This window comes from Chroicocephalus ridibundus, chromosome 11, assembly GCF_963924245.1.
Source record: "Chroicocephalus ridibundus chromosome 11, bChrRid1.1, whole genome shotgun sequence".
NCBI lineage: Eukaryota > Metazoa > Chordata > Aves > Charadriiformes > Laridae > Chroicocephalus > Chroicocephalus ridibundus.
Window position 1 is genome coordinate 18,113,899 of NC_086294.1, and position 273,932 is coordinate 18,387,830.

At 56.2% G+C, this 273,932-nt stretch overlaps 11 protein-coding genes across 20 annotated transcripts; 5 read left to right on the top strand and 6 right to left on the bottom strand.

Annotated features, from left to right (window-relative positions):
• The first annotated feature begins 1,772 nt into the window (after positions 1–1,772).
• HMGXB3 (HMG-box containing 3) lies at positions 1,773–22,169 on the top strand. Its single transcript, XM_063348791.1, has 20 exons — positions 1,773–2,028; positions 2,696–2,843; positions 3,263–3,437; positions 3,891–4,454; positions 5,105–5,203; positions 6,754–6,885; positions 8,949–9,361; positions 9,719–9,894; positions 10,187–10,284; positions 10,803–10,901; positions 11,384–11,533; positions 13,223–13,524; positions 14,991–15,118; positions 15,748–15,879; positions 16,152–16,336; positions 16,933–17,152; positions 18,234–18,367; positions 18,772–18,888; positions 19,314–19,523; positions 20,099–22,169. Exons 1-20 carry the CDS (start codon positions 1,917–1,919, stop codon positions 20,567–20,569), a joined length of 4,065 nt encoding a protein of 1,354 aa, XP_063204861.1. The 5' UTR covers positions 1,773–1,916; the 3' UTR covers positions 20,570–22,169.
• Positions 22,170–22,491: 322 nt separating this feature from the next.
• On the bottom strand, positions 22,492–44,254 carry CSF1R (colony stimulating factor 1 receptor). Its single transcript, XM_063348792.1, has 21 exons — positions 44,065–44,254; positions 38,624–38,869; positions 37,566–37,850; positions 36,897–37,033; positions 35,975–36,134; positions 34,914–35,103; positions 33,747–33,862; positions 33,366–33,486; positions 32,489–32,679; positions 31,722–31,834; positions 29,512–29,638; positions 28,917–29,021; positions 28,495–28,605; positions 27,814–27,976; positions 27,130–27,230; positions 26,866–26,984; positions 25,988–26,110; positions 25,769–25,880; positions 25,348–25,447; positions 24,615–24,720; positions 22,492–24,163 (listed from the first exon to the last, which is right to left on the bottom strand). Exons 1-21 carry the CDS (start codon positions 44,111–44,113, stop codon positions 24,032–24,034), a joined length of 2,907 nt encoding a protein of 968 aa, XP_063204862.1. The 5' UTR covers positions 44,114–44,254; the 3' UTR covers positions 22,492–24,031.
• Positions 44,255–48,407: 4,153 nt separating this feature from the next.
• PDGFRB (platelet derived growth factor receptor beta) lies at positions 48,408–82,573 on the bottom strand. Its single transcript, XM_063348897.1, has 24 exons — positions 82,206–82,573; positions 81,896–82,048; positions 68,202–68,279; positions 66,405–66,701; positions 65,739–66,008; positions 65,322–65,449; positions 64,787–64,961; positions 63,998–64,190; positions 63,669–63,784; positions 63,000–63,126; positions 62,626–62,837; positions 61,774–61,868; positions 61,373–61,505; positions 60,868–60,972; positions 60,648–60,758; positions 60,115–60,268; positions 58,740–58,906; positions 58,382–58,500; positions 57,063–57,185; positions 55,544–55,655; positions 55,155–55,254; positions 54,930–55,035; positions 54,190–54,428; positions 48,408–53,678 (listed from the first exon to the last, which is right to left on the bottom strand). The coding sequence occupies exons 3-24, from the start codon at positions 68,248–68,250 to the stop codon at positions 53,528–53,530; spliced, it is 3,282 nt and encodes a 1,093-aa protein (XP_063204967.1). The 5' UTR covers positions 68,251–68,279; positions 81,896–82,048; positions 82,206–82,573; the 3' UTR covers positions 48,408–53,527.
• An 8,383-nt stretch (positions 82,574–90,956) lies between these two features.
• Positions 90,957–104,383, top strand: CDX1 (caudal type homeobox 1). The gene is made up of 3 exons (XM_063349288.1): positions 90,957–91,383; positions 103,814–103,959; positions 104,177–104,383. Exons 1-3 carry the CDS (start codon positions 90,957–90,959, stop codon positions 104,381–104,383), a joined length of 780 nt encoding a protein of 259 aa, XP_063205358.1.
• Positions 104,384–111,293: 6,910 nt separating this feature from the next.
• SLC6A7 (solute carrier family 6 member 7) lies at positions 111,294–125,281 on the top strand. The gene is made up of 14 exons (XM_063349331.1): positions 111,294–111,671; positions 117,204–117,384; positions 117,469–117,600; positions 118,188–118,422; positions 118,932–119,070; positions 119,366–119,500; positions 120,204–120,307; positions 120,882–121,006; positions 121,518–121,630; positions 121,713–121,844; positions 122,201–122,300; positions 122,672–122,772; positions 122,974–123,141; positions 124,049–125,281. Exons 1-14 carry the CDS (start codon positions 111,639–111,641, stop codon positions 124,259–124,261), a joined length of 1,911 nt encoding a protein of 636 aa, XP_063205401.1. The 5' UTR covers positions 111,294–111,638; the 3' UTR covers positions 124,262–125,281.
• A 2,446-nt stretch (positions 125,282–127,727) lies between these two features.
• CAMK2A (calcium/calmodulin dependent protein kinase II alpha) lies at positions 127,728–164,968 on the bottom strand. 3 transcript variants are annotated; one of them, XM_063349491.1, is made up of 19 exons: positions 164,708–164,968; positions 158,912–159,006; positions 154,511–154,570; positions 150,442–150,496; positions 150,024–150,089; positions 148,363–148,435; positions 147,878–147,980; positions 147,237–147,320; positions 146,548–146,642; positions 146,003–146,125; positions 145,146–145,229; positions 142,970–143,012; positions 141,158–141,198; positions 136,911–136,943; positions 135,765–135,813; positions 134,385–134,460; positions 133,469–133,563; positions 132,863–133,091; positions 127,728–132,640 (listed from the first exon to the last, which is right to left on the bottom strand). In XM_063349491.1, the coding sequence occupies exons 1-19, from the start codon at positions 164,767–164,769 to the stop codon at positions 132,637–132,639; spliced, it is 1,470 nt and encodes a 489-aa protein (XP_063205561.1). In that variant the 5' UTR covers positions 164,770–164,968; the 3' UTR covers positions 127,728–132,636. The 3 variants fall into 3 exon arrangements, with proteins under 3 accessions (XP_063205561.1, XP_063205560.1, XP_063205562.1); XM_063349490.1 differs by having other exon boundaries at positions 132,854–133,091; positions 164,708–164,967; XM_063349492.1 differs by lacking the exon at positions 136,911–136,943 and having other exon boundaries at positions 132,854–133,091; positions 164,708–164,966.
• Positions 164,969–172,118: 7,150 nt separating this feature from the next.
• ARSI (arylsulfatase family member I) lies at positions 172,119–175,071 on the bottom strand. Its single transcript, XM_063349239.1, has 2 exons — positions 174,752–175,071; positions 172,119–173,612 (listed from the first exon to the last, which is right to left on the bottom strand). Exons 1-2 carry the CDS (start codon positions 175,069–175,071, stop codon positions 172,211–172,213), a joined length of 1,722 nt encoding a protein of 573 aa, XP_063205309.1. The 3' UTR covers positions 172,119–172,210.
• A 21,089-nt stretch (positions 175,072–196,160) lies between these two features.
• TCOF1 (treacle ribosome biogenesis factor 1) lies at positions 196,161–217,686 on the top strand. 6 transcript variants are annotated; one of them, XR_010072929.1, is made up of 18 exons: positions 196,161–196,322; positions 196,889–196,944; positions 199,715–199,857; positions 200,569–200,675; positions 200,953–201,298; positions 202,125–202,219; positions 202,664–202,888; positions 203,544–203,813; positions 207,963–208,137; positions 208,302–208,432; positions 210,366–210,539; positions 211,020–211,272; positions 211,523–211,617; positions 212,361–212,589; positions 213,711–214,277; positions 214,465–214,698; positions 215,970–216,070; positions 216,619–216,637. XR_010072929.1 is itself a non-coding variant. In XM_063349193.1 (18 exons), exons 1-17 carry the CDS (start codon positions 196,212–196,214, stop codon positions 216,649–216,651), a joined length of 3,111 nt encoding a protein of 1,036 aa, XP_063205263.1. In that variant the 5' UTR covers positions 196,161–196,211; the 3' UTR covers positions 216,652–216,655; positions 217,117–217,686. The 6 variants fall into 6 exon arrangements, 4 of the variants coding, with proteins under 4 accessions (XP_063205263.1, XP_063205265.1, XP_063205262.1 ...); XR_010072930.1 differs by having other exon boundaries at positions 211,526–211,617; XM_063349193.1 differs by lacking the exon at positions 214,465–214,698 and adding an exon at positions 217,117–217,686 and having other exon boundaries at positions 216,619–216,655.
• An 884-nt stretch (positions 217,687–218,570) lies between these two features.
• On the bottom strand, positions 218,571–223,191 carry CD74 (CD74 molecule). 3 transcript variants are annotated; one of them, XM_063349340.1, is made up of 9 exons: positions 223,033–223,191; positions 221,447–221,622; positions 221,245–221,336; positions 221,087–221,140; positions 220,745–220,840; positions 220,463–220,553; positions 219,843–220,031; positions 219,442–219,516; positions 218,571–219,256 (listed from the first exon to the last, which is right to left on the bottom strand). In XM_063349340.1, exons 1-9 carry the CDS (start codon positions 223,101–223,103, stop codon positions 219,249–219,251), a joined length of 852 nt encoding a protein of 283 aa, XP_063205410.1. In that variant the 5' UTR covers positions 223,104–223,191; the 3' UTR covers positions 218,571–219,248. The 3 variants fall into 3 exon arrangements, with proteins under 3 accessions (XP_063205410.1, XP_063205412.1, XP_063205411.1); XM_063349342.1 differs by lacking the exon at positions 219,843–220,031; XM_063349341.1 differs by lacking the exon at positions 219,442–219,516.
• A 6,768-nt stretch (positions 223,192–229,959) lies between these two features.
• On the bottom strand, positions 229,960–233,118 carry RPS14 (ribosomal protein S14). The gene is made up of 5 exons (XM_063348970.1): positions 232,961–233,118; positions 231,666–231,816; positions 231,191–231,352; positions 230,645–230,721; positions 229,960–230,071 (listed from the first exon to the last, which is right to left on the bottom strand). The coding sequence occupies exons 2-5, from the start codon at positions 231,812–231,814 to the stop codon at positions 230,004–230,006; spliced, it is 456 nt and encodes a 151-aa protein (XP_063205040.1). The 5' UTR covers positions 231,815–231,816; positions 232,961–233,118; the 3' UTR covers positions 229,960–230,003.
• A 6,486-nt stretch (positions 233,119–239,604) lies between these two features.
• Positions 239,605–261,211, top strand: NDST1 (N-deacetylase and N-sulfotransferase 1). The gene is made up of 15 exons (XM_063349240.1): positions 239,605–239,732; positions 251,001–251,896; positions 252,504–252,986; positions 253,196–253,283; positions 253,512–253,666; positions 254,730–254,915; positions 255,252–255,380; positions 255,556–255,738; positions 255,973–256,069; positions 256,224–256,347; positions 256,818–256,992; positions 257,226–257,396; positions 258,317–258,426; positions 259,316–259,418; positions 259,536–261,211. Exons 2-15 carry the CDS (start codon positions 251,387–251,389, stop codon positions 259,653–259,655), a joined length of 2,634 nt encoding a protein of 877 aa, XP_063205310.1. The 5' UTR covers positions 239,605–239,732; positions 251,001–251,386; the 3' UTR covers positions 259,656–261,211.
• The last annotated feature ends 12,721 nt before the right edge of the window (positions 261,212–273,932 follow it).

The window sequence follows — 273,932 nt, forward strand, 5'->3', positions numbered from 1 at the left end:
TCTGAAGTCAATTCTTCAAAAATAAACGCTGGTACCTGCGGTAGTTCAGTGCGCCTGGCTGTCTTTTGAACTCCTTCAAAGGGGCCCTTGTACTTTATCAGGGAAATGAAGAGGGAGATCCCTGTGTAATCTCCATCGCTGCCTTTCATTTCTTGAGGTAATGATGCATAAAGTGTCCTGGGGGAAGAGTCCCTTCACCTCCTGACACAGCAGGTCCTCCTTTGTAGCGATAGATACGGCTACATAGCAGCTTCCTCTCTTCCTCAAATTACTATTACAGCATAGTTAAAATAATTTACATGCTGTGAATATCATTTTTCCGAGATAAAGCCGTATGTCCATGGAAGAGCCAAAATGCCCAATTCAGGAAAGAGCGTGAGTTTTTAACGCTATTGACAGCATGCATGATGTGAGAAACTCCTCCGTGAATGATGAGGGAAATGGCTGCTTTCCTTCAAGTTTTGTTCTCTTATTTTTTTCAGTTGTTCATTAATCCTGTAAAGCCAATCAGCCTTTTTTTTTTTTTTTCTCAAATACTTGGCTAGGCGATAATTCCAACAAAATTCTAGCAGTTGTATATTGACCTGGTTAAAAGTACAGAGCTTTGGAAAAGTACACGGGTCGGATGAAACTGCGCAGTGTTTGACGCAGAACAGTTTGCCACCAATTATTGCACATAAACTCTAGCAGAGCACATAAATGGCTTCAGAAGAATAAATAACTGGTTGCAGATTTAATACTGGCTGCCATATCACTGCTTTATGGTTTTTATTAACAACTCACTAGACAAGAGGAGCCTTTATTCTGCTCCTACGAGATCTGAGAAGACACGAGATAGATGTGGTTTACATTTTTCTAAAGTTAGAAGTCATGGTGTAAAACACAGAAATAGGCATGAATAGGAAAAAAAAAAAGCCAAAATGCCTAATTTGAAAAATGTGTTAAAGCGATAGCTGCACAATATCCCACTTTCCAAAAGGTTCAAAGGAAGATGGTTATGGGTAGAGCCCTATAAGGTGAGAAAACAATTAGTTTGTCATGTATGGAAACTTTCATTCTTCAAAGCTGAGTGAGAAACGTTGGTAAACAAGTGCTGGGACCCAAAGATCCCGCGAGTACTTGGACAGGCTGTTACAGCCGGGTCAAGGCCGCGTTGCCTGAGGATCTCTGGTGGCTGTTGTGCCGAGGTGTCAGCACAGTGCTGGCCTTGCAACCAACCGGCTGTGAAACAACCACCAATTTAGTCCAGCAGCACCGAGATCGCTTGGATTTCCAGCTGGAGCTGAACTTCAGGTTGCCATTTCATCTGCCCCATCCTTGGGACTAGCGGCATCGGTGGGCTGGTGGTACCGGAGCCAAAGAGCAGAGCTTCGCCTGCCTCACAAGGGAAAAGGGCCAGGCCTGTACCTGCTGCTCCCAGGAGGGAGGAAAAGTGGAAAAAAAGCGGGAAAGCTGTGGAAAGCCGGGCCAAAAGCCTGCCCGGCGCCACTGAAGGACACCAAGAACACGGTGCCACTCCGGCAGAGCGCACTCCCCGCTTCCAGCGGCCTCATCCCTTTGCTAATTGCGCTCTAATTGCGCTCCACCCCGCCGCGCTCCCTCAGGAGAACTGTCGGGAACGGGGGCCGCGCGCGCCGCCTTCCCCCCCCCGCCCCCCGCGACAGGCGCAGGCGGGAAAACTGACCCCTCCCGGCCACCGTCCCTCCCTACCCGGCGTGGCCCCGCCGCCTCCTGCCGTCACGCCGTGACCCGGATGCTGTTGCCACCGGCACTTCCGGTGGCGGCGGGCGGGCGGTGAGGCGCAGGGACCGGCGCTCTCCCGCCTCGCCCCGACCCGCGGCCCGGGCCCGGCCTGGCAGCCGGCCCGGCATGCCGGGGCGGCCCGCCCCGCCTCGCCCCTCCGCCCGCTCCGCTCTATGCGGCTGGCCTTTCGCTCCACCGCTGCCTCCGCCCCGCTGCTGCGCCCCGGCTGGGACGTGACCACAGCTCGCTTTGCCTCCTCCAAGCGCTCCTCCCCGCCGCCGCCCGGTGAGTGGCCGAGGCGCCAGGGCTTTTCTTCGGGGGGGGCACCTGGGAGGGTTCAGGGGGGCCGAAGGGGACCCCGCCGCTCCGCTTCGCCTCGGACGCTGTGGAGGAGTCGGGGCCGCGGTTTAACGGCCTTTGGCTTGCCCGTTTTTGCTGCACCTGGGCCCAACGAGAGTTGCCCCTTATCTCCTGAGGCTTCTCCTGCCCTGTCTGCCTCCCAGCGCTGCGGAGGCTGGAGTTGTCGTCGGTGTTAAGCGAGGAGCCCTGGACGTCTTCTGGTGCATAAGAGGATTACGAGGCTTCCGTGGTTATTCATCCTCTGGCCTTGGTTTTGTGGCCGTGATGTCTTGTAGCCGGACACCTGCTTGCTGGGTGTAAGGCTTGTAGGCTCATTCTAGATCACCAGACTTACCTGAGAGGTTCCTGGAGAATTGCAGCTTTTAAGTGCAGATGCAGTGTCTGCCCTGAACTGATGGTATTGAGGTCATAGTAGTAAAGGTGTTTTCTTCTAAAAATAGATAAATAGCTAACAAGTAGTAATCTTGGTTAATTAAAGTCAATCTTAACACGCCAGTGATGCTGTCAGTTTACAAAGGTGATTAAGAGCAGCCTTTGTTGGGAGAAATGTTGTATAACTTGGCGAGTGCATAACATAAAATATGTTTTTTAGCAATGGAGGCCCCATATGATGGCACTGAAGTGACTGTGGTAATGGAGGAAATAGAGGGCACTTACACTTATGCATCACCGGTGCCGTCTAAGAAGAAAAAGAAATATAAAAGTACTGGTGATCATGGAGAAAAAGCCAAAAAGCCTAGGTAAGTTCTTTCTGTCTTCATTTAGTGCCTGTGTAGGGTATGGGAGCAGTTTCCCTTGTTTCTGATAAGAGTGAACTTTGCAGTGCTCTTAGAATTCTTCATAGTGTAAAACTTAATGTATAAAAAATTAGCTTGACACTTTGGGCCCACTCTGACATCCTTGCCTTTATGGGTGCTACTGTTGCTTGATCTAAAGTTTGTGCACCACAGAATAATTTGCCTTAGGGTCTTTCTCCTTGCTTCAGAGGTTCTCCTCAGAATTGTAGTTTTCATGTGGTTAAAAAATATATGTAGAAGTAGAATTGCTTGTCACTTGCTTGTCCCTTGACCTTGAGACAAACGTAGGCCTTGTGGATTTCTTTTTCCAAAGGAATTTATGTTGAATGACACTAACATTTCAGTCTCTGGTGTCGTTTCAGATCTGCTTATCTCCTCTACTATTATGACATTTACTTGAAAGTACAGCAAGAGCTCCCACACCTCCCTCAATCTGAAATCAACAAAAAGATCAGTGAGAGCTGGAGGTTGCTCAGTGTGGCTGAGAAAAGTTATTACTTGGAGAAAGCCAAGCTAGAGAAAGAGGGATTGGACCCGGTAAGTCGTCTTTGTGGCAGTTCTTTGCCATGTGAAGAGAGAGGCACCTAGCTGCCTACGCGGCACTTTGCGCGGCAGAATCATTTAACTGTAGATTCCAGTTGTATTTCTGCTTAGGACAGCCTGTGAAGAAGCAATGCGTGAGGCCACTGCCTCTTCCTTTTGCTTTGTGTTCAGTGAAGAGATAATGTTTTGAAATTCAAGATGGATATGTCTAGTACCTGCTGATGGGGATGGTAGTTATTTTTGTGTCATGTCATCAGGGTGATTGATGGTAAAGTGGATGATAAAACCAGGGCTGAGAGGGATTCTGCCGGCTCTGTCACAGGGAGAAATTCCCAGCAGACTATCTCGGGAAACCATTTGAACTTTAGGCACTAAATATCAGGATTGAGAACTGAATCTTTTCCTCTTCTCATATTCGTTTGTTCTGTACTCTGTTCTTGCCAACAGAACTCCAAGGTGTCCACTCGAACTGCAGTAGTTCCAGACATTCCAGGTTTCCGTAAGATTCTCCCTCGCTCAGATTATATAATTATTCCCAAAACCACTCTTCAAGAGGACAGGAGCAGGCAATCGCTGGAACTGTGTGTGACACAGGGTCAGGCAGCATCTGAAGGGTTGACAGCTTCCACCAATATCACAAATGTCTCCCGTGACGCTGTGCAAAACATCCTTTCTGTGGATTCGAGCCATGTTGGCATTTCTGAGCAGTGCATTGCCATTGAAGGACTAGCAGAAGAGGCTGCTTCCTTTGGTCAGCCAGACGCCGTGGAAGAAGTGGTTGCATCAGAGGTTCTCTCTCACTATGTTGGGCCCGTGACAGAGAAAGTGGCTGGAGATATCCTCTTGGATGAGGCTTCCTTGGAAATAGAAGGGCAACCGTATCAGACAGCCCGGGTAGTTATTGAAGAGACTCTAGTTAGCAGCTCCACAGACATCTCCAACGGGAGCATCGCTGTGGCGCGTCCTCAGGTTTCAGACGGTGTGTCTGTGGTGACCGTGGTGACTGGGAGGGTAAGTTATTTTTGTGACACTCAGCCTCCTGTCAGCGTCTCACCTGCAATGTCTGAGTGGTGTTTAACACATTTTACATTAGATCCTTGGTGGCTGCAGGAGATCCTGTGTTGCCCAGCATGCTTATGCTCAGTGGTGAGGGAAACAGCAACTTCTGTAACTCAGTGATTACAGCGTCTCTGCTTGCAGATTGACTCTGCCATACGCTGATATCACTTATGTCTTAAGATGACTGCTGGAGGTTTTTTGAATTGTTTCTTATTAACAGTACTTGGGGTGGGTGCCCCAGTTGGACTACAAGATTCCCGGGAGATAAAATGTTCCCTCTGTGCTCCTGGTAGCTGTTTGCTTGGTTGCAGAGAGGTAGACGGGAGTCCTTTTAAGTTGAGATGTTAGGGATTCGTTATAAAAAAACTTATTCTGGGAAGAACTGGATCTGCTGTTTTCAGTTTCAAGCTGTGAAGAGTTTGGTAATTTCCAGAGTAGACCTGGTAAGGCCATTGATTATTAAATAATCGCTGCTCTTTCCTGCCTTCTGGTCTCATTAGTCCTTAAGACATATGTTCAATGGTAATGTTCATGAGAGGGTGGGACACAGGTCACCATGTCTCTTATTTTCTGCATGTATTTTCCCTTTGGCTTCATTTTAGGATACTGAAGAGAGTAGCTCCTCCACGCCCGCTACACAGTTTATTATGTTACCTTTGCCAGCTCATTCTGTTGTGGAGAACCCAGCATCAATTAAATTGGTAAGAAATTCAGAGTCTTGTATGGTCTTTTAAGGTATGGATGTATTGCCATAGGTTTGTCTTCAAGATGTTAGAGTAGGAAGGGTTTGATCATGGTCCGATTCTTAAAGATAATCCAATTTGGAGTCGTCATGTCAGTTGATATATTTCTTGTCCCTGGTTTTATGCCTCATGTATGCTGATGGGGTCTGTGGCTTCCTAGAGTGTCTTAGACAGGCCTGTTCCTGCTGCCTTCTTCCTCAAGGGGTTCTTGGAAACAGATGGAGTAGATAATGCTATCACAACACCTCTGGCCAACAGCAGTTTCTGTGTTGCTCTTTTCAGGGTCCGTGTAGCCATCTCTGTCCTCTAATTGGATGCATATTCGTCTTTATAAAATGCCAGTGTCCATCCCTTTAAGGGCAAGAATCTGCTCTTGTGACAGGAACACTTGAGCTCCCCAGTCTCATGGGTGGCTGTTGCTTTGTCCATGTGGCAGGAAAGGAGCAGTGACCTAAGGTTTGGAGAACCCACATAAAGGGTTGTGTGGCCTGTTGCATGAGGAACAATAGTATTATTTCTCTAATCTAACCATTCCAGCCACCTGTATTTCTGTAGCCATTGTAGGATTTCATTGTGCAGTCAGCATCGCAGCTCCTAGTGTTGTATAAGGCAGCATCAAATCCTGTTTTCCAGGTCCTTTATGCTTCCAACTGGTGGAACACTGCAGATGCTTGTAGTGGTGCATAGTACAATATTCTCGCAGGTGTCTTAGAAAGAATGGAAATATCTCAGGTTTTTGCTCCTGAGAAGCGCCTAGTTTAAATTGTCCCATTTCTTTGACTTGCATTTCTAGAAAAAAACGTACCTAGTTAGAAACTTACGGCACAACGGCTCCCTCAGGAGTGTTGAGTACAGAATGTTGAGAAGTGCTGTGCTGACAAAAACTCAATGTGTTGATGCAGTTGTCCTGGCAAAGGTGACGGGTTCTGCTTTAGTTGTCTATGAATAGCACCTGGTGGTGTTGCTGCAGTGGTTTATAGCAAGTTACACTAAAGCACCTGGGAGTACTTGACCATTGCATACAACAACAAATTACCAATGAAAACTGCCTCTGCATCATGAGAGCCTGTCTTCCAAGTCTTGCTGCCCTGTTGACATGAGTCTGTTGATCCCATCTTGCATCACTGTGGACTGCTGTTTGAATCGTTTTTATGCCATCTTATTATGGCTCTTTCACATTCATAAGAGAACTGTTACATCGCTCTAAATGCAAGGTTAGCTTCTCCAGTAGGTTATATGCATTGTTCGCCTCTGCTTTGCAGTTTGACCTAAATTCTGGTAATAGTGAAGGCTCTTGCATAGACTGAGCGTTTAGACTCAGAGTAGGTATGTTGCTGACTCATGCTGATCCAACTCTGTGGTGGCTGATTGGTAAAAGGAATAATAGTGGAGGGCTGGTGATTTGCTGAATAATGTTTGTAAAGTGTTTATGAGGAAAAAGGGAGTGGTGAGCACAGCTTTGTGATTTTCAGCTTTGTAGAGAAAATTCTTGACAACTCTCGTTTCAGACAACCACCTACACTCGCAGGGGACATGGAAACTGCACCAACCCTGGCTGTTCCTTCACTTACGTCACCAGGCATAAGCCACCAAAATGCCCGACATGTGGGAACTTCCTGGGAGGGAAATGGATCCCAAAGGTAAATATGCCTGTCCTTCCCTGATTTTCATACAAAAAGTGCTGGGTTTGTGAATGCCTGTGATATTTCTGGACCTGTAGATCTAGCACAGGAGGTCAGATGTGCCAGAATTGATCCCTGCGCTTGTGTTCCAACGCTTGTGCTGGAGCAAGTCACCATTGCAGAGGGCCCTCGGCCAAGGTGACACAGACCCGAAATCACCACCCTTTGGGTAAAGATGCCACTTGTAATGGTGTCAGTTAGAATAGGTGGGGCTGCATTTGGTAGCTCTCCCTCATTGAGAGGACACACATTCTTCTGGCCCTCTGCCTGCATTATAGTTCCTGTGACTGGAAGGTGTTGCCTGGTCTTCCTGCTACAGCCCTAGCTAAGCTCAGGCATTTGGTCGAACCATTTGTTTTGTGGTAATTTTTCTGCGTTTAAAGTTCTTCTGCAAATTGAGGTTTACTGTGGTCTTTCAATTTGTTTTTTCAACAGAAAGGACGAACAATTCTCAACTACAGTAGATATATTATCCTTTGGGAGATAGCTAATAAAGTTGATCTATTGAAAGTTGATGTTCTCTTGGGTGTTGTTGACTCATGGCCATGTGTCTGGTCATTTGTGATGTTCTGACCTTTGGCTGGAAGGAAATTTTCAGGTGTCGGTAGAGTTGTGAAGTTCATTTGAGTGGAAAAGTCTTTCTCCATGTGATACCTACTCTGCTTAAGTTATTGGCATCTCTACTAGCTGTATACAGCAAAAAAACACTTGCTCCTTAAACCTTGGCAATGTCATGGTAATTAGTCAGCTCTGAACAGATGTGTGTTTGTTAAATTTCTGTCTGAAACAAGGCTCCTCAGGCACAAGTTAAAGAATGTTCTCAGTGTGAAAATTTGTATTGACATTCAGTGGCTTTAGGTGGATTTGTTCTGAACCTCCTTTGTTTTGTGTCTAGATCCATTAAGCATTTAGGGGGAAGAACTTTTCTAGGCAGCGTACAAACTCTGTAGTGTCTGAGATGGTGGCTGGGCTTCCTACGTGGTAGGCTATAAATAATGATGATGGCTTCTTAGCTTTTGTTCTGTAAACCTGCTGAAGTGGTTAGATGGCTAACTGCAAAAACATCTTTCCGCCTGAATATGGCGTGCCTTCTCCTGTTAAATCCTTTATTGATTAGAACTGAAAGGTTTTAGAGGAAGTTTTCTTTCTGGCTTTCAGTTTTATTGTGCTTTTCTGGGAACATGTTTTCATAAACAGTTCCACTTGTTTTTATGGTGTCATGCCTTGGGAAAAACATGCACCAGCAGTTTTTTTTTTAACTGCTAATGGCATCAGTAGAACTGAAACTAAATATATACATACCTTCCTGTTCCTTAGAAAGAAAAGGGGCTAGGTTAGAAGATGCCTGTTTTTAAAAACCTAGATTATCCTTCTGAGTATGAACTCTGTAGAGAGCTTAGAATTGTGTTTATCATGACAGAAACTCTTGATTCCGTTTCTGATATCTCTTTGCATATTCAGTGTTCATCGTACCTTTGTTGACCCCAATGCATGGCTTCTGTAGTCTTAGTCTTGAAGACAACATTTTTCTTAAAGTCAAAAAGCCTTCCTGAATAATTCTGTTTCCTGACTTGCTCAAGTGCATGCTTTTCTGAATGCAAGGATCCAAAAGGTGCAAGTTCTCTATCCCTTTGGTTCCTCCACAGTGTGGCAGAGAGCTGAAGCTATGAAAGGGGAGCGTAGGAGGTGGGTCCGTGTTACAGAGGGTGGTGGGTGAGTTTGTGATGTTGATGCTAATGGTGATATTCGAGGGAGTTCAAGAAAGACTGATTCTTTAAAGTAAACAGTGTCTAAAAATAATACATGAAGGGCCAGGAGGCTACATAAAATGTTAACAGGGACTTTGCTGTCGTAGGAAATTATGTCCTTCTGCTCTCGTACAACTCACTGCTTAAACACTTAGGATTTTGCTGTTTTGATGCAGCATTAAATAGGCCATGGCAAACCTGGCATATGTGAAGGGGACTTACTTATCTGTGAAAGCCTAAAGCTCTGAAATGTGACTATCTCTTTGTTTCCAGGAAAAGCAACCAAAAAGCAAATCTGAGCCAAATTCAGGCACCTCTCTTAAAACTCCGGCAGCTAAAAGAGGTCAGCAGTCAGCATTCACAGAACCGGCAGCTGTTAGCGAAAGTACCTCCAAGTCTGCCTTGGAAAGCTCGGAAGCTGTCAGCCAGCTGCTGAATGCTGTGCCTGTTGGAGGGCGAATGCAGGAGAGGGAGTGGGAGGAAGTGATCATCTCTGAGGCTCACATTCTTGCAAACAATGTGCTTGCTGAAGACAGAGGGAGTGCTGTTGGAGTGATGCTGGGTCAAGAGAGCCAACGGCAAGGAGACTCTTCTTTGGAGCAGGCAGAAAAAGATAGCTTAGGGCTGGGGATGCCACCCTCTTCTGAGGTGCCGAGTCCAAATGCCTCTGCAAAAAAGCCAATGGGGTGAGTCAGTTTTCCATATGTTATGGGAGCGTATGATGTCTGTTGTGTGCTGATGGGACTAATCCAAGAAATTGAAGGCTGTTGGCAGTGCTTCCTGTAAGGCCTGTTTTGTTTACTGTCTGTTTTCTGCCAGTCCAATATTGTTCCTTTGAGATTTTGTCCGTTAGAGCTATTTTTTTTTTAAAGTGACGATTAAATTGTAGTCACAGGGCAGATGTATCCTTAGCACTATTTCTTCTTTCTACTGCAATAGCTGTAATTAGTGTGCAAATAAAACACAGTTCAGGGAAGAGCAGAAAATTGAGGCTGAGGTGGAAACCATAGGATTTTTTTCCAATTGTAGCTCTTCTTTTTCAGAATTGATGCTCCAGCTGCTACACACAAAGGACAAGAAGTAAAGAGTAAACCAAGACCTAAGCCCTCCTTGCTGGCTGCAGCAAGACCCATGCGAGCCATTCTGCCTGCACCAGCCAGTGTGGGGAGAGAAGCCAGCACGGAGCAGCCTAGCAACAGACAGGCCTTTGCAAATACCGGTAAAAGCAGTATTCTCTGGTGTGCTTTGGGAGTGGTTGTCTTTCCTCACCACATTGAAGTGGTCTCTGTCAGATAAGAAGATATGTCTGAAGGGAGATATTGACCTGCCCTAGAAAAAAGCCTCTCTCTCTCTGAGAGTGCAGGTAAATGGGCCATGAAACACCTGCTTGGGTCGTTTTGCGTTCAGACGCAAAATCTCACGTGACTATGGTGGCACTTAGCAAAGATGTCAGAAGGAAATGGGACCCGTTTTCTCATCTCTAACCTGCTGCATCCTTTTCCTCCTTCAAGACAAGCATTCCCCTGTGAGAACATCAGGCTTGAAGCCCAGTACGCTGAAACAATTAGGCCAGTCGATTCTGCAGCCACCAAGCGCTGAGGAGCGAAAGGTTTGTTCTTCAAATGCATATTATTTTCCGGTGGGTTTTCTTTCCCCAGATGAAGGATATGGCCCGAATGGTGAGAAATAGAACATAAAATGTATCAGCCTTATGATGATGAGATCTGTGACTGATAGTTTTTATGAGATGGCTCGGAAGCAGCACGAATGTTAGATGTCCGAGTGTAGGAAGTGAACTGAGAGATGCTGTTGGCTACTTTGAGAACCTCCCGTCTACTTCCAGAAAATGTTTTGAGGATCTGCTAGTGCTGCTTTGATAATCTGACGTGCAATACTGAGTACTGAGACTTACACCTGTGAAATATGTCTGAGTATGCCAAGATGCTGGAATACTTCTGTTTGAATTGCGTTGCCTTAGTATGCAAAACAGCGTGTTGTAGTCCTCTGATATTGAATTAACACGAATTGATTTCTTGGGGATAAAAAATGCTAATAAGTATTGCTTATGGGATGTATGTATCCATTAGTATGTGTCTCATGGGTGTTTTTTCTGCTTTCAATCTTTAGCTCCACAGTGCTTTGACCAGTAGGGCGTCTCAGGTTAAAGTCGTGGAGGTCAAACCAGACATATTCCCTTCCTACAAGTACAGCTGCACCGTAACTTTGGTGAGAATTTTTCACATGGTCTGACTTACGCCATGGGGAGTGTCGTCTCTGGGATGAGACCATTCCGTGACTTTTGTTTTACTGACTTGCAGAAATGTATCTCGTAGTTAATGGGAGACAATCTGTACTTTGTATGTCATCTGTTGACCTAATCCAGGGTGACTGTACACTGTTGCAGTCATGTTTGGGACCTTGTTAAGAACTGGATTTTTCTTCACGTCCCAGCATAATTCCCATCCCTTCCTTGAGTTCAGCAGGGAGGATCAGTGGTTTCTGAATGAGTTTAATGTATGAGTGTTTGTGGTCTCTGGAACTGGTGCCAAAATGCTTGAGTGCCAGTTAAAATATTCTGTGCAAAATTTGACCTTTTAATGAGGTGTTATAAAGTGATGAAAAAGCATATGATATTCAAACAGACTTTTCTAGAATCTTGTTGGGATATAAAAGTCAAGGTCAGCAAACATCTTTTTTGTGTCGTTCAGGATTTGGGATTGGCAACATCACGTGGCAGAGGGAAGTGCAAGAACCCCTCTTGTAGTTACGTGTATACAAACAGGCACAAGCCACGAATCTGTCCGAGCTGCGGATACAACCTTGCCAAAGACAGAGCTGAGAAAACAGCGAAATCCCTGGTAAGTTTCAAAATAGTTTGTCCTATCAAATAGCTACTGTGGAGTGGGCGGGGAATTATGTTAGTTTGTGAGTGCTGGTGGAAGCATGTTAATTACTTCTCATTATGGTAAGCTTTTCTAACAGAATAACGTCCTATTGAAAACACTTGCGATGATGTTTGTATTGTCCAGTTCCTGCAACGGTGGTGCTTCAGGCTGAGGATGAGACTGAGTGCACTCAGTTCTACCACTGGATGTCTCTGTAGCTTAAAAATGCTTATGATGTGTTGGTACATGCTGGGGAAATCACCCCTAAAGTCACGTTTGTTGTGTCAGCTTTGTTGATCTTCAGACTCCCAAGTGTGCTCTGTGCTCTGACCAGTTTGTGGCTAATGTCAATTGAGTTAGTACATCTTGTATTAGAGCTTGCTATTTTTAGGGGTTTGTAGCGCAACTTTACTTGCAGAATTCAGAATACTTCCTGAATTTATTCCTGGATGTAGTACTTTTTTTTTCCCTGTTGTAAAATTATATTTTTCAGTTGTCTCCTGTTCTACGTGGATGTAAATAATGAATTCTGGTTTTTATTTGTTTGGGGTTTCTTTTTTGCATTTGAAGTTTCAAAGGTTAGCTTTTCTCATGCAGAATTGTTTTGTTGTTTGTTTTGTTGGTTTTTTTTTTAAAAAAAAAGGAGCTGTCCTGTTCTTAGCTGAAATGCCGACTCAGCATATAGACAGGCTACATTTTAGTCTATGTGGTAATATAACTCTTCCACTTGCCTTTTTTATTTTGAAGAACATAACTTTGTGTAGTGTTTTGGTTTTTTTTAAAAAAAAACCAAACAAACTGAAATTGCCTGTGTGAAACTCACACATAAGCAGCTGTGTAAGGAACAGCAGTGCGCTTAGCTCAGCTTGCGTTTTGAGGCATGTGCCTTGTCTCTTCCTCATTTATTTTTTTTTCTTATTTTCTGGTTCTAGATCTGCTTAACACTCCTATCACACAGTTCATTGTTGTCTCTGCTCTTTTGGACTGATCATTTATCTCATTGCTGGACTAGACAGGAAAACAGGTTGAAATGTTGGCAGAGGAGTTTGTGATTAAACAGATTAGCCTGTTTGTATTCTTGCTATTCTTCTGAGCCACCTAGAGTTTCATTCTCCTGTGCTTGTGCATTTTGTCTTGATAGCATATGTGCGTTGAGGGTGTGTGTCTAAGGACTATAGCTGATTGATTGTAATTGATTAGTGTATTCTGTACATCGCAGCCCCTGCTTCTCACTTGGCATTTGCCTCCCCTAGCTTCTGCCATGGCTCTCTGAGCGTGTTATACAGGAGAACGTGCTTGATAACCCATGGAGAAAAGCAGTGATGATTGCTTATTGAAGTGTTTATATACCTCTTGATGGTTGTCCTAACCCTCTTGAGCCTCCATCTCTGCTCTGACACTCCAGTTTAGTGGTAAATCTGTGATGGTCTAGCGGTATTATAGGAGTTCCTGAAAGGCTGAGCTGTAATAAAGTCTTTTTGGTGATGTAACTTTGGCTTGAAGCTATTGTCTGGGGTCAATGATTGAGCGGAGTGGAAGTCAAGTCTACTGGGTACAAAGATTACGGTGGTTCTCCTACCTTTTATGACTTCTTTGGGCTTCTTAATATTTCATCCACATTCTTGCCTAGTTGAATATGTGAGTGTTTGACTTGCTTTCTAGGAGGTCAGTCCAGGTCAGTCTGATGTGCTGAACACCAGCGAGCCCCTAACCCCCTCCCAGAAAGAGATCCAACGTCAGTCCACCCTGCAGCTGCTGCGCAAGGTAATGCAGATCCCAGAGAATGAATCGGAACTGGCCGAGGTCTTCACGCTCATCCATGAACTCAACAGTTCTCGGCTCATCCTGTCCAACGTGAGTGAGGAGACAGTCACCATAGAGCAGACCTCCTGGTCAAACTACTATGAGTCTCCATCTGCGCAGTGCCTCCTCTGTAACAGCCCGTTGTTCAAAGGGGGACAGAAGTAAGATTCTGTTTTAGACTCGTGACTCTTTCAACCTCGCGCTGATATTCTATGCTACAAGTGTGCCTGAAATAAATATTTGCTCTAGCCCCTGGTAGTGATGCTGGTGTAAGTGACACTAAATAAGCTACATGTGTGTGGAAGGGGTTTGGCTGGTTAGCAATAAGCTATTTCTGTTTCTCCTGTGCAGTCTAGTTTGTCATAGTTATCATTTCCCTACAGCGGGAGAGCTTGATCAAAGAGTTACTGCTAAATCTAGATTATTTTATTTTTTTTTAAATGGAATCTTTTCATTACTCATCCCTTCTTTGTTTTCCAGTCTGATGTTTTGGGGCTGACAGAGGCAAAATTGTGGGATTGTAGATGTGCATTATGTGATTTCCCTTTTCTCTCTCTGCCTGATCAGAATATTTCCTGTGTGGATCTTCTTGCTTATGATGTTTTCGTTCTTTTCATGGCTTAGCGTGGGCTTGAGTGAATCCTTTTTTGGAACAAATACCTAAATTGAAACCTGAAGGACTTTCAGAAATTACCATGTATCAGCTAGATTACCTTAACTAGATTTGTATAAAAGCCCGTAGGACATCTCGTCACTAAGTCTGCCAAACATCCTGCTGTTGCCAAAAGCCTGAGCTGAAATGTTTCCCGCGGCAAAATGTTGGGTAGTTTACTGTTGTGTGTGTTTCTTCAACCAAAAAGATTTTCTTGATACCAATTAAGGATGTTTGCTTTGGTCAGGCTAGCACTAATTGAGATTTTTCCAGCAGAGATACTCTTTATACTCAGTAATTTTTAGCAGAACAGAGCTATCTCGCACCCCTTCCCTCACCTTGTGACTTACCAACCTGTGCATTGTAAATCCTTGTTTCCGTGCTGGGCTGCTTTGCGGCGCTCTGCGTGTGGGACTCTCACATGTGCCTGTGTAGGCTCTAATTAAACCCCTGCCAGTAGGAGGGAGCTTGCTTTGACTTTGATTCCTATTTTCTCAAGTGGACAGCTGTATTTCTGCCACCAGGGCACAACTGGCATTTTCCTGTGTGAACTTCCTCCTCGGCAGCTGTACTGTAGAGGAGCAGGCCTTTCTGAATCTCGGTGTGTGTGCAGGGACGTGCTGTCAGGTGGAATGTGTTACTGGTCACCATTTGTTGTCCCATGGCAACAGGGCTGACTCTTCTCCCAGGGCAGCTGGGGCCGTAGATTTTCTCCACCTCTCAAATACTAAGTGCCCCATGTACGGAGCTGGAGAGATGCTATGGTTCTGTTAAAAGAATGTGAGCAGTGACCTGACTCTGCCAGGGGACTCCATTTAAAAGAGTAATGTTTTTTTTCTGGTATTCTGTGATGTGAGCTGGCTTAGACTGCCATACTAATGAACTGATCTCAACTAGAACATTTTAAGTTACTACAGGACTGGACTGAAAAACCTGTTGGCTTGACTCTGCATCATCTTTTGTTGTCTGTTACAGTTCCCTTGCTGGTCCTCAGGAGTGCTGGCTGCTGACAGCTAATAGATTACAGGTGGTTACAGCTCAGGTCAAAGTGTGCTTGAACCCGCAGTGCCTGGCCCTCCATAGCTTCACTGATATTTACACAGGTAGGAAAAATGCAAGCATACTAACCTGCATCATGACTGCAGCCTAAACCCTTCCAAAGCCTTGGACTGTAGCAGGGCATTGTCTTTGCACAGAAAAGCCTATTCCCTGCCCCGCTGTATTAAACTTGAACTATTTTTGACTTGCACTGTTCTTCTCCTGCTTCTGCAAATAAATTTATATTTGTGAGGAAAAACACCTATGAAAGCTTTGTTGAGGAAGACCGTGCCTTGCTTTACTGGTGTATGTCTCCTCTGTGTAAGTGGTAAATGTTGAGTTCTGCAAGGCAGCCCCTGAGATCGTAGTCAAAGACGTCTCTGCAGAGTGCTGTTTCTCGGTGTTGACTGGTGAGACTCGAGTGGCAGTCACTGTGAGCCTCCTGCAGGGCAGCACGGAGCTGAGATAGATTGGCTGCTCTTCCTTGCAGCTTTTTAAATTTAAAGACAAGTCTGTTAAAAGAAGCTAATTTTGCTGATGTGCAGAGGGAACAGTCCCAGAAACACTATCCACATGTTCCATTATCCTCTGAACTGTACTTGTGTGAGTATGCTGTGTATCAGTAAGGAATATATTTCTTTGTGACGATGATCTGGAACCCTACAGACAATTGACTGTCTTGTTTTAACTGCAGGCCTTTTCAATGTGGGTAACAAGTTGCTGGTGAGCTTGGATCTCCTGTTTACGATCCGAAACCACATTAAACTTGGAGAGGATCCCAGAGTGGCTGTTGGCAATATTCTCGACTCTGTTCAGGAGCAAACTGGTGGGTTTTCCTTCTTGTTTTTTACCATAACACTTACACCGAACTGTGACCTGCTGCTGATGGTTAGGTTATAAAAAGGCAAAACTCACCTATTCTAGTGTGGTATGTTTCTGTTAAATTACGTCATAAACCTAACAGTGCCTCTGTGACCAGTTCTTTGTAACAATTCTCTGGAGGACAGGTTTGTTTTTATTCTGCATTAGGAGAGTTCTGCTACCTCTCCACTGACTTTAGGAAGTGAAAGCTGTAACACTGGCATGTTCTCTTTTCAGAAAAAAGCCTGAGCCCTGATGAGCAGGTTCAGCTCCAGGAACTGCTGTGCAATGGCTACTGGGCCTTTGAATGCCTAACAGTTCGGGATTACAATGATATGATCTGTGGAATCTGTGGCATAACCCCCAAGGTGGAAATAGCCCAAAGGAATGTGGAAAATGTCCTGGCACTTAAAAATATAGAGGTAGGCTTTTCACAAACTTCACATCCTGTTCGTGTTCAAAGCAGATCATAGTGGCTTTTGCTGACTCTGGTCTTCATAATACACAATAATTACATGAGACCTTTGTGAGCAGTTTTCTGCTGATGCCTGGCAAGAGGATGTGGCTGGAGTGGTGATGCCTGCACTTCCTCTTAGAGGTGTTGATGTATGGTTTGGGGAAAACGCGATCCTCTGTCCCTGGACCACAGCTTTTGTCCGGCAGCCTCTGACAGCAGGGATCTTGGGTGAAAGTTGCTGAACTTGGCCTTCTTCCTTTGACACAAAGGCATTCTTTTTTTTCCCCAACAGCAGTTTCCTTGAGGTGCTGTCTTTTCTAATGGGGAAAAAAGCACCACTACTAGTATGCAGCATGTCTGGCTTTTATGTCAAATAAATGGTTTTGACTCTCCCCCAAAGAAAAGTGATTGTGGGGAACTCTGGGAGCCTGAAGTCACCTTGTTATATCTGGGCTGAGCACTCTCCTGTACAGTCCTCATGCCTTGAGCGAGGCTGACCCAAAACTGTCAAATGAACTATGGTTATTTGTATTTGACCGGTGTGTTTCTTGCGCCTTCTAGTTTACTTGGCCAGAGTTCTTGCCATCAAGTGAAGTGAATGTAGAAGACTTCTGGTCCACAATGGAAACAGAGGTGATTGAGCAGATGGCTTTTCCTTCCAGCATCCCCATCACAAAATTTGATGCCTCTATTGTTGCTCCTTTCTTCCCTCCACTGATGAGAGGAGCAATGGTGATCAATACTGAGAAAGACAAGAACCTGAATGCACAGACAGTGCCAGGTAACTGTTGAGGTTGGGCTTATTAAGGGAGTGCGTTACGTGGCAGTGACTTCAGTCTTTTGGTGATGCTTGGAGTTGAGAATTGATGATTGCATGACTCTAAAAAAAGTTATGTCTGCTGGGAGAAGACAAGAATGCTGGGGTGAGTTCAGTGGTTCTCAGGATACTTAGCAGCTTAAGCCTTGGCCTGCCCAGTGAAGCTTGAATGCACTGGTGTTCTCTGATGCACTTGAGACATGGAGGACATGAAAATACTACACCCCAAATGAGATATGGTCTGATTGCAGAGGGATGCATGCATAACTTGAATGCCAGTCAGTGTTTGTTTTGTGTTAGACTGATACTTGGACTGTGAAAGCTGCAGCAGTGCTTGGTACCTCAATATCATGATCTCGGTAAAGGGCGATTAAGTTTTTACAGAACTTGAAGAAAGACTAGGAGATGGATGTGTTAGTCTCGATCAGTACTGTCAACATGCAGTATATCCAGGGCGTTGGCTGCGTGTAACAAGAAACCATAAGCTCAGATGTATGAGAGCTAAATTTAGTTTGCAGTCATTTCCCTTTAGAATTTAGGTATTAGGTATAAGAAGGAAAACTGGCTTTGCAAGCTTAACGAGTATATGAGTTGGCTTAGCAGACAGGACTACGAGTGTTTTAGAGAGTTGAGCTGCAGAAAGGCTACATGGGCTTTTGTGGAAGTTGAACTCCAGAGGAAGAACCAGGGAGGAGATGCGAAGGGTGAGCCTGGAGCGTCTCAGTCCGAAGGCTGCAGTCATATTTCTCTGTGCTTTTCTGTCACTTGTTTACCCTCACATCAACCCAACCAGTCATTTAAAGGTTACAAATGATAGGAAAGATGCATGGAGTCTGCAGCTCTGCTGGACTCAGTCTGGTGAGCTCACTAGCAAGGGTTTGAGAGAAGTGTGGGCTGTGATGTGCTTTGGAAGTAGGACTGTTCACGGCTTTCTCTTGCTGGCAGTTGATTGTGCAATCTCTGCTTCTGTAGTCTTCAGAAGAAATTATTTTGGTGACTTCCCTTCCCAAGAATGAGCGCTGAGACTTGTTTCCTGCCTTTGCAGGTAATGGGAGTGCCTTGGTGAGGCTCCTTCAGGAGGAAAACTTCAGGCTTGAGCTGATAAACTCTTACAGCGAGAAAGAGCTGCAGAGCTTTCTGACACAGTGCAGCATCCCCTGGGAGGCTTCAGCTACAAAGGTAATGGCTTGCTTGCCCACATACAAGCCTGCAGGAGTGGAGCTGTTCTTCACTGTCTTTCCCTCATTCACGCTTGCCATCCTAGATAATTAACTTCTCATCTGACTGCGCTAAAGGCAGGGGTGGGTTAGAAGTGAGTGCCTGCAGATTATAGGATAACTTACACATGGTGAAATGAAGTGAACCTTTGTGGGCTAGCAGAAAGGAAGCCTGTAATTACCTTGTCACAGGCTCACCATGGTGTAATTGCTTGTCATCCTTATGGTGCTGAGTGGGGGATTAGGAAGTTACTGGATGAAGTGCAAATTAGGATTTGGGAAATTTCCCTGCAGCCTTATCCCTTTCCGGAGGAGTCCATTTATTTTAGCCTCTTACTGACTTTGCCTGGGGCGTATCTTTCCTAGGACCAGCTCTGCTACTCCCTCCTTGCTCTCTATGAGTTTGTACAGAATGGGACAAGTGTCACGCAAGTCTCTGCTCATCACACAGGAGGGAAAATCTACAAAGTGTGTCCACATCAGGTAAGGAAGACTGGAGTCAGCTATGCTTTTTCTTACCTAGCTTTTCACTATTATCTGACTTACCAGTGTGGAATTCCCTTATTAAATAGAAGGAATGGAGTCGGTCTCTCTGAGCATTGGGAATGAAACACACTGCCTCAGGGAGTTGGAGTATGAGCAGTCTTGCAGGAGATTTCAGGATCAACTAGTGATCTGAAGCCTGATTTTGATCTCGCTGCTGAGGTGGAGCTGAAAATCACCTCTTCCTGAACAAGATAAAGTGAATGTCTATGAGGAGGAGACAGAATATCTTTAGAGAAAGTAACTCTCTGGTTACCGTATTGCTGGAATACCTGAAAGGAAGCTTAATTTTTTAAGACTATATTTTTTTTTCCATAAGTTTTCAGTTTTATTGTGCTGTTTGGTGATAATCCTTTTCTTGTCAGGTTGTGTGTGGCTCAAAGTACATAGTAAGAGGAGAAAATGCGCGGGATCACGTGGACTTGCTGGTTTCCTCACGTCACTGGCCTCCAGTGTATGTTGTTGATACAGCCTCGTCAGTGGCGCTGTGTGCAGACATCTGCTGTCCTGGCCTGACTTCCCAGATGTGGGGGAAAAACCAGGGCTGCTTCTCTGACCCCATGGATCCTCCAACGGTTAGTTGTGTTCACCTTTGCACTCTGCTATGCCAGTCCAATATGGAAAAGTTTCAAGTGAGATTTAAAATTTAAAAAGTGTATGTAACCTGCATTGTGCCTCAAGATGATTTGAGGAGGTAAGTGTCTCCTGGCTCACGGCTTTGCCAGTGCGTAGCTTCTGAGCGTAGCGGAAAGCGTTACCTGTTGCTTGGGGCATTGTATTAGATTCGTGCTCCTTAATAGGAAGAGCTGTGCTGGAAGTGCATTGTAACGGTTCAAATCATGGAGCGTGTCGCTTATTTTGACACAGCAACTCACTTCTCTCAAACTACTGCTATTGCTTGAGAAATGGGAGAAGAGGAGGGTTGCTAGTGCCTTGGGATTATCTCTGAGGGCATACGGGTGAGGAGGGAGTGTACAGAACCACCATAGTGGCATTTAGGGGAAGCCTGAATCACTTAGCCTTCCCTCTGTCCTGGGTCATGGTGCTGGTTGGAGTTCAGCAGAATGGTAGTTTTGTCTTGTTCTCCTCAGCTGTGGGGAAGTTGCTTCTTGTTCTACCTGGTCCGTGTCTCTCTCTCCCTCTCTCTCAGTACGTGTCCTGCCCTGAACTGCTAGACCAGCACTACAGCGTAGACGTGACTGTGGCTGAGCACTCTGTTCAGCACCCAATCACCAAGTCGTCGACACGCCGAATTGTTCACACGGGTTCAGAGCAGAACAGCCACCGAGACCCAACGGCTCAGCATCACTGCATCTCCCTGTGCCGAGAGCTGGAGCCTTACAGTGCCATCATCGCTGCTATCAACGACAGCAAAACTAGCAACATCCGCCAAAGGCCCATCACCTTTGAGAACGCCACGCACTATTACCTCTACAACCGCCTCATGGACTTCCTCACCAGCAGGGAAATTGTGAATCGGCAGATCCAGGAGATCGTACAGAGCTGCCAGCCTGGGGAGGTGGTAATTCGCGATGCTCTCTACCGGCTGGGAGTGGCCCAGATTAAAACAGAAACGGAAGAGGATGAAGAGGGGAAGCAAGAGGATGATAGAGGTTGCTGAGTAACAAAGCAGCTTGTTGGTTTCTCTCTCTGGTCGTGTGGGTGGCTGGGCTGGGCCAGCTTCTGCAAGGTTTGGGCAGCTGTCTGGCTTGAGAGTTTATTTTTACAGGTTGGAGTTGTGATGCCGGTGGCTTTGACTGCTATTAATGACCAAAGAGCTGTGTGCTTCCAGAGTGTCACGATAGCTGTTGCGAGCATGGGTCTGTCACCCCCCCTTGCTGAAGGCTGCAGCTGCCTCCTGAGGTGTGCGATGGACCCACTGCTCGGTGGTGTGAAATGTTTCCCTCCCTGCAGCTGGCAAGTAGAGAAGGGAGAGGCATTTCTGGTAGTGGGGAGTACGCACGGTCAAATGCACAGGTTTTTTTTAATGCCGAATCTTGCTTACTGACTTCTTTGTGCATATTGGTGGCAGGGCTGGGGGTGTGGGAGCAAGCACGAAAGGCGGACAGCTAACAAGATTCCCCCAAAACATTCTGAATAGATTAGGACACTGACTCCTGCTTGGAAATCTTGCAGAGCTCTCGTGCGTTAGCTGTAAGGAGTCTAGTCGAACAGGAGCCATGCGGCTTTAACACACTGTATCTGGGGAGCTTCCCTGGAGGCTGCACTCCTGGGTCCAGGATTGTGGGTGCTCTGGCTCCAGAAAGTTTTCTAGAATTGTTGTCCCTTCACATGAGCACTAATAATTTAGAAGCTGAAACATACAGTGAGTGAAAAGTGTTCTGTATGTTAAGGTAAGAATTGACCGGGTGAGCCCCAGGGGAACCAGGCTCGTTGGAGGGCTGTATGAGCACTGTGTAAGGTGGTGGCTGTGGAAAGGGGAAGGACACTCAAAACGTCTCTGCTGTCCTCCCAGACACTTTTTTTTTTGTTTTTTTCCCCTTTTTTTAAGCAGTTTGATTCTATTCAAGGACTTGAGTCGTCCTCTCCTTAGAACAGAATCACAAAAACTGTCTGTGGGATCAAGAAGAAATGATGAAAGCAGCGTCACCAGGGTGAGCAGGGCTCGGTATTCCTCCCCCAGAGGGGACGCTGGGAGAGCTGCAGCCGTGTGTGCAGTCTCAGCACTCTGACAGGTGTCATATTTGCCCTGCTCGTGTCCGCACAGCGCTGTGTGGGCTAGAGAAGTCTCATGCTGCCCAAGTTGCTTTATCAGCTCCTTGAGAGGAGTCGGCCCGAGACCTCTGCCCCTACAGCGTGTCTGAAGAACACCTGGGGCTGCGGTTGTAAAGCTGTGCGTGTTGTCTGCTGCCAGCTCCCTGCTGCTGGTGATGACGGTGGATGGATGTTTGCTGTGACCCGCAGAGGAGAGGAGGGGGATGCCGGACTGCTAAGTTGCCATCCAGGGAGTTTATTTTGTCGGAGTGAGCAGTGGGGAAGATTCAGAGGCTTGAGGTGTGGTTGAAAACTCCCTTCTGTGAAGGGGAACCTATTGAGTACCGTACTGTTAAAGTAAATGTATTAAGTCTGAGCAAATGCAGTAATTATGGCTTGGGGTTTTTCTGTTAAGAACATTAACTTATTATAAGAGACATTAGTGACTTTTTTCAGTCAGTGATAAAGTTTAATAAATTATCTCCAATTTTGGGGGTGAAACTGTGGCCAACTGACTTTGTTTCTTGTGTACAAGACCTGGAGGACTGCAGTGGGAAAGGGCACAAGCACCAGGTGGATGTACATCACGATTCCAGTCTGCGCTGCCATGGTGGCGGGGAGAAGCCTGGTGTTCTCAGAGGCAAGCTGTTGCGAGAGCAGCAGCTCAAGACATTGCTTGGGCCACCTCGCCAGAGCGTCAGGTACTGTCCTGCTGCCACATGCCTGTCTCAAACGCAGTGACCGTTGTCAGATGTCCCATCATAACGATTAAAATTACACCCCTGTTACATGTATGCATAGCGACTACTTCATTTTTCCCAATTACAGACAGGCCAGCCTGAGCAAAGTGCTTTAAAACCCTGATTTTAATAATTATTTTTTTTTGTATTACACAAGATTGAATGGTTTTGAGAACTAGTAATGAGAAGTTTGAAGAACTGGAGCAGAGTTGCAGGGTGTGAGAGGATGGGCCACTGCGTCACCCGTGCTCTGATCCGATCCCCTCCGAGAGCAGTCCTTAAACTCCCGGAAGAGACTTGTTTTGTTAAACGTCTTACTTTATAATGCTGACAGATAGAAATACGTTAGCTTTTTATTTAGTAAGAAGGAATGAATCACTTGGTGTTAGCATAAAACCAGGTTTAACATAATCAGAAGTGGCCCACAACGTACGGCTCACAGTATGGCAAAGGCCACCTGCCCTAGGTGACAGTAGTTCTGTCTCGCTGCGGTTTGCTTCAGCCCTGTCAGTGTTTGTACCTGGAATACTGATCCTTCACCCACCGAGGCAGGTGAAGCTACGAAGGTTCATTAGCTGCTTCTGCTAGCTAGGCAGGACCGGGTGGCTGTGGCAGTAGGAAGCCTGAACAAGAGCTAGATGAGAAACGAGTTGAAGGGCGTTCGGCCCTAGCTTATGAGAAAAAATTACCTTAGCGGTACTGTTAAAATACACTCAGGAAAATATGTACAAGAGTGTATCTGTCATCAGGACAAAGGCAGTGATTGCTACACGTTTAATAGTTCAGAAGTTTTGTAGGATATGTGTTATGTTGATCTTTTTGAGATCTGTTTAAGCTGCCATTCTTTCCTGGATTGGGGTTGTGTGTTCGGTGCTCACGTGGAAGAGCACCCGTTTCCTCTGTATTTTACCTGAGAAATAACTGCCCCTCTGTCCTGCTACCGTGGCACAAGTTCACATAACCCTGCGGTTGTCTCCTTGGCTCGCTTCACGCAAACAACCCCTGCAGAAGCATCAGCTGCAGAGAGGTAGATTGCATAAGGAAATGTAGGGGTTAATGCGTATTTAATGCTAAGTAGAGGCTTTACCTTTATCTACACGCTCACTCTGCATCATCCAGGGTCAGACTGACAAAGGGAAGAGAGCAGGGCCACCAAGAAAGAGTTGCTGCTGCTGGTGCACGGAGCAGTTCCAGCTTCAGGACTTTAATTTCAAGGTGTGCTCATAAAACACGGGGGCTCAGTCATGTGAGTGACTTCTGGAAATGTCTCACTTGGCTGCAACTTGTATTTTAAAAAAACCTACAAAAAAGCAAACACCCCACAGCCTCCTCCTGGGGGCGGGGAGGGCAGGTGACAGGGACCTCTCTGTACCTTGCAGAAATGGAGCGTGTTATCATCCTAACAACTCTATGCTACACTTGAGATAGGACTTTAGGGACCCCATGGTGAGTCTTGGTTTTGAGTCACTCCAGCACCATCCTTTCAGCGGGGGAGTTGGTAACACTCATACTTCAGAAAGCACAGGGAGCAGAGCCAAAGCAGAAGGCGTCTGTGTCCTAGGGCAGAGCAGGCCCGTGCGCTCTGCAGAGCCAGGAGGACAGGGATCACCCCGGGGCGACGGTACCAGCTAACAGAACTGGTAGTTGTTGCTCTTGAGAAGGGGCTGGCCGCTCTCCTCCTGCTCGCAGGACTCCTCGCAGCAGCCGGAGGTGTCGCAGCCGCTGTCTTCCTCAGCGGTGGAGGGGAGGTTGGTGTAGTCCTTCAAAGCAAAAACAACCCCAAGGGTGTTTCAGTCCCTTCAGTGGGGTACGACATGGGTTTCTGCATGGATGGCCGGCTGGGGCTGCCAACTCAACACTACCCTTTGCTGTGCCCACAGGGCATGGCTGGCTGGCAGGACAGGCACCATTTGTCCAGCTGCACACCAAATCCAGGGGGATGGATTGGGATTAATGCAGTGGTCATCATGTCGCTACCCCTATTGCTGCCCATAGAGGTTGCTGCAAAGCAGCTGTATTTTTGTGTCCTTTGGTCGTGGTGGGGAGTGACTTAACCCTTCAGGAAGGGGAAATACAGATGTGTCTCTGCACTTCCCGCCAACCCTAAACTGCTCCCATCAGTTACAGGGACATCACCAGGAATGTTGTCCAGGAGCTATGTTCACGCAGGTGAAAGCATGTCTCCCTTCCCCCTTCTCCGATGGTCCTCACCTGCTCCTTATGCACCTCCAGTTCTTGCTGAATGAAGCAGCCGATCTGGTCGAAGGTAGGTCTCTGGGTGGGCTCCAGGCTCCAGCATGCCTGCATGATGTTGTACCTGCAGGGCCAAACGGGGACAGGGCTGTCACGCTGTGCTGCTGCGAAGCTGCCGGGGGGTCTGCCGGCTCTTCCCTGCAGCCCCTTGCGTCGCAGGCACACAGTACTGAGCAGTTCCTTCTCTTCCTGTCCATGAAACCTGTGGTCAGTGCACGAGCAGTGCTCCAGGGACGGGTGAGCACAGAAAGGGATAGAACAAACTTCTCTAATCTGTCACCAAGGGCCTTTATGCCTCCAGTACGTTTTTCTTTAAGCTTAAACTCGTTCCCTTCCCGTAACCTACTCGGGCTTGTCTTCTCACAGTCCTAGGGTCAAAAGTAGGTGACTGAAAAAAAGAAAAATGCCCCGAGTTTGGAATGTAGACGTATAACACAAGCTCTCCCATCTTCCTGTCCCTAAACAGAGGAAGTAATGGATGGAGCATCGTAACTGATGGCCCCAGATCTTGCTTTCCTAAAGGAGCAAGGAGCAGCCTGGTAGGATCCAACGTGGATCTCAGGGGCAGGCACACCTGGAAGCAGCAGGCAGACCTGTGACCAAGGTCCCCGTGCCATTTCCCTGCCTGACCCCACAAAGCGGCTCCAGCCACCCTGTCACCTGGTGTGTGCAACTCGGTGCATCCACTCACATTTTCAAGGGAGCGAAGTCGGGCCTGGCCATCTGGTATCCCTGCTTCACCATGCTGTAGAACTTGCTGTTCACCACCATGCCGGGATATGGGCTTTTACCTGTGACAGTAAGAGGAGCAGAGGTGGGTCTCAAATCAGAGGCTTTGAGGCTCCAGCCTTGTGGGGTGAGAAGAGGCAGCCTGGAGCATCGCCTGAGCCAGTGCTACTCGTTCTCAGGGAGTTCTGGGCTCCAGCAAGTCATCCAGGGTCCATTGTTTTTAATGGTCCCTCTGGAAGCATAACACAGTGTTTTACAGCCCTGATAAACTCTAGATTTTTTTGTCAGCCTTCCTCCTTTCTTGGAAACTTTCCTGCAGAGATGTTAGGGCAGTGGTAAGCCATGGAAAACAAGGGAGGTTTACAAGCTTGCTTCTTTCTTACCAAGGGAGAAGATCTCCCAGAGAAGGATGCCGTAAGACCACACGTCGCTCTGCACTGTGTAAATGCAGTCAAAGATGCTCTCTGGGGCCATCCATTTCACGGGCAGGCGGGCCTGGAAGAGCAAGGAGTCCTGCAGACTGGGGCAAGCTGGCAGCTTACGCTGCACCCTGTCCTACGTGCTCCCTTGTACCTCCTCTTGTCGCTATTTTAGTTACTTACATTGCCTTTTACAACGTAGTTTGAGTCATTCATGATATCACGGGCCAGGCCAAAGTCGCAGATCTTGGCTACCCGTCCATCTGATACGAGCACATTCCTGGCTGCTAAGTCACGGTGGATGCACTGGGGAGAAGACAGAGCAACTGAGACCCAGCCAACGTCCCCCAGCAGTCCCAGCTAATTCCCTACGCCCCGGGGCTGTCACCAAAACACCACTTGTAGGGGCAAGGGGAACACGTGCTGCTTGAAACACCCCTGTGAGGTGCTCTGTGTCGTGTACAAGGAGCATGGCCTCTTTCAACCACTTCATTTGCAGCACTAAGACGTTGTGACATTTCATGCCATGTCATTTAATCACTCGTGGGGCCATTGTGTTCCCTATGGAAGGAGGCTCGGAGCCAGGGGCTGTTGACACAATGCCCTCATCTCTGAAACAGTCATATGGCTAGTTACTCTCTGATACTCTGAGCCAGCTCTGGCAGACAGCTCAACGGCCACTTTCAGTTCCTTGTCCCCAGGGCAGTGGGGAAGTTGCCAACACAAGAAAGCTTCGCATGAAAGTTCCTGACCTCATGTAAAAGCCAGGGAGAAAATGTTGAGACCATCATGATGCACAGCCCTGGGTTCCCCCCGTAACACTGCCCTGGCCAGAGCCCATGGGAGACAAAGGCTCTGAAGGGAACACCAGACACCGTGGCCCAGCGCGTCTGAACACAACAAATGGAGCAGAGGCCCATTTCCAGCAGCAGCTCGCTTGAGCTTGGCCACCCCATCCAAAAACACCCAGAGCCTCATGCAGACAGGACCTCTTGTGCCTGCTGGCTGGACTGGCGTTTCCCAGTTGGGGTGCTGGGGGCAGCTGGACTCTTGGCACTCACATTCTTTGATGAGAGGAACGCCATGCCCTGGGCCACCTGGCTGGAGAACAGTAGCAGGTCAGAGAGATTGAGGGGACGGAGGTCCTCCCTGATTTCATCTTCTTCCTCTAAGCTTTTCCCTGAAATTCAAAGCAAAGTTTTAGAGTTGCTGCAAACCTGGTGAGTAATGCAAGCTATGCGGTATCCTGGTTCCCTGGGGCTAAACCAGATGGGATGGCCAGAATAAGGAAATCGTGAAAACTCAGAAATGAGCCTTTAACTCACCCCTGGCTTGCGCAGAATCTGACGCTGAAGATGATGATGATGACGACACAGGCCTCATTTCAACATATGTTTCCAAACCTTGGCTCGAAAAGCCGCTGTCACTGAGTCAGAAGAAACAGAGATGGAGGCAGGCTGTTAGCAACCCTCCAGCAGTACCTTCTGCCCTCCTCCACATCCACTGAGGGAAGAAACCACATCCCCGCCCGCAGGACGTGCGGCTTAGCTGGAGGCTTCAGGGCACAGGGAAACAACGTTTGAGGCCGATTCAGAAAGGGGACCCGGGTGCCCGGTGGTATGGGGCTCCAAGTACTGCTCCCCTTTTGTCAAGGGACGGCCCTTGGCTGATGGGGAGCGCTCAGCTTCTTGTCCTACAAACCCCACATGCCCAAAAGTGCAGGAATCCCAAAAGTTCTAATTCCGGGTTGTGGGAGGGCAGATTGGATTGAAACCTGGATTTATTGTTGTTGTGGGATATTCCACAACTGCTGTCAAAGACGCTGAAAAACTTGGAATTGTAACCAAGTCTAAACACAGGCATCCCCCGTGGCTTTTACATCCTGGTATTCTGCAAGTCCCCAGAACTTTGGCCTTAACCTCTCCCCGGCACAGCCCTCACGCTTCTCCCACCAAGTACCCAGGCCCTGCATTGCTCAGCCCTGCGGCCATCAGAACCCTGCTTTTTACCTGCGGATGTATTTCTTCTCTAGGTCAACGTTTTTGTAATCAGCAGTGCTGTCTAAAGAGGTGTCCAGAGCAGAATCCTGAATAATTATGGATTCAGCCTTCTTCCGCAGGAAGTTCAGCAGATCTCCGTAGCGACAGTACTCGGTGATGACAAGGATTGGGCCTGGGAGAGCGGCAGGAAGGGTTCGTTAAGAAGTGATGCTACTGTGACCCGTCCTGAGGACTGCTTTCCCTGGGAGGGGCAGCAGAACCCATACTGTAGCGACAGGACGAGGGGCAATGGTTTTAAACTATAGCAGGGTAGGTTCAGATTAGACATTATGAAGTTGTTCTTTACAATGAGGGTGGTGAGATGCTGGCCCAGGTTGCCCAGGGAGGTGGTGGAGGCCCCATCCCTGGAGACATTCAAGGCCAGGCTTGATGAGACTCTGAGCGACCTGATCTAGTTAAAGATGTCCCTGCTACTGCAGGGGGGTGGACTAGATGGCCTTTAAAGGTCCCTTCCAACCCAAGACATTCTATCATTCTATAAGCATGTCTGGAAACGGCCAGTCCACAGGCCCTTGCAAAGTTTTAGGTTCAAAAACGACCACCGAGCTCATCAGCTGTCTCTGCTGTGAGAGTGAGGAGAGGTAACAACCTCAGAGGAGCCATGGGGGAAGCAGGGCTGTGGGATCCTACCCCCATAGGTACATGCTCCCAGCAGGTTAACAATGTTCTCATGGTGTCCCAAGTGACTCATGATCTTCAGCTCAGACATGAGAGCCTCCTGCTCATCTGTGTCTGCCGATGCTGTAAGACAAGAGGACAAGAGCTGTGTGAAGGACGGAGGGAGGGACAAGGAAGAGATGGTGGGGGAAGACAGAAAGAGGTGTAGACAGAGAGATGGAAGGAAAAGAAGAGACACACTCAGAGAGGAAACAGGCCTCTCTCTGTGCCTCTGGCCACATGTGTTCACAAAAATAACAGCAGCATGACTCCAGCACCCAGTGCTTGATCACAGAAACACCTAGGAAGTAGATGTTGCAGTACGGGAGCACTGGCACCTGCGGTGAACAACGAGCTTGGGGGATTTCAGCTTTTGCAAGTTGCTCTGGGCTTACACTTTAGCATCTTCACAGCCACTTTGAGGACCGAATCTTCTTTGCCCAGCCCAAAAGCGGTGGCTTCTACCACTTTTCCAAAGGCTCCCGCTCCAAGGGTTTTTCCTGCAGAGGGGAAAAAATAGTGTTTATAAGATGCTTTATGGAGAGAGACTGAGCAGTTGTCCTGCACACAACCTTGAGGAGGATGTCTGGTGGGTGGAGACTCCTGCTGAGCTCAGACAAGATGACACATCCCTTAGTCAGGAGCTGGTTAACATCTGAGGGGAACTCTACTGTGAGCGAAGATGGCATGAAAGAGGCCATGTCCAAACACAGGCTCACCAGCTCTATGCATTAGGAATAACCCCAGATGCAAGAAGAGGGACATGGTCCTCTCAACCTTCCTTAGAGCAATGGAGGGCTGGAGGAGGGTTACACCCTAACATTTGCCACCCTGTGTGGAAGAGGACCGCAAGGCCTGGTTAAGGATGCTGCTGTAATGGCTGGATGCAGTTTTGTGTGTTGCCCAGTTGCTTTGGCTCTGTTCCTTGGAGCATTTCAGCTCTGTGGTGAGCTGCATGCCACCAGGCAAGCAGCAAGGAAGGTTTCTTACCAAACTGGAGGTTATTTCTGGGAAACTCCCATTTTTCATTGTACGGCAGCTGAGTGGGATCGATAAAGATGTAGTTATTCCCTTCGCAGGCCTCAATGATCTTCCACCGCACCTGGTACTTGGGTTTCTGTAAGGGAGAGACTCCAATTATTCAATGTTCCTCGAGTCCTGAGGGTTCCCTAGTCCCAGCATGCCCTCTACCTCTCACCCTGCAGGCACAGGGGGAATACCTAGGTTTCAGACGACCAAACATTTCTTGAGAGAGGCTTTGTCTGGGCAGTCTGATCCCTTTGCTGTTTTGAAGTCCCCCCAAGTTGTCACCCATGACTGAGGGAGACTCTCTTGCCTCTTTCTTGCCTCCTGGCCATTGCCCTCACTTGGGGTGGCAGAGCTGGGACACCCAGCATGTCCCACAATACCAGTGGCTGCCAGTGCCCAGCTGGTGCTGGAGGGAGGTGTCCCCGCTCTGTCTCCTTCCTTGGTACCCTGGGCTGCTGAGCACAGTAGAACGGTGGAGCTGGCCCAGTCCCGCTTCCCTTACAGTGGAAGGTAACAAGTGGAGATAGAGAAGTAAGAATTTCTTCTCTTTTCCAGGAATCTCATGGCAGAAGTAACCAGGCAAGGACAGAGAGAAGCAGTGCTGGAGCCTGTGGGCAGAGGCAGTTGCCAGCTTGTGGTGGGTGTTGTCATTATGGTGAGAGGGCCAGGGAGCCAGGCTGGAGGCACAAACACAGAGAAAGGCAGTGAAACAGCTTGGCAGGAGAATGCTGTGCGTGGCCTTTGCTCCTGTACAAGGAGACAGGCAAGGACCCGCACCCCAGAGTGGCAAAGGTGATCCGAGGTCCATCAAGACAGACACAGGGAAGCCTGGGTGGAATGACCATGGCTGTGATGAATCACGTTATGCCCCAGCTTCTGGGAGGTGTGTGCTGAAATGTTCTCCGCACCACTTCCCCTCGGCAGCTGCAGAGGAGAGTGCAGCGTATGGGTAGATGCTCAAAACTGGGTTCACACAGGCATGAGGGACCATAACTGAGGCAAACAGATCTGCAGTTTTGATGCAAAGCATCTGTTTGTTTTCTCCCCAACACTGCTTCTTTTTCCTTCACTTGAGATTTGAACAGCCATGCCCACGCAGGCTGTTGAAAAAGGCCCCGGCAGGATGCTCCAAGCAGCACAGTTCCTGGTGGAGGTCCCTCATAAAGAATGCCACCTCCACTCAGTTTATTTGCTGTCGCCTGCTCCCGGAGGGTGAGCACTGCTGCTTTCTGCTCCACGATTCACCTGACACCGCAGGAATCAGCCAGGGCTCAAGAAGCCCGTGGCTGAGACAGATAAGATTTATCAACATGTTCTGCTTCTCTTAGGCTTGCAAGGCCTTCCTAAAAAAAAAGCTATTTCTTCAGAGCTGTGCCTACACATCCTTCCACCCCTCTCTCTGTCTCTGGATTACTGGCCAAAGACGGCTCTGCCCATAAAGCTGTAGGTGCTTGTTTGGGAGAGGGCTCTGCTGGATCTTCCGACAACCAGCACCAGAACTTTGCTGAAAAATTTTCAGCCTCGATGGTCTGTCGAAGGAAGAGTGCCAGAAGGGAGAGCTGAAAACCAGGAGATTTTCACCCACTGATGAAGCAGAGGTGGCTATTGATTGGTACAGCTTATGGGAACAACTGAGAAGGAATCCAACTGCTGAAAATGAGTCTTGCAGAGAAAATGGGGCAAGTTCTTGTATAAAAATAGTGACCAAATCTTCCTGGAGACAAACACCTTCTAACATCATCCTGTTTCCTCATAAAGACAGCTTTTTATATAGCAGGGAGGAGAATAAAAAGTAGATGCAAGTTGCAAACCGCTTTTTTTTTTTTTCCCTCCTTAATTCAGACTGTGGATTCACGGTGACCAGAGCAAAACCAGCTGCAACTGACAGCACAGTGCGACCACTTTTGTCCGGCACCAAGGAATATCCACGTTGACCTCTGGCTACAAGACTGAGTGGGGTGGGAGAGGTGTTACCACCCTGGGTTTGGTGCGTGAGCCTTGCCCTGTAGCAGGAGGCTCCTGGGGAAGTCAGGAGGCAGCGGAGATGAGGGAGGCAGCTTGGCTGGTACCTCCGAGCTGAACGCTCCCTGCCTGGGGCTGCCAGCAGAGGGAGGGTGGCCCCCGAGGCTGGGCAAGCCCTGCAGCCCTTGCTGTGCAACAGGGAATCTGACCTGGTTGTACTTGTAGAGGAGGAAGAGGAGCAGGAGGAGCAGCAGGACCGACGTGCCTATGCAGGTGGAGAGAATGGGGCTGAAGAGCTTGTTTGGCGGTGCCATGACATTTCCTGGGGGAGCAAAAAAAAAAAACAAAAACCAACCAGGGATGAGTAAAACACCCCTGTTTCAACCCCATCTCCCATCCCTCTTCAACCCCAGTCCCATGCAAAATGAACTGCATTTTCCCAGCTGTTCACTTGGGCTTCCCTTGTATGCAACACGACCCAGCTATGCAACATAACCCAGCACTGGCCTCAGAGACACCCAAGAGAGCTGCTGGGAACTGAGGGAAGTTCTTGATCCCAAATTCAAGATTGCAATGGTTCCCCCCACCCCGTGCACCCTCATTTCCACACAATCAGCACCAGGCACATTGTCAGACTGGCTGGGGACCAAGATCTGCGCAGCAAGAACAGGCCCATCAAAAGATGCAACCCCTGGACTCCAGTGGGCTGAGCAACCACTGGCTGCGCCCTGGAGCTGGGTCCTGCGGTTCATGGCACGGCTCAGCCTTTGGCGCCAGGCTATGCTCAGCCAGCAATTCCCACATGGCTCCTAGGACTGGCAAACGCCAAAGCCTCCCACCTCCTGTGAAGACAGAGGGCTTGTGGAATCTATTCCACCTCTCTTGCAAGACAGTAGGGACATATGCATAGGAAGATTGGCTTCCAGAAGTCCCCAGATTCTCCCCCACTCTGCCAAGATACCGGTTTGTATCTTACTGGTGATGGTGAGGGAGTGAAACATGTCAGAGGAGTTCCCCTCTCTGTTAATGGCCACACAGCAGAAGGTGAAATTGGCACCCAGCTCCTGGAACGGGACAACGCTCTCCACCTCCACCTCTCGGAAGGGCAACATTTTCACCACCTGAGGACTGGAGTCATTCAGCAGCAACCTATAGTCCTCGTTGTATCTGCAGAGACACCAAACGGGAGAGAATGAGCGTTCCTCCGCAGCACAGTTGCTCATGAGTTGGTGCCTGTAACAGACTAGAGAGGAGACACTGGGAATTAGGGCTGCAGCTCTATAAGACATATTACTCGTGTTAAAAGACCTCTCCCTGAACATCAAAGCCCTGTAGAGACACAGCCCTAACTGCCTTTATGCGGCTACAGCTGTGGCAGCAGTTGCCTCCTTGAATGGGGCTGGTGCTGATACACAACCACCCGTTGTCTAGGCAGCTGCAGTTGCCTCCCATGACACCACAGCTCAGTAATCCTGTGCTCTGCGGAGCCTCAGCCCTGTGGAGGTCCCAGAAAGATGACTAGGAGGACCATCCAGGATGCAGCTCTCCAGCAACCAACACCAGAGCACTTCTCCAGGGGACCCACATGTTCCTCAGAAAAGCACTGGGGGAACGTGAATCACAGGCGGCTGAACTCTTCATGTTCAAGACTTTAGGAATGGTACCTGCCCCCTCTCCTCAGACAGTCCCCAAGATCCTCTTTTTCTGGCAGGGCAACATGCCCATTGCTGTTACTGAACAGGCTCTGCTACGTTGCCTGTAAGCAGGCCTGCGGTGTTGCTGCTCGGCAAATGCCAGCATAGCAAGGGCAAGCGCTCACCCTGGAGGTGCTCAGTCTCCTGGGCGTTTCTTACCTGTCAGAGTGAACGGGGCACTGGTACCACTCAATGCGTGGGGCAGGGTAGCCGATGGCCATGCATTGAAGGATGCTGGAGTCATTGGCTGGCACCTTGATTTTGCAGACCCTCGGAGGAGCTGTTGGGGAAGGCAGATAAACAGTGAATGCTATGACCAGAGGAAGGGCATGTTCCCTGTGCTCTGACTTGCTTTGCATGTGTGCAGCGATGAATGTGTGCAACACCAGGAACCTCTGTGCTATAGCAAGGTTTGGGCTGGCTGTGTGTCCAGTAGGCACAGGTCTGGAAGCACCCTGCTACCCCAACCCCGCTTGCTGCCAGCTGGGCAGCAGGCCCAGGGCAAGCAGGCTGAAAGAACGGGCAATGCCAAGCACTTACATTTCACAGAGATACTGAAGGTAACTGATGCATTGGTCTCATTGTTGAGGGCATAAAATGTATAGAGACCTCCCTCTTCTTCCTGCAGGCGGTTCAGGAAGAGTGTGTTGTTATACCTGCTCGCACAGAGAGAGTAAACACCATGAAGAAAGCTGTGCTGGGGGAACTCAAGCACTCACAGTCTTTGCTCAGTGAGATGCAGTCGCTTCCTGTGCCCCGGAGTGGATGAACACTTCCCAGCACTAATCCCAGCCCACGAGAGGAATCTGCTACTTGCTTCTTCAGGGAAGCAGGGAGGGTCTGGTCTTCCTTAGAAGGAAGACCTTTTGCCACCAAGTGCACAGCACTTCTGAAAGGCTACAGGTGGGTGAACATTCAGAAAGGAAGGAGAGTTTAACGTCTAAATCATTGCCTTTGAAGAGCCAGAGGATGCTGGTCCTCCCGCCTTTGACAGAATTCCTCCCATTTTGTAGCCCATCAAGTCACAGTCCCTAGTGCCCAGTCCCCTCTGCCCCCAGCCCATTTCTCAGACCCCAATGCAAGACAGTTTGCCCTAAAACCATTCTTGCTGAGTGGCACGGTTCCTCTTGTGGATTATTTTGGGTTTCTAAGAAAACGAAAGGGGAATTGCCAAAACTCCCCACCAAATCGAATGATTCTCTTTCTTTCGGTCTCCTTTTGGCCTTGGTTGACTGTAGGCTTTGGAAGAGCGGGGCTGTGCTCTCCATTAGGTCTTATCCTATACAATGTTTCTGGCTTCTTTTGACATGGGGCATACAATGCCACTCTCCAGACAGGAGAGAATGGGACAGGTCTGAGGAGCAGCGAGAGAATTTGGTTTTTTGCACCGTTCATCCACCCCTGCAATTTCTTCCTGCAAGGAGAGTGCAACCTTGAACAAGCAGACCACAAATATGATAGCGACTTCCACAAGGTTTTCTAAAGAGAAGGCTGCCAAGATAGACAGAGGTGGTGTCCTCCTTGACCTGATCAGACCTGCTCACTGTGGTTTGCTGATAATACTGGAAAGAGAAGGCAGGCAGAACAGTTCCCCTCTTTAAAACCAGAGAGTTTTCTGTGAGCCAGTAGAATGGGGTCTGCCTGTCTCACCAGGAAAGCATTGTTAGAAACAAGCCATGGGCAGCGTAGAAGAGAGAGAGCACATACCAGTTGTTTCTAGAGATCATTTCGCCCTTGAATGTGGTACTCCCAGAGTTCTTCAAGGGGTTTGTGTGCTCCCAGCCCCAGCGGAGAAGTTTTGGGTAAGCCTCAATGTGGACCTGCAGCTTCAGACTCTCTCCCAAAGCAACCTCCTGGTTGGTGGCTTGCACTGGGGTCAGGAACACATAACCTCTCTCTGCAGGACGGAGGAGAGCATGACCGTCAACAGGCATGTTCAGGGACCTGCAACAAGCTTACACCAGCTTCATAAATGGACCATTATTGGAAAGGGCAGCTGGGAGACTGCAGGAGGGAATGGGGCATCACACACATTATATTGCCAAAGGAGTACTTTTAAGCTGCTGCTTTGTCATGGCAGCTTGGATTACACTCTGCCTGAGGAGAGCTGAAATATCTTAGTGAACTCTCATGGGAAAAGAGGTTTTACATGCTGTATCCTCACAAGTGATGAGGCTAAAACTGTATCTCCCGACCGTCCATAGAAGACAGGCCCTTTAGCTAAACTGCTGGCTTGTCACTTGGAAATAACTCAGGCCAAGCCCTCTTTCTGAGCCATAGTATGCAGCGGCCTTGGGTCATCAGCAAACCCCAGCCTACAAATGTGGAGATGAATTTTCCATCTTGAGATACATCTAGCGGCACCGCCCAAGTCGCAGAAGGCAAAGACAGGGACCGGGAGAATGAGGAACTGCTCAGTGAGGGAGAAGATCTGGTTCGAGACCATCTGAGGAACCCGAAGGTGCACACATCCATGGGACCTAACAGGATACTTTGTTTTAAAGCTGTTTATAAACACACAGAAAGTGAGAAGAGCTTTCTGATTTTTCATCCACAATCCAAATAACGTCCTCAAGTCCCTCAAGATGTGAAAGGAACGCCAGTTCCTTTCCTGTCAGCTCCACGGTTCTCATGTGAGCCTTCAGGCACAAGCGAGAATGATGTTTCCAACAACAAAACTAGGAACAAAATGGAGGCAGACGCAGCAAATACTCGAGGCTAGAGGTGGTTCAACCCACACCATCCTGGTCTTTTGGGGAAGCACTCACCTACTACCTGAAGCATTGTCGAGGCATTCCTGAATCCTGCTGAATTGTTAGCTATACAAGTGTATTTCCCGCTATCTTCCATGGTCACTGCTGGAATGGACAGGACATCACTGATGAAGTAGTTCTCATTTTCAAAGCTTCTCTTTTTATCTGTCCTGACCTGTCAGGCAGGGAAGGAACATCAGACACTTTCTTGGAAGGGCAGAGGATGGAACTGAATATTTACGACAAGCAAATACCCGCCCCCTCCTGTTCTGGGACACTGAACTGTTATAGAGCCCCTGTCACTGAAAGCCATCTGTGTGGAGACCAAGAGACATATTAAACCTAAGTATTCAGGGCAGATATTCCACAGCAGTTAATGGTTATAGCTATTGTCAGCCTTCTCCTGCAAGTTGGCTTTACATTGTGTGATCTAAACATATCTTGCACATTATATCGACTCCTTAATAAAGGCATCAGATATAGTAAGGACTGCTAGCAAACCTTATCTAACCATCTAGCAGTTAAAAGTCAGGACAACAGAGATTTTAAAATGCATTCCCTTTCTTCGCCCTTATCTTTTCTCCGGGGAACTGCCTGTCCTGAACATGTTTTGCTGCTTCAGAAGCCCTGGCAGGGCTGGGTGGAAAAATGTTGCCTTAGTAGGTGCGGTGGCTCCCACTCAAGGAACTCAGCTGAAACAACCTATTTGCATTCTCTCTTGCAGCAAGATCCTGACAATGGGCAGGTGTTTCTTAACCCTATGTCATCTGAAGGAAAAGATGGCCATATTCAGATTTCTACAGCTTGTTCGAATAGCTGCTTTGGTTGGGCGGTTCAAGGCTTTGCTGCAGGTGACTGGGGTGTGGGCAGTTCTTACCACCCTGCGTCTCCCGGTTTCCAGGAAAGCCCTGTACCCCCTTGAAGCTGCACAACTTACGCTCTTTGCCGCTGTCACCCATCTGATGTCATACTTGTGGGAAGGAGCAATTACGCTGCAAGTGACTTCGAAGGGTTCGCCCACGATTCGCACGTGGTCTACAGGGTCCATCGTCACTGCTACAGGCTTCTCCAGTGCTACACAAAGGCAAGCAGAGAAAGATTCAACATCAGTTGGTCCAGTGACCGTGTGCGCTTTGGACACTCCCCAGGGCCTTCTCCTTTCCATCCTCTTCAGTCTCTTTACTCCAGGCCTTCTCCTTCCCTAGGGATCATCACTCCTTTTTGTGCATGCGTCTATGTCTAACGTTGGGGAGAGCACCGCAGTCAGCACCGTGGGTTGAAAGAGAAGGGGAACCTTCCGCCACGGTTATCTCCTGAGCATCAGGGCCTGAGGACTTGCAGTGCATCAGGGAGATAGGTGGGCTTTTTTCTCTGCTCTGTGATAGTGCATGCAAAGATTTGAACACTGCTGAAAGCCTGGTGACCCACCTGAAGGAGCCAATTTGCCAGAAGCTGATGGAATTTTGCCTCCATTAAATACTCTTTAAAGATTGCACGTTCAGAAGGTCTTTCCCACCACTGATGAGGAGTTTTTCCTTAACTATTTGCTGTGGCCGGCTTAGCTATTGCTGTGTCCCTGAGGACAGCAGTAACCCCAATCCCTTACCTTCTTCCACAATCAGTCTTATTCTTGATGACTTCTCTATTTTTCCATTTATCACTGCTTGGCATCGGTAAAAGCCCTTCTGCTTGCTTTGCACATTGTACAGTGTTATTCCTTTCTCAGTACTGAAAGAATAGTTGGTCCCAGGTGAGAGATGAGAGGCATCGTCTGTTATCAGAGTCACGCTAGATCCATACTCAGGGGCTGTGATGAGACAGGGGAACTCAGCATTGCCACCTTTGGTCACGAAGATCCGGAAAGTTGGGATGTACCACACATTATTGGGATCTGTGGAGGAAACAGGGTAGGTCAGAGAACGGGATCAGAAAATGCATTGAAGCTGAGAAACACATTCCAGCAAAGGCAAGTCTCCAGCATTGCTGCCCAGTGGGAGTTCGATGCTGGGGCAGCCCTGCTCAACGCCTGCCTGACTCAGCCTCCAAAAACTCACACGACAAGCCCAATTCCAGCTAAGGGATCTGAGGAGAGCACAGCAATCAACTCACAAATGTACATAGGGAAGAGAGCCTGAAAAATATGCTTACCTCTCATCAAACTTTTCACCATGGTGTTAGTTTTATTTATCAGACTTCCAGCTTTCCTGTCTAGGACAGAATCTCTGGTGCATGGGAAAAGGGGAACTCAAGTGGTGGGGCTACCACAGCGTACCTTCTGGGGTAAAACAATATTTGGGGTTCAGGTCACATTGCGAGGATGTGACAATACAGTTCTCCGATTTCCAGGTCTCACTGCTCATTACAACACCGAACAGAATTTCATCCTTGTGTTTTTCAGGAAGGGAAGCCAAGGTAAACGGAGGGAGAGGTCCAGGCCATTCACAGATACGCATGAAATGTAGATGCTCTGTACTCTACACCAGTGCTTCAGCCATGAGCCCATTGCATTTGGGCTTACATGGTTGTGGGTGAACCCCTGCCATGCAGGGGCCTGCACTGCTCCCCCCCCGCAACACAGCCATAGAGAGGACCTGAGTAATGGCCATGGTCCCTTGAAAGAAGGCTGTTCTGCCAGCGTACGTGGGAAGAGGGAATCACGGTTACCTCGCACAAACAGATGCACAGTTGCAATGCCCTTGTCGCTGCTGTTGACATAAGCACACTTATAGGTGCCGGTATCCCTGTAAGTGGTCTTGGGAATACTGAGCGTGCTGCTGGTGTGGTTGCTGAATGTATCCTTTCGGCTCTTCCATTCAACCTCGGACTCTCCTGAGCAGTGCAAGGTGACTGGATCGCCCGTGTTGACAACCAGAGCAGGGAGGTCAGGGCTGATCACTGGGGATGCTGAGCCTACGAAGGAAAAAGAGAAAGAGTGAGGACGCAAAAATGATCCCTAATGATGCTCTGTTGGAGTTCACACTGCTGAGCATGGAGTAGCTCAGCAGCAGGATGGGCTTGGGATTCAAGCTGGCTTTTTGTCTTGCGTCACTCCAGCCATTCTCCATCCTGCCAGACCGATACAGCCTGATACTCCAAGGAATGAATTTCAGGGGAGAGAGAAGACCCCACATGTGAATATTTAGAGCACTGAGACAGAAATAACCCAATCATCTGGAGCTGATTAGGCCAGATGCTAGCTTGGAAGTTATTCCTGTTGGGTTTTGCCTCTTCTTGCAACAGTTTTCCTTTTGTGGCAGAGCCGGAGCTACTGTGTGAACTTGGTTAGCACAAAACACCATTTGGTGAAGTTCAAGCCAAGCTTGTTAAGGCTCTCTTTGTTGTACTGGTGCTGTGATGAGCTAGAACAGACCTGGAAAGTTTCTGCAGAGCAAGAGTTCAGTCCGTGCCTTTTGGGAAGAGTGTTTTTTTGGTTGCCGGGTGATGAATTTTGAAGGACACCTATTTACACCTTATCATAGAGTCAAAGAGTGTGTTTTCCTCACAGATACCATCAAAGCATTATGAAGCGAGTCAGCATCATTATTTGTATTCGGGGGTGGGAAACCGAGGCACAGAAAAGCTAAATGGCTTATGAAAGCCGATAGCTGCAGTTGTCCATACAGCACACCAGGCCGTGCTGACACCGGCATTGCAACCCAGCTAGATTTCTGCCATCCCTACTTTGAAGATGGCTTCTCTGCTGGCTGAATAAAGGGGAACCAGCGTCCCACTCCAGCCCTCAGTGTCAGAGGGAAATATTTTTTTTCCCTGTTTTGCCTCATCAGCGAGTTCTTTGAGTCACCGCCTATATTTAGGGTGGGGGTGTGTGGGGGGGGAAGTGAGAAATGAATCAGTGGCGTGGGGCTGGGGAAGCAGCGGTACTGCCACCCCCACGCCAGGCCTTCGGGGAGGACAGGAAACACATTGCAAATGGCTATCTGCGCTCGGGGGGCTCCGCACCACCCTCCAGCCCCTATCCAGGGCTATTCTCCCACTTCTGCTTTCCTTCCCGGTTGCTAACCCATCCTCACATCTTAAAGGGATACGCACCCAGGCCCAAATAATAGCAAGCGGAAAGGTAGCTGCCCAATTTATCAAGTCATTGCTCTTCGTGGAAGAGGTCACTGCAGGCAGTGCCGCTCTGGAGTGGTGGCAGCAGGAAAAAAAAGGGCCGATTTTGTTCTTGTGATGCCTGAAACTCTACAGCAGACTGCTCTGGGCTCGCAGGAGCTCTTTAGTTGAAAGATTTGTTCTCAAAACGAACATAAAAACCCCAATCATCGGGAAATGTGAGAAGGCAAGACGCTGTATGATGGCACTATTAGTCCATGCGGCAGGGGAAGGGGAGCAGTGGCCAGGTGTTACAGCCCTTCGCTGCCCGGGCCTGTTGCAGGGAGGAGAGAAGGGAAGGCTGCTCATGGTTATGCAAAGACAGTTTAAAGCACGTCTGTTCCCAGGTGCTGCCTTGGGCACTGGACGTCGTTTCTGTAACACAGCCAACAGAAGCAGCACGGACCCATCCTCGTCCACCCCTGCTCCCAGCTCTCGACTGCCCGAGGTACAAATATGCATCCTCTGCTACCAGCTGTGCTCAGGGCTGGAACACCAGAGCCCATCCATCAGAGCTCCGAAAGCATCATTTAAGCAGTCTTGGGCTGATGCCTCCCTCCATGCAGCAAAGGGTTGGGAATATGAGACTCGAGGCCCTGGAGAGCATTGCTGGTGCGTGACAGGGATGCAGTTGTCCAGGGGAAACCTAAACAAGGCCTGGATCAAACTCACTGGCCCTGGGGGAAGAAGCAGAGGACAGGGAGCTTCGGAGCATGGAATATTTGACATTTTATCTCCCTGATGGGTTTTTTTTTGTGTGTGTGATGCTTTTATCTTTCTGTGGAAACAGGAAAAGCCTCATTTATTCCCAGAGCAGAGAAAAACATATCCCAGAATCCTTTACAAAGCCACATTTTCCACATATCTGAAGTACAACGTTCCTCCCTTTTTGCTAAGCTGTGTTTTCTAGCAGGACTTGACATAGTTCTGTTGCTTTTACTCCCTGTCACTGGATGTTTTTCCCTCACCTACCCTCTGCTTTAGCTGTCCCTCCACGTCCAGGGCTTCAGCACTATTTGATGAGGGAGCCAAACGCTGCCTTAGAGCTGCATTCAAACTGGCTCGGGGAAAGACCATGTTGTAACTGGTCTTTGGTTTGGCCACAAGCAGGAGGACAAGAAAAACAAGAGTCATGTTACTCTCGGTGCTTGTCGTCATCAACCTCCAGTTACCACTGAGATGCTACGGGCAGAAAAGTCTCAGGATAGCTGCTCCCCATACCAGTGAAGAAGCCAGCAGCCTTCAGGCTACCACTGCAGACTCCTGTCAATGTCACAGCCACCACACTAAATGCAGGACAATGCCAGGTAAAGGCCATCCAAGCGTTCACTCCTTCGTGTGTGCTGGGGGATGACTCAGACCAGCAGGTCCCTTTCCAGAATGGGGAAGCAGGCCTGCTGGGGGAGGCTTTCTCCCTGCTGACCAGTGTGCAATCTTGCACGAAGCCCAGGGATGTCTCGCTGCTGCTCTCCAGCAGCTTCCGCAGCATTGCCAGTAACTGCTGGCCAAAGGTTTTACCACACTTGGGTTGTGTAACTATGACCTCTAGTTACAGCTGCAGACTCCGTCCCTGCCTCTCCCATGCCAGCCAAAACATTACTTTCCTCTGCTGAGGGTTTGGAAATGTTGAAGAAGGAGAAGTGAGGGCTGCTAAGACAGGGAGGCTCAAGAACATTACCGCAGAAGCCAGTTATCAGGACTTTGACTTTGTCCTGGGGGATAACTAGGCTAAGATCTGGCCCTGGGAGACACCCATAACAGGCCTGAGACCCCCCTTGCTCCCCACTCCGTGATGGCAAGGAAGAGCTTGGTTTCTGGCAGCACCTTCCCCAGAGCCACCTACAGTATCTGGGGGGCAGGGGGAGAGGAAAGAGGTTACTCATCACATCTCTGCTTGGGGCTTCTACCCCAGAGATTTAGATCGATCCACAACCAGAAAACAAAAGAAACCCCAGGAAAAACCTCTCAAGGCATCCAAGAACACAGATGCGAGCTGCTCAGGATTCAGAGCTTTCCTCTGCTTGATCTGCGGCTGGGATTTGAGCCCCTGATACTCCTCCAGCAAGAGCCCAGTTCACAATGGTCATAAGACATCAGCCTTGGGTACTCTCAGAAGATGCACTTGCAATCAAGAGGTGGGAGAAAGAAGTCAAGATCTGGCTCCAGTTTGAGACCATTGCTTTGGACAACCTTGGCATGCTGCAGCTGCATGCTGCAGATGGCCAACAGTGGTGGTACTCAGACAAGTGTGTGTCTAACACCCTGACATGGCAGACAGTGCTTGACGAGGATGTCACAGCTAGTGACCTGCATTGCCCAGAGCCTCAAGGAACCTTCAGAGAGATCCTGACAGATATCACAACGACCTCTCACAAATCTACATCAGACCTGCCTAGTCCCCATTATCTTAAAAAAACATAAGAAATCAAAAACCTGCAGCCTTCACAACCCAGTTCCCAGCACAGCAGACCTGGAAAAAGCCTGCTCAGCACATCAAAGATGTGACTTGAAGTGAAACACTGTGCAGCGCAACAGCGAGAAGGATGCAAGTTTTCTGTGCTGAAAATACAAACACTGCAGCGGCTCAAGAGGGATACATTGCCTCCCTGTTACATGCTGAATGCTTTCCCCACTAGATTGCCCCTTTAAACTGTCTTCCCAACCATAGTCTCATTGTGTGGGGAGCAAGCTCAAAAGGATAATGAAGGAAAGTGTCACACAAGATCCAAAAGGCTGCCAGCATTTAAGACACAAGATTAGTAATACTGGTTTCTCTCTGGTTGGTTGGTAACCTCAAAACAGGCTTAGTGACTCTTTCTTGAGGTTGATGGCTTATTGCCTCTTGGCCATCTCTGCAGACCTCAGAAACCAAACGTATTCACCTTTCCCTCCTTGGCTTCCTGAGTTCTGTTTCTATCACAATGTCCAATACCTGGTTCTATAGCTCTGTTTTGTATGCCAGCACCACCAGAAAACAGCAATCCTCAGATGTCTCCAGCCGGGTACAAGGTGCATCAGATGGTGCCGATGCAGCCAGCTTTCCCAACTCTTTCACCTGAAGGCCAAGCATCTCCAGCTCTTGACCCATTTGGGCAAAGGGTTGTTTCAGAGGCAGCTTCCCTCAGGACATACTTTTTGCTGAATCTCTCCTTACTCCTCACCCCACCCAGACCCAAACAGCAAGATGTTTCCCTTTGCTATCTGCCCACTGCTGAGGCTCTTCCTACGCTACGTGCACCTTTCCATACCCCTTGGCCTTATCCTGGCTGTGCTGCAGGCAGCCAAGAGTGAGCCCTCAGCACAGCTGGCTCCAGAGCCAGCACAGACCAGCACAGACCCCTCTTTCCACCACTATTCTCCCTCTATAATGACAGCCAGTTCTGGATGGTCTTCAGGAAGCTGCTACAGCCAAGTCTGTGCTGAAAGCCAAGCTGGTGTCTCTTCCCTGCTGTGCCATAGAATAGAATTGAATTGTTTTAGTTGGAAGAGACCTTTAAGATCATCAAGTCCAACTGTTAACCTAGCACTGCCAAGTTACCACTAAACCATGTCCCTCGGCACTACATCTATGTGTCTTTTAAATACCTCCAGGGATGGCAACTCAACCACTTCCCTGGGCAGGCTGTTCCAGTGGAGCCATGGAACAGATGTGTTCTCTTGCCTGCTCCCTGCCAATGCTGCGGCTCCTTGAATCTGCCCACAGCAGCTATGGCTGCCTCATGAAGCAGCCTCCAGAAGCAGGGACCGTCCGAGCCCACAGTAGGCTTTCGGTAGACACAATTGGGAGCCCATCTTCATCCTCTGCCACCACAAATGCCCATTAGTCCAACTTCAGCATTACCTGGTCCCCAGCCCCACCAAGGCTGTCACCCTTCCTCAGCCAAGGAGGGATGGAGTACTTCACACCAGCTACCCAAGAAACTCTTGCCACAACCCAAACCAGCCCCAGAGTAACAAGGAGACACCAGCGGGCTTTGGGGGCCCAGTGGACCTACCGTGCCAGATGCTGGCTGCAGTGAGCAGCAGGAGGAGAGCAGGACCCATGTCCCCAGGGATCGTGGTGCCCCCAGTGTGGAGCAGGGACACGGCTGAAGGATCCTCTTGAGCAGCGGGCGCCTCTCCTCGTGGGCACCGTCCCCAGCACTCCCTCAGCAGGAGCTTCTCCTTTCTGACCACAAGTTAAGAAATTCCCTTTTTTCTTGTTTATTTTTGAAACGAGAAGGGGGGGGAAAAAGATAGAAAGCGATGCTTTGAGACGTCATTGGTGACAAACCCCCTTGGCAGAGGTGGGGCCATGCACATACCCCAGTGCAGGGCCACCCTCCTGCCTCAGGGAGGGGTTCAGCCCCAGACTGCTCGCCAGGGCTGGCAGGGGACACCACACCATACCAGAGTTGAGGACATCCCCAATCTGCTGCGGCTACTGCTGCCCAAACCCCCAGGGACTGCTGCACACCCGCCTGGGGACACAGAGAGACAGGCTGGGACCTGCCTCGGTGGCAAGGGACTCCATTTTACCTCAGCAGGACAAGTTTTCCCTCCAGCCCAGTGGCTCTTGCTGGCTTCAGGCCCTGAGGACCCACAGAGGAACATGTCTGACTCCCTTACAACAGCCCAGCAAAGGTGATTCAACCTGAGGCAGCTCCCAGGTGGGAAAAGGCCTGTGCAGATGACAAACTATTTTGTTTTAACGAAGAACATGGTCCCAGGTGCAGAGATGGATTCTGTGGCCACACAGGATCATGCTCAAGCCCCACTCCAGCACCATTCAGAGGCAGGGTCAAGCCCAACCAGCTGTTGGCTCATCTTCACAGCCTTCCCCATGTTGGGGTTCAGCCTGCAGACCCTTTGTTGTCCCCAGATGGGCTGGGGGACACACAGGGACCCCTGCTCTTCTCCTCTCCCAGCACCTCCAAGCCTGGTGCTCACAGCAGCCCTGTCGCCATCAGGAAGCCACATGGCTCAAGCAGGGACCTTTCCTGCCCAGGAACCCATCCCACCCAGTCCTCCTGCCTTGCTGGTGGGAAGGCTTTTTGAAGCTGTTTTGTAACTGACAACCCAGTAGGCACCTGGGAGCACTAATTAGGCACTTCATTAACCCTCCCCTGGACTGTACCTCTTCCAAAAGAGGGGGTGAGGGTAGGCTTGAAGCAACACAGCTCTCCCAGGGACACTCAAGTCATCAAGATGTTAGCAGGTCAAGTCAGACACAGGGTGCCCCTTGCTCTCTGCTCTGTCTCTGGGTAACCTCACGCTGCAGCAGAAGTTCATGACAGTTCATGGCAGCTCTGGGGTGGGAAGTTATGGCCACCACCTGACAGGGCTAGGAAGCACAGGGGAGGAAGGTCCTGCCTGGGGCCAGCTCTGCCTTAGCTGCACCCAGCTGCAGCCCCACCAGCGGGGAGGTGACAGGGACACCGGCGGCGAAACGTGGCCAGAAAGAGATGGGCTTTTCCAAAATGTGTGTGCAGAGGTGGCAGTTGAAGCTGCACCTGCAATGCAGAGGTGCCAGGCAGAGGAGTGCCCCTCAGGCCCCCACAAATGGGATGGGAATGTGCTTCTCCAAAGGGGGCAATTAGAGAGGGACCAGCAGGACAAGGTCTTGAGGGCCAAGAGATGAGAGCATGGCTGACTGCGCTGGAGATGACTAAGAGTCATGAGAACGTGGAGAGAACTCTTGGTTTTGGCCAGAAGGATGGCTGGAGAGCATGAGGGAGTCCAGAGAGAAGGAAAGGCAGCTTTTGGCCAGAGAAGATTTCCTCTCAGCAGTTTTTCCTGGCAGGGGAAGAAGAACATGAAGTAGAGCAGTGTGGTGCGCTGGGGGCCTCCTGCCCAGAGCTTGGGGGGCTGTTGAGTGACTGGGCCGCAGGAGATGTCTGCCTGATTATTCTTTCCTCCTTTTGAGCCAAAGGGGCTTTTTAAAGGATGTTTGTTTCTCTCCTTCTTCTTTTTAAGTTTGGTTGTGTTGTTTTGTGTTTTTTTTTTTCCAGGAACAAATGCCAGCTCAGAGAGAACTGACTCACCAGTGTGAACAAGTATTAAACCAGACAGTTTTAATACAGAGAAGGCAAACAATCTCCCAGCCTCCCTTCTTCTCTTTGAGGAGGCCCCTTGCAGAGTGTCTCTGGTGGCAGTGGTCCACAGGTGACAAGTCGCAGCCTGTACACGTGGGTCCCCAAGCCGGGTTGGGCACACCTGGGGATGCTCAGTGGGACAAGCTGTCTGCTGGGGTTCCTCCTTTTTGGTGGCCATCTCTTCCTGCATGATGGCTTCACCCCAGATCCTGTGGTTGCTCAGCCACAGGGGTGCTGGTGGGGCCCATGTGCCCAAGCAGGTCTGAGCAAGGGGCAGGGATGCTCCCAGAGGAGCTGCAGCCTTACTTTGAGCCACTCGAAGCCCAGACATGTCTGTGGAGGCCCTGATGGCTGGAAGATGGCATGAGACTTGTTCAGTGCCTGGCTGGCCGCAGGCTGGCTGTGGAGGGGGGAGTGGAGGCTGCTGTGAGCCCTGGCTGGGAGCACTGGGAGCTCAGGCTTGTTTCCCAGGCTGGGAGAGCGGGGCTGGACCATTCCAGCCCTACAGAACCCCTGCGCTGAGTACGGCTGGCCATGGTGTCATGCCTGCCTGAACTGCCCTGCAGCAGCCTGGGGACACGTGTGGAACACACATGTCCCGAGTCAGCTGTCGGTACCCAAAGAGGTAAAAACCCTGGTTGCAGCAGGCCAGGGTTTGTCTCTGCGGTGTGATTTTCTCTGCTTCCCTGAGCTCTTCCGCGAGGTGCCCGTCTCATCGCTGGAGAGGAGACTTGTTTCAGGATGGGGAAAATGCCCTGCTGGGGGTCCCCATGTCTGCCTACTCCTTCCCAGCCCCATGACCCCTCCTCGGTGCACCCTGATGTGCAAAAGACCTGCCAGGCAGGGATTGGGCTGGGTTCGGAGCTGAGGTCTACCAATTCCTCCTCCCTGCTTCCCCCCAAGCCTCTGCTGCAGCCTCGCTGGAGATGAGGTGATTTTTTTTCCCCTGCTGATTCAGCCCCTGGAGAAAAATGCCCTGTCTGCCTGTCGTGGCTGAGCTGTGCCAGGTGACTCAGAGCGTATCTGGGGACAATCAGCCTGAGCTGGTCAGGGAGCCTGCAAACCTCCTCTCCGGCAAACTGAACAAAGACAGGAGCCCAGGACAGGCCGTGCTGCAGAGAGGAGCCTTGCTGGGACTTGGACCTGTCTCCTGCTGCAGCCAGTGCCCTGGGACTTTGGGTACACAAGGGGTTTCCAGGAGCTGAGGGAGGCACGACTGCTGCCAGCGAGGACTTGCGTTGGAGCTGCACCTGGCAGCCTGAAAACAGGGTCATCGTTGATATCTTTGAACCTCATTTCAAAATCCCCTCTTCGCAGCGGCCCTGGGCTTTCCAAGCCTAAGGCTCAGAGCTGGCTGCAAACAGCTCCGCTCAGCAGCTGGGGGTCATTTTCAGGAGGAGCAGTTTCGTTGGAGCCAGAGAGAGGAGAAAACTTTGGGCTGGACACAGGAGGAGCCTGTCTCTCATGGGGCTGGAGGACCCCCGCACTTCTGGAGAGGGGGCTGGGGGAAGGAGAGGGGAGCAGGAGGAAAGCAGGGGGACACATGGACCCGAGAGAGCGGTAGAGTGGGGAGCCAGTATTTTGGGGTTGCATCTTTAAAGGATATCAGCGAATCCCTCACCCCAGAGGGAAGGGAGGAGGACCAAGCTTGGAGGAGAGCCGGACATGGGGAGCCCGGTGCACTGCAGCGTGGCTCCTGCTGGTGCCCTGCCCCATTGCTACCTCCAGTCTCTCCCGCTGCCCTGAGATATTTAACCATGTGGAAAAATCGACAGTGCTGTGGTGTCTCCCATCTCCTTCAGCCCAGCCCTGTTCAGTCTGGCAGCTCCTACATCCCTACACTGATCTGAGCACAGACCTGCAATGCTCCAAGGAGCACGTCAAGCCCTTCTTGGGGGCTGCTGGCCCAAACCTCAGGCACTGGGGACACACGTGGGAACCTTTCCCAGTGTCCTTCCCTCTACCCACCTCCTCCCAGTGCAACACGACCCACAAGCTGACCAGTTACCAGCAAGATGGGGACGACCCTGCCCCGTTTGCAGCCCCTTTTTCCTTACCACGTCTCTGGGCTCAGCTGTTGCTTTGCTGTACTTCTCTCCGTCTGGCTCCCAGCTTGGCTTTCGCTAAGCGTTGGGGGTCACGCACAGCGTATTAACATGCTTAGCCTTCACCCACGGCATGGTTAAGCTGTATTCCCAGCCCCATCTGAGTGGGAGCAACCCAAAGCAGGCAAACAAAGGAAGAGATGGAACTTTGCAAAAAGAAAAAAACACCTTTATTTTTAAACTCTTTCTTTAAAAATGTATTTGTAAAAGTTTACAGCATAAAAATAATATCTCATGGCTATAGATGTGACATAGTACAAATCCTACAAATACATCTGTAAACCTAGGAAAATGTTAACTCTTTGGTACCTTAGTCTGAACTCTGTTTTTTCCTTTGCCCTCGGGATAGTTTCTGAGAGGCAGCACGGAGGCAGGTGCTGCTTCTGTTCAGGGATGCTGCAGAGTAACAGCGTGATGCCAGCAAGCCAGCACAGCGGGAGGGGGAGAGGCAGAGGGCACTCTTTGGGCAAACTTTGCAGTTCTGGTGCAATCCACGAAGGAGGAAAGGACAGGAATGATGGGACACTGCAGGGTTCGCAGCGCGAGTTGGCTTCCCAGCATCCTCCCACCCTTGCAAGAGTCATCTCTCCATAGTACCGCTGGAGCTACACTGGAGCAGTTCCCCTGCCTTTGCCCAAGCCAACTAGATCCATCTTGCTCCGGGCAAGTCCTGCAGACAGCGTGGTGTCTCCACCGTTACATTCAGCCCTGGCCGCTCAGGGCAAGGCTGGGGTCCACTGCGAGAAGGACCTGTGCATGGCCCAGCAGCTGCCCTGAGCCCAGTGTGGACCTGCAGCTGCCCTGGCTGCTCTCTGCCTGTGCAACCGCCAGGGCAAAGGCTGCCAACAGGCTGCCGAGGGTCACCAAAGGGCAACCTTCATGTTCTCCACGTGGGAGCACAGCCAGGCTGCGTCCGAGCTCCCTGGGGCTGGCTTGGCAGCCAGCTCTCTCCTGTCGGTGGGGGACATCCTGTGGTTCAGATCCTGGGATCTGAGCTAAGCACTGAGCCCGACCAGAGCCCTTCCATGGGGTTTGCCTTCTTAGCCCATTAGTTGACATCCCGTTTTAGAAAAATACACACACACACACCCACACACCCCAGCAAAAGAAGACGCCTGTGAAATCCCCTTCTCCAGATCTGCCCAGCTTTACACAGCCCCAGCTTCCCCAGAGCCCAAACCCACTGCCCAGTACCCTGTATTTGTGGTGCTGTCTCTCCCCCAGCCCAGAGCCCAGACTGGGAAGAAGGGGAAGAGCCATTTCTCGCTTCTGGCTGACTTCCCCCTGGCTGCACATCTGCACCGCACTGCACTTCTGCCTCCCGTCCCCGTGGGACTCCGCCGCCGTGCCCTCGGCAGGTGAACAGAGACGATGCAGTTACAAGTAAAGTCCGCTGTGCTCTAGATTTCTTAACACGACACAAACAAACACTAAACGTGACACTCTCGCTTAAAAAAAAAATAAACAACACGCGCAAACCGAGAAGGACAAAAGGATTAAAACCTGTGCACACGTCAGTCTGAGAAGCATCTTAAATGTGGAAAGAGACACCAGAGTGTCACATTAGTTTCTGGGATACACTTAGGTATGTATGAAATAGTGACTGGCAGTAGGATTATGCATATACTGGTGCTGATAAAGATGTAACAGCTGCAGAGTAAAATATAATCTACAAATAAAAGATATTGCACTAGAGATGCACCCAAGCTGTGGCACGTGTCCCTTTTGGGGGGCTCAGTTTGGGTCCACCTCTAAACACAAAAAAACACCCAAACAAAAATACTCATGGTTGAAACTAAAAACCCGGAGGGACCGGTTCCCTTCAGAGTCTCACCGGAGAAATTATGGCTACGAAACCGACGGGCCCAGAGCAAACGACCGTTTCTCCTGGCCCTCACCCACCGGGCCACGCAGGGACTGGAATGTCAGCAGCAGAGAGAGAGGGAGCGGGGGGGCTGGAGCTGGATTCCTGAGCGGAGAGAGCTTGTCTGGGGGGGCTGCTGTAAGCCCCAGCCCTGCCGAGCCCTCTCCTCGAGGAGAGTTGCAGGGATGCTTAGCAAAACGTGGTGGCTTTGCCCAGCTGCCAGCCTGTCCTGGGCTGAGAAGATCCGCTCGCTGCAGCGGGTGTCCTGAACGGTGATGGGAATAGTTGAGTAAGAACAGAAAAGTACCACAAAGTGCAAGACTTGGCCCTTGCGATCACGGGGCCAAAGGCAAATATTTGGTCGTATCTCTCTGGAGTGGAGAATGGTACCGTTTTACAAAGAATCTGGCGTACCTACTTTCAGAAGGAAGAGGGAGGTGGGGTTAGCACCCCATCAGCAGCCAGAACAGGTTTTGGTGCAAAGAATAATTGCAATAAATCTACAAATGGGACAAAATGCAATAGGCATCCAAGGGTAGCTAATGCCCAGCTAATAGGACAGCATACCTGAGTTCCCCCAGCAGGGAGAAGAAATAGATCTCCTCTTTCAGGACTGTGGAAAGTATTTGGTAGTGGGAAATTAGTCATTTAATTAGTAATTAATCTGTACAAGATGGACGTTAGTACAGGACTTGTGAACTAAATAAGTTAATGGCCAAACGGAGGATGAGAAGGGGTTAATTAATGGAGAAATCTTTGGGCTGGATGGAGGTAGTAAAAGTAGCTCTCTAGGGTTGCTCTTGATGCTAGAAGTATTTCATTTTTTTTATTAGTCAATCAAGACCAAAAATAACAGTTTGTTAACAAAATGTGCTGATGACCCAATGTCTGGAACAGCAGGGAGTATCTTGGTTAGAGACGCTGGAAGAGTAGAAAGACGTAGGTGCTTAGATCGGTCAGAGGATGATTCCAAACTACCAGTATGTTGTGGCTGGGAAAAGGCCAACATTATCCAAAGCTACACCAGACAAGTCAAATCCAGTACAGACCAGAACTATTAATGCCCTGCGTGAGGTCTATCTTTGACCTCCCCTGGAGTACTGGGTACTTCTGGTCACCTCTGATAGAGAAGGACAAATTAAAAATGGAGCTGGTGCAGGCAGGGGCTATCAGGATGGTCTGATGGGCCATCCTATGGGCTCAAGTTGCAGTGACACGGATCCTACCAAGCACCTTACATGTTAGAAAAATAAAGTGGTCTGACCCCAAGGATCTCATAAGTTACTGCGTCTCCGTGGTTCAGATAATTTTATGAACTGTGGCCACAGAAGACGGCTCCTCCATTGCAAGCAGGAAGAACGGAGCATGGAAAAATAGCTGTCATTCACAGTGTGTTTCCTACGGATGGTGGGGAATCTGACCACATGGGCTGAAAATATACTCCAGCGGCTGCCAATAAAAGTGCTATTTCTTATGTTCACATTTTACCAAGGACATCAGCCCACAAAACATCTACTCCTCTTTTAGCTGCATAAACGGCAGCGTTGCAACGACAGACAACTTAAAACAGAAGCTGTTTTGCTAGGGGTTTCTGGCAGAAGTTTTGTGTTTAAAGAAAAAAGTAATTCTCAGTGGCTCGGAGGTGGCAGAAGCCCAGCAAGATGCTGACTGAATTTCTGAATTTGTAAAAACCTGCCTGTGCGTTTTTTGTAGGATGTACAGAGATGTGCACGAGTAGGGCAATGACGGGGTTAATGGGAGTGGGGGACATGCAGTGAACGGAGCTGTGTGCGAGGCGAAACTTCTCCTTTCAGGAAAAAAAACCCTGCCAGTTTCTATGGCATCAGAGTTGTAGCTTTTGGGGGTTTAGCTTTCATCTCTGCAGAGGGGGGGTTCACCACTGATTTCAAAAGCCTGGTGTTCCTCCTGCTTTGAGTCTCCTCATTCAAGTGGCGGCTGAGAGCACAAGAAGTCCCGGGCCTGCCTGTGAGAAGCAAGGAAGGAGGCGAGAAGCAGGAGGAAGGTCTCTGCCCTTTTATTCTTCAAAACTCTTTTCCAAGAGAGAAGAATTCTCCTCCGTTCCTGTTGCTCTGCTTGGTTCCCCATGACACTTCATCCACAGCGCTGGCAGGCTGCAAGTGGCTGCGCCTGGCCCCTAGAAAGCGGCAGGGTGTGAGATACAGTTCAGCCGTGACCAAACAGCTTCCCAGGCTCTCTCCCTCTCTCTCTTTTGAGACATCCCCGGGTTGGTGTTCTGGCATCCTTATTGCTCCCCATAGTCTTGCTATGACTCAGGAGGGACTGGTGAGACCTCCCATCCTGAGAAAGGGTGTTTGGGTGAACAGTCTATCAAAAGGGAGCCCTTGCTTCCCCAAGATAAGGCACAAAGACTTTGCAGCTGGCGGGATTATATGATTTCCCAGCAGATGAGCTGGGTTTAGTGGCAGTAGATTAATGAATAGCCATATTGCTTCCTTATACTGGCCCTGGCTAGTGGATTAATATATTTGTTCCCTTTAAATCTTCAATGGAGAATAATTAGCTTAGTGTCCACACAGACAACACAAACGACGCTGGACTGCCCTCTTTGCTACTACAACAGAGTCATTGTGAGAGCATTTTGAGTTCCTGGCATGCCCTTGGAGGTCCTGGTACCATGGTGGGCACAAAAGGGTTTGGGGTGTGACAGCCCCTCTAGCGTATGCAGAGCTGTGCGTCAGAGCCATGGGTACCTGTAGTGCTTGTGATGCTCTATCCACCGTAGAAGAGCTGTCAAGAAAGGAAAATGGTGATTCAGTATCTCTGAGACACTGGCTGGTCTCTCCAGGACTTGTCTGTGCTTGGAGGAGAATCTACCCGATGCATTCTTGATCTCCAACAGCTGAAGGTTGGTGTTGCAGGTTCTCTACACCCACAGCAATGGGCTCCAAGCAAATTGTTTGTCCTGGTGGCATTTCACAGAACCACAGCGTGGCTGGTGCTGAAACCATCAGAGAAGTGCTGGTGCAGAGGAGATGAAACTCATCGCCATGGAGGGGGAAGAGGCTGGAGTATCATCTTGGCAAGGCAGAAAGTGGTGTCTCTTGTGGAGATCCAACCCACGTCTTCCACTTGAAAAGAAGATGTTGGTCTGTGAGATGTCTCCCTCCTGCAGTGGTTTGATCACTGAGGAGGACGTGGCAGTGATCTGGAAGGTTGCTGGCACTCAGTCACCTCTTTGTAAGGGGGAGGAAGATGGCAATGGGGAAAAGTCTTTAATTCCCCACCCAGTGCTGGGAGATGGGAGGGAAGGAGGAATGCTGGGACAGGGGGGGATGTCCCAGCGTACAAGTGTAGAGCATGGCTCTCTGCAATGTCTGGGTCAGCCCCTCAGCTGGTCTTGCTGTGGGGAGATGCAGAGTCAGCGCAGCTCTGACTACAGGAAACTCTCCTCCACCTCTTGGTGCCCTGTGCTTGGCTCCTGGCAGCCTGGCTGCGGGTCAGATTCCTGCTCCTCGTCCTGCCGGAGGCCCAGAGGGCTGTCACAGGATATTGTAGACGATGTGTTGGCCTCGTTCAGCGTTGAGCTGAAGGGAGACAAGGAGGAGAGAGAAATGAGTGTCTTGTCCCAAAGCCTCCTGGTGAGAGAGGATTCCCAGTGGCTGAGATGCGCGTCAATCTCCTGGCAGCCCCAGTCTATCTGAGTCGCTCTCCACAGGGGACAGGCAATATCACTGGCGTCTGTTCAGCCCTCAAACACAACATACAGCCAGCTGGGCTCTGCGGACCGTGCACCCCGGCGTGCCCTACTCCTTGTAAGTGGGGTCTCTTGTTCCCGTCTGTGGCAGCTGATGTACGGGAACATGACACGACACCCTGTCTTAGCTCACATCCCCTCAAATCCTCTGGCTTATCTTCATCCCTGCAGGCTCATGTAAGGTAAGCACCTCAGATGGGAACCACACTGCCCTCCTTTTCTCCTGGCAAACCCACCGCTGGTCTGTCCCATAGCAAAGCATCCCTGTTTCCTCCTGAGGCCCCCATTTTCAGATTTGGCCAGTCAAGGGAAGGGACAACATTCAGAAGTGATGTTCTTACCTGGCCCGGCTGATGGAGGCCTCCTGAGGGAGATCGCAGATTGCCTCGGGTTTGGGGTCAGGAAGAGGGATGATATAATCGTTCTCGCCCCCATTCTGGTGCACGGCTGTGTAGAGGATGCTGCCGGTGGGGGAGCTGGGGGGGAGCCTGGCGTTGTTCAGCCCGGGGATTGTGGGTCTTGTGCGGACAACAGCAGGGTGGTCACTCCTCATGAACTCTTCATCCACCTGGTGGTACCTCTGCTCTCGCAGGGCAGGTTACCAAAGAATCGGGAAGGTCTTGTGAGTGGAGAAAATGCACTTGTCTTGTATTTGCTTTCCCTGTCTGCTAGGCTTTTTCTAGGGGGGCTGGCATCTTCTAGCTGGCTTCAACTATCCTGACTCCACCAAAGACAGGTCATGAACATTTCCTAAGGGAGAGATCAGGGGCACAACTCCACAGCTCCAAAATACCAAACAGTTGGAGGCAGATTTTTGATCTCCTGCCAGTTCTTATTTCCGCAGTTGCTGAGATACCAGCTGCCTGTCTGGCCATGCCAGCTGTCTCAGCAACGACCCCAGGAGGTCCAAACCACCTTCGTTGGCTGTTCAAACTACTGCAGCCTTAGTCAGAGCAAAATCCTCTGTCACAGCAGCACTAAACACTGATCTCCAAACCCTGATTAAGGGCCCTAACAAGGCGACATCCTCCACAGAGCACCGATGCTCTTCTCCCTGCAGCACAGGGTCCTTTGAACATACCTTTCTATAACAATCCACCAAAAGGTTCCCCATAAGCACCACCAGCTGTGAGAAGGATGGTCTGATCTCAAACTTCTCCTCCCAGCACTTCTGCATGATATCGTAGCTAACAAGAGGGAAAAGAGAGCACTCTGGTGAGGGAGCGGGTGGGGAAAGCAGAGGCAGAAATGCTTCTGTAGTTCGTGTAGGGCAGGACCAGGGCAAACGTGTATGGGCAGCACTTACATTTCATCAGAGGCGTGGGTGGGTTTGGACATCCGATAGCCACGTTTGATGGCGTTGTAGAACTGTTCGTTCATAGGCAGCTCCGGGTATGGAGTCCCCCCTGGGTGTAAAGGGAGAGCAGGGAATCAGGCTGGTGGACTGCCTGCCACCCCCATGCCAACATGCGTTTCACACCAAGGTCTCCTTTTTTTCTTTACCTTTCCTGTTTCATTTCACTTCCAAATGGCAACGCCAGCATGGGAAAGAAGGAGACAGGGAATGAAGCGCTACTCTGACTGGTAAGGTTGGGACTTGGGGGATTAGAAATGGATTTCTATTGTCTCCGGGAAGGAATCCTTCTAACATGCTACCAAACCTCCAGACACCTCCATGATCTCCAGGGCACTTACCTAGAGTGAATATCTCCCAGAGGAGGATCCCGAAGGACCACACATCACTCAGGGTGGTGTAGAGGTTGTTGAAGATGCTCTCTGGAGCCATCCACTTCAGGGGCAAGAAGGTCTAAGAAGGAAAAAATGGAACAAGAAGAGAGTCAGCTGCATCTGCAGCACTTGTTTCAAGAGGTGAGAGCCGGACACCCAATTTACAAGCAGAGAAGACCGTTCAGAGCTGCCCATCAGCCCAACACATCTGCTGACATCTGCTGTCAGCCACTTCTCGGGGGGACTGGTTTCCTCTTTCCTTGTGCAGGATGAACCCAGCAGGCAGGAGGAAAGAGCAGGGGTGCTACATCCATTTCCATCACTGTCTGCCATGATGAGCTGCCATGGCGTGCATTCTCTGTTCCCTAGTTCCTGGGGAGTCCTCTGACTTGGACAACATGACCACAGCACTCCTGAAGGGATTCCAGGCCTATCTGGATTCTGGAAACCTGAGATCAGGCTGGAGACAGCTATTGGATGACCAGAAAAGAGCTGAAGGACATATCCAGCTTTTTCCTGCTCTTACTCAATCAGAGTGATACACAAAAAGGAGCCTCACTTGACCAGCTTGTACGCAGCACCGGCTGTGCTGTTCCTGGGATTCGCTTGCACAATGAATACCAAAATAATCTCCAGGAAGGATTGCAAAGGGGCCCAGTTTCATTTCCTGTTTTGGAAGGAAAAGCAGCTATGCCAAGGCTGGACTGGAAAACCCCAGTCCCTCTGCAGGAGGGTCTCCCTGCCCAGGCACCGAGTGCCCGTCTGCCACCCCATGCGAGTGGGAGAAAGCACGGGAGATATTAAGCAGTTCATAGAGCAGATAAAGATTGGGATCTGAGGGGTCTGGCTCCACTCTCAGCTTCCCCAGCCTCAGTTTCTCTGGGAATTACATGGCCTGCTTTGCTTGGGGTTGCATATTCCCAAATGCCCTGGGGCTGGAGTGGACATGCTGTTGTTGAAGTCACAGGGGAGGTTCTGGGGAAGCTCAGTTACAGCCTCATCCTCTCCTGCCTCGAAAGATTGGAGACATCTTTCTGGAAAGTAGCTGCTCGCAGGAAAACACTTCCTCTTACCCCGTGGTCTAGTGGTTAGAGCAGAAGCCTGTAAACCTCTTCCCAGGGTCGGCAGTGACTCACTGCAGCACTGTCAAGCTGCCTAACCTTGCATCCCTCCTGCCTGCACCTCAGGACCGGACTCAGTGCCACGCAGGGAAGGGACACAGCACCACTGCCGGTGATGGACTATATGGGGGACAGTCCTTAGTTTTGCTGCTGCTGCTGCCCAGGTTCTTCTGAATAGCCTGGACATATGGGCATGCAATTCTGCAACTTCATCAGGTGCAGAATGGTTGGACTTTGACACCACCTCCTGCCCTGTCACCACCCCTGGGCACAACCATGGGCAGGCGACTCACAGCGGGAGCGTGTAGGGGGTGCCAGGCCCAGAGCTGCGGGAAGAAGAGGCTTACATGGCTCCTGGTACTCACGCTGCCTTTGGAGATATAGTTGGAATCCCTCATGATGTCCCTCGCCAGGCCAAAGTCACAGATCTTCACCAGCTTCCCCTCGCAGATGAGGACGTTCCTGGCAGCCAGGTCCCGATGCACACACTGTAGGGGGGAGGCAGGGCACTGTCACTGCGAGGGGACGCCCGGGGAAGCAGCCCAGCTCCAGCACTAGCCCATTTCTGTGGCTGCAGGGACAGGAGTCACCTCACATCATTTGAAGCATCTCCTACTTCTCTAGGGACAATCGTGGCTCAAAGACACTAGCAGAGCTACCACATTTTCGCTGCTCGCCTGGACCGCTACCCCCGTGACAGCAAGAGGCACACAAATCTTGCAAAGGCAATTGGAACAACCCAGCAGAGAGGGGATGGCCAGGGCCTGACCAAGCAAGGGGGCTGATGGGCTGGCAAGGAGGCGATGTCTCCCATCTACGTTTGGACAATCCAACCCAGCAGTCTGAAGACATCAGAGTTACACCAGCCTAGCTTGTGCCTCCTTGTTTGCTGGCAAGTTGGATGCTTTCCATATGAATAGCCCCAAGGTTTGCTCAAGACCCTGCCAGACACTGCTAGCAAGCATGGTGATGTTGCACCACTGTAAAGCGTGACTGTGGGAAGCTGTGGGAAGCAGGGAGCTCCTCTTCTGTGCTCCATGGGGGAGCACTGACCATGCGCTTTTGATGATCAGACTGTCTGGTTGGAGGCAAGGATCCAGGAATTTCTCCCCACATGTCATTGATGCCATCCCTACCCTGCTTCTTACCCCTGCCCTGTGATGTTTCACACAGACCAACTATATTACTGCCTGCCCTGCGCTAAGACAGACCTTAGGGAATCCCAGAGCCTGGTGCTCTGTGGTGGCTTAATTTCCACTGAACAAGTACTATTGATGAGGTGTGGGGGGCTCAGAGCGTGTGGTGCAATCGGGGTGTCCGTGAAGAGTAGCAGCTCTGCTGTGGAGTGCCTTGTGCTATAGCACAGGGAGGCTATCGCTGTTTGGTCATCCCAGTAAACGGGGATGATACAGCACCACAGCTGTGCTGCACATGGCTTGGGAGGAGCTCAGAGTCAGGGAATATGAGGTCTGAAGCTCAGTATAAGCCAGGGTTAGCTGTCACGTGCAAATATAGTCATGCTGATCCCCAGGACTCTTTCCAAAGAGAAGTGGTCAGCAGCTTTTCAATTGCACGGCCACTCCTCTCATGAGGAGGTTGCCATGGACAGAGGGACAGTGTGCAGAAGCTGACCACAGGACACGGCAGACCATTGCTGGCACTGCGGACCAGCGAGCATACGTACATTTTTGGAAGCCAGGAACTCCATCCCATTGGCCACCTGGAAGCTGAAGCCCACCAAGTCCATGTAGCTGAGAAGTGGAGACTCGTTTATCAGTGTCACCCGGTCTGTTCTTTCAGGAGCTGGAGGTCAAGCAGAGATGGATGTTGGTGTTATTCAGCACGCTTGTGGGCTGCCCGCCAGTGGAGGGACAAAGGGACACAGCTGAGAGCTCCCATCACGAGGGCATCTGCCACCGCTGCTGGACTTGTCCCAGAGATTACTTTTGCAATATGGACCATGGAGCTCTGCAAGCGAAGGCATCCAGAGCGCAAAGTGCAAGCACTTCCCACTCTCCCTCCCACTGTGGCTGAGTTGTTACCTGACGGGGAATAGCTGTCCAGCTCGTACGGGGTGCCATAGTTAGAGGACTCGATGTCAGCGTACTTGACTTCACCCTTCATGTCGGACATGGGCACGTAATCCAGGGAGTCATCCTTGCTCATGTCCATGTAGCCCCCGTCGCTCTCCACAGACAAGGAGAGGTGACTGTGGGGGGAAGTAAAGAGGTTGTTCAGATCCAGAGGAGAGGAGGAGATGCAGGGGATGGGAGCAATGATCTGTGGGACTGCAATTCCTAAATCCTCAGCCCCAGCACTGAAATGTCCCACACAGCAGGGAAAGAAGCCCTGCATCATGCACGCAGAGAAGTGCCAATGGCACTGGAGACCTCCTTCCACCACCTAACAGCTGGTGCCCTCAGCGCTAGATTTAAACAACCCTACCATATTCCCCTGCAGGTCTCCGGGTGTCCTTGTCCACAGGCTGCAGTTTCTCATGCTCACCTTGCCTGGCAGAGCACGGGCTTGGCTCAGCACATGAGCTCCACACTGGGAGGGCAGGAAGGGGATCCAGGGGCCATGCGGCTCCACAGGCACCCCCAGGGCAGGAGGGCAGGAGACCCAAGACGGAGTGGGCGGGTGAAACCTTCCACCTTGGCTGTGCACATTCCCAAGATGGCCAGGAGTGGCCTGGAGAAGGCTGAACTGAGCGGGCAGGACACAACACTCTGTCCACAGCTACACCTTCCCAGTTTGGATCAGCAGAAAGTATGGGGGCCAGCTGTGCTGATGTCCTAACACTGCTCTATTTTACTATTGTTTTGGCGTGCTGGAAGGAAATGCTGCTTTCTAACTTCCCGTGGGAGCATTTCTGTGCACTGATCTGCCTGCATCCCGTACAGATGGCAACTGGATGAAGGACCATTTCCCTTTCCTTGTAGCACCTCTTGTGCAACTACGCTCCTTCTAGCACTTCTCCCTTAGGCTCAGTAGCAATGTGACCTGCCCTGAAAATGCAGGGCTGAGGTCTCCAAGGGTTAAGACATGCTGGGAGACACTTCGTCTCTGTACTCGAAGTGTAGCTGTGATTATGCCAGTAAGTTAATGATGCCAGGGAATATTCCCAACTGGCATGGAGCAGCCAGCCTGTGTGCTAGCAAATTCAGCCACCAGGACATACAGATTGCCTCTACTAACTCCTCATCTGCCAGGAGCTCTTTGGAGGTGGCTGTTTGGCACATAGGCCAGTCTCACAAGATAAGAGAGTGGCCAACTGTGCCCCAGTGCTGGGCAAGTGTTCCTTTTACCGGTCTGGAGGAAATGTAGGCAACCTTCCAGGCAGTACCAGCTCCCTCACTGATGGAGGCTAGGATGGTGTAGGCACCAGGGAGGAGGAGAGTGCTGTTTTCCAGGTACCTCTGCACGTGGTCCTCCTTGGCGGTGTTCCCGTACATCTCTGCCTCTCGCCGTGCCTTCTCTCCGTAGGACTGCAGGAAGGTGTGCTTGTTGCGGTGCAGGTAGTCCACCAGGTCTCCATAGCGGCAGTACTCGGTGATGATATAGATGGGCCCTGGTGGGAGAAGGCACTCATGTCGGCCCTGCCTCCGCCCTGCTTGCTCCCTGGGGCAGTGAATTTCATCCCACCGGGACATTACGAGATTGCAGGATGTCTAGGTAGGGCCAGGGGGAAAAGCCATCTTTCTGGTACTGAGCATTTTTGGAATTTGAAATTTGTGTTTGGGGAGGGAGGTGGGGGTTAACAGAAACATGCCTTCTCAGTTTCAATTGGGTTGGAAAGAAAGGCTTTCAGAGCCCCACAAGGCTTTCCTAGGGGAAGGGTGAATCATTCTGAACCAGAAAATGGAAGTATTCTCTCTGAGGGCCGTTGTCCTCCTCAGCACAGCCCAGGGCAGCAGGCAGAGGAGACAAGGTGCCTGGGGCTCAGCTACCTCCTTTGGTGCAGGCCCCCAGCAAGTTGACGATGTTGAGGTGAGGTCCCAAGTGGCTCATGATCTTCAGCTCGGACATGAGGGCTTGCTTCTCGCTGCTCCGGGCAGTGGCTGTTGGGGAGAGCTGGTGTGAGTGGTAGGGTGAGGAGGGGAGAACACGGGCACCATTTGGCCTCACAGTTTTGGGATGGGGAAAAGGTATGATGTGGAGACAACTCACACTTGAGCATTTTGACCGCCACTTTCATGCTGGACTGCGAATGGCTCAGGCCGTGGGCTGTTGCCTCCACCACACGTCCAAAGGCACCGGAGCCGAGAGTGCGTCCTGCAAAGAAACAGCAAGGAGACAAGGTTGGTGATAGTCCTAGAGGAGAGCTGAGATGAGGAGCTTGGAAAAGACAAGTCCTCTGTCTGAAACCACAGCAGCCCTGCTGCAGTCATCCTGGTGGGCACGGAGTGGGTGGTGAGCTCTGATGGTTTCTCTATGGCTGGGAAGGGAAGGAGCTTCCAGCTGCAGGAAAGGATAGCCAGGAGTAACCCAGTGCCTCATGCCTCATGCTGTCTTCCCACCGTGGTCCCAGATGGTCCCTCTGTCCCAGGACCAATTGTATCTTGAAGGATCTCTGTGCCCTTTCTGGGTTGGTCTCCTTTGGAGATCCCAAACCCATTACCTCCAAACAGCCAGGACCCCAGGGGTGCATCAGTGGGACCCGCGCGGCCTTTACCTAACACCAGCTTGTCCCTGGGCACCTCCCAGCTGGAGTCGTAAGGGAGCTGCATGGGATCCACATAGATGTACTCGTGCCCATCGGAGCTGACTGACTCAATCACCTTCCAGCGGATTTCATAACGAGGTTTCTGGAAAGGAGAGCAGAAGCGAGAGATCTGAGAGGCTGAGGGTCACAGAGGGCATGGGTGATGGGGATGGGCTTTGTCAGGCAATCTTTTGTCCCTCCAGACGTTGCCTCATGCCCCATTTAGCCTACAGATGCCAGAGGGGCCATGGTCCCTGGAATGGGTGGGACATTTGTCAGGCCCATGCCAGCAGGACCTCATAGCTTTGCTCTTCCCAGCCACCCTGACATGGGGGTACCACCGTTGCACTGGGAATACTCTCCTCTTTTACCTTCTGCCACAGGACAATCAGGATGATCAGGGAGATGACAGTGAGGACCAGCAAGGCCAGGATGACAGAGATGATGACCACCTTGAATGGCAAGGCTACAATGATAACAGGGACAAGAGTTAGACTCCTCCAACCCTGCACGGTTTGGGTACCCTGGGGAAAGGAGGGGACAGCAGCACAGAGGGATCCCTGCGTCCTTCCCCTTTCCTCCTCTAGCCACTGTCCCCCTCCTGCTACACACCTCCCCCCAGACATTGACCCTCAGCTGTCCTCTGGGTGGGGGCAGTTCCTCTCCTCTCTTCCAGAGCAGACCTGCCTAGCACTTGCAGGTCCAACATTCCAGGGACAGTGGGGTGATGGGTTGTTACAGCCTGTGAAGGGCTTGCTGCCTTGGGAGAGGTTTGACCATGGAAGGGAGTAAGGAGCTAGAGGGGCTGGTTTGCTTGGGGGAGAGCTGGCAGCTCCGGACCTGGGCTTAGACCATCCTTCCTCATATTTGGGTTGTTCAGCATATGGATGTTCGAATCCGTGGCACCATCTAGTGACCCACGGGCTAACAACAAGACACTGGGGACCTGCTCAGGCATCTTGCCTCCCTGGAGGGATGACCCTCCTAGTGATGGGAAGAGGATGTCCATGGCCAGTGAACATAAGGGCTCCAGAGTCCTCCTGGAGCAACCTTTCCTGCTCAACCCAAAGGAGGCTTCATTTGGGGCACCATACCCAGGCTTCCTGCTTTTGAGGACTGCAGCCATCAGAGGACAGCCCTGGTTCTAGCACCTCCAGGCTGGAGATACAGAGAGACAAGTCTAGCTCCCCACCGCTGGCTCAAACTCTTCCCTCAGTGCTCACCGTGTGGGACCAGAGTGATGTCCTGGGAGTTGGTGCCTAGGAAGTTTTGCACGGTGCATCTCAGGAGCAGGGGCTCGTCTACCCTGTGCAGCTGCAGGGTGCTGTTGACGCGGTACACCTGCAGCTCTGCGTGGTATGTGGCATTGGTCTGCAGACCGATCTCCGAGGACTCGTTCCCCAGCAGCCGGGTGGGCTGGCCCTTGGCACTGCACCTGGCCCAGGGGAGGATAAAGGCACCTCTGAGGTAGTTGGGACCACACACCACCATGGGATGCCTGGGCTTGTGGGCCAGCAGGATGCAACAGAACATTAGTCTATTATTCTAATAAATGCAAGAGCCCAGCCATTCACAGTGGCTCCATCACTCCACTTACCATTTGATGTCGCTGCAAGTAGACCAGCTGATCTCTGGCTGGGGCATGCCTTCAGCAGAGCATGTTACGGTCTGCTCCCCACTGCTGGCACTGCTGTTCTCCTTGAGATCCACCACTTTGGCTGGCACTGAAACCAAGAGACACTGGTGGGAATTCATCCTTCACTTCGACTGCAGGACGGAAGGGGAACGTGATTCCCCTGTACTCCTAACATGGCCTGGGGGTGAGGGGACAGTGAAGTAGGACTCATCACAGCAATCATGCTTCATTTTTGATACCTAACAGCAAAAAGAGAAAGGTTTGATGGGGTCATGAAGGAGACCTCTCCGAATTTAGGTTGCTTAGAGAACAGAGGCAAGCACAGGGGAGAGTGCTGGACATCAGAGCTGCCCACTTGTCTCTGCATCTACCACCTTGCGCTAGGGCATGAAGGCCAAGTTTCTGGTGTCTGCACTCCCTCCCTGTCCCCCTTGATTTGAGACCATGTGTGAGATATTGCAAGTGAGCACATGTTTCTTGCTTTAATGCTCTTCCTTTGACCAAAACCACTCTGGAGCCGTAGTCAGAGGAGGAAGGGCTTCAACCTGAGGGTCCTGTGGCAAAGTATGGAGCCATCCTCTGAAACTGCTCCCACACACCTCAGTCCCATATCTGCATGTTCATCCTCACCATTTATCTGCAGATGGAAGGACAGCTCCTGTTCATCGTCCTCATTGGAAGCCCGGATGGTGTAAAATCCTCCTTCTTCCTGCTTCACCCGCACGAGCACCAGAGCTGTCTGGTACCTGGAGGGGACACAGTCCCAGAGTGAGAGGTGTGGGAAGGTAACTGGGGACTGACAATGCTCAGAGGCAACTGGCTCCCACCCATCTGAGGCACGCTCAAAATCCACTCGCGGAAAGACATTCAACCACCAACCCCTGTCCAACCAGTGATTTGCAGCTTGCTTTGTGAGTTACTCCCTCCCTGCACCCTGGTGAGGAGTGGTGGTCCCTCACCTGGTTTCTGACAGGTTCCTGCTGGTGATGGTGAACTCGCTGCTGCTCTCCATAGTCAACGTCTTGTTGTTCTTCAGCCACACGATGCTGGGTTGTGGGTAGGCCTCCACCTCCACCTGGATGGTGCGGCTCTTGTGGACCTCAGCATAGACGGTGCTGGGCAGGTGGGTGTGGAAGCGCACAAAGCCACGTTCTGAGAGGGGACAGGAGGAATAGGGGGGTAAGAGATAAAAAGAGACCTCTCTCCAGCCCTTTGGACAATCACAGATCTGGAACAAAACACCCTGAACACAAAGAAGCGGTGGGGCAGCTCCACATCCATCCCTCAAGGCTTCGGGCTTGTGTCCAAGGGGAGTGGGGGTGCAGAGCCACAGTTTGGAGCAGGGGAGCTCATGAGGCAGGCAGCATGCAGGGAAAAGCTGTTATCTTGTAGAGAGGGGGCAGATTCCTTCAAATTACATGGATGAAGGACAGATGCGGATGCGAGGTGACAATCTGACATCACAGCGCATTGGCACTGCACAGTGCAGAAGAGCTCTCACCCACACCCTCAAGTGTCATAAAGGGTCCCAAAAGTTGTGGCGGGGAGTTTGGGATGTTTTGAGGCCAAGAAGTGGGCAGGGGTGGCTTGGGGTGAGAGCTGGGTATTTTTGGCCGTGGTTACTAAGGGCAGAGTCAAAGAGGGGAGAGAGCTGGAAGCTGTGCAGAGAGAAGAGAGTGTCACCCTGGGGCATCCTGCCTGGATGCCCATGTGGTTTGGTGGCTTTGGGTGCGTGGGCAGCAACGCACCGATCACATGGACCGTGATGTCTTTCCGGTCCGTTTTCTCATGGTAGCCCTCAGAGACGTTGCAGACGTAGGTCCCGCTGTCCTCCAGCTCTGCATTCTGGATGATGAGGATGGAGCGGATCTCGTGGGTGGATCCGGGCAGGAAGTCGGTCACTGGCTCCACAGCCTTCCCTGCCTGCACAACGGGGACAGGAGATACGGTCTGAGAAGTCAAGAGCATGTTCTGCCGTTGGAGCTACAAAGCCAGGCTCACAGGGAGGGAGGAGAGGGGGTAGAGGACCCCACTCTGGCTGCCACAGGGACAGGGAACATGCACTGAGCAGAGGCCACTAAGACAGACAGCCTCAACCCAAGGATCTCCCCATCAAGCCTCCCGGTGTGGCAGCAGCAGCATCCCACAGCTTCTGCCATGAGGTGAAGCTTCCTATGAACCTTCCTATGAAGCTTCACCTAGGATATTGATGGGTGATTGCCATGGTACATCTGGGTGAAGGCTGGAGCTGCTGCCCAAAGCCTGTGGGGCTGGAGCACTCACTTGCTTGCGGGGATAATCCCAGTTGAAGTTGACCAGCTCATTGCCGCTCACGGTGCACATCAGGGTAACGTTTTCTCCCTGACGCACTATGGTCTGCACTGCGCTGATGGAGACGTTCACAGATGAGACTGTGGGAAAGGTAAAAGAAAGGAATGAATACTGAAGGAAGGGATGAGTGGGCACCCGGTCCACTTATCCTGGGTGGACTGCTCCACTGGAAAGTCTCTTCCCTGAGGGATGGAGCTGACATTTTGGTAGAACCCATTCTCTAATGGAGACAGGACTAAATCCAGCCTCCAAATTGATCAGGAGACTGATCATTAAGGAGACAGGGGGAGAGCTTTGCTGTCCCCTCCCATTGGGCTGAAGGACCAGCCACTGCAGGTGCACAGCTATGCTGAGATAATGGCAACTCACCCTGGATCCTGTAGACGTAGAAGGTGTCTGAATCCACCTCCTGGTCATCCACAATTGTCCGGCAGAAATAGGTCTTATCCTCAAAGAAGCCTTTGAATCCCTGTTGTGGGTCATAAGCAGCTGGGATGGGGTTCTCCACCTTTTTCTCATAGAGGGTCACCTGCATCTGTGGGTTGGTCACGCGGCATGGGATGACAGCCTCTGTGTAGCCCGTGATGAAGATGAAGAGCTCTTCGGAGGTGATTGTGGGGAGGAAGACTAGAGAAGGATCTGTGGGAGTGAGGGAACACTGGTTACAGAAAGCTGCTTGAAGATGAACCAGGGCTGCTCTGTGCTCCTCCAGGACCGCTCCAACACAGGCCTCTGTCTCCAGACTGGTGGGATGTTTCTTCCCTTAGTCCCCATGGCAAAGTAGAGCTGCCATGTCGTAGGCTTGCCAAACCTCCCCCACTGCTTGCCCCGACACACCACACATGGGCCTCTCCCGTGACCTGGCATACCAGAGACATGCCACGGTCAGACGACCTGCCATGAGGGCTCTCCTGCAATGGAAGAAAGGATTTTGGGAGGCCAGGTGTTTGGAGACAGAACGATAATTCAAAGGCCTCTTTCTGCTGGTTGCTAAACTCTTTGGAAATGCGGAGACAAGGACGTGCTGTCCCCTACCTGGAACGTAGATGTACAGGGCTTTCCTCTCTGCTGGCTCTGGAGCCTGGTCGGGGCTGTAGGCACACGTGTACTCCCCGGTGTGGCGCCCCGTCACGTTCCTGAGGGTGAGATTGCTGACGAAGAAACCATCCCTGTGCTCCAGCGAGGCGTCGAGGGGCTGACCCTCCCGTTCCCAAACCAGCGCGCCGTCCCCATAGCACAAGAGGGAGAAGGTGCTGTGGAGGCCAAGGACAAGCTCAGTGTCTCTGGGTTCGATGTGCAACCTGCTGTCCCCAGATGTTACCTCCAGCAGACCTGGGAGAGGAGGGAGATGAGACCAAGTTGGGTTCCTCTGAAATCCAAGAAGCAGCACGCTGGAGCACAACCTCATGCCAAGGCATTTGGTTTGTAGTGTCAGCCTTTACACTGCAAAATAACCTTCCTGGATTTGTCCTTGGTGTAACCACCACTGACACACAGGAATATCCTGTCAACCCATGCCTTGGTGGGTCACCCTTCATTCCATGTACCTCCTGAAACCCTTACTGGAGAGGAAATAAGACATCATGGAGTTTAGCGATACTCAAAGTTGCCCCAGTTGCCCGTTGTCTGTGGCAATGCTGGGTGGAGAACCCCCCATTTTATGCTTCAACTATGTCTGTCCCCTCCAACCTTTCTGCAAGGTAACTACAGCCTAAGTGCCACCTGGTGCTGCCCAGTGTCATCAGTCAGGAGCAGATGGCTGGCTCCGGAGAGATTTGGGGCAGCCATTGAGACTGTGGGTGTGAATAGAGCTGTGCTGGGAGGCAGCCATGCTGTGATGCTGTTGCACCAGCCCGAGGGACATCCTGGTGAGGATGGGACTGGAAATGGGGGTGATCTGGGCCTCCCCCAGATGTTTTCTCACATTTTTGACTTTTATGCATCCTGTGAGCATGGTTTAGATGGTCCTGGGGAGCTGAGAGTACAGATAGTACTGCTGACCCCAAAACGAGCCTCTCTGGAAAGGCAGAGGTAGGGCTCAGATCCACCTTCAAAGGCTTGGAATGTCCATGCATTTAGCGGGCAAGGGGGAGAGGAGGAGGTGAGGCAATTCCTTGTGCTGCTGGCTGCCCCTCCACAGGGACAGTGTCAGACGGGACACAGACTAGGCTGAAACAATGTCAGTTTACAAGAAAGTGAAAAAGGAATGAAAGCAAAACCTTGCAGGAAATCCTTTGGAAGCAATAAAACAGGCAAGGTCTTCCTGAATGGCTCCCTGTGTCTCTCCCAGCTTCCTTGCTTCACCCTTTGCCCAGATGTCCCAGTGGGGCCGGGACATGTGCTCCTCCCCGGTGTCCCCGCGGGTCAGCAGGGCAGCTGGGGACAGCCCCCAGAGACCTGCGGCAACGCTGTGAAAAGTCCAGATAGAGCCAGGTGCCCTGTTGCCTTGCTGTGGGGGGGTTGTTGTATACACGAGGTCTGACCAAATCCTTCTTGTGGTGGGGGTGTCCATAACTTCCAGCTAATGTGGGTTCTCGGGTGGCTGCTAAGGGCTGAGCGCAGCTGGCAGTGCCCCCTCCTCCTCCCACCCAGCTCTGCGTCGGCATGGAGCAGGTGGGGACTTTCCATCCACCCCGCCACCAGGTTGGGTTGGCAGGAGCCCATGGACCCGAGCCATTAGGAGGGATAGATGTGCCTGGAGCGCCCTTTGCACCCCTGTGCCTCCCCACGGCACTGCCCCTTTCCTCCCCCTTGCCCTGGGGTGAGCATCCCAGGGCAGCATCCCGGCGCGGGGCCCAATCCTGCACACACCTCCCCAGCCACAGCACTCACCGCCAAGGACGAGGAGCCAGAGAGATGTCTTCAGAGAGGGGCGCAGCATGGTGGGCTCAGCGGCTCGGTGGCCAAATCCTGCCAAGAGCAAAGCAGGATGAGCACAGAACCGCTTGCAGAGGAGGGGTCCCACGGCCACCCCAAGCCCCCACCCGAGCCCTGGGCTCCCTTCTCCACCTCAGAAACCTCCCATCTCTTCCCAGTGTTCAGCCTTTCCCTCCCAGCGAGGTGGTTGGTTCCCCCTCACGCTGGATCTGCAGGAGGAGCTGTTTCTAAGGCATCTCCCGCTGGTAAACAGGGATTTTGCTGGAGGCTCCAGGAGTTGTGTCAACTCTTGCTCATCTCTGCTCGAAATGCCGCTCCCCCCGCCCGCTGCAGAGCCCTGCCCCCCTCCCTCTGTCCACTGCCCGCTCGGCTTTTTTTTTCCCCTTAGTTTTTGCTTCCCCTCAGTCCCAGTGAGATAAAACTTGCTAGAAAACAGATCCCCCTCCAAACCCTCCCCCATTTTCTGCTCCTTCCAATGAAACAGAACAAGCCCAAAGACAAAAAAAAAAAAAAAAGAGTTTTTTGTAGTTAACTTTTAAACATATCTATTTTAAGGCAATATTTAAGAGGGCTTTTTAGGTAAAAATCCGTTTTAGGAACATTTCTCAAGAAATCTTTTCCGCAGAGTATTTTCAGCCCGCCCTGGTGCAAACCATGAGCCCAGAAAGGATGAGGCCAGAGGTCCCTAAGAGCAGTCACCCGTGTAATGGGGGGGGGGGGGAACACAACTCCCCATCGTGCCTGCGGGGATGGGGGTGAATATTTCTAAAAAGCAAAATGAAGATGCTAACAAGGAGAAGAGTAAGGGGGAAAAGGGTTCCTCTGTGCCTGGACAAAGCTGGGGGGGAAATGAGTTCAGTAATCCTGAATTTGGGGATGCTCCTTGCACGGAGCTGAACTTCATGGCTGAGCTCCTGCCCTGCCGCTGGGCCACCTCCGCTCTCCCAGCACAGGAGGCATTTTGAACCTGCTCCCAAGGCAGACCCCGAGGAGAAGCCCCCATGATGCTGGCACAGTGCTTGGGGGAGCTGCTCGCCAGGCACGAGGATGGCTAGTGGCAACCTGGACTTGCTGACCCAGCCCCAGGCACCGTCTCTTACTGAGCAGCTCCGCTGCCTCTTGGCCCTGGAGCGGCCTCCTGGTCTGCTTGATGTTAAGGAGGAAATGGTTTTTAAATGACGTGCGCTTGTCAGATGTTTTTATTATTGTCTTGCTTTGGCTCAACAAAAGTCTGATCTACCAGCAAATCCTTCCAGGTCTCCAGCTTATTCAGCAGCTTCCCTCTCCCCGCTCCAGGAAACCCCTCCGTGACTCCTTCTCTCTTCTGTGTTTGCCAGAGGGGATGAGAGCGCTTAGAGGGAAGAGCTGGGGGTGGGTAGGATGAAAGGACGGAGGTGAAATTCAGGCTGTAAATGAATGTGACCTCACTGCACCCACCCTCAGAAAGCACCAACCTGCAGGAGAGAGGAGGATGGAGAACCTAATCTCGCTGCCCCCCAAGGCACCCCCGTGAGAACAATTAGCTTTGTTTCCCAATTCTCCTTTACAGAGGTGTGTGATTCATCCATTATTCAATGGTCAAGGTTGTAAGAGCAACTGGGATCCTCTCCTTTCACCCCTCCCTGCCTGCATGCACAAGCCAGGCTGTATTTATGCCCCCCCCACCCCCCCACCCCCCATCCCTCCAAACACCTGCCTGCCAGCCGCTAAGGACTACCCGAGCTCATGCCCAGCTTTTAGCTGCCCGTTCAACTTCATGGCTGTCACTGTTAGTCTTGTTGCAGGTGAGACCTTGGCTTTCTCTACCCACACAGACAGGTCCATCACCCCACCGGTCATCTCTGCAGGATCACTGATGGGGCAAACCGTCCCCTGCTGGAGCTGGGGAGCCGGACGTGGGTGCACGCTGGTGCTGGGCTAGCACGGGTGCTGCTTCAGCGAGCAGTGGGAGCCCCGCAGCCCACGCCGGCCGCCGCCGGCCGCCTCCCTCTGTGTTCATAACTGGTTTTAATAAAGCTGCTGGTTTTGCAGCAAGGCATTTCTCTTGGAGATGCTTCCCAAGCAGAGTGGGAGGGTGGCAACGTCTCGCAAAGAGTGGTGACCTCTCCCTTGTTTGTCTGCGCTGGCCAGGGCGAGAGGCATGCTCGGAGGTGCCGAGCTCTGCCCGTCCTGCAGGATGCACGCAGAGCCTGGCTGGCGGCAGGGCAAACCTTTCTTTCCCTGTCACGGGGACACGTGTGCTTGCACATGTGGGTGCGCACAGGCATTTCACAAGGGATGCAAATTTGTCCGGCTCACTGCCAGCCTGGAGAGCACTTGTTGTTTCCCTCCTCAATCTCAGCTTTTGTTCCCAGCGAGAGCTGTAAGATGCACCCTATGAGTGCCAGACAAGGAGCTAAGGTGGGTGCAGCCCCACTCAGTGATCCGAAAGCAGGCGCCCAGTCGTCATCCCACCCAGGGACCCAAACACAGGCACCTACAGAATGTGGGGTTGCCTTGGATTGTGTCCTCCCAGCCCTATGGGTTAGCAGGGTGCCACAGACCCCTGTGCCCGGTGCCACTCCCTACATCCTTCCCACGGGCCAGGACCTCAGCATTTTCAAGCCATGGGACCATTCGCCTCCACGCACCCTGGCACATGCCTGGAGGCCAGGGAGGTCCGGCAGCAATGCCACGTCCAGCGCCCTTCACTCAGCCCTGCCGCTCCCCGGCACCTTATAGCCGCCAAGGTGAAGTCCCAGCTCTGCATCCCCACTTTAAAGCCCTCATCATCATCTCCTCCCCACCAGTACAGGTACGGACATTCCCTCTGCCCCTCTCCATCACCGTGATGCGAGGGAAAGCCGTCGCTGGCTCGGCAGGGCAGGGAGCTTTTCTCTTCAGCTGTGCTGTTTATTATTCTAGAAGAGGAATTTGGCTGGAAGAGGAGACGGGAGGTCAGCTGGCTCGCAGGGAGGCCGGGCTGGCGGGACGATGCAGCCCGGCACCCACGCTCAGCCCCACATGCCCATGGGGTGGCTGCGCTCTCTGGGGGGCTCGGGTCCCTGGGGACATGGTCCCCACCAGCTCCTGCTCGCCTTTGTGCTGCACCCAGCGAGGCCAGGGGGTGGGCACCACGGGACTGGGAATGTCTGGGAGGGTTTTGAGTCCAAACGAGACACAGATACAGGCGACTGTCCCTGCCCGGTGACACAGCCACATTGTCTGTCCTTATCTCTCCCCTGTAATCACGCCAGCCCGGCCGGCACGGCACGCTGCACGCGTGGCCGCAGGAATGCAGCGCTCCTCCTCCGGAGGCCGAGAGCATCGAGCAGTGTTTTTTGCAGGCGAGATGAGGGAGAGCTGAGCTGTCGGGTTTCCCAGCCCACTGCCGTGCTGGTGAGAGGAAGGCATCCCGCGGCTGGCCGGGGCCAGGCACCACTGAAAACCTTTTTGCACATCTCTGGCCTCATGTTTTTGGAGCGTGCTGCATGGGGCGACGGGATCAACAAGGGCCCCCCAACATCCCTGAGCAGCAGCAGTGCTGTGGAGGGGGCACCCCGGGCTCTCACAGACAGGACACAGGCGAGAGGGCCGGAGCAGAAAGGTCAAATGCCACGACCAAGGCCACACAGCAGGACCACGGCTGCGCCAGGACCGGGATTCAAGTCTCATGATTCCCCGTCTCATGACTTCGCAGCTTCTCCAGAGCAGCCCGCTCCCATTTCTCCCGCGTCCCAAATCTGACGACAGCTGAGCTTTCTCCTCCACCTTCTCGCCCACTCCCCCGCTCGCCGCTGTGAGCGGCAGCCGGGGGCTGATGCCTCTGATGAACTTGGATGGGAATTTCTGCGGCAGGAGCAGGGCTACGCCCAGGGTTTTGGATACAAGGAAGAGCCGTATCCAGCCTCTGCTGGTGATGGTCCCACCTTTATTTAGGGAGGACCATTCCTTCAGCCACCTCTGCCACTCCCCCCACTGCACAGTGCCTCGCTAAGGAGCTCAAACATCACCAAACCTTATTCATATATTAGCGTTCGCCATTCCAGACCTATCTCTTGTTTAAGGATGCTAGTAAGCCAAAGATGCCTTTGCTCATACCCAAAATATGTTGTGTGGGCTCAGCCTTGACTGTTCTTGGGTAACAAGGCAAGAATTTCCTTTTACTTTGCTCAACGTGCCCTCTGAGCCCCCTTCCCTCTGTGCTTGCTCCCAGCATGTGTACGGTGCAGAGCTGCTGGCAGAGCATCTCAACACGCACGGCAGCCACTGCTGGCACGAGCATCACATGGCACTGCCCATCCCCAAGCACGGATCATGTGCGACAGGGCCATTTCCAGCCCTGAACGTGCCTTAAACCATGGGAGATCTAGACAGATAGGCATCTGGGCCAGAGACACCCTCCTAGTCCACTGCCTTCCTCCCGACCATGCCTAGACCACGTTTCTCACCTCTCCTCCACAACCACCAATGTCATGTGGAGAACCAGTATGGGGGTCTTGCAAGCACCCCTCAGAGCTGTGGGATCTGGGAACCAGCCTGCAAAGCTGGTGTCCAGGGAAGGGGATGGCTCGGTGTGCCAGGGAGGGGGCGACCAGCCACAGCTGCCCTGGCAGCCACCTTGGAAAGCTGGTCCCTACAGACCATCGATCACCAGCAAGGGGATGTGCTATCTGCTGGAAATCAGGGTGCACAGTCCCCTCGTGGCAAATCCAGGAGCAATTCCTGCATCCATTGCCCCACATTGCCCTTCTCCCCTGGCCGTGCTCCCCTTGCCCGAGCCTCCCGGCTCCGGCGATGCCGGGCAGAGGTGCTGGCTGCCGTCCCAGCCCTACGAGGGCATCTCGGCTGGCGGCAGCACGACGGTGGCAAAGGAAGGAGCGGAGAAGCGAAGCCAGGCCTCTCACACAGCCGACGGTCCTTTCTCTTCCTCTGGCTTTCTATTTCTATCCCCTTGCCTTGCTGGGGCTACGCTTCCAGGCGCTCTCACAATGTTCGCCGGCCCCGCGTCCTGCCAAGCAGGCCAGGGACATCTGGTGCAAATTAGCGGGAAGTAAAATATACTTTATTTTTTCTTTGTCTAAGCGCATCTGAGTCATTAAGTGAGATCATGGGTGCCCGTATGCAATACAGCAAGCCCTGTACGGATCCCGTGATCAATGCTTCTCCCAGCCAGGGAGCGGGGGCTTCTCCTGGCTGGGGAGTTACCGTCCCCCGCTTTTGAAGGCAAAAAGCTCCCCGAGCAAAGGCTAGCGACCCCTGAAACCCAAGCCTTGCTTGTCCAGCAGTGAAACTCCTTGGCTTGTCCTGTTTTCCTCTACCACCCTCCCCCCGGCCTCTGCGACTGCTTCTTTCCCACCCTTTAATCTAAATAAAACTGAGCGGGGCTTTTTTTTTTTTTTTTTTTTTCCCTTGGCTGGAACCGTCCGGAGTTGCAACATCGCTCCTCTGGGGTCCCTCGGCTCCCATGACACCGCGTTTACTCACAGGCCAGATTATCATCACAGAGCCCTTTTTCTTTTTCCCAGCACATGGTTAGAATTAGGCAGGGCACACACATGGGGAGCCTGTCGTCCCGGGGCCCATAAACAGCTGCTGATAAAACGCAGAGGTAGGAAATCTGAAACCAGGCTGAGGAGCAGAGGGGCTGGGGAGTCCCCGGGGTCCCACACGCCGTCCCTGCCCAAGGGATGAATGCCTGGGGGCAAAGCCCCCCTCGCCCGGCCCCCAGCCAAGGGGGTCCTCAGGCTTTACCCAGGGGCTGGTGAGACCAAGGGGTGCTGAGAGCCCCGGGCGCCTGCTGGCAACGTGCCTGGGTTTGGGGATTTCTTTTAGTCAGGCAGAGGTGAGGTTTTATAAGCACTTGCAGCAGCATCACAAATGCCTGAAGCCTCCGAGGGGTTTTGCCAGAGCTCCTTGGTCTATGAATACGTGATTAAAGCCGCAACCACTGATCCCTGGTGTAAACCAAGCTCTCTAGGAGATGGACAAAGCATGGGCAGATGTCACCTCCGGGGCAGTGCGAGCTCAGGGCAACCATGCCCACACGCGGGGACGGCTCTCCTGCCTGCCTCTGCTGCAGAGAGCGGTGCTGGCATCACGGCCCAGGACCCCAGACCCTGGTCCCCACCTTCAGTGGCACCTGGAGAAGGTGGTTGTGTGGTCATGAGGATGCTGGTCCTACAGCAGATGACACGACACGAACTAGCACAGACAGCCTCCTCCTGGCCAGCCACACGGGCTTTGACAGCATCTGCCAGAAAGCCGAAAATGAGGACCGTGACTCCAAAGCAGGGGGGCAGGCTGCCAGGGAGGATGATGAGTCCACGTTGAGCCCCAGCGGCGTGATTCAGCGGCCCTGGGGTCAGACATGTGAGGAATGGGGTGGGGTGGTGAGCCCCATGCAGCCGCTTTTTCTGCTGCTGCCATCCTCCCTCTCTGAGCGCGGGGGGAACCGTGACGTCCCTGCACGCCATCCAGCAAACCTCCAGCCGTGGACTCTCCGCAATGCACGGCTGCGAGGAGCCGGGACGGGGGGGACGTGGGACCATGGCAAGCCCTGCTCTCTCAGCCCCAATCCCCTCCACTTTCCCCCTGCATTTTAAGCCCATGGGAGACAGAGGAAACGAGTGACCTATTTAGTGCAAGTTCAAAATAAAACGAAACATCTGTTTGGAGAGGTGCCAGCGTTATAAATAATCCCCCCAGCCCCGAGTGTTGGTATTCGTGGCCCTTTCGGCTGCGCATGCTCCCCCGCTTCCGCTTGCGGAGGAAAGGCCGGGTCCCGGGGGGGTGGTGGGGCTGCTCCCCGGAGCCTGCGACCTTGGCCCAGGCTGTGGGAAAACCCTGGGCGAGGGCCGGGGCTCACCTGGGGCTGAGGAAGGAGGGATGGGGGTGTTGGGAGGAACGGCTGCCACGTGCTGGGCAAGGCGGATGGGGTGCCTGGCTGACCCTCTTGCATAACCCGCTGGTTGCCCCGTTGCCCCGGCTGAATCCTGCCCTCCTTGGTCTCCCTAGGGCAGCCAGAGGGTGCCAGGGCCATGGTGATGCTGGGGCTGGCTTGTGGTGGGACTGGGACTGGTCTGCGGTGGTGCTGGGGGCTGGATGGCGTTTTGGAGCACAGCCCTGAAGTCTGGCGTTGTGCAAGACCAGTGATGCTCGGGCTGGGCTCAGCCCTGGGGCTCACCCCTCGCAGTGCAACAACCCCCAGCGGGGCACAAATGTGCCCCTTGGGAGCGTGTCAGTCTTTCCCAGTGCCCTTCTCCAGCAGGATGCTCTAAAGGATGTGACAGAGCCCAGCTAGGGCTGCCCATGACCGTCCCCCAACTTCTCCATCGCCCCTGACAGCAAAGACTTTTTTGGGAGAATACACCACGCTGCTTCACAAGCACATCAGCAATTCGAGGTATGAACGTGGCTGCAGGGCACCCAAACCACGGGCCGGGACCCAAGCAGCTCCCTGCATCGCTCCGCCACCAGCCCCAGCAAAAGGCAGCTCCAACTACAAAGCCTTGGGGCTGGCTGGTAGCAGCGGCTCAAAGAGCTCTCTGGCCCCTCCATCCCCAAACTGGAATATTTGGGGGTCCCCGCTCCCTACATGGGGCTGGCCTCTCTGAGCAGAGCCCATCCGCTCGCTTGACGCTTCTCCCCACCTCGACAGAGCGGAGAGGGGAAGCAGGGGACATGGGACCAAGGGTCGGGCACCATCCTGGCTGCTCATCCCATGCCCGGCCACCCCCTGGGCTTTCCTCACTCTTGTGCCACAGCTTCCAGAAAGCCGTGCCTGCTTCCCACAGCGATTCAAGGGAAGCACTTTGCTAAGTTATACACGAGGAGGAAAACTGTGCCCAGCGCATCAGCATCTCCATCACCTGTTCACAGTTGCTGTTCAAGGGTGGCTGCTATGGTGGAGCCAGGTCCCAGCTGGCTCTAATTAACCACTAATCATCAGCTGCGAGGGGAGGGCGATGGAGGCAAGAGGAGAAAAAGAGCCATTCTGGGCTCTAGTAGGATGTAGGGGCTTTGTGAATCCCCAGGAGCAACCAGGGTGTTTTGGTCTTACCAGCCCCACATCCCAGTGAAAGCAACCTGATCCTCCTCTGGAAATTTCCCCGAGACACGGATGCGCCGGGGAGGAGGAGATAATCTGTGTGGATGCATCGGCTCTTCTCTTCTCAGCTGCCTGCGAGGGACCCGAGCTAAATTGCTTTGTTCTGGGGTTTTAGGCTCTCGTGGCTGGGATTAGGCTCTCACCAGCTCTGTGGTCAGGGCACCCTTCGCTCGTCCGTGGGACCTGGAGAGGAGCCTGGCACCGTGGCCAGGGGAGGAGAGGACGGGCCCAGGCAGCGCTGGGGTGTGAGGGGCAGAGGCTGCTTTCGGAGGGGGGTTGTGTTTTATTTGGCCCTGCTACTTCTGGGTCCCTGAGAGGGAGCAAAATGCAGACGCTGGTGTAGCTCTTGGTGCCGGGGGCTGATCCTGCCCCCTCCTCCATAAGCCCACCAGTGGGGTAAGAAGACGAGGGTGGTGGCACCTAGCGCCAGGACGGCAGAGACAACCAAAAGCACAGTGCTGGGGGCAGCCACCATTGCCCCGTGCCTCCCCCCTGCCCGCTGGGGTCAGAGCCCTGGCAGGCAATGGCACGCCATGAGGGTCTGGCCCCCACCTCCTTGTAACAAAAGGACGTGGGGCCAGTGATGGAGCTTGGGAGGGGGGCACAGAAAGCCAAGCACGTTCCCTGTGCAACTGCAGGTTGTGCAAGGGATGCTTCCCTCTTGGATAACCTCTTCCTACGTGCTCTGGGCAGGCAGCAGGAGCCATGCTTGCCGTCCTGCACGCAGGGTCCTTTATAACCTCCAGTGGTTCTTCTGCCCCCAGTCATGGAGAAAAATCAGCCCCCCTCTGCATGCTGAAACCCCATGGATCCTCTGGAGGAGAAGCCGGGGCTAGCAGCTGCCCGCCCCCCCGTCCCTCCCCTGAGCACAGCTTTAAAATGGGCACCGAGTCCTGCTCCCCGCACCAGAAATTCTCCTCCCTGGATTAGACCATATTCTCCCTAACAGCTCCCAGGCTGGAGAGGGGAAACTTGGCAGCCACCTGCGGGGGGAGAGGAGGGGACCCCTCTTGAGATGCCAGCGGCGCTTGGACCCGAGGAAAGCGGGGTTTCTGTTCTGCAACCGTTTGCTCGGCCAAGGCTGAAACCGAGGTGACTTCCAGCTCGGGAGCGGAGAAAGCGCTTGCAGAGAGCGGGGCTCGAAACGGTGTATTTTTCTGCTGGCCCCGGTTCAGACAAACCCACAAGCAAACATATTTTTTTGTATAAATAAGACAGTGTGTCTCGCCAGTTAAAGCAATTCAAACATGAATGTAGCAATTTAATTGGTGCCAATTACTGTGTCTCGGTAGCATTAAGATTTCAGTCACAGACTCTTGCTTGTGGTAGACGGGCCAGAAGGGGGAAGGCAGAGGGACCGGCGGGATGGGGCCTCGCACCGAGGGGCAGGTTTGCCGGTCTCCTGCCTGCTTTGGGAGCCTCGTCCCTCCGAGCAGCCCCGTGCTGCCCATGGGGATGTTTTGAGGAGTCCCTTTCTATAGCAGGGAGGAGGTACCTCCTCCTCCATCTGTCTCCTGGTTTGCAGCCGGGGGGCTGACAGCCATCGCAGCGCCCTGGTTACATCCCTCCACTCTCCAACCCTTCCCTGCTCCTGCCCCTGGACCTCGCAGCCTCCTGCGAGCCCCATCACACGCCGGCTCTTGCTGAGCCTGGGGAAGAGCATAGGGTGGGTGCTAGTGGAGACCTGGGCAGGGCAGGAGAGGACGTGCCCTGGAGAGGCCGCGTGCATCCACGGGTGCAGGGCATACACCACTCGCACGACACCACCCTGGCTTTCTTGGCAGCAGCCTTTCTGTAGGAGCTTGCGCAAGCTCCCTTTTCCCTGCATGGCCTCTCTGCACCACGGTCCTCTGGCTCTGCAGGATGGTGGTTGCAGGAGAAGGGTACAAACACAGACCAGGGCATGCCACAGCCTGTGTCCCAGTTGTGCACCCAGGGATGAAGAAAAACCAGGGTGTGAGGGGCAGCGCACCACTGTATGTCTCCTGCTATCAGGCTGGGGGGGCGATGGACCTATGGGACCCCCTGGCTCAGCGCATGACCCATCCCAGCACACCTCTGTGCATCCCTGGCATGTGTCCCTGTCCCAGCCGGGTCTGCTCCGTTTTCCCAGTGGTGCCAGGAAAGTGCTGCGCTTCCAGGAGGAGGCGTCCCGATGGGAGCAGAGCGGGGCAGAGGTGCGCTTGGCTTGGGGAACCTAATTAGGCAACCAAGGAGAGGAGGAGGGGAAACAGCCACCCCTAAAACAAGCCTCGTTATGTCCAATTTGCCTGGTGGAGCGGAAGGAGCCTCCTGGAGTTGCTCCAGCCTCTCAGGAAACAATACCCGGTCTATACCCTCCCCTCGCAGCTCCTCTCCAGGGGATTTCTTTCCCTTGGTTAAAGTACAAACAAACAAACTCCACGAAGTGTTCGGCCCGGATTCTCCCTCGCAGCGATAGGATGCGTCCAGCCAGCCCCGAGCCTGCGCGGTCCCCAGCTCCCTCCAGCTCTGGGCCAAAGGCAGCCCTCGCTGCCAGCACCAGCGGCTGCGCTCCCATGGGATGCGGCCACCGTGCGGCTCCTCCGCTCCCTGCCCTTTGCTGCTGCATCCCAGTAAGATGCTTTGCCAGAGCCTGACCCTATGAACACCATTGCAATCTCACCCCGCTTCAGCATGGCATCATTCAGCATGGCCAGAGGGACCGTGGGGACCACCAGGGTGGAACTGGGAGCAGGAGTCCCTGCCTGGACCCTCTGGCAGTGGCTGGACACACCAGTCCACCATTTGGGTGATGCCACGGCCAGCCAACATGGTCTCTTCTTGCATGGCATCGCCCTCTCAGCTAGAGAGCATTTCTTAACCTCAGCTTTCCTTTGGTACTCAGTAAGACAATTTCGTCTTGCCCTAGTCCTGGAGAAGGGCTCAGTGCTCTCCTCTTCCTAACAGCGTTGTCCTGAATGTGTCGGAAATCCTGTCACAGACCCATCAAAAATAAGGCTGAAAGAGACGATGGGGTCATTCATTGCCCTGCTGTGGTGCCCACATCTCCTCAGACAGAGGTTTGCCTGACGTGTCCTCTGAAACCTGCAGGGCTGAAGGCACCCAGCCTCATGTCTTTGAACCTGCAGACATTTCTCCTAAAAGCTAACTTTTTTCTTTGCGGTGACCTTTCCTGTGCATGAAGACTGTGTCCTGCCTCCCCCAACATCCAGTGACCAACCAGCCCCACTAACCCCTCTTCCAGTCCTCTGCAGCCTGTTCTGGGCATCTCATCACCCCCTGTGCTCACGCTGAGTCTTTCCACTCCGTTTGCATCTCTACTGAAGCGCTCGGCATCGCTCGCTGCGGAGGACGCGCTCCCTCCACCTTGTGTGGTCAGTCCGCCGCCGGCAGATCCCATGGGAAGAGCTGCGGGTTCCTCTGCACCATCCTGCAATTTCGTTTGCGTCCACTATAGCCCCCAGATCCTTTCCCACCCCACAAACTGCCTGGGCTGTTTGCTTCCAAGATGACGCCCAGCTGTTTAATGTTTCCTTCCTCATGGCAGCACGCTGCCACAGCTCGCTGTTGCCTGGTTGACCCTGGACTCCTCCCGGAGCCCTTGGGATCCTCCCACGCTCCAATCTGCCCGCACACCATAGCATCATAGAATGGTTCTACACCAGCTGCCCTCCCAGCTTGGTGCCAGCCCAGAGTTTAGTACGTGAGTTCATCCATCAGTTCCAGAGGACCAAGCCCAGGTCAGAGTCCTGCAGGACTCCACTAGAAATGGCCAGGACTTTGGACAAGCAGCCATGGCTAACTTCTCCCTGACTGTAGCGTCACAGCTGGCCGTGCCGCTGTTCAGACCGTCCTCCCTGTTCGGACCATCCTGAACCCCCAGCCCTGTGCGGGGATGCGGGAGATGCGCTGAGGGCAGGCATCTGGGCGGCTGGAATCCCTCCCCCTGCTCCTCAGCGAGGACCCTTCATGCTGTTAAGCTGGAGGAAGGGAGAGATGGTTTTAGGGAGGGAGAAACGCCCTTTGCGTGCTGCAGGTGGGTCGCTGCGACTTGGTGCTTTTCCCAAACACTGGTCCTTCCTGATACACCGACTGAATTGGAGGTGTTTCCTGGACCCACGGACACTGCTCAAGGAGGGTGACTGCCACCGGGACCACAGCACACCCCGAGCCAAGGAGTGACTTCAAGCCTCATGTCAGACCATGCCCAGGGCTGGCTGCCAACCAAGGTGGCTACCTGGCAGGTCTCCTTCCAAGCCAGCCCGGCACGTGCCCTCTGACAGGCAAAGCCGCGGCTTTGCCACTGGTTCCGGCTGCCTGAACAAATCGTGCCCCTTTCCCGAGAGCACGGGGTGCACAGACACCTTGTCCTGCAGGGTGTTGAGGGGGAAATGACCCCTCAACTCACCCCTGGGGAGCTCTGGGGCTCAGCATTGCTGGTCCTTGTCATCAATGGGGGACCCTCTGAAAAGGTTTGGGGCTGCCAAGCCTCTGCAAACAGGGTTTGCAAGCCAAACTGACTACTTTTAGCTATTTGCCCACTGCTTTAGCAGAAGCCCCAAGTGCTCTGAGGCAAGGATGGAGCAGCACAACATCCCTTTCCACCGCAAGTCCTGCTTTGAAAGTCTCCCTCTTGGCAGGTGAGCCCAGGAGCTGGATGCTCCGAGCCCACAATGGTCCCAGTGTGAGCACCAAAGTCCTGCAGGTCATGCAACCCCCTGTCCGGGGCTGTCAGGACTGCCAGAGTCAGCACAGCTTCACTCCAGACAAGCTCCAGCCTCTTGGAGGCCCTCAGCTCCTGCGCTCTTGGAACAGCAGAGTGGTTGCCCACATCCATGCCCAGAAGGGTTTTCCAGGCTCTCCCTGCTCCAGTACCCAGCACGTCAGAGCGCAGGCGCTGAGCCGGGCTTGCAGATGTCCCTCTCCAGCTTGGCCTGGCCCATGGGGACAGGAGTCCCACCAAGGGCACAGACCAAAGTGGCGTGGTCCTAGGAGCACCCTGCGTTTAGGGATGACCGTGGATGTGTTTGGGTGGTCTAACGCTGCAGTGATGCTGCTCTGCAGTGGGGTACACTCAAGCCTCAAAGATGTCCCACTGGGATGGCGAGCAGCCCCTTCCCAACAGCCCCCAGCCCTCCCACAGCCGCCGGCCTGGGAGAGCCAGGGTAACACCCGATCTGATCCATGGAGGGACCGAGAGCTCCCCAGGGAGAAGCAGAGATCCCTCGCGTCCCGCTGCAGCAGGGTCCCCCCTCCTGCCCTGCAGCCGTAGTGTCCCCTTGGGTCCCCACAGCCGTCCCAGCCCAGGACCTGGGGAGAGCTGATGGGACAGCTTTTCCCGTGGGATGCCACAGAGCTCGACCGCTCTCCACCAAACACCACCTCCCCAGGGCTTGGAGGGGTGTTTTGGGATGCCAGTCCCTTCCAGGGGAGCAAAGCCCCTTCCAGAGCAACCAGGCTGGCTCGGGGACAGGTTCCTTGTGGTCTGTACCACCTCCACCGTGAGGCTTCCTGGCCGGAGAGCGGGTGCAGAGCGGGAGGGCGAGTTGGCACCGGGGTGGGCGACGCAAGGGCTTACCTTGGGCAGGGTCCCACCGGGCGAGCGCCGGTGCCGCACGTCCCACGGGCGCTGGCCGCCCCGAAATTCCTTCTTCGCCTCCTCCTCCGCGCTCTTTATCTGCCGAGGCTCTCCCTGCCCTCCCAGCCTTCCCCAGCTGGCAAGGCTTTTCCACTTAAAGGAGAAAGAGAGGGAAGGGAAGAACCGAAGTGGAGGGGAGGAGGGGGAAAAAAAAATAAAATCAAAAGGAGAGGCAAGGCTGTGCCAGGGCTGGGCTGCAGCCAAGCCCTCGCTCTGCTCCTCTAGTGCATCTCAGCAGCCCCCAGCCCACCTGGGAGGGGGGTCTGGCCACCTTGGCCCCCGGTGTGGAGCAGAGCCCCCGGCCGAGGGGTGTACACGCGTGTGTGTGTGCGTGTATAAATAAAAGAGACCTCGGGAGGAGGAGAAGGGGGGAGGCTGCCTCGCCAATGAGGAGCGCAGAGTCCCTCCGACTTCCTCCCTCCACCCTCTGCGGGGACCCTTTGCAGAGCAAAACTTCGGCGATTAAAGCCCGGCAGACGAGCACGGTGAGGGGAAAAAAATTTGAAAAAAGGAGGAGAAGCCAAAGCGGCTGCAAGGAGAGGGGAGTTTTGCCGCAGGCTGCCGATGAGGGGGAGCGGCGAGGGCCCGGCTAACGGGAAACAAAAGGAGCCCGGACCAGCCCGGCTCTCTCCTCCTTAAACCGGAGGGAAGGAGCTGCTCTCTCCCTGTGTCTGCTTTCAATTCTGGCCTTTTTCCCTGTTTTCTTTTTCTTTTCTTTTTTTTTTTTTTTTTTTCCCCCTCAAGCCCCCTCCCTCCCGTTTTCTTTCTTTCTTTTTTTTTTTTTTTCTTCTTTTTTTCCCTTTCGCAGGATATGAGGGGATGTTTAGAAAATCCGCTGCCCACGCCAGCAGCTGACTCATGTTTTTATTAAAGAAGGCCTGTACTGAGCCGACTCCGCGTATTCCCCCCGGACGCCTCCCCGTGCCGCCCCTGCGCCTCCCGCCCTGCTGACCCCCGGCTGGCCACGGCCGCTTGGGGACCGCCAACGCCACCTCCCAGACCTTTTTAATTTTTTTTTATTTTTTTTTTTGGAAAAGGGAATAAAAGGTCTTGTGCGACTGGGATGCTGTGGCAGAGGGTGGGTTTGGTTGGGGACACGGGGCTGTTTGGGCTGCTGAAGGGGCACGGAGCCGGGAGAGGCAGCAGGAGGTCCCGTTTCTACCTCGGCCATGCCATCATCTCCGATGTCCTGCACCACTCCTGCCCTAGGGGGTGGCATCCATTTAATGAACCTCCTTTAAATCCTCCCCACACCTTTATGAGTCCCAATAAAGTTTCTGAGAATCTCTCAATAGGAAAAACATTATTATTTGTCCAAAAGGGGAGGTTTTTTGCAATTCGTTACAGCACTATAACAAGGTGCAAAAGCTTTTTGGATCAAAACCATCTTTTGATCCACCAGTTCTTGCCACCGTTTCCATCTTGGGGATGTGCTTTTGTCTGATCCAAACAAGAAAAACTGCAAAAATGCACTGGCTAACCTGAGAAAGGAGACTCCCCTGAAAAGATACCTTTCTATCTTTCTTTTTTTTTAACTTACCAAGAATAAAAATGCCCTTCCCATAAAGCCAACACCGCTGAAATCTGTGTTCCTGGCTTGTTTGCAAGGCGGACTCATCCCCTCCTGCCTCCAATGCCTGCACAATGGGCACGGCTAATGATTCCCTGGCTGGAGGAGCACGGGAGGTTGCCGCTTATCATCCGTTATCTCGGTGGTTTTTTTGCTCCGATGAAAAACCAAAGGGGAAGGTCTTTATTCTGTGCAGCTGCAGAGGGCGAGGAGAGCCGGGCTGCGGCACCCCGGGTTATCCGCAGGCAGTGAGGCGGCACTTTGAGCCGGGCAGGTACCGCCATGGGCAGGACAGGGGAGATGGAGGCATGGCTGAGCCCGGGAAGGAGAGGGAAACCTGGAGAGGAAGGATGCTGGAGAAACATTCTCCCCCGGGAGCTGGGGGGGCTCCTGTGCCAGGCTGCGCAGAGATGGCTGGGCATGACCCCGCTGCTCCCCTGTGCCATGCTGGATTCCCCGACTCCGGACGTGGTGGCAGCCACGTACTGGGGGACCCTGGCAGCCCCAAGCCGAGCTGATCTGTCGTGCAGAAGAGGAGCCAGCGAGCGTGAGAGCGGCTCATATGGGGGGCAGGCGGCAGAGGGGACGTGCTGCACACATGGCTCTTCCCAACACTTTTCCCAGGGGATAAAGACGTGTCTGATGGGTCCCTGTGTGGAGACATGTGGGCTGCTGGGAATAACTCAGCAGAGCTAGTTCCCGGCAGCGTGCCCCCTTCCAAGGACAGCATCACTGCTCCCAACACAACGGGAGGGGGAGAAACCCGCTGGTGTGATCCTGCTGGGCCCTTTCCATCGGGGACTGGCTCCACGTCACCAGGGCTTTCCCAAGGCCTGGACTGCCAGCATCCTTCCTGCATGTCAAACCCCGCAAACAGGCTTTGAAAGGGGGATCGACGGGGAGTCCATGGCCAGGCATCCTGGGATGAACAGGGAATGGAGAAGTTAGCATGGACCACGCTGAAGGGCAGAGCACGCTGATCCCGAGGTGGGACATATTCCTCCCTCTCCTGGGCTGGGAGCAGAGACAGCCTGGGCAAACAAACCCATCTCTCAGGACAAGTCTGCAAGGTCCAGGGTTTGTTGTTTTGGGATGCTGGGAGAGCCCTGGAGAGCCCACAGCATCCCAGCAAGCACGTGGGGGCCTGCGTTGTGCATCCCCAGGGAGCAGCCAGGGCCACACACTTTGTTTAGGAACAGCATGTCAGGGTTACAGCAGCTCCTGGGAAAGGCCAGCTCGGAGGAAGCACCGAAGCCGGAGGGACTCACTTGTGCGGGCGCGTGGGCGGGGGGGAGCAGCTCAGCTACCTCTGCCTCATCCCCGCTTCGTTGCTCACCTCTATTTTTGGCTCCTGCACCCCCATTCGTGGCACTTGCAGGACTCAGTGGTTCCCCTGGGACTGGGACAGCTGCAGTGTGGGCTGCCAGAGCTGCTCCCGGCTGAGATTTCCAGCCTCAATAAGCATCATCAAGGGCTGGCGGGGCCTTGGGGTCACGTAGTGCAGTGTCTCTGGTGGGGACAGCAGCCGCTGAGATAGGGACACTCCAGGGTATTTGAACTGTTCTGGCATCACCTGGATCCAAGCAGCTGTCCAAGCTCCTGCTCTATCTCAGGCAAAGCTTGGACCATGGGGAAAAGCCCATATCCCGCGCCTGATGTGGAGAAGAGCTACCAGAGCCAGGTGACCCAACACAATGGTGGGAATGGCCCTGCTGGAGTCAGCGACAGGTCCCATGTGCCAGCAGGTGAGAGGCAGGTAGGAAAGAAGGAGCAGATGTTGGCCTTTCCCGCTTCTTCGAAAGTTTAACGAGGGCCAGATTTGCCCTGGCTTCGGTTCCTCCGAGCCTCTATCAGCTCCAAGACAGCCCAGGAATTTCAGCATCGCTCTGATGTGGTGTGGAGCCGCAGGCCACAAGAGAGGAGCGGCGGGTGCCGGGGAGCACGGCACCACATCTGGGCAACCCATCTGGCGTGGCAGCTGCCAGCATTTGCTCCTGGTTGGATCCAGCCCGTGGACCCTGGGGAGAGCTGCACGGAGCCTTCATCCAGCCCTTTCCAGAGCTCTGCCCGGGCCTCCGGAGGAACCTCTGCCCTGTGCATGGTCCTGCTTTGCCAAGGCGGTGATGGGTGACAGCAGTGCCCAGGGAGGAAGGGGAGACAGAAAGTGCTGGGCTCCTTCCAAAGTGACCATACAGCCGAGCACGACGCGCTGGGGAGCATCCTGGGCCAGGCAGCATCCTGTGGCACCATGAACGCTGGCCACAGACACCACAGGGTGACAGGGGTGTTAGGAGATAGCACTGAGCCATACACCATATGGTGCTGTGTCCATACAGATGTTGGCCCATCCCCTATATACCCTGGGTTCGGGCACTTGGAGGAGGCACTAGCCAGCGGCGGAGGATGCTAGCCTGCTGCCTTTCCCCTTCTCGGGGCCTTTCCGCCCCTGTCCCACGCATTCTTCCTAACCCCCACGATGAGCCTCGGTATTAAATGTGCTCTGCGGAGCCCCGGGAGGCAGCGGCAGGCTCCTGGGTGAATACTAATAGCGATGCCGTCCGGTCGCCCCAGACTTTCCCACACATCTGCAGCCACTTAATGTGGGAATCGTTAACCCTCTGCTTACGCAGCGCCTGAAACACGGCGAAGGAGCGAAGCATGGGCAGGATGCTCCCTGCCAGGCCCCGGCCACCTTTGGGAGCCTGTGTCTCCCGTCACAGGCTGGGTGGGCGAGCCATGCTCGGCACCCATGGGCTGCACGGCGAGCACCCGGCTCTGTGCCGGCGCAGGGGCAATCGCATCACCAGCCCCGCGAGAACAGGGGCTCCACGGGTGCTGGAAAGCAATGAGAGATGGCAGCGTGTGTATCCATCCCCTGTGCCCTCTTGAGGATAGTCCCAAGATTTGTGGCGTTTGCATTTTCCCAGGAAAGCTGATCCAGATCCCAAAAAGCGACACTGAGCCCCGGGGTGGGGAGAGGGGGGCTGTACGGCCGTGCTGGCAGCACATCGATTTGGGCTATCCAGGTCCAGCACCCATCTCTCTGGGGACCAGCTCTGCGTTGCCCTCCTCAGCACGGGGACACAAGTGCCAGCAGAGACGTGGTTCAGGCATCGGGGAAAAGCCAAAGGGCACGTGGGAGTCTGCAGTGGGGCTGATGGAGCTGGGGCAGGGGGTTGTCCTCTGCAAGGAGGTTGCACTGGTGTCTCTGTTGCCACAAAGGAGGGGATGCTCTTGGGGCATTCGGTGGGGCAGAGGGCTATGCTTGCCCTATCCCTCTGCCCTATCCCTCTCCTGCTCTCTGGGATGCTGCTCCAAAGGTGTAGGGCAGGAATGATGCATAGGAGACAAGGAGTGCTCTCCCCTTTCCTCCTGCTGGGAGGCAGGAGAAGCTGGAGAATGGGAGGAAAGTGCTGGCTGGGTTGGGGTGTGTGTGGGGCCACGCAGCTCTGGGATGTGCTGGTCTGAGGCCAGAGGTTTTCCTTTGGGAACAGAGGGGGCTGGGGGGAGCGGGGAGGCCACGGGACCATGGGGTTGCTGGTGGGGCAGGAGGCTCTGGGAGGAAAGAGGAGCGAGGGGAGACAGCTACCCAACCCTCTGGGGACATCTCCCTGTCCTGCTGAAACCATGGCGGGGTTCAGAGCAAGCCAGGGGACAAAGCAGGGCTTGGTTTCCCAGTGTGAGGGCCTCCTCCACGGGAGGAGGAGGAGGTGGTGGGGTGGTGGTCTCTCCTGCAAACCTGCTCCATCTGTGATAGCTGCTTGCAGCCTGGCCCTGGGGACCTCCCGGCCTTCCCTTCCCCAGCCCTCCTGCTTCCAGGAGATGGCATCACTCGATCACGGATAGCAGCGCTGAGCCCCAGGGAGCGGCGGCGGGGGGGAACCCTGGTCGCTCTCCCTCTCTGCTGCATCCGCCTGGATTCCACCAGGAATCTCAGGTCTGGAGGACCAGCAGGAGTTCCCCAGGCTGGGTTTGGTGCTGGGGGTCTCTAGGGTGGATGGAGAGGGTACTGCCACCTCCTCTTGTCCAGCTGGGGACCCCTGAGGGTTCTGGCAGCTCCTGACCTGCTCACCCATGGGACCCTGGTGCGGGTGGCATCCTGGGGCACCGAGGGTCCCCAGCAGCACCCTTCAGCACCAGCCTAGTGGCCGGGCTTGGGGAGCCCATGGAGGAGAACCCATGGAGGGCTCCTTGCCTTGTTCTTCCCCAGCATAAGCTTTGCCAACCATAATCCCCACCAGCAATAAACAGGACAAAGAAAAGGAAAAGAGGGAAGTTATTGTCGGTGGATCTTTATGGCCCAATTGTCTTCCCCTGCCCCCTTTGCCCCACACCGAGGGAGCTGGTGGCGCGGCTGTCAGCAGGCACCTGGCGATGCTGCACCCCTCTGAGCCCTTCCTCTGCCATGGGGAGGATGCAGGTGTGGGGTGCTGTCCCCGGACCTCTGGACACCCTGGTCCCCAGCTGCCTGAGCCATTGACCTTGGCTCCAGGGGCTGGGAAAAGGAAAAGGGGGGACCGGGCTGCCCATCACTGCCTGCAGGAAACGGCCAGCAGCAGGAGTAACCCCAGCATCCCCCGTCCTTGAAATGTAGCCACCCCTGGGGTGGGACCCAGCAGCCACCTGCATTCCTCCGCACCTCCCACCATCCGATCGGGGGGGATTTTTCTTCTTTTCTTCTTTTTTTTTCCCCAATCCCTGAGCCAGCAACTCTTTGCTGGTGGGAGGAGGAGGAGGAGGAGAAGGAAGAGGGCCTTGGCTCTCATTTAAACAATGCCATGGCTGTGCTGAGACCTTGGGAAAAATCCAGGATAGAGGAGGTTATATGGTGCAACAATCAATCTGCGCTGTGGTGTGAGCTGAGATCGTCACCGGGTGGGACGGTCGTGATAGTCACCTTTGTCACCAAGGAGGGAGCTAGGACTGGGCGAAGAGCTGGGGATGCTGGGGAGCACATGGAGGGGAGCGGAGGGTGCTGCAAATAGAACGGTTTGGGTTGGAAGGGACTTGAAAGATCATGTAGTTCCAACCCCGCTGCCCCAGGCAGGGACACCTCCCACCAGACCAGGTTGCTCCAAGCCCCGTCCAACCTGGCCTTGAACCCCTCCAGGGATGGGGCAGCCACAGCTTCTCTGGGCAACCTGGGCCAGGGGCTCACCGCCCTCAGAGTGAAAAACTTCTTCTTAATACCGAATCTAAATCTCCCCTCAAATAGCTCACCTCTCCCGGTTCCTCTGGCCGTGCCAGGTCTCGGGAGGCAGAGCCTGGGCAATGTCAGCGCCGGGGGTGATTTCCCATTGCTGGGGTTTTACTCTGCTCCCTTCTTGCAAACCAGACCCCCTGCCTCATACCACCCCGCTTTGATCTCATCCTGGCTCCTTGGTCTCATCCACCTCCTTGCAGGGAGCGCATGTGGCACGGGGGCATCCAACGACACGTAATATTTTCACCCAGTTTCATCCAGAATTGGGGCTGGCGCAACGGGACGAGGCACCCAGGGCTGATGCAGAGTTGCCACAGGCCCAGGCTGGGGCTGCTGCCCTGTTACGGCTCCGGCACGGGGTGCTGGATTGCAGGGTGGGAAGGGCGGTAGGCTGGCCTGGCTGCAGCGGGGGGGACCGCGAGGGGGGTACGGCAAGCTCTGGCAAAGTCCACCTTGAGCAAACAGATGACAGCAGCGCTGCGGGGGCTCGGGGACGCGCCGATCCCTCCACGAACTCTGGCGAGCTCAGGATGCCATGGGGATGAAGGGCTGGCGTGGGAGTGAGCGGGGCCCCGGGGAGCACGGGGGGTGCTGTCCCCAGCCCACCGGCTAACGCTGGGGACATCTGCCACCAGCTGCAGGGGGGCAACGCACGAAATGGCCGTGCATCAAACGCGCTGAGCTCCTCAAGTCAGAGCCTTTGCCGGTTTTGTTACCATTTTCCTTTTAACCCCACGAGTCCGGGAGACAATCCCACGTTGGAAACACTTCCCAGGTTCATGTCTGCGATCAGGAAAAGCTCTACAAGTCTCCTGTTTTATCCCTTCCTCTCAATTTCATCCTAAATCTCTTTCTTCCCTGCTTTTTCTTTCTTTTTTTTTTTTTTTTTTTTTTTTTCTGTTTCTTATTGTCAAATTCCGGGCTGTTTCTGTCCCAGGAGGATGAGGACCGACCAGTCCTCGCCCTGCTCATGTTTCCAGCAGGGGAAGGGGCTGGTGAGCAGAAAAGGTCAGAGGTGGCCTTGGGGAGGTGACAAAACACCCTCTCCTGAGCTGTGCTTCGGCCTGAGATGACGGCTGTGACAATGCGGTGGCGGCCAGCGCAGCCGGAATGTGACACTGGTGGGGAGGGGGACCTTGGCAGGGAGGAGGCTCCTGGCTGCAGATGAAGGGGGTTTCTGGCCTGGATGGCACAGAGCTGGTCCTTGGTCCCTCGTCCCTCTCCGGAGTGGAGGTGTGTCTGGCATGATCACAAGTGGGTGATCTCCCACCTCCCGCCTTGTGGGCAGACGCTGCTTCATGAAGGTCCCATTTCTGCTTGGTTTTCTCTATCAGAAAACGTATGGGGATGTTTTTGCTTGTTTAAGAGAGAAAACAGACAAGAAAATCCTCTTTCCACAGGGTCGCAAGCCTCTCGGAGACATGTTGGAGCCCAGGGTCTCCCTGTTGGGTCCATGGTGGGGGCATTCCCCCTCCACACTGCTGGCTCTGTCCCTCTGTCCCGTTTTCCAGGGCCAGGCTGAGGTTTGCTATGAAGGTTGGAGTGGTTGGTTTGCCCCCGGATGGAGTGAACGCAGGGCGACCTGGAGCCTTCCCTTCCCACCAGCCCCCTTTTTCCGAATCGGGCGGAAAGCATCACCCCAGAGCAAGGATTCGGTGTCCCCCAACGTGGGGATGGGGCTGATGGCAGGCGCAGCTTGTCCCCTGCCGGTGGCCAGGCTTTAATATGAGAGCTCAGCCCAAGGCACCCTGCTCCTGGGGTAGGGATGGCTGCAGAGACTGGGGGGCTTCTGTGGGGCATCCTTGTAGGTGACACCCACGATGCCCCAGCGTCCCCAAAGCCAGCTGCTACAAAGGGACCATGGCCGGTGCCATGGGGACAGCTGTGGGGTGATGACAGCAGAGGGGACGCGGGGTCCTCGGTGCTCCCCAGGGTCACCCACCGCCTCGGTCCCCCTGCCGCCGGGGTGGGAGGTTTGAATTCGCCCCCCTCACCCGCTGGGGTTCCTGCACTTTGAAATGCAAACCTGCCTTTCAATGCAAATGCTGCGAGAGGTTGGGCCCAATAAAAGCCTGTGGGCAGGGAGGTGCCTGGCCCCGGGACACAGCTCCCCAAGGCGCCCAGGTGAGCGGCGGCGAAGGAGGGGCGGCCGCGTCCCCGCCAAACCCAACCCGGCCCGCAGCCGGCGGCACGGCGGCACAGCATGTGCGCGGGGCCAGCCGGGGAAGATGTATGTAGGTTATCTTTTGGATAAGGACACCAACATGTATCCCAGCCCCGTCCGGCATCCCAGCCTCAACCTCAACCCCCAGAATTACGTGCCGGGGCCGCCCCAGTATTCGGACTTCGCCAGCTACCACCATGTGCCGGGGATTAACAACGACCCGCACCACGGGCAACCGGCGGCCGCCTGGGGCTCGCCCTACACCCCTGCCAAGGAGGACTGGCATTCCTACGGGACCACTGCTACGCCTTCCACTGCCAGCCCGGGGCAGTTTGGATTCAGCCCCCCAGATTTTAACCCCATCCAGCCCCCGGGCTCTGGACTCCTGCCTCCACCCATCAGCAGCTCTGTCCCCCAGCTCTCCCCTAATGCCCAGAGACGCACCCCCTACGAGTGGATGAGGCGCAGCATTCCCAGCACCAGCAGCAGCGGTAAGGAAAAACCCCAGCCCTGCACCCCTGCGCCTTCCTGGGCGGAGAGGATCCCTGGGCTTGAAGTCCTGTGGGGCCGGATCCTGCTCCACGGCTCTCCCTGCATGGGGACTGCCGGGAGGGAAGGCATGCCTGGCCTGGTCCTCAAAGATCAGGGGGACCCCACTGCCGAGCTGGCAGGGGCCGAGGATGGGCAGGGGGGATGCCGTCCTTCCACGTTGCTGGCAGCTGGGGTTATAAGGCTGGAAAGTCCTTTTTCCCAGCTGGTCTCTGCCCCTGTACCCCTGCCCTCGCCTGCCGCAATGGGGCAGGATGGGCAGAGCTAGAGCCCCCTGGGACCCCGGGGCCCTGCCAGCCCCGGGGGGGTGTTGGACGGGGTGTCTCAGGGGAGCGTGCGGGGCTGCAGCTGTGAGCCGGCGCACAGCGGCGTGGGAGAGCCCGTGTATGGGGGGGTGTGCGTACGTGTGTGCTGCGTGCATGTGTCGTGTGAGTGTGCATGTGTGCAGGGAAGGCGTATCGGTGGAGGGAAGGTGCTGCGTGTGCTGTATGTAAGGTGTAATCAGGGTGTGAGGTGCTACAGGCTCTGTGTGCGTGTGCGAGGTGCCGTAAGCAGTACGCGTGTATGGGGCTTGCTGTGTAGATGGTGTCGGGGAGCGTGTACGGGAGATGCCACATGCTCAACATTTGTGTGCAAGGTGCTGTGTGGTGAGGGCGGTGAGGTACGTGGGGTGTCTGCGAGGTGCGGGGTGTGTGTGTGTGCAAGGTGCGGTGTGTGTGCACGCGTGGTGTGTGTGTGAGGTGTGTGCGGGGTGTGTGCACATGTGGTGTGTGTGTGCATGCCTGGTGTGTGTGTGAGGTGTGTGTGTGGGGGGTGTGCACGTGTGGTGTGTGTGAACACGCCTGGTGTGTGTGTGCACGCGTGGTGTGCGTGCAAAGCGCGGTGCATAGGGGACGGTGCCACATGGAGGGTGCATGTGGGTGCTCTGGGTGCAGCACGCTGCATGTGCGTGTGCATGGCGTGTAGATGCCGTGCAGCGCGGGAGCTCCTGTGTGTACCGCTCCTGGGGTGGGCACCGAGCGGCCATGCTGTCCCCAGGGCCCTGTCCCCATGGCCCCAGGGTCTCGTCCCCATGGCCCCAGGGTCTCATCCCCCTATCCCCGGTGTCCTGTCCCCGCTGAACTCCTGACCTGGGGGTGGCGGTGGTGGGGAAGCGTCTGGGTGACCCCAGCCCCCTGCCCGCCCTGGGTGGGTAGGGGGTGTCCTGCTGCCCACTTCAAAGGCAGTGGGCAGATCCCCCCTTGGGGCCAGCCCAAATTGACAAGGGCTTTGCTTTGTCATGGAGATGGTGGCCGGCTCCTTTGGCAGCGAGGTGAGGTGCGGGGCCCTTTGTCCTGTCCTACTCTCGCCCTTTCATCTTCGATTGCTGCCAGCCCAGCCTGGACCCATCCTGCCCTGGACCCGTCCTCCCCGCAGCGGGACCCTCCGCCCGCCGGGCTTGCCCTGACCCGCCACCCCTCTCTCGGGATGGCCGTGAGCTCTGCAGAGCACTGCTGGGGCCCAACTCACTGCAGGAGTGGTCTGGGCATCTCTTTGGGACAAGTTTGCTTTTGGTGGCTCCGCATCCCCGGCATCAGGGTCAGGGCTCCCTCTTTGCAAAGCTGGCTTTGCAGTTTTAGGCTTGTTCCTGGCTCCCCCCATGGGTCTGGCCAAGACCCTCGTAAAAGGGGCTCGTGCAGAGGTGCTGGGTGTCTTCCAGCATGGAAAATAGCTCCTTGAGTTTTCTGGATCCACATGGTGTGGATGGGGATGGGGCTGTCCCAGCGGGACCAGTGGCTGCGGTGGAGCAGGCAGAACATCCCAATAAATGGAAAAAAACAGCCTCGGTCCGGAAGGAGGAGGGGAGAGGCAGGCTGGTATTTCCTGGCCCATTTTAAGCACTGAATATACCTATTTAGGAAAAATGTCTCCCCCCATACCCAGTGATGGACACCCACTGGCGTGCTAGGGCTAAGGGCTTCCCTCTGTCCCGGGGTGGAAGCCGGGGTTGGGGGGGGAGATCCTGCAGCCCACCCTGGAGCTGGCACCCCAACATTTCTGCAGGTTTTGTAGGTCTCGGTTTCTTCTGAGGAGAGAGGTGGGAGGGAAAATTAACGAGGGGAAAAAGACATCAGCACAGCTCTCCTCCGGATCAAGGGCATGGCTTTACACCCAGCAGTGGGGCCGAGATAAAACAGGGGCTTGAAAGTGCCTCTGATTGAGTTAGACCGACAATTGAGTTGATTGAATTCTGGAAAAATATCATTAGCCGCTCGGTTTGTATCTCTTAGATTAAATACATACAAAGGGAGAAATAAATCAGCCTCGTTCCCCTTGCACGCGCAGGGGGAGCTGCCCCAGCCCAGCCCCAGCGCGGCGGGGATGGGTGCTGGGCTGAAAGCCCCTTTCTTGTAGCGCTTCCCCAGGCCGGGTGACCGGAGAGGTCCCTTTTTAAGGCACTTGCAGATGAAGGACCTGTCCTTGTGTCTCTGCCGGGTCCAAACCCAGTGCTGCTGGTGCCAAGCGGCTGCGGGATTCGGCCACTGTGGGACCATGTGCTGGGAGACGGTGGGATGCAGCCCGTGTTTTCCAGGGCTGCCCTTTAAATAATAATAATAAAAAAGAGCCTTTCTCCATTAAGCTTGAAAGACAGCAGGGCAGACGTGGGTTTAGCACAGATAAGGATGAAATTCTGAGATGAATCGTTTTATTGAAATCAATAAACTGGACTTTAATCAGTCCAGATTGATTAACTACCCACCACACCGCAGTGGGAATAGGAAATGAATACGTGCACTTTTTTGCTATAAATATAAACAGTTTCATTGCTAATGCTATAAATCATAATACTTCAGAGGGTTGTAAATTGAGGTTCCCTCTCTGTCTTGCCTTGTATAAACAGCTCTTGGCCGCAGTTTGAAAGCTTTTGGGAAAGAGCTGCGCGGTGGTAAGAGAAAATGTTACGCAGAGAATAGGATTGTGTTGGGGGCTTCTGCAAATGTGATCCAGAGCCGGAAAAAAAATCAACGGGAAATCTCCCAATGGCCCGCTGCAGAGTTAGGCTGCACAGGGGGATGATTTTATATACCTGTTGCTAAATACGTGTGTGCTTCACCTGGCTAAGCCAAGATAACCCTGCATTGGAAGGGATTGCCTCGGCAGCGGGCCGGTCGCTGGAAATCGGGAGTTAAAGGGAACCAAGCTGGAAGATGTCCCCAGGCCTCATTTCTCTCTCCGATGTCACCTCTTTTTCTGCTCTTAAAATCTTCACGAGCAGCGTGTCAGAGCCTCATGCTTCCTCCTTATTCACAATTATTTGCAAACTTCCCTGTGAATTGCACCCCGGCTCTATAAAAAGCTCAGGAAGGCGGCTGGAAATGGGGGCTGGCTGGACTTTGAAATTCACCCTCTGCTCGTTAGTTATGCAAATCCTCAGATACTGCCTCGGGTCTGGCTTTTAGGTCACTAATCGAGCCGGGGGCCGCAGTCCTAAATATTGCAAGTGAAAGTGCAATTGGGGCGTCACTCGGGGAGGGGAATGCGCTCCGGGCTTCGTGTGGTGTCAGTGCCCGTGGCGCCTGGATGGGTTTTGGGGTGATGGAGAGCAGATAGTGATGCTCCGAGCATGGGCAAGCGGTGATTTGCCGGCTGTGCAGTTTTCCAGCTCAGTTTTCACTATTTCCAGCTCAATTTTCACTATTTCCAGCTCAGTTTCCCAGCTCTATTTGCTCAGGCCTAGTGAGATCCGTGAAAGCTGGAGGAAAGAGTAAAAACCCCGTTAATGAGACAAAGACACGTTTTCCATGGACAGGCGGGTTCATGCTGTGCATGGAATGTTTTGGGGTGATGGTGGTGGCTGGAGGAGGGTGCGTTTCCCCGGTCAGTCCCCTCTTTAGGAGGCGGTCGCTCCCCATGAGACCCTTTGGTCCCCCGGGTCAGTCGGTGCGTGCGTGCATCAGGCCCCCTTGTTCTTTTCCCCTTGAATTATTAACCCACAACCTGCTCCTGGCCCCACCTGGGATTTGTTGACCGCTTAGCCTGCTGGCCAAGGTACAGGCCTTCCAAACTTTCCTAGAATTGACTTTCCTTGAACAAAAAGGGCTTCCCGGGAGCACCGGCGGTACCTACGTGATGGGCTTGGCTGGCTAATACCCTGGGATTAGCAGAGGGACACTTTAAACCTCTGGCCAATGGCAGATGTTTCCTACAGGGAACCCTTCAAGGACGCCCACTCCAGCGCTGTTAGCTTTGCGATCACCCGGATAAGGGGCCGGATCCTTCCCCTGCGCTGCCCCACAGTAAGGATGGGCCGAGCCCTATGGGGCTGTGAAGGGGAAGAGGAGTCCCGGTGCCCAACTGGCACTGCCACCACCATGCTGTCCTCCTCCTCCTGCCACAGCTGGGCCGAATCCAGCCCGGATAGGTTGGATCCGGGCTCAGTGCCGTGGGGCTGGCGTGAAGGCGATGCCCTGAAACGAGCCGTTTCCAGCCCGCGTGTGCTGGCCAAGCCGTGTGCCAGGATGGGGAGGGACTCTTTATCAGGGAATGTAATGATAGGACACAGGGTAACGGCTTCAAACTGGAAGAGGGTAGATTTAGATTGGATATCAGGAAGAAATTCTTTACTGTGAGGGTGGTGAGGCGCTGGAACAGGTTGCCCAGGGAAGCTGTGGCTGCCCCATCCCTGGAGGTGTTCAAGGCCAGGCTGGATGAGGCTTTGAGCAGCCTGGGCTGGTGGGAGGTGTCCCTGCCCAGGGCAGGGGGGTGGAACTGGGTGATCTTTAAGGTCCCTTCCAACGCAAACCATTCTGTGATTCTGTTTGTGCAGGGCTCAGTCCAAGCTGGCAAGACGGGGCTGGGGCAGCTGTAACAAGGTGGCACCAGCCTCTCCCCTCCTGTGCCACGACGGTGGCCACGAGATGCTTCTCTTTAGGTGGATCCCAAGTGAAAAACCCAAAGGGGTGATTCAGGTCATGCAGGCACGAAAGGCAAACAAAGCATCCCTGCCCCGAACAGCCTGAACCGTTCTGTGATTCTGTGTGATTCTGTGCCACCCCAGCACTCCTCGCCCTCCCGTGCTGGTGCGGTCTTTGACCCGGCGCAGGACCCCGGCTTGGTGGTGCTCGACTTGGGAGCAGCTGAAGGAATCCGCCAGTTGCCAAAATAAAGGGTTGAATCGCTGCAGGGCTGGGAAATGCTTGCCCCCAACGCCCAGCCTCAGGCTGCTGTCCCCGGGGTTGAAGCATCTCCTGTCGTGTCCGACAACACGGGGTTGTGATCGGAAGTTGATGGGTCGCTGCAACCGCCGGCAACCTGCTCCTCATCCCCGCGGGATTTGCACCTCCTGGGAGGAAGACGAGGTTTGCAGGAGGGGTGCTGTCGCCCATGGGTGTGGGTGCAGATCTGACCCTGTCTCGCTGTGCTGGCAGCGTGGAGCCCAGCCGGGGCCAGCCTGTGCTCCTGCGCACCGGTCTGTGCTCTCCGGATCCGGCTCTTCCCAGGGTGTTTCTGCCCATTCCCGGCAGCCGGGCTGCCCTGCGTGGCTGTGCCATGCACCGAGCCCCGTTTCTGCTCCCTGGCTCTGCCAGCCCCGTAACCCCCAGGCAAGAAACCCCCAGCCGTACTCATACTTAAAGCTTTTTTGGAAACACAGAGCCGGATCCTCTGTGTGCAGGAGACTCGAAAGCCACCAAGGACAAGTGGTGTGGTTTTGTAAGTGAAACATTTCCAGTGCACGACGTACCAAGCCGGATCAGGTTTTATTGCTGGTGGGGCGACCACAGGAGCGTTGCCGTTTGCTCTGACGTCTTTGGCACCAGGAAGAAACCCCCAGGTTGGGTCTGGTCGGGCGAACAGCCATGCAAGGAGTTACCCTGGGGTCAGGAGGGTTGCTGGGGTCCTCAGAGGGGCCCACAGTGCCCACCCTCAGAGTCCTGCCTTCAGCCCAGCAGCTCTGAAATGCCCATTTCTCCGACCCAGAGTGGAGCTCGGGGGAGCCTTGGCAGGTCCATTGGGTGGGGATTCATCCAGCATCCCCTCCCTCCGCAGTTCAGAGGCATTAAATATGTACCGGGTGGGGCTGATTCCTCTCACCCAGTTTTTGACACCCGGCAGTTGCCTAAATCCAACGCCCTTTGGCAGAGGAATGATCTCAGGCAGGGATCTCGGGATCCTCGGGAAGGATTGCCCTCCGGAGGGGTTCGTTTCTTGCTGGCGGAGATGAAGCAAGCCACATGGCTCCGGTCCTTCGCCCCACGCCGGTCGTCCCATCCATCACTCCTCTGCTTCCCGCGGCAGAGGAAAAAAAGCTGACGATATTGAAGCATGCACGGGAAGGGGAAGGCTTGTGAAAACCCTGACCCGCTGGTTCCCAGCACTCGAGGAGGGTGGGGGGCTCGGGTTTACCCCCCCCTTCCCAGCCACAGAGGAGTTTGTGTGCTTTGGGGCGGCTGCTGGAGCTGGAGGGGAAAGGCGGGGAGCAAGCGAGTGCGGGGCAGGGGGGGCAGAGGGGGGGTGCTCGGGTGGGGCTCAGCCCCTGCCGCTGTCGGTGCAGACTTTGGGGTTCCCATTTCCAGTAGGTTTAGGGCCAGTGAAATGAGCTGGGCTGTCTGTCCCGAGCGCCAGCGTCACCGCTGCGCAGCGTGGCTGCCGTCGCCTCTGCTCGGCAGAGGGAGCATGGACCCCTCCACACGGCGGCAGCTGGAGCACATCTGGCTGCCAGATGAGGGTGACTCCAGCCAGCCTGGAGGCTCCTGAGCATTCGGAGCTGACCCCAGCCACCTCCCAGGCGTGGGGTCTCTGCCATGGGGCATTGCTCTGCTGGTCGCCCCCCTCTCTGCCGTGGGAGAGGGATTGCCCCCCATGGAGCTGCAGAAGGACCAGGGGTTACGCTGCCTGCGGAGTCCCATGAGTGATCAGAGCCCACAGCACTGACCCTGGGACTCCACTATGGTTTGAAACTGCTTCTGTGCCTCAGTTTCTCCACCCCTAGCATTGCCTAAGCTATGCTGGGGGTGGGGGGAAGTTTTCCTTGATGCTTTCCCAGGGGAGGAATGGCAAATCCTGATAGAAAACCAATTCTTCTGGGATGAGAGGATTTTATCCTCTTTGCAAGGAGATGCTGCTCATTCAGAACAAAGCAACTTTATCATGGAGACAAAGCACTCACCTGGGGGGGAGAGCCTTGCACCCCGTCTTGCTGCACTTTGACTCCAGTGCAGACAAGTCCTTTCCCTGGCGCTCAGTGGTGATGGGACATTCACATCTGATGTTTTTCAGCAGTATGATATTGTAGTGCCATCAGATAGCGTGGAAACGCACCCAGTGCAGGCAGCCGAGGACCGTACAGATGGAGCCAGGGCACGGCCAGAGCATCGCCAGGAAGGTGATGCCGCGCAGGGCTGCCCCGGGAGCACGTTGCCCAGGCTTTCCATGGCAGTGACGCGAGGAGCCGCCGAGCAGCTGTGGGGCCGGCCAGCCCGGCAGCAACGCCGCTGTCCCCCAGGCCAGTGCCTCCCGTGCAAAGCGGGGCACAAGGCGCCCGTGTCCCCGCGCCTGGGGGACCTCTGCGGTGGCTCTCATCTCGGCGGCTGGGGGCTGCCGTACCCCCGCTGCCCTGATCAGAGCCCTGAGGCTGCGTGGCAGCTTCCCGTGGAGCCAGGGGTTTGCAGCTGCTGCAATTTGGAGCCGCTTTGACCTGTGAAACGCAGACCTTTAGGAAACCCTGCAGGTTTGTGCTCCTCGCTGCTGGCAGCCACGCTACTGCCGCCACAGATGGGAGGGCTGCGTCCCACGGATGGGGATGCTGCGTTCGGAGCTGGCCTCATCCCCTCTTAGCTGTGCTGGGCACATCCGGGCTGGCTACGTTGTTCTGTAGGACTGGAGAAAAGACAAGCTCCAAAAAAACCATGCCAGCTCTTGCTCTTTCACTACTTTCCGCCTCCTCCCAGGGTGCCACTGCCACCCTGCAGATTCTTTCTGCCCTGGTTTGAAACAGCTTCTTCCCAGCTGTTCTTAGAGCTGCTCGAAAAGACCCTCAAAATACCCCGTATTACCTATCTGTCAGGGTGTTTGGGGCACGGGTCCTTATTGAAAGCCATCCTTTGGGCAGGCCAGGGCTGGAGAGGGTGAATTACCTCCTCCCTGGCAGCCTCTGCTATGGCCATGAGGGTGCAGAGCCAAGGATCTGGTTTGATTTTCCCTTCCCCTGCCAGGTCCAGGGCAGGAGCTCCAGCATCCCCATCCCAGGGCAGAGCTGCCGTGGGGATCAGATCCGGGCTGGGGGTCGGGACCCTGTCCTCCCGCATGTGTGCGAGTGCGTGTGCATGTACACTCAGGAGTGCGTCCTTTGGGGTTTGCACAGCACATTAAAGCTATTCCCTTATCTAATCATGGCTCAGGTGAGTGCTATTAGGGTTATACATTAACAGTGGTAACGATACCCTCTCCCCACGCAGCCATTGGCCCTGCCTTGATCCCAAAGCCGAAACCATTCCCACTGGCCCCGTGAATGGCTCCATTTGGCTGCCCCAGCGGTTCCTTTGCCTGGTCTTTTGGGGACAAGCAGAAGGGATTTTAAATGCATAGCAGGGCTGGAAGGGGCTAGGAGGCATCACCAGCACTCCCTTTTTACCCCATGCATCCCGTCGGTGCTCCCTCCTGCTGCAGCAGCAGCAGCTCCGGGCTATCCCGGCCGTGGGACAGCCCGATCCGCCTCTGATGGGCTTCGCTGGAAATGCGGGAGCAGATCCATCCCTCTGCTCAGCCGTGCGCTCCGCTGCAGAGGCAGGGTTTCCCCACAGGTACAAGGCCTTCCCATAAGGAGCTGGTCTGGCTTATCCCAAATTTCCTCTTTCCTTTCACAGAGCCATAAAAAGTCTCCAGGAGAGAGTTAAGTGTAACCCAGCATTCATATTCAAGGGAGTTGAATTATTCATCGTCAATAGTATTTCTTGCAAACCCTTTTCTTTTCCTTGTGAATCACCCACAACACGTCCCCGAATTCGGCAGACATCGCCGAAACCAGCAATTAGTCGAGATGAATAACTTCCCAGCTCTGGCTGGGTCGTGAGCCCTCTGCTTTGCGTCTTTGCTACCTCATACTGGGCAGCGAGAGACTGGTGCCCAGCTCGCACGGCGACGGCTCGCCCAGCACGGCCAGGAATCCGCCGGGCTCGAGGCAAAGCAAAAGCTTTATCAGGGATGAACGGTGAAGAGGGAATAACAAAGAACAAGCTGTGATGGATCTATTTACAGCTGCAGCAGGAAATAATAATTCCTGCTGAATTTCATGGCATACGTGGTAGTCACAAACCGCCTTATTTCTTTATTCTTCAATTTATTTTTTTTACTTTATCTGTCAATTCCTTTGCTCTCTAGCTGTTTTTTTCTCCAAGCAGTGGTATTCAAATAGCAATATTGCAACTAAGGTAATTTTTAAGTCATTATCGCTTCAGAAAGGTTTTTGCTTTCAAATGAAAAAAAAAAAAAGTAAATTTCTATGAGAAAGAAATAAACTTGTAGGAGTCCCTGAGCCTGGAGCAGACAGAGGGATCCTGGTTTCTCACGGAGCTGTAAAACCCCACATAAATCTCCGCCGGCGCCTCCGGTTTACTCTGTAACTCCTTGGGAATCGCTGTGTTCGCAAGTTCGGCACAGGTGCCTCCTGGGCCGGGATGCAGAAGACCTTTCTCATGCGGACAGACCCTTCCCCTGCGGGGCGGTGAGAGGAGGCAGCGACCCATGGGAAGCGGGGGGGTCCCGTGGGAGAGCGGGGGGACAGCATGGGGTCCCACGTGGGACGGGTGCCCCCGGCATCGCTCCAGCCCCACACTGTGCCGCGGTCAGTTTTGCGTCGAGCCACCACGATATGTGCCCAAGAGGAGACAAACAGCTGGCCATGCTGCTGTGTTTCAGCAGACACCTCTGCACACATCTTGCTCAATCAAATTACCTTTTTTCACCCTGTTTTTTACCTGCAGAGTCGCCCTGTGTGGCCAGGGGCAGGTTTGCTCTCGGCGGTGGTGAGGAACGCGTTCGCTTCCAAACGGCCCCGGGATGACCTGGGCTCCCCGCTCTCCGAAGTGGTGGCTGAATTTGTCACATCCCTCAAATATGAGTCAGTGGCTAAAGCCCAGCCTTGGTGCTGGGAGATTTGGTTCCTACACATGGCTGTACTCCCACCCTCCTCCCTTTGGTGCTGCCTGGGGACCACGCTGGGACCCTCGGCCATCCCAGCCAGCCCCTGGCATCATCCCGCTCACCAGCTGAGCCTGTGCCAGCACCTGCTTCCAGGAGCAACGGCAGGAGGACACCGAGAGTGACATAGTCAGGGAAATTGGGGGCTAACATGAATTGTAGGGCTGCGCTGCTTTTGTGCTCGGGAACGTTGAGGTCAAGTCTCAGCAGGAGGAGACACCTCCCGTGCCCACCCCAGCTCCCACGTGTGCCCAGGGGTGCACACACGCTCGTGCGCTTCCACACGCGGTTTGCTCGGAGGCCGATGGCAAGAGTTGAACTTTTGCCGGCTTTTGCTTATTTAGTAAAAAAACAGCTGCCTTTTGGTATCCCGTGGGATGCTGTGTGGGGAATGACCCCGGGGAGCCCCTCTCCCACTCGCAATGTACCACGACTGGGGGTTGTCCTGCCTCTGATGCTCTTTTACATTTATCTGTCAGCATCAGAGGTGGCTTAAAAAAGCCCCCATCTCCTTGCAATGGGGAAGCAGGGGAAAGACACCCTTAAAAAGAAAATTGAGTTGGTTGAGAAACAGATTTGCAGCCCTGGGGGTTGGGGTTTTGCTGTGTGGAGATTCTCTGATGTCTGATTAGGGTTGAGTCCACCGTGGAGTCTCTGAAGCACAGTTTTGCTCTGTGCCATCCAAACTCCGGCTTCCACTAGGATGGTCAGAATTTAATAATATTGCTAGGATGTCCAGACGTAAATCAGATTTGGCCGAAACTGATGGATATGCCAAGGACACGTTAGGGGGAACAGATGAACAGGACGGCAGGCACACAAAGACCCCCTTTCCTGGGGGAAGGAGGATGCAAGCGAGGTTAGGAGGGTTGCTGGGTCACTGGAAATCTCTCCCTGCTCATCCGCAGCAGTGATGGGCAGTATCTCGTCCAGGCTGTTACACGCAGGGCAGCCCTGGGGAAATCCATGGAGCTGCTCTGCGCTTGCTCCTGGCCATTCCCATGGAAGCACCGCTCTCAGCAGCAGAAACGCTGGAGAAGATGGGCGAACGTGTCTGCTAGGCAAACAAATGGCCGGGTTCCCAGTCGGAAGGACAGTGGCTGCTCAGCTGAAAGCGCATCTCCATCCTTCCCGACGGCCTGGGAGAGGATTTTGTTATTTCGGGTGGAGAAGCAAATACTCACAGCTGTGTTTATTCCCTGCCCGTGGGCTCTTCTGCAGAGGAAAGCACCAGGGACTTGTCAGCAAAGTTGGCCTTGGCCTTGGCCTTGGCACCCTTCCTCCAAGTGCCACCCGCGCCCGCCACGGCTCCCGGCCCGGGCAGAGTTGAAGCCGTCTTCTCTTGCTCTGCAGGTTGCCCTGCATGTAGTGATTTAACGCAGGAGCTAACGGAGAAGGCGGCCGGGCTATTTTTGACTGTATTTTTCTGCTAGAAAGTGGCAGGTTCTGCCTCCTGCACAAAGGAGAGGTGGGCTTCCATGGCACCAAGCTCTGTTGGTATTTCAGGGGCCCCAAGGAGAGATTCAGGCTGGCTTCTGTCAAACGCAGCTGGCCCGCAGCTCCGGTCCCTGGGAGTGCTTGTGTGCCTTGTGGGCTTTCTTCAGTGCGTCTTTAAAGACTGCACCAGAAGAATCAGCTGCTGCCCTCCACCTGAGCTCGGTACTGGGAGGAGGAAAATAACCCTCTTGGTGTCAGAGAAATGCTGACATCCCTGGGTTTTCCCTCTTTACTCTGTCCTGATCTGTGTGCCTTCGAGTGATGGCACCTTGGGTTTGGGCTTCCTGGCAAAGAGCTGGGCTTCCCTCAGCCCTCCCAGGCTGTATTTTTGCAGGTAGCTTGTCCTCAGCCCACCGCAGGGCTTGCAGCTCTGCTCCCCTTGGGGATGGTGTGTGATGGCACGTGGCATTTATAGTCCATCTTCTCGGGATGCCCCTGAATCCCTCCTCCTCTTTCCACCAAGCAATTTCACCAATGCCTAGGTGCTTTCCAACCTGGAAGAACACCCTGGTGCTACCCAGGGTGAGCATTAAATCCAGTACGACCCTCACAACTCTCTTTTCCACTGATCCCCAGGGCATTGCCATGTTTATCCTGAGCTCTCCACGGGTGTCTGTAGCTCCCCCATGTCCTCAGTGATGCTCCTACCCTTCCCTTCTGTCCCCTCTTGTCTCACGACTGCTCTGCTCTCTCTGCCAGGCAAGACCAGGACGAAAGACAAGTACCGGGTGGTGTACACGGACCACCAGCGCCTGGAGCTGGAGAAGGAGTTTCACTACAGCCGCTACATCACCATCCGCCGCAAGGCCGAGCTGGCCGCTGCCCTCGGGCTCACCGAACGGCAGGTCAGTGCCACAGTGTCCCAGGAAAACCCATGTCCTGGGTGGAGATGGGACTGAGGAGTAGAAGGGCTGCAGCCCAAGCAGGCAGTGGTGGTCCCACCTTGCTCCGCATCTCTGCCTTCCCTTCCAAACTCCAGGATGCCCCAGGGGGACCCCAAGTGTCGTCATCCTTGGCTGCATCTGTCCGCACCTCTGCATTGCCATCTTTGTCTTTCTGCAGGTGAAAATCTGGTTTCAAAATCGGAGGGCGAAGGAGAGGAAGGTGAACAAAAAGAAGATGCAGCAGCAAAGCCAGCCCACCAGCACCACCACGCCGACCCCGCCGGCCATCGGCACGCCGGGACCCATCGGAGGCCTCTGCAGCAGCAGTGCCCCAAACCTCGTCTCCTCGTCTCCACTGACTGTCAAGGAGGAATTCATGCCTTAACCCCCTTCACCAGCTACAGACACCAAGAGATAAGCACTATGTAGCAGAGCCCAGCCGGTCCGTGTGCTCTGAAGAGTGACAGCCCCTTCCCAAAGACACGATGGTCCCCGGCTGAACCAACAGGGTGGCCAGCGAGCTGGGCGAGGTGGCACCTGGACCCTCCCAAGGGGCTGGTGGGCTGTCTCCTAGATAAAAACCATAGGTTAGGTAGTATTGCTCTCCTGTAGGAAACATGCACCGGTCTGGTCTCTGGTGTTTGTAGCCCAAAGTAAGGTCCTAATGTCAGCAGAAGGACGGGGAGGGTGGGGGTGGTGGACGATGGCTTTCCTACGGCGCTTCAGGTGGAGCTGGTAGGATGCTTCCTTTGGTCCTTCTGGCACTCCAGCTGCCCGGTGTTTTTGGGGCAGTTTGAACAAGACTGAACTAGAAAAAAGACTTGGCTGGACTCAGGGCAAAACAAAATTCCACTGAGCTGGTCTCCTGGATCTGCCGCGCCGGGAAGGGGGGTGCCAAAGGCAGAGTGATTTGGACTGTGGGAGCCAGGCAGGACCCTTGGCTGGGACCCTGGTGATGGTGGCGAGCCGGAGCACGCCCTTGGCAAGAGTCCCTGCATGTCCCCACCCATGTCCCCCAGCCACCCCGGCAGTGCCGGCTCCTGTGTGCCCAGGTCTGCCCCTGCAGCCACAAAGAGCCACGCAGAGACATGTCCAGCAGCTCCCATGCCCCACGCTGTGCCATGGCAAGGCAGCACGACAGCCATCCTCCACCTGGAGCTGAGGGAGAGGCGAGGCGAGGCGAGGCGAGGCGAGGCAAGGCGAGGAGAGGAGAGGAGAGGAGAGGAGAGGAGAGGAGAGGAGAGGAGAGGAGAGGAGAGGAGAGGAGAGGAGAGGAGAGGAGAGGAGAGGAGAGGAGAGGAGAGGAGAGGAGAGGAGAGGAGAGGAGAGGAGAGGAGAGGAGACGGGTGCGGGCGTGCTGGAGATGTACCACCCTGCTGAACCCTGAGACCACCTTCCAGTGGGGAAGGGGAGGAGAACAAGATGGTTTGTCATTGGGACGGGGTGCAAGAACCAGCCACAGGCCGTCCAGAAGGGCCGATACGGGGAGAGCTTTGTGGTGCTGCTCCAAGGGAGTGCAGACACTGCAGGCACCAGGAGCTCCTGCCAGGGCGGACAAGGGCTGTGTCAGGCAGAGGAGGGGCTGGAACATTCCCGGGTTTTAGGTGATGGAGAATTGGTTTCCAGAAAGACAGAGGAGTGGGTTTTTCCTATTTTCTTCAAATCCCAAAGGACTTCAGGTTTTGCTTTCCGTCTCTGCCCTCCTCTGCACCACCTCTCGCCCGCTGTGTGCCCTAGGCCAGTAACTGGTACCCCTCTTTTCCTGCTGGTGAACTGCGGCTGAACCATCCCTTTGACCTGCTGAATCCTGACTACTTTATTAGTCCGGGTTTCCGATGCCCCAAAGGCCAGCGGGGCACGGCTGGGACGCCGGAGGGTCCGCGGCTCCTGCTCGGGGCTGCACCGGGTGCTCCTGGGCTGCGGCTTCCCAAGACCAAGACAGGAATGAAGGTGCACAGGCCTCAGGTGGCAGCTCGCATGGCCTTTCCCAGCTCCATTTCTCTGAGTTCCAGAAAGGTGGAGCAGCAGACGTGTCCCCCACTGCCTGCAGAGCACTCGGTCGAGCCCTCACATCGCACCCGACATCGCAATGCATCGCATTCCTCGGCCTCCCTGTCCGCTCCCAGCCCCTCATGGCCCAGAAAACAAGGTGCCCAGGCACACTGTGGCTTTTACAAGTTTGTGCCACCCCACTGCGCCCATCACCCCGCTCCAGCTCTCCTAGGATTTGGGTTTCCCTCCTGCAGGGACCACTGACACCTCCCTTGGCCACCGCCGCCAGCTGCGCTCGGTGGTGAAGAAGAATGTTTGCATTGGCTCGGGACTTTGGCTCAGTTTTTGTGTATATAAGGCAGAACTGGTTTTCCTTTTTATTTTTTAGGCATCGGTGAAAATAAAAGCGAGCAGGAATCCCGCGCGCCACAGGTTTGTTGCTGTCTCCTCCCGGCCCGCGGGTGCTGCGGCAGGGGAGGGATGCCGGCACCGGGGTCGCACCAGTGCTGATGCTCCTGAGTGTGTCCGGGGTCGGGAACGAGGGCTCCTGCCCAGTCCCACCAAAACCGGTGCAGATGGATGTCTCGACGCAGCAGCCTTGTCCCTGTGGCACGCGGCGTGCCCATCCCACAGGGACATTGCTGGGGGTGACACAGCCTTTGCCACGGAGAGGGCTGGCCGTGCCGGGCGACCCGATGGCTGCAAACGCACAGCCCAGGGGCCGCCGGGAAAAGGGTGAGGCTGGGCTTGGGCTGGCGGAGGCCAAAGAACAAGGCCAGCTGCCCACGGACGTGGCCACCTCCCATTGGCGCCTCCTGGCCTCTAATCTTGTTTTATGGCTGTTGACGGGCTGAATATCCTCCTTGTCCAAGAAGAGCAAACAGAGAACGAGGATGTGAGATAGTGCCTGGGACAGCTGGCATTGGTGCCCGACGCTCTCCTCTCTCCATCCCAGCCCCGTCCCCCCAGTCCTGCAGGGTACCGTGCAAGGGGCTGCCCTCGAATCCCAGCTCAAAACGGCTCCTCAAGCCCCCACATGTGTCAAGTGTCGCCTGGAATGAGGCAGGAATGTGTGTGCCAAGGTGCCCGGGCAGGGCAGGTAGCTATGGAGGGACACCTAATGCAGGATAAAGTCCTCATGGGTGGAGGAGACGGAGGAGCAGGGGCAGTGTGAGGTGGCACTGCAGAGAGAGTGACAGTGCAAAAGGTTTTTTCCTGACATTGCAACAGCGGCTGCACCTACTGCTGTGCCCTGGTGACCCCGAGGTCACCCGTACGGTGCCTGGGCTGCCCGCGGCATGGGACCACCGCCTCCCTGCACCCCTGCAAGGGCACACGGGGCATCAGGAGCTAAAGCAGGCTGTGGGAGACAAGGGGAATGGAGCTAGTGCCGTATGGGAAAAGGGATGGGACTGGACAGACCACCTGCCCAAAGAGCTGGGCTGGACTGGGGAAACTGGGGTCCACTTCTGTGTGGAGGCTCCAGTGCAGTGCCCATAGCCAAGGGCTGGCTCTTCCACATGCATCCTCCTCCCTTGCTGGGCTTTATCCTGCCTTTGACATCCAATTTTGTCATCACCAGGTGTGGACTGGCTGGTGGGATCCTGCCCTGGCAGGGGATGGGGTGGTGGCAGCCCAGCCCCGGGCATCACCGTCACCTGCAAGGTCTTGCTCAAGGGGGAAGCTCAAAGGGGAACAGAGTCCTGGAGGGGGATGAAACGTGCATCTCCCAAATTCCCTTGCTGCATTGGAGTGTCCATGGGTGTGCACAGGGCCGGGCTGGAGGGAAGATGCTCCGCCGCCCACCCAGAGAGGCTGCGGGTGCCGTTGACAGGATGAAATTCCAACTGATACCCTAATCTGGCGCCTGCCTGTTTGCACAGCAGGGTAAAAGTCCAGCGAGCCGTGGGCTGTGCCCTTGGGTCCCTGCCGCCCGTGTGTGCACAGGGAGCCGGCGCTGGCGGGAAGAGGCAATAAATGTGCCCACACGCCCAGCCACCCCTTCCCCCAACACACACACACGCCCCTTGGTCGGGTGACGAAATGCATCTGCTGCGTCCCCGCTCCCGTGTCCTCCCCTGCCTCCCTCCAGCCGTCGTTTGGGCAGGGATGGGTGAGCCCTGCGGGGTCCTCCCCATGCCAGGAAAAGGGCTGGTGGACCCCATGTCACCACCAGGTTTGGGACCTTTGGTACAAACCTCCTGGACACGTGTCACATTGACGGTTGCACCCCCAGCAGGTGACAGGCACCCAGTTCTAGCACCTGCAGCAGCTGCCTCTTGAGTCCCACAGCCCCACATGGAGCCTGGTCCTTATGGGGACAGCCTGGACCCACGGTCGGAGGACCCTGACCCCAACAAGCCCCCACAGTTTCTTCCTGTTCCTTCCTCCGTGCTTCCCACCGGCTCCTGCTTCCTGGCTGCACCCCTCCTCGGAGAAATCTTGAAACCATCATCAAAATAAGGCCACGCACACCAGGTGGCCAAAAACACCGCCAGCCTGCCAGCAGCCTCCGGCATGGCACGCTTCCCGGCGGTGACTAACTGGAGCGCCGCTGCCGTTGTCACCTTCCTCGTGTCTTGCGGAGTGGATCTGGGCACGGTCCCATCTTGCTGTCAGCCACCTTCTCGCCTCTTCCCGGGCGGCTGACGCCGGGATGCGGGTGGGTGCCCGAGCAGTGGGGGCCAGGGTGTTTCCCCAGCCTGAGTGCTGCCTTCTCTTTTCCCACTGGGCAAATGCCTGTCGGGTGCTGCATCGGGATGGAGAGCCGCATGTTTGCTTTCCTGCAGCCCTACCACCCCGCTGAGCCTGTGCTTCAGCCCACGGGAAGGGAAAGGTTTACTTGATGTCCCGGGGGGGGCTCAGGGGTGGGGTGGGAGAAGGCAAAACTTGCTAGAAACTGGTTGCAAGCCCCATGTGTGCACCCTAGTGCTGGGCCCTTGGGCATCAGGACATGGGGACAGCTGTGCAACACCGCTGTCCTCCACCTGAGCTCTCCTGGGTTTTCTGGGGTCCCTGGACTGCGCTGCTCCTCATGGGAACACCCCTCCAGCTCCTACTGCCTCTGGTGGGTGCTGTTCCACCAGGTGCATCTCTTGCCAGCTCCAGGGCGATGCCAGACTCGAGCCAGCTCTGCAATGAGATGCTGGAGCACCCCAAATGCCTGGGGTAGAGTGTCCACTCCTGGGTGGTCCCAGGAGATGGAGAGCTGATGGTGCTACCGGAGCAGCACCAGCCAAGCCAGAAAGGGATCTCCAGACGCAGAGCACCCCACCGGCGGTGGTATTAACGTGAACATTTCAGGGTTGTATCAGCCCTGGATGTCTCTGCTGGTAAACACTGCCCCAGAGACAAGAAGTCAGGGGCTTGAAGTCCACCCAGGGAAGGACATGGACCTGGTGGAACGGGTCCAGCAGAGGGCCACAAAGATGATCCGAGGGCTGGAGCCCCTCTGCTATGAGGACAGGCTGAGAGAGTTGGGGTCGTTCAGCCTGGAGAAGAGAAGGCTCCGGGGAGACCTTAGAGCCCCTTTCAGTCCCTAAAGGGGGCTACAGGAAAGATGGGGAGGGACTCTTTATCAGGGAGTGTAATGATAGGACACAGGGTAACGGCCTCAAACTGGAAGAGGGTAGATTTAGATTGGATATCAGGAAGAAATTCTTCACTGTGAGGGTGGTGAGGCGCTGGAACAGGTTGCCCAGGGAAGTTGTGGCTGCCCCGTCCCTGGAGGTGTTCGAGGCCAGGCTGGATGAGGCTTTGAGCAGCCTGGGCTGGTGGGAGGTGTCCCTGCCCAGGGCAGGGGGTGGGACTGGGTGATCTTTAAGGTCCCTTCCAACCCAAACCATTCTGTGATTCTGTTTGTGCAGGGCTCAGTCCATGCTGGCAAGACGGGGCTGGGGCAGCTGTAACAAGGTGGCACCAGCCTCTCCCCTCCTGTGCCACAACGGTGGCCACGAGATGCGTCTCTTTAGGTGGATCCCAAGTGAAAAACCCAAAGGGGTGATTCAGGTCATGCAGGCACGAAAGGCAAACAAGGCATCCCTGCCCCGAACAGGAAGGGTGAGGCTGGGACAGTGCCCAACATGGCCCCTGGCTACCAGCCTGGCCAGCTCTAGGCTCAGCAGCATTCCCCACCAGCATCCCGGCAGAGGGAGAAGTTGAAGGCAGGTAAAACCTGGATGGGTGAATTCCCGAAGACTTTTTCTTTTTTTTTGAGGAAGCTGTGAGTGTGCGAAAAAAAGATGTTTGTTGGGTTATATAGTTTGCTCCTTCCTCCTTTCCTGCTGGGAAATCCGGGTAAATGTTAGCACTGTGCAAACGCTGAGCCACTTCATCACGTTGGATTCTGCAGAAACGTGTCTTTACGCTCGGGATCCATTTCCTTTCCGGGAAAATTTTCAGAAGTGCTTGGAGGGCTATAGGAGCACGACGATATCAGGGAGATTTGCTCTTATGTTGGGCAGCCTGGGTCCTCTCGGTACCAGCCCTGTCATTGTCCTCCATGTCCCCAGTGCTGCCTGCTCAGCCTTAAACCCGAGCAAAGCAGCTGGGGACCAGTCTGGGGCAGGTTGGAGCACCACGGGGCATTTGCAAGAGAAAGTGACGCACACACCCTGATGGACTGGGCACAGTCCAAGGAGAAAGTGAAGGACAAAAGGATATTATTGAGGGAAAGAGGCGATACTGTGGGTCCAGAGGCAGACAGCAGCTCTCCTGGTACCACACTGGCCCTGGGGCATGTGGGGTTGTCCCCTCTTGCAGCCCCACAGGGGACATTTCCCACCATGGAAGTGGGAGAAGCAGCCACAGATCAGCTCTCTGCCATCTCAATGGGGATTTGACCGAGCATAATGGGGAAAATCCCACATCTCCCTGGGTTTAGAGGCTGTAGAATCCCACTGATGACTTAACAGGGACATCTGAACCCTGGAGATGTGACATGTGCGCCAGCACTGGGATGATGATATGATGGACTCAGGATCGCTCTTGCCCCCAGGATGGTTGGGATGTACTGGTCCTACCCCAAGGGACTGATGGCTGTTGAGCATCCCCTTCCCTGGGCTGGGGACTGGGCTGGGGCAACACAGGGAGAAGCCACTTCTGACCTGCTCAGGCTGCAGCCGTGTCCTGCCATAGGAAAATCAGCTCAGAGCCGGACAGAAAGGTGTTGGGAGCATCTGGGATCTGCACTCGCACTGGTGCCACCACTGCCTGGGGCACGTGGGAGCCGCGGGATGGCCAGTGGCAGGATGCCTGCAAAGTCAGGTCCGTCCCTAGGGAGACCTGACGCATTCATGGCATGAGTAAGGCAGCAGCCATTCCTCCTGGGGGCTGAGGTCCCGGACACCCCCCTGGCAGGGGTGCGTTTGACAGACAGCCCTTCTCCAGCCTGCCGAGAGCCGTCCCCTCCTCCTTCCCTGCTCAGCACGCAGCCATCCTCAACTCCAGGCAAACCTTTCCTCCAGCCCTGCTCCCCCTGTCCCCCCCCCACGCCGCCTCCCCCGGCCCCGCCAGCCCGGCCGGCAGGAAAGTGGCACCCCTCCTCGGCTGTCATCGCTGCGCCCGCTCCCCCTTCTCCCTCCCTACCGCCGGAGAAAGCGAGAGGAAAAAGTGCCGGAGCGGGGAGCGCATAGCAACAGGATTCTGGGATGAAGAAGATTCGGCAGCAGCATCTCCGGGAGGTGAGAGCCGGGATGAAGCGGGGGTGCCCCCCAGGGCTGGGAGCCGGGGAGCGGGGGGCACAGCATCCCCATCACCCCGTGATTCCCAGCCCGGGGACCCTCCGTGAGCCGCCGACAGACTTTTCCCCGGCAGGGATTGCAAACGGGGATAGTGTGCGTGCGTGAGGATGAAGCGGGATGGTGGGGAAGAGGGATGGGGGTGTGTGGGGGGGTACATTTCGTAACGGCTGCTCCTGCCTCGCTGCAATTAGCGGGCCAGAGAGGCCCTGCGCTGCCGGCAGAGCTGCCTGCTGCCCGCTCCGGCTGGTGGGGGCTCTCTCCCATCCCTCCCCTGCGAGCGGGGGCTGCGGGCGAGGGTTCGTGTTGTGTCTGGGCGGGCGGCCGTGGGTGGGCACCGGGGGCAGAGCCGGCTCCCCGCGGCGGGGCTCCCCGGGGACGCTGCTGCCGCCACCCCGGGGACTGCCCGGTCCCGGGGGGTGCTGAGGGATTCCCCCCCCTCACCGGGATGGGCACAGGGAACCGGGCAGCTGCTTCTCCACCTGCAGCTGGGATTGCCTCCTCCTCCACAGGAATTAAAGGCGTCAGGGTAGTGCTGGACCCTGAAGCCCCCTGGCCCCCTTTGGCAGCTGGCAGAGCTAGAAACCCTTTTTATATCCTGCTGGAAACCTTTTATAATCCCGGCTTTCAGGTTTTTCGATCCTAGGCTCCCCTCCACAGCCACTTTGCCCTTACCAGGCTCTCTGGTCCCTGCCTCCCCCCATGCTGGGGACCAAGCCCCTTCTCATGCCCATCCCGCATGGGGACACGGTGGTGCAGGGTGGCAGAGGCTGGCGGCCACAGCTCCCTCATGGGGACACGCTGCTGCTGCTGGTGGGTCACCCCTTCCCAGAGCATGCCAGGCAGCCACCCAGTGCTGTGAGCCCCTGGGGCTCTGCTCTCTGCCAAGCCATGCCGCTAACCACAGGGCAGGGCGACCCCAACCTGTGCCAGCCTTCAGATGAATGATAACCCAGGAGAGTTTCATCCCTGCCGGAAAATTCCTACACTGGGACATGATTTAAAAAAGCCAGCAGTGGCCTGGTGAAAGCCAGCAGCTGTCTGATGGGCCTGGCAACCTCAGGGCTGCCTTTCTCCGCTGTTTGTTTGGAGGCATCACCCGGCTCTTGACTCTCCTCCTTTTTCCTACAAATTGCTTTTTCAGATGACTTTGTGACTGCAAGATCCATTAGAAGTTGTCTTTGTCCCTTCCAAAGGCTTTCTGAGACGCTTGAAAGAATTGCTCTGCTGCTGGTGATCCTGTTTAACATTTATTCAGGAATTCATTTAGTCCCACAGCGATCATCTGGAATAAAAAGCAGATGTCTCCGAGTTATTTTCCCCATTGCCGGTGATGCTCAGGGCCCTGCTGGCCTTGATTACCCAAAAATACTCTTGCTGAGCTCCAGATGGAGAACCTGGTGCTCACAGCCACCCAGCACCTTGGGACCACCGTGTCCGATGATGGCATCGGGCTTACCCAGAGCCATTGGTGGCCATTGGCATTTGCACAGCCCCAGCTGCAGCGCCTGCCCTGGGACCTCAACAGCCTCCTCTCCCTCTCCCTTTGATCCGCTTCCCATCAGTGAGCCGGGATTTTTAAGCCTTGTCACCAGACATGTTTTAGACATATGGAAATTCCTCTGTAATAGAGAAGATCTTTCTCAGGCTCTAAGGATTTCAGGATGGCTTTTGCATATTATAGTATTTCCAGAAGAGCTGAGTGGATGTTTTTTATTCGTTTGCTTGTTTGCTTTGGGGGGTTATTTGGTAGAAAGGGGCTTAAAGCCCAGGGAGGACAGTGGTGGGAGCCAGGGTTTGGGCTGCCCTTCCCCATACCCAGGCACGCTGCCAACCCGCATCCTCCTGCCTGAGCCTCTGCCCTCCTCTGCCTGCCACAAACCGCCTCAAACCTTCCTTTCCAAGGGTTTGGGGATGAAAAGCCATAAACGTTTGCGGCTGTGCGTGCTCCCCGTGCTCTGGACATCGCTGTAATGAGTTTGCTTCAGCCTCAGCAACCTCCAGCCCCCAAACCAGCTCCAGCATCGCTTGCTCCCTCTTCTGGCATGTGCTGGGGGAAACCGGGGTTAGCGCAGCCCTTCAAGGGGCGCTTCCACTCCATGGAGACGCTTTATTTGCTTCACTTTCTAAGAGATATTCCATTTCAATTAATTTGTAGGTTGGTTTGTGTTTTTTTTTTTTCTTCTCGAAGAGATTAACGAGCAATTCGAACTAATCTGAAGTAGTGACTCACACGTTACAGACGCGCTGTGCTCGCACGCGGCTGGGATCCGCAGGGGAGAAATCTGGCGTCGGGTGACATTTCTCCCGACCGAAGGCTGTGGCCCACGAACAAAACACCGACAAAATAACCCCACAACGCCAATTTGACTGGAGACAAAATAGGATGGAAGAGTAACTTTAATCTGGCTGGGTTTTTTCATGGATACAGCCGAGTTTTGCGCTGGTTTAAGTAAATAGGTTTACAGAAAATAATCAGCACAGGGCAATTTCCTTGTGGAAGCCAGCTCTTATCTTGGCAGAGACTAAAGTGCTTTTTTCTTCTCGGTGACCTTTGCTTTGCTGACTTCTTTGGGAGCATCTTCTGGTGAATAATGGGCAGTGATGCCGTGTTCAGAGAGGACGCGGTTGCCAAGGGAGCTCTTAGTCCCCGTCTGTTTATAACCGCGAGACGGGAGCCCAGTTTGAAAGATGGCAGTTGACGGTGGAAAGCACTAGAGCAATATCGTAGCACTGGAGCACTTCGGCTGCTGCCGAAAAAGAAAATTCCTGTTATGACAAAGGCTGAAAGGGAGCATTAATCCTATAAAAAGGGCCGGAATCGAGCCAGCGCGTGGGATTTCCAGCAGCCTGAAGGAGAGAGGTGTGCATTTCTCTGCTATTTGGGACAAAGCTGGGCTGGAATCCTTAAATACTGCATTTTGTGATTCATTTTAAGCCAGGCAAATAGGCCAGGCTTTCTGTGATTTTTCTGGAAAGGCTATGATTTGGGGCTTTTTGGGGTATTATAGTCATGGAGCAGCCTCCGTGTGTGTTTTCCAGCAGCATCCCTGGCCGGTTCCTCCCCAGCCTGCCCGATGGGGACTGCAATGTCACCGTCCTTGGGGTCTATCTGACTCCTGAGCACTCTCTGCTTTCTGCCCTGGGACCCCAAATTTAAACTGCAGAGCTCCAGCTAAAGATGTTAATAAGTCATCACTGAGACACAGGTGACAAACTACATCCCATGGACTTTGAAGAGGGTGACCGGGATGGTGACCACGCCGTGTAGAGTTTGGAAAAGGTCTGGTTGGTTCCTTTCTTTTGTTTTTGTTGCTTCTGTGTTGATTTCCATGCTACACCTGATGGATGGACACCTGCATTTCATGAGGTCATCAGCTCCAGGGATGCCCTCTTGCAGCTGTTTAGGATTCAGGCAGAGGTGCAGGAATCAGGCGAGAGGATTTAATGATCTCCCAGCGTCCCTCCTTGCTGTTTTCCTGTGATGCAAGCCTGGAAAGCAAGAGATTCCCAGACACTGTGATGGACTGGGAAGCGTTATTTTTTGGGGAAGGCCAAACTGTGACGGCCCCCCATAGGTCCTGTCCCCACCCGGCAGGGACCTTTGTGAATACAGGTTTTTAGCAGCTGAAACTTTTGGGAGGTCTGTTGCAGAGCAGCCTGGCCATCGCCCGCAAACACAGGTTGGTGCGGGTCATGCCCGCTGTGTGAGCTGGGCTAATTAGCAGGCACGGCCACGGTTTGGAGAAGCTGCTAAGCCGGAGAGCTGTGTTCAATTGCAGCAGGAGGGCTGCCAGGTAGCAACGGTTTTATAGCAACAGTATTATATTTGGGTCGCGTTTTGGCTTTTCAGCCTGTGTTTCTGAAGGTTTTTCTTCTTGGCTTTGTGATGATGACGTCCAGTGGGGATGGGCTTTTAATGGTGGCGTTTAGTGCATTTCAGGTTGCCTTTGGGAAGAATTTGCCCCGACTCGTCCTGTCCCTCGAGGCGTTTGCACGCCGGCTGGGGACGGGTTTGTCACCATGCTGGGAGCCTTTGGCGAGAGCGTGCTGGCAGCCCCGGGGTGCCGGTGGCTGGAGAAGTGGGGCGCACCCTGCGAAGGGTGGGAGCATGCAGCCTTCACCATCGGTAACGCAGCTCCGTGTCTCCATGGGAACCGGCAGCAGGAGCATCCTGTGGTCCGGCTGGAGAGGAGGAGGAGGAGAAGAGGAGGTGGCTGCCACCTTCCCAGGTGGCTGCAGCAGGGAGCTCTGATCTCCCAGGGGACAGAGGTCTGCTGCTCATGGATGCAAGGGGATCCACACCTCGTTCTGCCTGACCCCTCCAAATCCAGGCCCCTTTCCCTCAGCCACATCCCATGGGCTCGTTCCCTGTAAGTGCAGGAACTCAGGGACACAGAGTTGGCTGCTTTTATCTTTTGAGAGCCCAGGAAGAAAGGAAGGTTCCCAAATGAGCTCCTCCTACCCTGGTCCTGGTGCCTTGTCAGCAGGGACCCCAGCATCCTTCTGTCTCTGTGCCTCAAAACCAGCCGAACCTGATATATCCCGGGGCAGGATCCTCATCCCACCCCTTTTCGCTGCCCAGCCTTGCCGAGGGGATATCTGCGACGGGATCTCACCCGGCAGCTGCTGGCTGAGGCTTTCAGCTTTGGTGACTGCAGGTGGGATGGGATGTTTTCCCCAGTCTCCCGAGGCCAGGAGGTTGGGGAAATTCGGGTAGACCAAACATCTCACTGCAGACCTGATGTAAACGCACACACAAGCACCGAGGAGCCCTCCGCCCTGCCTAAATGTACCGCAGGACTCGCACCTCCCTCTTGCGGGAGGAAGGGAATGGGTTAATCCCCTGCCCGCTGAAGAGCTGCCTCTGCCTCTGATCCAGGGCAGATGAGAGAAGCTGGAAGGAGCTCTCTCAGCAGGGAAAACTGGGAGCAAGTTGCTAAATCCCCACAGTGTAGGCTTTTGGCAGTTGAAAAAGGGTGAAAAATGCACGGAGCGTGTAATGGCAGGCGAGTGCCCGGCATGGCAGGGGCACATGGGGCTGGGGTGTTGTGCTCCCTGGAATGCCGGTGGTGACTCTTCCCCTGCTGTCTTCATGCCCATGCTCTGCAGGAGATCAGGAAAGTTTATCGTGGCCCCTTGCAAGGAATTATTGGGAAACTAGGGTTGCAAGATGGGTCTTGGCCTCCAAGGGTGAACTGGGACCATCCTGCCTTTGCCAGGGGAGTTCTGGCCGCGTGGGATTTCATTTATCCCATTCCCTTGAGCAGCAGCAGAGCAGGACGCCATCGGCTGGGCTGATGACAGAGCTGCTGGGACAGGGTGTCCCCAGGGGACAAATGTTTTGGGGGTCACAAATTCACACCTGAGATCTCAATGCTCCTTCCCTCTCTCCTGCTCTTCCCCCACCCATTTTTATTCCTTCCCTTGGCCCCCATCTGTCTGCCCCCTCCCATCCCCTGCTCTCTCCTTCAGCCGGTGACGCCAGAGCTCCTGGTGAGTCCCAGCAGCCAGGACGGGGACCTGGGCTCTGAGTGCCCAGAAGACAGAGGGAACTGGACGGGGCGGCTGGATTTCCTCCTCTCCTGCATCGGATACTGCGTGGGCCTCGGAAATGTCTGGAGGTTCCCCTACAGGGCTTACACAAATGGAGGAGGTACTCGAGCGTCGCTGAGCTGGGCTGGTGGGATGTGTCTCTGGAGAGATGTTACTTTTAGGGTGTTTTTCTTGCTTCTTGCAGGAGCGTTCCTGGTTCCTTACTTCATCATGCTGGCCATCTGCGGGATCCCCATCTTCTTCATGGAGCTGTCACTTGGCCAGTTCTCCAGCCTGGGGCCGCTCGCTGTCTGGAAGATAAGCCCTCTCTTTAAAGGTGCGTGAGTGAAGTCCAGAGCCTCTGCAGGGCCTCTGGAAGAGCTGCTTGATGAGGACATGGACCAGCAGTGTGGTCCTGTGGTCCTCACGGCTCTTGTTATAGAATCAAAGGTTAAATCCTGGGGGAAGGTGGAACAGACTGGACTTCTGGGTTAGCTGGTTTAGTAGCTGCAAGATATGTATGAGATCTATCAATCTTTAGAGTCTCTGGATGTCATGACCAGTTCTAGAAATTGTATGAAAATTATTAAGCCAGCTAGTGTACAAAATACAGCATCAAAGCTAAGCAATGACTGTTAAAGACAAAGGTAAGAATAAAGCATTCAAAAAAAAAAAAGGTCAAATCAAATACTCTTACTCTCAACATTAAGTTGGGATAAAATTATCTGTATGATGCAATAGATCATCAATTCAGAGAAGGCATGTCCAGAGGGAATAATGGCAATAAGAGGCTCCCCCCACCACCAGGCGAACCTCTGACTGGTTAAACATTTGGCTGCTGAGATCCAGTGTCTGACCCTGGTTTTGGATATGCTCCGCTTCGGAGAGGTGGCTCACTCCTTCTTTACCCTCTCCTTCCTCCAGGCGTTGGCATGGGCACGATCCTCATCGTCTCCCTGGTGGCCATTTACTACAATATGATCATTGCTTACGTTCTCTTCTACCTCTTTGCATCCCTCACAAGCGACTTGCCCTGGCAGCGCTGCGGCAACTGGTGGAACACCGACCTGTGCCTGGACCACCACGTCATCAAGGCGGGGAATGCCACCTTCCCCGTCAACATCACCAACACCGTCAGCCCCAGCGAGGAGTACTGGAGGTAAAGAGGTCAGCCTGACCTGGCCATGAGGACATGGTTGGGATCCAACCAGGGAGAGCATGGGGATGGGATGAGGGTTGAAGATCTGCACAGCTCGTGTCACGGTGGACACCCATGGTGGGCATTGTGGGTGCAGTGATGGGCTCTTGGGGTCAGCTGTGGGGGATATCTCACTTTAGCCATTGGGATCATGTCCCTGGGATGTGGGAGGTGTCCACGATCTAGCGCTGCTTTGCTGGCTTGGAGAAATGTTAGACTGAAATGCATCCCATGGCTGGACCGCTGGGAATTTGTTCCCAAGCTGCCAGACATCCCCTCTGGGCTCTTTCATGCATGGTGGAGAAATGACACCAACCACTCCTCTGCCAGCGCCTCGTTGCTCTCTCATTGCTGGGATTTTCGACAAGGTTATTTTTTGCAGCAGAGGCATTGCTAGGTCGAGAGAGGGCCTTTGGAAGAAGGCAAGGGGTGCCCGTGGCCCCTCACTGCTGGTTCTCCTTTCTCCCTAGCCGGTACGTCCTGCACATCCAAGGGAGCTCTGGGATTGGGAATCCCGGGAGGATCCGCTGGAACCTGTGTCTGTGCCTGCTCCTTTCTTGGACTATCGTCTACCTGTGCATCCTAAAGGGAGTCAAATCCTCTGGCAAGGTAAGGGCTGGACAGTCTCTTTGGAGGAACCTACAGTGATGCCCACCAGTGCCTGCACATCTGGGAAAGGGAGACCCATAAACAACGTCATTTGGACACCACCCACTTCGGGGATGGCTTGCACAGCCAGACGCCAGCAGGGCTGACACCACTGTCCCTGCTGCATCCCAAGGACCCCAGCACTGCCGGGGGATGCTGGAGGATGCAGTGTTCCACCATGGGGACAGGGCTGGGGGGGAGCACTCGTGCTGTGCTCTTGCTCCCGGCTCTCCCAGCTGGCTCTGCTCTCCTGCAGGTCGTGTACTTCACCGCCACCTTCCCGTACCTCATCCTGGTGATGCTGCTCATTCGTGGCGTGACCCTGGAGGGGGCCTGGAAGGGAATCCAGTTTTACCTCACGCCCCAGTTTGATCACTTGCTGTCTTCCAAGGTGAGCAGGATCTTGTGCAGTTTGTTCAAGACACAAAAATGAACCTTCTCCTGCCACCTCCAGCATGTAGCAGAGATGGTTCCTTTACCTGGGTGCCTTTTCTGGACAAGCCCTGACACAAAATCCTCTCTCTTGGTTGCTCCCAGACCTTTCAGCAATCTGTCTTTGCTCCACTCCTTGTCTATAGTTGTCCCGGTTGTCCCATACTTTGTCCTGAGCCCAAACCATGACCGTATCACTCTTCCCACCTGGCCCAGCCCTGTGCCTGCATTTCTGGCTGTCTGTGCAGGGGATGGCATGCTCACCACCTCCCCTGGGTGCCAGGACCATGGGCAGGATTAACCCAGTCCCTGTGATGGGCTGGGAGGTGACGATGGGTGCCTGTGGTGGATTTGGCTGTTCTGGTTTTCTCAAGCAATCTCAGCGTGCAGAGCAGGGAGTTTCCTTGGGTCAACAGTGTCGGTAGCAGAGACCACCCAGTTTTACAAGTGCACTTAATGCCATGCTAGGCTGGCTCTAAAATGTTCCCTTCCACTAGCCAGCTGGCCCACTACGAGTGTTAGCAAGGAAAGGCAAAGACCCCGTGACTGGAGGGGTGGAGAAGATGTGCTGGAGGCTCTGGGGAAGCATATTTCCAACTCCCTCTTCCTCAGGGGGAGGTTTCCAACCCTCTGCTCTCCTCAGACCTGCTTCCTTCCCCCAGGTGTGGATCGAGGCAGCCCTGCAGATTTTCTACTCCCTTGGGGTAGGCTTTGGGGGCCTCCTCACCTTCGCCTCGTACAACACCTTCCATCAGAATATCTACAGGTGGGAGCCAGCTGCTGTCTCCTAAAATCATGGGTTGGGGGGAGCCATGAAAACCACAGCTGGTGGGTTCAAAGCCAGCAGAAGCATGTGGTGCAGCACGTGGTCACCCAGCACTGTTCCTTGCCTGAGCACCTTACAGGTACCTGGCAGGTTGCACAGGCTCGCGAGGGACACAGGAAGGGAAAAGTCTCCTAAGCATCAAGACACAGCGTCTGGTTCAGAAGTTTTGGGGTGCAAGTGCTGAAGGCTAAGGATATTTGAGCCTAGTTATGCATGTTTGTCCTGTCCCCAGCATCCGTTGCAGGTCACCAGCAGAGAGGAGAGTCCGGGTGTTGGACATTTGAGCTGATTCCCTCCACTGGGGAAAGCAAGCCGAGGAGGAACCCCACAAAATGACCCATGTCATTAGATATACACTCCTTTTGACTCTGGAAAGCACATGCCAAGAGAGGTCCTGGAGGAGAATCATACTGGGTCACCTTACTGTGGCACCTAGGGCTGGCAATGCCACCGTGCACTGGTGTGGGGTGGGAAGGAGTGGACATGTTCCGAGCATCTTCTTTCTCCTCTGTAGGGACACCTTCATAGTGACCCTGGGCAATGCCATCACCAGCATCCTGGCAGGGTTTGCCATCTTCTCCGTTTTGGGCTACATGTCCCAGGAGCTTGGGGTCCCTGTTAACCAGGTGGCAAAAGCAGGTGAGGCCAAATGAAGCTCCTATCTCCTTCACCCTCTGCCTGGGTGCACTGAGGAGCATCCCTTCCAGGATGGAAGGCATCCAAGGGTGTCAGCATGTGGGCTGGAGCTGTATGCTCAGCTGGCCAGGAGGAGGGAACAGGGGAGACTGGTTCCTGCTGTGCAAACCTCGAGCAGCATCAAATGATGCCTAATAAAGACCTGAGCAAGGACCAGGCTGGTTCTTCTGCACCTCTCCACCCTCTGCTGCAGGACCCCTCCTGCACAACTTGCAGGAGCCCCAGCAGATCCCTGCTGAGGTGCTCCTCTCCTCTCCCTCTCCTCTCCCTCTCCTCTCCCTCTCCTCTCCCTCTCCTCTCCCTCTCCTCTCCCTCTCCTCTCCCTCTCCTCTCCCTCTCCTCTCCCTCTCCTCTCCCTCTCCTCTCCCTCTCCTCTCCCTCTCCTCTCCCTCTCCTCCCCCACGCCCAGTGCTATCACCCCCCTTCTCACCCTGCTGTCCTTTGCCTCCCCTAGGTCCTGGCCTGGCTTTCGTGGTGTACCCCCAGGCCATGACAATGCTCCCCCTTTCTCCATTCTGGTCTTTCCTGTTCTTCTTCATGCTGTTAACCTTGGGCCTGGACAGCCAGGTAAGGACGGATCCCACCAAGCCAGCTGTGGTGCCCAGGAGGCCCAGGGGACTCAGGGGACCCTCTTCTCCTTTGTGTGCAGTTTGCTTTTATGGAGACCATCGTTACGGCAGTGACAGACGAATTTCCCTACTATCTGCGGCCAAAGAAAGCTTCGTTCTCAGCTGTCATCTGCATTGCTCTCTTCCTGATGGGGCTCATCCTCACAACAGAGGTAAGGGTGTGGGGCTGGGTGCATCGTGGGAACTAGGTAGGACCTCATTTTAGGGAGGGTTTAGAGCAGGGGCTAAGTTTGCAGAGGCACATGTATTTGCATCAGCTAACAAGGTGGAAGAGAGACAGTCGATGAGCCTGGGCTTCCTGGGGATGTGAGGTCCAAGAGGAGAGACACCATGTTATTCCTGTCCCTGCAACCAACCCCATAAGGAGAACAATGTCTCCTGAGGGTGCCTGACCACTCTCTTCCCCAATGCCCGCAAAGGGCTGAAGTGTCCCCAAAAGTGGGAAGATAAGGGGGTTTATTGGGGTGCTGGTCGCAGGGATGCTGGCCACTGTGCTTTGCCTCCACAGGGTGGGATGTACTGGCTGGTCCTGCTGGATGACTACAGCGCTGGCTTTGGTCTCATGGTGGTGGTGATCACTACCTGTCTCGTGGTGACACGTGTCTATGGTAAGGGTGTCTGTCCCCACAGGGGCATGGGGAAGGGTGGGCTGTCTGTATGAAGAGAGGGATTTAGAAGGAGTGGTGGGGGAGCCATCAGCCTTGCAATGGAACGTGAAACACCTCTGCTCCCACCACTTGTTTCTTCTTGGCCATCGCTGGCTTCACCTCTCCAGAGATACTTGGGGTGCTGAGCCTGGTCCCTCAGACAGGACCAGCTGGGCCCACCTTCCTGCATCTCCCAGCTGGGAGGGGAGACACTTCTTTGCTGTAGAGGATGCAAACCACCACTTTTGGTCGGTGCAGGGCTGCCTGGTACAGGCACCTGGCTCTGGGGAGGGATCATGGCTTCTGAGTCCCTCTCCCTCTCTCTCCTCCAGGCATGAAAAGGTTCTGCCGAGATATCCACATGATGCTGGGCTTCAAACCAGGGCCCTACTTCAGAGCCTGCTGGATGGTCCTGTCCCCGGCAACAATGATGGTAACTGCTCACTTGAGGTGTGGGATGGAGAGCTGCAGTGGTGCCAGTATCCCTGGATGACGTCCCCTTGCAAGAAGTTGCTCTGCTGACGTCTGGTGCCCCAGGGACCATTTTGGTTCTGCTGGGAGGTTTCTGGGCCTTTTTTGAGCATGAGACCTTCAGCGGGCTCTGGGCTGACCTCTCTTTCTTCCCATCCCGCAGGCTCTGCTGGTGTACAATATCGTCAAGTACCAGCCCTCCGAATACGGCAGCTACCGCTTCCCTGCCTGGGCCGAGGTCTTGGGCATCCTCATGGGAGTCCTCTCCTGCCTGATGATTCCCGTGGGCATGGTGGTGGCTGTGCTCCGAGAAGAAGGGACGCTGTGGGAGGTAGGAGGTGCTGGGGCCCTGCATTGCTGGGAAGAACCCCAGAAATGTGCAGGGATGACCACAATCCCCTGCCGAGCCCGTATCCCGGAAATTTCTGCACCCTCTCTCCTGGAGGTGTGTGTCCCCATCCCTCCTTGCTGCCCATGGGGTGTGAGAGACAGCGCGTCCCAGGGCATTTCCAGCAGCGTCCCTTCCTGCGATGCCAGGCAGGCACTGGGTCACGCTGCTTCCCAAGGGGCAGCCCTGTGAACATCCCTGTTATGCCTTGCCCGGCGGGGAAGTACGTTGACCCTAGCTTGGGGCAGGCATGGACACGTGGGACTTTGCACCCATTTTGCCGGAGCCATGACAGAGCGAGGAAGGCAGCTATTGGGCCGTGCAGGCAGCACAGGCAGGATCCCTCTGCTGAAAGGCTTTCCCCAGGGGCAGGTTATGGAGCTGCTGGCTGCTCACAGCCTTCCCAGCCCTGGATGCTCGCCCCAGGCTGTTAAAAGCAGAGGCAGCAGAGCTTGCTGCCCTCCCTAGGCAGCAGCTCAGCGGCTGGAGCCCTGGCTGGCTGTGATCTGTCTTAGCACAGCCACGGCCATGGTGGCATGGCCAGGAGAGCCCTTGGCTGAGGCTAACCCTTGCCCGGGTGGCTCTAACCCCACACCGCAGGGTCATAGCCCTACACCAGCGCCCAGCTCCTGCAAGCCCTCCCCACCAGTACCTGCAGACCACAATAACCTCCCCAGCCCGCAGCACTTACACAGAGCTGCCATCCCAAAAAGCTTCAGGACAGGCTTCTGGCTCCATCCCATCCTCACGGGAGGCTCTCCCAGCCCCGCCGGGAGGGGTGGGTGAGCTGTCGGGAGGGGAGCAGAGAGGGTGCTGGTGCCCGTGCTCCCCCCCACCTGTCCCCTCGCAGCGAGTCCAGCAAGCCAGCCGGCCCGCCATGGACTGGGGCCCGTCGCTGGAGGAGAACCGAACTGGCATGTACGTGACGAGCCTGGCCGGCAGCCAGTCCCCCAAGCCGCTGATGGTCCACATGCGGAAATACGGGGGCATCACCAGCTATGAGAACACGGCCATTGAGGTGGACCGGGAGATCGAGGAGGAAGAGGAGGAGTCCATGATGTGAGGGGACCTGGCACCCCGTGGGCTGGGGGGGGGGTCATCCCCCCAGTTTGCACAGGTCGCACTGCGGCACTTCAGGATGGCTTGGGGGGGGTGTCTTTGGGGAGCTGCTGACCCTGCTGGCTTCCTCACCACCGCCCTGGCCCCACCAGGACGGAGCTGCTGCCCAGCCCGGTGCCCCCAAGATGTTTCTGTTCAGTGTGGCAAGCTGTGTGACGAGTCCGTGCGTTTGTGTGACAGTGTCTGGTGCGAGTGGCCGGGCTGTCCCCCTGCCACCCTCAGTCCCAGCCCTGCCCTGCCTGCGCAGGGATGCTCAGGATGCAGGGATGCTCGGGCTACAGGAGGTGTGGAGGAAAACTGGTCTTTTCTCTGCTCATGTGTATGTAACTCCGATAACCCATAAACACACGTGGCAAAGGGCTGTAATATCCTCCATGCCCTGAGGATGCTGTGTATCGGTGCGCTCTGCTCACACGGAGGTACTCCAGCAAAACCAGCGCGAATCAGTGGCCTGCTAAAGAAATCTGATCTAGTAAACGAGCAATTAAAGCACTTAAAAACAATTAGGGGGGGGAAAAAAAAAAAGGAAAAAGCTTTTTGGACCTTTCCAAGCTTGTAGATCCCCCAGGGACCTCAGTGGGTCGTGGCAGCGCTTCCCCGCAGTGCCTGGCAGGGCTGGGGTGAGCTGAAGGAAGGGAAGGGGATGGGTGACCTGTTCCCCATGCGTTCAGGTCCCAGCTGGACCCCGTGTCTGTCCCCCGGGACTGTCCCCAGCCCTGGGCGCTGCTTTTCCCAGGGAAATGCGAAGGGCTGGGTTTTGGTGCCTGTGTGTGATTTTTGGGGTAACTCAGTCCAGGGCCTGTATCCCAGAGACCCCATCTCCTGCCGACACTGCTGGGGCTTGCTGGGGAGCTCCTGGACCGGGCTGTTTGTACCCGACGCTGCCAGTCCCCATCACCCCGGTGTCATGTGCGCCTTCCCCTGTGTGCCGTCAGCTCGCCATTAAAAAGCGGTGTGTGACACATCCTCTGCGTGGGTTATTTGGGGGGTTCTCAGCATGCAAGAAGGGCAAGTCCAGAGGGGCTTCCATGAATGCAGGGCACAGTCCTCCTGGGCTTTGTCCTGAAAATCCTTGTCCTGGTCAGGTAAAAGCAAAAAACCCAGGAAAATTAGGGTTTATGTCTGGAATATGCATGTGGCCCTGGTGCACTGGGTTATTAACCCCATGGGCCATGGCAGCCCTGGGTCCAGCGCCGTGGGCTGAGTTTCCAAGGTAAACGCTGGCACAAGGCTGCGGTTTTCCTTAACGGTTGGGGAGATTTAATTATTGCCTTTGCCCTTCTGAGAGCATAGAGCCAGCTCTGACACCTTCTCTCCCTGCCCACCCACCTCTCCATGTCCGGGGATGCTGAGCTCCCTTCCCAGCTGGCTCTGCCTTTCCTTTTCCCTGCAGGACCACCAACGGCTTTCCACCTCCTCCTCGCCTTCCCCCACCGTGGCTGCAGCCCATGGGGGTGATGGGGATCCCCCAGCCCCAGCTTCTCTGGGCAACTGGGGCTCTGGCAGCATGACAGGGCTGCAAAGCATCTTGGGCTGCTAGCCCCCGGGTTAATCATTAGAGGCCGGCCATAAAAGTGTCGCTGATGGAAAGTTCAAGCCGTGGCGGCTGGGGAGCGGGGAGGGCCTGCCATAAACATTTATTGCCCCAATGAATCCCTCGCTCTAACCTTGACACTATTTACTGAGCAGAAGGCCTCAGGAGGTCACGGTGTTGCCCAGCCATCGCTGTGGGTGCTGGGTTGGTCCTGGGGGGGAGACACACAGGGGGTCTGCATGGTGTGATGGAGCAGGTGACAGGCTCGGGCACCGTGTCACTGCCGGACACAATGTGCCAGAGCAACCAGGACACCCTCCCACGGCACGGAGACGGAGGTGCCTTGGGCTGAGTAAGGTGCTCTGGTTTCTGCATGTCTCTGACCTTTTCCTACCCACATGGGGTCACGCCACATTCCCCAAATCCCCCCTGTAATTCCGGGATCCTCTGGGCTCTCTCTTGGCAGCTGCTGTCAATCAGGATGGCGTTGCAGAGCGATGGGAAGGACGGAGCAGAGACCACCAGAGATGTGGTGGGGAACACAGCTGATGGCGGTGAGAGGAAACCAAGGGCAAAAGGTGCTGGGGCAGTGGCACAGCCGGAGGACATGTCCCCTGGGCCGTGTGTGGCTGTGCGTGGGGGACACGTGGGACTCGCTGGTGGCAGCACGTCCTGCTCCCCGCACCGGCGGTGCATCCTTACCCTGCACCGCAATGTGGCCTGCGGTCCCACGCCACCCTCCCCACGTCCCTGGAGACGGTGACCCCCCCAACTCCACTCGTGATGCTTTGGCCTCCCAGCGCGTCCCGGTGCTCTCCCGGAGAGCCCAGGGCTTTCTCCCAGGATTTGCGGAAGACCCTGCCGCACGGCCGGGTGGCGGTGGGTGGGCGGGGGACAGGGGCGGTCTCTGCCCCTCGCCCTGCCCGTCCCGGGCTGGGGTGACAGCGGTGACAGGAGCGGTCTGGTGCTGACACCTGCTGGGGCCGCGGGACATGGCAGAGCCGGGGCCGGGGAGGGGGGGGACACCCCCGGCGAGCAGCGGGACCGCGGCTGGGAGGGGGTTCTGCGGGGCAGGGACAGGGACTGTGGCATCCCGTCCCCAGCCCCCCAACAAGGGCACCAGCCTACACCCATGGGCAAAGCCCGGCAGCTGCCCCCGGGACCCCCCCCCCCCGCAAACCCCTCCTTGGGCTCGGTGGGGGGGCTTTCTGTGCCCCGCACCCTGCAGCACCAGCTCCCCCAAAACTCTTCTTGCTGCCACGGGGACAAGGGTGACAGCTCGGTCCCCACCTCCCACCCAGCCCCGGGCAGCTCATGGGGGTCTCCCAGATACCTGCAGCCCGCCCCCCCCCCCCCCCCCCCCCCGCCCCGGGAGGCCTGTCCCTGGGAAAAGGGCCGGGTTGGGGTGAGCCAGGTCTGGGGGGGGTGACATCAAGCTCTCCCGAAGCCCCAGGGATGCTGGTGGCCAGGGACAGGCAGCGCCCACGGTACCAGCATCCCAAGGTTTGATCCCAGGCTCGATGCTTTCGAGGACAGGAGCGCGGTGACGGAGGGACAAGGTGGTGGCAGACGGTCTGAGTCACTGCAGTGACGGAGAATCATCCGTTTCCATGCTCAGAAGTTGGTAGCTATTTATTGCACTTGAACACCAAGAATAAAACTGACACTCGCCCTCCCGCCCACACCCACCCCGCGCCCGGTCCCCCCCGCCGCCCTCCCCCAATAGAGCATCCGATTTGAGCAGTGATCATTCTGTTCACAGCCACAGGTTCCAAAAAAAAAAAAAAAAAAGAAAAGGGAAAAAAAAGGAAAAAAAAAAAAAACAACGAAGGAAAAGAAAACAAAATCAATCCCTCCCCACCCACCCCACCCACCCCCAGCCCGCATCAAGCTCCCGCTGAATCCAACACGGTCACACTGCTCGACAGTTCGAGTGCACTTACAAAAAGATAAGAGAAAGGCTTCAGCTGCAACCGTACGGACTGACAGACACGAGGGGACAGGCAGCTACCCCTCCCCGGGGCCTGATTTTTTTTGTTGCTTGACAAAGCTTGGTATACTCTGAATTATAATATATTTTTTTGTAACCATCTTAAATAAATATTTCCATAGAGATTTCCTGTATGTATATATATTTTTTTATATATATATATAATATATAAGAGAGAGATATCTCATTTTTCTCTTAAACCACTGTTAACGTATTTTCCCTGCTTGTCCAAAAAAATGTTACAAAAGCCCTAAAATTGTGCAACAGTTAGAAAAAAGGGATAACAACCCAAAGAAGAAAGGGGCCGCTCAATATAGCTCCCTCCACCGCCCCCTCTCCCACTCCCTGTCGACCCGTGGGTGGGAAGGACATTCAGCCAAGGGGCAGGGAGCTGGTGGGTGGCCTTTGGGGGACAGATGGCAGAGGGGCCACCAGCCCCACCTCTGATGTTGCCACAGCCTGTTCGCATCTGGGTTTCCCTGTCTGGTATGGATGAGCTGGAATCTGTACCTTCGGAAATGGGTAATGGCAAGGTCTCTATCCTGCTATCAGGAGCATGGTGGTTGCACCAAGAGAGCAGTGTACACCACGAGATGTGACCTGCGGTGGGGAAGAAGGGTTAGCTCGGCTCCTGGGATGATCAGAGGAGACGGTTATGGGATCGTCTGCTGACACACATTCCTTGGTCCATGGGGCTATGTGGCTGTCCTCTCAAACACAGCCCTGCTGCTCGCTGGTCCTCCCCAGCGGTCCTGCCATGGGCTGCAGAGCAGACCGTGAGCTCAAAGTGGGGGCAGATGGCTGCTGCTGCCCGCTCCAACCTCTGGGGCTCCATCAACTCATGGAGGGCAAAGGGAGGGGAGGCAGGGTTGGGGTCAGATGGGGGTTTGGTGCCTGGCAGGGGGGGCATTTACTCAGGGGGGAAAGGCAGCTCTCCCAGCTGTGCCTGGTTGGGGTAAGGAGAGGAACACCTGCTCCTCCATCAAAGTGCAGAGGCCCAGGAGTGGCCTCTTCTTCTTCCAGAGCAGCCACACCAGCAAGACCTGAGAAATGATGATGTTGCAGCTGGACCCGGACCTTGGCAGCCAGAAAGGGAAAACAGGCGATCCCCAAGCCCACCGGCAGAGCTGGGAGCCTGAGACCACCGCATCAAGTGCTTGTACTCAGATATCCCCTGTGGTCCGCAAGAGGTGGAAGAGATGATCAGTTTGGAGGACTTCTGAGTTTGGTTTGTCCCTGATGGCCAGGCAACAAGGTGGGTTGGGCTGTGTCTGTACCAGGAAACAAAACGTGGCACAGCCTGATGGGGACAGGAGGTCCGTCCCAACATCCCAACTAGGTGGCCTGGTCCATATTGCTTATTGGGAACGTGCCCTGGACCTTGTCATCCCCAGAACCATGGTGGGATTGTTGGGGCGATGCCAGTTAGTATGTGTGAGGGACTGTGCCAACAGCTTAAAAGTACAGATGTAAGGGCAGCGTCCCTGGCTCTGTGAGTCAAAGAAGGATGGTGGCAGTTGGTGATTTATTTTACTTTTTTAGTTTTCCTGCAAGTTTAGGAGAAATCAGGAAATGTGAAGGAAGACAGAGACAGAAGCTGTTCACCATGGCTACTAAAAGAAAGGGTGGTGGTTTATCTGTGCTTGCTCAGAGATGCTCTGGGGATACAGGAACCTGCTCAGGAGAAGCAGGGCAAAGTGAGGAAGAGAAACCAGGCGGAACAGACCCCTAAAGTGCAGGTGCTTAATGCTGCCAACATGGGCAGGTTGGGAAGTTGGGTCTTCCTTGGTCAGGCTTCAGCTCGACTGGAAGACTAGAAAGGAGTTGAAACCCCAGACTCTGCTTCCCTTGGAAAGGATCAGGAGCATTTTAGGTGTTGCAAGGACATCCAGCTGCCTCCAGAGGAACCTGTCTCTGGAGAGATGACAGTAGGGAAGCCTCAAAGAGGAAGAAACCACCTCCAAGAAGACAGCTCAAAGCCTCCCTGGAAACCAAGATGTTCCTCCCTAGCAGCGACTGCCCAAACTGGGCTCTCAGTGAAAAGAGATCGTACCTACCCCAGCATCTCGTCTGTCATCCCCAGCAAACCCCACCGCACCCCCTGTCCCAGGCCTTTCTCCAGCAGCGGCTGCTGGAGCAGCTTCACCCTCACAGACCATCCAAGGTCCACAGCTATCAGCAGCTCCAAAACCAGGCTGAAATCACATCTGCGCTACAGCTCCCATGCAGGGCCCTGCCGTGACCTCCCCCTTCCTCATCCGTCTCATACCGATCCCCAGAAATATTCCTGACACCCAGAGAGCCTGGGCACCGGGAGGTGGATGAGACACTCACCATGGCTGGCTTCAGAGCCAGCTCCGGAGAGGGAGAGAGAGAACTGTGAAAGAGCTGAGTCCTTCCTTTAAAAATGAAAAAAAATTCAGCACTACGTGACTACAGGAAGAAAAACAGATCTGTAAAAACACCCAAACTCTACTTTAAAAGCTAATCCTCTCCCTGCCATGGATTTCCCTGCTTTGGGGCCATCTCTTGCAAGCCAATGCAGCTCCACGGTCAAACAGCACAGGTCCACCAAGGGCACGGGGATGCGCATTGGCACCCACGGAGAACCTGTCTGATTTGCCCCCCAAAAAGGCATTTCCTACACACATCGCCAGCAAGCAACCATCGCACTGCCGGCACAGCGGGACAGACCAAAACACCTCTCAGGGCCTGTTCATGCCCCAGCAGTTTGGATTTCTACCCCTCCGTCCAGTGGGAAAATATTTTCGCAGTCTACAAAGATGCGGCTGCATTCCGCGCAGCAGCCGTCCCTGCCTCGACAGAGAGCAAAGCGTTCAAAACCACAGAAAAGGCAAAATACACGCTCAGAATTTACATGGAGAAAACATTTCCTTTTTTTTTTTTTTCCTTTTTTTGTTTTCCTTTTTTTTTTTCTTTTTATGTCCAAAACAAGCGGGTTTTTGTTCGTTTTTTTGTTTTTCAACACACGCACCGTCTAGAAAGTTAAACGCCATGCAGATGAAGAGAGTGCAGCTTGAAAGTCCCCCGGGGCAGCAGCGCTGCAGGAGTCTCACATCAACGAGCAAAGGGGTTCCAGCCAGAAAAAAAGAGAACAAGAAACGGAAGAATTGCCGGAAAAATACCCACCCTCGCACCTCTACCTGACGGCAAAGAGGTGAGACCAAAATTCCCCTTCCCGGCCATGTCTTCTGTCCTGAAAGCCGCATCCCGGTGGCTCCCCAAGAGCCACCGCCTGGGTTTGCCCCTGCAGGAAGACCCGTGGGGTGCGGGAAGGTGCCCCTGGAGAGGGGGGTGCCCCGGGGAGGTGGGTGCCTTCACCCGCCCGGAGCTGCGGGACGGGATGCGATGAGCCACGTGGGGGCTGGCAGCCGCTGGACCCCCCGGTAGGAGCATCGTGACGGCGCAACCCCTCTCCAAATGTAAACGCAATGAAAAACAGCAACCCCCAAAAATCCCCCCACCCTCCCCGCCCTAAACAGTTGAATGTTTCTAGTTATTACATAAAGATCCATTTCAGCAAATACTCAAAATCAAGTTACGAAATACACGGTAGGTCGTTTTCTCTTCCCTATAAAAAGGCATGCGCTCAAAGTAGAAGACAGCTAAAGGCTTGTTTGTTTTCTTCGAAGCACGATCAGATTCCGCAGAGTTTTGTGACTTTATAAAGCTTGCATTCCTCGTCGTCGCTGGAAGGAGTCGTGTGGACGATGGATGGAGGTTTGTGCCCCGAAATCAGCGGCCGGCTCGGCTGCCCCCGTCCCAGCTCGGGGGAGCATGCGAGGGGCAGAGGTGGGTGCTTGGGGGGCTGGGGGTGCAGGATCCAGGCTGGGTGGTGGATGGGAAGGAGGACGCGAGAGTGGTGCTACCGCCATGGCACGGCTGAGAGAGCCCCGGCTCCCGGCTGTGCCCACACGGTGCTGGGAAGCAGTCATCTTTCTCCTCCTCTCTTCTCCCGGCATCGCCGGTCCCTGCTCCGAGGGGAGAAGGGAGGGAGGAGGGAGAGCATCCCTCTCGGCATGGCAGCCGCCCGGAGCCAGGGCGCAAAACCTACTCGCTCTCCTGGGAAGGAGCCACGCCTACGCTCCTGGGAAGGGAAAATAAATGGATAGCCTTTACTCACCCATCCGAACAGTGCCCTCCTTGCCCAGGGGTGCATGGAATATGGACTTTGCAAATGGTTTAAACCGCGGTTCCCCGGCCGAGGCTTCCAGGAAGCAGGAGCTTGGGTTGGGAGCAGGCGGGAGCCACGGTGGCTGATGGGGACTTCAATAGCAGCGAAGCAAAATCCACCAGTGCGCAGAGAGGGTGCGGCACAGAGCAGCTCAAAACTGCCCCCCTGCCCTCCTCTTCCTCAGGGGGACTCCCAGCAGAGGTGGGGATGGAGGCGGATGACGAGTCCGAGCCCAATTCAGGAGACGTGCCGGGTAGTGGAGGGTCCCACCAACGCCATGCAGCCGAGGAGGGAGGCCGTTACCCCGGCACGTGTCATCTCACCGGCCAGGTGCTCGGGTTTAGGTTCATGGTTTCTCTTTTCCTGGTTCATGCAGAGGAAGGGGGCCCAGTGCCAGGCCCCGGTGGGGTGGGGGGGTTCAATGGGATGCTTGCGCGGCACCGGTGGGACCGTTGCATGTGTGCGGTGAGAAGCAGGGGGTTATTCCAGCGGGAACCAAGCAGCAGAGCCAACAGCCAAAGTCCCGTAGGTGAAGATGTCGGAGGAGGTCTCCTCTTGGTAGTCAGTCAGTGACAAACCCCACACGGGCAGGACCGCGCTTCAGCTGCAAAACACAAACCGGGCAGAGAGGGATTTTGCTTCGACCATTCCATTAGCGGAGCATCCCTCTCCCCAATGCCATCTCACGGCAATCGGCCATCTCCTCCCCACCGCGGACGCTCGGGGCAGGATCCCACCCGCTTTGCAGCCTCAAGGTCGCGAGGAGCCCGCACCGTCCCCTCCATGCCCCCCCCTTGCCCCATCCCTGGATCCTCACAGGGCTTACTGCGGTAGGACGGAGGGCGCCCCAGATCTGTGGAAGTGGACAATTTGCCATTTGCCATCCCGGCGGTGCCAGATGCGGGTCTCCTCAGACTGGGCGGTGCGGGGGATCCCTCCCGCGTCCACGTACTGCGTGATGCGGATGTAGGCGATGCAGGCGGACTCGTCGCCCATCAGGTGGATGTGGGGGTTGAGGATCGTTGTGTGCACGGGCTTGCTGTTCCGGGACCACACTGAAGAGGGGACAAGGACAAGTGGCTTTAGGCAGCAGAAGGAATTTGGGTGGCTCTTGCCCAGGGCAGCAGCAATGTGGGAATGGGAGATGCTTGCGTTAGGCTCTCTGCTTGGAGGGGCTGAGCAAATGCTGCACGGGTGGGTTCGGGATGGGTCCACCTAGAAAGCAGCTAACCAAACAGCTCCTCTGCCTACAGCCTGGCCCCAGCTGACCTAGCGGGCTGGATTCACCTCCTGCTGGGACCTTCCAGATCAGCCAGAGATGCTCCCAAAGCCACCCTTACCCTCCTCTCTCCAGCAAGCTGACGGAGGTCAAGGCACAGCCGGGCCCATGGGAGGTGGGAAGGGCCCCTTGGGAGGCAAGGGGGCTGCTTACGGTTTTCAAAGTAGAATCGGTGGAAATCCAGGCCTTCCACGAGGTTGCCCAGAGCCTCGGGCTCGAAGGCAGTCATCCCAGGGTCGCACATCTTCCTGGGGAGGCGGGAAGCGGAGAGAAAAGGGAGAGGTTATCTCACTGCTTCTGGTGTGAGAGCCTGCAAAACCCACACGGCTCATGCTCGGGGTGATTCCCCCTCAGCCCGAGCCCAAGGAGCCTCTGCGCCAGTGAGCAATTCAAGCCGCAGTCTGACTTCATCCCTGCACTCTGCATGAAGCCCACCCCACCTCGCCTCCAGCCCACTGACCGCGGCCAGGACCCCAACGAGGCAGAGCGAATTCTCCCTCAGTCACCATCTCCAATTAAACCTCCCCAAACACTGCCGTCTTCTTTGTAAGACAGAAAAACAGCAGGGGGGGAAAAAAAATCATCTTCTCTGCTCTGTATCAAAATATCCCTGCTGCGATTCTCTGAGGCAGGGACGAAGCCCTGCACTCGCTCAGACATCGCTAATTAAATAGGCCTTGGACACAGAAGAAGTGTACTCGGAGGAGCGTCAGCTCAGCGAGCAGAAAGCAGTTACTCTTCCAAGCAGCCTGCGGCAATCTGGATATAATGGATACCATGGATGCAATGTTCCTTCTTCCACCATAAATCAGGTTTACAGTTATTCATCTTTCTGCAAACCAGACAATGGGCTCATCCATGATAATGAGACCGGAGAGATGTGGTCAGCTTAGTGTGAGAGAAGCACCAGGTTTGGAAAACTGATGTCCTCTGCTTCTCTGGGATGGTCTCCATGCCCCACCACCACGTCAACCTGGTCGCCCTGCCCTGGGCAGCAGTAAAACCTCCTGGGCTGTCATCGAGAGGCTGAGCCCCCACCCCAGCCCAAACCCACCCTGGGCACACTCACGTGTAGGACTCAAAGTCGCCGTTGCTTATTGCTTCGATCAGCTGCTCTGTGACTTTAATGATTTCTTGCTTCCGTACTGTTGGTTTAAAGAGAAAAAGAAAATAAAAGGAGAAAACAAACCAGAAGCGCTGGCGTTGCAATATCAGTGAGGTATCTTTTTCTCGTTAAAAGCAGACGGAGGGACATTGGGGGCCATTCGAAACTCTCCAGGGAAAAAGCAGGAGAGCGACTTGGGAGAGAGATGTGGGGAAGGGCTCTTCACCTCCAGAGAGGAAAGATCTCCAAAGTCAGGGCAAAACTGAAAAACCTTGTATTTTCCTAAAGAGCAAAAGGGTTAACCACCAAGTGGTGAGCTGCCCTCCGCCCAAAATGTTGGCACAGATTGGTCTTGGCTGCAGAGCCTTGCCAAGCTGGGACCTTCTGCCCCAGGAACTCACATCATCGGCCAGCCAGGGCAAGCTGGACCAAGGATGGTCCCACCTCCCTCTGAGATGGGAGGGGAGGGTCCCAGCTGGGGGGAAGGACAGGTGGGTGATGTGGCCATCCACCTCAGCAGACATAGGGGGGGACCTCGCGAAGGCCACGGCAGCGTGCGGCTCTGCTGGCTCATCTGGGAAGGGACTGGGTTGCGAGTGCGGATTTGGCTCCCCGGGATGCAGGAGGAGCTGTCTCAGAGGTAACCCTGGGCTTATTAATGAGGCTCTGCTTCAAATGCAAATCAGCGTCATGCTTGACTTAAATTTTTTTTTTTTTTGTATGTGGCTAATGAAAGGAGAGGGAGCACGTTCCTGAGAGCCGTTCAGAAAGGAGGAGAGGGATCCCTGTCACTTCCCGAGCACCGCCTGCCTCCACGTCCACTCTCGGGGAGCCCTTCCCCAGGAGGACACGTATCCCATTAACTCTCACGTCGAGCCAAAGTCCATCTTGCTTTGTGCTGAGACCGCTTCGTCGAGAGACTTTACAAATTAGCACTGATAAATTATTCCCTGGGTTATTCTTAGAAAGCTGGCTCTGGCAGGCAGGGGGGCGGGAGGCAGGGATTTCCCCTGGAGGCTTTTCCCAAAGGGCCGTTTGTTTTGGTGGAACTGGTAGCCAGGCTGCTGTCTCTGCAGATTTCTGCCATTTCCATGCCTGTTTTCAGGGAACATCCCTGTTTGTGGGACTCCCCCTCCTCCTCGTCAGCAGTGCTCCAGCTGCTTGTGGCAGAGACCCATCAGTGAAACCACCCAAGAGTTAAAGCAACTTCTGAAGGGTCCTGAGGCAACTCAATGGTGGTGGCTTTCACCATAGCCAATATCTCATTAGGGGTGGCCAGAATAATGACCCCAGGGCACACGTCTGAAACAGCCTGCCCACCTCCCCGGGTGCCCCCACCAGTACCTTTGGTGTCTTCATCCTCAATGGTGGTGTTGGTGCTCTCCGACGATTCCTGAGCAAAGAACAGAAAGGAGAGACGGGGAGGTGAGAGGGGTCTTCTCCCCGCGCCAGACAGAGCTCGTGTGTTCGACAGCCCCCCGAGTCCGACCCCACAGCGCTCGACTGTGCCAACGGGCAGAAACCAAGGAAAACGCCAGCAGGTCCAACCCGTCCTCAACCACAGCTCTAGGGCAGCGCTGGCAGAGCCCTCCCTGACCTCCACGCCTTGTAGCCAAGGGCACAAGAGCTGGGCTGTGGAGGGTCTCGTAGGAACGGCGCTGCCTTTCCTACCGACGCCTGTGGGGACAGAGATGGGGGCAGGTCCGGGGGTGGGGGGGTCTGTTGGGTTCCTAGGAGCGTTGCCGGAGGGGCAGGGAGAGGGGCTGTGCGGGGGTGGAAGACACCATGTTGACTGTACGATAAAGAGAGAGATGTACAAATTAACAGCGAGGAGGAGCTGGGATGAGAAAGAGGGGACTGTGCAGGAGTGAGAGAGACCACACTGACCGCAGAGTAGGGAGAGAAATGTACAATAAAACAGAGTGCTTCCAAGACCCACATGGACCACCGAAGGCTGAGACACAGCTCTTTCAAGAAACAGCTGAGCACTACACAGATTTGGGGGGGGGAGGGGGGTACTGACCCCCCATCTCTCTCCAGGAGCCCCATCAAGGCGACTCTGCTAGCGGAGCTAGAGCAATGGCTCTGCTAGCTCTTCCCAGCAGAGCCTTGCTTATGTATTACCCATAATACCCCGATGTAGGTTGGCAAGGTGTCCCATGACCATACAGTCCCCGCAGAGGCATGGAAGGTGTTTCTCCAAGGCTCCTTGGACCGATGCAGCCTGCAGACCTGAGTCAGGAGAACTGGGAGAAACGGCATGAGAACCCATCAGCAAGAACCAGGGCTGGCTTCCCACCAGCTGGTGGCCAGCAAGTGCCTGCACCAACCCTTTTAATGGGGTTTGTGGGTGATACGGCTTTGAGGATGTTCCCTCCAACCCCAGTGTCCCTTCTTCCCTACCCCGAGGTAACTTCCAAAAACGGGGGAAGCTGGAACACGTAGAGAGGCCCAGCAATATCGGCATTGAGGAAGACGAAGGACACTCACCATTAACTGAACGCTGGAACTGGACTTTCTTTTCTGGAAAAACAAGGAGAAGAGATGGAACAGGAAGAGACACAGAGTGAGAAAGGCAGAGAGCGGCACGTGAGAGGCAGCAGCTCCTGAGCCACCCTTCGTGGTCCTCATGGAGGGGCAAACGAAAGGCGTGGGGGGGCAACCTGGTCCTCCTCCAGGGACCTGCCACTGGCTGTGGTGCTGGTGGTGCCACGCCAGCTCCCTCCCCGCCTTCCTGCTAGCACCTTTCTCTCCTGACCTGCCACAATCTCTGGTGTTGCTCATCCCAAGGACCTGCCTAGTCCTAAAGGGAGTCCCCTAGGAGTCGATGAGCACTCTGGTGGCTTTGTGACCAGGCCAGCAAGCTCACAGGAACAGGAGTGGGAAGCTGGAAAGCTAAGGCAGCTCCACCACCTACAGCCCTGTGCCTGGTGTGAATGCTGCACTGATTTCTAAAGGCTCTGGAGCTGTTCTGGGTGCATCTGCCCGTGCTGCTGACTAGTGTGGAGATGCTTAATTAGCTTTGGACCCAGACCAGTGCTAAGCTGGCAGGTCTAAAGCCGGCATGGCTATTGCTACGTGACCCCGCAAGGCAGACACACCATGTGGGAAGCTGTCCTAAGCGCAGCTCCAGTGCTTTAAATCAGGACAAGTCTCCTCCAAAGAGTCGACCTTACGCGTGCACGTATTTGTCTCCATCCTTGAGCACTAGGCTTTAAGGCTTTTGGGTTGGATGACCCCATAGTTACGGTTCTGCTGGCAATCCCAAACTACTTCTGGACCCTCATTCCTTCCCGTGCTCTGCTCCCCATCTCCATCTTTAATCCAGCCAGGAGACAGAGGGACGTGAGCACTGGCCTCACGCCCTTTCTCCTCCAGCTCCCAGGGTATGACTCACAGTGGGTGCTGGGAAACACCAGAGCGCAGGAATCAGAAGCTGCCGTGCCAGATAACAAGTCTTTTACCAGCGTATTTAAGGAGGCACCGGCTCTGCCTGCCCTGCAGAGGGAAAAGCAGCACACACTGTGCAAATCTCTTGGCAAAGTCCCTGTAGCGACCCATTAGGGCGCGTGGGTGGGCTGCAGTGCAAAAACTGCTGCTGTCCATTCCCCCTCATTGCTCCTTTCGCATCCTACGTGGCTCCCACCAGCACTGTCACTGCGTTTCCCCCTCCGCCGGGGCAGCTCTCCCCTCCCTCGCTAGGTCCTACGTTAATCCTCGCCCCTCCCTCACCCAAACCACAGATGTCCCTAAAGGGCAGAGTGAGCTGCGGTACTTCGGAAGGAACCTCGTGGGAAACAGAGCCGCTGGGAGTTGGGCTGTCTGCAGGAAGGGCTGACAGCCTCTGCCACCCAAGGACACGAGACGGGGCAGTAAACTGCAGAAATTTCAGACGCAACAGAATGCAACACAAAGCAGTGACCGCGTCGAGTCTGGACATACAGTAACAGGATGCAACACGGGGCAGTGAGCTCATTAATTTAGGACGGGACAGGATGCGACATGGGGCAGTGATTTCATTAGTTTACAATGTGACGAGATGTGACACTACACAGGGCAGTGAAGGTATCGTAGCTGCTGGGACCAGAAGACCTCCCGCAGAGCCCAGAGCGGGGCTCCAGGAGGATTTCTGGTCCCGTGAATGCTTTTAGTTGGGGAACAACCTCCTCGGGAGGGTGAGTTTTGAGCCCTCTGAGCCTGGGCTAGCACCATCCCGGTGGTGGAGGGCTGAGCGGGCAGGCTGGGGGGCAGCACTGGCTACCTGCTGCCCACCTGCATAGCTTTGGGCAGGAACGGCAGGGGTGGCTGCCAGCGACCTGCCTGCTCTCACGGGGACGGTCAGTCCACCAGATTTCTCCAAATGGGGACCCAACTCTTTTGACAATAAACCGCATCGTGTGGCCTGACTTACAGCCCTGCTCCGAGCAGGCAGGACCGTTCCCTGCCCACCTTCCCAAAGCAGGTTTCCAGGTTCCTGCCTCGCTTCTCCAGAAAGATGGAAAGAAATGAATACCGCCCAGCAATGCCCCAACATCTGCCAGCTGCCCACAGTGGGCCACTAAATCTTCACCCGGAGCATCCAGCCTCCCTGTGCGCCCAGGAGTGGGTTACGCTGTGAGTCCCCCCAGGCTGAGCATGGGAATGAGAGGTGGGAATGGTAGTGCTGAAGGTGGCCAACACAAGCAACCTGTTGGACATGAGCTTGCCTCTGCTTTGTCTTCTCCTCTACCTTCCCGGCTATCTAGCCAGGCTGTCTCACCTCCACTTGTTGGAAAGGGGGCAATAAAAAGCCAACCTCATTCTCCAGTGCTTGGACGCCCTCTTGAGCTGAGTGTTGGCTGGTAGACTGCACTCAGGATGAAGCCTCACTTGCTGCTCCCCGCTCACCAGCAAGGGGCTGAGGACACAAACCAGCCTCTCTTGCTGACTTTCAGTGATGGGCCAGAAGGCTGCTTACCCAAACTAGCTATTTTGCTACAGCAGCAAGCGCCCCTCTTCCCAGGATAATACCTGCTCTCAAAGCTGCTTTGAAGTCCAAGAGGGAGCATCATTAGCAAGTAGGGCTGGCAAATGGTCTTCTACCACCACGCCATCCCAGTGATGCTAGAGGTGAAATTCAAGGTTGTCCCTTTCTGCTGGAAAATTACATTCAGGACCGTGCCTGATGAAGCCTCTCCATCCACCATTCTCTCCTTTTACAGCTTAAAAATGCATCTCTTGATTGCTCTCACCCGTGCTCCAGCAACTTGTACCAAGTGAGCTCTACCTGTGGTATCACTTCTCAGGTCAGTCCCAGAAGCAGCCAGGACCTCAGAGCAGCAGAGGACAGGCCAGCAGTGGCTGTCAGATGGGTTTCTGTGACTCCCATGGGACCTGTCCCCTCTGTGCCAGCACTGTTGTCCAAAACTAGCAATCCTGTCCTGGAAGCCACGTGATATCCTGACACCATGGCCCAAAGCAATGTCCTCTCATAGCAATGCAGGCCATCAGCTTCATGTTGCAGAATTATGCTGTATGGCCGGAATGGTCTGCTGTGGAGCTGAGCCCCAGCTTTGGAAGGTTGTGCATGATCTCAAGCCTTGCAGGCTTGTCCTGTCCCAGTCGCTCTGTCTGGAAGGAGTGGGGGAAAGACAAGCCATCCCTAGACCTCTGGCTCCACTGACCACTTGGCCTGAGGAGAGAAGAAGCCAGCTGAGGACTCTGCTCTTCTAAAACCCTGTGCCCCTCACAGCCCAACAGCTAGGTCCTACGAAAGGGCTGGAGGAAGGAGAGCAGACATGCTGCAGCCGGGATCCCAAAGCTCTGCCTGACACCATGCACCCCTGCCCTGCGATGGGGGAGGCGATCACGCCAGCTCTCCCCTGCTGAGTGATCGCTTGTATTCATGAAGGGAAGAGGTAAGGAGAGAAGGACCCTCACACGGGCCCTTCCTTCCTGCAGGAGGAGTTCGACAGAGCTCGCTGACCACCACATCTCCGTACTGTCAGAAGAAGCTGCTCAGCAGCAGGATTTTGCTGCCTCCAGGAGCCACCTTGTCCTGGAGAAGAGCTGTGGCCCCACCTCGGAGGGGCAGGCAAACCTGAGGTCTCTGCAGCCTGAGAAACGAGCTCCACCAGACACTGGCTCGTTTTTAGAGCATCACCAAGCCATTTGCTCCGTCAAGCACCACCACACGCATTTGCTCTGCCTGCGCTGGGCACGAGGGGCCATCAGTGCTGCCAAGAGGGTTAAAGGCACCCATGTGCCACCCTGCAGCACAGCAGCCCTCGGGGACAGGATGGGACAGGAGCTGGGGGGCGAGCCCAGCCCCACCAGCCGCAGCGGGACGCATGCTGGGGCAAGCAGGAGATGCAGCCCCCCCATCTCGCCAAACGTCTGCTGCCAGGCTGAAGCCATGGCTCCGGGCTGCAAAGCTGCCACCCCGTGTCCCCTGTCCCCTCTCCTGGTCCAGCCACTCCCCCTCCCTGGGTGCAGCGAGGGGCGAGCGCATTTTGCAGGCAGGGAATTCCCCCCGGACACCCCTCCAGCACCATCCCGCTCCCCTCGCTCGCCGTCTCTGCGCCGCCTGTCCTGGCAGGAGCTGAGCCGGTGGCATGGGGACACACCGGGACAGTTGGGCCAACAGCTGCCCTTTAAAGCACAGGGTGTCACGGGGACCGCCGGCAGGGACGGAGACCCCCACCACCGCCCCGGCAGCAGGGGGGCAGGCGGGAGAGGGCGGCGGGGAGGGGGCTTACCTTCACGCCGTCATTCTTCTTGTTGCCACCGCTTTTGCCTCCTGGGGAGAGGAGGAAGGAGGTTAGGAGAGCCAGGCAGGGCACCAAGACCAGGAGGCCGAGGATCAGCAGCATGGTGCCGGGCGGCAGAGCGGCAGGACCCCACGGGACCGGCTGGGGGGTTTCGTCCTTTCTCCGGCAAACCCCGGGTGCTCAGGGGCCACCTCGCCGGCACCGTCCCGTCCTGCCCCGGTGACTCTCGGCCAGGGGCATGACCCGTCTCCTAACGTCACGCCGAGTCCTCGGGGCGGTTCGGAGGGACCGTCCGGCGGCAGGCGGGCTCCGGCTGGGGGGTGCTGGCGACCGAGCGCGGCTCAGCGCGGTGGAATGGGCTGCCCCCGCCTGCCGCCCTCTAATTTTAGCCCCATGCTGCTGGGATCATGTGCTGCCGGCCCGCCGGCCCGACAGCTGCAGCCCACATTTTGACAATGATGGAAAGCAGACGCCTTCCCCGCTGCCCACCTACCGCTGCCGGCACGGCCACAGCCCCCCCGGGCTACACAAGCCTCCCCGTTCCCCCCCTCAGTCAGGGATCGACTGGGCTCAGCCCCACACGGGATGCCATCCCCGTGCTCCCGGGGGGACGGGCGAGCCCCCGGGGCTGTGCGTGGGACGGGCAGCGCTAAGAGAGATGCTTTTGAATTTCCTGCCCTTTGATGCTGCGTGTCCGCCGCGGCTCTGACACCGGATCCCCCCAGCTGTTGGACTCCTCCAGCCCCACCGCACGCTGCCCACAAGTGCTAAATGTGTCAGCACGATCCCCCCCACGACAAATGCAGATGCCAACCCCCAGCCGTGGCCCTCTCCCCCCCCGGCACCTGGCTGGGCCAGCAGCCCCCAGCTCCCCCCTGCTACACCCGATGCCTGGGCCGCCTCAGCGAAGCACCCCGAAACACCCATCCAACACCAAACAGCTGCCACCAGCCCGCTCAGCTGGCACGCTGGGCTTGGCTGGCTCGTCCCACCTCTGCCGGGACCATCCCCAGGGCTGGGGAAGGCTGGAGATGACAGCGAGTGGATGAGCTCTGCAGTCACCTGGTTCCTTTTTGGTTCCGCGCCTGGGAATTGCCGGGATCTGCTGATCCCTGCCTCTGAAATCCCAGCCTCATGGCCTACTCCGTGACATCAGGGTGTCCCCAGAGGGGACAGCTCTCAGCAAGGGTTTGTGGCTGCACCGAGATCTCTCCTGGTGCACAGGCTGGGCTGCAGCATTCTATCCCTGCTCCTGAGTCCCCATGCAGCCCTCGGGATGTAGGGAGGCAGGAGGAGAGCGGGGGCTCCTGTGGGATCAGCATCCTCCTGCCAGGGAAGGGACCCGAGGGACCCGCTGCCATCTGGCTGCAGTGGCACCCGGGGACCATTCTTACACTTTGCTGGTGCAGAGGATGCTCTCCCTGAGCCACAAACACCTCCAGGAGGACACAAAACCAGCCGCCTTGAGCCCTGGCTGCCCCCAGCACTCGCATCCCCACCCCGGCACAAGCCAAACGGGTGGGCGCATACAAACCCTAAAAAACCTAAACCTCTGGGGACCACCGTGCCTCAGCCAGACACCTTTTCTCCTGCATCCCAAGCCAGCAGACAGCTGGGAGGTGCCAGATGACCTGGTCCGGACAACCACCCAATGCCACACATCCCCAGAGGCACCAGGCTGCAACCTCACCCCCCCCACCCGTGACAACCGGGACAAAGCCAGCTCTCCAGGGACCCTACAGGTTTGCCCCTTTGGGCACTGTGTAAGACAAGGAGATGAGCCCCAGAGACGGCACCTACCGGAGAAGTTCCTGGTGGCCAGCATGGTGGTGAGGATGGCTCCCTGAAAGACACAGAAGGCAGAAGGAAAGGGCGTGCTGGGCCCTGGCCCCCCGTGCCCCCACCGCTCCCCCCAGCCCTGGGGGAGGAAAGCCCTGCTCGTCACCTGTCCCCCGGCCACCTCGCTGGAAGGAAACTGGCCCACGGGCTGATATTCTCCTCCTGCCATCAAAAGCAGCCCTGGGTACCCGACCCTGCATCCCCAGAGCCAGGGCGTTGGGTTGCATTCTCCGAAACTGCCTTCCCTCTGAGATTAAAGGGATATCAAATATCCCCGGGGCGCATTTCGGTCTCGCTCTACCCAGCCCTAGATGTAGCACGACTCCGCTGACCGGGGCCGGCAGCTGGCAGCAAAGGGAGCCACCGGGAGCGGAACCAGATTTAATTGCAATTAAAGCCGTGCCAGCTAAAAGCAGCAGGGCGGGGATTTTTCATGGGAGCCCTGCAAAGATCACCACCGCAAAACAACGTTCATAAAAATGCTTCCCCTTTTCCAGCTGACTCTACTAACTAGTTGCTCAGCGTATAATGAGATTACTTTGGACTAATTGCTTGCAGTAATGGATTACCATTTTGACGTGTGTGCCTGAACTAATTTGATTACTTGTCTAGCTGAAAAGTAATAATAGTTTATAGCCAGTTTCTTTTCTTGATAATCTTGTTAGTAGCCTGCAGCTGTACTGCTCCGTGCCACATCGCGTTCAGGCCTGGAGCGCTGATGGCTCCGACCGTGGCACAGGCCGGTGCCGTCCCATTGTGTGTCTCCGGCTCTGGAGGAGGCATCGCCATTTCCAGAGCCGGTTCCCAGTGCTGTGCTGGGGCTGAGCAGCACTTGGGAGATGGGTGCTGCAGGGAGGTGCTCCAGCTCGACGGTGAAGCCTGGGGGGACGGCGATTTCAGAGGGGGTCCAGGCTGCAGCACACAACGGCATCCGAGAAGGGAAAGCCTGCGGGGCTGCTGGTGTGGGTGAGACACAGCTTTTTGCCCATCTACAGATGACTTTGTTCCTTGGCTGCAAAGTGGTTTGGTCATCAGGCAAAGGAGTCTCACTCTGCCTCCCAGATCCATGTCCTGCCCCAAAGAGGAGCTTTCCCGTCACTGACTCCAGTGGGAAAGTCCTCATCCCAGCGTCCAGGGCGGCTGTGCGACCATCCTGGTTTGAGGTAAAACAGAACCAACTTTCTGATTTGTAATTTTACTTTTCAGCTGGGCCTCTTCTAACTGACTAAAGGCTGAAGTTAACAGCATATTGTTCAGAAACTGTTCGCTCTCAGAGTGATGAGACCTGATTATACCAAGGAATGGTGCGCACAGAGGCTCTTGCTCATCCTTATTGCTGTAACAACCAAGGGCAGATAACTGCGCTGTTTGCCCCGTTAGAGGGTCGGAAGCGGAGAAGCGTAGAGGGGTCCCACCTGCGGGGAGGAGCAGACGGGACCCCAAACTGCCCAACAGGGTATTCCAGCCCATCTGCATCACGCTCAGTATAAAAGCTGAGGGATCAAAGGGGCAAGGCGGCTCTGGCTCGTGTTTTCTTCAATGGCCGACGTCTGAGGAGGACCCTGTCTGTTTGTCTGTCTTTGATCCCAATCCGAGCATTCCTGACTCTAGTTCTGGAATTCAGCTCCTGTCCGTCACTGACTCCAGTCTGGGGCTTTCCCTGTGTCTGCTGGTGACGCGATCGTCATCCTGGGAGCTGGATACGGTTTTGTATATATTGTATACTTTTTTTCCTTTAGTTTTTATTATTCTATTATTATTTACTATTTTCTTATTTATTATTATTTTCATTGAAGTAGTCTAGTTCCTTTTCTAAACTCTTAAATCCCTTTATCTCTTCCTCTCCTCTGGGGGGGGGGGAGGGGGGCGCATCTGTCGTTCTGATTGTCCGGCCAAAACCGTGACAGTGACTCAGGGCTTTCCTTCACCACGGCTTTCCTCTAAGCACTTGGGAACCCCAGCCAGACGCAGCCACCACCCCACGCGGTCTTTTTTCCCTTCTTCACAACGGGGATCCCCAAATCACCCCCATACCGCTGACCCGGAGACACCACCCTGTCCTTTCCCACTTGGGGAACAAACCCACCAATGACCTGACCATGCATTTTGCAGCCAGCTTGGAGACTGGGAGAGTTACCTTCAGCTTCCTCCGGGCATTGAACTTCTTCAGGCAATCCACCGTCTCCTGCCTGTGCATGCATGACGCCACGGTGGCACGGTGCTGGGGGGAGAGAGACCCGGCTCAGAGATGGCGCCGAGGGGGAAGGGGCTCCCCCGGCCCCGCTCGCACACGCAGGCACACGTGTGTGATCTCCTGCGGCCGAGGCACGGGCCAGAGGCGCCTGCAGCAGCAGCAGATAAAACTTTAATAGGCGGCAGGAGATGGAAGCTCTGGAGTCAGCAGGATCTGCTCCGGCGGTGGGGGGGTTCGCAGGGAGAGCTGGCTGCCCCCTGAGTTAACCCCTCGACTGACCGCCCGCGTTTGGCAGCGCTCTCGGGGTTTACACGTGGTGCGCGGTCCCAGGGTTAAGCCCGTGGACTCCTCCTTCCTTTAGGGGCTGATTCAGAGTGAGAAGCAGCGGCCGGAGCAGCGAGGGGCAGCGGGGGGATTGATTGCTGCTGGGGGGTATAGATGGATAAACACGAGCCTGCTCCCACCCTCCCCGAGGAAAGGCTCCTCCAGTGCAGCGTGACACCAAGAGACCAGCCTGACCCCACCAGGGCTGGGAACGTGCGTGTCCCTCCCATCACCAGCTCCCCTGGGACACGCTGTTTGCATTCACACTCCAGGCTTTTCTCTGCTGTAAAGCCTCAGGGAAAAGGCTGCTCCGGGAGCACTGGGAGGAACCAAGCCAGGAAACCATCTTCCCAGGATGGAGGAAAGAGCCACACAGCATGTTTGGTAACACGTGCTCCACAGTGAGATGTTCCCCCTCTGTGAACCCCCACACCTCTAGACCTTCGACCCCAACCGGTGAGCGCCACCAAGCTCACCGATATCCAGGGGTGCTTCAGAGCCTCCGCTGCCGTGATGCGCTTGGACGGGTTTATGGTCAACATCTTGTTGATGAGATCCTTCGCTTCAGGAGTGACCGTGTCCCACTCAGGGGAGGGGAACTGCCAAAGCAAAGGGACCGGGGTGAGAGGTGGCAGGGAGCAATGGAAGGAGCAGAAGCCCTTTTGCACTTGGGTTGGTTCTCCTGCAACCCTTTGCTCCTGCCCGTGGGACAGGTTGGAGAGAGAGTAGCCACTGGAAAGAGCTGCTAGATGGAAAACTGGAGAACAGGTGTGGAGGGAGAAAGGTGGAAGGGCCCAGGACAAGACCTATTTGTCCTGCAAAGTGGACCTGAAATGTGCCAGTGTGTGCCCCTGGGCATGGCAGCTTGGCCAGCCCTCTGTGACTGGAGCAGAGGAAAGAAACTTGCTCCTGTCTGTCTGAATTTGTCCTGGTTGGTCTTATGGAGCAGCAGACGGCAACACGGGGACTGCAGGAGAGAGGGGAGACAGTAAAAGGGGGGGAGGAAGGCAAACCCACTCACATCATAAGCCCCAGCCTTGATCTGCTGATAGAGTCGGTGCTGGTCTTCATCCCAAAAGGGCGGGTACCCAACCAGAAGGATGTAGAGGATGACGCCTGTCCGGGAGAGGAGATGTGGGATCAGTGGGAGAGAGTTCATTGCTGGAGGTATGAACGGACCGGGTCTGGGGACTGGTCCAACTCAAGCAGAGAAATTGAGAAATCGGGGAAAAGGGAGGATTTGCTCCCTGATTAAAAAGCAAAAGGCTCGTTGGTGGGTCCAGCTCCGTGCTGACGTGTTCAGCGGCTGGGGAGATACATGGCTCTGGCAGCCACCGTGCACAGCCTCAAACCAGGTGCCCCATCAGGGCTGGGCGATGCCTCCTCCCCATTGCTGGTGGAAGAAGGTTCCCCTCCAGCTGCAGCTACAAAGAGGCATTGCCTGACTCCGATAGCACTGCAGGGCAAAAGAGCCGGCGTCTCCCCTGCCTGGGGGCTTTGGGTGCAGAGCAAGGAGGCTGATCCTTCAGCGAAGGGTGCCACTGGACTGGGGAAGAGGTAATGTGCCACCTCTTGGGTAAATCCTCCACCCTGAACACCCCGAGACCTGTCTAGCGACTGCCACTTGGGACATGCTGGCTCAACAGCCTGCCTCATCCCATGCATCCCAGCCCAGCCCAGTCCCGGCATTTCAGCCCCAGTCAGACTTACCGCAAGCCCACAGGTCCACGGCTTTGCCGTAGGGGTCCTTCCGGAGCACCTCGGGGGAGAGGTATCCCGGGGTGCCAGCGAAACCTGGGACAGACAGCCCATCACTCACTGCCAGCAGGCAGCCCCCATCCCTGCGCAGCTTGCCTGGTGCCCGGCCAGCCCCCGCGAGAGCCGAGCGCCCCGGCACACGCTGAGCCATTGGGACAGGCACCCTCCCTCCAGAAACCTCCGTGTCTCCCGAGAGCAGAGTGAACAGCAACAGCCAGCGACACCAGCCAAACCCCAGGATGGTGCAGAAGGCTGGGGTGCTCTGGTGTGGACCTCCAGCACTTGGATGAGGCTTTCCTCCCCCAGGTCTGCCCCTGCCACCAGCTTTTCCAGCTCATCAGGACATCTTGGTGACCCATCAAGTCCCTGCGGAGCTGTTTGCCTGTGCCCTGGATCAATACCGGGCTGTTTCCGGGGGCACAGCTGGAGCCATCGAACTCCTCCTCATCCACCATGCCTCCCAGCATGCTGCCGGGGCACTCCCACAGCCTGGGGTTCAGGTCCTGGGGACATCTGTCCCTCCTGGAGCCCCCCCTAACCAAACACACCAACAAGGGCTGGAGGATGCCCCACCTGGGGCCAGTCCTACTCACCAAACCACGCTTGCTGGTCCCCCTCCACCTCGATGGCAAGGCCGAAGTCAGCCAGCTTGACGGCGGCACCCTTCAGCTTGGATGCCAGCAGCAGGTTCTCAGGCTGCAGAGGAGACAGGGGTTGGAGAGGTGTGAACCGACCCCCCCCACCGGAGGCTCTGCTGTCGTGGGGGGGCTTCCCAGCACAGCACAGAGACAGGTCAGGGCTCTCGATGTTCTCCCTGACCAGTTTGTCCTGCCATATGTTGGGATATCCATTGATCTTTAGAGGACCATGGACTACCAGGACCTCCCTAACCCCCGTCCTTCCTGCTGTTTCACCCCAGAGCTGGTCTTTGCTCTGTGGCTTTCTAGAAACCCTACGTATTGGTTCTCCCTGCTGTGTTTCAGCTGCCCTGGAGGACCCTGGGCATTTCTCCACGGGGTTTTGCATCGCAGATGGGGTCCCCACGTCCTCCCACAGCCCCTTTCCTTGCAGCTCCTACCTTCAGATCCCGGTGGACCACCCCCATCTGGTGGCAGTGCAGGACGGCCTCCAGGATCTGCTGGATGCAGTGGCTGTGGGAGAGAGGAGAAAGCTCACAGAAGCATTCAGTGAGGCAGAGTTTGCTCAGACACTTCGACTTGGCTGCGTTTCACCCCTCCTGCCCCTCTCCCCATCGTGCTTCCCACCAGCAGCCCTGCAGCACAGCTCAGTGTCCCCCTCCACCAAAAGCCACACACCCATGGAGAGCAGCCGTAACCCAGTAAGACCCCACCAGAGCTGCTGGACCCCCAGCTGTGATGAACGGGAGCACCAGGTCTATGGCAGAGCCCATGGGGCTTCTCAGCAACACCGGGGGAGCTGGGGACCAGCGTGTGGAGTTGCAATGCCAGCCCAGACTTGGTCTCCAAACCCAGGCCGGGCAGATATGCTCCTCAGACGCAGAGCTGCCCTTCGCTTCGGCCCCCATTTCCCTGACTGCCTCCAATGCGGGTGGCTCTCGCTGCGTCTGTTTGCTTTATATCTAGTTCATTAAATCCCAGCTCTGCCGCATGCGTGAGAAAGGAAGGGAAAAAGACTGAGGCGATGATCACTTCTGCTCCAAAACAACTGTGTGCAAGGCAGAAGGTCTTTATTTACATGTATTTTATTTTATTTGCATGACACTAATAAGTGGATGGGTTGTAAGTGGCTTCAGTACAGGCAGACCATTAAATGAGATTGCTTTCTGCCTAGAAATATGGGATATTTTCATGCAGACAGAGGTAGCGGAGAGCTTACCACCCCCTTGGACATTTGTATGGGCTATGCTTATCCTGGGGCCAAAGCCAAGAGGCACCGTGATATCTGGAGAGGGCCAAATCATGTCCCCTCAATAAGATGAGGCTAATGGTGTCCCCTGGCCGAGGTGCAAAGACCAAAGGGGTGGCTGAAATGGTACCCAGCCCCCCGCCTCTGCAGCAGGGTACCTGGAAAGTGCCAGCGGGAGCGTGGGAGGGAGCGGAGCTCCAGCACATCCTCCCACCCTGCCTGTCTTGACTGCTCCTCCTTAGTGCTTTCAAGTGGGAAATGCCAGAGAAACGCTCGCAAATGACTGTAAGGCAGCTGCAAGGGGAAAGGGTGAGGACTGCGGGGTGTCGGTGCTGTCACGCTCCTGGCTGGGACACCAGCCTGGTGCTGGGCTTCCTCCATGCCAGCCTGGGGAGACCCACTGTCCCCCAGCCCAGGGGAACTCCGATGTCCCCCAGCCCAGGGGACCCCCAGTGTCCCCAGCCCAGGGGAGCCCCCCTGCCTTGCCCCTTTACAGGGAGGTCAGACACGGGCTATGCCATCACCCGGGGAAAAGAGGATGCGGCAAACGATGGCTGGCAGCTGCCTGGTTCGAGGTGGGGGACCAGCCCTGCAATAACACACGCACTTCTCAGCACAGGAGCCGAGTGAGTTAAAAAGAGCTTGGTTTGGGGTTTGCTTTGGGGTTGTTTTTTTTTGCACTACACATCTGGTTTATGAGTACGCGCTGCGGAGCGGCTGTAAAACACCTCCCAGCATGGAAGGAGCTTATGCTGCAGAAAGCCAGACTCGTAGGACCCTGGGAGGGAGCAGCTCGCAGGAGAAGGGAACAACTGCTGTCCCCCCCACGGCCCGGCGTGTGTCCCTGCTCACCTGGCATCCGCTTCGCTGTAGTACTCCCTGGCCACAATGTCCTCAAAGAGCTCCCCGCCAGTGACCCTGCGAGAAAACGGGGGGGAGTCACGCTCGGCCACGGCGGCGCGGCACGCAAGGGAGCTGGAGCGATTGACGGCATGCTCGGCCCTGGCAAACCCCCCCGAAATGCCACCACCCCGCACGTGGGGGGGAGCATTGGGGGTGCAGGGCAGGGTCCTGCCCTCTGCTCGGCTTGAGGGACACATCTTGGTTCCAGCCATGGCCAAGAAAGGCTTGGGTGAGGTGGAAGATGGAGGGGGGTGGGGGGTGGGGGTAGGGGGGGTGGAACTCAAGCGGGATGCTACAGGGCGCATCGCCCCAGGGTGGAAGCGTGCTGCTGGCAGTGGATTGAGAGATGCGTTTAAACGTTACTCACAGGTCAAATATCAGGTAGTGGTGGCCCTCTTCGGAGATGCTGTCGTGGAGCCTCACTGCGGCAGAGATAGGAGGGTTATGGGGTAGAGGGAAGGGTTACGGAGTTCAGAGAAGGGTTATGGTGTAGACAGAAGGGTTACGGGGTACGCCTGGCTCCCACCCTGCTCCCCAGGACCGCCTTTGCTCCCCTTTGGGCACAAGCAGGAGCTGGGAAAGGGCAGAGCAAGGCTATTCCTCCTCCCTCCTCCTCTCGCTATCGCTGCTGCCTGGATGGGGGGGGTCCCCGCTGAGCGTGGGACCCCAGCCCTGGCCCCAGCCTCAGGCAGCAGTGCAAGGCTCAAAGGTCACATCCAAACAAGGGACTGCCCGGGGCTGGTGCCTGGCCGAGGTCCCGGGCAGCTGCTGGGCTATCTTGGGAGCTGGGCAAGCGGCGGGCACCGGTGCCCCCAGCCCAATCCTCTGCCCCACCAGGAGAGGTGCCCGGGCGCAGGGAGAGCTCAGCCAGGGCGCTGGGCCGCCAGCCCTGGCACCGACGGGGCTGCTTTTATTTTCCGCTCATGACCTTCCTTTTCTCCTTGGGAGGTCTCAAGTCGGGGATATCCAGGAATCACGGCGGGATGAGGTTCCTTCGGAGGAAGCGCTCTCCCCGTGTCCTCCCGTGGGGTTGGCGTCACGCCGAGGGGCACCCTCGGGCACGTCCTGCCCAGTTTAAACCTGCCGCCCTGCAGCTGGGTGCTGGTTATTCACCCTTAGCTCCCTGCTCACAGCTCCGCGGGCAGACACCCAGCGAGGGGAAAGCCACAGGAACCGGTAGGATGTATTCACAGAGACTGGCCCAGCGTTCTCTGCCCCCCACCTCACATTCATTTTTATTTTTTTATTTCCTTGAGGCTGTAAATATTTCACCCTTTCCTCTCTGCTCACCTGGTTTCAGCCCGATACGACTTTCAACATCTTCGAGGTCTTTAGAAACCAGGGAGGAAAAGGAAATGTTCGAGTGAACGATTTTGTGGGAATTTTTGCTCCCAGCCCATTTCACCACAGCAAAATCGGCTCAGCCCCGTATGGAAACATCCTCCAGACTGGAGTCTGAGCCGGGGGAGATGACAAGCCTAAACGCCGAGCGCAGACGCCGCGCTGCATCGCCCTTATCTCCCAGGCCAGCAAACGCCGCTTTGCTGGTCCTACCCCTCGTTCCAAGCTCAGGGGGCAGATCCAGTAGCCGCTAAAAGCTTTACCCTGGCCCGGGCAAGGGGCAGAGAAGGGCTGCTGAGCACCGTTCCTCTTGGCGCCTTTCATGGTCTTGGCTATTGACACAATTTGCTCATCTTATTCCCTGGTTATCCCCCTGCAGATATTCCCTGCGCTCCGACATCTGAATCCGCTCCCTGTTTTTCTCTGCCACGTAATCCCAGTTTTTCTGCCTTCCTCTGCTGGAAGAAACATGTTTCCTCCTGTTTCATCTCACCCGAGAGGGACTGGGGGTATTTTGCCTGGGATCCCGCAGAAACCGAAGCGTTCAAAGGGGAATTAGGTGAGTTCGGCACGGATAGGGCCAGCATAACTATAAGCAGATGGTCTGGACACGTCCCCTGCTTGGGGAAGTCCCAATGCCTGGGGCTGCCAGGAGCCGGGAAGGTATAAGAAGGAGCAGCCACTCTAAGTATAGCCTGATCCTACAAGTATCTGTTACAGATCGTAGTCAGAAAGAGCTGCACTGGCCAAACTGCCCCAGCTCAGTGCCGAGAGCCAGGGCAGGAGCAGGACACTGCTTTGGAGCTGAGGATCAGAAAACGATGGGTACCCGGAATGAAAACTCCAGGGCTAGGTGTAGCCAAAGTTCCCCGATAAAGCAAGACTTCCCCGCAAGGACATGCAGCTTTGGGAAACGGCAGCTCCCGCCAGTACACCGCCCGGTGCCGTGGATGTGCTGTGGGGTCCTGGGGACGCGGACCTGCCCTTGGCCGCCCGTGGCATGGCTTCCTAGGCAAAGCTCTCCTGCAGGCACAGCACAAGGCCCAGGTCGGATCCTCCAGGATCCCGGCCACAGCACGGTATTCCCACGGGAGACGGAGGGACTCCACCTCACTGCAGGGAACGAGCGAGGAGCCAGCAAAGCCCCTCAGCAGCTGGGATGCTTCTCCCGAGGAGGGGTGGAGAGGGGTTTTCTGCCTCGCCTTCCCCATGCCCCCAGCAGCCGGGGTGGCTCCTCTTCCCCTCGTTAGGGCCGGTCTGCACCGCACAGCTCGTTCCGGCTCCTGGGTGGGTAATTAGTTGGCTTGTGCTGCACGCAAGGGAAGCTGTGAGCCCAAGTTTCCAGGCAGCAGGAGTAGTGGGGGGGGTGAGGGTGTAGGGTGGGAGAGGGGGGGCGGTGGTTGGAGAAGAGCCGCCTGGGTATAAATAGCAGCAGATTGGGCTCGTTAGCATCTCATGCCGTTAACCCCTTCCAGCCCTGTGCAGCAGGGTTGCTCGAAACCCGCCATCTCTGCAGGTCGTGGCCAAACAGCAAAGTGTGGTGCAGGGAAGGGGGAAAAGGCAGAGGGGGACTGAACTGCAGGACAAGGTGGTTTTGTCCCCGGACACCCCGCCAGCCCCACGGGTGGGTGATGGAGAGGCGAGTGAGGAAGACAGCGGTAGGGAAAAGCTGTGCCCAAGCTGGGAGCCCAGGGAGCCCCGGCTGCATGGCCCAGCTCCCACCCTGCAAGTCCTCGTGGGGTGGGTTCCTCCGTTTTTAGTATTTCTTGCTGTTCACACACTTTACAGCGCGTTTCCTTCAGGTCTCGGCAATCCTCGCGTGCACATTGGTGCAGAGGAAAGGCCCCAGTTGCTGCTCTGACGGGGGGCGACAGGACCCCCCTCTGGGACCCCAGCAGGGCAGCTCCTGGGCTGGGCATCGGTCCTGCCGGAGCAGAGGCAGGGGGAAGGATGGCGGATGGACGGATCCCGCGAGGTCCGGCACCCCAGCAATGCAGGGGAGACCTGCCACGCCACCGTGTGCCTGAGACAGATGGAAGCTGACAGGCTTTTTCCGAACTGAAATATTTATGGGGCAGGAGCCACGTGGCTGGTCCCAGTGGCCCCGGGTCTGGCTCCTTGGATGTGCTGCAGCGGTTCCTGGGGAGGGACGGGATCCAGGCCACCGGGAGCAGCGAGGGGGCCAGGCAGGAACTCAGCCAAAGGGGAAACTTCCCAGCTCCCATTTGCGGGATGCGAGGGCTGCAGAGCTCCTGTCCTATCCCCAAATGCTTTCCCAAAAGCTGCAGGATCCTGCTGGGATCAGCAGATCCCAGGGTGCAGCAGAAGGGAGAGGGGGTTCATTCCTAGAGCCACGGCCCGGGGCACTGTGCTCCCGCTGCCGGACCATCCCCGGGGACCGACATCCTGCATCAACATCACTCTCAAGGCTGGGGTTTGGGATTTTTTTTTTACTGCAGTTTTTTCCCCTCCCCTCTCTCTCTCTCTCTCTCTCTCTCTCCTTCTGGCCTATTTTTGTCTTTTGCAGGGGCTCAGGAGTTTTCCTGAAACAGCTTTTCCGAAGGAGGCTACTCTCAGATGGACGGTCGGTGGGAAAGTCTTCGCTTCCCCCCGCCATCGCTCCTCCTACACGCCCCGCGCTGCTGCTGCTGCTGCTCGGAGCTGCAGCCGCTTTTTGGAGCATGCAGAGGAATACAGCACCCGAGGGGGGAGCGAGAGGAGTAAAAATAGTCCCTTGCAGCCTTCTGGGGCCCCGCTTCTCCCTGAGGGAGCTACGGCCAAGTGGGTTAGGTAGGACCTACTTCAATCCCCCTGCGCTCGGTGGAGGCCCTTCTTCCCGTGACCTTGTTTGAAGATGCTGCCTCGCCGTGAGGAAGAGGAGGGACGGCTCCGCGGACCAACAGGGCAGGCTGCCACCGAGCCCCTTCTCCATCTCCGGGATGGTGGACGGAGCGTGAGGGAAGGACAAACAGCCCGTGCTGCCGTGGGCAGGGCTGAATTATGGATGGGGAGGGGGCACGGGAGGGCGGGCGGGCATGGAGCAGGGCGCGGAGCGCGGAGCACGGTTTACCCAGCGGGGAGCAGCAGGCACTCACCAATGTTGGGGTGCTTCAGGAGGCGGCAGATCCGGGCTTCTCGTTCCAGCTTCTGGTGATCTGAAAGAGGCAACGGCCCGAAATTAGGGTCTGGGGAAGGGAATAAACCGCGCTCAGCTCCTGCTGTGCTCTCTCGGAGGTGGCAGCACGGGTAACCCGGCAGGGACAGAGCAGCTTGCTATGAGTAAACCCATCGTTTTGTTTTTTTTCCTAAAGAATAACGGGTTTGGGGTCATGTTCAGCATCAGGGCTTGATGGACAGTATCCCAGCATGGATGCAGTCCTCAGCCAAGCCCCCAGGCACCGATGCCATGGGAAGTCCTGGGCTTTGGATGATCCCTCGCCCTCCCCTCTCCCTTCTCTTTGCTGAACAACCTCCAGTCGCCTCCCGAATACCCCGGAGCTGCCTGGGTTATCACTGCCAGCAGCGCCTGTTCCATTTTCTCTTATTCAGCCAAGCTGAGGCAATCGGCAAGGACATTTCTGGCCCCGCATGGTACGATTTGAACAACCGAAGACCAGAGCCGAGCAGTGAGAGATGTCAAGCTGAAACGGGGCTATCCACTCCGCTCCCCCTCTCCATCCCCAGCCGTTTCACATCGGCCCTTTGCTCTCCTGCATCGCAAGACCCCAGCTCTGAAAATTTGCTTCGCTCCGGTGCCTGTCTTCAAACAGCCCGGCTTTCGCCAGGCTGGGGGATGTGAGACAGCGCAGCTCTGGGCGAAGCAAGTGGAGCTGAGCCAAAAAAGCCTCCACCCTGGGGCGGCCCAGACTGAATTTGCAAATAATTTTGTTTCTTTTCTCCTGCCTCTGCACTTTTCTGCCTCCTTATGCCTGACCCAGCCACCCTGCACGGAGGTGCCTTGTCTGGAGGCATTTCGTGCTAGCAGGAGCCCAGCAGCCGGGGGAAGCGAGGATATAATTAGGGTTGCTCGTCTCTCAGCGCTGTCACCGTTACCTTGCAGGTTCACACCCTGGAGTCTGGCTCTGCATCAAACCAAACCAGGGTGTCTCCGACCGCTGAGACGTGAAGGTGGCGCAGCCCCTTCCTTGCAGGGGCTGGAGCCTTTGGAGACGTCCCCAGGGTCCGATATCCCCCGTCCAGCGACCTCTCGGCACAGGGGAGTCACCCCAGGGCTTGGGGCGAGTTTGGCAGCCTGTGCTGGGGTCCAAAGGCTGGGGGACGGCCTTGGTGGCCTCGTTCAGCTCCCCATGGTGTTCCCGCCCAAGAGGGGACAACCTTCCCTGTGTGGGACTGGGCGACAGGGAGAGCTTGGGCTTTAGGCTGTTGCTTTTCGCAACAAAAATCCATTGTGGGGTGGAGGACGGGGACAGGATGGAGGCACAATGAGACCAGTGTGGTGAACATTTCTCTGGGGAATGGGGGAGCTGCTTTCTGCCCCCTTTTCTGCTCCTGCCTGACAACGATCGTCGCTGTCTGCCTCAGTTTCCCCACCTGGAGGCTGGGGCCAAATGGCCCACGGGGAATCCCAGCATTGCTGGCGTCCCGTAAAGCCCCTTTCCTTGCTTAGAAGAGGCCAGAGATCACAGAAAAGGGAGGTGAATGTGACCCCCAGCATGGAGCGGGTCCCGGCAGCCTGTGCCTGCACACTGCTGCCAGCCGAGCCTTCAGCTGCACAGGGGCGAGCATGGCCACTGGCGGGGGGCAGGAGGTTGCCCCCACCCCTTCCCTGCCACGGGCTCCCATCTGAGCTGCGGCAGCAGCAGCTCCGGGCATGTCCCCCGCCAGCCGCTGCCCACCTCTTTGTACCCTCCCAATCTGTCGCCACCAAAATGCCTGCGAAGGCTTGACGGGGTAGCGCCGGGAGGCTGGTGGGGCTCGATAAACCGCAAACAGCACGGGGAGGAGGTGGGAGACCAGCAAACACCAGGCAAAATGGAAAATGGATCAGGGAGTTTAAAGGGGGGGCAGAGATGGGGTCGCTCTGAAGGGGAAGGGGACAGCAGTGGGGACCCAGTGGCACCCAGGAGGAGCTGGGAAAGGTGTTTATCCCTATGGGGTGAGGGCCGGGGTCCCCGATGCCTCAGCAGGGTGAACCCCGATGCATCCAGCTGGCCTTTGGAGGGCAAAGCCGTGCGGGTGCGGAGGAGGCTGCCATGCCTGCGAGGCTGCAGCGCCTGGGGATGCAGCCCCGGGTCACCCCGGCTCTTCCCCTGCACACCCCGGCGTGCCAGCACCTGGTAGAAAAGGTGCCAAGGGAGCGTGGCCATCACTCCCCACCCAGGTACCATGGGCTCAGCTGCGAAATGGAAAAATGGAATGGGAAAAGCTGCCTGAAATGAGCCGCTCGCCGCCCAGGGAGCGAAGGCGGCGTGTGCTCCAGGGACTCTGCTCTTTCCAAGGCTGCGTGGGTCCCGCTCGGGCAGAGCATCGCTGCCGTCATTGCACAGCAAGGACGGGCTGGGCGCAGGGGCAGAGCCCGGGGCTGGGTCTGCAGGGCTGTGGTTTCCCCCGAGCATCGTGTGGATACAACCCCTGCAGGGGGCCGCAGGCAAGCAGGGGACCCCCTGCCCCAGGTTGGGAAAATCCCCGGGATAGGGCTTGTAGGGGCTTTGCATGTGGATGGCATGGCTGTGCCAGAGCAGAGGGACAGAAGGACAGGGGGATGTCCCTCAGGCAGGGGGACCATGCTGGGCTTGGAGAAACAAGCCATGGGTCAGAGCATCCTCCCACCCGTGTGGCGTGGCGTGTCCACCACATGGTGAAGTGCTGCTGGGGGCAGCGAGCCACGGCCCCGGCCCCTCTCCTGCCCCACAAATCCAGCAGCTGCCTGGACCGAAACCTCCAAGAACTCCAGTTTCTCTCCTGCAGGCTCCCCGTGTTGTCAGCTGGGAGGATGTCTGAAGAGACCATGGATGGGGATGTTTTGCAGCTCTTCTCGCCTTCTCCTCCCTACGCACCTGCCCTCCTGCCCTTTGCGTGTGACACAGCCGGTGGCACATCCCGGTGGGAATGCGTCCCTTTGGGGATTGCTCCCAGCCTGGGGAGTGCCGCCCCCCCAGTGCTAGCACTGCAGAAATAGGGGGGTTTGAAGAGAAGAGGATGGAGAGGGGCAAACTGCCCGAGCAGGCGAGCGGAGGCAGGGGGAGCAGAGGGAAGGCGGCTCAATCTGCTCCTCCAGGCAGCCCTGCAAACCAGGAGGCGTTTCTGCCCTCCCCGCTGCCAGCTGGGGTACGCGGGCAGGCGCCAAGCGCCGAGACCAGCACCGCATGCCCTGCCTGGAGCCCGGCCGGGCTGCGAGCTTCAGCCTCAGAGGAAGAGGATGGTCTGCATCCGCAAAGAGGGGAGCAGCCGGGAGAACGAGCTCGGTGTCAGTGCTGTGCCACTTTGGCAGCACTGTGGGAGGGAGATTGCAAAGCACTGGTTTAATTTGAGGTCAGAAAGGAGTTTGTCACCGTTTCCTGCGTTTCAGTTTTGCCTTTGGAGGTGAGCAGTGGCGTCAGGGAGAGGAACTGAGGGAGGGAGTTAATTAAACCCTCCCAGCAGGGCGCTCGCTCCCGGCACCCATCCTGCGCTCCCAAACGCACCGGGCCAGGAGGAGCTGGAGCCAGGGACAGGGCAGCCGCTGTCCCATCCTCTCCATCCTCCTCATCGCAGCTCCTCTGCCACGTGCCTGGGGGCAGAGGGGTCCCTGCCTCGGGGCGAGGGCTGGCTGAAGCTTTTCCATGCTGGCTCTGCTCAGCCTTGTCCCGAGGAGCAACCAGGACGGACCCACCAGCGCCTCTTCCAGCAGCAGAGCAGCCAGTGTGCTCCACCGGAGCGATTAATTAAATGGCAGCGAGGGGTGTGGGTCCATCGCCAGGTAGAAATGAAATCAAACCCCCACCCGAAGGACCTTCCCGTTTCACTGATGTAGGTATATGGGTAAGGAAACACTCAGCCCCTGACAGCGGGGACACGGGGGTCAGTGGGGGCCCTCTCAGGGAAGGGGATGCTCCCAAAATAGCTGTGCTGCGCAGCACCTGAGGCTGGCAGCAGATTGCCTTGCTGCAAGGCTGCATCCATCAGTCTGCTGCAATGTGGTGTGCAGGGTCTCAGGGAAAGAAATAGGATCCTACGGCTCCCCGGGCAGGTTGGGGTCTGGCAGCCCCCCGGAGCCCTGGCCCAGCTGGGCTGTGGGTGCATCCCTGCGACCGGATGGGATGTGGTGAGCAGCCACCAAAACATGTCCCTGGGATGTTCACCCCATCCATCAAGGAGCTCAGTGTGTACTGTAGTGGCGGCAGGGTGGGATAAGGGGGTCCCCCACCGCACATCAGACACCCCCTGCCTCGCTGCCCAGCAAAGGCATCATCCCAGCGCTGTGCAGAGGGGATGAATTCCCCACCCCGCAAACCCTGCTCGCCTCTCGCCTCCCCAAAAACACCCCCAGCCCCTACCTCGAGCAGACAGCTTCTTGGTGTTGATGATCTTGGCCGCATACTCTTGTCCTGCCAACACCTTCACGCATCTCCGGACGATGGAGAAAGCGCCCCTGGGAAGACAAGAAGCCGGTGGGAGAGGTGAAGGACTTGGCATGGCAAAGGGCATGGCTCAGCCCCGCCGTGCCTGTGGGGATGGGGATAGGGATGGGGATGGGTGCCGGCTGCAGAAGGGGCTTGAGGAAAACATGGAGGGCTCTCAGTTAGCTTCCCTGTTCCGCTGCTCTTGGGCAATGATGGGGGCAGGCACAGGTAGACCTGGGGATAAATGCAGGATTCATCCCTCGGTGCTCCCCTGGGACACCCCAGGTATTGTGCGCTTTTCCTCCTCTCCCTCCCAGGCTCTGCCCTCCCGATTCCCCGGGAGAGAAGGGGCAGTGATTTACTAGCCGTATTGGCTCCCAAGGGACACCAGGGTGGCTGCAGCTGCAACGCAGCACTCGGCCACTTCACTTCAGCCCGTGCGTGTGACTTTGCATGCTCTAGACCTTGCAGTCACGGCAGCACTTTGCGAGCACCAGCCGTGGGTGCAGGTGAGCGGTGCAAGATCCCAGCCTGGCTCCAAAACTGTCACACGGGCAGGGACAGCCCAGGGGACGCTGCAAGAGTGGACCGCTGGAGCAGAGCTGCATGGGGACTGGTGCTGCTGCAGCTTGCACACGTGTGACCCAACGTGCAAGGGTCTCCTGGGACCCGGCAGGCAAACGAACCGGGGTGCTCAGCTCCAAAGAAGCCTCTCTGCCCCCGTACCCCCTACGCTGAGCCCTGCCAGCTCGTTGCACTGAAAGTGCGCGGGCGCGATGCTGCGAGCTGCGGCATCGAACACACACACACACACACACACTCACTCCAGCCCTGCTGAGCACAACCTTTGTACCAGGTTCCCTTGCCTGCCAAACCCTTCCAATCGCTAAAATAACAACTATCAAAAGCAATCCCACCTCCCGCCCCACCTTCCCCCCGCTCCCCGTCGTCCCGCTCCCGCTCCCTGCCGAGGAATAAAAGGCCGCAGGCTGGCGAGCAGCGACGGATAATTGATTTTACTGGTGGGGGCGGGTGGAGACGGGCAATTTGGGTTTGAATGTGATCTTTAGGAGAACAGGCGAACGGCGGGGTGTGGAGGGATGGGGCTGGAGCCCCGGCGGAGCTGGCAGCCCACGCGCCCCGCGCCGCCGCGCTGAGCATCGCTCCCGGCACGTGCCAGGCGGGAGCCGGTGGAACAGAATCCCGGTGCTTCCCGGCCTCCCCGTCCCGCCGTTTAATCCTGGCTGCTGGAAGAGCCCAGCTATTAACATCCCTGTAGTCTTGGGGGGGGGTGGATTAATTGGAAAGGGAGGGAGAAATGCTTCGTATCCAGCTTGCCATGGGTGGGGGAGACCGGAGCTGTCGCTGGCCCAGTGGTGACACAATCCCCATCCCACCGTGTTCCCTGCCCTGCCTGTGGCGTGGGGGCTCCTGTTGGTCCCTGTGACCCATCTTTCCTATTTTTTTCCTAAAGACGTCCGTGCTGCTTTTGCAGTGCCAGGAAAGGCTGCAGCAGTGAGTGCCGCAAGCAGGGAAGCGCCCCGTGCCCACCGCCCCGGCTCGGGGTTTCTACCCCGGCCACAGGGCTTTGCAGTGGGACTTGCTGTGGGGTTGGAAGGACGTAGGTATCCCGGACCCCCTGGATGCTGGGGACCCCCTGGACTCTTGGTCCCAGTGCCCACAGCCGCTCGCTCATCCATTTATTCGAGCTAAACTGAACGGCGGGGAAGAGGGAGGCGTGGGAAGCGGGATGCGGTGGCTGGAGACGGGATGCGCCGCACGGGCAGAGCGCGGGGGTTTCACACCCCCAGATGCATTCGTGGCTTTTGGCTCCTCTGGACCTTTTTAACAGAAAACAAATGTCTATTTGTGCTCCGTGAAGCACAAGCAAGACCCTGTGAGCCTGGAGGGTGGAGGGGACACGAGGCGCTGGCTGCGGGTGCAGGACACCCGGGGGTACAGCATGCTCCCGTCCCAGCCCCAGTCGGGTCCTCCAGGGGGCCTGCACTGGCCGGGACCCCCCCACTTTGGGTGTTGACCCCGCTGGGTGTTTCACAGCAGCTGGACTCTGCTCCCCATGCCAGACGGCTCCCGCGCTTCCCAGCCCCGTTTGGGATCTTCCCAGCCTGGGGGAAAAATCCCCCCCGCCTTGGCTCCATCTAAATCCAACATCTCCTTCCCACGAATGCAGGGCAGTGCGGGCAGCGCAGGGGGTGCCAGGCAGGGGTCTCAGCCCCATCTTGTTGCAGGGAACCCCTTTGGAAGGAGACGTGTCCTGCTCCTCGGCCATGGGCAGCAGCGCAGGTCCCTTCCCTCCTGGGGCACTGGCTCTTCGGATGGGGCTGACCCCAACTCCGGTGTCAGCTGGACGTCCCCATCTCTGCCTGGCTCGGAGATGGGACATTCATCCCAGATGAGACAGCGTGTCCCAGTTTTAGCACTGGATGGCTACGTCACCTGCAGGGCCAGGGGTAGGGACCGTGTCTGTCCCTCCCCCAATGGCTCCCATTTCGGGGTGACGCTGGACCCGCAGCCCAGCAGCCGGCCCTGTCCCTCCAGCCCCGAGCCCTGCACTGCTGGGTCCCTGTCCCTTGGTCCCCGGGGCCAGGCGTGACCCCCGTGCCCTGTCCCTGGCAGCCCGAGCAGCGGCTCTGCCACCGGGATGCTCCGCTTCTCCCTTTTTCACACCTTCCCTGCCAGCTCCGGGCTCCGCTGCTGCCGCCCTCCCTCTCTTCAACACCTCCTCCTCCTCCGAGGCATTTTATCTCCTTTCTAGAGAGAAGAGTGTGGGCTGGGGATTTTTTGTTCCTCCATATATATATATATTTTTTTTTTATTTTTTTTCCTTTTTAATAAAACCCCTCTCCTGCGGCTCCGGGAGCGGAGGGGCTGATCGTACCGCTCGGCATGGTAATTGTCTCCAGCCTCTCCCTGAACCTGCCGTGGGGGCGGATTCGGAGGCGCCGATGGAACTGCACTTCATGTTTGTCCTACTCCGGGGGGCCGTGGGCAGGATCCTCTCCCCGTCCGTCCCCCCCAACGCTGCCCCTCACCCGTCCCCTCCTGCAAGCGTGGGGCAGCGGGGGGGATCGGAGCAGCCCCTCACTTGCTCGGCTTTGCTGGGGCTGCTGCAGGAGCAGGTTTTCCCCAGCTCCGTGTCCCCTGCTCAGGACAGATGCCCTCCCCGTGCCTGGGAGGTGCAGGGATGCGCCAAGGGCTCTGCAGACCCCATCCCCATCTCTGCCCCGCCACGAAGCCCCGTCGTGGTGTTACCGTTAGGCGTGTGGCACCTTAAACCCCCAGCTTCCCTGGGTGTCAGGATGGGTGGCAGCTGAGGAGATGGCAAAGGAACACAGTGGGCACAGCAGGCTGGCACCCAGCACCTCCCCTCCTGCCGGCCAGGCTCGGGGACACCCCCTGTCCCCCCCAGCAGACTGTCCCAGTCCCTTGGGGACACTGAACTCAAGACAGACCTTTTCTGCTCTGAGCCCCTGCTCCCCTTCAGGGTCTGGGTGGGGGACAGCCGTGCCACCACCCTGCCTCACCACTCCTGGGATGCGTCCCCACCCCGATCAGCACCGGGAGCATCTCGCCGGAGGAGGAACACCACTTCCCACGGCGCGCGGCTGCCGCAGCAGAGCAGAGGTGCAGCGCTTCGTCCTGGTTTCCCTCTCCAAGCCCACAAAGCGGAAATTTCCCCATGGGAAACGGCTGATTTTTGAATGTGCCAGGATGCGCTGGAAACCATCCCAGTGGAAAATCCCCGACCAGCTCCACGGCGCCTTGACCAGCCCTAACTCGGGAACACGCCTCAGCGCTGCGGCGGTACCCGCTCCCCGGAGCTGGGGGATGCTCCGAGCTGGGGATGCTGCCCCGAGCCGCCGGCCACGCCGCGCTGCCCCTGCAGCACCCCGGGGAGGTTGGCTGGGCTGGAATGGGCTGGCCGGGCGCAATGCTGGCGAGCTGCTGCGCCAGCTTTGCTCCTTTATTCGTGAACATGTTGAAAAACTGCATTTGTTGAGGTGGTTTTACACCGTGGTGCTGGGTGGCACAGGCAACCCCTGGATCTGGGTGCTCAGCTCGCCGTGTCGGTGCCCAACTAGCAAAGCATCGCACCCCAAACACCTCCGGGAGCCTTCCTGGTCCTCCCCCATCACGCCTGGCCTGCAAGATCCCCTCCACATCCCCGCAGCCGCATCTGCCCTGCCAGGGCCCAGCAGCCTCCCCGCAGGCGCCCGTCAGCCGCTGCCTCTCCTGCCCACCCCCTGCCCGTCCCCTGCCGCCACCGCAAAGCCTCAAAGCCCAGAAAAGCCGAGAAACCTCTGGAAAAAAGCAGGTCCCAAACCCCACGTTGCCACCAGCTCCCTGGCGGGTGCCTGTCCCCCCCCCCGCCCCCGCCACAGCCTCTGGGACTGTCCCCACTGCAGGGGGGACCCGCTGCTCCCCACCAGCCCCTTGCAGCCGCCCCGACACCGAAGGGATGGATGTGCGCATCCTGGGACGGGGGATCCGCTCGCCTCCAAGGAGCTGCACTTTGTAACAGCAACCTGGTGCGTCTGTCTGTGTCCCCCCCCCCCAGGTTTGGATGGGGAGTATTAGCGGTATTCAGCCTGTCAGAGTCCTCCCCTGTTTCAGCCTCTCGATTTCTCCATCTTTCTCCCCTCCTTTCTCCCTCGCCCCCGTTCCGCGCGCCCACGCGCCTGCGGGCACGCGTTGAGGCGCAGGCTGCCCTGCGCCCGGGCGATGCGGGGCTGCGGGGATGGAGCGAGTGGCCGTGGCTACGGGGGGGACAGAGCTGCCCCGCCACCAGCCACCCGGCACAGGCACCGCCGAGCCGCTCCGAGGGGAATGCGGCCCCACACCCCAGATTTACACACCAGCTCCGAAAAAAAAAGGCACAGAAACCAAAACACAGGCACATGCCTGCTCACTTCTGCACCCGTTTTACAGCCACACGCTCGGTGAGACGCGGAGCATCCCTCTGCCCCGCACGGGGGACCCCAAAATCTCCTGCTCCACCCTGGGGTGCTCAGTGCCCCCCAGGGTCGCCTCGCCATGCGCGGGTATTTCTGTTTGCACACCCATGCACACCCACACACACCCCGATCCCGGCACACGCGGTGACACCCGGACCCACCGAGCTGAGCCCTCCGCGGCAGGAGAGCCGGGACAGGCAGGGCTGGGGCTCACCCCTGGGACAATTGCGCCGGGACAAGGGCAGGCGTGGGAGGTACCCCGGGTCTGTCCAAGAGCTGTCAGGATTCTCCGGGAGCTGCCAGGCAGGCTGGGTCTCCTGCAGGACTAGCCAAACCCCGGTGAATCCACACAGAGAAATTCCCTACAGAAATGTGAGGGGCGCCCGCCGCTTCGGCTCTGCTCCTCGGCTGTCCCGTCCCTCCTCCCGGCTGGAGAAGTTCCCGGGGGAGCTTCCAGCATCCTCTTTCGGGAGCGGCTTTTCCATCCGAGGGGCAGCCGCCCCCTCCCCAGGCAGCTCCAGCCCCCTGGGGTGACCCAAGCACCCATCGGCAGCCACCGGGACTCGGGAAGGGACGGAGCGGGCAGGGCTGGGGCTGGCAGCCCCCATCCTAGCCTGAGTCCCCCCTGCTGCTTCCCGCTGCATTTGCTCCATGTTTGCCTCCTTTCCCCCGGCTCCGGCCATTCCCAGCACAGCTGAGGCTCTTCCCCAGCTGGGGCACAGCTCCGAGCATCCCAGCCCCGTTTCCAACTTACTTGCCCAGTTCCTCGAAGAGCTGGTACTCCTCGGTGAAGCGATTGCAGGTGATGGTGGCCATCCCGAGGGGCTGGAAATGCTCCCTCCCCAGTGCGGAGTTTGGGACAAGCAGCTCTCCTCTCGCTCCCTCCCTGTCCGTGTGCTCCCGGGGCTCTCTCCTCGCCGAGGTAAATAAGGGAATATGTTTGATTGACAAGCCCGGAGATAATGATGAGGGCAATTTGTCTTCTCAGCCTCACAAGCCTTCGTCAGCATCCCCGTCCCCATGGCGACCACCGCTGCCAGAAACGCCCTGTTTCTGTTGCCGGGGCAACTGCTTCCCAAACCCGCCGCCCGCCTGTGGGGACCGGGGACCAGGGCCCTGCCGGGGACCCAGCCCCGGGGGCTCCCCGGGGGTCACCCGGCTGCTGCGGGGAGGGGGAAATGTCTAAAAATGCAAATATTAAAGGCAAATTAAAGGACGTGGCAGTGGTAGAATAATTGGGGCAAAAAGGGTTTCCATGGAAACCGTGGTTTCCATGTTGCAGGAGGATGCTGTCGCCCTGGCAACTGCTCCCCCCCCCAAAAAAAATACTGGCCTTGCTGGTTGCCCACAGCGGCACCCCTCTGGGACTGTGGGGGCCGCAGGACGGGGACACGCTGGGGCGGGTGGAAGCGGATGGAGCAGAAGTGTGTCAGGAGGAGCTGGAGAAACCATGGCAGGTCCCCAGGTCCCCAGACCGGCCTGCCATCAGCCGGGCTCCCCGGCGTGGGGGGGGGGGGCTGACCCCGATTGCTCTGCAGGGGAGGGCTGGCTGCGGGGGGGAGCAGCCCCCCGCTTCCCCCTGCACCCGACGGCTCCCCCTGGGGCTGCCGGGGGAGCAGGTCCCGGGGGTTCCCCCCGCCACCGGGCGATCGGCTTGGCCTAAAGCACAGCTTTATGGGAGGGGGAGCAAAAGCTGCGTCCCAGGCTATCGTTTCCCTGCGGTACCCGAGCCAGAGCAGAAAGCTGGGGGGATTTCAGGGTGGGGGTAGGAGGAAGGTCTGCCCCACTCCTCCTCAGGATTTTGTGCTGCTGAGTCGCCTCTGCACTGAGTTTAACTTAAAAAAAACCACAAAAAGGGCAATACAAGTAGAGTAAGGAGCTCCAAGACTGCGGGGGAGAGGTTTCCCCCTGAGCCCACCTTGCTGCTGGCACCCCCGGCAGCACTCTCACCTCCATCCACCACCCCTTGCGCTCTCCCACCTTCTGACCCCCCCCAGCAGAGCTTTTGTCTAAGCTTTTGTCCTGTTTCTGGATGATTTTGCAGTAGAAGGAGTCCCCGCCACCTTGGGAGCTTTGGCAGCTGAGATGGATTGAGTTCCCTTTCGGGCTGCCATGGAAGGGTTAAAAGGAAAAGAAAAGGCTTTAACCAGACAAAAATAGGGAGAAATCTTCGAGAGGAGAGAGAGAAGGAGGAGCAGAGAGAGGGAGAGAAGAAAGGAGGTGGAAGTGGAGGAGGACAGCAAGTGGCGGAGTGAGGAAGAAGAGGGGGAGGAGGAGAAAGGTCTAATGGCTTTTCCATTAATTGCGCCATTACCCACCTTCATCCCCACCTTCATCCCCACCTTGCATCCCCGCAGCCAGCCTCCCGCTCCCATGTGGCCCAGCCGGAGGGGACCCTGTGGCCCTGGTGGCAGGGCAGGGGCCTGTTTCCCACGCGTGGGCAAGGGGACAGGCCCACGGTCCCCAAGGGCTGGTGGCCTCTGGACCCACCCTGGCCATGTCCCGGTGCAGGTGGAACACACCGGACACCCGCACTTGGGATGAGGGCCACGCACATGCACCATGTGTCCCGGGGACATGATGGTCCCCAAAATGCCTCCCTGCCCGAGCACGTCTCCTCCCCATCCCACTCCCACACAAAACGGGGCTCCATTCGTCACCCCCGGCGCCATGGCGGGAGGTGGGGGGCTGCCATGGGGGCCGGCGCAGCCGGATGCTCGGGGGTGTGCTCTCCTCCTCCAGCTTTTTGCTGCCAGCGCCCCCCCAGCCCCGCAGCCCCCCGGAGCCGAAGGGCGAGAGGAAGAGCCCCCCACGCCGCAGACCCACGGCTGCCCGTGGGCAGCTGCACCCCCGCCTGCGCTAACATACGTGTCCCCGTGGGCGCCGCGGTGTGACCTGCCGCCCCCCCCCCCAGCTTCCCGTGCCCACCCCCACGCTGGCACACGTGTTCAGCCCCACACGCGTGACTCTGCGTGCTCCCGTAGCCGGGAGGAGGGATCCGTCCCTTCCCGCCCCCAGGGTCCCCGCTGCGCCCCTGACCCCCGCACCCCTCGCCCGGGGCAGGGGGCGATGCCAACCCCCTGCCATGGGGTCCCTGCCTCCCTCCCCAGGTCTCTCCTGCCTGGCAGAGACGTGGCTCTCCAGGGAGGGCTTCTCCCTCCCTGCCCTCCTCTCTATTCAGTTTTTTTTCCCTTTTCCTCGGCATTTTTCCCTCTCTGAGTGTGAGGGGGTGTCAGGCTTCTGGGCGCTGAACAGGCACTGCTTTGCCGATGATGTTTTTCCAAGCGGGAACTGCTGCGTGGCTCAGCTCCCTGGTGCCCGGGGACAACCCAAGGGGAGCAGGAGCTCTGGATGGGACCTTCCCGCTCCGGGCTGGGGGCTCTCCCACCAGCTCCCGGGGGAGGGAAGCAGTCCCAGCACCTCAGGATCCTCTTTGGGTGTCTCTCCTTGGCCGATGTCTCTGTTCCCGGCCTCGCCAAGATTTGCTCCTGCAGGGCTTTGGAGAGCCAAACTGTTCTCCCGCTGCCGTGCTCGGGTCTGGCCGCCTGATGGAGACCTTCACCCCCAGCGGCTCCTCTCCATCATGGAGCTGCCTCTCCACAAATGCCTCCTGCTCTCCCCACGCCTGCTCCAGCTCTACCTACAGACGTTTAGTTTCTGCACCCCAGCGTGGGACTGCCCGAGGCACCTGGGGTCTGATGCCAAACCAGACGCACTGGATGTGCTCGGGGAGGACCAGCGTGTCCCCGGGGGAGCTGTGGCAGGTCCCCACTCCTCCCAGGGGATGGGGCTTCCGTGGCCCTCATGGAGCTTGCAGCAGTGCCTCGCACGCCAAACCAGCGGGGCTGCGAATTACATATTGCAGAGATCCCAAAATTACTGGGACAGTTTCACACACAAGCTGGGGTCTGGGGGATGCTCAGTTGCTGTCCTCTGGGAAGCTGATTTGGGGGTTATTTTTAGATATGGATTATAAATACCATGGTTAGGAGAGCTGATTTACATCTAGGGTTGTGTTTGCAAACGTGCCCTGTCCCTGCGGGCCCCAGAGTTTGCTCCTGCGGCCACATGAAGCTGCTTTTGGCTTGGACAGGTTGTCCCCAGGGCCACCCTCTCCCTGACACCAGGGGCTGTGACCACGGGCCCTCCTGCAGACATGGCCGTGGATACTTGGGGACCCCCAGCAGGTGCCATGCTGCTCCCTGGGGCCATCGCGTGCTGGCTCTGGGTGGGGAAAAACCTCTTGCAAAACCACACGTCCTTGGACCCCTGGAAGCAGAAAGGAAGAGACTGCCTGGCATGAGATACAGCCCCTGGTTCCGAGCACCCTCTCCGCAGCATGAGGTGACGAGGGTGCCCTGCCCTGCCGCCCTCCCACCAATTTGCTGAGATGTCCATTCCCTCTCCTGCTACTGGGCTTGTTCCCTTCTCTCTCTCATGTGGAAGATGCCTGTGGGGCTGGAGAGGCTCCCAATCCTGCCTGACCCACCCACATCCCCATCCCATCCCCACCCCATCATCTCCATCCCATCCCAACTCCATCCCACCCACATCCCCATCCCCATCCTATCCCCATCCCCATCATCTCTATCCTATTCTATCTCCATCCCACCCACATCCCCATCCCCATCTACATCCCCATCCCCATCCCCATCCTATCCCCATCCCCATCATCTCTATCCTATTCTATCTCCATCATCTCTATCCTTTTCTATCTCCATCCCACCCACATCCCCATCCCCATCCCCATCCTATCCCCATCCCCATCATCTCTATCCTTTTCTATCGCCACCCCACCCACATCCACATCCCCATCCCCACCCCGTCCCATGCCCATCCCTATCCTCATCCTAACCCCCTCCCCATCTCCATCCCATTCCCATCCCAGCTCCATCCAGCCCCATCCCGACTCCCTCCAGCTGGCAGGGTGGAGGCAGCCAGTCCATCCTGAGGGAGGAGAGGCAGACGCCACCCCTCCATCCTCCTCCCAGCCCACAGCCCCGATGGCCCCAGACGCATCCCCCTGCCCCATCCCCTCTGCAGGGCCCCATCCCACACCCAGCTCCCGCCCGGCGTTTGGAGCAGCCTTGGGCTTGCACGGACGGCTCTTTGAAAGGTGTTTGGGAAGGAGGGGGGCATTCAGCCCTTCTGCAAACACATCTCCTGGGTGCATCAGCAGGGCTGGGCAGGGAGCTCCACCGCCTCAACATCTCACCAGCTGCATTAACCCCTTGGCAGCCAGGGCGCACCGGCACTCCCAAGGGGCCTGAGCTGTGTGAAAACATAGGATTTTGGCACATTGCTGCATTTTTTTCTCCCCACAGAGACCGTTAATGAGCAGTGGTGGGATGGGGAGCCCACGCGGCAGCCACCGCCTGCCCCTTCCCAGCCCATCGTTCAAAGACGGCAGGACTGGAAACAGTGGTGAAGGACGACTGCTGTCCTCAGGCTGGAGGCTCTGCACTCTCCAGGCACCCAGAGATGCTCCTGCCTACTTTTCCTCTTTGTTTTCGGCGACTAAGACTTACTTCCCTTCAACCGTTTCTTTTTGTAAAAATTCAGAATGCAACTTTTTTTTTTAATTAAAAAAAAAAGAAAAAGAAGAATGCAGCTCCAACGCTCTGGCTAGGCTGACTGCGCGAACCCGGCATCAGCCCAGCAGATCAGAAAACTGGGAATGAAGCGAGACCGGACGAACCTCTTCATGGGGATATTAGTAAAAGCGAAGGGAGAAAAATCAAACATGTTTGCATGGAAATTTCCATTTTTTGAAGGGGAAAAAAAAAAATAAAAGAAGGACTAAACTTGGATGCGTTTATATAAATATGGAAATGAAAGCCGATTCCCGAGCCTTGTCGCCGCCCCACGGCCAGCCCCGCTCTCCCGCACCAGTTCCCCCTTTGCCGTGACTCGTGCCCGAGCCCCCTGCAGCCGTCCCCCCCTGCACTCCTCCGGCTCCGGCTCAGTCTGCAGCACCCTCCTCTTCTTCAATGAAGCATTGCTTTATATTCAGGAGCCGGTTGGCTTTGCCAAATGGCAGCTGGTGCCGCAGCCCCGCTGCCGATGGCCACAACGGCGATGCGTGTCCCAGGGGACCAGGCTGGCCAGTTGAGGTAGTTCGGGGATGTGCAGCATCGTCCCAGGGCTTGCCTTGGCTGGGGTGATGCTGCGGGGCCCCATCCCTGTGGAGCAACTTCCTAAGAGAGCCAGGGATGGAGATGGGGCATCTTGGGGCGAATGGAAGAGCTGAGTCCACCCGTGAAACCTGTCCTTGATGCCACTGCAGGGGATGTGCCCGCAGGGATGCGGGGGACGCACAGGACAGGGAGGTGATGGGTGTGCGCAGAGCAGCTGGGAACGGCACCCACACCGCCGTGCTCCGGCTTCGCAAACTCCTTCCCGTCTCTACAACAAGAGGCCTCCTCTATTCTGCCTTGCTGTCGGCTTTTTTTTTTTTTTTTTTTTGCTTTGTTTCTATAGAAAATCCCAATTCCCCCAAATAATCCAGCTAAGAGTAAGAAAGAAAAAAAAAAAAAGAAATACAAACGTGTCATTGCATTCTCTTCCCGTCCTCGTCCCTCTCTCACACACAGGGCTTGAAAGCGCACTGAAAGGTATTCAGCGTGCACGCTGCCAATTGTCACATCTTTCAATGACAGATTTTAAATGAATGTTATTTTGCAAGGGAGAGAGAGAGAGAGAGAGAGAGAGGGGGGAAAAAAAAAGAGGGGGGAAAAAAAAAAAAAAAGCCCACACTGCTCATCCAAGAGCTGACAAGTCCTAACGGGCCTCATTTTCCAGAGACAAAAATAACTATTTTCAAAATTCACAGCAGGGCCTTCGCCTACACACGCTGCACCAAGAGAAACCTGTGGGGAGAAATGTAAAACACATTGTGTAAATGGAAATGCACCATGCATCCAAAATGCTTTTAAAGCTATTTACCCCCTTTCATCCTCGCCAGCTCTCCTCCGAGCGCACGTACGCGCGCTCGCTCCCCGCCGGAGGCGCGGGGGCACGGCGCTTTGCTGGCCGCCCTGGCTCCCGAGCCACGGGGACCCCGGCGATGGCATGGGCTGGCTCCCCATGGCAGGCGGACGGGGGGGAGGTGTTTCCCCCACTACGCATGCGCTGCCGGGAGAGCGGTGCCCATCTGTGGCGAGGGCAGGAGGGAGTTGTCCCCGTCCCCGCCACGGCTTCGAAGTCCTGCAGGTTGAGAGCAGCACAGCAGCCCCTGCAGAGATCTTCTTGAGATCTTCCTTCGGCAGGTTCGGCAGCGGGGACGTGGGGATGGGGACAGCCCCGGTGCTTGGAAGGGGCAGCTGGGGTGGCTGGCTGGTTGGGTGCGTAGGAGGCACGGGGACAAACATGGGTGCCTACAGCCATGCACATGGCAGGTCTGGCCAGGCAGAACTGTGGATGAAAGGGTCTGGTGGGTGGTTGACCCATGTGAAGTCCACCAGAGCTTGGGGAAAACCTGCCTCCCAAATGTGAGGCTGTGGAGAACCATCTGTCCTCTGAGTGCATCCAGCCACGTCTCCATGGGCCATAGCTCCTCCCTGAAGCTGCTCCCAGCCCCCCAAGCCAGCAGAGAAGAGAAGCCCCAGCTTCATGTGAGGTCCCTGTAGCAGCAAGGCTGAGTCCAGCCTTGGTGGTTTCAGGTCTGACATCCATGGTCAGGAATCCGTCCTTCCACAAAGAAGTATAATAGAGAAACGCCATGGTCTTGGGTTTGGGGGAGGCCCTTGAGTTCCCAGAGCAAGAGCAAAGGCGGTAGCTGCCTAGCAGAGAGTCAGGAGCACCTATATACAGGGAAATGGTGAGGGACAACCTGCAGGCAGAGGCGCTGGGGCTGGCCAGCCCCTCTGCATCACCACCCCAGGGCCCCACAGTTCCTCCTAACGTTGCAATGGCCACCGCTTAAAGCTTGCGATTGCCTGCAGAGTCCTTGAGATAAAGGTCCCTCTCTTTGGAAGGAGCTGTGCACGGACCAGCCCAGCTCAGCGGACTTGTACACTACCACCAAGCAGTGGGGCTGAGCCCACATCGCCCTTCCTTGCCCACTGAGGCAACCTCCCTGTGGCCACTGGTCCAGACAGAAAGGAGAGGTGTTTTGGGGGTGATCCCTGGAGCAAGGGAAAGCAAGAGTGTGCTGGTGACCTCCCTGTCCATCCCTCTCCTTCACTCCCACCCCACGGCACGGCTGTCCAGAGGTCCACCCTGGCCAGGCTGGGTCGATGCTGGGGGGGTCTCCCCATCAGATGCGGTTGGACATGAGCCTGGTGTTCAGCTTGCGGAAGAAGGAGCGCAGCTTGCAGATCTTGCACTTCTTCTTCTTGTTCCTACTCTTCAGGGGCTCCCCCATGCCTTCCCACTCCTCTGCGTCATCCTCGCTGGCCCAAGGTCCCCAGGCGCCACCATTGAAGTCTGGGTGAGCCCGGGGGTTCTCCGCGGGGTACCGCACCGGGATGGCTGTCCGGTTGTAGTGCACCAACCTCATTAGGAGGGTCCTGACCACATCTGGGCGCTGGTCCGAGAGGTCGTAACGCTCATAGGGGTCAGCAGTGATGTTGAAGAGCCACACGGACTTCCTCAAGCCATCAGTGAGACGCTCCAGGTTCCACCAGCTCCCTGGGAAGTTGGTCAGGGTCTGCGGGGGGATCCAGTCACTGTATCCCGGGTCGCCAGTGAGGAGCTTCCACTCCCCAACGCGGATGGAGGCTTGCACGGCTGTGTTCCAGATGCCAAAGCCGTCCTCCAAGGAGCCGTACTTGGCATGGTTGTACAAGGGGTCAATGTTGTGCAGGATTTCGGTTCGTGGCGACTCCTTGCCCTCGCTGATGGCAGGCCAGACGTTGTAGCCATCCAAGCCTGGGACGTTGCTCAGGTTGCCCCTGGCCAAGCTGACGAGAGTTGGGTACCAGTCCGTGATGTGAACCAGCGCCCAGCTGGTCCGACGCTTGCGCTTGATCAGGGGACTGTGGACAAAACCAATGCCACGGACTCCCCCTTCCCAGTATGTCCCTTTGCGGCCCCGTAGTGGCCAGTTGCTACCCCCAGAGAAGGTCTGCCCACCATTGTCAGTGGAGAACACGATTACGCTGTTGTCATAATAACCGTACTTCTTGAGAGCCCAGGTGATGTTCTTCACCGCTTCGTCCATGCACGTCACCATGGCGGCATACTTGCGGCGAGCGACGTTGCCCATGGAGCGGTAGCGGTAGATGTACTCCTTGGGCGACTGCAGAGGCGTGTGGACTGCTTGGAAGGCCACGTAGATGAAGATGGGCTCCTTGGGGTTGTGGGATGCCAGGATCTTGTTGACGCGCTGGGCATAGAGGAAAGTGGAGTACTTCCCGCTTTGGTCCCAAGCCACATCCTCCCCTTCATGCAGGTCGTAGCCGCAGACGCCCGGCCCATCGCAGTTGTCGTAGGTGTAGTAGTCCACATTGCCCGTCAGGGAGCCCAGAAAGGTGTCAAAGCCCCGGCGGGTGGGCAGGCATTCCTTCTTGTAGAAGCCAAGGTGCCACTTGCCCACCATGTGCGTGGAGTAGCCGGCTTCCTGCAGCTTCTGGGGCAGGGTGACCTGGTCGAGGGGCAGGCAGTTGGGCTGCCGAGGGCGGATGATGGAGTGCTGCAGCCCTGTGTGGATCTGGTACCTGCCAGGGAAGAGCCAGGAGGAACAAGTGGGGATGGAGAGCAGTGCTGGGTGGCACTGCATGTACCGAAGACCCCAAATGCATGTCGCTCTCCATATCACCCAGCCCAACCCCATGGCGCAAGCCCTAGGCCACAGACAGGGAGCTCCTCATCCACCTGAAAGTACCAAAAGCAGATGCAAAAGAAGAGAGAGGGGGCTCAGCAAACGTCTCAAAAGCACACTGACAGCTCTCCCAGGATGCCACCAGCAGTTGGCCCCGCTGCTGCCAGCCCAAGGCAGGTGGCCAGGCTCTGCCAGGGCTGGGCAGAACAAGCAAGAGTTGTGTAGCGATCCCCGTGGGTTTGCAGCACCCCACCTGGGTGCCCATGCGTCCCTGTCCTCCCCTGCTCTGCAAACCCTGGAGATGCCTGGGGTTCTTCCAGAGACATCAGGAGAGAAGAGAGGTTTTTTGCCTGGACCACGGTGGGCTCCACCACCCGCAGGCAGTAGGTGACCACATCCATAGGCACCTCCCTGAGGCCCACTCCTCAGCAGGAGATGATCTGATGAGATCTACCTCCTACGGTGAGTGCTGAGTTTCCAGCCCTGCTCCAGGGAAAGCCCCATCTGTCCCAGGAGGCAGAAGGGCCCAGGATCAGGCCACTGTGCCACCGTGGGAGAGGGTGATGGACCAGCATCCAGCCTGCCCTGGCCAGTGGAGCACTGAATGTGCAAACAGGAAAAGCACGGTCCAAGGGACTTGTAGATGAAGGAGAGAATGATCCTTCGAACCCACAGCCCAGCAGCAGATTCCCACCAAGGGCCAGTGTGAGAGCCGCACAGGACTGCCCTGGGGACACAGCTCCTTGCCCGGCACTGAAAGACTTCATGGCCAGAGACCTCCCTCTCCCAAAGTGACGTCGCTACCCAATGGCATCTGCATTTTTGGCCTTGCCATGTGCTGCTATTTATCCCATATGGAAAACCAACCGTTTACCCAGGGAGCCTTCTAGAGAAAGCCAGCAAGACCTCTTTCCCTGGAGGATCTCCATCATCTGCCAATACACCAGGGCATCTGTCTAGCAGCGAGCTGGGGACAGAGCTAAGGAGGGGACAGAAAGGGGGACACGAGTGGGGTGTGAGCAGGCGCTGGCTTACCTGCCGGTTATCAGCTGGCTCCGGGACGGGGTGCAGATGGGCTGGATGTAGTAGTTCTCCAGCTTAACGCCCTCGGCTGCCAGCCTGTCCAGCGTTGGCGTCTGGATATCTGAGCCGTGATACCCGACGTCGTGGTAGCCCTGGTCATCGGTCAGAATGAAGATGATGTGGGGTGGCCTGGCGAAGGCAGGAGGCAGCGATTTCTCCATGGGGTCCGTGGCCACATCGGCCACCAAACTGGGCTTCATCCAGTCCCAGGATAAATAGCCGAAGCTGAGGAGGCTGACGAGCGAGAAGCCCGTGAGGGCATAGACGGCCATCCCGGAGCACGCTGCGCTGCCTGCGAAGGGAGCTACTGTCCCGGCATCGTCTCGGAGCCACGGAAGCAGGAGGTCCCCCCCTCCTCCGGGAGAGACCCCCGACCTAGGGGATGGTCCCCAAAACCCCCGCAGCCGGTTTTGCGGGAGCAGCTCCCATGAAGGCACACTCGCGCACACACAAAGGGCTTAATCCGCCGGGGCTGGGTTGCCTTCAGTCAAAAGAAAATAACCCTCGCGCCGCTCCAATCACACACATCTGCACGGCAGGACGGGCTCCTCGCAGTGATTAACGGCAGCCCCAGAGCCCCTCACCAAGCGTCCCGAGCGCTGGAAACACTCCCTGGCTTCTTGGGGTTTTCTTCCCGGTGTTATTTCTTTATAAAGAACCCCCTAAAAACCTCGCCGGAGAAAGTAGCTGGCTTCTCCTCCGCTCCAGCCCTGCGCCTGCCTGGCTGTCCGGGACGGCTCGCTCGGGATACGATGATCCTTTTCTTTAAAATCCTGCAGAAGAGGGTGCTAAAGTTCAAGCCCAGGGGTGCGGGTGCCGAGCTCTCTGCCGAGTTTCACCCTCCAGGAAAGAGCCGCCCTCTCCTTTTCCCACCCTCCGCTCCAAGGCAGAGAGTCCCAACATCTGCCTGGGACGTGGGCTAAGACTCCAGGTTTATGGGGAGCCGCAAGTTCGGCCCCTCCCAGCTCAGCGGCTCCAGGAAAAAGCTGGGAAGCCCCGGAGAGTGCAGGGTCCTAAGCGTGGTGTTCCCTGAGCCACCGACACTTCTCTTCCTGCTTGTCCTGAGATGTGTGACACACGGGCCAGGGCCCCGGTGGGATGCTCAGCTGGAGCCCCCGCAGCATCCAGCCGGGGAGGGCAGCGGGGAGGGCTGGGTCCCTGGGAGGGATTGCTGCCTACGCTGCCAGAATCACCATCCAAATAAATCCCGGGCAAGGGGAAGCTGCAAAAACTTGTTGGGACACCCCCAGCGTTGAATAAAACCACTCGAGGGCGTGCAGAGCACTACAGAGCGGGGTGGGTGCTGCTGCACCCATTTTCCAGGTAGAGAAACTGAGGCAGAGAGAGACCATTTGTGCCAACCAGGAGCAAGGTTTGGTGTGAACTAGAGACCTCTGCCAGTGCAAGGGTACTGGGACAAGGAGCCAGGTTGGTGCCTTGATGCTTCAGAGGAACTTTTGGGAGAGATGAGCAATGCTCCTGTGTAACTCCTTTTGCTGGCACTCCTCAGGCATCGGGAAGCCATCATGCCTGGCATGCAGCTCATCCCCTCAACTCTCCCTAGGGCAGGACTTGGCCCAGGAGCGGGAATTTTGGTAGCACAAACCCCCGCAACGTTCACCCACCCCTGGCAGAGCCGGGAGCTGAGCCCTGTGGCTGTCTGGGAGCCGTGACATCCCTTGCACTGTACCGATGGGGACCTGAGGGGTCGTCCAACACAGCCCCCCAGCCCGTGCGCCCTGCCTGCCTCTAGGACCTGCAGTGGTGGGGTCTCGCCGGGGGCTTTCGGGGGGCTCTGTCTGCACTTAGGCAAGGCCTGGCTCAGAGGAGCAGCTCAAACAGAATGTTCCAGGCCCCCTGCCCTGGGGTCCCCTCTTGGTCCCCAACCCCGGGCTTCCCTCTGCCAGGTCCCCTGCATGTCCCCTCCCCTGGGTCCCCTTCCTGGCCTCCCCCCGCAATCTCCGCCCTTCCCCTGACGCCTCCAGCCCCCCGCGCCCCACATCCCACACCCTCCCCCCTCCACGCCAGCCTGCCCCACGGCACCCCAGGCGCTGCGGAGGAGTGGGCAGGAGGCAGCACAAGGCTCCCTGCTCCCAGGAATGGGGGTGAATCCCAGGAAAGGGAAAGGGAGGGTGGGCTTCACCCTCCTGGCTTTAGACACAGGCAGAGGGGACAGGGACAGGGACAGAGATCCCATTTCATCTGGGGCTTGGGGGGTTTGCAGGAGCACAGGGAGGGGTGCGGGGGCACAGGAGTGGGAGGCAGGCGTGGATAGCTGGGTTCTGCGCCTTTCTCCACCGGTGGAAACCCCTGCTCGCTTGAAGGGGCGCTGGTGGAAAGCCCTGCTCCAGCAGGGCTGGGTCGAGCCCTTCAGCAAGGTTTGGTTAATCCCTGGGGGTTCATCACTCATTTCTTCCGCCCGCTCCTCTTCTCCCTTCCCCTCGCTCCTTCCCACCGCTCGTCTGCCTCCTGCACCTCTCCCTCTTCTCTCTCGACATCTTTACTTTGGAACAATTCCCTTCTCTTGGAAAAATCTGGACCTGACTGAAGGGAAATAGAGGCGGGGGGTTGTTCGGGACTCTTGACTCCTGGGTCCTGTGTTCCTGATGGACCCCTGCAGCCCAGGGAGACCCCTCTGTGCCCCCCTTCAACTACCTGGGGCTGCAGGACTCCCCGAGCATCCCCCGTACACATGGCTCCATGCACTGCTTGGACCAGAGACAGAGTTATCGCCAGGGATTATAATCACAGCTCTTTCCAAATAATAAATAATAGTCAGTTTGGGTGAATGTTATGGATTAGAGAGGAAATTGCAGATGTCAGGGCTGAGATGCGGCGGAGAAAGTGTGTTTTAGGCAGCACAAACTGCTGATAAACTGTGTCTTGCTTGGGGCTGGAGGACTGAGTGGGGAGGGCGGCGTGGGAGCGGGGGATGTGCTGGAGCCCACCTCGGAGGAGCAAGAGCAGCGCCGAGCACCCTCCGGGGTCCATGGATTTGCTGCTGCAGCGGCTTCTGCAGCCACGTGGTGGGTCTCATCCTGCTCACGCCTTCGGCGGAGGATGCACAGGCCAGGAGAGTCACCCTGAATCTGAATTTCATCTGCTGGCGATGGCCAGAGCTCAGAGGGCTGAAAGGAGGGAAGGAGCCAGCAGCAGGGACGTGGGCACACGCTGGCACGGGGAGGGGACCTTCTGTGCCCGGCCAGGGCAGCCGGCTCAGGGAAGGCAGTGGTGGGTCCAAGCTGGCCCCAGGTCTGGGGAGGAAACAGCGGGCTTAACTCAGCTCAGGGAGCTTTTCCAAGAGCTGAAGGGTGAATAAATCCTGAATTTCTTGGCAGTGACCCTGCTCTGACGGTTCGGGGACAGCTGGCTGGGTCCCAGCAGCACACGGACACCTCCTGGGGAAGGGGGATGCACAGCCTGGGTTCTCTTCCAAGAAATGATAAAAAGGTGAAAAGCAGCGAGGGGTACGGGGAAACCACTCTAGACCTTGGGAGAAACGGGGTGCAACGGGACCCTCAAACCAGCCCCACTGAAATCCTCTGACGGGGAGGCAGGAGGTGGGAGCAGCTGGGAGGAAGGAGGAGGAGGAGGAGGAGGAGGGAGAGGAAGAAATGACAGCTCTGGAGTTTCAGGGTCAGGACGATTTCAGCCGGCTGGGAGGCAGCTCTGGGGGTGATTAATGCATCACAAGGTCCAGGGGGTGGAAAAAGTACTCAGGGCCCGCAGCCACCCCGCTTCGACCGCTCTTAATTCAAGGCAGTCACTCGTTCAGCCTCGCTCAAAGATGTCTCAAGAGCCAGGAGCTTCCTTGGAGAGCTCCGGCGTGTTGCACAACGGGGAGGTTTCCCCTGGCAGCCGGCCTGGCCATGGATGATGAGCCAGCCGGCAGCCCCTGCCTGCTTCGGTCCTGCATCTGCCCAGGCGAGGACAGCCCCGCTCCTCCCCGTCGCATCAGCCGCTGCGACAAAAGACACTGAGCCACCCTCCCAGCCTGCTCCGTGGTGGTTTTACCACTCCAAGGTGACGGGGAGCCCCATTGGGTGAGCTGGGTGCTGGCTGCGGGGCTGGCAGCGTCGCCACGGGCAGAGCATCACCCACCCGCAGCCCAACCGAGCTTCCCCATCCCACAGCATCACCCACCCGCATCCCAACCGAGCCTCCCCATCCCACAGCATCATCCACCCGCAGCTGCATCCCAACCAACCTTCCCCATCCCACAGCATCATCCACCTACATCCCAAATGACCTTCCCCATCCCACAGCATCACCCACCCGTGCCCCAGCCCAGCATGTCCACATGCCTGTGGACCCTTTCCAGTTGGGACTAACCCCCCCACACTGAGAAATCACACAGCAGCCGAGGTAAAGCCACCAGCTAAAGCCCGATATGCTCCTTTTTGGTGCTTTTTAGCCCAACAGCACAACCTTTGCAGCAGCAAACCCTGACCAGTGCCGGGGCCAGGTCCCCTCCATGTCCCTGCAGCTGGCACAGCTCCTCGCATTTGCACAGCTGGTTCTCTAACCAAATATTTGAATATTACCTCTTTTTTTTTTTTTTTTAATTATTAATTTTATGTGGCCTGGGGCAAGAATAAAAATAATCACAGCCCTTCCTGCTTTTTTTCTCCCCACCACCCCCTTGCTCCGGCCGCGCTTGCATTTTGGCTCCGAAAGCACTCGCTGCAAACGGGGTTAAGCAAACAGGCGCCGCATATTTCTCAGCGGCTGCGATCTGCCACGAGGGCCACACAGCAAAGTTTAAAACTAAGCTTCAAATCTTTTTTTTTTTCTTCCCCCCCCCGCCCCGCCTTTTTCTTTATTTTTTAACCCTTCCCGGGGCCGGAGCCCCTTCAGCCCTCAATACTGCCTTTCTCTCGCCATCAATGGGGCATTATGGCAGGGGAATTATTGAAAGCAGAACTCCCAGGCTTTACAATGGGAGCTCTGTGCAAGGCAAATATTGCACAATCTGTTTGCACGCTGCCGGCTCCGTGCCCTTCCCCCTCGGCAGCCCTGCTCACGCCTTAGCCTCCGGCCTGCCCAAACGGGACCTTAAAAATAAGAAATATGAAAGGTTTTTAATAAGTCCCCTCTCTCCTTCTTCAGAGCAAGACATTTGACCTAACAGGGCATCGGGGAGCCCAGCCCGGCCTCGAAAAAACACAGCGCGTCGCTCTCGCCTCTTAGATGTTTAAGGGTTTCCGCTCGCCCCGTCCAACGTGTGATGCATTTACTTTTTTATTGGGGCGATGAAAGAGCCTAGGCAAGTCTGGAAAAGAAGGGAGCAGTCCCAGGAATGGAGAGAGCTTGTTATTTTGTCTAGAAGGGGCGGGGGGGAAAGGCTGAGAGGAGGGGGCGGGCAGGCGATGAGGCGGGAAGGAAGGAGGCTGGAGGCATCGCTGGTCCCAAGCCTGGCAGAGGATGGGGCTGGAGGCGAACACATCTCCATTGACTTTGAGGACCTCCAAGAGGTCCTGGCCATCACGCCCTTGGCCTGGGGATGGGTCCAGTGGAGTCTTCTCCCTGCCACATGTTTTCTTTGCTCCCCTGGTGTCTTATCCTGCAGGGATATCCCCCGGGACTGTGTCCCTTCCTCTGTGCACAGTGGGCAGGCAGCACTTCTGCCAGGCAGCGCCAGGACCTGCCTCTTCCCCACCAGCCCCCAAAATCCCATTTTCCCACTCCAGGGCCTCATTTTCCCCACCCTGAGCCCAGCACTTCCCTGTCTCCGGCCGCGCGGAACCTGTGGGTAGAAGCCGATTTTCTAGCGGCAACTGCTGCGGCAAGATCTCGACCAGATTACAGGGATGGGGCTTGGTCTGGGGGGAACGGGGAGGTTTTTCGAACACACCACAACTCGCTCTCTGGAAGCTGGAGCCAGGGGAGAAGAAAACAGCAAATCTGCATGGGTTCCTGCTTATGCAACCCTCGTCATCGTTAAAGGACCGAGGAGCGTGGCAGCAGCCATGACGGAGGATGCCAAAGCCACGGGGGGGGGGGGCGGGGCGGGGGGTGGCAGCACGTTATGGGGGCAGCGAGGAGAGCATCAGCCGTCCCTCTGAGAAGGGCTCGGCAGCACTGGTGGATGTTGTTCTTGGAGCCAAACGGCCTATTTTATTTTTTTTTTTCTTTCACTACCCTGCCCGTATTTCGTGCCATTTGCGCAGTCGAAAAGAATCGTCATCATCAAAACGCACTTAGGAGCCGTAGCACAATATTAGAGCCTTTTCTAATGTAAACCATAGCCACGAACAACACATGTTGGGCTTGGCCGGGGTTTGTTCCTGATCAAAACACTGCTGCTCCCCTTCCTCCTCTCCCGGTCGCCCAGGGCTACCAAAATACAAAATAAAAGCCCTAAATATGAGTCGGTTTGTCTCCTGGGCTGAGGAATTTTTCTCCTGGTTTTGGTCACTGATAATAATCTCAATGACTCTGCTAATGCTCCTGTGAAACAACTTCTATGCCTTCCTGCTCGCGTTTGTTTTCTTCCTTCCCCTTCATTCAGGAGGCTTCAGTCCATCGGCTCCCCTTCCTTGATAGAATATTCCTCGCCTTATCCCACCTCCCGGGAAACTGCAGCTCACCGCCTTCTCCTCTCCTCTGCTCTCTAACGACTGGCAATGCTTGCTTTGAAGAGCTGGAGAGGAGCCCGTGGGTTTGGCACCGCTCCTTTCTTCCCATGCCTTATGGCAAGCTTTCCACATCACCGGGGTGCTCTCCCTCCTTCTCCTTCCCCCCCCCCCTCCCCTTTCCAAGCCCAAAATCCAGCCCCAACCCCCTTGGAAGCGAGGCGCTTCCCACTGCAGCTTCCCGGCAGAGCCCCGGGGCTGGCGTGATGGCTGGCAGCCTGGCTGGAGAGTTCCCGGGTGATGTGAATCAGGGATGCGTTGGGAACGCGGGTTCCCACGGGATGCGGGGAGGACGTCAGGGGATGTGACTCGCGCCTGGCTTCGCACACAGGACAGGCTGGGGCGAGGGACCTGCCGGCGGGCAGCAGCGTGCCACGGAAAGCTGGAGAACACCCTGGGCTTGTGCCCGGTCCCATCAGGCTCTCATGGTTCCAGCTCTTGGGGTGGACACGGCTCTGCCCCCAGCACATACACATCGTCCAGAAGGACCTACTTCTGCTGAAAAAAAAATAGATATATAAATAAAGAGTCAGCGGTTCCCTGGCCTCCAAGGGCTCTCTTTGAAGCAGAGAAGGTCCCAAGGCGGCGGAAGGAAGGATTTAAGCATTTAGCGTAGCATGTTTCTGGCAGCGCTGCCGTGTGACCCTGACATTGGCTTCCCCAGCCTATTGATTTTGGACTCCCCCACCTTCATTCCTGACACAAGTTATCATGGGATACACAGAAACTCCTCAATCCTCAAAGCACGCAAGATGCTGGCATCACCTCCAGCCCCACCCGGGATGGGGAAGAAAGAGCAATTCTTCCCAGCACCCGCCTGGTGAACGTCTCTCCATCCCGTAGCCGCTGCAGGCGCCTTCAGTAGAGCCTCCAGGACAGCGGAGGGTTGTCCCCCCCTCCCCATGAGACAACCACCATCACTGCCCCCAGGAAGGCTGTTCTCCTCCAGGGAGCTGGCACACTCCTGCGTCCAGGGGAGCAGCTCCAGCCCCTCCAGCTCCCCCTGACACCCCGCCGGGGTCCCGGCTGCCCTCCCAAGCCACAGCACAGCGGGGGACTGGCCACCGCTGGCTCCTGCCCGCCCGTAGCTTCCATCTCCCCTTTCGGGTGCAACCTCTTCAAAGGCAACCGGTGGGTTTGGGCTGGCAGGAGATGCGACGGCCGGCGGGCAGGACGCCTTCCCGGAGCTCTGCCTGCCGCCCCGAGCCAAGGCATGGAGAAGGAGGAGGATGAAGCCCGTCTCTCCCCAGCTTGGCTCGGGTGCCTGCCCCAGACAAGGAGCCCTTTCTCGCCGGGGGAGCTGGCGGCAGGGCAGGGCAGGATGGCCCCAGCGCCCTGCTTATTTATAACCCCGCTTCAGCGCAAGGAAAACACACCTGCCCGCGCCAGCCGGGCTCGCACCTGTAACCCATTAGGGCAAACTGTTTACCCAGGACGTGTTTCCTTAGCGCCCCGAGGGGCTGGCGTGGAGGGGCTGCTTCTCCCCCAGCACCAAGGGTTGTTTTCCATCCTGGCAGCAGAGGGAAGGGCGGAAAGCTCAGGAGGGGCATTTCAAAGGGTTTCGCATCAAGGCTGGCCACAACCGAGCCGCTGGAGCTGGAAGAGGGCAGGGAGGACGGCTGGCCAGACCCCCGGCGCCCGCGGCTGTCCCCTGCCCGCCCCGTCTCCGCAGGCAGAGGGGAGCCCTGGGCATGGGCGCCGGCAGCACCCGCTCCCGCTGCCTCAAAAGGGCTCTGTTCTGCCGAGCGCTGGCTGGGGAACGGCGCCGAACAGGCAAAGAGCCCCATTAGACGTCGCGTTACTTAATACAAAAGGTATCAATAATCCAGCAGGAGAGACAAGAGCTCTTTCTCGCCGAGGATGCCAAAAGCACAAATTGCCGTCTTGTAAGAGAAAGGCTTAATTTCCATAGAACATGATAGATTAAAGCATGAGTGGGTGGGTCCACTCTATTATTCATCAGCCTTCGTTGCTAACAGGAGAGGGTGTGCTGCCTCCTTTGAAGTTTCTTCGAAGGCCCAGGGTGCCCACAGCCATTTTATCAGGGCAACAAGCCAGATCCAAAAGGATGGAGCTTCGAACGCTCAGCGCTCGCGTTCCCCCCTGCCCCGGCTTTGTTACACACCAGCCTTGCTGCTGCTATCGCTTGCCAAGAGGAGTCAAACCAGAAGGTCCTTGTTTGAATCCAGAGACCTGTCTGACTTGTGGCCCTAAACCGGGGGTGAAGATGTCCAGGGTGACCGTGCTGCCGCATCAGTCATGTCCAGAACCCGCCAGAGCTTCCTTCCCTACCTGTGCGATGAGCTCCCTCAGTGGAGAAATCTAGGATTAAACTTCAGAACTTGGATTCTTCCCTCCTGAATGAGAAACAGAGCAAAATAATAATAAAAAGAAGAACCAGTTTCCATCAGCTGAATTTACCGGGGAGCACAGTGGAGTATTTCACTCGAATGGAAAACTCCAGAAGTGATTCTTCAGGGGCAGCACATTGCATTGGCAGCTAAACACTGCAGGGTGGGATTGATACGTGGAAATAACTTCATTTCAAAGCAGAAGGGTCTGGAGCAGCCCTCTCCCAGAGCCATAGGTCAGGGCAAGCTGTATTTACTCCGGCACAGGCAGCTGCCTGCCAGCCACCAGTAAAACCACCAGATCAAGCGAAGAAACCCAAACAGAAAGCACCGAACCCAGCGCCGGGGGACCTTGCAAGGAAACATGGGCACTAAGTGGGAAAAATGTGGGGAAGGGGTTGGAAGGGACTGGAAGCAAAGTCCCGGGCTGGTGGTGGGAGCTGGAGCGGAGCCACGGCACGTGCAGCAGGACTCCTGTCGCAGGCAGGGACGGCAGATAAATACGCTCCGCAGACGACGGATCTGGAGCGCCATCCCCGTATTTCAAGCCCACCCATTGCCATCGAGGGTTTTCTGCGCTCCGTCGCGGGCATAACTTACAGGGTGGTTGTTGAGAGGCTTAAAGTACCTATATCAATACTGCAGAGGGTGATTCATGATTATCTGCAGTAATACAGAAGCTATACAAAATTGCTAATAATAGGTCTTCAAAACCGACATTTTAGTCAAGATAAAAAATGACTGGAACAAAATCCAATCATGCTTTGCTAAAACTATAAATGGAAAGGTATAACCCATATTCAGCTCCCCTAAACACCGAGCTAAATGAAAGCAGGGGATGTAGATCAGCCCCAGGATCCAAGTCAAAGCGCGGCTGGGATCCCGCTCTGGGAGAAGTCGATTCTCAAACAGGCTGCAAGCAGCTCCCGATGCACCGGGTGCCACGGGACTGGCTTAAATCCAGGATGACGGGTGGAATTTGGGAAGGGGGAAGCAAGAACATGGCTTATGTAGCTGCCCTGGTGGCACGTGATGAGCTGCGGGCTGGCAACCGCTGAGCTGCCAGAGCCAAGCCTTCAGCTGCAGGGATGCAGATGCGGGGCCCGATGGGGTTCAAGGTCCTGCCAAACAGCGTTTATTTAACGCTGCCATGCGATCCGATGCACAGTTGCTAGGTGACCGGAGCCCAGGGCTGCAAGGATAACGTGGGAACGGCTGCGCAGGTCATCCCTGGTCCAGCTCCTCAGCATCGCGTCTCTGGGATGTATCACGTCGTCGTGGCTCCACATCCAGGGATGGAACGGGAAACGGGGAAGGGGGAAAATACGGAGCTTGTCCAGGGGATGCTGGGCACAGCTGGAGAGCCCGGCCGAGTCCGTGTGTTCCTGCCCTGCAGCCCGGGATCCCTGCGGGCAGGGAGGGCACAGAGCCTTCCCCAGCTCCAGGTCCCAAAGCTTCCTCTCCCTGGCAGTTCCCACACTCCCCCTGCCTCCAAATGCCTGCTTACCCTGTTGGGAAATCTCTTCTCACCCCGCCTGACTTGCACTGTTTCATCTGCCTACGGATCGGATAAGCTGATAAAATGTGCTGAACGCACCAAACGGAGCCTGTTCCCTCCATCCGCTCCCTGCCGCCGGCTCATCGAAACCAGCGTCGCCGCGGCCGAGGCCTCGAGAATCTCTTTTGCCATTAACACTGCAACACAGCGCAGCGTTTGCACCGCCAAAGTCAACACGAAATTTGCAGGGATTTTTGTGGTATTGATGGCAACTTAATGACTGAAGCCCAAGGCAGATTTACTGTCACAGTTTTCACCGAGGACTGTAAAATTCAGCAAGCCGGCCGTTAAGGTTTGGCTTTAGGCTTTGACGGTTCTGGCTTGGGAAGTGGCAGCAAACATTTCTGCGTGTCGCTGGGGGGCTGTAGGTAAGCGAGGGATCAGCTGCTCCCCACCGAACCCCACAGCCCCCTTGTTTTTGGCATAACCAGCCACCCTTCACCACCCAGGTGATGTTTTCTCCCCCCTCTCTCGGAGGGCTTCATGGTGAGCCCTGGGTGGGCAGGGAAAGGTGGGATTTAACCCCATGGCAGCTCCCAGGAGCCTGAGAGAGAAGGCGTCTGTCTTTCTTTTTTTCCTACCAAATCGCGAGGCGTTTCATACTGACCACTTAAATGAAACCAGACAGTTTAGTCCAAGCAATTACTCATAAGCAGCATCTAATTACTTCTAGTATTTAAAGAGAAAATAGAAGAATCTCCTTGGAGTATAAACTCAGTGAAGAAGCCACAGCTGCGAGGAGAGAGCCCGTGGTACCCAGACACGCACCCTCCATCACACCACGCTACACAGCCGCACCACGGCACCCCACGTCCCTGTCCCACAGGCACCCCCCGAAGCACCCAGGGGTGCCATCGCCCCTTTCTCCCCTCGTCCTTCTATCTATAACAGCATAAAAACCAGATGGCAGCGAGGGGATTTGCAAATACACATCCCAATATACCGTATCGATACACGCACTGGTGCACGCACACGCGCCTGCAAGAGGATGAAGGGGAAAAGGAAGCCCACGCTCCGTGGGAAAGCAGTGCCGGGCTCTCGGGCCAGGCAGCCCGTCCTTCCCAGGGAGGCTCGGCCGGTCCCCACCACCACAGCAGATAAGATGAGGAGTTGGCAGAGCCACCCTCCTGTCTGGTGCGCTGCAGGCTCTTCCCATCCCAGCCAGGGATGAAGTTACAAGGGAGCTGGCTGGAGCTGACGGCCGGAGATGCTGTCAAGCCCACACCCGCTGCCCCGGCCTCCCGGGACTTGGGGGGGGAAGGAGGATGAGACTCCGGCTTGGAAACCTCCCAGAGCACTTTAATCTTCTGTCTTGGACAGTGCCTCGGGCGGCTGTTCAGAAACGTGGGTTGTCCCTCTAGAAGCGGAATTGTGAAGATCCTCTTGCGAGAAGCCCTGTGCTCCCCGCCCACACAGCACCGGTGGGGACGCTGCAGCCTGGCAGGCAGGGGGCAGAGGGAAGAGGCAGCGGGGACCCCTGCTTTTCCCCAGGGAAGGCCACAGGGGCTGGGATATGCAACAGATTCCCCGTGGGGTCAAAAGACAACCAGCAGCCCAAGCGTGCAGCCTGTGTAGTGCGACATGCCCAGGGCCACTACCCGCTGGCACTGTGAGGACATCCTGGGCAGCCGGAGCATGGCCGGAGCAGGAGCATCTTCCCTGCATCCCAGGTGGTGCGGATGCTCCTGGAGCATCCTTGGCAGTGGCACTGAGCTGCCTCCATCCCAGCCTTGCCTGAGTTTGGGGGGCTCCTCCACCAACCCATGTCCCCAAGCCCCAGCACCTTTGGAGCACCAGGAGGGGCAGGGCTGGCCGCACAGCTCCCCAGGGAGCACAGAGGACAGTTATGGAGCAGCTCTCCATTCTTCCAAAATCACTGTAAAACGTGGGTTTCACATTAGACCACCAACGGGGAGCAAGGGCGAGGTTTCTTTCCCCGCCTGCTACAGCGATTTTGGGGAGTTCCCCCCTCTTTTGGCAATAGGAACAGTTTGCTGATGCCAGCACCAGTGCTAACGAAAGCCAGGCAGGAAAAAAATAAGTCCCCAGCTCCTAAGTACCAGGATCCCATTTCCAACCAGTGCTCTCTCCCATCTAGGACTTCAGCAAGGACTTTACAAGAGGCTCTGGTTGCCCAGCTTGGCTTAAGCTCCAAGGGGACTGCTGTCCTCTGCTAGCAGGGGACATCTCTGTGTTTGTCCAGGTCCACCGCAGCACAGGATGGGACTTTGTCACCCTCTTGTGGCTTACAAGGGCTGGCAGGCTTGCTGTGGCCTTGAGGTGGCCACATCCAAGACCCCAACTCCAGGGGAGGCCAGGGAGTGCCTTCAGCCCGCTCCTTGCCCCAGCATCCCTGCTTTGGTCCTTTGTGCCCAGGAGCTGGGGACACTGCTCATCCCCGCCGGCTCTCCCGGCTCTCCTGCCCCAGGAGTTACGCGTCTCAATAGCAATTTCTTGCCCATCTGGTTCAATACCAGCCAAGGAAGAGCTTCCAGCCATTGGGACGCCCCTGCTCGCCCCACGCTCCAGGCAAGCCACAGAAAGCATCTGCGAGTCATTCAAGACTGGTTTGCTTTAAGGCACTCCTTCCTTCCCAGTTTAGATGGCTGGAAATCTCCTACCCAATTCCCAACCCACCCAAATCTCAGCTAGGAAATCAGGCCACACCAGCCTCAAAGACAGAGGGAGATTCATTCAGCTTTATCTGAAAGCCATTTCAAGTATGTCCAGATTCCTAATGAAACTTGGATAAAACCCCAGAGATTAATAACAGTGCAGGGCTTTTCTGGATGATGGGTTTTTTTCTGTTTCCAAGAGAAACATATATATATATGTGTGCTGTGGTGGAATCTCAGCGTACGTTTTTTTGGCAGAAAAGCCAACATAAATCCTTTTACTGCAATAACCCTCAAGCGAGATAAGGCAAGAATCTGTTTGCAATTCCTGTGTATTGTTGTCATTCGTAGATAAAGGGACATCTCTGGCCGTGCTGTCCCCTTGGCAAGGCAGGGAGGACAGGGACTGACATTGCTGCAAGAGCCCATCTCTGCTGTCCACATCATCACAGGTCCAAGCCTGGTCCTCTCCCATGTTACTTCTACTCAAGCGCGTGTGTTTACATGTCGCTCCTGTGTGAAACCGGAGCTTTTCTGGTAGATGGAAGTCACATCAATCTGGAGAATGTGGCTGGAGCCAGCGTGGGGCTGTGTCCCACCCAAGCAGAGGCAGAGAGCTCCACGGCTTGCCCAGGAAGCCCTGGAGGTGACAGGTTTGGGTACCAGGAGCACAGTCTTTCCATCCTGCCCTCTCCCATGCCTGTCAGGGAGCAGGCGGTGGTCAGGTAATGGTGCAAGCGTGGTTCACTGAGCACCCGCTCAGAGAAGGACCTGGGAGGAGTGGGGCATCACCCACTGCGCTGCCGGAGTTGGCTCCCATGCCACGCATAAGCGAAATCCCCCATCACGAGAGGGAAAGGCACCTCGAAATGGACCTAGAGGGAGGGATGTCACTGCAGGCATCTGCCTGCGCTGGGTGAGCCACCTCCCCTGCTGTGGCTGACGCTGGGTCTGCAGCCGGCCAGGGCTGGCTCAGCACTCGTGCGTTTGGAGGATGAGGATGCTGCAAGCAGGACCACTACCCCAGCCTCAGCTGCTCATGCCACGAGCATCAGGAAGGGCTGGCACCACCACGGCAGGAGGCAAGGCTCGTGCTGGATGTGCTCGCTCAAGTCTCCCCTGCCTTCAGACTGAGCCCTGCCAAATGAGGGCAGACCCTTGCGGGGTCTCATGTCCCTTGTGGGGTCTACCCTCAACCCACAGCTGCTTGGACAAGGGGTAGGTCACGGGGAAGCCATTCTCTTCACAACCTTCCTCCTTCTGAGGCAAAGCACCTAAGGAATGGGCCCTCCGTGACTGCCCAGAGCACGAACGCATCTGGCATCGGTCCACTCCCCTCCCTTAACCACTGTGGCTTTTTCCATCTTCATAAGCAAGGGAAAGCAATCACCGTAACGAACGTCTCTAAAGCTCTCACCACGGCACTCAGGATGTGCTAAACGAAATAAACACACATCAAGAGCCCATTAATGGAGCTCTCCCCGTGCCCAGCAGCCACGGTCAGGCGCGAGGGGGACCAGGACGGGACACTAATGTACAAAGCAGAAGCCCTCGCAAAGGAAGGCCTGAATTCTTACCTATTTCTTTCCTTTTTTTTCCCCTGTTTTCAGATCGCTGCACCTCCGCTGTCAGCACACAGCTGTGCCCGCGGCAGGACGGTGCCGGCAGGGGAGGGCAGTGGGGCACGCTGCCGCCCAGCGATGCTCCTCGTGATGTACCCTCCCTTGGGTGACCCGTTCTGCCCAGCCGTCCCATCCCGGCAAGCTTTCCTCTCTTTCCCAGCCTCCCAGACAGACGGGGGGATTTCGGAGCAAGCCAGCTGGCTGTGGGTGGTGGTTACAGTCAGGGACTGTGGGGCAGAGACCCCCCGGGCTGGGGGGGCAAACGCTCCTGGTCTGGAGGCTCCTGGTCTGGACAGTCGGCAGGAGCCGACCGTCCCAGGGTGAAGTTATAGGATAGAGCCACGCTAGCGGGGCAGCTCAGTGCTAAAAACCAAAGGGTTGTTCCTCCTCTTTCAGGCTCATATTGGGCCACTTAATCAGGAGCAGAAGTTTTGCTCTGGTGAGAACGGGGCTGACGAAGCTCAGGATGCTGGAAAGGCGCAAGCCACAGTGCGTGTCCGCAGCACAACCCCGGCGCGAGCAGCCCCTGCCTCTTCCCGCTCCCTCCTTCCCCTCCTTTTCCTGCTGCACGGCTTTCGACTTAAGTTAAAGCAGCAAAGGATGCCCGACGGGAGAAAAATAATACCCCGGACCTCTGGCTTCGTGAACGCAAACACAGCCCCCTTCCCCTCTCCTCCCAGGTAGAGCTGCTGAAATCTGGATAAACACCGCGGAGCTGTTGTGGCTGTTGGTGTTGGCCGCGCCGCGCCGCGAGGCTGCCAGGCCTTTTAACGGGGATACGCTTACAAACGAGAAAGCGAGAGCCTGAGGGAAAGCAGGGCCGGGATGGGGGCTGATTAGTAATAACAGCCCTTCTGCTCGCCGCATTGACGTATATTAGATCTACCACCCCCCAAAAAATGAGAAATTAAACGGCTTAATGCTACTAGCTCTTCAGTGCCGGCGCTGAATAACTGCCACGCCAGTAGACACACGGGCAGTTAGCCACAGCCAGAGATACATTTCCAATCTAGATTGTTAAAATTAAGCATATTGCAACCAAATTTTAATGTCACGTCTTCTGCTCGTTGGAGTTCTCAAATCTGTTCTTTCAGCTACCGAAATTGAAAGACTGCTTTAGAAGCTGCGCAGGCTTAGAGGTGACTCTTTTCCCACAATTAATTAGTTTGAAGCTAACAGGGCTGGATTGCTACAAGTTTCAGTGATGGAGGTATTGGGATATGTGTGTATATGGTTTTTTTATTTATTTTATTTTTTTTTCACTTCTGAGCTGCTCCTTCTCATCTGGCAGCAGGCTGCCAGCAACTGAGTCAATATTTTTCAACGCCTGCCCGATAGCTTACACAAAATGATCCGATCACCCCAAGCAAAGCCCCAGCAGCAAGTGGCCACATCACAGAAACCTCAGCCTTGGCTCCGTGGATCCGTCCCAGGCGTGGGGCCGAGGAAGAGGCAGGCGTGGGGACACAGCCCTGCTCTCCGGAGGGGCCAAGGGCTAAGCTGGAGGTGGCAGGGAGGGCCGTGCTGCGCCAGGTCGGGTTCTCTCCATTCTGTTCTTGCACCTTGTGCGGAAATCCTATAAACGTAACATGGGAATTGAGTGTAATTTATAACCCCCACGTCCCCGAAGGCAGTGCGGACCAGATGTTTCGAAGCAAGCTGCTGGTTTCGCCACTGGTAAAGCACGGCGGGCTCAAGTTTCGCCTCCACAAATGTGCCTGGATAATTAATTAATGTGACTTGAACACCCAGGTCCTGGAGGGCACCTGCCACCAGGCTGGTGTGGACGCTTAAATGACCCTAAGTGTATTTGCAAAATTGTAGGCAGAAAGTTGCCCAAGCGAGGGAGGCCAGAGGCGCCGCAGCGGGCCGTGTACACAAAACAATGCCATGATTCATCCCAGGCTGCCATAACCCATCGCAGTTTCATCAGGATGCTGTGGCATTTAAAATGGCATTTCCTCCCATCTGCTGTGCATTAGCAGACAAAGAAAAAGGAGGAGGGGGGAGAGAACAGCAAAACAAAGCGGGGGGGGGAGCGAAAAAAACGGGATTCCTGAGTCAGACTGTTCCCAAAGCAGCTCCTTGTCCTTGCAAACCCCAGCCCACCAGCCGGGCAGAGGGCAGTGAAACTGGCTGGGGATAATTTTGCCCCCAGCACCGCCGGGGGCCTGGCTGCAGCCCAGGACGCGCTCCCCAGGCGGGCGGTGAGAGATGCTGGTATCGGCTGTGACTCAAAGCCCCGCAGAGCAGCACCTGGCAACCCTCCCTCCGCACACCCAGAGCTAAGGACTGCCAAAGCAGGGGTACAAGCGAACAAATCCTGCCCCCATCAAGCTAACCACTGCTGTGGATTTTTTCTTCCTTGGTCATTTCTTCTTCTCCATCTCTCCTTTCATTTTCCATTGCCCCTTCCCTTCCCTGGCTCATCTTCCCTTGGAAATGAGAATCCCTTCCCACATCCCTACTTCTCCCTTCCCCACTCCCCCTCTCCTCTCTCTTCATAGCGCCCACCTCCTCTCCTCACTGTCCCTTAACACTTTGCCATCCTTCTCCTTTCATCTCCATCTATCTCTTGCATTCTCTCTGCCCTGACCTATCCCCACCTCCTTGATATTCTCCTCCGCTCAGCCCAGGTGGCACCCCCAGGCGCCTTCCAGGAGGGAAAGAGCTCGAAACCCTCTTGGCAGGGCACTTGCAGCAGGGAAATTCAGCTCAGCTTCTGAACTGGGCCATGAAGATTATCTTCCTGAACGTGGCTTGCACTTTCAGACAATGGTCTGACTTGTGAGACACACCAGAGTTACCTGCTGAGGGTAACAAGGGTCCCGTCCCAGGTCACCCATCCCACCCCTTGGCTGGAGGATCCTGCTCCGGAGCTGAGGCAGGAGGAGCAACGTGCCTGCAGCTCACGCTCTGGCTGGTATCAGCAGCCATGAAACGGGTCGGGCGAGGTGCTGCACCAGCTGAGAAGCAGGCAGAATGCCTTTTCCGTTGTCCCTGCTCCACCACTGTCCCTGCTCCACACCAGCAGCCAGAGGCAAACAGCCTGGGATCCCCCAGTAGCTAGACCCCCCGGGTGCTGTGTACCACCCTGGCGTCCCTACGGATCACAAAGTCCCTTCATTCCGCAACCCCACCTCAGGCATAAGCCACCCCACAGGCACCAAACAAAAAGGTCGGACCACGCTGGAAGATGCGTCCCCCGCTGCTACAACACACTCTATGCCAGAAACTTAGGGGTGGACAAATACTTTAAATTGAATCTTGCAGAGTAGCAAAGTGTCCCTGCATGCCCAAGGGTCCAGCAGACGTGTCTAGAGGCTGTCAGCTCCCATCGGGCACCAAGGGAGGAAGGACAGGGCTCTCCAGCCTGCAAGCACGCTCCCTGAACCCGGGTTTGGCCGGGACACAAGCAGTCATTCAGAACGGAATAGGTGTGGACAAGTTTGACCCCAAGCAAGAACCAAAGAGCATGTGAAAGTGGCGGCGAGCAAAGCTCTCAGCTTGTACGGCTGAGGGCAGGGACGGGGCCGTGCGGTTATGAGCAGCCTGAGCTGAGCTGGCTACTCAATTACAGCTGTTTTATCCCCTGTCTGGATTTGAAACAGCTTCCTCCAATCTCCTCGTGACTCAGTGTCTTGGCATGGAGAACTCATACCCGAGAGTTTAGCTTTTGAAATCCACCAGGGACATTTCACCTTCCTAAAATAAAGAGTGGGCAAAATATTTTCAACCTCCCTCCAAAAAATGCACACGCACAAAAAATCACTCCTTAATAAGTGTATGTTGTTGGGTCTCAGCTGGCTTTGGGCTGGGGTCGATTTTCCTATTTATAATCATGCAGCTGTTTGCTGACTGAATAGCTCTATTTATTATTTGGCATGTTTACTAACCGCCTCAAATACCTTCTCTACCTGTAATTGTGGTGCAGTATACATATTATTTTTTTTCAGATTTCTTCATTCAAGTGGGTTGTGTTTCTCCCAGGCCCCACGCTGCGGTTTGCTAAGGGTATTCATGGTTTGAGGGTATGAAGCTTTGGACTCAAGTGACCCCAAACTGTAGCAGACCTGCAGAGAGACACTTGGGGGGAAAAAATGGAGTCAATTTTTCAAGCCATTTGTCCATGGGCGCTCAGGACTTCAACAGACTCTCTTTGCCTTTCTTGAGAGCAGTCTCTCCTGAAAGTGAGCAGTCTCTCCTGAAGCTCGTCTAGCTTCTTCCCTTCCATGTTTTACTGAGATTGGTCAAAGCCAAACCCTTTATGCTTTCTAGAGCATATAAGTCCTGAGTCTTGGGAGAGGAGAGGCCTTAAAATGCAGCACAGCAGGGGCTTGCTGGACTCTTGGTACACCAACACGAGGGGAATATAATGCACCCGGTTTCCCCAGGCATCCTGCAAAGCACAGAGAGAAGAGGGACCTCTGGAAAAGCTGGCCATACACCCCCAACCTCGACCCAGCACGCTGCCACCATGCTCTGCAGGACTTTGCTCCCCTCTCCTGCCTGTAAGGTGAGCTGACGGCTCTGCCTGTATTTTTCCACCCCTGAGAGTTGTCAGGTCCTACTTGTCCTCCTTTGTCTCTCTGCTGGCACCTTGATGACTTGCTAATCTGGTCACCTGCCACCCTCCCAGCCCTCCTCCCGCCAGTGCTAAATGTCCCATCCACCCTCCATTCAAGACCAATCTAAACGGTGCTATTGCAATTCCCTGCAAAAAAAAAACCCAAACACGCAGGGCTCCCTTAATGGTGCACCATTTGTTTGGAGAGCCCCATTGCTCAGGAGGGACCCTCTGCTTCCTTCTGCTCGAGGCTTGGGCAGCACCTCCTGTAATCACCAGGCTCCTGTACACCACGGTGCAGGCAGGGATCCAGGGATCGGGGTGGAGGAGGGCTGGTTTGGTGTTAGTATTTGGGTTTTTTAAAAAACAAAGCAACCAGAACAGTTTTTGGAGGTATAAAACCATTCCAGAGCATGTCAAAGTTGGATGCCCATTCCCTGGAGGTGTTCAAGGCCAGGCTCGATGAGGCTTTGAGCAACCTGGTCTTGTGGGAGGTGTCCCTCTCCAGGGCAGGGGGGTTGGAACTAGATGATCTTTAAGGTTCCTTCCAACCCAAACCATTCTATGATTCTAGAAGTAGGTCCAAATCAGTTTATCAGTATACCTGCAGCAAGCAGCGCACTTTGTGGACCACAGGGGCTGAATCTCCACCCCACCTCATTTTCTGAGGCCCACGAAGTCAGGCAGAGCCCTTTCCCAGGCTCTGTCCACTCAGCCCTGGTCCACAGCCTCGCCAGGAGACACCCCTCACTGCTCTGTCCCGGGATGCTTTTCCCTGGCTCTTCCTCTCCAGTTAGGAGAATAATGTCTCCAAACCAGGCCACTGGCTGATCAGATCTCGCACCTTGGGTCATCTCAGAGCAATGGCAGTTGCGCTAGGACACCATCTTGGGCCAGCCACCCCACAGTGGTACATGCCACGGCCACGTTTGTGTGAAGCATCAATGACCATTTGTGCAGGGGGAGGCCAGCCCCAGAAGGGACTAGCCAGGTCTGCGTTCCATTTACAGGAGCTGTAAAACTGCCACCTGGCCAGTGGCTTTACGGCTTTGGATGATGCTGGTGTCAAAGACGTTTGGTGCAGGAGCCAGCTGGAACCAAGCCAGTTTTATATTTAATCTTGCCTATAAATACAAATAAAGGGTCTGTATTTTGAGTGAGCGACAGGCGCACCACGGACATTATTAAACCTTCCAAAAATAAACCTCTGCCAAAGTGAAGGGAGCCAGATTTTTCCTGGAAAGTATCAGCGCGGGGCGGGGGGTGCTAACAGGGCAGCCCCTCTGCCGCATGGCCCCTCTCCAACAGCTGCTCTGCGTCAGGAGCTCCTTCCTCCCTCTCGCTGTTTGCTTGTTTTAGCCCCAAAAATGCCTGAGCAGCTCCTCATAGAATCACAGAATGGTTCGGGTTGGAAGGGACCTTAAAGATCATCTAGTTCCAGGCCCCTGCCCCGGGCAGGGACACCTCCCACCAGCCCAGGTTGCTCCAAGCCCCGTCCAGCCTGGCCTTGAACCCCTCCAGGGATGGGGCAGCCACAGCTTCTCTGGGCAGCCTGGGCCAGGGGCTCACCGCCCTCAGAGCGAAAAACTTCTTCCTGGTATCTAATCTAAATCTTCCCTCTCTCAGTTTGAAGCCATTACCCCTCGTCCTATCACTGCATGCCCTTGCAAAAAGCCCGTCTCCAGCTTTCCCGCAGGCCCCCATCAGACACTGGGAGGTTAATGTCCACCCAGCGCTAAATCAGCCCCGAGGATTTGCCTCCAGAGCGCTGCAGGAGCCAGGCCTCCGCCTCCACAGATGGAAAACCGAGCGGGTGTTGCTGTAATAACCACCTTCCTGTCCGTCCCCCCGCGGTTAGCAGCCTCTCCGCCCCTCTGCCTCCCCCTTCGCCCCGATGAACCCCCGGGGAGGCTGCGACGGAGCCCCCGCCCCGCCGCCGTGCGGGACCCACCCCGCCCCGCCACTACATTTCCCAGCGGGCCGCGCGGGGGGCGGAAGCGGATGTGACGCCATGTCCGCGCGGCACGCGGCGGCAGCGGGGGGCTGCGCCGAGCGGGCCGCGCCATGGCGGCGGACGGCCGCGGGGGGCGGGAGCTGCTCGCCCTCATCCACCAGCACCTCCTCCGCGCCGGCTACGCCCGGGCGGCCCGCGAGCTGCAGGCGCAGATCGGGCAGGTAACGGGCAGCGAGGCCCGGGCGGGGCGGGAGGCAGGGGGGTCTCGGTGGGACCGGCCCTGGAGCGCGGGCCTCGGCGGGGCCGCAGGGCCTGGTCTCCCCCTCAGCGCCCACCGGACCCGTGCTGGGAGTGCCGCGCTCGCCGTGGGTCTGTGACTTCACGCCGGCCCGCCGCTCCACGCCGGACCCACGTGCTGTGCTGTCCCGTCCCGTCCCGTTCCGTTCCGGAGTGGGTGTCTGCTCCCCGGTGCCCCCGGGTGGGTGACCTGCCCCCCCCCCCCGAGCCGGCCGAGGAGAAGGGCTGAGGTCTGTGCCCCGCCGGCTAAACTGTCCATTACCGGCGGGAAGCTGCTCCCCGAACACGTGCTGCTGCGGGTGAAGCGCCGCCGAGGGGAGGACACAGCGGGGCGGGGCAGGGGGGGCTTTAGCGGGAGCGTGTGTGCGGGGAGGAGACGTTCCCGTTTTCCTGGGGATTTCTGGAGGGGCCTCAGAGGCCTCTATTCTGTCTGGTGGCCGCATCTCAAAGCGGGGCCAGTGTCTGACTTGTGTACTCTCTGCTTTCACAGAAATTGCTCCCTTCCCTCTTGACCTCTCTTGAGGACATCTTCACCCACTGGCAAAAGTAAGTCGAAGGAGGAAATGACTATCAAATAGATTCCAGAGTGTGTTAACAGCCAGGCTGCACGGCACGTGGGATCTTTATTTGCTGGAATTTCCCATTGTCAGAGCATTTCGGATGATAACTGTGCTCAGCAGACTTTCCTCCTAGCCTCTGATTTCAGACTGATTAGTTTCAGATGGTAAAGGTTACTTTGGTTTAAAATTTCCTGAGCTGGGAGATAAGTTGTTACTCTAGTTTTGAGCAGCTCATGCTGTTCTTGCCAGTTGGGGTTAGTACTGGAATATCGTGGGGCTCAGGGTCATGCTTTACTGCCAGAAATCTTTTCCCTAGTTCTGTTTTGCTTTCTTTTTAAAGCCATGGAGGAATATTGACCCAAGAGCAGAGAATTTGAGCAGATACTGAAATGCCAAGGCTCTTAGAGGGATTTAAACCTTGGTGTAGTGTACATCACGTATCTTCTGACTCCAAGAAATTCTACTGGTTTCAGCCTGTCCTTTCAAGCCCTTACATGTTCAGCACCTTCCTGTGTAGTTATTCCACGGAGTATCCTGTGTAAAGGTCTGCAGCCTGGAGCCTTCCCATCTGTGGGGTGTAATGACATTTGCATGTTCTTGCTTTGGTTAGATGCTGCAGCACAGCGCTGCAGAGCAGGCCTGGTGGCAGCTGCAGAGCCGGGTTATCGGGGAATCAGTAGAACTGGGCTTCTGTGCCCGCATTGAGCGACGGAGTGAAGATACTCCTCAGCGTGGCCTTGCCAGCAGCCTTGGGAAGCAGGTGTTTGACTCAAAGGTGGCTTCTGCTAGAACGTCTTGTGTCTTGGCGCTAGCCTGGTTCTTTCTCTTGTGTCTCCATGATTTTCTTGAGTAGGAGAAAGACTGGATCTAGGTGAGGACGCAGCAGTGTAGGAACAGGCTTGCAGTTCCTCCATCTAACAATTTATTGCTCTCTTGAGTATTGGTGGTGGCCTTTCTCTGTGCGAGTTATCCTAGGTGCTGCTGCAAACCCTTCCAGGCACTGCTACTTTTAAAGCTTAGGGGTTGACAGGGCACTTGCATCATGTTTAATTCATTTTTCTGTAGTGTCACCCTTCTGTTGCAGTCCCACCCCACAAGTATGCCTTTTATTCCTGCTCCCCCCGCGTTATGTCTGGTTTGGAGTCAAAACGAGGGCTGTAGTGACCAGTAGTTTTGTTTATCCAGAAGGTGCCCTGCCTAGCTGGAGTGCTTTCGTGTGGGTGAGCTGTGATTCTCGCGTCTTGTCACTTCGTAGGCTTTTGGCCTGAAAATGTCTTTCCTCCGACTGCGCTGCAGCTCTTGCCCTGAGGCCGTCCTTGGTGCCGTCCTTCAGAAACTCTTTCAAAGTGAACCTAACAGTTGAGATTTCCAGTTACTTAAGAGTAGACTCCCTCCAGGGCTACGTTTAGTCTCTGAGGATGCTGGGATGGTGTGGAAGGGTGCCTGGGTGCAGGTGGAAGCTAGACCAGCTCAGCCCCAGGAGAAGCCAAAGCCATGCAGCCCTCAAATGCTCCAGGCTGCTGTAGGGCCGGCGCCTGTGGGCACTGCTGTTTTCCTCCATGCAGTAATCCGTCAGCGCCTGGTCGCTCTTGACAGATGCTTAGAGCAGTCTCTGTCGTGCTGTCAGCTGTCACTGAATCAGGAAGGCATTGGAGTATCGTAGCTGCCTGGGTGGCTTGCCCTGGTGTTTTATTAAAGGGATTATTACAGTAGTTCACAGCTCTCTGTAACAGCAAACGTGCCTTTGGCCTAGCCTGCTTGCAAAAAAGTTGCTGTTACAGCTATGCTACTGAAACACTCCTAATAAGCACGATCTTTACTGGCAAAATCATTAAACAAACCTTATTTTTAAATTAGAAGAACAAATAAAATAAGCTAAACTGGCACAAAAGCGGAGGGTCTTTTTGCCTCTGGTAACTGTGGGTGTCTCAGGGCTTTTACCAATTTAGAAGTACTGCATGTATGAATCACACACGGACATGTGCCCAGCCAATGTTACCCTTGTAATAAAGCAAATGTATTACATATGTTTTTGTTTGAAAATTAGTGATAACTTTAGCCATATCTGTTCTGCTGGTACAGGTAGGATTCAGAGCTTGGAAACATCCTTCTCCAGCTTAACATTTTAACCCAATGGAACAGCTTAAGCATTTACTACTTGTCTGTGGCCTCTTCCTCCCCTTCTTTCAATGCATCTTCTGTAGGTCCAACCACTTCCTTTCTTAAATCTCTCTGCAACCTGACTTTTCTGTCCTTTTGGCCTATGAGCCGAAGTTCAAATGGCTTTTGCAGCCTTTAGATTCATTTCTCACAGCCTCATGGAATACCAAGACCTGTTTGGGGGTCACTGCCCTAACCCTGGGCCTACATTTATCGACTGTCTGGCTGCAGCTGGAGACAGAATTGGTTCAGTAGGATGCCTTTGCACTGTGGTGAGCCTGACCGAATATGTTTTTGCTGCCCTGCTAAAGGAAGAAAGACTCTGCCTGGGACATGGGGGGGGGGGGGAAAAGTCTGTGTTCAGCATCTCCTCTGAGTATTGGGGGATACATTGCTCTCGGGAGTTGCCCGAGGAGGACTAGAAATGTGCCTCGCGGGTTAGAGAGTATTTTTCCTGTCTCCTTTCCCATCTCCTTAGAGGAATGACATTGCATGTCCTTAGGCTGGAGCCTGACCTGAGAGTGGATGAATAATTGTATTGCAATTTGTTCAAAGTGTCTTTTATCCCCATTTTGACGCAAATTCTGTTCCTTCAGAACTCCCTCGAATTCCAGGAGAAGAAAGGCGAGTGATGAGGATGCAGCCATCCCAGAAAAGATCAGAGTTCCTGATCCTGTGAGCAGCTCCGAGAGCTCAGAGAAAGAAGAGGATGAGAAAGAGAAGGCGAAAGCTGCAAATAGTAGGAGCCTTTCATCTCCCTGGCATTGACAGAGTAGTACTGGAGGGTTGTGTAGGAGCAGCCTGACTTGTTTGGCTAGAGAAAATGCTTGAAAAGTGATGGCTATTCCCTTGTGCTCTATGAAAAATAGGACAACTAATTTAGCACCCCCTTCTTGTGGAGTTTCTGAGGAGCACAGATGTCTGCTGAAGCTAGAAAAAACCTGTTATGATTCATGGGGGAGGGATGGGTGTTGTCGCTTGGATGAAGCCTTGGGAACACAATGCTGCCCACTGTGGAGCACCTTCTAGTTGATCCCATGTGTCTGTTGGGCCAGGAAAGGCGGGCCTGTTTCATGGATAGGGGAATGACTTGTTAGTTGGTCTGCAAAGCCAGTGCCCTCTGTCTGAAGATCGCTGGTGCAGCTGATGTGGGAGGCATTGGCTTGCACAGTCTAACAAAAACCCGTGTGTCTGATAAGTTTTGGCTCGGTCTCATCTGCTATAGAGCAGCCCTTGGGAATATACGGATCTTGGCAGGTTCCTTGTCTTGGTGGTGGAGAGAAGGATGGGGTGGAGGAGCAAAGCACTTGCCTGTCCCAAGGGCAGCAGCAGAAGTGTTGGGACAGGTGTGAAGGTGGGACTCTGACCTGCCTACTGGGGCCTTCCTGCAGACCAGAGGCCATCTTGATGCGAGAAGCCCTGACACGATTTCTCTGTGGCTCTCTTGCAGCAGCCAGCCTTTCCCTGGCCACGAACTCAGGAGTGAATGTAGAAAGCAGTGAAGATGATGACTCCTCATCAGAAGAGGAGACACCAGCTGGAAAAGGTGCAGTTACGGTAAGGCAATACTTCTGTTGGCTTTGAAGGCTGATAGTACTCTGAGGCCAGGACTGTCCCAGACTTGTTGGCATGTGTAGAATTGTGGGCTGGAATTCATGTTTAAATAACTTTCCTATGCAGGCATAAGCCTTCTCTTACATATCTGTCCCCCAAGAGAGCTCTTCCCTAGAGAGCTCTATGGCTTGCCTGCTGCCTGATTGCTGTTTAAGGTATATGGTGTCCAATTTAGCCCCTGATCTGCCTACAGGCTTCTAATTTCTTGTGTTTCCTGTAGGTGACACCAGCTGTGGTGAGTGGCAAGGCTGCCAACTCCCTGCATTCTCCGAACAAACCCACTGCCCCAGCAGGCAAAGCAGCAGCGCTCTCTGCTGCGAACAGAACTGTGGTCTCAAATAAGCAGCAGCCCAGTGCGCCAGCTGCATCTGCATCTCCGGTCAAGGCTGGGCAGAAACTGCCTGGTGCTGGGAAGCCTGGACATGCTGCAACAGCCACAGCCAAAGTAGGTCAAAGCAAAGCACCAGTAACAACCAAAGCACCGGAAAGCTCCAGCAGCAGCTCCTCATCAGAGAGTGAAGAGGAAAAAGAGACGCCAACTGTAAAGGCCCCAGCCCCCAAAGTGGGTAAGGAGCCTGTAGGATACGGTATATGCATGTGTGCTCCAGCTTTGCTGTGAATCAGGTCTGAGCCGTGCCTTCAGCATGTTCCTTTCGGCTCCCTTGCTGGAAAGCTCAGAGCGATGCCTGTTCCTTGGGGAGGCTGCGAGAATACTGCAGAGCAGCCAGCTCTGGAGCTCTGTGGGATGAATCCAGCGTGCTTGCTCCCATTTCAAGCAGCAGATTCTGTGCTAAGATGTCTGTCTGGCAGCACCCAGAACTACGGGGCTGGAGATAACAGCGTAGTGTATCTGGAGGAGATGCAGTACTAATACTGCAGATGCTTTCAGCTTTTTGGAAAGGCACTGCAGCATCTTCTCTTTATTCCCAATTGCAAAGGGATTGGTTTTGGGTTTTGAAGTCATTAGGGAAATCTTTTACTGCTTTGAAGTGTGTGTGTTGGGGGTGTGTGTGAGGAATAGATCACAGAAGCTCTGAAAATGATCCTTCTCTTGGCTCTTTTCCAGAGGAGGTCCAGCCAGGCTGGGTGCCCCTGCAGGGAGCTCTCTGTGACTGGGCAGCTCCCTTTAGGGCCAGAGGGTGGCCAGGAAGAATTTCCCATCTCTGCCTGCACTCGGGGGAGTGGAGTGGTGTTTGTGGGCCAGTGTTTGTCTGGAGAAGCTGTTCCTAGCAGGCTACTGATGCTTTCAGTAGGGCTAGGCCCTCTTCCCTGCAAAACCCCTTAGCCCCCTCTGTGGCTTGCTTTGTTTTGCAGACTTCAAAAGCTGCATTAGCATCATGCTCTGGGAACTCAGAGCAGGCGGCAGCTGATACCTCCTTGCTTGTGTTTCAGATCTGAAGCAGGCAGCTGGGGCCACTGAGAGCAGCAGTGAGGAATCAAGTGATGAGACATCCTCTGAGGAGGAGCTTGCAACTCCAGCGGTCCAGGTAACCTCTCCAACCCAGGTTCCTTATCTCTAGGAAATCGCTTCCCTTCCCTTGAAGGAAAGAGGAAATGCTGCAATGCTGTAGTCTGACAACACCCCCTTCCCTGAGTGTGTGGGATCGCCAAACCCAAGACCAGAGAAGCAGGCTGTGTGGCTGAGAGCCCTGCTAACCCCTGCCAGCATCAACTATTCCAACTCAGTTCCTCCTGGTGCCTGAAGTTGAGGGAGATCTTTTGATCTGTAGGAGGCGATTGGTGTGCAGCTCCACAGATGTAGTCAGGCAGTCCATAGAGAAAGTGGCTTGCTTCAAATAGTCCACAGCCCATGGGTCTGAACAAGCCTATCCTGGTCAAAGTTAGCAAGGTAGCATTCTTTAAAAGATTCCATACAATTACAACTCCTAACCTGTTTCTTGTGAGATGTCACCTGATTCTCCTATTCCCAGGCAAAACCAGCTGTGAAAACAGTGCCGGTTAATGCAACACCTGTGAAAAGTGCACCTGCTGCTCCAGCGTCCTTCAAGAAGAATGCAGTGAGACAAACAGCAGTGGCACCAAACCAGGCCAAACCCACATCCACAACGGTTCCTGGGGCTGCAAAGCCCGATGACACATCAGACAGCAGCAGCTCATCAGACAGTGAAGATGAGGAACCTCCATCAGTAACTCAAGTGCGTCTATCCAAGACTCTGCCTCTCCTTGCATGCCTCTCCAGGGCTGGGAATTGCAGTGGAAAGAAAATTCTGTAAATGCATGTAGTGCATAGCAAAGTCATGTTGCGGGTGGGAGGAAAGAGGGATGGGGTGTTTAAAGGCACCTCAGTGTCTTTGCCCTGAGCTTTAATCAAGCCATTGTGCCTTTCTTTCAAAAAAGAAAAAAATCCATCAGTACTTCTAAGTTTAAAAAAAAAAAAAAAAAAAAACCAAACCAACAGCAATTCTTTTCCCACCTGAAGAGGCAAATTATCATGGTTGAATTTGCCTCTCGGCTATAAATTGCAATAAATAGCGTCTAGTTTGTCGAACTGTGGTGCAGCTTAGCTTCCCTGCTGGGGGAGTGCAAAGTGCTGCAGTGTACCCCACTGGAGGGGACTGGTAGTATCAGCAGGTTGATGAAGAATGTCTGGTCTTGCTTTCTCGTCTTGGGAGACTGTCCCCACACAACGAGATGAAAGGATGCTTTGTGTTTCCTGCCAGTTGCTAATCTTCCTTCAGCATTTGCCTTTCCCAAGGGCCTCTGAAATCTCTTCCCTTGATTACAGTCTGAGCAAATGAAATACACTGCTGTGGGATTTGCCTTGTTTCACGCTGTTCTCATCTTGTCCAGACAAAGACACCTCCAAAATCCTCCCAGGCCATCCCATCCCCGGTGAAACCTACACCAGCGGCATCACTCTCCGGCAAAGCAGCTCCAGCAAAACCACTTCCACTGTCCCAAGGGAAGCCAGCACCAAAGCCAGCGGTGCCAAAGCAGGCCAAAACCACGCTGGGAAGGACTGCTGCTCCCACGAACCCTGCTGAAAGTACGAAGCCAGTGGAGAGCTCTGACTCCTCAGGCAGTGAAGAAGAGGATCTCCCTGTGCCTGTCAGCCAGAAGGTAGATGATACCGCATTCGGCTTGGTGCTAAGGGATGGGACATGCAAGACAATTGTTTAGCCCTTAAATGCTACTGCTGATCTCCTTGAAACACCAGTAGCACGTAGTATGTTGTTTCTCAGTCCCTCAAAGAGGAAGGTCTTCCTTTCTACTTGGAAACAAGTGTAGCCTAACTCTTCTCACCCAGAGGAGGGTGGGGGCTAACCTATTTGATACCAGCTGGTTCACTCCACTTATGCCTTCCCCTCTGGAGCGGGCCTTGTGTGGGGGGTCACAGATAGCTTGGTCTTGGCTCTCCTGTGAGGGTTTGTTTAGACCTCTCATGAGAGGAGGACCATGAACTCAAGACTGGACTCAGAGTTAGGTGGCTGAGCTTGTAGGACAACAGATCCCTTCCTGAGAGCATCCGTAGGCCTCTTGTATGGAGACCTGCTGCATTGACTCTGAGCTGCAAGGATCTTTGCAAAGTGTCCTGAAAGCAGCATTCTGGAGATGGCAGCTATTATCTGCTAGGGAGGAAGGGAAGCCGGGGGCAGAGCCTCACGTGTCCTCACAAAAAGGCTCTTTGTCAACACGTCCTTTCGCTATTGACAGGCAAGAGCCAGAGAGGCTCTGCATTTTTGTCTTTATAGCCTTGGTCTGCTAAGGTGGGTGGAGGGGGACGCATCTTAACAGTTGGCTCCGTGCTGCTCTCTTCCTGCGTGATTATATGTGAGGATTCAGCTCTGGGTGGCAGGAGCAGCTATTCTGATAGCTGTGCCATGGGGTCTTGCAGTAAAACGATTGAGACTTGCCTGTTCTAGCAGGGGTTGTAGGTGAAGGATGTGCTGGGGTAGGTTTGTTTCCCCCCAGTGTTGATTTGAAGCTGGCAGCAGCAGGCAGCCATCTTGCCAACAACTATTTAACCACTTCAGCCTGTTCCCTATTGCAGACTGGTGATTACCCCTCCATAGCCACAGTCAGCAAGGAAGAGCTTGTCATCAAGGGAGCTCTATTTTTGCCAAACAGGCTGTTTCTTCCCATGTTAGTAGCCTACAGGCAGAGACCACGAGTGAAGCCTGAAGATAAACCATTAGGCTTAGCTGTGTCCACAGTCCTGTCCTCCCAGTCAAACTCTTCTTAGCTCATCCTCACCATCTGCTACTTGGGCATATGCTAACCACTGGCTTACTGTATCCTGCAACTTCCTCTGGCTTCTGTGCAAGATCCAAACAGATACAGAGCGTTGGAAGCTGCTTCATCTTTCCTTGTGGGGGTGGATTAGCACAATTAAAATGAACATCATGCCTAAATTGAACTGCTTAATTGGTATGTTTACCCCTGAAGACTCAGGAATATTTAGTCAAAGAAGTTGACAAGGTGTTTGCATATTTTCGGGGGGAGGGGGAGGAGGATGGTGATGGGGGACAGTCTGGTTTGACCTTAAAGGTGCTGTGATCTGCTTTTCTTTTGCAACTGCTAATTCTGCTCTGCTTCCTCTTTCATGGATGTTTTGGGCCAAAGATGGCACTCTTTGGCTTCTTTATGGACATGCTTTGGCTTCTGCTTACCAGGACTGGGCGTGAGATGCACACGCATGTGTGTGTTGGAAATCTGTGTCTTCCTTGAGCATCCCAGGAAAACCCATGCAGGCTGCACTGGTAGAAGTTGTACCTGCAAGTTTTTATCTTGGACCACAGTCTCTGTGGGGAGAGGCCACATCTCCCAAGAGACGGAGGGTCTCTTCCCCTCCCTGAACCCTGTCCCTGCTCCCTTGCAGGTGACAGTCACACCTTTGCTGTGTCGTGACACAGCTGAGGTACTGGTCCCGATACGCTGGCGGTGCTTCCGTGGTGCACAGGCAGCAATGGAGTGTGATTGTTACAACGTGCTCGGCGCACGTGGCTCGGCGTTGTTTCCCCCTCTTGTCATGCAGCGCTGCATGATGCAAATGGACCCAGCGGAGTGGCAGATGGGTTGTGCGGGAGCTGAGTCATCACACTCGTACTGAGCCGCAGGCAGCTCCTGGTTTGGGGGCTGGAGAGGGAGCAGGAAAAATGATTTCCTCTTGAATTATTTTCCTCTTCTCTTGAGTTACTTCAGTACCTGTGACTCTTAAGTTGTCAGAAGCTCTCTGCCCGTATTACCCTGCACCCTGAGTGTAACTCAGCCGTGCTGCTGGCCTGGTCCCGTCTGGGGCTGGGCTGTAGGACGTGATGGTGGTCAGCCACCTGGCAGTGACTGAGATGAGGTGGATGAAGGGACCTTGGCCTTCTCCCAGGAAGATCTCAGGAGTCCCTAGGCTGCGTAAAGCTTATAGTGGTTTCTCTGTGGATGCTGTTACATTCTTGCTGTGTCAGGATGCCTCTGTACAGCAGCTCTTTCCCAATCTCTTGCTAAGTTAGGAAATGACGCGGCCCTTGTGCTGTGCATCCGAGCAGGGGGAGAAGCCAGTCCCGTTGCTGTGAAGGTCTTCGAAGTGAGCGAGTGGGGACTGATCTTGGTAGACTCTCCCCTTACACAGCAGTGCTTGGGACAAGAGGGAGGGGAGCTAGCACGTACAAGTAGAGCGTGTGAATTCTTGAGTCTGCTTCAAGGAGTTCTCTCTCTTCAGCATTGCAAATCTGGCCTCTCTCCTGGAGATAGTGACTCACTGGTATCAAAACAAAACAGACAAGTGAGGTTTGCAATCCCCCCTCCCCAAGCGCTTGTGGAGGTTTCTGTTTCTCTAAGCAGAGTCAAAATGTGCTTGGCTTGTTCGGAGAGCTGTTCTGTAATGGGATAAACATGCAGATGCTGTTGTCTGTTTAGTGTTTGGCTTGGAGATGATAAACACTGCCCCAGTGGCAGCCCTTAGTGAGCCTGTGCCAGGAAGCGTGGTTAAGATCTGTCCTCCCGGGAGGCTGCTAGGCTGGTGCTCTCGGCTGCTGGCCAGGAGCAGCCCCCAAGTGAGCTGGTGCTGTTGAAGTCCTCTTGGTCCTTTGCTGTGGGCTGAGAAGGTATCGGTGCATTAGCAACATGGCAGGGCTGGGAGAGGGGGGTGGCAGGGGCTGTGCAGCCGGACAGAAGTCTCTCTCGCCTTCTTACAGGAGGCGTGGAGACAGAGCTCTAATGCAGGCTGCCGTCACGTGCGGGTTGGATGGGGTCTGCCCACCCTGGCAAGCGTGATGTGCTCTTTGGCAGAGGAGCCCGGAGATGAACGATGAGTGGAGTAAACTGAGTAGGCGCAGAGCACTGCGAGCCTGGAGAAAATCTGCGGGTGGTGAAGTTGCCAGATCTCTAGGCAAGCGCTCCCTCTGCCACCGCTAGCCTTCAACAGTGTGCAGGAGGCGTGTCTGCAGCCCTGGCCCAAGCTGGGAGAGGGGCTGGGAAGAGATTGTCTCACCTGGCAGTTGGGTATCTGATGCTGCGATAACTGTGGCTTCCTAGTGCTGACACACTAGTTGCTTGGGGCAGTGCCTTGTGGCCTGTCCTGGGACATCAGAGTGTTGACAGGTACTCTAGAAAGGCACAGCCCAAGTGAGTTGCAGGGGTTTTTTGTTGTCTGGAGATTCCTAAGTTCTTAGATCTGTTGACAGGTCAGTTTCCAAGGTCCTCAATCATACCCTGGGTCCCAGTCTGTCTCTACCTGTCCTCTGCATTCCCAAATGTTTGTGTCGGCCCTGTGTCTCTGCTTTCTCCAGCAGCTCTAGGATGTAGGTGCTTTTGATAGTCTCTGAATCTTGCAAGCGTTCTGGCACAGGTCTTCGCAGCTCCTACTTATTGCCCAAGCTGGGGGGAGGTTGTGCTTAACTGAGAGTCTTCCTTGGAATGGGGGTCTCGGGGTTGCGGTGTTTTCCTGCTCTCAGGCTCCTGTCCAGCCAGTATATCGGCATCAGTAAGGAATTGCTGTTATGAGCACTGTTAGCCCTGCGTGCTCGTGTGGTAAAACACACTTGGGCTTCCTGTCAAAAGCATATTGCTAAATGCGGTGGTATGTCTCCTCAGCAGCTCAGTACAGGCAGTAACTGAAGCCCCTTCCAATCTTGACACGCCAAGGATAGAGTGAGTGTTAGTAACAGCTGTGTTAGGGTAAAACAAAACCCAACTTGAGCTGAAACTGCGCTTAAACTCCTAAACAACACCTGTACTAATACCACATTTCTGGGCCTGTGTTTCTTTTTTGTTAAGAGGTTAACAAAACAACCTGGACCTGTTACCAACCTCAGCCAGGCTGCTCAAGCTGGTTTGCCTGAAAAAGCAGTGGGGAGCACCTTGAAAAGCCAGGCCTCAGAAAGCGAGAGCAGTGACTCATCTGACAGTGAAGAGGAGTCCCCTGTGGCACAGACACAGCCTCCGCAAGCTGGTAAGTCTTCGGGTAGTGGCCAGGATCCCTCACCTGCATCCTGGTGGGTTTCCTTCTCTCCCCTGCCCATGGAACAGCCCAGACCGTTGTGATAGCTCCTGCTCTGGAGAGACACGGAGAGCAACTCTTTCTCATGGTTACAATCTCTTGTGCTTTTCCTGCAGTGAACATCAGTGCCATACCCCAGCCAACAAACGTGAAGAAGGCTCCGGCCCCAGCCCCTCCACCTGTAGACAACAGTGATGATTCCAGTGAGGAGTCGGATTCAGAGGAGGAAATAATCCCCCCTTCGCAGGTGAGAAGCTGTTGACCTGCTGGCTGTGTATGCTGTTAGCCCTGTGTGCTCAGGAGGCCTCAGGACTTGTGAAGTGGTAGTTGGGTGGGTGATGAGCAGTGCAGAGAGGAGCCCTCCTCTTGGCTGGATCGGGTTTACTTGGAGGCATTCCTGCGTCTCACTGGCCCCAGCTCTGGGTGTACGTCTTGACTGCAGCAAGCTTGGATTGTGTGAGAGCAGGGGAGGGTGTGAATGTTTTGTCAGGAACATGAGTAGACGTGAGCCCAGACCTCCTCTGGGACTCTGTCCCCTTTGTCCTGCTCCAGGGAGTTAGGCTGGAAAAGCAGCCAAATTCTTGCAGGCAGAGTCTTTCCACGAGCTGTGTAGCTCTAAGGCAACTCGTCCCCTGTTTCTTCCCAAACCGTTGTGTGTGGGGTGCAGCTGGAGCTCTCTGGACTCCCCGTCCACAAGCCTCGGGAGGCTGGAAGTATCTGCCCTGAAGGGTGGCACAGTGGCCCTGCTGCCTTTCAGCTGGAGGAGCCAGACCCGTGCCTTGGAGAAGGGAGGTGACCCCCATATCTGTGCAGATGCACTGCTGAGTGTCATGGAGCTTTTCCCAGCTCTCTCACCTGAGTCTCTTCATGTCTCCATGCCAGTCCCACAGGGCCGTGGCTGAGCTCCCTAGGGCCTGAGCCACCTCGGTGTGTGGGTTGGGTGTCTCTGCACCTCTACTGCAGTTTGAGCCCGAGAAAGAAACCACATGAAGAAGCCTTGACTGAGAAATGTGGCTGCTGTTCCTCGGTGGTGGTGGTGGCTTGGCTGGTGCTCTGAGCCCAGGGCTTAGTGGCCAGGTGGCTTTTTGTCCTGCACATATGTGTCCCCTGTCTGGCCAGCACCCTTGCTGGGAGAGGGAGATCATGTGTTCTCAAGGAAACCCTTCACCGTGTTGGCCTGATGCTGTGGCCAGCAGAAAGGCTGTTGCCCCCCAGCTGGCGGGCAGGCAGCCAGCCTGAGCAGTCCTTGATTAAAGCGTGTTTATAGTACCAAGATTGTATAAAATAATGCTGTTGCTGTAACTTGAGCTTTGTGCAAGGCAGGCTGAGAGAGCTCACGTCGGATTGGCGGCTCTCTGCGTGGTGGAGCGTTTGCTTTCCTTTCTGAAGGCCAGATGTTGTGTGTTGTGCGAGGAAAATGTCAGCCCACAAAGGCCCAGCTTGTCAGAGATCTGGAGAGGGAGGTCACGTAGCCTCCTTTGTAACACAAACCAGGAGGCTGAGCACTCCTTCATCCCTCCTGCTCCCTCCTCTGCTGGCATTTGTGTTTTGGGACCTGATGTCAGTGTCTGATTTCCATGCCCCTGGCTCTTCTATTTTTAACCCCTCTTACGTTGATTTTGATGGAAAGTTTCAAATGTGAGGCAACAAAATTGCTTCTTGTTAATTTGTTCTGCAGTCTGTGGCTTGCTTGTGGACCTGAAGGCAGATTTGCCCCGTGGTTGGTGTCTTTGCTTTATCTCCGTTGCCAATTAACTGTCAATGTGTGATTTTTAGAGTGTAGGAGACATCCTGGAGTCTGAGTGCCCGCTTTGCAAAGTAGGGATTGCAACTGCAGTCGTGCTGCAGTGGATAGGGATCTCTCAGCCTGCAAGCACATCACATTTTTGCCTGCCTGCCCTCAGGGTGGGTGCCTTTGGGGCACTGAGCTAATGCTTTAGGCACTCCTGGGGCACTGGTCCTCATTTTTCTCCTCCTGGCTGTGCCAGAGGCCCTGCTCAGAGGCTCATAGGAGACAGAGCTGGCCTGTAAAGGGGAAAAAAAATATAAATATGAGCCTTAGTGCTGTGCTGAAAATGAAGGAAGAAGGGCTCAGGAGTTAGTGGTAGATTGGTGTATGCTTCTGTCTCTTTTCCCTCTAAGCTGTGCTCTGTCCTGATTTTCTTTCCCATCTATTTTAGAGTCTGTCCCGGCAGAACGTCAAAGCAACCAAGGTTTCGAGCACAGTGGCTGCCAAGGCTAATGCCACCCTGCCTTCAGGGAAGGGGATAAAAGCGCCTGCAGTCCCTCCGGTTAGCAGAGTGTCTGAGAGCTCGAGTAGCGATTCCTTGGACCAGGACGTGCTGGTGGGAGAGGTAATGACGGAGGGGACTAAAGTGGGGAGCTTCCCTGGAGAGAGTGGGCAGATGGCTGTGCTGGAGCCTGAGGCTGGTGCAGTGTCCCCAGCTGAGCAGGGGAGAGGGAGGCTGCTCTGCTTTAACCACTGGTATTGCACCATAAGGTGAGGCAGATGAGCAGAGGGTGGCCCTGGTACCTTTGCTGTTCCTGCCTCGCAGCTGGCTGGCAGGTTTCTTCCTCCTTTTGTCATAGCAGTGTGCTGTACAGTCGGGAGTTGCGTGCTAAGCCACAGCTGCCTGCTTCATCTCTGGACTGGGGGGGGAGATGGGGGTCTCTGTGCCCTGCATGAGAGGTTCTTGTGCTAATCTTGACACAAACTAGAGCAGTACAGCTGAAGAAGGTGGTCCAAGCCCCATCTACTCTCGGATGCTTCTTACAGTTCCTGGGCATGAGCAATCATTCCTCCTTCCAAATGCATTTCATCTTCCTCTCCCTAGGCCTCCTCCCCTCTTTCTTGCGTAAAGCAAACGGTTCCTGTGGGAAAAGCACCTCCAGCCAACACTGCTACCCTGCAGGCGGCTTCGCTCCTGGGAAGTCCCAACGCCAAGTCAGGGAAGCCAGCCCTACCGCCAGCACAGGACGCCCAGCTGAGCCAGGCCGCGCCACCCACCCAGGCAGAGGAGACCTCGGACAGTAGCAGTTCCTCAGACAGTGATGAGGAGGAGACGCCCCAGCAGCCCCCCAAACCTGGTCAGTTCTCCCAGGAAGATGCTCTCAGTGCTGCTGGCCAGGCCAGGGTGGGGACAATGCTTTGTTATCCTGTGAGAAGTGTGTCACCTTCACATAGCGGTTTGAGAGAGGTTCCTCCTCTCCAGCTTGGCAGAGCACTCCCCTTTCCTTGGAGGCAGAAGGCCTTTTGGTGGCAGTAACTGTGCTGGGTAGGTGAGGTCAGCCCCAGGTGGCAGTGGTGGGTTTAATGGGATGAACTCTGCTCCTCCAGCAGGCTTGCAGCAGAAACCAGAAGGGACCCAGCTGGCCCACAGCTCCTCCTCGGAGTCCAGTGAGGAGAAGGAGGACGAGGGGGCAGCTTCGCAGGTATGGTACCTGAACAGGCTGTGATCCTGTGGGGTCTTGCATCTGGCTCATAAGTAGGAGACGGAGGGGATTGGATTCTCAGCCATAGCCAACAGCATGCCAAGTGGGTTTGCCAGCACAGAAGTGGGGGCTCCCCAGTGCGGTGCTGTGAGCAGCGCCTTTTGGTGGGGGCAGAGAGAGGCCTTTGACCCTGGACTGCTTCCCCAGACAGACAGATCTTGGGTCCAGAGCTCATGGTGCCTTCATCAGGGGAAGGGATGGGAGGAGGTGGTGCCTTGCAAGGGTTAAACCAGGAGAACTGGTGCACAGTGCCCATAGCAGCAGAATTTTTTTCTCTGCTTTTATTTGTAACTTAACCTGTGTCCAAGCCATTAAATTCCCTTTGTAAGTAATGTGCAAGGCGTGCAGCACATCTGCAGTGCATTAGCTGTGCGTGGGTGCATGCTAATGGCCAGGAGCCTCCCCCAAGCTCGCTTTACTGGGCGAGAACAAAGAGGAGACCCTCTCCCATCAGCTCTTGCTGCTGTAAGATCTCAGCCAGTGTCTGTCAGTGCTGGCCCCCTCTTCTGGCAGCCCTGGCCTCTCTGCAGGGCTGGCTGAGTGGTGCAGGATCACTCTGCAGGTGGCCAAAGGTGGGTCCTTCACTTGGAATATGGGGGCAAGAGCAGCAGAGACAGATCTGTGTGTCTGCTGTGTGGGAGGCTGTCTTGCTGTGACTCTTCAGTGTGTCTGTGCTGTTTCAGTCCCTCCTTACAGGCTATCTGGGCCTCTCGAGGAGCCCAGCAGCACCCCAGGCACCAAAGACGGTTCCCCCCCAGCCTGTAGTCAAAGTGGGGCAAGGGAAAGCAGCCGTGACTGCTGCAAACTCCCTTGCCAAGGCCTCCACGAAAGCAGCCCCAGCTGACAGCTCGAGCAGTGACAGCAGTGACTCTGACACAGACGTCAGCCAGGTGGCTGCAAACCACAAAGCAGGTGGGTCTCCTTTGGCAAGGCTGGGAATCTGCTTGGTCCAGGAGCAAAGCTGTGCTGGCACAGGAGGGTGACACTGGGACGGGGCCCTGTTCCCAGTGTGTCTCCGCCGCAGAGCCCAGTAGCGTGGAGTGCTGCTGCCGTCTGCTGGCTTCCCGTGGCCACAACACAGCCCTCTTCTTGAACACCCCTCTTGTGCTGGTTGGCTTGTTGAGGCTCTGTGCTTTTGGTTCTTCCAAATTCTGCTCTAACTGCAATAATTAATGCAATTAATGGAAGTGGGTAGGGCTCTCCCTAAAACCTGTGCCCACTGCATTGGTGTGCTGCGGTAGGGATGGCTCCTAGGGAATGTTTAAACACTGGCTGAAGAACATCTGCTATAGAGTGCTGGCATTCAAGCCTCCCCTTGGTCTTTCTGGACTCTGTAGCTTGTCTGGAGGGCAGAGAACGGGAAGCAAGTGGGAAGACATATGGAGAAACAAAATGTCCGGCCATTTCCCTATCGCCCTGATTTGTTGGCAAATTATAAAACTCCGAGCTGGAAGCTGCTTCTGCTCTGGTGTCACCCTGGCACCTTCAGATGAGCTCTGGCCTGGCTGTGAGCTCTGGCCCACTCTAGAGGCTCAAATGGGTCTGTTGGCCTCTTGGGCACATCGTTAAGTTGTGGAAAGGGCTGTTGAGGGGGTGAGAACTATATATACGTTCAAGTCCCAGGTGCTGAGGGATAGGCCATTGGTAATGGTTAAACGTGGTGGTGTGGATACCCCCTCCACCTTGGGAAGTCCCTGGCTTTGCTGGGCGTGGTGTCCTGGGGGGGGGACTGCTCTATCTGTGCTCACCCATCTCGTGCTACAGTTTCCTGTAGTCTAGTCCCTATTCTCCATGGATGTGGCCAAAGCTGTTGTGTCTGTTGTCACCCACATCCATTGCCAGATACTTTATCTTGGGCTGAGGGATCTTTCCCTGGCTCTGCTGTAGTTGGGATGGCCAGCAGGCTTTGCTTTTGAGGGAGAAGGAGATGCTTCTCTTCAAACTCAAGCATATTTCTGTCCTCCAGTAACTCTGTGGTCTACGTAACGAATGCTCCCTGAGTCATCTTCTCTCTTTTGTCATTGTTTCCGCAGAAAACAACCCCCCTCCAGGGCAGGAAGCCACAGGAGCCTCCAACAAAGAGAAGGTGGCAGGAAAAATGGAGCCAGATCATGCCAGCGTCAAACCTTCCCCAGTCAAGAAAGCCCTGGCTGTGAAAGAGAATGATGTTGGGGCAAAAGGGGTGCAAGTGACCCCAGCATCATCTGCAGTGTTCTCCATCCCACAATCAGAGGAGTCAAGCTCGGGGACCGAAACTGAGGTCACCACTGCTGCCAAAGTTCCTGCAGTTGAAACACTGAAAGGGTTGGAAGAGAAGAAGAAGAAGAAAAAGGAGAAAAAAGAAAAGAAGGAAAAGAAGAAATCTTCCTCCACGGCAGACAAGGCTGTGAAAACATCGAAGAGCAAAGACAAAGAGAATAAGAAGCAGAAAACGTCTCAGAAGCGGAAACTGCCAGGAGAGGATGGGGCTGTTGGGCAGCCCAAGGAGAAGAAGCGGAAAGGGCAAGCTAATGAAGAAGTATCCAAAAAGAAAAAGAAGAAAGCAGCTGGTGATCTGGAGAAGTTGCCAGGCAGCAAGGAAAAGAAAAAATCAGCGAAAAGTAAGCATCGCTGTCTTGGGGCTGCATTTACAATAGGTTCTCAAAGCTGATGCATGTTCAGCCTCTGGTGCAGGGCCTTGTAAGTAGCACCCACTTTCCCGTTAGCTTTCTGCTTGGCTATGTCCCTCTTGGCCCACCCAAAGCCAATGCCAGATTTTTAACACCCCACTTCGATGTTTTTCTGCAGTCTCAGCACCGGGTCGTGTTGCAGACAGCAAGCTGGGCTCTCCCGCCCCTCTGTCCTACGTCCGGCACAGTGGGAACTGCGTTAATACTCGCTCTGATCCTTGCTGCTTGCAGAGCAAGCTGGTGTCCCCGTGCATCTTCTATGGCATGACCTGTCCCTCCAGGGCTTTCTCCTTTCCTGGCCTTTACCCTGGCTGGAAGCAGCTGTGTAGCTGAGGGCTGGCAAAGGGTTGAGGTGAGTCTGCATTGAACTTCCTGAGGCTTCTTTGCCCGCCTTGCGTGGCCTGCCCGACTGTGCTGGGCTTGGAGGAGTTCTTGCTAGTTGTAAGCCACGAGGCCTGTGTTCTGCGTGGTGCCCTGCGCTGTGTCTGCGGCGTAGAACAGCTCTGCTAACCCAGCTGGCTGCCCTGGCTCCCCTGTGGCAAATGCGACGTGCGCTAGCAGAGAGCTAAGGTGAAATGTGGCTGGGGAATGGCAGGCAGAAGGTCCCTGACGTGCCGTGGGCATGCAGAGGATGCCAGCATTCACATATGCAGGGCTGTCTGTTAGTCAGAGCTTCCTGAACACGGCCCCTTGCTGCCAGCCTCTTTTTTTTAAAAGAGCTCAGCCTTGAAATCTGCGCTGTCATCTGCCGTGTCAGCCACTGCTGTTCCCTGTGGGGTGACAGTGCCCCTTCCTGACCCTGCCTGATCAGTGTCTGTGCTGCAATGTGGTGAGCAGTGCATTCAAGAGATTGAACTCAAGGCTATTACTGCTGCTTTCAAACCCCTGGAGAAAAGAGGAGGATGGTCCCAGCCTCCTGCTCGTTGCTCCCAATGAAGAGTGTTTCCTGCCCCTCTTATCTGCACGCCTCTCTAGCGCGCCCTTTGCTGCCCTAATGCAAAGGCAATTATTTTTCCTTGCAGTGCAGACTGCATTTGCAAATCGAAGACGATTCTGTGCTGGATCTTGTAGGCTTTTTTTTTTTTTTTTTAAATAAAGGGGAGATGGAATAGAGGGGACAGATCTGCCGGGGTTTCTGTTCCACAGAGCTGCAGCCCTTCGTTTTGGAGGAGACAGACTCGTCTGTCAGCTGTTGCACAGGGGTGCGCTGGAGCCTCTTGGAGCGGTTGTGCTGAGCTGAGCCGAGCCTTGTGTCCGTCCTGTGTTAGTAGCTCCCCTTGATCTGATTTCTGGCATGTGCCCAGCTACTTCAGCGCTGCAGCAGTTCCTTGGACTGGGTGGGCAGCAGGAGGTGGAAAGAAGGGGATCCTATGTAATTCTGCCTGTGCGTGTGCATGGATGGTGGGATCAAACCCTTCTGGCTGGGAGGTACTGGGGAAGGAGCCCTGGGTGCAGCTGTCGTGTAGCAGGGCTCTGCCCTCGCCCAGTTACTGCTCTGGAAAGCCTGCTTACGTTTGGATGTGATCAAAAACTTACTGGAGATGCTCCTACCACTCTGTACTCCATCTCAGAGGCTAGCGATACTAGTCCCTCTCTTAGTTGTGTTTTCTTTCCCTCTTCCAGAAAAAAAGACTGGAAAAGAAAAGAAGAAGAGCAAAAAGGGGTCTTCGGAAGGGGAGCCTGTAGCAGATGGTTCTGATGAGGTTCACAAGAAGAAGAAGAAGGTATGTGCAAGGCCCTGGGATGGGGTACCGTGGGGAGAGCTGGTCTGAACCATGGTTGTGACACTCATCCCTGCAGTGTGCCACGCTGGAGAGGAACGGAGCCGTGTCCCGGCCTTGCTGGCAGTACAGAGGAGGCCGCAGTTAATTGTGGCTAGTCTTGAGACACCCTGACCTTTGGTTGGGATTGGGGTGGCTCGAGGAAGGGCTTGTTCCTGTATCGCTCCCCCAGGAGAGATCCCTTTCCCTGGAAGGGTCAAACCCAGGGGCCCTTTTGGTGGCAGAGAACCTGCCCAAGGAGTAAGTGCTCTTCTTCGGCTCCCTGTTCATCTAGCTGTTTTCAGCAGAAACTGGAGTTCCTGGGGGCTTGGCAGGCTATTGCATCCCATCCCGAGGGCTAGGAGCGGGGGCAGAGGTTAGACTGTAGGATGTTCCTTTTAATGGCTATGGCCCTGTAGAGATGGTAGCCAAGAAGCCTCTGTGGCTTTGCTGGGTCCTTCATGTTTGTGATGCAGATGATTTTAATTCAATGTTTACCCTTTTCTTTGTAGAAGAAGAAAACAGCTGAGCCTGAAGGATTGTGAGAAGGTACATGGCCTGTGGGGACTGTCAGTTGGTACCTCGGAACGGCGGTAACCTTGGCCAAATTCAGTACTCCTGGGCCAGTCTTGGGAAGACAATGTGCCCTCTAAATGCTCACTGAGTCAGCCTGGCCTTAGATTAGAGGGCCAGGGAGTGGAGCGGTGTAAGGAATGTCACGCAGCAGCGTGCTGGCTTCTCTGGATGTGTTTGACCTCAACTCTTTAGCTGCTGAGAACTGGATGTCCAGCCTGGATGTTGCTGTCCTCTGTCATCAGCAGAGATAAGCGGCCTCTGGCAGTGTCCCTCTGTCCCTGCTGACCACAGGGAGCTTGGAAAAGTAATGTGGATTAGATGGTGATGTTGTAGCCACCTGGAAACGGACCAGATGACTCTGCCCCTGCTCTGCTCAGCTCTAAGGCTGTTCTCCTCCTCCCCATCCCTAACTCTTTTAACTCCTCTCCCCAAAGGTACCGCATTCCTGTGATTAAGGATTTATGGGTGAAGATCAAACAGAAGAGAGGAAAAGGAAGCCCATCAGGAGAATTCCAACTTACCTTTTTTTTTTTTTTAAAATAATAGTTTATAACTTCTTTTAACTGTGACTTTTAGAGCAGAGCAGTGTAGCTTTCTGCCTCCTCCTGCCCTGCTGGGGTCCAGAGATGTGTTTATTGCCCCTCCCGACGGTTTGCCTGTTGCACAGGGACTGAACTGAAGGAGGCAGTTTGACCAGAGAAGAGCCAGGTTGCGTAAACTGCTTTCCTCCTAGTTGACACCCAGACATCTCTTTCCCTTTCTCATCACAGAGCTATATTTTTAAGAGAAACTTTTACCTTTTTTTTTTTTTCTTTTCTTCCCCCTTCTGTGATTTGTGGTGTCAGTCCTTTTGCTACTATGGAAGAGAGCCTCTCGGGTTTACTTTTTATTCCGACACTGACACGGCAGCGATTATTGTTTCCCTGGAGTTGCACTGAACAGCTGTGTCCAGCAGCTGTTCTCAGCCAAGGTGGCACAAGTTTTTGGGGGTTTTTTTTTTTTTATGGAATACAAAATAAATATATTAAAAAAAAAAAAAAGGGGGGGGGTGAGATTTGGCTTCATCTGCTTTCAAGGGAAGTGAGAAGCCCTTCAGTTCAGGGACCAAACCCAGGCCAAGGAGCCAGGGCAGGGTTCGGCCAGCTCTGGAAGCCCAGCTTCCGTCCAGGTTCATCGGCACCGACTGCTTCAAGCTCTGGGGAAAAAATAATTGCTTTCTGCCTCCTCCCCAAGGAAGAGCAGATGCTGTTTCTCCTTAGCTTCGAACTGCATGTTCTTCTAGTGTTGGGTTTGTAAGTTTTTTCATTACTAAAAGGCCGTGTAGAGGCCGGTGCTGAGAGCAGGCTTGTCCATCACCTGCCTTGGCGGCAGCTGCCCCCCTGCACCTTGTACTGGGCTTGTGCCTGGGTTCCTCACTTCACTCCCAGCCCTGGGCTTTAGCGGGTGAGGAAAAAGGGAACGGATCCCCTTGTCCTCCTCCTTCCCCTGCTGTGCAGCCTGGCACCGGGCTCCGCTGGCCAGGGCAGGGCTCCTAGTTGCCACCCTCCCACTGGCACAACCCCGTGTGGAGGAGGGAGGGAGGGTGCAGGAGGGAGATGGCTCTGGCACAGGGGGCTGCTCTGCTCCTCTCCCCCCACCCTGTGACTCGCTTCAAGGTGATTTCAGCCTCCTGGGCCATGTTGGGGTGCAGGGGGATCCCAGGGTGCAGGGGAGACTGAGCAAGTGATAGGCCAGGAATGTGTCGTGGAATCCTGGGTGGGATTTGATGTCCGAGTGTCTGCAGAGATTTTTCCTTCTCCTTTTTTTTTTTTTTTTTTTTTTCTTCCAGGTTCATTTATTTTCAACCTAGGACAGCTGCAGACTGTTCACAAGCACTGCCCCGCTAGAATTGCTTATGAGGCTTTCTTATTCAAAAGTTTATTTGAAATAATTAGCTTGTGAGGTCATTTATAAAGGAATTATCAGGTCTATTCAGAAAAATTAAAAGCCCCTCTGCCCACTGCTACCCCCGGCTGCGGCTGTTCTCCAGCCTGAAGGCAAAAGCTGAAGGTGAGCATCTATCTCTACAAAACCGAGCGCTCCACAAGAAAAAGCCTCTACTCCAGTAATCTCACAGGGCTTCCACCTACAGGGGTCAGTTAAAGAAGCTGCTGGAGGTTGTTTTGCTGCTTTTAATGTTTGTTCAGTTTAAAAAAAAAAAGCATTAGTGGCTCGTTCTTCAGCAGGGGTGAGCAATGCGCCTGCTGCTGCCCGGGTGCTGCGAGATGCCGGTGAGCCAAAGGGAACAGGGCTTGCCAAAATAATTTTCCAACCTTCTTTACCCACCCTCTGAGGGAACACCTCGTCTCTAGCACTGATCCTGGTGGCAGCTCAGCCCTGTCCGGTGCCCTGCAGCAGGGGAAGGGTCTCAACCGATGCCTCGAGGGGGAGGAGCGCACAGGGGTGCCCGCTGTTAATTGTCTCAGGAAAGCAATGTGAGAGCAGAAATGATATAGAGAAAAAACAAAAAACCAAACACGGGAGCTGGGATGCTGAGGAAGGGACAGGCATCCGCTGGCGTCCTCTTCTACTCGCCTGCGGGGGGGAGAAAGAGGAGGGAGTCAGTAAGATGGCTCCAGGCTGCTTTTGCTGCGTCCCCATCGTGACCTCCCTCTCCCCAGCCGTGGTTCTGTGCTGCCCTGGCTCTCGGGGCTGGCCCTGTGCCTCCCCCAGCCCCGAGGGCTTTCCCCAATGGCCCCCGGCAAGACGTGGCCTCTCACCTTTCTCCGCCCCCAGCTTGAGCGTGTCCACCCCGGAGAACATCTCCTCCGGCTCTGCAGTGGCAGCAGCAACATCTGCAGGAGGAGGGCAGGCGGTGGGTGCTGGACCCCTGGGGCTGCCCCATGGCCCCCCACCCCTCTGGGGACAGCAGGGGAGAGCCTGTGCCCATCTGCTGAGCCAGGACTTTGGGGGAAAACCTTGACTTCGTGCCTCTGCTATCACTGCAGCTCGCCAAGGAGGGCTGTGGGGTTCAGGCTCCCCTCCAGCCTTAACATGCGGGGGCCAAAGAGGGGTGAGGGATGCTCTCTACAGCTCGGGCTCCCTAATCGCAAGCAAAATGGGGCACAGCATCCATGCACGCTGCTCCTTCCTCTTCTCCTTCCCCACCCTGGCGACCTACCAGGGCAGTCCAGCTTTTCCCGAGTGGCAGTGCCCTCAATCTTGGTGCCATTTTTGTAGGAGCACCAGCAGTAGCCGGTGGAGGCATTGCACTGCTTGGGCAGGTAGTCGCCGTTCTCATCGCACTGGGGGTGGAAATGACCCGGCCGGACACCCCCAAAGTTGGCCTCCGCCTGGCACTTAGTTTGCACTAGGGCAATAAAAACAAAGGGGAGACACTGTGAGCCCCCCCGGGCCCTTGTGCTGCCCGGCAGCCCCAGCGGGAGCTTTCTATCCAGAAGCAGTTAAATTAAATTCAGAAGGAGAAGAAGCTCCACCCCGGTGACCTTTTTAAAGCTCTTGGGCTGTCAAGGACTGAGGGCTTGGTGTGGTGCTCTGGCTTTTCAGACATTTCCTCGTGCTAAATGCCCTGCGGGCAGCAGTTCTGGGATGTCCTAAAGGCGACCAAGCAGGGTCCCCACCAACCGGAGGCTCCCCATGGGATGAAGAGGTCCATGACTGGTCAGGGGACAGAGAGTTTGGTCGCCTTTGGGATGCCCCGTGCTGGTACCTCCTGGGAGGTGGTTGCTCCTGAAGGGCATGTCCCAACCCTCTCCAGCTTGGCAGCCCCATCCCTGATACCTTTCTCCGCCGGGATCGCCTTATGCTCCTCCACCTTGGGGTTCTTGGCCATTTCGAACAGCAGCCACTTGTGCATCCAGGACTCAAAGGACTGCAACAAGGGGAAGCAGCATGTTAACCCACACGGGGGGTGCACCACAGGGGAGCTGTGCTGTGAGCTCCAGCGTGGGCCAAGGAAGGTCGTGAGCACCTCCATCTTCCTTGGGATGGGAGTAACCCAAGCCCTCCCCAAAGCGGGGGTGCTCCCGGAAGGGGAAGAGTAGGATGGCAGCAAGCACTGACCTTCCAGTCCGCATCAGTCATGGTGCTCTTCAGCCTCCTCAGGTTGTCCATCAGGTTGTCCTTCAGCTCCGGGAACACCTTCCTGGGGTCTGCTTTCTGCAGAGTGACCACCACGGTGAGACAGGGCAAAGAAAAATGAGGTTGGGGGGGTGGGGGGTGAAGTTCTGCTTCTATCAGCCACATGGACATTGCAGGAGGCCAGGAGCTCCCACCAGCTCTGCACGCCTCAAGAGACCCCCAAACCCAGCCAAGAGAAAGCTTGGAGCTGGAAGCAGAGGGTCCCATCGGCTCCTGCAGCGCAGGGGGCAGCTACGGGGTGGGTGGGCAAGAGGGGCAGCTTACCAGCAGGACGTGCTTCACTTGGTCCTCAGTCTTGTTGCTAGCGGGGGCCATGTCCTCAAGAGAAAAGGCAAAGGGGCAGCGTGAGCGGGGGGGGCCGGCAGCAAACCCCGGGGGCAGCAGGCAGCGGCCAGCGCCAAGCAGCGGTGGGCACCTCTTACCATGTCGCCTACAGAGGGGGCAAGAGGCAGGACCCTCACGGCCACGGGGCTGTTCACCATGGCCATCTTCATCTTGTTCACCGGCTTGGCACCTGCCGAGGAAGGAGCGGTGTGAGGGGTGCTGGGATGGGTGGTCTGGGTGGGGGGGGATCCGTCCCCTCTCCCCCCCTCCCACCACGCTGGTGCCCATGGGGCTACTGACTGGCGGGCAGCCTCCTCTGCAGCGCCTCCAGCTGCAGGGTCTGGGAGGTCTTGGTCAGCTTGCTGATCTGCCCGCTCTGCTGGTAGACGAAGTAGATGGTGACAGCCTGGCCGGCGATCAGCAGGGCCACCAGGATGGAGAGCGTGGAGAAGACGGCTTTGCGGCCCAACGCGGACCTGCAGGACACGGAGAGGGAGCTCAGCCCCAGCCGCCGGCAGCGGGAGATGTCCATACACCCTGCCGTCACCGGCACCCCCAAAAAAAAACCCCCTCCTGCAGCCCATGTCACCCTCCCCGCGCCGCCCCAAACACCCGCCTCCCGGGGGGGTTTGCAGCCAGACAAATGCAAATTCCCCCGTCGCGGGGTGCAGAAGTGAAATCTCAGCGTGAAGGTCATTCCTCCGCGCCGGGGGAACCGAAACCCACTGCGGGGGCGGCGGGGCGGAGGCACAGGAAGGGTCCCCGGAGCGTGTGGGCACAGGGGGACTGCGGCAGGGCCCCGCCAGGGGATTTCAGGGCTCGGCATCGCTCCGGGCATTGCCCTCTGAAGGCCCCTTAAGCCTCGCTGGTCCCGGGGGGCAGAGGGCATATCCCACGGGATGCCGGGATGCATTTAAATTTTAAAATTTGGTGCAAAAAGTGAGGTGCGGGGCAGCCCGAGCGCACAGGCGAGGCGGGCAGGTGGGTGTCACAGCGCTGCCGTGGCACTGGGACACCAAGGGAAGGCAACGCCAAGCACCGTGTGGCCACCTGCCGCCCTGCCATGGCCTCCCCGGGCCAGACCCTGCCCCGCCGGGGCGTACAGGGTGCAGTGACCCCCCCAGGGACCACCAGCTGCCCCCGCCGCCCCACCAGGTGGGGGCACCCATGGGTGCTGCCCGGCCGCCAGCGCTGCCGCAGGCCATGTCCCCAGCGGGGCTCGCTGCCCGGACGTCTGCCTGGTGACTGGTGATGTCAGAGCTCTCTGCCTTCTGATTGGCTGGTTGGGACATGGGGGGTGGCCCCACGAAGCCGGCCGGGCTCTGGGTCCGTGCTGCCTGCCCCATAGCCGTCCTCTGTCCCGCCTGCCCCATAGCCACGTCATCAGCCTGCCTGCCCCATAGCCCCAGCCGCCCCATAGCCACATCCTGAGCCCGCCCGCCCCATAGCCATGCTGTGCCCCAGCCGCCCCATAGCCATGATTTGAAGCCGTCTGCCCCATAGACGTGACGTGCCCTCATCTGCCCCACAGCCACACCATGAATCCATCCACCCCATAGCCACATCGTGCACCCATCCGCCCCAGAGATACAGTGCCCACCCCCCTCAACCCCACAGCCACACCGTGCCCCTGCCTGCCCCAAAACCATTCTCCGACCCCTTCCGCCCCATAGCCATACCACAACCCCCTTGGCTCCACACTGCCCCATAGCCACAGCATGACTCCCACTTTCTGCCCCACTGCCAACCTGAGCCCCCTTGGCCCAACTCTATCCCCTTCCACCCCATGGCCGCGCAATGACCCCTCTGCCCCACGTCTCCATCGTGCCCACTTTGCCCTCCCCGTGCCCCCCGTCCCCACACCCCCGTGTCCCGCGCAGTGTCACCTGCGGGCGTCCTGGACATTGACCACGCCGCTGCCGCGGTCGGAGATGAGGTCCCGCTGCTCCTCGGCCATGGCTCCGCTGTCGGCACCCCGATGAACAATGAACGCCCCGAGTGTCGCTGCTGGAAATACCCCCCGGGCCCCCACCCTGCCCCACAACTCCCGGGGGGGGCCCAAAAAAAAAAAGCCCCATTGGCTGCCAGCACCTGCATCACCTGTTGCCAGGCAGACTTCTGCTCGGCAGGTCTCCGATCCAGAAATGATGCAGGATCTGGCCGTGAGCACGGTGGCCGCTTTGTGGGACATCGTTTCCCGCCCCACTGCCACGGCAGGTCACGACGCCCAGCCTGGTGACACCTGGTGCCTTGGGCCTGGGGGGCTGTGGTACCCCTTGGAGGGGGTAGGAGGTGGGGTATGGGGTGTGGGAGAGGTGCGATATGGAGGTGGGATGGGGGAGGCAGGAGGCAATGTGGGAGGAAGGAGCTGGGATGCCATGGGGTGGGATGCCATGGGGTGGGATGCAGAGGAGGGATGTCATGGGATGGGATGCAGAGGTGGGATGCAGAGGAGGGATGCCATGGGGTGGGATGCAGAGGTGGGATGCAGAAGAGGGATGCCATGGGGAGGGCTCCCCACAACAAAGGCTGAGCAGGACCCTCCGTGGGGGCACGCCGTCAGGGCACACCTCGCTCATTTTTGCAGCCAGGGAAAACCCACGCTTTGCCCCAAACCCCACCTCGAGGATGACTTTGGACCCCCCCTGGGTGCGGGTGCTTTGCCAGCACCTCTCAGGCTGACGGGGCAACGATTAAAGGGCCTCCAAGGGCTTTCAAGCCCCCCCCCGTCCCTCTGGGGACACCCCCTCGCCCTGCCTGCAGGGGTTTCAGGGGGGCTGAACCCCCAAACCCGCGAGAGGAGGAGCAGCCCCTGGCGGGGGGTGACCCCCAAAGCACCATTGGGAGTGGGGCAGGGTGGGGGGCAGGCAGTGCGGGTCCCCACCCCACAGCCCTGCTAGCGCTCCGTGGGTGAGAGCAGCCATCCGCCCCCAGCACGCTGATTTTCGGTGATTTTACAGAAGGGCCCGGGGGGTGGCACGTCTCCGATGCCGGCGCTGCGCCGCGGGGCTCGGCCATGCCGGCCACGCCGCATGGAGCCGGCTCCACCGTCAGCGCCCAGCACCAGCGCGAAAGTGAAACTCCCAGCGTGAAATTAAAAGCAATATCTGCCCCGGCATCACCAGTTACCGGGCAAACCTCCCCGCCGGCCGCCCCGGCGCTGGAAATGGGTGAGGCCGGGGCAAGGATGGGCAGGTTTCTTCAGCGATTCCATCCCTTCTCCCGGGTCCATCCCAGAGCCATCCCGCCGGCAGCACGCTGGGAGAGCGGGGATAAGGAACAGTCTAAAAGCATTTCCGAAGAGCCGGGCAGGGCGTCCCGGCAGATGCTGTTTCTGGAGGAGAAACAAGCGCTGGTGGGACGATGCTACACCTTCCCCCGGTGGGAAATCGCAGCCCCCGCGCAGGGAAAGGGCTTCGGCGCCGGGAGCACGGTCCCTACACCAGGTTGACGTGAGGCAGCCGGGAAAGCCCCCGGGCACCCAGGGGTGCCCAAGGGTGTCCATCGGCTTCCCCCCAGGCCACCTGCATCCCTCCCCGGAGGCTACTTGGAAGACAAATAACCAATCATCTGCTCCTTTTTAGGTGATGCTGTGTTTAGAAACCGTCCGAGGGGTTAAAAAAAGAAGAAAAGAAAAAAAAAAACAAAAAGCAAAGAGAAAGAAGAAAAAAAGAAAAGAAAGAAAAGGAAAAAGAAAAGGAAAAAGAAAAGGAAAAAGAAAAGAAAAAAGAAAAGGAAAAAGAAAAGGAAAAAGAAAAGGAAAAGAAAAAAAAGAAAAGAAAAAGAGTGAAAAAAGAGTGAAAAAAGAAAAGAAAGGGGAAAGAAAGGGAAAAGAAAGGGAAAAAGCACATAAGCCCCTTCCATAAGTTTTTCGGGTCTCCCCTCACTCTCAGCCCGTGGCAGCGCTGGGGGTTTGGGGGGACACGGGTTTTTCTCGCAGCCCCATCCCTCGCTGTGGCCACGAGCCCCCCCACCCCCCGGGGCCACACTCCGGGCACATTCCGTGACCAGCCCGGGGCCTTAAGGGGAACTAAGGAAAGTCTGAACAGGAACTCGGCGAACGAAACCCCAGCGATTTCATGGACCTGGGGCCGACCCCGCAACCCACAGAGGCAGGCGATAACCCGGGGGTGGGGGAGAGCCCCGCGCCCCCCCGGCAGGCCGAGCCCCCGGCCGGGACTGTCAGCACCGCACCAGCCCTCGCTCCGCGCAGGCGTTTCCATTCGCTTCTCAGGACATTTCCCCCCCCCTTTTCTGCACAGGGCTGCGGCACCTACAGCGTTTTAAGTCCGTAAATCAGTTTTTCTAGGCAGATGCAGACATTTTTGCAAAGCGGCTTCCAAGGCTCATCCCCCCCCCGCTTCGTTCTCCCGTAGCACCCGGACCCAGCGCAGGCTCGTCGCCACTCTGTCACCCCCCCCCAGCTTCATATTCGCACTACCCATGAAAAACGTGACAAGCACCACCACAGGAGGCTGGGGAACCAGCTGGCTTTTGGGGGGAAAAGAAGCCATTTGGAGCAAGGAGCGGTTTCAGGACTCGGCTCAGACCTGCTGGCTCCCCCGGGAAGCCTTGACACAAGCCGCCGGAGCGATTATTTTGGGCAGGGAGGTGGAAATAACTCCACGGGCATTCACGTGAAGCCATTCGTTGCCAGCCGAGCCCCGGCCCAGCAGCCCACAGCCCCCAGGGTGTTTGGTGAAGGAAACCCACATTTCTCACCGCCCGCGAGACAACACCCCCGGCAGCGCAGGGCCGGCCCCGGGCAAAGCCGGGGGGAACAGCCGAGCCACCGGGCTCACCAGCCAACGCAGACCCGGCTCCGGGGGATCCGTGGGCTGGGGGACGCTGCAGCCCCCCAGCAGCCCCATGCCCTCAGCGGGACGAGCATCCCTGCCGCGGAGATGCAGGGCGGGCAGCCATGTGTCCCCCACCCACGCAGCCATCACCCAGCTGCATGGGGGTTTGCAGGTGACACCACTCCTTGCGAATCACAGAATGGTTTGGGTTGGAAGGGACCTTAAAGTCCATCCAGACCCACCCCCCTGCCATGGGCAGGGACACCTCCCACCAGCCCAGGCTGCTCCAAGCCCCATCCAGCCTGGCCTTGAACCCCTCCAGGGATGGGGCAGCCACAGCTTCTCTGGGCAACCTGGGCCAGGGGCTCACCGCCCTCACAGCACAGAATTTCTTCTTAATCATAGGCTCATAGAATGTGTTGGGTGGGAAGGAACCTCTAAAGGTCATCCAGTCCACCCCCCTGCAGTGAGCAGGGACATCTTCAACTAGATCAGGTTGCTCAGAGCCCCATCCAGCCTGGCCTTGAATGTCCCCAGGGATGGGGCCTCCACCACCTCCCTGGGCAACCTGGGCCAGTGTCTCACCACCCTCAGTGTAAAGAACTTCTTCCTAATGATGTCCCATCTAAACCTGCCCTGCTCCAGTTTAAACCATTGCCCCTCGTCCTGTCGCTACGTGCCCTTGCAAACAGCCCCTCCCCAGCTTTCCTGTAGGCCCCCTTCAGGGACTGGAATACCTAATCTAATACCTCATCTAAATCTACCCTCTTCCAGTTTGGAGCCATTACCCCTTGTCCCATCACGCCCTTGTAAAAAGTCCCTCTCCAGCTTTCCCGTAGGCCCCATTTGGATACTGGAAGAGGCTCTAAGGTCTCCCCGGAGCCTCTTCTTCCCCAGGCTGAGCACCCCCCAACTCTCTCAGCCTGTCCTCACAGTAGAGGGGCTCCAGCCCTTGCAGCATCTTCGTGTTCACTCAAGACCGGCCAGTTGGGTAGGGGCAGGAGCTGTCAGGAGCCATGAAACCCACCCACGGCTCTCAGCCAGGAGAGCCTCTCCCTCCAGGCGCCCCGCTCCGGCTCCCTGCTTTCTGTTCCTCATTCGCCATTTCCCCCCTGGGGGGTTTCACATCGACGTGGGAAGTTGTCTCAAAGACATCAGAAACGTATTTTGACATTTATTTCTTCTGCTAAGAAATAAAAGCAATTTTTGCCGTTAATTGTGCAGCGAGTCCAGGGAACACCCTGCCCATGGCACAGCACGGGGAGGGCAGCGAGGGGCCCGGACAGTCTCCTGCTCCCAAAATTAAAGGCAAATAAAGCAAATCCGCTTTCCTGCACCGTGCAAAGCTCCCGCCACCTGGGCAAACCCCAGGAAACCTCCCCAAGGGGGGATACGCCAAGCAGGGCAGGAGGTCTGGGTTCCTCCCACCTCGGGTTAGACACAAAGGTGCCAGCGGGTGCTTCAGCGACCTGCTCTCCAGAGCCCAGCGAGGCCAATGCCACCACAAGGCTCACCACCACCGGGTGCCAGCCAGGTCCATGCCGCCCAGAGGTCAGCCTGAGCCTGTGACACCATGGGAAGCCACCAGCCGGATGAATATCCACTTCTCTTCTCATGCCCTTGGAGCAGCAGCGAGCAGGCACCTTCCCATTCCCGCATCTGCCCTTAAACACAGCAGGGGAAGTCAGCCCGCGCCAGGGGGGCTGCGCTCCGCCATGGTGGGCAGCAGAAGGGAGACGGAACCGAGCAGAAAACATCACCGACTGTACCCAGAGACAAGACGGGTCTGTTAAATTTCTACCGCAGCAAAGGTCCTGCTTCAGATTTTATTATAGAGTGGTTTGGGTGGAAAGGGACCTTTAAAGGCCATCTAGTCCAACGCCCCTGCAAAGAGCAGGGACATCTTCAACTCGATCAGGTCACTCAGAGCCCCGTCCAACCTGGCCTGGAATGGTTCCAGGGATGGGGCATCGACCACCTCTCTGGGCAACCTGGGCCAGCGTTTCACCACCCTCAGCATAAAAAATTTCTTCCCTATATCCAGTCTAAGTCTACCCTTTTTTAGTTTGAAACCATTACCCCCTGTCCTATCGCAACAGGCCCTCCTAAAAATTTTGTCCCCATCTTTCTTATAAGCCCCCTTAAAGTGCCAAAAGGCCTCTCCGTGTTCCTGAAGAGCTTTCCCCAAACGTACCCCGTGAAGCAGCCACATTAATGTCACCTGGGACACAGTAACACCTACCAGAACGGCAACAGGTTTCACTGTATATGAATATATATATAAATATACTGACCAGAGCTGTCACTAACACGGCACCCCTTCGCCTCCCACAAACAGCGTCCCGCTCCCCCCCCAGTTCAGCTCCACCTTGGCTGAGCCACTGCTGGCTTCGTGTTTTCAACACCTTCCCCGCACAAGAGTTCAAAGAACACTTTGAGTACAGGAAAACGGTGATTCGAACTGCAAACAGCGCACTTTTAAGACAGTAAGGGAAGTTTATTCTAAAGTTTTCCGTGGCCACCTATAAAATTACAAATAAAACACCATGGCTGCGCCAAGGGAAATGCTGGCTTAGGAACATCTGTCCAGGCAGAGATTTTTTCCACAGAAAGGGGAAGTCATGTATTAAGCAACAGTTTGCAGAAAACCCAGCAGTATTTAGCCTGCTCACAAGCCCAGCTTTCTTCTCCACAGCAGGGACACCTCCAAGAGATCATGACTCACTTCGAAACCACAAGCAGCCGAGCAGTTTTCACTACGAAGGCCCAAGACGCACCATGGCTTCAGATCAGAGAGCCTGGTTTCCTCCGCTGTGAAACTCATCCCCTTTCATTGCAAAAAAAAAAACCAAGCGCTCGACAACCGGAGACCGAGCCCGACAGGAGCAGCGTGGCCTGGATCCAACCCAGGCCGAGCAACTGTACCAGAACAGAGGCTGCTCTGAGAGCCGAGCGCCTCCAACACCACCGTCAGCCAAAGCATCCTTTCCCGAGAGGGGAGGGAGCTCAGGAGAGGAGAGGTGAAGGAACCCCCCGTGAAGCATTTTAAGAAGCAAAGGTGTGGAAAAGAGCCCATGCAGAACTAGTGAGGTTCTCAAGCCTCGGGACCTGGAGGCAGACCGTGCCCAAGAACCCAGGATGTGAGAACACTGCCTTCGAGCTTCCCTTTATAGCTCACCCATCATCACGTATAAACACATCCGCATTTGCCATGCAACTGTGCAAAGAATCCTACGGCTTTCCCACCAATCCTGATAAATAGCCATCACTTAAACCTGACCACGAGCACTCCTGGGCAAGCACTTCACCAGGTCCGGGTGAGCTCACTTGCTCATTGCCGAGTCCCACCGAACAGCACACGACCGCGACTGAGGAGGCAAAGCACGAGTTGTAGCTGCCTCCACAATAAACTGACCGCACACCCTGCTGCTGGGGGGGTGCGTGTCGCAGGGCAGCGCAACACAGACCCATGTCAAAACATTACACCGTACGAGGGCTGATGTCACCGTTGCACGGGAGGAATTTGGACAACTCCATCTCTCTCGAGCTGTAGGAGCCACAGCTATTCTACCCCTCAGCTTGACAGCACAAGCATAAAGAACCCACCTATGTCAAACTACCCTTCTCTATGCCAATAAATCTACTCCTGGTCTAAAATCCCGCTACAGCTGAGGAAGCGACAGGAACAGGAGCGATTTCAAAGCCTGGAGAGCTGGGAAGAGAACACTGGCAAAGGTAGAAATGGGCATTTATTCCTGGCGATGGCAGCGCGTTCCGGGGAGGGCAAACATCAGTGAAGGAAGCAGGGTGTGACTAAGAAGCAAGGAATCGTTTTTCTTAAATATCTCTGGATATAAGTATATAAACAGAGCGGCTGAAGAGAGCTGTAATTCCAGTGCTTTTAGAAGCTCTCGCCATGAATATTCAAAACCACAACAATCCCAACAATAACAGTGACTCCATGAAGCCACTCCCCTTCTGAGCACACCTCAGTAAGAAAACACACAGTTGAGAGAAGGTTTAAAAGAGAGCTTTAATAACGAAAGGTGCAGCATTGTTTACAGACGACGTCCACGGCGACCGCCCTTTCTGCGAGTGCTGTCGGAGGGGATGGGGGTGACATCCTCTGCGGGGAGAAGAAAACCCAAAACACAGTTACTTTCCAGAGGCACTGCACGAACCACGCGCAGGCAGAAGGAACGTTTCACGGGAGCAAAAGTATCTGTGAGCTCACCAAAGGCTGGGAACCCCGGGCTTTTCATGCTTAGGAAGCAAAAATCCCCATCTCCAATCCAAACCAAGCAGCCACAGCGTTTCCAAAGAAACAGAGGGTGCTTGATACAACATTCAGAGTTCTACCGCTTCTTGCGGCTCCTCTACAAAGTTTGGGACTCTCCGCTATTACTGACTCAGGCTTAAACAGAGACCAACACGGTCTTTCTGGGTGACTGCACAGCTCTGGCACAAACGCTGTTACGCCCTGTGCGCAGCTGGGGTTTATGGTACAGAGAGAAACTTGGTTTCTGAAGTCTGCTCACGCCACCTCCTGGTGAATCTTCCATTTAAGAATCTGTTTAAATCATGCCCGCAGAGCTCCTTTTACTAAATAATCCCTCAAAACTGATTGCTGGAGGTAGCAAGGCTCTGCACTGATAAGTCATGACACGCGCCATGAGCTATCGCTTTCTCCAGCACTCACCAATGCGGCCGATCTTCATTCCAGATCGGGCCAGAGCTCTCAGGGCTGACTGCGCACCAGGTCCAGGAGTCTTGGTCCTGGAGGAGAGAACCAGAATCTATAATCAGTTAAATGATTCAGAAGTCGAACACGGTTCACAAACAACTGACAATGTTAAAAAGCACAGCTTCCCCACCCCAAAACGTACCAGACCTCAACCTCCTCCTGTCCCCAGACCCAAATCATTCACAGTGAGACACCAGACACGCACTTCACTGTCACTCCAAGGTAACACACCTGCAAAGTTGACAGCACCTCCCCATCCACCACTGGATAAAAATAAGAGCACACTCCGACTCCATCGACTGAAGACACCCATTCAGAATTGAGTTCAAGATACTCGGTGAGAGATGACATCAGCCAGTCACCACACAAAGTGACACACACCCTTTGGGTCAAGTTTAAAGTCAAATTCCCAGGGTGCAAAGAAGGGATGTCGTGCAATCTGGCATGGTTCTGAGACTGGACACATCTTCTGGGAATGCCTGGGCCCCCCCTCCAATGTACCTGTTGCCACCGGTGGCACGCAGCTTGATGTGCAGGGCAGTGATGCCCAGCTCCTTGCACCTCTGGGCAACATCCTGGGCTGCCAGCATAGCCGCGTACGGAGAAGACTCGTCTCTGTCCGCCTTCACCTTCATGCCACCAGTCACACGGCAGATGGTTTCCCTACGAAAGGGAAAGATATTCGGAAAAAAGCCCTTCCTCTTTCCACCCCACAAACCAGCTCCTGGGTACAGACAGAACCTGTAATTTTGAAGGTTACTGGATCAACAAGCTGCCACCCAGTACCTTGAGCACAATATTCATCACAGAGGAGCACAGCAAGCTATCTGGTCTGTGTTCACGCATGCACACCATCTTATCTTACAGCTCAGCAGAGCTCAAGGATTTCAGTGGGACCTCCTGCCAAATCTAATTTTTGTTTTCAAAACAGAAGGAGCCAGGTACTGCAGGGAGGTGACCAACAGTCAATACTCACTTGCCAGAGAGATCAGTCACATGGACGAAAGTGTCATTGAAGGAAGCAAAGATATGGCAGACGCCAAACACATTTTCTCCTTCAGCAACCTGAGGTCCCAAGCTGATGACCTGTTCTTCCTTCTTCTCCTTGCCCTTACGAGGAGCCATTTCTGAACAACAACAAAAAAGAAGCATGAGCGATGGTGCATTGCCCTGCATCCTCTTACAGGATTTTACAGAATTCCCTGCTACTGCAACCTTTTACCAAGCAAGATAAACGAGCTCCCGTTGGCAAAACGCAGGCAGTAGTTTTGGATTACAAGTAGACTTCTTATAAAACCCAAGATTCCCGGTTTTGCTGTATGCTGACAGACAGGTCACCACCCACAACTGTTCTGTGGAGTCTCTCCTGCTGCACTTCACAGCAGAAGTTACCTAAAGCTGTGCTTTATGGCAGCTGATGTCCCCAGACAGCATCGCAGCAGAGCACGAGGGAGGCCCTTTCCTTGATAACCAGCAACGCCCAGCGCTTCCCCCTGCTCGTTTATATGACTTTATGGAAAGAAAATACCTAACCAAACAATTATTAAAGAGCCAGGCACTGTCACGAAGCTCTGACTCTGCAGACCTCTCAAATGCTAGCTTGTGTTCCCCCATGTTATTGGTCTCCTAACTAGCCCGGGTAAGTTTTCTGCCTCTGGAGTCTACACCCAGCTCCAGGAGAAGGCAGAGGTGGCTTTCGGCAGTGCCTGGTTTGGTAGCTGGGGATCCCGTACATCTGCTCCGAGCAGAGGAAGGTGGCTCCCTATTGCCATCTCCTGCCCAACACGAGCCAAACTAGCGTCACGCACAGGAGAAAAGCCCGACAACTTCATTAAGGAAATCATTCCAAGCAGGACCTACTTTCACCCACAGCCCGTAGCCCGGTGGTCCCACCTCCACAGAGAGCAGCACCGACTATTAAATTAAAACAACGCGCCCACTGCTCGCCGGTACTCGCCTGGCACCGCACTGGACGCGACCTCGGCCGCTCAGCGGGCAGGCGGAGGCTCGCACCGCCGGGCCCGGGGCCAGGCGATCCCGACGCCTCTCCTGAGCCGCGGCCTCGTCCCGCAGGCCGGCAGCCCTCCCCCGGCCGCCCAGCTACGCCAGCCCCCGGCTCGCCGCGGCCTAGCGCCCCGCTCGCGCGGCCGCGCCTCCCCCGCGGCGGGCGCGGTGACCCGCGGAGCCCCGGGCCCCGTGAGACGGGCGGAGAGCGGCGGGGGAGCGCGGGGGGCAGCGATGGCGGCGGATTCACCACAGACCCGCGCTCACCTGCGCCTCTGCTCCGGCGGCCGCCGCTGGAAAGGAAGCGACAGGGGTCAGGGGGCGGAGGTCACCCCCGCTCACCCGGAAGTGGTGGCGGGAGGCGGCCGAATGCCGCGGGGGAAGCGGCGTTTCCCCGGTGGCCGCCGCAGGACACTGCCACGGTCCCGATTCCGCCGCGCCGGCCGCCGCCGTGAAACCGTGAACGGCGCTGCCGAGAGCAAGACGGGCCGACCTCCCCAAGATGGCGGCCTCCTCCTCCCCAAGGTCCCTCTCAAGATGGCGGCGCCCGCCTCCCCGCCGTCCCTCCCCAAGATGGCGGCGGCCGGTTGGCGAGGGACCCTCCCAAAGATGGCGGCGGGCGCGCCTGGCAGGGCCGCGTTAGGACGCGCGCTGGAAACGCAGGCCTGAATCGGTTTAAAAAAACACTGGAGGAAAATCGGTGTAATGGCAGCGCGCAGCCCACTTCCTCCCGGCCTTGCAGCCGCAGTGGGCGCTGCCTGGGTTCAGCTAAAGCCAGGCCGGGGCACAGGCCGTTCCCCGTCGCTCTGCTGTGGGGCTGAGCATGGCGCGGTGTCATGGGGGTCCCTGCTCCGAGCTCAGGAGGGAGCCCTGACTGCCAGGGCGTGTTTGGGAAATTACCAGTACAGGGATGCACATAGAGGTGTAAATATGTAGAAGTCTGGAGTATTTTTCTCTTAAGGAGCTAACAGGAGAGATTTTATTACAAATAATTCTGCATTGGGACGTCAGGTGGCTGATGGGAGCGGCGCAGACTTTGCAAATTTGAGCGATGGTGGACGGACTACCTCCTGGAGCCATCAGCGGGGGAGATTTTTTTCCGCCTCTGCAGCAAACAGAACGTAAATCCGTACAGTTTTATGTGAAGATGGTCCAGCAAGCGAATATTTTCTATTTCAGCTGGAAATAAACACATAGCCACAACTAGAAATAGTTGAAATAGAGGGAGTTGGACTAGATGATCTCCAGAGGTCCCATCCAACCCCTACCATTCTGTGATTCTCTGATTCTGTAGCTGATTTAAAAAGGGCTCAGGAGAATAAAGATGGGAAACACCAAGGACCTTTGGAAAAAGGTCTTGTCTTAGCCCTGCGGGGAGGCAGAGGGCTCAGAGCCCGGGGGACTGGGTGGTGGTGGCAGAGCGTGAGCCCCGCCGTGGGTGCCTGGGTGGGGAAGGGTGTCCAGATTTCCACCCAGGAGCTGCTTTCAGAGCTGGTCTGACCCGACGAGAAGCAGATGGCTGCAGATGTACTAGGGAGGCTCCTTATAATGGCCCCGCTAGCGGGATTACACAGTCTCGAGGCCTGAAAACACATCGCCAGCACCCACCAGCTCTGCAGCTCTGGGGTGCTGCGTGTTTTTAGGGCAGTGTCCACGTGCCCAGCAAGGCTGACGTCTTTTAGGGTACCTTTTCCTTTCTCTGGCCAAGCATAGAATCATAGAATCATTTTGGTTGGAAGAGACTGTTAAGATCATCAAGTCCAACTATCAGCCTAACACTGCCAAACCCACCACTAAACCATGTCCCTCAGCACCACGTCTACTCATCTTTTAAATACCTCCAGGGATGGCGATTCCAACACTTCCCTGGGCAGCCTGTTCCGGTGTTTGACAACCCTTTTGGTGAAGAAATTTTTCCTAATATCCATCCTAAACCTGCCCTGGCGCAACTTGAGGCCGTTCCCTCTTGTCCTGTTGCCTGTTCCTTGGGAGAAGAGACCGACCCCCCTTGGATACACCCTCCTTTCAGGGAGCTGTAGGGAGCGAGAAGGTCTCCCCTCGGCCTCCTCTTCTCCAGGCTGGACACCCCCAGCTCCCTCAGCCGCTCCTCACCAGACTTGTGCTCCAGACCCCTCACCAGCTCCGTTGCCCTTCTCTGAACATGCTCCAGCACCTCAGTGTCTGTCTTGTAGTGAAGGGCCCAAAAAAGTCCCTCCCAGGTCCAATGTCCTCCTGTAGTGAGGGGCCCATCCCAGGTCCCCCCAGGATGCAAACCTCTCACCTGCCACCAGGGAGAAGAGGTTTGGTCCGTAAGGCTCCCTGTTCCCCTTGTGCTGGGCGTCTTCCCCAGGAAAGTCTGGCTAGCAGGTCAAGGGAGGTGATTCTGCCCCTCTACTCTGCTCTAGTGAGGTCCCACCTGGAGTATTGCATCCAGCTCTGGAGCCCTCAGCACAAGAAGGACATGGACCTGTTGGAACGGGTCCAGCAGAGGGCCACAAAGATGATCCGAGGGCTGGAGCCCCTCTGCTATGAGGACAGGCTGAGAGAGTTGGGGTTGTTCAGCCTGGAGAAGAGAAGGCTCTGGGGAGACCTTAGAGCCCCTTTCAGTCCCTAAAGGGGGCTACAGGAAGGATGGGGAGGGACTCTTTATCAGGGAATGTAATGATAGGACACGGGGTAACGGCTTCAAACTGGAAGAGGGTAGATTTAGATTGGATATCAGGAAGAAATTCTTTACTGTGAGGGTGGTGAGGCGCTGGAACAGGTTGCCCAGGGAAGTTGTGGCTGCCCCATCCCTGGAGGTGTTCAAGACCAGGTTGGATGAGGCTTTGAGCAGCCTGGGCTGGTGGGAGGTGTCCCTGCCCAGGGCAGGGGGGTGGAACTGGGTGATCTTTAAGGTCCCTTCCAACCCAAACCATTCTGTGATTCTGTGTGTGATTCTGTGAAAGCCCTCTGTGCTCACGGGTGGCACCATAACACCTGTCTTGAGCCCTGGGCCATCTTCTTCTGCTCCTCTCTTCGTTAGCAGTCTGCTGCTGCATCAGGGATCTTCCTGTTTAAATATTGAAGGAGAGGCTTTTAAAATATACATCGTCGGGACTGCTGTAATTCCAACCAGGAGCTCCGGTGACAGCGGCCGTGGCCTGATTTGAAGGAAGGGGCTGGCAGCAGGCGAGCGCTGCAGAGCTCAGCCTGTGTCAGGCCACGTGTGCCGTGGTGGCTGCGGGTGATCCATCTGAGGAGGAGCCATGGGGACGGCAAAGGGTGTGTGGGCAGCCTGAGCCAGGCAGGGTGGGTTTCTCCCCAAGGAGCAGGGCAGGCTGTGACAATCTTCCCTGAGGCTCACAGCAGCCCTGGAACAGATGCAGTCCAGAGGCAAGGAAACGGGCAAGCCTCCACTTATGGGGTAACAGGCTGAAATAAGCAGACGAGCTTTAAAAAAACACCCAACCCAGCAGTTCAAAATCCACCACTGCCCTCAGCCCCAGAGCAGCTGGGAGGCAGGCTGCTCCCGGTCCCTCCAGGCTCTGGCTGGGATGGGGCTTTCTCCACTCCCTGAGATGAATTCTTCCCTCTCTCTTTGCCTTGCACCAGTCCTGGCGTGTCTGCAAGGGAACTGCCTGCCCTGCAAAATGTTCCTGGGGCTCAAATGCCGGCTCCGGCCAGGCTGTCCTAGCTGCCGAGGACAGCGCTGAGGACCTTCCCAGGCTGGGATGAGCGAGAAGGGAGGCACCGGGCAGGGGCTGCAAGGATTGCGTCCTCCGGCCTGGCCAGGAAGGATGCTCAGGCCACCGTGGGGTCAGTGCCAGAGACGATGTGTATTTGCTTTGAGAAATCCCCCAGATTTAGTTCCTTATTGGGTAATTAACATTCCAGCTGCTCCTTGGTAATGGCCTCTCCAGCCCATGGGAAACCCACAGACACAGTGACGCTGCAGGCGGATTTCATAACTCAGCTGGTGACTAAACAAAAAAAGGAGACCGAAAGCCAGGGCAAATGGAAACGCCGCTCTTGACCTCTTCTCCTGCCCGGATTTTGGCCCTGGTGTAAACTGGTCCTGGCTGAGAGGGGTCAGTGGGAAGCGACTGGCCTGACCTGTGAACCCCTCGGCTTTGGGCTTCCCGCAAGGAGGAATTTTTGGTGCTCGGATGTCACTGTTTCCGTGGCTGCATCTTGTTCCCACGAGCCACTGGTCCAGTGGCCTTACTGGTGGCCTTGAAACAGAGACTGGAGCTGGAAGAGGCCAAAACTCTCCCCAGAGGCTGAACTCTTGCCTTCTGCTTGGTACGGAGCGGGGTCTGCAGTTGGGGCCGTCACGGGGCTCGTGGGCGACAGCTCCCGGCCCCTCAAAATGGCATCTTTCCTCTAATAGCCCCAGCAAAGAGAAATTCAGGACCCCAAATGCAGTCATTCGCAGGTAAAAAAAAAAGCAAACTTTTCCATTCACTTTTAAGGCCGTTTTTAGTTTCGGAAAGGCAGTTTGTGCATGCACACATGTAAAATGATGTGTCAGAAACAGGCATAAGAAGATTAAAAAAGAAATCTCCAATGCTGAAGTTAAAGCACTTAAGGAATTGGCAGAGACTTCAAGAGCCGGTTTCTGGCCCTAACGAAGCCGGTGGAAGTGCTGCCATGGACTTCAAGGGGACCATAATTTGGCTGTAACTCAGCAGGGAGCTGAAAGTGTTGATTAATAAATTGGAGACAATGCGGAGGAAGCGCTGAACTTCTTTCCGACAGATGTGCTGAAGAAGAGCCCGTGAGTTAAAGCGTGCAGGAAAGGAACTGGTTTCCTTTGCGTTTGCAAACAGGGGAAAAAAGCTACCTGATACTCATGTAAAATGGTAGAGCTGGTATTAATAAATACCAATGCTTTTCTGAGCGGTGTTCTGTTTCCAGGGAGTAGGTCATTCTTTAAAAAAAAATAAAAATGTAATAGCAAATGCCAGACCAAGCATTCAACAAATTCCTTTTTCTCAGAAGCAATTATTCAGTGGAAAACTTTACCGCTGGAGATTGTGGATTCTGCAGATTGTCCTCGGAGTTTAGTGCGTGCCTTTGATTACTCATTGCTGGCTTTTTGCTCGATGATTTGTGCATGAATCGCCTCTGCTAAAACTCTTGACGGAGCTTAGCATGGCCTCAGAAAGCCGTTCCCGGGGCAGATACGTTTTCAGGCTGAGTTTGCAAATCATTTAAGGCTGCAAAAAAAAAAAAAAAAATCCCTTTAATACCCTTTACAGCAGTTCGCAGTTGAAAAACTTCCTGTTTGTCCCTTTTTGTTTTCTGAGCTTTCAAGTAACTTCGGCTTAGGCAAGATATTCAGGGATCTTCAGAGAAAAGGCTTGTGAGGGAAGTGAAATGTTTAAGGATAAGAAGTCTTTGACTTCAATGAATGCTTTGGAGTGCGTTAGAAAATTTGCAGCCATGATTGTCTGCAATTCTTTGTGTCTCCATCCCTACGATTTCCTTTCTTCTTTTCTTTTTGTTTGTTTATCTGCCTGTTTCATTTGATTGAAATTGCTTCCTCGCCTCCCGTTAAGTCGGAAGCTCTCTCAGAGCACGCTGCCAAAGCCGAACCCAACAGACCTTCTGCCGCGTCTCACCCCCGCGGGCTGGGCACTAAACTTGTCCCCAGGGGCTGGACACGAAACCTGGCGGGGTCTTCTTCATGCATGGCATCCCTTCTCATGCAGGCGGTGAGATGGAGACGGGCGGCTCGTGCTGGTGATTAACGTGGACCAGAGCGTGTCTCCACACGCCGGCAGAGCCCCCGGCAGCCCCCGCGGGGAGGGCAGGGGCAGGAGCGGAGTGACTGAGCCATGGTCAGGCTCGTTTTCCCCCTCTCGGAGGAATGAAGGGAATTTTGTGTGTGCGCTTGCAGGTCCAGGGGCAGCCAGCCCGTGACTCAGGTGTGTACCCTGAGCTTGGTTGGAGTCAGGGTGGAAAAGCTGAAATGATGTGATGAACCGGTGCTCCAGAATCACGCCCGGGTTCTGCGCGTGGGGAGGAGGGTGGAGATGGCCTCGGGCTTAACCGGCTTCAAAAATCTGTCACGAGGGTTGCACACACACTGGGGGAAAGATATGAGGGCTCTTTGTAGGAGACATCAGCCTGGCACCCCCGTTACACGAAAGGTGCTGCCTGGGCCTTATAATTCGGGACAACCCATCGTGTTGAGGAGCGGCTGAGGGACCTGCGGGTGTTCAGCCTGGAGAAAAGGAGACTGAGGAGAGACCTTCTCGCTCCCTACAGCTCCCTGAAAGGAGGGTGTAGCCTGGGGGGGGGGTCAGTCTCTTCTCCCAAGTAATGGGTGATAGAACAAGAGGAAACGGCCTCAAGTTGTGCCAGGGCAGGTGTAGCATGGATAGTAGGAAAAAAAATTTCACCGAAAGGGTTGTCAAACACCGGAACAGGCTGCCCAGGGAAGTGTTGGAATCGCCATCCCTGGAGGTATTTAAAAGACGTGTGGACGTGGTGCTGAGGGACGGGGGTTAGCGGTGGGTTTGGCAGTGTTAGGTTGATGGTTGGACTCGATGATCTTAAAGGTCTTTTCCAACCTAAATGATTCCATGATTCCATGATTCTGTGCATGCCCAGGGGATCAGGGTGAGAGCTCCCCGGTGGGAGCACCGCTGGGCAGCCCATCGCCCGCGCCCCGGGCCCGGGGGGGTGGAAGAAGCCCTTCCCGGGGAGATGACGGCACGGCTGACGGTCACCCCCCGTCCCCCGGGGACCGGGGGGGCCAGAGGGGCTTTCCTCCCGGGAGCTGTGCCCGGCGGGGAATAAACGCCGGCCGGGCGGCCCCGGGGAGCCGCCGGGTGCTGGGCTGTCGCTGCCCTCCCGCCCTGCCCGGCGCGGCGCGGCCCCCGGGGCGGCGCTCCGTAGCCGGGGCCGGGCGGCGGGGCGGTGCCTGGCCGGGGCGGCGGGCGGGACACGCCGAGCGGGGCCGGGCCCGGCGGAGCCGAGCGGAGCGGAGCCGAGCGGGCGGCGGCGGCGGCGGCCTGGCGGAGCGCCGCGGGCCCGGTCGGGCAGGCAGGTACGGGCCGAGCGGGGCGGGCGGCGGCGCAGACAAAGGGCGGGCGGCAGCGCGGGCCGGGACCCGCCGAGCCGGGCTGGGGGAGCCGGGGCCCCGCCGCCCTTCTCGCCCCCCTCGGCGGATCCCCCCGCGCCGACCCGCCCCTTCCCCTCGGCGGGTTGCCCGGTGCTCCCCCCCCACCGCCGCCCCGGGAGGAGCCGGCCTGGGGTCCGGCGGGGCCTGCCCCGGGGCGGCGGAGCCCACCTCGCCTTGGCTCCATCAGGCCTCGTGTCCCCCCGTGTCTTCCCACCCCTCCCTCCGCCGGGAACGGGGGGCTGTGGAGGAGGAGGCAAAGCTGTGCCGGGGTGCCCTCGGCCCGGGCATCCCTCCTGGGCGGCGGGCAGGGATGGAGGGGTGGAGGGATGCTGGCTGCTGCCCAAACAGTCAGGGCCGAGCTGCAGCAGGGGCGCCGAGGGCGAGGGGTGCGAGGCCTAAGGCATCCCCACGCTGGAGGAGCGTAAGTGGCGTTAGTTAAATTTAATAAAGGATCGCAGGAGATCAGGGCGGCATGGCCGAGAGCTGGTTTGATGGTGCACAGCTTGTCCAGCCTGGCTGGAGTTCCCGTAAAGCACCTTATCACTCCCTCTGGAAGGGCTCCTGGCATTTACCCAGCCACCGGTCAACTCCCGGGCCTTTCGTGCATCGCTGTATTTATTTTTTCCCCCAAGTCTTTTGTTTTTTGCCTCCACCGCTGCACAGGCAGGCTGTCCCCGTGATGCCCGGCGGTGCAGAAGCCAGCTTGGCCACCTTTCGGCATCACCTGGAAGGCTCTGCGTCCCTCTGAGGCTGGTACTGGCTCCCCGCGCTGCGATCGCATCCCCACGCCGTGGCTCTCCCTTCCCGCCGTGCCGGCCGGTGCCGCCGCAGCACACCATGGGGCTGGTCTTCTACCAGCGCTCACAGGGCTGGGAAGCCGGCGCCTTGCAATGCAGCTTTGTCACCGACAGCCTTGAAACAGCAGCTCTTCCTGCAGCAAAGCAGCATCTTTGTTACTTTAATCTCGAGAGTGTTTTTTAGCAGGGGCTGGGTTGGCGCAGGCTGGGGAGGCGAGCTGCCCCGTGCCTGCTCCTCTCGCCTGCGCACGGGGACCCTGGCTGAGGAAGTCGTCCTTTTCCAAATAAAACAACCAGGACGAATTCAATAGGAAATAAGTTCCTTGCTTCTGAGGGAACTTGCCGTGGGTGGAGAAGAAGGAAATTAAACAATAGAAAAAACGTGCGGGGCTTTATACGGCAGGCAAAAAAATACCCAAGGTTCTAGCGGGATGGCCGAGCATCTTCCCTTTGCTCATCCAACTCCGCGCTCCTTTTTGACAAGGACGGTGAAGGCAATGGCGATGCTCGTGTTTCCCGACACCCCTCCATGTCTGGGGCATCTGTGCATGGGTATGGGGAAGCCAGGACTTCCCACATTACCATCCTGCGGGTCCCCAGGCCACCCTGCAGGGTCACCTCGCTCGGCACTGGTGCGTGCTGTGCCACCCCGCCAGCTGCAGCCCCCAAAGTCCTCCCTTCCCGCCTGGAGCGCTGATATGGGGCATGGATGCTACCGGGAAATCTCATGTCCACAAAGCCTTTCCCACTTCCTGCGCCTTTGGGAAGCTGATGGTTCTGGTCTGGTTGTGTTTGGGTGGGGATGGAAAACCTATCCCAGCCAAACAGACTTTTTATTACAGGTTGTTTGGGGTTTTTTTCTCCCTCTTCTTTCTGCGCAGTGCTGTCAGTACTCTACAACAGGACGTATTTACTGCACTATCGGTGGTAATTTAAACAGAAGAAAAAAGACGCCTCACAAGTCAAAAACTAGGCTGGAGTGAAGAGGGAATGATTAAGATTTTTTTCAGTAGCGTGTCATGGTGAAGTATGGCATGGCCGAGCGTGTCCCTGCTGCAGAGTGTCACCGGCACTGCCTGCCCCACTCCACCTGCCGGCTCTGGCTTTTGTAACCAGGTTTGGTTTTGGGGACATCTCTGGGTGCCTGGGCTGGGGACAGAGGGCTACGGTCCCACCGAGCATCCCGTCTCCAGGGCTTCTGGCTGGGCACTGGAGATGGAGCTGCTCTCGCTGGAGATGGAGTGCTCTGGGGCAGGGTCATGGAGAGCTTTGCTTGAAAGGCATTTTGTGGAATTCTACCTCCTAGATGTACCTTATTGAGTTGTTTTTATATTTTTGGCTGTTGAGGTAAAGCCTGGTGGAATGAGGCTAGACTTAAGGCAGAGAGAGAAGCCAGATACTAAGCTCCTGTATCTTGTGGTTACTTCAAGGCCATGGAGGGCTGGGGTTCCCACTCCCATCTCACCGATGGTTCCAGCCCTGCTCTTGAAGGCACCTTAGGACCTCAGGAATGCCCTTGGCTTCCTTGTGTGGTTTTGGCCGAGTTGGTGGCATTGCTTTGTGCATTTTTACAATGTGCCATCGTCACGCGTGCGCAGGTGGCTTTGCAGCCTGAGATGGGGGAAGGAGGACCCGGGTGGAGGGAAAACAGCATGCTGCTTTCCTGGAGACCACCTCACAAACCTCGGGGGCTGTGATGACTCAGTCCCCAAGTGCCTACGGGAGCTGGTGCCCCCTGCATCCCCCTCTGTGCCAGTCCCCAGGTGCGGAGGAGCAGGACAGCCCTCGCGCCGGGACCCCTGGAAGGGCTCGGTGAGTCATGCAGCGCGGACGTGGGGAGAGGGCGGCCTGCAGCTTGTGATTCATGTTGTTTTCCTGCAAAAGCCACCGGCTGCAATGGCAGAGCTTGCAGAAGGCGAATCAATATCGAGCCGTAAATCCCGCATGTGATTGCCGGCCGGGCAGTGAGGGGGCTGGTGTTGGGAGCACCTCGGTTGCCATGTCCTCCCCAAAAGCAGCAGGACTTTGCTGCAGCCCTCTGGCCAAGAAACGGGCTGAGATCGTCAGTGCTGCCTTCAGGTGGTCCGAACCTTCCTGGATGGGTTTAGGAAGGTCCTGAATGTGGGATATTCTGGGAGGAGCTGCCCTAGTATTTATGTGGGGAGCATACCTGGAGGTCGGTCCTGCTGCTGGTCTGCTCCAAAGCCACGGAGATGCAGGTCTCTTGCAGAGACCAAGACTGTCTCCCAGGGGCTCTGCCCTGTTGTTGACAAGGAACCCCACATGTCTTCGAAATCTCATCACTGATGTAGAGCAGGGGAGAAGAAAAAGTGTTTTCTGTCTCTCTGGGCTTGGGCATGTTGAGGGTTGGATGTACAGCGAGGGATGTCCCTCTCAGCTCCCTCTGCTGTGTGGGGGGATGTGTGTCTTGCCCGACGGCTCTGCGTATGGTCCGGAAGGATGACAGTCCCCGAGGTGTCCCTGCTCCTCAGGACACCATGCTGCCCTCTTGGCGCCGCCTTGGACTTGGCAAAACTCACATGCCTTCTGGCTACTTGTGAGCATCTCGCTGAGTATCCCCCCCTCCTTCCCAACCACCGTCTGCTTCTTCACAGCCTTACACAGCCCTGCAACCCCAGGGCTTGGAGCCTGAAGAAAAAAGGGCCATGTTAAAAAGGGTTAACGGCTCAGTCCTGAAATGGGGCTGCAAAACGCTATTGATGCCTGAAGTCTAAATGTACGGCTCAGGCCATTTTATATCTCTTCCAGCAGCTTCGATTCATCCCTTGGCTGTGCTGGTGCACCACGGCACTGGGATGGAGGGGCAGGTGGGACATCGGAGGTTGGTTCCTTGAGCGTTTTCTTTGCCTTGAGCCCTTGCGGAGGAGAAGGAGAGGACAGGGCTGATGCTGTAGCCTGGCAGCAGGTAAACTAAAGCAACAGGCTTCCCGGGGAAATGCTGCTCAGTTTGTGCAACCTCAGGCACGGATCTGGAAATCAGGGAGGCAAGAGGCAGCTCGGGTGCCAGCAGCCCCCGTGCTGTGCTTGTAGGGGGCAAGTGTGGGCTTTACCAGGGGTGTCTTAGAGGGTAAAACCAAAACAGATCTTGCAAGCGTCTCCCGTGCTCTGCGCCTTTTCCTGCTCTCTGCGTTCCTCCCGGGTTGGTGAGCATTGCAGCCTCTGGTACTTTTTAAGGGTGGCAAAGTTTGCATGCAGAGGTAATATCTTTTATTAGCCTAACTAATGCCTTTAGGAAAAAACAGATGTGCTCTTGGGCCTGAGGAATGCCTGCGCGCCCAAAACGTGTCGGTTTTTCCAACTTGTGCCTGTTGGTCTAATAAAAGAACTGACCTCCGCCTGGCCCGGCTGTGACCTTGGAGTGTGCCGGCCTCGGGAGCATCCCGGCTGTGCGTCAGTGTGCACTGCCCGGCCCTTTCCCAAAGGATGTGCCAGGGTGGGAGCCGTCACCGGAGCACACCCATGCTTACCTGCCTCCTAATGCAACACCAGCTACGGGCGCCCAGCCCCACCGGTGCTTTGGGCTCCCAGAGGCGTCCGTCCTGGCAGACTGGGGGAAGCGGAGGTTGGCTGCGGCTCAGCGAAGCATCAGGGCATCAGGCAGGATGGATGCGGTCCAGCGGGAGCATCCTTGGGAGCCCCTGGCAGGAGGGGGCAGCTCACGCAGTGCTCCATCCTTGCGGGGATTTCTCATGAATGCAGGCGCCGGAGGGTTGGTTGCTCTCCATGAGCTGCTTCACGCTGTGGTTTTATGGATGCTGCTTTGCAAAAGTGCCATTTTGGGGCCGGGTTAGTGCTCGGCAGGGCAGCCTACGCTCCCCAGAACAGCTGGTGGTTCTTCTGTGGTGGGATGGAGCTGCTCTCCCACTGACTTCAAATTCCGCATAACGGGAAGGTGTCAAGAAAACGAAGCAGCCGTCCCATCCCATGGGGCTCACAGCGCTGCCGTGGCCGAGGAATTGGGAATCACTGCTGCCCTGCAGCTCTCCGTGATCGAGCATCGCCCTCACACTCACGGCAGGACCAGCATCTGTTGCCAGCCAAGCACAGTGTCAGAGGCAGCAAAAGGTGGTGTTGAGAGGTTTTCAGTTGGTGGTTTTTTGGGTACCTGTCCTCATGCGACCTGCCAGTGAGACCGCAGGTTGCTGCTCCAGCGAAATATAAAAATTCACATGAGATTATTTTCCCCTTGTCCTTTTTGCTTTTTAAAATACTTGGGATTCAGGCCCTGCTTATCCAGAAAGTCTCTTGGGCACTCGGAGAGCCACAGGAACCGACACGGCACATTTCAAAGCAGGAAAACCCGATTCATTGAGTGGATTTCCCCCTCCCTGCGAACCCACTTAAAATTCATGGAGAGTTTTGTCAGTAAGAACCTGTTTCAATTAACAGACAAAAGAAACTCTCCTCGTTAAGCGCCTCTTTCAATTAAGGTTTGGGAGAATTCCCCCAGCTCTGAGCGAGGCTGTTTCTGAGGATTCAAAGGCAAAAAATACCGGTGAGGAAGAGCAACCTGCTCCGGCTTTTTTGGGGAGAGATGGTGGGATGGTACAAACCGTAACCTGGCTGCGGGGTGTCGGGGTGCTTGGTCGGGATGGTGTTGGGGAGCATCACTGCGGGGGGGTCGACTGCCCAGCCCGGCATCCCTGGGGTGTAGGAAAGCTAATGACTGCTGCTAATTGCTGGCCTAGTTTATGGAGGAGACGGATTTCATGCGGGTGTTGGGAAATGGGGAGGAGCGCAGAGAAGTGCTCTTCCAGATCAGGGTGCTGGGGAGGAGGAGGGTGGCAGCCACCGCTGTCACCTTCCAGCCACCGTTGCCACCTTCCAGCCACTGGTAGCCAAAGCTCAGAAGTGGGGTGACCTCCCCGGGGGTTTCCTCTGTATACAGTTTCCCTGGTGGGGGGCTGCAGCACCTCGGGGCTGGGGGACGCAGATTAGCGGGGGCAGGACCTGGAGATGGGGGTTCAGATGTGGGGTTTGCTCGAGCTGGTCTTCAAAGCCCCACGAGTTGGGCTTGCCAGCTGCTCTGCCACGGAAAAAGGTGTAATCATAAGTTTCCAGAAACCTCACCCAGTTCTTCGGTGTTTTGGGTGGGTTTTTTTTCATTTGTTTGGGGTTTTTTCTCCCCTAAAAATTCAGCAAATATTTGCAGCGATTCGCCGCACACCAGACCTTGCCTTTCCATCCCTCTGCAGGGGAAGACACATTGTCACAATTGTTTTTTTGAAGAAAACTCCAGGAAAGTGCAACTTTTATCTTTCCGAGTAAAACTGAAGTGCTAACAAGGCTTTCTGGGTGAAAAATATCTCTTCCAGAGCTAGGCACTTTGGCCAAAAATAACTTTTTTTTGCTTGAAAAGCTTTGACTGCTTTTGCTGGGTGAATCACTCCTCTTGGTTTCTTTCCTGCAGGAGCGGGCAGGTGCTGGGCGGCTGGAGCTGGAGTTTTATTTCCAGGGAGTAAATTTGGTCCAGCAGCAGCAATTCAGGTGGATGCTCCAACTGCTCGTTTCTGGCCGGGCTTTATAAATCAAAGCTTTAAATAAAAGCGCTGAGAAAAAGGGAGGATTTTCCTGCTGAAGTCTCCCCTGGGGGGTGCAAATGCTCCAGACCTTGAATAAATCAGGGATAAATTTTCCCAATATTCCCTTGTGTTCGCTCCTGTCCAGCCTGGGCACAGCAGGGAGAAGCCGAGCCGGGTGGGAGCAGCACCGGTGCCAGTCCCAAGAGCAGATGCCGGGGCTGCCATGGTCCTTCTTCAATTTTACACCTTTTGGGGACTGGGGAAATGCTGGTGTCCTTAGGAAAGCGGGGCTGGGGCTGCCCCCCTGTCAGCAGCATGGTCTTTTTTTCTCTGGCGAACAGTAACTACTGTTTGCAAAGCGCTTAAGCAGCCCACGTAATCTACCACTAAGACGCTCCTTAGCTGGCATTATAAAACTGCCCCGGTGGCACACGGGCGGACTCGGCGAGAGCGGGCAGCCAGGACGAGCTCGTTTCTGTCCTTCTGCTCGTTTTCCCCTCTCTGCTCCGCATCCCTCTCCCCTGCCTGGGTTTGCAGCCTGGCAGGAGGCAGCTGGATGTCCATATAGCTCATCCTACCATCCGTGTCTCTTTGGGGCAGTCCTAAAGGCTCTCCTGGGCTGTCAGTAATTGGGGACCGCCAGGAAAATCCCTAGTTTTGTAGCAGTTGAAGCTTTTATGCCAGGTTGTGTCTTTTTCCCCTCCGGTGCAGGGGTTTGGTCCCTGCTCGAGGAGCACCTCGGTGGGATGCACAGGGAGCTGTGACCTGCTGCCTGCTGTGCTTCGATACCGGTGTGCATCGTCGCACCACCGCACACTGAGGCATCCTGATTGCGCCTTCTCTTGGCCAGTGGATCCAGCCCCGGCTGGGGAGGGAGGTGATGGGGACAGGGACAGGCAGTGGTCCTTTGCACCTTGTGATGGCTCTTCTCCCATGCCAATACTCCCAAGTCTTTGCAGATATTTCCAGTCGCAGTTGGGATCGCTGCCATTCAGAGCTGGTAAAGGCAGCGGTGCAGAGGCAGGTGTTTAAAGGCAGGTTTTTCACGCCCGTTACTTTTTTATTTTCAAAGCAAGGTCCCCTGTCTTAAGCTCACGGTTGTCTCTTGAATAACATGGTGGCATTAATCTCCTTTCTAAGGACGTGCTTACCTCAGTGGTTTTAGATCTGCCGCCCTCTAAATATTACCAGCGGAGTAAAGGGGATTCCTTCTAGAGGAAACTTAAACCTTTTAATAATAATTCGGCTGCCTTTTGTGCATCTTTTACAGGTGGTTTGCGATTCCGGGGGCTGCGGGGCACCGGGTAGTGACTGCTGAGGATGCTGGCGAGAGGCATGGGAGAGACAGCAGGCATGGTGGGCCGGACGCTGTTGCCTTCCTGGGGACCTGGGTCCCAGCCTGGCTGAATTTAGACCTTCCAGTAGCCTTTTGCCATCAAATGGCTGAGTGGAAGACGAAGCAGATGCGTCGGTGGGGCCCTGCGGTGGTCGGATATGGGAAGGGAAGCGTCGGAGCGAGCAGGAGCGATTGCAAATCACTGAGCTGGGCGATGCAATTTAGCATCCTGCCTCTAAATCCTCCTCCATCCAGGCTTAACCCCCAGGGCTGCCTTACGTGGGGAAGTGGAGCTGGCGTGGCGGTGACAAGGTGATTACCCAGCGGTGCCGGCGTGGTGGGGCTCTCCCCACAGCCATGGGGAGTGAAGGGCGCCCAAAGGGTGCTGGAAGGAGAGGAGTGGGGTGACCCATCTGGCTGCGGTGTTTAGGATGTGGCCCCGTCTCTGTGGGTCAAATGTGGGGGCTCTGTGAGCTACTGCAGTGTGGCGTCGGGGTCCTCATGCATGCGATGGCGAGCAGGTCTTGGGGTCTCTTCTCCATGATGGTGGATCCTTGCTCCCTCCCTTGCATCCCTTTCCAAAGTGGCGCGAGGGAGATGCACGAGCAATTTCTTGCCCCGTCACACCCATGGTTTTGAGCTCACCTCCCATCCCTGGGCTGCGGGGTTGGGACAGTTGATTTATTGGACGGCCAGGATTTGGGAACTGCCTGATCTTCACGGCTTGCACCTGCAGCCGGACCTGTTGCACGCCCCGATAAATCAAACCCCGGTACAGTTCTGCGCGTGGATCGCCAACCCTTCCCTCTCCTTCAGATCCGCTTGCACTTCCTTACTTGTATTTAATCCTCCCATTGCATCCCTGCAAAATCCCGCTGGAGGTTAAAGGGAGAGTGCTGCAAGCTGCGGATGGAGACAGTTTCATCCCCTCTGGTGCCCCTCTGCCTTTCTGGGGTGCGATGGCTCCCCGGGGGAGCATTTGCAGCCAATAACTCTAGCGGGGGGGAAACCGTGGCCCCCAGACCATGCCGGAGGAGAATTTCAAAAAGCTTTTAAACCGTTTTCCCCTTCCTCCTGCATCTGTCTTAGATTTGAAATGCTGATAGTAAAGGGCTTCCCCGGCCACCAGTTGCACTCCCTGCCTGCCCCGGGGTCGGATCTGGCCCCGCCGGTGCTCCAGGCTCCCGGCCGCACCAGGGAAGCCGCTCGGATGCTGATTGTGTTTGTCAGGGCGGCCGGATTAAGAGCATTGTGGCTAAGCCTCCTCGCCGAGCGTCTTCTCCAGCGGAGCCTGGGCCAGGGCTTTGCTCGGAAACCCACCGGAAAACAGCGTTTTCCGGGGCTCTTTCTCCTGTGGTCCTCGTCGTGCGGCTGTGGCCGAGCACCCGTCTGTGCGATGGCAGCCTGTCGGCGCCGTACAGTGTTTGTGGAGGCCTGAGGTCTGCATGTGGGACTCAGGCTGACATTTCCAGCTGGTGCCTTTTAAATAACAACTGTGGTTTTAAAAGGCACCTGAACAGCTTCTAAAAATCAGGTTAAAAGGAAGTTTGACTCCGGCTGTCACCTTGCCAGCTCTTGTGGTTTTTTCTTCTATTTTACCATCGTGTTTAGCTTTTTGTTTTAGAAAAGCTGTTGGTCTCAAGAATTTGGTTTTTTGGCTCTTGGACCTAAACCTACTTCCTTCTCTGGCGTGGAGCTGTCGGCTCTCCCACGGCTGCTGGGGATGCGCAGGGGTTTGCTCCAGCAGGGAAACCCCTGAGCAGGAGCATCCTCACCCCACAGCATTGCCCCAAACCCCTCAGCATCCTCCCTGTGGAGGGTTTGCTCCGACAGTGAACCAGCAGAGCAGGATTCCTGCCTGTTCTTTGCCCTGGCGGTGGATTTGTGGGGCGGGACGCTGCCTGCCCTGGTCCAGGCTCACACCTGGCTGCTCCGGGGGTCCGGCGCTGGCCCCCTGCCCAGGCAGGCGTTGCCTTCGTGCTTTGACATGGCAGCCTCCCTCCCTGGGGAGAGTCAGCTGGCATCTGCCTGGAGATGCTGTCTCCAAAGGCTGGTCGTTAAATTCCGTAATTAAAAGTTCTTAGAAGAGGATGGACTAATGAAGCCCCCTTGGAAATGGCAGGTGATGTGGGCGCAGGGCCCCGTTCCCGTCTGCTCTGTCTCATGGAGGGTGGTGCGAGGATGGACGTCTTTCCTGCCCATCAGCCATCGTCCCCAGCGCTGGCTTCAAACCTGCTGTCACTTGCCCGCCCATCGCCATGGGAGCACGGCTGCCAGCACCCGCTGCTCCTAAAAGATGAGAGAAATGGAGTGGGAATGGGATGTCATGGCTGAGATGCTTGATAATGCGGTCCTGGCTGTCCACATCCCTAGGGATGGTACCTGGAAGGGGAGCCTCCCTCTGCACGAGCGCATCCCTAAAAGCAACATCCCTCTGTGCTTCTCCTTTCTGTCCTGCCTGGAGATCATCCACGTGTGCAAAGATTAATTAGAAATTGATAGAACCAGGTGCTCCACCATGCCTGGCAGTGATGGAGGTGATGCCTGCCACCATGGAGGCAGTGATGGAGGCTGGCTGCCGGCGACGTGCACAGGGTCCGGGCGAAGTAGCGCTGTGATGGTGGGATTGGGAAGCGGAGGCTGGAGCAGAGCTTGCTGCAGGGAAGGGCAGGGATGACAGGATTACCCTACCAAGCCCCAGCCTGTAATCCACAGTGCCGTTCAGCCGGCCACGTTTAATCCCGTTACGTGCCCAACTGGTGTCTGTAGGGAGGGTGCTTGGCTGCGGTGCCGGCAGGGCACAGGGAGCTTTCCCCAGGGAGGAGCGGGGACCCCTGCCCTTGTCCCCATCCCAGCACCGGGTTTGGGGACGGTGCTGCAAACCACTGTGCTAACAATTTTTATTTTCCTTAAACACACTGGCTGCATTGACATCCCCCCGGGCGCCTTCACCTCCCGGCAAGCGGTGCCCATCCTATTTTTTTTTCTTTTGTTTAAATGAGCCTTTCATAGGGAAGGGAAAAATATTCCCAAGGTCCCTTTGGCTCCACGTGGGTGCTCCCGCGTGCCTGTCTCAGTGACCTTGGCTGGCGGCTCCCGGCTCGGCATTGTGCTGCCCGGCTGGTTGGCTGCCCGCATCCCTCCCTGCCAGCTGGGCTGAGCGATGGGAGACTCAGACCTCCCGTACCCCTGTTCTCCTCACCACAGCCTGGCTCCCGCTGGGCAAACGGGAAGAGGGGGGCTGCTTCTCCAGCTGCTTGGTGCGATGGGGACTTGTGGGGGGCCCCCATAGCACCCCGGCGGTGCTGCCATGCGCCATGCCCGCATGGCAGCCGGGGTCCCGCAGCGCGCCTGCGCGCTCCCGCCCCATCCCCGGCGCCATCGGGAGCTCGCGGTGCTCTCACGGCAAGCCCTGGCACGCCGGCGAGCTTGCCGAGGGATCTGCTGGCGTAAATAAAAGCGGCGGCGTTGGTACCGACGCCGACCCTGCCTGCTCAGCCCACCTCTCTCCCCGCAGGGCGCCGTGTGGAGCTGGGGGACCGGGGCACCCCGGGGAGCCGCCATGCCCGTGTGCCCGCCGAGGCCGCCCGCCGCCCCCTCGTCCCGCTGAGGCCATGGGGCCGCTGCTGCCACCGCTGCCACCACTGCGGGGATTTCGGCTCAGCAAGAGGACTCTCGGTGCGTCTGCCATGGTGACATGAAGCGGACAGCGAGGGACGCCGGACTGCTGGAGGGGAGAGAGCCTGCGCAGGCGGCCTGCTAGGATTTTAATTTATTAGTAGCATTCAGTTTAATTTTACTTATTTTTTTCGGTGGGTTGGTTGCTTCTTCCCCTCCCCGGGGCTCGCGAGGGGAGGGGGCAGGCAGGGGAGAGGGGCCCCACCTCGCCCTGCGGATGCAAGGATGACTGTGCTGGCCAGGGCCTGGCGGGGTATCCGGCAGCTCTCTCTGCAGGTGGTGTTGCTCCTGCTCTTTGCCTTCTGCCTGCTCAGTGTTTTCATCTCTGCATATTATTTATATGGATGGAAAAGGGGCTTGGAGCCCTCCGGGGATGTGGCGGGGCCAGACTGCGACGAGCCCAAGGTCGCCCCTTCCCGCTTGCTGCCGCTAAAGACCCTCAAGGTGGCCGACTCCTCCCACACAGACCCCTTGGTGCTGGTCTTCGTGGAGAGCCTTTACTCCCAGCTGGGCCAGGAGATTGTGGCCATTTTGGAGTCAAGTCGCTTCAAATACAGGACGGAGATCGCCCCGGGGAAGGGGGACATGCCCACGCTGACCGACAAGGACCGGGGACGTTTTGCCCTCATCATCTACGAGAACATCCTCAAGTATGTCAACCTGGATGCCTGGAACCGGGAGCTACTGGACAAGTACTGCGTGGAGTATGGCGTGGGCATCGTTGGCTTCTTCAAGGTAAGGGGCAGTGTGGGGCGAACCGAGGCCCCGTGGCCAGGTCGGGTGTGAGCGGGGGCTCTGGGATCCCAGTGCCCTGCAGGGACTGTGGCCTCCCCTTCCTTTCTGCGACCATCCCGAGTTGGTGTGGAGCCGGCCCGCAGCCTGGCGTGGGGTGCAGGCTTCTTGCAGAAGGCACCATCTTAGCCCTCTCCCCATGGAAGGGCTGTACAGCTCCTGGGGCTTTTGGGGGTAAAAGCACAACTCTGGGATCATTCCGGTTGCTTTTAGCATCCTATATCCCAGCAGTGACCCTTGCTGGGGTTCACCAAAAACATGAGCAGGTATTTTGCTCGGCAGCCCCCTTCTCCTGCTCAGGGCTCGCAGTCCCAGGGGGCTTTGTACGTTGTATGTGAGCAGGAGTGTGCGTGCGAGGGGGATGAGGGTGCCCCATGGTCAGGAGAGGAAGGGGTGGGACCCAGCACCCAAATCTCCGGGGGTGGTGACCCAGCTAACCCCTTACCATGGCTGTTGGTGCCATCACAGCCAGGCTGGGCACTTGGTGTGTCTTGCAACGCCTCTGTCCCCAGTGTGCTGTCTTCTCCAGCTCCCGTCTCTCCCTGTGCAGGCCAACGAGAACAGCCTGCTGAGCGCCCAGCTGAAGGGCTTCCCCCTCTTCCTCCACTCCAACCTGGCGCTGAAGGACTGCAGCATCAACCCCAAGTCGCCCCTGCTGTACATCACGCGCCCCAGCGAGGTGGAGAAGGGCGTGCTCCCTGGTGAGGACTGGACCGTCTTCCAGTCCAACCACTCCACCTACGAGCCGGTCCTCCTGGCCAAGACCAAGTCAGCTGAGTCCATCCCGCACATGAGTGTGGACGCGGCGCTGCACACCACCGTGATGCAGGACCTGGGTCTCCATGATGGCATCCAGAGGGTGCTTTTTGGCAACAATCTCAACTTCTGGCTCCACAAGCTTGTATTCGTGGACTCTGTCTCCTTCCTGACAGGCAAGAGACTCTCCCTGCCCCTTGACCGCTACATCCTGGTGGACATCGACGACATCTTTGTGGGCAAGGAGGGTACGCGCATGAAGGTGGAAGATGTCAAGGTGCGGCTGTGATGTCCTGGCTGGGTGGGTAGGGGATGTGTGGGGCTGGGTGCTCTGGGATGCTGCAGGGATGAGCTTTCCTGCCTCCAGAGCATCCCCTGGCCCCGTGGGAGCCCCTCTGCAAAGCTCTTGGGGAGCTGCCCTGGCGTGACAGCCGTCCCCGTGGCCATGTGCTTAGGACATCTTGCTTTCTTTCCCCCCCCTTCCAGGCACTATTCGACACGCAGAACGAGCTGCGCACCCACATCCCGAACTTCACCTTCAACCTGGGATACTCAGGGAAATTCTTCCACACAGGTGAGGAGGGCAAGGGCATCGCTTTGCCTGTTGGTGCCATACGGCTGGTGTCGAGGCACAAACCGGTGCTCAAAGAGGCCGAAGTTGGGGCTGCAGGAGGGTTCTCGGGCATCCCCCCTTTGCTGCCCCCATCACCTGGTCACTGAGAGGGGTCCCCCCTCCCTCTGCTCCATCTGCTAGTGCGCGGCTCCGCGTGCCTGGCGGTGACAGCGAGTATCGTGCCCGCAGGTACCGATGCCGAGGACGAAGGCGACGACCTGCTGCTGTCCTACGTGAGGGAGTTCTGGTGGTTCCCCCACATGTGGAGCCACATGCAGCCTCACCTCTTCCACAACCAGTCGGTTCTCGCCGAGCAGATGACATTAAACAAGAAATTCGCTGTCGTGAGTAAGATGCCGCCGGCGGGGGTGCTTGTGGTGGGGGGAGGACGGGAGAAGGGAGGCAGAGAGGCAGTCAGCTGCCTGGGTTGCCCGTTCAAGGGAAGACATCATCCGCGTGTTGGAGCTGTGCCTGCTGCGCCTGGCACCGGGGGGATGTGGGGGTCCATCCGTGGGGGATGTGGACGTCTGACCCATGGCTCTGTAGGAGGAAGCGTCTGCTCGGGTTGGTGTGTGCTGGGTTTTAGCTGAGCCTAGGCTTGGGTGCTCAGCCCGGCGTGGTTTGCTGCTGTGCTGGGCTGTGATGCAGGGTCCTGGAGGGGTGGCCATGTGCCGGGAGGCTTCTGCTGATAGAAACTCCCTCTGCAGGCCGAGCTGTTGGGGACATGTTTAGTTTATAAAGTCAGGCTCTGACCTTCAGCTTGGTAAGGGGTTGACCATCCTCTTGTACCATCCTTTATCTGCCCTGGATAAAGCCAGCATTGAGGCCGGATCATGCTGTGACCGACTGGTTTGCTCACAGCTGTCTTGAATCCAAACCCAGTAAAGCCAGACCCAGCAATAATAATTCAGTCCTATGGCCTAAGAGAGGGATCTTCAAGCTAACTTAAATTCATTGCCTGATAATTAGAGGTGCTTAATTAGAGAGAGACCGGCCCATCCATACTTGGGATGGGCAGTTGTCCAGCTCAGAATTTCCAGGCTGTTTTATATCTACTGGTATAAGCCAATTTACGATCTTGTGTAGATGTATCTCTTTGTTCTCCGCAGAAAAGCTTTGCTGCTGTTGTTTTTTTTGGTGACAGCAGAATTGTCAGGGATGAGGATGGTCCACATGAAGCAGAGGACTGAGTGTCCACCCAGCACGTCTGCTGCTGGGCTCCCTTTCGTGGAGGCAGCCCTGTTCAGGAGAGGATGTGCAGGCACAGCCCTGCCCTGGTTGCTCTCCAGAGCCACGAATTGACTATTTGTAGTTGGGAATGGGCAGTCCCCTGGGGAGAAATTGGTTTGGGACGTTGTGGTTTTGGGGGTCTCCATGGTCACCCACTCCCTGCTCTCTTCCCTGCAGGAACACGGCATCCCCACTGACATGGGGTACGCTGTGGCCCCCCACCACTCGGGTGTGTACCCCGTCCACGTGCAGTTGTACGAAGCTTGGAAGCAGGTTTGGTCAATCAAAGTGACGAGTACAGAGGAGTACCCCCACCTGAAACCTGCTCGCTATCGCCGTGGCTTCATCCACGATGGCATCATGGTAGGCGGCCAGGCTTTATCTCTTGTGCTTCTCTCTGCCGCCTCCCCCACCATAACCCAGAACCTCGGCGGGTGGTTTCAGGGCCGCTCGGATGCTTTGATTTGAGGGGGCTGTGTCCTGTGTTTCTCCTGCATGGGGGGAGTTTGTGTGAGGACACTTTCTGATTCCTCCATCTGTCCACCTCCGTCCCTTGTGATCATCAGGATTGAAGTCAAAGGTGGTGAGGGGCAGTGGAGCCAATCCTGACCCCTGAGGGGTTGAGGACGCCCTTTTCGTTTTGGAGGTGGAAGAGGACCCAGCCGTGCATGCTCCATCCCTGTCTTTCTCCTGCCCCAGGTACTCCCCCGGCAAACCTGCGGCCTCTTCACGCACACCATCTTCTACAACGAATACCCGGGTGGCTCCAGTGAGCTGGACAAAATCATCAATGGGGGCGAACTGTTCCTGACAGTGCTCCTCAACCCCGTGAGTACTGCTGTCCATCTGTCTGGGGACAGACGGACAGGTATCTCTTGTAGAGCTGTCCCCCAGTGCCACTGTGGGCATTGTTCTGATGTCCTCTGCCAGGGTGGGAGCCGTTTGCATGGGATGGCTGCTGGCTGAGGCTCCACTAACCCCTGCTCCATCCTCTCCGCTTCAGATCAGCATCTTCATGACCCACCTGTCCAATTACGGCAATGACCGCCTGGGCTTGTACACCTTCAAGCACCTGGTCCGCTTCCTGAACTCCTGGACCAACTTGAAGCTCCAGACGTTGCCGCCCGTGCAGCTGGCACAGAAATACTTCCAGATCTTCTCCGAGGAGAAGGACCCGCTGTGGCAGGTACCCCTCATGCCTGGAATGGGGGGAATAGGGGGTGTTTCACCTCTTTGTGGTTCTGTGGGTGGTACCAGGAAGGAGTTTGCCCCGTAGAGCTGGAAATAACCCCAGTCTTTGCCCTGCCTGCTGAGCAGCTTGGCCTCCCCACATGTCTGCTCAGGCTGGAGGGGTCTGAGCAGTGGTGCGTGGTCCTGTTCCAGGCTGCCCTGTCTCTGATCCCCCTCCCCTGCATTTCAGGATCCCTGTGAAGACAAGCGTCACAAAGACATTTGGTCCAAAGAAAAGACCTGTGATCGATTCCCGAAGCTTCTCATCATCGGGCCTCAGAAAACAGGTGATTCCCTTCACCCTTGGTGCTGCGAGCATGCTGGGAGGCTTGCGGGGTCCCCCATGCACCTCCAGAGAGCCCCTCTCAGCCCTCCTGCCCTGCAGCAGAGCGCAGAGGGAGATTTGGCCCAAGTCAGCTCCCGCTTTCTGTCTGTCTGAAGGAACAACTGCCCTTTATCTCTTCTTGGGGATGCACCCGGACCTGAGCAGCAACTACCCCAGCTCAGAGACCTTCGAGGAGATACAGTTCTTCAACGGACACAACTATCACAAGGGCATTGACTGGTAGGTCTCCCCGCCGCGGGGGCTGAGCTGGGAGTGCTGGTTCCTTTGGGACCTAGAGCAGCGGCACCATGGGGTTTCCTATCAGCCTCGCAGCTACTGGGCTCTTGGCAGAGGGCACCTGGGTGCTGCAAGGTGGGACAAATCCTGCACAGCCTCTGCAGTGTGCCTTCAGGCCATCACACCCTGAGTCCGTAAGGCCACTTGCCAGGACTCAGAAGCGTTCTTGGCAGAAGCCGGGCTTGTGTGCATTTGCTGCCCTGTGGTTTCGGGGTCTGCCTGGAGAATCTGGTGAGGCCTGGCCCTCCAGAATGGCTGGAGGGGACTGCGGAGCCCCAGGCAGCGTGTCAGACCTGGGAGGACCCTGCAGGGTTAGTACATGGCAAAGACTGTCTGAGATGTCACCTGCGAGGGGGAGTGCTGGGGACATCCTGTGGTGCCCATCGGCCTGCCTCACGCTGTCCCTCCCCCAGGTACATGGAGTTCTTCCCCATCCCCTCCAACACCACCTCCGACTTCTACTTTGAGAAAAGTGCCAACTATTTTGACTCAGAAGTGGCTCCCCGACGAGCTGCAGCCCTGCTCTCCAAGGCCAAAGTCATCACCATCCTCATCAACCCTGCAGATCGAGCCTACTCCTGGTATCAGGTGAGCCGCCTGCCTCTGCCTCTCCCCGGCTTGGGCCCCCCTATGGAGCGGTGGGCCAGGGGCTTCCCTCCATCACCTTCGTTTGGGAGGTGGGGTGGCTGCGGACGCTGCACTTTTTGGCTGAACAAGACGTGCGAGGACACGGCGTGGTGGCCTGGGAGCCACGGTGCCTCATGGGCAGCCCAGGATTTGGGTTGCTCCAGGACCAAACCTGCCTTGTTCATGCCTGACAGCACCAGCGAGCTCACGACGACCCGGTCGCCCTGAAATACACCTTCCACGAGGTGATCACGGCGGGACCCGAGGCTGCTCCGAAGCTGCGGACCCTGCAGAACCGCTGTCTGGTGCCAGGCTGGTACGCCACCCACATCGAGCGCTGGCTGAACAGCTACCACGCCAACCAGGTAGGGATGGGAGCACCCCACTCCTACAGTGGCAGCACCCCAGGGAGCCCCCATCGCCCGAGCAAGGATGCTGGGGGAAGAGAGCTTGGGTCCAAATTCAGCTGTGAGGGTGCTCCCGTAAGAGCTGCTTTTGTTACACCCTAAAAACCACAGGGGGAGGAGTAAAGGTGCCTGGGGAAGGTGTAGAAAGCAGATATTGTACAAGAAGGAAAGCCTTGTAGTGTGAGGTTGGTGATGGATGATGCACAAAGATGTCCTTGTGCCTGTCCTGGGCAGGTAGGTCCTTCCACTGGTCCTCTGGCAAAGCAGGGTTGAAAGGGGGCCGTGGGGTGGAGGGCTGTGGGTGGCTCTACAGGGGCACCCACTGCTTGCCCGACGCTCTCAGCCACAGACACCCGCAGGGTTGCCCTGTCTGGTGTCACCGTGGCATCGAAGAAGGACAAAAATAGCCGGCAAAGCTGCCCGTGGTTCGAGCTGCCTGCAGGGAAAATGGGGGCTGGATGCCAGCCCGGCTGTGACCCGCACGGTGGAGCGCTGCTGGCAGTGTACGGGCCACGTCGGGCCATTCCGCTCAGTCCCTGAATGATTTTTCCACCGTCGTTTAACCTTATAAAGTCTATTAGCTGTCTGCTTCTGGTGTAATTGCTGTAATGCAATCCTGGCTGGCCCTGGGTTGGGTGGCCCTGAGCCGAAGCTCTGATGCTGTCCTAGATGGATCCTGGCCCTGGCTTTTATTTACATTTAATTTTCCAACACCCGGTGTAAGTGAACACTGGGTTAGCATTCAAAAGGGGACCCTGTGCTGGCTGTGGCAAATTTGGCTCCGAGATGGCAAAAGGTGCGGCGAAGGCGGCGTCGTGCCCCAGGAGAGCAGGGCTGGGCGCCAGCGGGACCTCACCGCTCTGCCTCGCTCCTTGCAGATCCTGGTCCTGGATGGCAAGCTGCTCCGAACGGAACCCGCCAAAGTGATGGAGACGGTTCAGAAATTCCTCGGCGTGACCAACTTCATCGATTATCACAAGACCCTGGCGTGAGTCCTTCCCTGAGCTTCTCCTTCTTCCAGCCTGCCGTTGCTGCCGGTGCAGCGGGTTGCCCCTGGGGACGCCCAGCGCTGTCCCAGGGCAGCCCCCAGCGCTGGGGCTCACCGCGGAGCTGCTGCTGGTTCTGATGACACCAAGGTTTCACCTGAGGCCAGAACAGCAACTCTTCCTTGCTGCGACCTACACCAGGGTAGTTGCAATCAGAAATAATGTTCAAGAAGCATCCCGCTTGGCTGTGCTTATCCAGGCACCACGGTGGGGACGGTGGTGTCACCCTGGGCAGCCCAGGAGCAGCTCTGGGCTCCTGGAGCAGAATTCAAGGATACGTTCATGCCTCTTGGGATGGTGTCGAGTCCCGGCACCCCGGCTCCTCATGCACACACTGCAGAGCAGCTCTTCTGCTGGCCATGTGGCACCTCCACGGATGTCACCTTGCTCTGAGTCTTCCAGACATTAAAGCCCACCGTGGGAAGCAAGAGGCTCCAGAGCTCCTAAAAACAGAATAATTCATCTCTGCGCTGGGCTTGCCTGTGTACGTGGCCGCTCTGAGTCTGCATCCACGTGCCATGGGGCTCCTGAGGGCATCCAGGGCCAAAGGTGCCGCAGAAAATAATAATTAAACGCCCGTAGACCCCTGTGCTCCCTCAGCAGGGCAGCGCGGTGATGAATGAACCTTGTCGGGCTGCTTACTGTGCAGCTCTGCAGGGAACCTCTTGTACCAGGGGGTCGCTAATGGGATGTTAGATGGATTGCGGATTAAAAAGAGGTGGAGAAGTGCCCCCGTGCGGGGCTGGCAGCAGCGGGGCTTGTCGGGCAGCGTGCTTGCCTGCGGCAGGTGTGAGGGAGCAAGAGGGATGAGGCAGAGCTCTCACTTTGCAGGTTTGATCCCAAGAAAGGGTTCTGGTGTCAGCTTCTGGACGGAGGGAAGACGAAATGCTTGGGGAAGAGCAAAGGGAGGAAGTACCCCGAGATGGATTCGGATGTGAGTATGCAGAAAGCCTCCCGGGACCGTCCCGAGCGGGGCTGGGGGGCCGTGCTGGGGCGGTGGGCTCGGGACTGGTCCCCCTGACCCTCCCTCTCTGTTCTCCTCCCGTTGCAGTCGCGCGCCTTCCTGCGGGACTATTACAGGGACCATAACATAGAGCTCTCCAAGCTGCTGTACAAAATGGGGCAGACGCTGCCCACCTGGCTGCGGGAGGAGCTGCAGAGCACCAGGTAGCTGCTGCCCGCCGCCCGCCCAGCAATACCCGAGCGGGGCCGACCCCTGCACCCGGCGGGACCTTCCTCAGCAATACCCGGCCGTGGCCTTGGAGGGGACGCCCAGGAGCAGATGGCTGTGTCGGAGGCTGCCCCAGCGATGGCCTGGCTCTGTGGTCCTCGCGCTGCCACCTCTGCGCCTACCCCACACCCATTTCTCTTCCGTTTTATTTTTTTTTTTTCCTTTTTAATTCCTGGGCCTGTCGGTGAGATCCCTTCCCGCCCTTCTCTAACATGGAGAAGTGACACAAATTCTCCCTTTCTCTGCCCAAAGCGGGGCCTGACTCCCCCGAGCCTGAGGGCAGCGGCAGAGCCATCCCTCTCCTGGTCCGAGGGTGGAGGAGCTGCTCTGGGCATGTTGGAGATGACTTTGCTGAGCTGGAGAAGAGGAACGGAGCTGGTGGAGACCCAAAGCACAAAGGGACCCGGACGCGCTCCTGCCATCGTCCCCACGGCAGGAAGCAGGAGAGTTTGCCAGATTCCCTTGACACCCGCTTGGAAAAGCTGCGAACAAGGCAGATTTTTCTTTCAAAGCCGGGCACGATTTCTTTTGTCATCTCCGTTGGTTTTCAAGCTCCTCAACCTCTTCTTCTTCCTTCCCCTCTGTGGGCAGCGCGGTGGGACCGTGGCCGAGCAGGAGAAGGAGCCAGCGTGCTGGCCCCGGCGTGCTGGCCCCGGCGTGCTCCCCGGCGCACTGCCGTCCCCCCCGAGCCCCCCCTTTGCGATCTTGTACACGCGTGGTGTTTCCTGTGGTAAAGCCGAGCGGTGCCCGACGTCCCCCGGCACAGAGGAGAGCCGGCCCTCGGGGACGGGGCGGACGTTGGGGTAACAGCAGTCGGAAGGATGCTGAGAACTTCAAAACTCTTGAAATATTAAAAGCAAAAGTATTTTAATAATGTTGGGGTGGGGGGAGGGTGGGGGGTGGGTTCGTTTGGTTCGCGTTTTGCAGGGGGTTGTTTTTCTTCGGTGCCAGAATTTGTACCTAAACCCCGAGGGTTTTACGTGGTCTCTTTGGTTGTTACACGTGGTGTGGACGAAGGTCAGTGGGGAAACGGGGGGACGGTTTCCCAGCCGGAGACGCGTTGTTATACTGGTGGTGACGTACTGAGTCACAGCCCCAGCTCTGCCTCTCCCGTGTCCCCGGGTGTTGCTGCTGGGGCTGGCAAACGAGACTGAGCCACCATGAGTTTACCGGGATAAGGGCCCCAATTTCCCATCGGATGGTGAGGATGCGGGATGGCAGCGGTTGCCGCCAGCGGAGGTACCCGGGATGCCGCCCTCGCCTCCGGAGCAGCAGGGATGGAACGCGACGTTTCACCCTGAGTGACGGAGGGTCCCCGCTGTCAGCGGGGGTTCCCACCCGGCTATTTTTGCAGGAGCCCCCGTAGCCGTGCGTGGGGCCATGGTGGGGCTGCGCCTCCCCTCCGTGGGGTTGTGCCGGGAGAGGCTCCCGGGCGCTGCCGTAGGGTCCTGTTGAACCAACTGCTAATAAATCAGGGGGCTCTGGTTTTACTTGCAGGTTGTTGCCTGTTTCTCTCCGCGTTGGCACGATCCGCTCCTCCCCGCTTGGTGGGGGGGTCCCTTCTACCTTTGGGGGCTTTGGGGCCCATCTTTCGGGGGGATTTGGGGAGGAAGGGGGTGTGCGTGGGAGCAGCGCTCCATGCACGAGGTGGCAGCAGCCGTCTAGTCCTGGATCCGGCCGTGCTGCACAGCCGCCCACGGCCTCCTCTTCCCGGGATGGGACCCGCAGCCAGCTGGGACGGCATCCGGCACCGTGTCAGCACTGGGGCAGGGATTTGGGGGGGACGGGGGGGTCCCCACTTGCCTTCTCCCCGCTTCCCAAGGGTAGATAGCCCCCGCCCGCCAGAGCCTGCCCGCCCGTCTGCTGCCTCCCCACCGCCTTCCACAGCCCGGCCCCTGCAAAGCGCTGGAGGAAACGAAGACGGAGCCTAATTAATCCCAGCCGGTTTTGTTTGAACCTGTCGGAGTGACAAACGATGTGCGGTGCGGCAGGAGCCGCCGGACGGAGGAGAGGGGGCTGCAAGGGGAGGGCCGTGGGCTGCCTGCCTGCCTGCGCCCGCCGAGCTGCCTGCCTGGACAAGGAGGCTTTTAATTTTCGGCCATGCTGGAGGAAAGCCAGGCCAGGCACCCTCTGCCCGTCACCCACCGTTCCCTTCTCGGTGTCCCCAAGCCTAGCAGAGAGTGTTGGTGCTGTGCCCAGGCTGGCCCCCATCGTCCCCATCCAGCCCTGGGTGACGTGCAACCCACCCCCCCCACCCCGGCTCAACCCTGGGCTGCCCCAGGTGTGGCCAGCTGCTGCCCAGCTTGGCCTGCAGTTAATTGCTTGTTAATTAATGCGGCCAGGAACACAGCTCAGCCCTATGTGATGGCCCCGGGGTGCCCGGGAGGATGATGAGGGTGCTGCCTTCTCGCAACTGCTGCAGGAGAGCCGTGGGGGAGGAAGGCTCCGTCCCCCTCGCCCATGGCCCGCCTTGGCACCCGTGATGTTTTCTAGCTTCTGCGTCTGCCGAAAATGTGCAAACTCGGTGAAATCTGGGCCGGGCTGGGCAAGGGCCAGGAGCTGGGCAGCTGTGGCCGGCACGTCCCCGGGGGGGAGCGGGAGCCCCGGCCAGCAGCCCCGCTTGGGGCTTAAACCCCGCCGTGCCCCAGGGCTGCTCCCCCTCCCCAGCCGGGGGCTGCCGGGGCTGTCCCTGCTGTGGTCTCATCCTGCAGATCTCGCTGGAGACCCCAAGGCAGTCCCTGCCCGGCTCTGAGACCCCGGGGGGCTGCGTGGGGAAGAGAGTGGGAGGCAGCAGCTTCCTGGGGGTCCCGGAGGTCTCAGCTGAGCCCGAGGTTGCTCCAGGCTCTCCGCAGCCCCAATCCGCGGGCAGGACCGTGGTGGCCGTGGTGAGGGCTGGCTTTCCTGGCCATGACAGGCCATGGCAGGGTCCGGTCCAGCCCTGGGGCTGCTCTCTACACCTCAATTCATCCTGCAGCCGTGCCCTGACACATCCCGTATCTGCGTCCTGACACATCCCACGTCCGTGCTCCAACACGTCCTGTATCCTCCCCAGCTGCTCGGGGATTTGCCGGTGAATCCCCGCTGCAGACAGCAGCAGGAGGGACATGGAGCCCGATAGCGCCGGGGCTCTGCTGTTTGCCTGGGGCCAGGCAGTTCTGGGCATGCCACAGCCCGCCGGGCTGGCAGGGAGGGATGCTGTCAGGGAAGGATGCAGGCAGGGAAGGATGCAGGCAGGGAGGGATGCAGGCAGGGAGGGATGCAGGCAAGAAAGGATGCTGTCAGGGAAGGATGCAGGCAGGGAGGGATGCAGGCAGGGCAGGATGCAGGCAGGGCGGGGTGCTGGCAGGGAAGGATGCAGGCAGGGAAGGGTGCTGGCAGCAGGGTGCAGGGCTCGCCTGGCTGGGCACAGGCCTGTGGATGCTGGCCATAGGCAACAGGGTAACTCGTTATTGGGATGAAGGCAGGCAGCCTGTGGTCCCCTTCCCTGTTCCTGTGCAGCTACAGGACATGGCCTGGATCCTTGCCCCGGATGCCTCCCAGAGCAGTGGGGTGGCTCCGGTCCCGCTCCCCCGTGCAGCCAGTGCGTGACGCCCTGTCACCCCACAGCCACGCAGAGCCGCCCGTGTTGTCACCGAGCCCCCGACCTCCCCAGGGGCCGTGAGGGCTGGCTCCTGCTGTGGTCCGAGCCGCCGTGCCGGTGGCCGTGCCGCGTGCCGCACAGGTCTCACCAGGACAGGGATTTTGGCAGGAGGGCTGGAGGCGCAGCCCTCCCAGAGCTCCATCAGATGGGTCGGGCGGGTGGGAGCTGCAGGAAGAGGGAAAAGCCGAGAGATTCCGAGGTTCCTGCCAGGATCACTTGCGTTTAAGCCTGGAAGATGATTTACAGCCCCCCCACTCCCCTGGCCGCTCCGCCTGCTACTAGAGACGGCGGCTCAGCCGTGCTCGGCACAGCCCTGGGCAGGGTGGGCATTGACAGCCCACTCCCCAAAGGCGGGACTGGAGTGAAATTCCCGGTTTCCCAACCTCACTTGATTTAAAACCCCCACCCTTGGGAAGGAGGGGATGGAGGGGGGTTTCCCAGCGTGTCCAGCCGGGAAATGAGGTGACAATGCCAGCAGTCGGGGGGTGCACGTACACCCCAGCCGGCTCCTCCTGCCCCACTGCTGGTGGTGCCCCGGCTCCATGCGGGTACTGGGATGCAGACCCCCGTGGGGGGACGTTGTGCCTGCCATTGTCTGGTGGGCAGAGAGGGTGGCAGGACAAGGAAAGAAACCTCTTGGATGACTTGAAAGCCACCTCCTGGGTTGGCTTCCCAAAGTGGGTGGAAGTGGGGGTGCTCGGCAGTTTTTGGGTGGGATGGGTTCCTCCTCCAAGCGCTCTGTGCCGCGTCCGGCCTTTCCAGCCAGCTGAAGCTCGACATTTAAATGAGACTTAGTAGAAATCAGAATTATTTCAATCAAAAAACGTCTATAGCACGGGTTTATGTTGGAGAAACCTCGCTGCGATCCCGCCCCCCCTCCCCAAGCCGACGACCTCCTGCTTCTGCTCCTCCAAAGAGGAATATGAAAGGGGCCGAGCCCGGCAAGCACCAACCTGTCTGAGACCTCGGCTCCGAAAACCCAGCGAGGGAGTCGGGAAGGGCCATGGAATCTGGTCTCTCACAGGGAGGAACAAGGGTGGGTTTGCACCCTATAAATAACAGAGATCACCGACGGCGGCGGAGCCCCCCCGCCCCCCCCCCCCCCCCCCGGAGAAAGGCATCCCCAAACCAGATGGCTGGAGGTTAAAACCAGATGACGCAAATATTTCACACCGTGGAAGGATTGCGAAAGCGGCCATGGCTTCGCTTTCTTCCCCAGCCCTTTCCTGCAGGCTGGGGACCTCCTCCCGGGGGATATTGTCACGGAGGGGGGGTTGCGGGTGTGACACAGCAGGACCTGCGTGGATGCGGACGTGGCAGAGGTGGCTGCTGGTGGGGCTCTGGCTGTGGTCCAGCTCCTGCTGGGATGACGGGACCCCCGTGGAGGGTCAGGTTTGGGGCAGTCGAAAGCCCCCTGAGACCCGGTGCAGTGTCACCCAGCGGTGCCGTGTGCTGGGAGGGGACGGCGGCCGTGCCAGCCCCCCCCCGGAGGGCCGTGTCCCTTCGCATGACCCCTGCAGCTGCTGGGACGTGACCGTGGCTCTCCAGCCCTGGCACTTGCTGCGTCCTTGTCGTGGGACCTGTGACCGGAGCGGGGACGATGCCTCGGCAGGGGGGAGGGACAGCCCAAGTCACCAAGTCCTTGAATAAGAGCCATGCAAAACACTTCTTCGAAGTGACAGGATACTTCTTGAAGCGACGTATTTACACTTTGCAATAAAGGAACGCTAAATTCTGGTGCCTGAAAAATCCCAACGTGTTTTTATTATATCTTCATCTACCCCTGGGTTACAAAGCCAATAGAAATCTTTTCGTAGAAGTCGTACCTTTTCCTGTAAAGATTTATAGGTCTTGTTTCGAAGATAAAAATGTATAGAATGTCTTCTACACATTAGGAGACATCTATATATAAGGTATTTACGACGCCTAAGAGTGTAAATACGAATCACCCGTTTAAATGTCACAGCCTACATCAGAAAGCGCTGGGGACGTGAAATAGATTTGAAATGTCAAAGGACAGATGACAAAAAGATGTTTCTTTCTATCCGAGAAAATGGTCTTATAACCAATTTCTCTTAATCACGGCTTTCTGGTGGCTGTAGTTAACCCAGTTCTGTGAGTGTTATTTGTTTTAAAGAGTGACGGGCAGCTCGGGGTTGTAACGCCGTGGGGCTCCGCTGGGATCCAGCCCCCTCCAGCCCCACGAAGCTCCTGGGCTCCTCATCGCAGCCCCACATCCCCCCTCCCTCCCCACCTGCCATCCTGCATCCCGCCGCCCTCCCTCAAGGCGCCTTTTGTGCCTTCCCGCGCCGTTTATTATTAAAACCAGGTGTCGGAGCGGCTCCGAGCCCGGGAGGAGCCGGGGCCGCTTCCCGGGGGTCTCTCGGGGGAGGGAAGCGGTGGGTTGTCCCCCTGCAGAGGGACCGGAGGGGGAGGAACTGGGAGGGGGCAGCTCCAGCTCCCCAAGGAACGGGACTCAGTGCTTGGCTTTCTCCCAGCCGGAGCCTGCGGGATCCGCATCGAAGGGGTGTCCCGATGTCTTCCAGCTTCTAACGCCAAGCGCTGCTGGCTGGCAAAGCTCGAACCAGCCGGTCTTTTGCCCGAGTGGAAAAAGACGGGGGCTGATAAGGCAGTTCTGGATTAATAATGCAGGGGACAGCTGGGAGGCAGCTGGGAGGAGCGAGGCCGGGTCGGGAGGCTCCGGGCAGCCTTAGGATGAGGAACAGCCGCGAGGTGATGCTGAGCCCTGGAGAAAAGCAAAGGCAGACATTAAACGAGGCTCCGGGCGCTGAGGGTGTCCAACGGGTGACAAGACGCGGGTGGCTGTAGCTGTCCTGGCAGCTTCGTGTCCAGCAAACCCAGCTTCGAGCCACGTAAATGCAGATACAACTTCTCTGGGCTGAGGGAGCGACAAAAATCACGCCCGTACCAGCACATTCCCACCACCGAGGGGCTGACGCTGCCATGGAGGTGTAACTCAACCCACCTAATATATAGGTTTCAACCATTTTAATGCTTCACCTCCTCTTTTTAAGCCCTGTGGGGACTCAGTGCTTGTTTGCTGGTGCAAAGCTGGCTTTCGGGATGCTGCTCGCCGTGGGCTGCTCGCCTCTCCCCAGGCGGGGGTGCTGCCTTCCCCACAGGCCTTGGTGGTGCCCAGAGCATCCCTGGCAAGTCCCTGTCCTTGTCCCTCCCAGGAAAACGTCTGCAGCTCCTTTGGAGGGCATCTGGGGAGCGAGAGAGGAGAAACTCGGGAGCCAGGGCTGCCAGAGGGGCTTTCCAGCCCTAGGTATGGAGGAGGGAAATGTAAAAGGGTTTCCTGCTGTCGAACATCTGGGTTGAGTTTCGCCGCTGATTCCTCCCCCATGCACCGTGGGGCCACCGCTGCCGGAGCCGCTGGGACTTGGAGAGCCGTGACGTGATGGGACAAGCCAGGAAGGGCGCACGGGGGACGTCTTCATCCCCCGCGCGGGGGGGCTCAGCTCACGGAGAGCCCACCTCAGCCCCCATCTTCCCAACCCTTCCTCCGCAGCCAGGCAGGAGCAGCAGCCTGGGCTCCCCGCAGCCATCCCTGGGACCCTCCGGCTCCTCGTCCTTCCCTGCCGCCTCCATCCACCCGCCCTCACCCGGGTTTGCCGGGATGCTTTCTCCCCCGGCTCCTTTCCAGGCTGAGCATCGCCTCCATCCTCCCTACCCCGTGTCCCGCAGGGCTGGTGGCCACACGGGTGCTGTGACACCCCACAGCACAGAGGGGACGAGCCGCGGCGCGAGGGTGGCTGCAGCCCATGGGTGCATAGAGGCCCTCGAGGTGGGGGTTGTGGTGGGGAGAGGGGTGTAGATCAGTGCGGTGAGCTGGACCCCTGCTCCAGGCTGCTGCCGGGGTCTCTTCCCTGGGCCACACACATCCACGTGGATATTTATACAGGATGGGAGCGGAGCATCCAGCCCCGCGCGGCCGCACGCCTCCCCGTGCAACCCCCCCTCCCTCCAAACCCCATACGGACCCAACACGAATCAAACGCCTCGGAATGAGCCAGAATAAATATTTTACGGTAAATTACCAAGGCTAATAATTATAAAAATCTGTACTTATGACCCGGAGCCAGGGGAAGATTTCCAAGCAGCTGGTGACCACATGGGTGACGGTGTCCCCCGTCCCCCCCCCCGGCCCCTGCTCCATGGCCGGGCTGACGGACCCCTCCCTGCTGATGGGGAGCAGCCCGGGGGTAGGGACAGGGGAGGTCTGGGGGTGGGTGTCTTCCCCTGGGACTGATGCTGGTGTTGCTGGGGGGTCTGTGAAGCCCCATGGAAGGGTTAGAGACAGGATTTCCTGCAACGGAGGCGATCGCTGATGGGCTTTGGGGAGGGGACGGCACGGGGTGGGGGGGGTCAGCTTCCCGCCCGCGCAGCCCCGCTCTGGGAGCCCTTGGGGTTATCTCATTGCTGAAGGACTCGGGGAAGACAGCATTGCAATGGGGGGAGAGGCTGGGGGAGGACGAAGGAGAGAGGAGGAGGAGGGACGGCCCTGGCTGATTATGGGATGGGCTCGTTTTACCCATTTGACCCATCACAGGTGAATTTTGGGGTGCAGCCGCCCCTCCTCGGCCAGCAGGAGCCAGATCTGCCCTCACCCCCGAGTCCTGCCCCCCCCCCCCCCCCCCAGGACGGGATGGTCCCTGGGGGGATGTCCCGGATCTGGCCACGTGCTCGGGGCTGGACGAGGCGCGTGCCGGGCGAGCATCCCCATCCCCGCTTTGACGGGGACGGCAGCCCAGGCAGGGGACGGGGACGGGGACAGGGTGTGGGAAGCTCTCGCTGTTTCTTTTCCTCCTTTCTCCTCCTCCGAGCTTTATTTGGGATGAGCGCAGCAAAAGCGTGGGCACGCGCCCTCCTGGCATCTTCCAGCCCTCGTTCCCTCTCCTTGCAGCCCCTGGAGTGACTGTCCCCATCACGGCCCTGCACACCCCCTCTCCATCGCCCCGGCCACTGCCGTCTCCCTCCAGCGCAGTCGGAAAAGGGGAGATTTGAGCAGCCTAAACCCCACTCATCGCTCCCCCCCTTCCCCCAGCCTTTTTTCCTTTCCTCCCTGTCCTGCTTCAGAGAGGAAAATCGGCTGGGTTTCAGGTCAGCACCCGGCTCTCCCTCGCTCGGCTCCTCCGGCCCGATGACTCAGACACTCGACGGCGGCGGCATCCGCGGCTCCGGTCCCGCTTGGCTCCGTTCCCGCCCGGCACGGCTTCAGCAACAATGGTGTTGGCCTTGATGGAGCTTACGCAGGGCGGCGGGCTCCCTGCGCTCCCGACGGGGCTTGGTTTGGGCAGGGAGCGGGGAGGGAGAAAGCAGGGAGGGAGTGAAGGGGGGGACACCCATCGCCTGCCCCCAGCTGGGGGGCCTTGGCAGCATTTGGTGAGCACCTGCGTGCACCGAGGGCTGAAGGGGTCGTTGCTGGAAGCGGGTGGATGTTACCAGCCCTGGATCCCTGCGGGTGGGTGCGAACATCCCACCCACACCCCCTCGGTGCTGAGGAGCCGCAGGGAGAGCATCCAACCCCCCCCTGCCTGGGGGTCCGAGAGGGGCCGGGGATGCCCCGTCTCACCCGAGAGCTTCGATATGCTCCCGGGGGGATACAGCCCCCCCCGGGACCGTTATTCCCCATCCCATGGGACATTGGGGTGAGACAACCTGGGCTCGGCCCTTCCTCCGTGCTCCTGAGAGACGTGCGCAGGCGGCGGCAGCCCTTGGCTGAGCGCGGACCTTGGCTTCCAGCGATCAACAGGAAACGGGAGATGGATTTCTCGGCAAACTGGGCTTTCCATAAACAGTCTGAGGGGCCGACCCGCGACGGCGGGAGCAGCGCAGAGCCAGGGCTGGGCTTTACAGCTGTTTATCGCATTTTTCTGCTCTCGTTTCCTCCCCAGCTCGGCAGCTCGGGGTTCCTCTTCTCCCGTGTGGAAATGGGGGCCAAGTTGAGCACCGTCAGATGGGCTGCTGCCATTCCCAACCCAATGCGCCCGGGATGCTCCTGCTGGAGCGGGATCAGGGCAGGCAGCATCCCGCGGGTCCTGTGCCCTGCTCAGCCTGGGTGCGAAGTGCCAGGGTTCCCCCCAAAATCCTTTCCAAACCTTAAACCCAGCTCCCGTCTGGCTCCCTTTGCTCTGGAGCACGTAACCCTGCTCCGCGGCGTCGGGGGTCTGTGCCCGGGGCCAGCCGTGAGCTAACCAGACCTCACCGGCACACAAGCCTCCAATTTCTCGGCAATCAGGACTTAAGAAAATACAAGCTGACCCCGAGAGGTGAGACAGGACTGGGGGCGGGGGGCGGGGGGGCAACGCTGGGCTCTGCGCCTGCTTCTCATTAGCAGCAGCTTGTTCAGCGCCGTCCCCGCTCCTCCAGCCCACTTTGGCGAGCTCGGCGGCTCCGGTATTTCCCAGCGATGGTTTGCCCATCTCAAACAACCATGAGATGAGAGATCTGGTCGTCGAGCATCTCTCCGTCTGTCTGTCCATCCCTCCGTGCACCCTCCGCCACCCAGACCGGCGTCCCCAGGCACTGATCCTGACCCCGGAGGCAGCGTCGGGGGCTGCCCCCGTCCCCGTCCCCGTGCGTGCCCCGTCCCATGGGACAGGGGGGACTGTGTTTTCGGGTGGCGGAGGTCGGCGCGGGGCGGTGGGGTCAGCCGGCGGCGCGGGCCCCGTTTGCCGAGCCAAACAAAGGGGCTTTCTTTCGGCGTGGGCTCGGGGGGGAGCGTGGCCCGTCTGGAAACGAAGGCGCCTGCGTCAGAGGCAGACGGCGGCGGGACGGGGGGGGTCTTCCAGAGGGCAGGAAAAGCGGCGGCAGGGCTGTGCCGGAGCCCCCGGGGAGGGGCCGACGGGGGCTTTGCAGGGACGAGACCTCGGGAGCCTCATGCCCCTCAGCCCCAGGTTGCCCACACCCGGCGGCAGGAGGATGCTGGGTGCCCGGGGCCGATGCACGGCCACCGTTCCTCATGCCGTGATGCCGCCACAATGCCGGTGGTGCTGCCATTCCACCCCACAAGCCAAGCAACCCCCAAAACTGTATATTTTAAGGCACAAAAAAGTCCTATGGAAAGGCGAGAGCGGGCAATATTCAAGCAAAGAGGGAGAGACCTGGCACAGCACCAGTTTTGGCAGGTCGGTGTCGACGGCAAGTGCCAGCTGCCGGCTCCTCCCCGCCATGCCAGATCCAGCCAAAACCTGCCTGGAAAAGCAAACCTCGCGACCCACCAGAACACAAGCGGCTCTGTGGAGCTGCCGAGGCGCTGCTGGCGCGGCCGCCCTCCGTGCGTGTTTTGGCACCGAAACGCACATCCTCTATAGCCCACGTGATGGCTGTGCGAGAAAAACGTGTGTTTGCCTGCAGAGAGGGGACGTGGACGGCGGGATGGGGTCGGGGAGCAGGGCTGGCAGGGGGAGGAGGGATGCTCAGATACGGGGCTGGCCAAGGAGAAACGCTGCCTGGAAACGGGCTCGGCGGGACCGGGGCTGTGTTTGGGAGGAAAGCTGGTATGTGGGTGTGTTGGTGCATGAGGACGTCGGGCCGGGGAGTGTGTTGAAACAGAAGGGTTTGATTTTTTCCTTTTCATTGGAAATGGCTTTTCTGATCTCTTGGAATAGAAAACGAAACGTTACCAAAGAGGGGAAAAAAATAAAAAAGGGAAAAAAAATCAGCACTTAACCGTTCCTTCCCACCCTGAAAAATCCCCTTCCCAGTCACATTTTTTTGCTGGTTTGGTTGTTTTTCAGCCTCGGCGTGAAGCTGTGCATCAGAGGCTCACGTGTGCCCCCTGTGCCGTGGCTCTGCCGGCCCCAGGCTGCCAGGTGGGGATGGCCGTGGGGGAGCCACACTGCGGGGTTGCTCCCGGCCCGGGACGTGCCAGCGTGTGGGACGATGGCAGTCGCATCACCCGGTGTTCGGAGGAAGGAAGAAACCTCACGGACGCAGCTCAGTGCCCAGATGTTACAGGAGTCCAGCCAAACAGATCCTGCAGCGAGGGATGCTCGTGCCCGGGGGGGCGGCGAGCGGGTGCCCCCAGCCCTGCATCCCAGTTCTCGGTGGGAGCAGGGGGAGGCTGGCACAGGGCCAGGGGGGACGCTCCAAGTCATGTGCTTTAAGAAGGTAGAATGTACTTTTTAAAAAGTAAAAGGTATTTTAGAAGGTGATCCGTGCCATCGCGCTCGGCCTGGCTTGACAACAGGGTTGTGGGGTGGGGAGCTGCTGCAGGATTCGCTTTTGCAGCTGAAAAGCAAAAGGGCAGCTCGTTTGCGGGCCAGCTCTCCCGGGGAAGGGTGCTTCAGCCCCGGGGGGGGGCTTTCGGCGCTCCACCGCGGCCCCTCGGCGGGCGCGGGCGCAGGCGGGGGCCGCGGGTGCCGGAGGTGCTAAGCCACGTGTGGGTCCCTGGCGCAGCCCGTGCCCCTGCCTGTCCCTGGGCAGCAGCCGGGAAGGATTTGAATCCATATCCCTATTCGCATGGAGTTTACCCCCTCGTTTTCCCACTTTTTATTCTTTCTGGAAGTATTCGGTTTAATTTGTCGCTGGTGAGGTGTCGGAGCCTGCGGGGCGGCGTGGCTGGAGCCGTCCCAGCTGTAGCCGCTCGCTGCTATCCCACACCAGCCACCGCGTCCCCTGTGCAGCCCTCCCCGTCCCCTCTCACGGTGCCAGGGGCACCCAGGGGTGCAGATAGTGACACCCTCCACCCCCGGGGGGGGGACGCTGGGCCAGCCTGCTCCAGGCATTGCCCCGTCTCCATCACTTCCCAGCTCCCCGCCAGCCCTGAGAGCGCCCCGAGCCCCAGACCCCGCTGATTAGAGGCGTTTAACATTCCTCCCAGTGCCAAAGGGATATTTTATCAGCGGGGTTTGTTTTTTTTTTTTCCTGCAGACTATTTTCTTTTCATGAAAACATTAAATGGCCTGAGAGATAAGGAGCAAATTTATAGCAGTTCACACCGAAGCAGCCAAGACACTGGCAAGGAAAAAATGCCTTCCCTCCCGCTACCCGCCTTCCCTCGCACGCTCCCCACCCCGGCCGCTTCCTCTCATTCTCTCCAAATTCTCCTGACTCCCACGACAAGCTTGGCTGCCCCGTCCCGGCTCTTCCTGCCCCGCGGCAGAGCTCGCCGCAAGGTCGTCCACCGAACCGGGGCCCATGGCACGAGGGGGTGCCGGCACCGTCCCGCTCGCCATCGCCCCAGGGATGCTCGTGAGGACCGCCTGCATCCCCGGGGTGATGCAGCCCCGTGTCTAGAGGATATACGGCCCCGATCCATCCTCGCGCCAGGGCTTCTGGATCCAGGCTGTGCAAAGCCCGCCTCGCCTTAAAAACGAGCAGGTCTAAAACCGGGTCGGTGTTAATTGTGGGTCTGGGTGAGACCTGCAAGCCCTCCCCTTCCCTCCCCCAATAAAGCATCCCTTGTTCCATCCCTGCCGCTGGGAGCTGCTCAGCAAACCGGCCCCGGGGCTCACAGAGCTGTAATGTTTAACTTACCAAAATCTGCAATAAATTTTCCGAGCGGCCCCCAATCAGCTGGCCCCCGTCCGCCGGCGCTGCAGGTTTATGAGCTCTGAAGAGCTATAAAGGCCTTTTACTGGCTGCGTTTTTTATTTCAAATTAGAGCGTGACTGGATAAACACCGGACAAAGTACCGATTTAGCGGGAACCCTGCGGAGCGCGGGGCTGGGGGCTCGGGGACAGGCTGAGCGGTGGCCCCGCGGGATGGACAACGCGTCCCTTCACCCCGGCCGAGCCGAAAACACGAGGGCTGGGGAAGGGGAACCCGTTTTGGGACCCTCCTGTGGGTGCCGGGGCAGGGGATGGGCTCCACCAAAGGGTCCCAGTACTAAAGGGTCCACCCAATTTGGGGAAAACAGAGCGTATCATCAGTCCCCTCCATCTCAAACCCCGCTTGGAGGTTTGCTGCCAGCTGATGTCCTCTCCTGCCCAGAAGGTCGAAGCCAACATCTCTTCTATGGGAATAAAGGGGGGATGCAATGCCGGGACCCTGGGTGTCCCCATCCTATGGTGAGGTGCCCGGTGGGCTCTGCAGGGAGCAGTGCCAGCCGCCCTCTGCGCTGGGGACGTGGAGGTGTCCCTTCCCCGCTTGCAAAAGTGGTGTCACCCCATTTTATAGGCACCATGGTCTGTCCCCGGGTGCCACGGAGGGAGACGGACGGGGGAAATGGGTGAAGGGCATGAAGACATCCAGCGCGGATATTTTTTGCAGCCCTCCCCTGCCGGCACCTTGATTTGTCACTGCTCCTGGGGATGCTGTCGTGTCCTCGGGGTGCAGGCAGGGAGGGGACAAGCTGCCAGCCCTCCCCAGCCCCTCTCTGCCACCATTAGTCACGGCTCTGCGGGACCGTGGGGCTCTGCCGTGTCCCTGGGATGGGAGGGCTGTTGTCTGGGGTCTCAGACCCCCGGGGGCCGGTGGGGCTGGTTCCCCCCTTTTTCACAGCAGGGACAAGCTGCATGTCCCAAAAATAGGGACACCCCTTTCCAGGCCTCGAGTTTAGGGGGTTGGCTGCTCTTTTGGAGGGACAAAATCATGCAGGAGGGTGACC

Excerpts from the sequence above, each read along its gene's own strand:
- HMGXB3 (XM_063348791.1), top strand. The coding sequence starts at position 1,917 with ATGCGGCTGGCCTTTCGCTCCACCGCTGCCTCCGCCCCGCTGCTGCGC. Across the intron at positions 10,902-11,383 it reads ACAGCTGCACCGTAACTTTG|GATTTGGGATTGGCAACATC; the intron begins GTGAGAATTTTT and ends TGTGTCGTTCAG. Across the intron at positions 19,524-20,098 it reads ACCCCATGGATCCTCCAACG|TACGTGTCCTGCCCTGAACT; the intron begins GTTAGTTGTGTT and ends CCTCTCTCTCAG.
- CSF1R (XM_063348792.1), bottom strand. The coding sequence starts at position 44,113 with ATGGGTCCTGCTCTCCTCCTGCTGCTCACTGCAGCCAGCATCTGGCAC. Across the intron at positions 35,104-35,974 it reads GACAATGCTTCAGGTAGTAG|AGAGAGGTTATGTGTTCCTG; the intron begins GTGAGTGCTTCC and ends TCCGTCCTGCAG. Across the intron at positions 33,863-34,913 it reads ATGATCTCTAGAAACAACTG|GTATAACAACACACTCTTCC; the intron begins GTATGTGCTCTC and ends CTGTGCGAGCAG.
- PDGFRB (XM_063348897.1), bottom strand. The coding sequence starts at position 68,250 with ATGCTGCGCCCCTCTCTGAAGACATCTCTCTGGCTCCTCGTCCTTGGC. Across the intron at positions 61,869-62,625 it reads CATCACTCTGGTCCCACACG|CCTTGCCATTCAAGGTGGTC; the intron begins GTGAGCACTGAG and ends TTATCATTGTAG. Across the intron at positions 53,679-54,189 it reads GCCTCCATCAGCCGGGCCAG|CTCAACGCTGAACGAGGCCA; the intron begins GTAAGAACATCA and ends GTCTCCCTTCAG.
- CDX1 (XM_063349288.1), top strand. The coding sequence starts at position 90,957 with ATGTATGTAGGTTATCTTTTGGATAAGGACACCAACATGTATCCCAGC. Across the intron at positions 91,384-103,813 it reads TCCCAGCACCAGCAGCAGCG|GCAAGACCAGGACGAAAGAC; the intron begins GTAAGGAAAAAC and ends TCTCTCTGCCAG. Across the intron at positions 103,960-104,176 it reads TCGGGCTCACCGAACGGCAG|GTGAAAATCTGGTTTCAAAA; the intron begins GTCAGTGCCACA and ends GTCTTTCTGCAG.
- SLC6A7 (XM_063349331.1), top strand. The coding sequence starts at position 111,639 with ATGAAGAAGATTCGGCAGCAGCATCTCCGGGAG. Across the intron at positions 117,601-118,187 it reads GATAAGCCCTCTCTTTAAAG|GCGTTGGCATGGGCACGATC; the intron begins GTGCGTGAGTGA and ends TCCTTCCTCCAG. Across the intron at positions 120,308-120,881 it reads TTCCATCAGAATATCTACAG|GGACACCTTCATAGTGACCC; the intron begins GTGGGAGCCAGC and ends TCTCCTCTGTAG.
- CAMK2A (XM_063349491.1), bottom strand. The coding sequence starts at position 164,769 with ATGGCCACCATCACCTGCAATCGCTTCACCGAGGAGTACCAGCTCTTC. Across the intron at positions 147,981-148,362 it reads TGGTCCACCGGGATCTGAAG|CCTGAGAACCTGCTGCTGGC; the intron begins GTAGGAGCTGCA and ends TCTCCTCTGCAG. Across the intron at positions 135,814-136,910 it reads GTTCCAGCGTTCAGTTAATG|GAATCGTCGGAGAGCACCAA; the intron begins GTGAGTGTCCTT and ends TTCTTTGCTCAG.
- ARSI (XM_063349239.1), bottom strand. The coding sequence starts at position 175,071 with ATGGCCGTCTATGCCCTCACGGGCTTCTCGCTCGTCAGCCTCCTCAGC. Across the intron at positions 173,613-174,751 it reads AGCCAGCTGATAACCGGCAG|GTACCAGATCCACACAGGGC; the intron begins GTAAGCCAGCGC and ends CTTCCCTGGCAG.
- TCOF1 (XM_063349193.1), top strand. The coding sequence starts at position 196,212 with ATGGCGGCGGACGGCCGCGGGGGGCGGGAGCTGCTCGCCCTCATCCAC. Across the intron at positions 196,945-199,714 it reads ATCTTCACCCACTGGCAAAA|AACTCCCTCGAATTCCAGGA; the intron begins GTAAGTCGAAGG and ends CTGTTCCTTCAG. Across the intron at positions 203,814-207,962 it reads CTGTGCCTGTCAGCCAGAAG|AGGTTAACAAAACAACCTGG; the intron begins GTAGATGATACC and ends TTTTTTGTTAAG.
- CD74 (XM_063349340.1), bottom strand. The coding sequence starts at position 223,103 with ATGGCCGAGGAGCAGCGGGACCTCATCTCCGACCGCGGCAGCGGCGTG. Across the intron at positions 220,032-220,462 it reads GGCGATCCCGGCGGAGAAAG|TGCAAACTAAGTGCCAGGCG; the intron begins GTATCAGGGATG and ends TTATTGCCCTAG. Across the intron at positions 219,517-219,842 it reads GGAAAAGCTGGACTGCCCTG|ATGTTGCTGCTGCCACTGCA; the intron begins GTAGGTCGCCAG and ends CTCCTCCTGCAG.
- RPS14 (XM_063348970.1), bottom strand. The coding sequence starts at position 231,814 with ATGGCTCCTCGTAAGGGCAAGGAGAAGAAGGAAGAACAGGTCATCAGC. Across the intron at positions 231,353-231,665 it reads GTGACTGATCTCTCTGGCAA|GGAAACCATCTGCCGTGTGA; the intron begins GTGAGTATTGAC and ends TCCCTTTCGTAG. Across the intron at positions 230,722-231,190 it reads CGTGCCACCGGTGGCAACAG|GACCAAGACTCCTGGACCTG; the intron begins GTACATTGGAGG and ends TCTCTCCTCCAG.
- NDST1 (XM_063349240.1), top strand. The coding sequence starts at position 251,387 with ATGACTGTGCTGGCCAGGGCCTGGCGGGGTATCCGGCAGCTCTCTCTG. Across the intron at positions 251,897-252,503 it reads GCATCGTTGGCTTCTTCAAG|GCCAACGAGAACAGCCTGCT; the intron begins GTAAGGGGCAGT and ends CTCCCTGTGCAG. Across the intron at positions 259,419-259,535 it reads ACCCCGAGATGGATTCGGAT|TCGCGCGCCTTCCTGCGGGA; the intron begins GTGAGTATGCAG and ends CTCCCGTTGCAG.